Source organism: Muntiacus reevesi, chromosome 4, assembly GCF_963930625.1.
Source record: "Muntiacus reevesi chromosome 4, mMunRee1.1, whole genome shotgun sequence".
In the NCBI taxonomy this organism is placed as follows: domain Eukaryota; kingdom Metazoa; phylum Chordata; class Mammalia; order Artiodactyla; family Cervidae; genus Muntiacus; species Muntiacus reevesi.
Window position 1 is genome coordinate 167,728,535 of NC_089252.1, and position 288,358 is coordinate 168,016,892.

Genomic DNA, 288,358 nt, shown 5'->3' on the forward strand with positions numbered 1-288,358 from the left:
TATTTTCTCACCCCTCCATCCCCTGGTAACCACCATTTTATTCTCTATAAAATGAAATTCTTAATTTGTTCTATATCAACCACTTTCAATCCTGTGCCTCATTTCATCTTTCCCATTGGGTAGCAAATGGCATCATTCTTCTGCTTAAGTCAGTCACCAAGGAGTCTTAATTAATTTCTTATCTTTTAATTTTTATCACTTATTTTTTTATCACTATGAGCAGGTCCTATTTGATTCTGTCTCTAAAACATACCTGGTTACTTCTCCTCCCTTCAACTTCTACCTCAGTTAAGCCACCATCATCTCAGCCTTATAACTGTGACAGTCATCTATCTGTATTCTCAACAGGCTGCTCTTTGCATGGTGATCAAAACAGTATTTTAAAATAAAAATCTAATTATGGCACACCTTTGCTTTCCACATGGCGCTAGTGGTAAAGAAACCCCCGGTCAATGCAGGAGACTAGGAATTGCAGGTTCAATCCCTAGGTTGGGAAAATCTCCTAAAGGAGGGCATGGCAACCCACTCCAGTATTCTTGCTTGGAGAATCCCATGGACAGAGGAGCCTGGGAGGCTACCATCCATTGGGTCACAAAGAGTTGGATATGACTGAGCGACATACTTTTTCCCTTCATGAATAATCCATTAAATGAGTAAGATATATTCATAATTTGTTTTAACTTGCTAACTCGCTACTGTTTTCAGGGCTTATATCCTAATATTATGTAACATAATTAAGACTTTTAAAAGTTTACACTGTACTGGGTTAATACTTGAAAACATGAACTAAGAATCAAAATCAGAAATTTGTAAGCTGTGCTTCCCCCCAACTCCTAATCATTTTATTTCTATTTCTTTTATCTTAAGCTCGTGTGTTGTAATATAAGTTAATTTATGTATAATGTTTTGGGTTTTGTGTGTATCTTGTTGTTTTTGTTTAGTCGCTAAATCATGTCCTACTCTTTTACGATCCCATGGACAGTAGCCTGCCAGGTTCCTCTGTCCATGGAATTTCCCAGGTAAGAATACTGGAGTCAGTTGCCGTTTCCTTCTCCAGGGTATCTTCCTGATCCAGGGACTGAACCTACATCTCCTGCTTTGGCAGTCGGTCAGATTCTTTACCACTGAGCCACCAGTTGATCTTACCCAGTTATAATATATACTTCATATGGTTATAAATTTTGTCTGTTTACAACTGAAATATTTTGCCTTTTGAAATACCACCTAGTACATATGGATGCCCAAGAAGCATTTGCTGATAAGTGAATATTTGATCACTCTAGTTTTCTAAGTTCTTGATAAGCAGAGAGTATATTTCAAAGTTCAAGAGAAGGTGGCTTTCTATATTTACATGGTGATATTTCAGCAATAGTACATGCTTAGAATGGAACATAATTTTTGATAAGGGTGCAAATGATATAGAAAAAAGAGGCAGAACTCTTTCTATTTAAATTTATTATTAGTATATAAATTAGGCCAGATTTCTCCTAAAATGTGTTGAAAGAGATACAGACCCTCTAAAAACCTCCTGAAAAAATTCTGAACCTCTCTGTAATAATTCACTTTAGTCTTGTCCAGCTCTTTGCAATGTTATGGACTGTGGCCCACCAGGCTCCTCTGTCCATGGGACTCTCCAGGCAAGAAGACTGGAGTGAGCTGCCATGCCCTCCTCCAGGGGATCTTCCCAACCCAGGGATCAAACCCAGGTCTCCTGTGTTTCCTGCATTGCAGGTGGATTCTTTACCACCAGTGCCACCTGGGAAGCCCATAATTTTCTTAAGAATGATCTTCGCTATACCAGTAACTGAGTTACAAAATGATGCTTTAATTTTGTAGCATTTTATTCATTTAAATGTCATATGTTGGTCTGAAATATTTTAAGTGTATACTTAAATTCTTACTTTAAAATTATCCACTTGCCTGAATTAGATCTGTTATTAGAAAACTCTAGTTTGTGCACCTTAGTTAGCAGTGCCATCAAGAAAGTATATTATTTAGTTCTTCTTGGAATCTTTCATGATAAGCAATTCAGTGTCCTGTTTTATTACGAGTCATTAAATATTTTTCGTCACTGCCTGGAAAATGCATTTGTGCTTCCAATAAATAAATATTGATCTGTCACCTACTTTTCACAAGTTCTCTGCAAGTACAATAAGGAATATAAACAATCCATAAACAAGTTTCCTGCACTATTGTAACTTATAATCTGAAGTGACCACATATAAATTCAATTAACTGCAATAAAAGACAAAACGTCAATTGTTAACCAGAGTAATGCAGAAAATAAGTCCTCTAAGAGGTCAGAAGAAGTGACATAACTCCTAGAAGAGGAAACAAAGGAGGCTTAATAAGAGAAGTGGCCTTTTAGCTGGGCCTCAGATGTAAGTAAAATAGAAAGAGAAAAACCAAGATTAGAAATATAAACAGAAGAGTTGAACCGACCAACATTAGCGTGACTTTACTGTGAGTGGACTCATCTTGGCAAAAGTGACAGGTTTGTGCAGAGAAGCACAAGAAAGGAAACTTGGGAATGGATGATTTGAATTACAAGCCAAGGACTTGGACCTTAAATAACTGTTGGTTGCATGATATTAGAGGCATTTGGGGGGACATTATTGTGATGGTCATTTGAAGAGTGGTTTAGAAAAGCAAGAAATTAAAATCCCCAGAAGACTAACTAAGAAACTTTGATAATAGACTGGCTGTGAGTTAATAAAGGACTTCACTTAAAAAATATTGGCAATCTTAATGGGAAAGAACATTATACATATTTTTTTCTCTTGAATCCATAACATTTTCTGAATGGTCTTTATCAAGGCATTCCTGGAACTTGAGATCCATATTCTTCCTCCCTGAATCCAATTCTGCAAGTCAGAGTAAGTGAAAAGAGTTTCATAAACTTGATATGAACTCATTAACTTCATCACTGGAGGTGTGAAAGGCTGCAGTCATACTTTCCCCTGCCAAGCGGGTTGTCTATAATAAAACACCTATCACTGGAGGGATTTTAAATTAGCAAACCATCTGGCAGAAAAGAAAATTAATGAAGACAGCATTACTCATGAGGGAGGACTTGAGCTTGACTCAGAGGGCTAAACAGCATTGAGGATGATCTGGTTTTCCTTTTTTTTTTTCTTTAAGTTTTTTAAAAAGTTTCAGTTATGAAAATGTCGTACCTCTGAGGGTCGTATTCTTTTAATAGATTTCTCTGTTGTAAAACCAAATACATGTATAAATTAGTAAATGATTATGAATTAGATGTAGACTTCATTAATTATTTCAGGTCAAGATGGTACCATATGAAGGTCTTATAAAGTGTCTAGACTCATTCTCACCAGGAACTGGGAAGGCCCAGTGAAAGTAAAGCGTGAGTTGCTCAGCTGTGTCCAATCTTTGTGACCCTATGGACTGTAGCTCACCTGGTTCCTCTGTCTATGGAATTCTCCAGGCAAGGATACTGGGATCGGTAGCCATTCCCTTCTCCGGGGGATAAGGCCCAGTAGCTCACTTATTAAAATCATTTGTGTGCAATATCCTCTTAATATGGCTCCCCTGATGATCCAGGCCTATCACTGTTTAATAAAAAGAAAACCAAACATGGAGTTGGTGACAGTGAGACAGTTTACTCATTGCTATCTGATAGAAAGGTGATTGAGTTAATCTTTCAGAAAAGCAATTTGGCAATGTTTTTAAAAACAACGTGTTTCTGACCTTTCACCCTATTAGTCTCATTGTAGATTTGGCCACACAATAATGATTAATTAATTAAATTTAAAAAACCCCTCAATTAATCTATGAGTCGGTCAACAAACCATGGCATATTTGTAGGCTAAAATATTATTTTCAGGTTTATGACAGGAGTTTTGATGTTGGACAAGAATAAAGGTTCAGGGAGCCAGGATCTGAGCTTCATATTCACAGTCTGAAACATAGACCTTTCACTTTATATTTACTTGGCATAATCCTGTCCTAGATTTGTATACAGAATGGAAATATAGATAGCATACAACTTTAAACTTGTTTCACACTACCTATGGAAAATCTTGGATGGTAGGCTTACAAGTAACGTTTCTATGTATTTTTGCAATATCCAAATTTTCCATGATAAATATATCTCACTTTATAAATAGGAGAACAAGCAATACATGCTATATTTTAAAAAAAAATGAGGAGATAAACAACTTAAGCAGTTGTTCTGCTCAATCTGTATTAGTTTGGTATACAAAGCACAGCAATAAAGGACACCTAAAAATAAACATCTTAACACAAATGACAGATGGACTTTTTCCCCAGCACTAAAATTCTTCCTGACTGTCCAACTCATTTCATGTAAAACTATTTATTGCTGCAAAATAGTGGTACTTTGCTATTCTTTTTCCTATTTGACTCCCCAGACATCTCAGTTCATTGTTATATGTAATCTACTATGTATGCATATCCTTGTTTTCCAAAGTTACATCAAAATTGTCTTAGTTTGAGTTCTCCCATAAACAGGACTTGAGACAGAAATTTTGGTACAGGTATATTTTAGGGAGGCTTCCCTAGTAAAGAAACTACCTGCTATTCAGGAGATGTGAGTTTGATCCCCAGATGGGGAAGATTCCCTTGAGAAGGAAATGGCAACCCATTCCAGTATTTTTGGCTGGGAAATCCCACGGACAGAGGAGTCTGGCAGGCTACAGTCCATGGGGTTGCAAAGAGTTGGACACGACTTAATGACTGAGTGCACACACATTTTATTTGGGAGTACATTCTAGAAAGCTACTACAGGGAAATGTAACATGAAGTACAAAAAGCCAATGAAAGACACATTCTCGAGGTCGCAGTTGTAGGTGACAGAGACTCAACTCAACCTGGCCCTCTGATAAATAAATAGAATTCCTCCAAAAACTGTCCATGGAGAGGATGGCTAGGGTACTTACTCATCAGATCCCAACCTGTCCAGAATGAACACTCCTGCACTGCCAGGGATTTCCTGCATGTGAACTGAGTTGGCTTCTGCACCTTCAGTGAAAATTACAGGACAGAAATGCAACAAGATGAGTGGTTTATGTTGGAGGTGGGGTGCTGTTAGCACACACAGAAGTGTCTGCACCCCTGGAAGTAGTAGTAGGGAAGAGGATATGTTGTAGACTAGCAAAAGCATCTGCTCCAACCCACCCTTATGCCATGAAGATCTACTTGTAACCCACATTCATTACACTGTCATCTACTCTTCAAGGTGGCATCCAATTACATTCTTTTAATAAGATTAAGCAATTAGAATTAATGGCATGCGCTACAGTACCCACTGCTGCAGCTTTCCCCAAGACCATAAATATTGATTATTATTTCCACCCTCTAGGTGGATTTTTCTAGATTATTCTTACCTTTGTCCAGGGCTGTAGCTGGTCTAGGTAATTGTCCAGCCAGATGATGGAGAGCCTCTTCCCTGAGGAGTCTGAGACTTTGGTTGCTATTTTCATATCAATGTTTGGTGGCTGACAAATGATCTGTTAAATCTCTGTATTCTAGGTGACCTGACTCAGATCTTTATGAGGGTTACAAGCATGGTTGTTTTGCTTTTGTCAGTCTGTGGAAGATGCACTCTTATCAGGCATAGAAGCTCCAAGGAATGCTTCAGTAGCTCTCCAAGATCTCCTCTCCATTCTGATTATGCAGCTCAGAGTCTAGCTCCTCTTGATTATCAGAGTTAGTTTTCACCAGTATGGTAGCATCATCTGACAAATGATGCCCCTAATGACCACGCAGCTATAATAACTTCAGTTTCAGTTATAACATTAATGTGCCCAGTGGTGGAAGTGTTCCTCTCCCTGGGCATAAGGACTTCTAATTCAGTAGAGACTCATGTTTGTGGGGATAGGAAAGAGGCATTTCAAAGTGGGGCTCTAGGAACAATGGCAAGAGGACTAATTCTGTGCAGACTCCTTGATCCTAGACCCATGTATTGTAACTGTTTGGGACCCAACAGTTTCATGTCAGTGTTTCAACACACACCCCAAAGAGCAGAATAACCATTCTACACCCCCAAGGTGGCACCTTTGATAAACTTTGTAAGAACCTCTTCAACATTCCACGGGATAGGCTACCATCAGGTGATTCACTGTATAGCAGAACTAGTGGATCCCACTGGCATGCATCCATGGTTGCACAACCTTTGCCACAAAATGGGTCATCTGTTGATAGCATTCCCAAAAGCAGGGCACCAAGTTCTTCCTTAAAGGGGAATGGAGTCACACATGTGCAAATCCAGCAATAAGTTACTCATACTCTCTGGATCCCGCATGAACGAATTCCATGATCTCTTCCAATGTACCTTTCCAAACTGAACTCCCAGTACTCTGATTTATCCACTGCTAATTTTTCCAGCTGAATCATAATACACTCTGTTGCAGGTGTACATTCCAATCTTTATAGATTGCTCACACTGTTTCCTCTATTTGGGGTGCATTTTCTTTTATTTTCATGTGGTGAGATGAAATACATCTTACAAGGACTGGGGAAATACTATGTCACTTACTAAACCTTTGTTTTTCCCTCTGTCCCAGTCAGTCTTCTGGATTCTCCCACAGATCTCCCCACATCTCAAAGTTGCAGTATTCTTCTCTGAAAATCCATTACTCCTTACCTATAACTCTGCAATACCACCACCTGTTGCTGTTATTTATGTAGTCCAATGAAAACTTTGGCCCCACACTTCATCTTTGAGCTTTGTTGCATTTAAAGAAGCATTCCTCTTATGCCTCTTCTTTTCTTCCTGATTTTTTGTTTTAAACACCCGGAGAAGAGCAGATGCCTCCCTCAGGTGAATGCACTTAGTGGAAAGACAAAGGCCAAATGTTTAAGTGCTGCCCTACCATGACATGTTCTGTGTCTCTCCACTAGAGTGTAAACTCCTTGAGGCGAAGAACAGCATCACACAGACATCAGAGTCACCCTCTGCACAGTGTCTGATACATATTAGGGACTCAGTAGATAACAAATTATGCAAACACTATCTCACAGTGGTGTTCAGAGGATAAAAAATTTAAAGCATGTGTTGGGGTGGTCCTAAAATGGCAGAGGAATAGGATGGGGAGACCACTTTCTCCCCCACAAATTCAGCAAAAGATCATTTGAATGCTGAAAAACTTCCACAGAACAACTTCTGAATGCTGGCGTAGGACACCTGGCACCCTGAAAGGCAGCCCATCCTCTTTGAAAGGAGGTAGGACAAAATATAAAAGACAGAAAGAGAGACAAAAGAGTCAGGGATGGAGATCCATCCTGGGGAGGGAGTCGTGAAGGAGGAGAAGTTTCCAAACCCCAGGAAACCCTCTCACTGGCAAGTCTGTAGGGAATTTTGGAATCTCAGAGGGCAACATACCTGGGAGGTAAAAAAAAATAAAAAAAACCCAAAACACAGAATATGTGCCTAACTGCAACTCCCAGTGGAGAAGTAGCACAGAGGCTCATGTCCACCGCCAGCGATGGGGGCCTGAACAAGGAGGCGCGGGTTGCATGCTTAGGGTAAGGACCGGGCCTGAATACCCTGAGGACAATCTGAGGGAGCTAATGTGAGGCAGCAACCCAAACTGTAGGATAGCCGGGGGGGGGGGGGTTGGGGAGGGGAGAGAGAGAACTCTCCCACGAAAAGCTCTAACCTAAGTCACAGCCTGTCCTGCTCACAAAGAATTGAGCGAATACCAGAGGAGAGCCAGCTGGCTGCGGACTGGCCCATCCCCCCGCCAGAGGCAGAGAGGCAGGCGGGCGACAGCCAGAGCTGGAAAGCAAGGGGCCATCTCAGCCCCAGAGACGGCATCCTCCACCAAATTGTGAGCAGGCTCCCAGTTGCTAATCAAGTCTTCCTGAGATCCTGGACGGTTGACATCTGCCGGGAGGGTCACAGCTGGAGATCAGCTCCCCAGAGGAGACACACGCCCACCTGAGATGGCGCTCTTGCAGTACACCCAGGGAACCCAGCCGCTGTGACCGGGGAGGTGATTGAGACGTATAGCCATCTGGGAGAGTGTGCTCACCATGCACCTGGTCGCCTGAGCTGCTTGGACCTGGGAAGGGCACAAACCGCAGGCCCAACCGAGTCTGTGTCTTGTGGAGTAGCCGAGAACCTGGACCTGAGCAGCTTAGACCTGGGAAGTTCACGAAACCCAGGACCCGCTTTGCACAGTTCCCCTGCAGAGCAACTGGAACCTGAGCAGTGTAGACTGGAAAGGCACACGTGCCGTGAGCAGGGGGGCAAACCCACTGTGGTCCATACACTGTGACCGCTCCCCACACACGCCAGTGATACTTGTTTGCAGTATCCCTCCCTCCCCACAGCACAGCTGAACGTGAGCCTAAAAAAGTGACCACCTTCCCCCGCTTGTGTCAGGGTGGAAATCAGACACTGAGAGACTTGCAAACAGAGGAAGCCAAAATAAACGAAGAAGAGGGAACCACTTTGGAAGTGACAGGTGCAGCAGATTAAAACCCTGTAGTTAGCATTGACTACCTTTGAAGGGACCTATAGACCTTGAGAAGAAGTATAAGCTGGAACAAGGAACTATCTGAAACTGAACTGACCCCACACTGCCCTCAAGAGCTCCAGAGAAATTCCTAGATACATTTTATTATTATCATTTTTTAGTTTTTTAAATTGTTTTATTTTTAAGTTGTTTATTACTCCTTTAACTTTCATTTTCATAACCTACTATTACCTGGCCAAAAAAAAGACCCCATTTTTAAAGCAAATTTCATATATATATATATATATATATGTGTGTGTGTGTGTGTGTGTGTGTGTGTGTGTGTGTGTGTGTGTGTGTGTGTGTATGTGTTATATATATATATATATATATATGTGTGTGTGTGTTTATAATTTTTGTGATTTTGTTTTGTATTTTTAATATTGTACTTTTGAGAGTCTAACCTCTACTCTAGACTTTTAATATTTACTTTTTGATATTTGTTATCAATTTTGTACCTTTAATAATCTAATCTTCAATACCTGCTTTTACTTAGGAGTGTGATTACTGGCTTGATTGCCCTCTTCCCCTTTTGGCTCGCCTTTTCTCCCCCAGGTCCCCTTTACCTCCTCCCTCTCCCTTCTATTCTCTACTTAACTCTGTGAATCTCTTTGGATCTTCTGGGCTGTGGAGAACACTTAGGGAACTGATTACTGGCTAGATTTTTCTCTCTCCTTTTGACTCCCCCTCTTCTCCTTCTGGTCACCTCTATCTCCTTCCTCCCTCTTCTCTTCTCTATGTAACCCTGTGAACCTCTCTGAGTGTTCCAGACTGTGGAGAATCTTTTAACCATTAACCCAGATATTTTATCAACTGTCTTGTATGGATGGAGAAATCATGAGGCTACTGTAAGAGTAAGACTGGAAGCCAGAGGCAGGAGGCTTAAATCCAAAACTTGAGAACACCAGAGAACTCCTGACTCCAGGGAACATTAATCAACAAGAGCTCATCCAAAAGCCTCCGTACCTACGCTGAAACCAAGCTCCACCCAAGAGCCAACAAGCTTCAGAGCAAGACAGACCAGGGTAATTTTTCAGCATTGCAGGAACATAACCCTGAGTACAAGAATACAGGCAGCCAAAAGTCACACTAAACACATAGACACCTCAAAAGTCACTAGTGGACACTTCACTGGACTCCAGAGAGTGAGATCCAGCTCCACCCACCAGAACACCGACCCCAGGTTCACTAACCAGGAAACCTTGACAAGTCACTGGTCCAACCCCACCCACAGGGAGGAACCTCCACAATAAAGAGGAACCACAAACTTCCAGCTTACAGAAATGCCACCCCAAACACAGCAATCTAAACAAAATGAAAAGGCAGAGAAATATTCAGTAGATAAAGGAACATGATAAATGCCCACCAAACCAAACAAAAGAAGAGAAGATAGGGAGTCTGCCTGAAAAAGAATTCAGAATAATGATAGTAAAGATGATCCAAAATCTTGAAAAAAAGATGGAATCACAGATAAATAGACTGGAGACAAAGATTGAGAAGATGAAAGGAATGTTTAACAAGGACCTAGAAGAAGTAAAAAGAGTCAATCAATAGTGAATAATGCAATAACTGAGATCAAAAGCACTACGGAGGGAAACAACAATAGAATAACTGAGGCAGAAGATAGGATAAGTGAGGTGGAATATAGAATGGTGGCAATAAATGAAGCAGAGAGGATAAAAGAAAAAAGAATTAAAAGAAATGAGGACAACCTCAGAGACCTCTGGGACAATGTTAAACGCCCCAACATTTGAATCATAGGAGTCCCAGAAGAAGAAGACAAAAAGAAAGGCCATGAGAAAATACTTGAGGAGATAATAGTTGAAAACTTCCCTAAAGTGGGGAAGGAAATAGCCACCCAAGTCCAAGAAACCCAGAGAGTTCCAAATAGGATAAACCCAAGGTAAAACACGTCAAGACACACAGTAATCAAATTAACAAAGATCAAACACAAAGAACAAATATTAAAGGCAGCAAGGGAAAAACAACAAATAACGCACAAGGGATTCCCATAAGGATAACAGCTGATCTTTCAATAGAAACTCTTCAAGCCAGAAAGGAATGGCAGGACATACTTAGTGATGAAAGAGAAAAACATACAACCCAGATTACTGTACCCAACAAGGATTTTCATTCAAATATGAAGGAAAATTCAAAAGCTTTACAGACAAGCAAAAGCTGAGAGAATTCAGCACCACCAAACCAGCTCTTCAACAAACGCTAAAGTATCTTCTTTAGACAGGAAACACAGGAAAGGTTTATAAACTCGAACCCAGAACAACAAAGTAAATGGCAATGGGATCACACTTATCAATAATTACCTTAAGGGTAAATAGGTTGAATGCCCCAACCAAAAGACGAAGACTGGCTGAATGGATACGAAAATAAGACCCTATATACACTGTCTACAAGGGACCCACCTCAAAACAAGGGACACATACAGACTGGAAGTGAAGGACTGGAAAAAGATATTTCACGCAAATGGAGACAAAAGGATGTGGGAGTAGCAATACTCCTATCAGATAAAATAGACTTTGAAATAAAGGCCGTAAAAAGAGACAAAGAAGGACACTACATAATGATCAAAGGACCAATCCAAGAAGAAGATATAACAATTATAAATATTATGCACCCAACATAGGAGCACCGCAAGATGTAAGGCAAATGCTAGCAAGTATGAAAGGGGAAATTAACAATAGCACAATAATAGTGGGAGACTTTAATATCCAACTCACAGCTATGGATAGATCAGCTAAACAGAAAATCAGCAAGGAAACACAAACTTTAAGTGATACAATGGACCAGTTAGACCTAATTGATATCTATAGGACATTTCACCCCAAAACAATGAATTACACCTTTTTCTCAAGGGCACATGGAACCTTCTCCAGGATAGGTCACATCCTGGGCCATTAATCTAGCCTTGGTAAATTAAAAAAAATTGAAATCATTTCAAGCATCTTTTCTGATCACAATGTGGTAAGATTAGATGTCAACTACAGGAAAAAAAAAACTGTTAAAAATACAAACATATGGAGGCTAAACAACATGCTTCTGAATAACCAACAAATCACAGAAGAAATCAAAAAAGAAATCAAAATATGCATAGAAGCAAATTAAAATGAAAAAACAATCCAAAGCCTATGGAATTCAGTAAAAGCTGTGATATGGGGAAGGTTCATAGCAATGCAAGCTTACCTCAAGAAACAAGAGAAAAAAATCAAATAAATAACCTAACTCTACACCTAAAGCAACTAGAAAATGAAGAAACGAAGAACCCCAGGGTTAGTTGAAGGAAAGAAATCATAAAAATTAGGGCAGAAATAAATGAAAAAGAAACGATAGGAAAAGGAAACTAAAGAAAAAGGAAACTATAGCAAAAAGCAACAAAACTAAAAGCTGGTTCTAGAGAAGATAAATAAAATAGACAAACCATTATCCAGACTCATCAAAAAAAAAGGGGGGAAGAATCAAATCAACAAAATTAGAAATGAAAATGGAGAGATCATGACAACACAGAAATACAAAGGGTCATAAGAGACTACTATCAGCAACTATACGCCAATAAAATGGACAACTTGGAAGAAATGGACAAATTCTTAGAAAAGTATACAATTCCAAAACTGAACCAGGAAGAAATAGAAAATCTTAACAGAGTCATCACAAGCATGGAAATTGAAACTCTAATCAGAAATCTACCAACAAACAAAAGCCCAGGACCAGATAGCTTCACAGGTGAATTCTATCAAAAGTTTAGAGAACAGCTAATGCCTATCCCACACAAACTCTTCCAGAAAATTGCAGAGGAAGGTAAACTTCCAAATTCATTCTATAAGTCCACCATCACCCTAATGCCAAAACCAAAGTTGACACAAAAAAAGAAAGCTACATGCCAATACCACTGATGAACATAGATGCAAAACTCCTTAACAAAATTCTAGCAAATAGAATCCAACAACATATTAAAAACATCATACATCATGACCAAGTGGGCTTTATCCCAGGGATGCAAAGACTCTTCAATATTCACAAATCAATCAATGTGATACACCACATTAAAAAATTGAAAGATAAAAACCATATAATTATCTCAATAGATGCAGAGAAAGCCTTTGACAAAATTCACCATTCACTTATGAAAAAACCCTCCAGATCAGCCATAGAGGGAACATACCTCAACATAATAAAAGCCATATATGATAAACCCACAGCAAACATTATCCTCAATGGTGAAAAATTGAAAGCATTTCCCTTAAAGTCAGGAACAAGACAAAGGTGCCCACTCTCACCACTACTATTCAGCATAGTTTTGGAAGTTTTAGCCACAGAAATCAGAAAAGAAAAAGAAATAAAAGGAATCCAGGTTGGAAAAGAAGTAAAACTCTCACTGTTTGCAGATGACGTAGAAAACCCTAAGAAAACCCTACATAGAAAACCCTAAAGACACCACCAGAAAATTACTAGAGCTAATTGATAAAAATAGTAAAGTTGCAGGATATAAAATTAACACACAGAAACTCCTTGCATTCCTATACACTAACAATAAGAAAACAGAAAGAGAAATTAAGGAAACAATTCTATTCACCACTGCAATGAAAAGAAACAAAAGACCTATATATAGAAAACTATAAAACACTGGTGAAAGAAATCAAAGAAGACACAAATAGATGGAGAAATATACCATGTTCATGCATCAGAAGAAACAATATAGTGAAAATGAGTATACTGCCCCAAGCAATCTATAGATTCAATGCACTCCCTATCAAGCTACCAACAGTGTTTTTCGGAGAACTAGAACAAATAATTTCACAATTTGTATAGAAATACAAAAAGTCTCAAATAGTCAAGCAATCTTGAGAAAGAAGAATGGAACTGAAGGAATCAACCTGCCTGACTTCAGTCTCTATTACAAAGCCACAGTCATCAAGACAGTATGGTACTGGCACAAAGACAGAAACATAGATCAATGGAACAAAATAGAAAGCCCAGAGATAAATCCACGTACCTATGGCCACCTTATCTTTGACGAAGGAGGCAAGAATATACAATGGAGAAAAGACAACCTCTTTAACAAGTGGTGCTGGGAAAACTGGTCAACCACTTGTAAAATAATGAAACTAGAACACTCTCTAACACCATACACAAAAATAAACTCAAAATGGATTAGAGATCTAAATGTAAGACCAGAAATTATAAAACTCCTAGAGGAGAACATAGGCAAAACACTCTCTGACATAAATCACAGTAAGACCCTCTATGACCCACCTTCCAGAATAATGGAAATAAAATCAAAATAAACAAATTGGACTAATGAAACTTAAAAGTTTTTGCAAAATGAAGGAAACTAGAAGCAAGGTGAAAAGACAGCCTTCAGAATGGGAGAAAATAATAGCTAAAGAAGCAACAGACAATGAATTAATATCCAAAATATACAAGCAGCTCCTGCAGCTCAATTCCAGAAAAATAAATGACCCAATCAAAAAATGGGCCAAAGAACTAAAGAAACAGTTCTCCAAAGAAGACATACAGATGGCTAGCAAACACATGAAAAGATGCTCAACATCACTCATTATCAGAGAAATGCAAATCAAAACCACAATGAGGTACCATTACACGCCAGTCAGGATGGCTGCTATCCAAAAGTCTACAAGCAATAAATGCTGGAGAGGATGCAGAGAAAAGGGAACCCTCTTACACTGCTGGTGGGAATGCAAACTAGTACAGCCACTATGGAGAACAGTGTGGAGATTCCTTAAAAAAACTGGAGATAGAACTGCCATATGACCCAGCAATCCCACTGCTGGGCATACACACCGAGGAAACAAGAATTGAAAAAGACATGTGTACTCCAATGTTTATCGCAGCACGGTTTACAATAGCTAGGACATGGAAGCAACCTAGATTTCCATCGGCAGGTGAATGGATGAGAAAGCTGTGGTACATATACACAATGGAATATTACTCAGCTATTAAAAAGAATGCATTTGAATAGTCCTAATGAGGTGGATGAAACTGGAGCCTATTATACAGAATGAAGTTTAAGTCAGAAAGAAAAGCACCAATATAGTATATTAATGCATATATATGGAATTTAGAAAGATGGTAACAACACCCTATATGCGAGGCAGCAAAAGAGACACAGATGTAAAGAACAGACTTTTGGACTCTGTGGGAAAAATTGAGCATGGGATGATTTGAGAGAATAGCATTGAAACATGTTTATTATCGTATGTGAAATAGATTGCCAGTCCAGCTTCAATGCATGAGACAGGGTGCTCAGGGCTGGTGCACTAGGATGACCTTGAGGGATGGGATGGGGAGGGATGTGGGAGGGGGGTTCAGGATGGGGGACACATGTGCACCCATGACTGACTCATGTCAATGTATGGCAAAAACCATTACGATATTGCAAAGTAACTAGCCTCCAATTAAAAAAATACATTAAAAAAAAAACACATGTTACAAAGTATTGTCATATTATTATTATTTTTACCATGACCAACTGGCTTAATTAAAGAAGGATCCAAGATACATAGCATCGAGCAAGTCTGATTACCAGTGCCATTGTTTTTTTCCCAACATTGTTTGCTGACTTGGGGTCTCTGTGTCATACTTTGATAATTGACACAATTATTCAAGCTTTTTCATTATCATTATTTCATGGTGATATGTGGTCAGTGGTCTTTGGTGTTAATACTACCATTTGCTGAAGTCTCAGATGATAGTTTGCATGTTTTAGCAGTCAAGTATTTTTTAATTAAGCTAGGTACTTTTTTTTAGACAAAGTGCTATTGTACACATAATAGACTACGGTACAGTTAAATGTAACTTTTATATGCATGAGGAAAGAAAAAACAAAAAAAAATCTATGTGAATAGCTCTATTGTGATATTGCGATATTCACTTTATTACAGTCGTCTACAAGCAAACCCTCAATATTTCCAAATTGTGCTTGTATATGTGGAAAATATGAAGGATAAAAAAAAATTCTTAATCACCAGTTTTACATTATAGAGTGGGGATTTAAAAAGTGAAAGAGAAAAACAGTTATAAGGATGTTTTATTATCTAATGAAATAGATGTTAATTCTAAAGACTATTACCTGGATAGCACCACAGGAAATTAATATTTAGTATTAACTTATTGATGCTTGGCTTCACTGTAAGAGGTTAAAAGGTAAGACTTGCAAATAAATTCCTTCTGACTTGCTATCCAAATAACTCTTGCTGGAGCTATGCACATAGACCTAAAAAGATAGTTAATTGATATGGAAATTTTCCTTTAATGTATTCTGCCCCATGATTTCCCAATGTTCTCTCTTCCTGATCATTCTGTCTTCTTTCTACTACTTTCTTTCATTGCTAAAGAACATAAACATTTTCATTTGGTCAGCAAAGCAAATATTGTATTTCTATCAAGTATAGGGTATTAATTAGGATTGGCAGTTAAACTGTGTCTTTATCATCCTTTTCCAGTCTGCAACTAAATGGAAAAATTGAGGAAATTTTGTGTACTTGGAGGAAGTACACAATTAAATCAAATTCTTTCTTTTTCATGATTTGCAAGTTTGGGTCTGCTATGTAACTTCTCTCTGCTCTATTTCATCTATGAGTGAATTATTTTTTTTTCTCAGCTGAAAATAAGATGAAGGGCATATAAGATCATATCTTTTTAGCATCTAACAAAGGCACAGGGCTAAAGGCAGTGATTTTATAAATAGACTGTTGACCATTTCTAAATGACCCAAATAGCTCATCAATGTGAACTTGCTACATATTTTTCTTATGTGCAATTCCATAATGTATTGAATTGTCCCTTTCTAAATTCAGTTAAGGTGAAAAGTTAATGAGTATTTAAAATATTAATCCAAAATCCAATATTATCACTCAGTTGTGTCTGACTCTTTGCAACCTCATGGATTGTATCCTGCCAGGCTCCTCTGTCCATGAGATTCTCCAGGTAAGAATATTGGAGTAGGTTGCCATTTCTTCCTCCAGGGGATCTTCCCAACCAAGGGATCAAACCTGCGTCTCCTGTGTCCTCTGCATCACAGGTATATTCTGTACCAACTGAAACATGGGGGAAGCCTCTAAAATATCAATATTAACTGGAAAAATCATATTAGGGGGACACCTCTATGGTTCATGTTCTTTCTGATTTAATTTTAGACCAGGAGATCTATTTTTATCTTTAAATTAAAATAAGGCTCAAGCATCTGCATCTTCGTTTCCCAGTTCCAAAGCACAGTGTTTCTGATAAGGATTGACAGGATATTAAGGAGATTAAGGGGATGTTTAGTAAAATGTGTCCTTAACTTTGTGGATTTTAAATCTCTCATTTTCATACAAACAGTACTTCACTCTGTGTCCCAAAGTTAAGTCTCTCCAAATTCTATCTTATCTTTGCAGAGTGCATTATATATATGTATTCCCTAGTCAAGCTCAAAAGCAGGCACTTAAAAGGTTGAGACAGCACCCGGCTTTTCCCTTTCACCCTTGAGAACTGGCTCTTCTTCCTTGAGAATTGACAACTATTTATTAGGTAAAATGCAATTTTCACTTCAGTTTCATGGATTTTTTTTTTTCCCCTACTTTTGTGTTTCTTGCATGTGGGACTGGAGCAGTCCCTGGGAAGAAGGCTGTATAGATCTCATCTCTATTCCCAGGATAGCCTGCAGGAGATTTTGGTGATTCAACTTGGGACAGGATATTTGTAGTCAGATTTTTATAAACTCGCACTTATAACAAGCCAGAGCAATGATTTTCATAAGACATGCTTTGGTGCCCAACCGTGTTATTGCAAGGCACAGAAAGAATTTCATAAAAATCTTCTTTAGGTTTCTAGTGATGTGACTATTTCTAGGACTTTCAGAAAATGATCTCTCATTTTGCTTCAGCTGTTTTCCAGCAATGACTAAGAGTTTAATTAATCTCTCACATAGCTTTAATATAAGCCAAAATCTAATCAGCCTCAACTGTCTGTGCCACCTCAAGGGTACAGCAGGGATTGATAGAAAAAAGTCATAGGTGATGTCATCATCTACAATCATATCTTTCACTTCAGCCACCTCAGGCATCTACCCTGCTGGTTTAGATGACTAAAGACTTTCTCCAACAGTGTAATCCCTCTCCCCTCTTCTCCTTCCCCTTTTCCTCCTCCTTTTCTTCCTCCTCCTCCTCTCCTGACTTTATATTCTCCTTCTCCTACTCTGTCTCCTTTTATGTACCTTTTTTTTTTTTTTGGCCTTCAGCAAGAAGAAATGAAACTTGTTGTTCTATGGCTAGCAAGGTGGATGGATTCCATCATTCTCTCTCCTTTAAGGACCAATGAGAACAAGGAGAAGGTATTATCTAAATTACTACTTACTAATTTCATCATTAGTAGTAATGAGTAGTACTAAATTTTAAAAGGGCCAGTAAGTAAAAGTTGAAGGGCTCTTAGAAATGTGAAAAACAAAAAAATTGTTTGTTAGTAGTAATTAAATGTAATTATTAATATTAATTAATATTAAGAAGATGGAAATGATAATAATCATCATTTCTTCTTTTCATAGTTGCAACTCTAATTTGAGTTGGATTAATCTATAAATCCAGTCATTTTGCTCTAATTTTGCTCAAATGGAATGCTAATATGGGTGTAGCAATCAGCATCTCAAAATTTTAATTAAGTTAGAATTGAGTTCAACTGAATCTAATTGTTGAATATTTCATAGAAATCAATGTAAAATACTATAGTTGTATCCAAAAACCTGCTACAAGTATATAGATAGAGAAGATGTCATTTTATAGAATCCTATATAAAAATGTAGTCTTCCTTGACTTTAATTAACAATATGACATATATGACTGAGACTTAATGTCACTTTTTTTCTATATTAAGAGAATCTGAGTGCTCAGAGAAAAGGCTGTAATAGTTTAACTATTAGTGCAATAGTGTAACCGATCTCTGCACTTTTAGAGAATTCTGCTTCTCTCGAGACTCACTTTTTTCTAAATGATCAAAAGGATGAGCTGACTTAAAATTTTTATCATATATTTTAAAGCAAAAATATTTATCTATGGATGGGGATAGAATAGAGGGAATAGAATAGTTTATTTACTTGAAGGACAGTTTAATGAGCAGTGAATATGATCATTCTTACCCTATTACACATTCCTCATGTCAAAGTTTTTGTTTAACTCAATTCATGTTTATTGAATGTTTGTTGTTAATTGCTAAGTCGTGTCTGACTCTATGTGACCCCATGGACTGTAGCCCACCAGGCTCTTCTGTCCGTGGGATTTCCCAGGCAAGAATACTGGAGTGGGTTGCCATTTCCAGCTCCAGCGGATCTTCCTGACCTAGCGATTGAACCATCTCTTTGCTTGGCAGATGGATTCTTTACCACTGAGCCAGCAGTGAAGCCCATTGAGTTTTTACTGTATTTATTCCTGTCAAGAGAAAGAGATCGAGAGTAGAGACCGATACCAATACCAATAGAGACAGATGCCAGAGTTGGTATCTCATTATCATATGACCTTGACAAGTGCATCACTTTTCTGAGTTGTGTCCTCAACTGCAACGTGAGTTGATCAGACCTGTTTTCCAGTTGGTGCCAAGTATTAAGTTAGACAATGTGCAGAATGTACCAAAGTCCAGTCCACAGCAAGCACATGACATATTCCTGTGAGTAGTACTAGAACTAATATTCAATGTTTTTAAAAAGGTCCCCAGGGGAGAGAACTAGGACCAAAATCCTAAAACTGTTGATATAAACAGTAACTCTCTTTCCCATGTTTTTACTGGTACTTAAGGGTTTTTTAGTCATAAATGCTTCCATAATTTTGATAAAATCTGAATCCTCTCTCCACATACACATATTCACAACCACAAACTTGTGCACAAAGTTGTGTTCAATATTTCAGGAGTTGGACTGATTCATGAAAATCCTTCTCTCAGGACATATTTTCAATAAATGAAACCTAAGTTAAATTGCTATAATTTAAAATTCCACAAAGAAGGGCAAGGAATGAAAAAGTACTTGAGAATCCTGTCGGGAATGCTGCTAACGTTGTGCTTCCTATCTTTCTTAGTCATGATGCAGTAAGGACAAAAGACAGAGATTGGAGTTGTTATCTCAAGTTCGATTAGAAATTAGAGTCACTGAGCAATATCCCAAGGATTTTCTAACTATTCCTTAGATATAGGATGGAAAATGAGTAGAAAGTCAACCCTCATTCATTTACTGATTCCTAGCAAATTTGTTTCCAAACATTACACTGGCATCAATTTGAGAGTTTATGTTTTGTGGACAGAATAAGTTCAATCAATTTTCTAAATTTTTATCAACTTATGGACTCTTTTGATAAACATAAAAATATGAATCTCTCATTTAATGTAATTTGAAATTACACAATGAAAAATATTTGAATAAACATTAAGGTACTGATGACTTTGAAAATAGGTTTTGACATTAAATTGGCTCTCAAAGACTCCAACATGCCTCCCTCATGTGTTGCCCTCATTAACTCCAAAGCTTGTTATATACTTAAATAATTTTAAATACTTCTGGCCCAGAAGGAAGCAAAAATGAAAAGGGAATTAGAGCAGTTTTCCAAATTATTCTAATCAATCTTTTTTTTTGGCTATTGTGGTGCCTATTGTCTTTGTCTGCAAGAGTCCTTTTCCCTCCTACTCTTAAGAAACTGGTCCCCAATCCCAGGAACAGCCATGTGACCCAAGTTGGAATATTTGTAATTTGTAAACTGGATTCAAGAGGTTGGTCTAGAAATGGGCATAATAATCCAGGAAAGGACAATTTGGAATCACTCCTCTGGATTTTTAACTGGAACTATCACACCTGTGTGTTGGATTTGGGGGCACTGTGCACACGTGCGTGTGTCGGGGATGGAGGATATTTCTTTTCCCTGTGGTCAGAGTTGTACACATATAGCACCTGAGCACACTTCTACATCACAGAGACAGAATGAAAACGCACACAGGGAAAAGCAGAGGTGAGAGACAGCAGGGACCGTCCTGAGAGCGTCAAGTTTGGATATGTCAGTGATACTGGCGTATCATGTCTACAGGTCTCCCTTCAATTCTGTATGCTGTCATGCGAATACATTCTAGTTTTAATTAAACGGGATCAAATTGGGTCTCAATCACTTGCAATTGAAATGGATAATACAATTACTAAATATTTCAGGTTACTATTATTATTTGGAGTCTTCAAGCTTTTATTTAAAGCAGTGGAATCTTTCTCAAATACAATGGTATTTGTATTTGGTCCTCCTCCAACAAGAAGTAGCTGCATGCATTGAAGCAGGTAGAGAGCATCCTGATCTTGTAGTATCTTCTAGAACTTCCCTCTGCCCCAGAGGTGACTCCTCTACTGTCTGCAAAAATGCCTTGGTCTCTATAAAGCACTGTCTAAAAGTGCCTGGGAAAGTTTTCCTGGGGATGAAAGCTGACATCATATTTTATGTTTTGGTTTTTTTTTTAATTTCAGCTTTATTGGGTATGGGTATAATTTTCATATGAAATTATAATACTTCACCATAGCCATTTGGTATATGTACACATCGTGAGAGGACTGCCCCCATCTAGCTAATATCTATCACCTCACGTATTTGACTTTTTTTGTGTGTGTGATGCAAGTTTTACTCTCTTACCAAATTTCAGTTGTACAATACAGTGTTCACAACTATAGTCACCATGTTTTACATTAGATCCTGAGACCTTATTCATCTTACAGCTGAGAATGTGTCTCCTTGTGGCAATCTCTCCTTATTTCCCCCAACCTTTGCACCTGGCAGCCACTTTTCTCCTCTCCATTTCCGTGTGACTTTATTTTTATTTTCCACAGGCTATTTTTTAATATATATAAACATGAGGATGTCTGCATCTTTCTACCCCATCTTTCTACTTACTAATCTGCTCCAGTTTGTGATATCACTAAACAACCTCTTTCTCCTCATACTACTTTTGTTAAAGTACCTGTCACCTAATGTGGTGTATGAAAACTTCAGTGACTGAGTAATTAGCACTTTAGAGAAATACATACGATTCCACTATTTTCCAAGTGTAAATATAAAATGTGGTTATATATATATGTTTGAAAAGAGTATACACATGATTTGTATCAGGCTTGCTTGGTGGCTCAGTGGTAAAGAATTCACCCACCAATGCAGGAGACATGGGTTTGACCCCCGATTTGGGAAGAGCCCACCTGCTGCCGAACAAGGGAGCCTGAGTGCACAGCTCTTGAGCCTGTCCTCTAGGGCCATCGGGCGCAGCTCCGGAGCCTGCAAGCCTCAACTCCTGACGCCCAGGGACCCCAGAGCCTGTGCTCCACAAGGGACGCCACTGCAGTGACGCCCATGCCCTGCAGCTAGAGAACAGCCCCCACTCGGCATAACTGGAGAAAAGCCCACACAGCAACAGGGGCCCAGCACAGCCGAAATAAGTAAGTTTAGTTAATTAATTAAACATTGATTTGTATTATGTCATTAGGTTTTCAATTTAATTTTCACTTACTAGGACGTCAGGTTTTAATATTATACAAAACTTAACAAATCCAAGCTTTAAATTGACTTCTTAATTTTGAAATGAAAGTTGTATAAACTATAAAGAAAATTCTATGAAGAAGAAAATGGGGAAACTTTCTCTAAGTAGCTATTCTTGATAATCAATCTTATAGAGCATAAATACAGTATGAAACTTTAACTTTGTAACAGGTAATATAGTTTTGCTTTACAGTCAATTATTCCTTAAAACAGAAAATGATTATGAGTTTCAACTTCAGGTAATGAGCATATTTCATCTTTGAGTGCCTTTCATATATGTCAAGAAAGTTGATACAATAATGATGATGATGATTTTAATTTGAACTTCATGAGCTATCATTTATTGCAATTAAAACAAATTAGAAATGAAAAAAATATAATCAATACAAACATAGTTACTAGAAGTCATCAACTTTCTTGAATACATAGTAGCCGTTATTGGTTTTGTCTACCCAGCATCTTCTTTTCAGTACAGTATCTCAAATTTCCTCTGGAAAACATACTCCACTCACACTCAGGCAAAAAAGTTGAGAAGACTGCATTTGAAATTTAACCTGGTCAAATAAAGTCTTAAATAGCCTTATACACAGAGAATGGTTGAAAGATGAGCATATGACCCAGATTTATGCAATCCAAGGGAAGCCCAGAGCTTAGAAAGGAGCCACTAGAAAGAGATGCTCCATATTTTAAAAACTGGCTGAAATTAATCTATGTATTTATGGTCAACTGATCTTTGACAAGATTGCCAAGAACATACAATGTGGAAAAAAATAGTCTCTACAATAAATGGTGTTGGGAAAACTGAATATCCACATGCAGAAGAAAGACACTGGACACACATCTTACACCGCACATAAAAATCAATGCAAAATAGGTTAGACTTATATGTGAGGCCTGAATCCATAAAATTCCTAGAAGAAAACATATGGAAAAATCCTCTTGACTTTGATGTGAACAATGGTTTTTTTGGATATGACACCAAAAGCAAAGGCAACAAAAGCAAAAATAGACAAGTGGATTTTGCACTAGACTAAAAACCTTCTGCATAGCAAAGGACGCTGAGTGGGAGGAAATATTTGCAAACCATACATCTGATACAGAGCTAATATCAGATTAGCTGAACAGCAACCCAAGAGGAAAAACAAAAAGTTAACCCAATTAAAAAACGGGCTAAGAATCTGAATAGATATTTCTTAAAAGAAGACAAACCAGTGATCAACAGGTATATAAAAAAGGGCTCGTTAATTGTCGTGGAAATGCAAATCAAAATCACAATGACCCTTCACCTCATATCTGTTAGGAGGGCTGTTGCCCAAAAGACAAAAGAAAATAAGTGCTGATAAGGTTGTGGGCAAAAAGATACTTTGAATTCTGTTGGTGGGCCTGTCAATTGATAGAACCATTATGAACAACAGCATGCAGATTCTTCAAAAAATTACAAAGAAAACTGCCATCTGATCCACCAATCCCACTTTTATGTATATATCCAGAGGAAGTGAAATCAGTGTCTCAGAGAGATACCTGTATCATCATGTTCATTTCAGCATATTCACAAAACCAAAACATGGAAACAACCCAAATACGCTTGGACAGATAAATGGATAGAGAAAAGTGGTATACATACTATGAAACATTATTCAGCAGTGAGAAAGAAGGAAATCCTGCCAATTGTGGCAGCATAAATGAAACTGGAAGACATTATCCTGAATGAAATAAGGAAGAAACAGAAAGACAAATACTGCTTGAACTAAGCTATATGTGAAATATAAAAAACTCGTAGAAATGGAGACTAGAATGCTATTTGACAGGGCCTGCGGAATGGGAAAAAATGGGGGATTTTAGTAAAAGAGTGCACAGTTTCAGTTTTGAGCGTTGAATAATTTCTGGATGTCTACTGTGTAGCAGGGTGAATATTGGTAAAAATACCATGTTGTATACTTTAACTTTTCTGAGTTGATCTGAAGTGTTCTCATCATAAAATATAACTACGTGAGCCAGTGCATATATTTATTAGCTTGACTGTAGCTCCTCTGTCCATGGAAATTCTCCAGGCAAGAACACTGGAGTGGGTTGCATTACCCTCCTCCAGGGGATCTTCCCAACCAGGGATAGAACCCAGGTCTCCCACGTGGCAGGTGGATTCCTTACCATCTCAGCCACCAGGGAAGCCCAAGAATACTGCAGTGGGTAGCCTATCCCTTCTCTAGGGGACCGTCCTGACCCAGAAATCAAACAAGGATCTTGTGCATTTCAGGCAGATTGTTTACCAGCTGAGCTACCAGGGAAGCCCAATCATTTCATAACATATACCAAAACATTATATGGTAGGCCTTAACTATATACTTTCTTTTTTTAATCAAGTATATATCAAGACTGAGAAAAAAAAAGTCAGAGTCTAGAAATAGTGATTTAACAAAGGACTAAAACCAGAGACGGTTTTACCCAAGAGACAAAGGTTTGTGAAAAATTTGACCTCAGTATCTGTGCTAAGGAGTGAGCGAGTAGGAGTTTGTTAAGAAGAGTAAGGGACAGTTGATGTGAGCAAACATCACAGATGTTCCTATGGCTTCTTATAGCCATTCTATACATTATCTAGAAGAAATTTAAGTTTCTGGCATGTTTATTTACTTTTTTCCTATTTCAAACGCAAGATTATTTTTCTTAGTGTATTGACAATTTTATTGAGAATAGAATGGATGGAATTAGATGAGTATATTCAAGCCTACATCTGAGTTGAAGTCTAATAAATAATTAAGTTTTATAGTAAATGTCAGTAACTGAAAAACATTTACTAGACCTTATAAGTAGTAATTCACCAGGTGAAGGAAGGAGAAAAAAATACAGACTTATGAAATAGCATAAGGCAGACAAATCGGCAGATTTATGAAAATAAAAGAGACCCATTTGACTGTATTTTAGTAATTGTAAAAGAATTTACCAAGAAATAAGTCTGGAAAGGTAAGTGGTGGTAGAATAATGAGGATTTTAATATCATGCTCAGGACTTTAATCTTTTTCCTTCACAAAATGGAGAGTTCATTGAATATTGGTGAGAATGACCATAATTTGATAGAAATCTAGCTAGAATGTGAACAAATATGAGGGGAAACGGATTGGAGGACTAGAGACATTGGCAAAAATGGATTAGGAAATTAGATACTAAAAATAAGACTGGTAAACACCTATGTGGGCTTCCCAGGTGGCCCAGTGGATAAAGAATTCACCTGAAATGCAGGAGACTCAGGAGATGCAGGTTCGATCCCTGGGTTGGGAAGATCCGCTGGAGGAGGGCATGGCAACCCACTCCAGTGTTCTTGCCTGGAGAATCCGGTGGACAGAGGAGCCTGGTGGGCTGCAGTCTATAGACTGAAGGGACTGAGCACCCAGCCATGCAAAGAGTACGTAAATGGAAGAGACCACAGGTCAGGGAGATGGAATTGATAGAACGCTACTTGCAGGTTTCTTCTACAGTTGCATTATTTTTTTTATTTCTGTCTTCTATCTTGATGAAAAATGACTATTTTTAAAAATGTTATTTTCCCACATTGTACAAGTCAAAATCATCTGACGAATAAGTCTCTAAAATCAACCCCTCGTCCCTTCTCTCATCTCATCTACTGCATCTCCCCTTCATTCTCTTGACTCCAGCGAGGCTGAACATTTTGCCCTTTCTTGAATTTGTCACACAGGGTCCTGGCTCAGACCTTTCGCGCTCACTGTTGCCTTCCCGTGGGATGTTCCTTATTCAGAAATCTGCATGTCTCCTTCCTTCACCTCCTCTGGTTTTTATGCAAATACCACCTTATCTACATTTTCCTGGAAGGGAAGCAGAGCAGAGAGTATTTTTACAGCAGTGAAACTACTCTATATGATTTTATGAAAGTGGATATATGTCATTATAAATGTGCCCAAACCTATAGAATGTACAACACCTAGTCTGAACCCTGATGCAAACTATGGGTTTTGGGTATTGATGACACATCAGTGTAGGCTCATTAGTTGTAACAAATGTCCCACTCTGAGAGGTGGGTATTGATCATGAGAAATTTTTACCCTGGTGGGACAGGGCATATATTGAGAAATCTCTGTGCCTTCTATTCCGTTTTGCTGTGAACTTAATACTGCTGTAAAAAAATAGCCTATTAAAGAAAAAGTTAAAGGAGGAAGAGTAGGCTGGGATGAAACCTCCACCACAGAGGTAATGTTCTCTTCTTGAACAAATGTGTCTCCTCTGAGTAAATCTAGTGAACTGTCTACACATAAAAACAACAGACATTCATTTCAGCCCTTACGAATGGCTCACATTTTGACTGTGCCTGTTTCCACTGACATTAATCAGTCATGTACATTCAGAGAAAAGAAGTGCCCTAATAATTGAGAAGATGATGTGGGAAATTATGTTTCGATTAGCATAGTTTAGCATAGCATTTAATAGTCCTTTAAAAAAGAGCAGTGCAGATTTCATTTCAAAGTTTAACATAAACATTTATTCATCATTTTAATTTAATAAGCAATGCAATGCAGGCTTTTTCTTACATATTATATAAATATATATGCATATACCTTCTAAGAAATAGCATAGACTGAAATAAAAATTAGTGAGCAGTAAGAAATAAATAATTAAAATACAATAATAATAGAGTACACAGGAACATATTCAGTGCAACATTGCATAATTCAGACAAAAAAGATGCAATTTTTTTTGCACTCCTCCTCCTGCAACTCCCCCCAAAAAGGAAGAAATAAAGCTCAAGCAGACAGGGGCATTTATAATCAAGGTAAATATTGGAAAATAAGTAGCACCTTTTATTAATGATTGTCAATGTCTATTTCCAGGAAGTCTGCCTTGAGCATTTCTGATTTTGTAAAGAAAATAAAACTAGCTACTATGTACCATGAAGTTTAGCTGTTGCATATTTCAACATTTGCATAGAATGTTTACTCATAAAATAAAGATAAATCTTCACAACGGAGTTTCAATTTTAAGATATGGAAAATGCTGCATGTTTGTTTTCCCAATCTTTAAAAACTAGCCAGAAAATTCCTTTGGTGTATATTGAGTTTTTTAAAATTAGCCAGAAATTTTCTAATACATATTCAGCTGGCATCATAGAATACTGTACTATTCATTCAATAATCTGGGTCCATCAACTCATTTCAATTAAAGAATTATTTTGTGCCTGGTACCTTGCTAGGCATTAAATTTGTTATTATAACTAAGATAATATCCTTGTCCACAACGAGCTCACAGTCTAGTAGGAAAGATATAAACTTGAAAATATATCCAAAACTGTAGGCAAAATATGTGCTCCCACAGAGTAATTCAATACCTAGTTCTAAGTTAGTTATACAGTGAAACTTAGAAACCACAATAGGGATTTCTCTAAAATATCTGTCCATATGATATCATAGCATAAATGAAAGGCAGTAGATGATTCAGTAGTCAAACAAGCTTGCTTAAAAATGAAGCTGGAACATATTGAACTAAGTATACTTTTAAAATGATCAATAATATAATATATTCCTGATTTAAATAAATCATTGCAAAGAATTAGACATGACTCAGCAACTAAACAACAGCAACTACAACACTGTGTAGATTAAAAACAAAATACATAGTTGTATGAAAATTCCAAGCTCTTCCATTTTTGGTTAATTTTTTCCCACGTTTTATTTGCACAGTTCAGTACTACATATACAAAAATTACAGACATAAAATATATATTCCAAGGTCAAATCAGTCACTTTAAGTACATTCATCTGTAAAAAGGCAGAAAGAAGAGGGTTCTACCTTTAAACATTGACAGGCATTTACATTAATTATATTTTATTGATTTTTTTAAAGAAAATCAAGTGTACAGTCATGATTCCAGTCATATAGAAACAACTGGCTGGATTGCCTTTGGTGTCAAGCAAAGCTATCTTTCTCCTTAATTCACTAAAACAGTAATTATAGTTGATAGACCATAGGACAGTATGATAGTGGTCTTGAGGATGCCTACAGAAGCAACTACATTTAAATTTTATCACTTAAAAATCATAAAAATACAGCCTAAAGTATAATTTATATTAAAAAAAATAATTCTATAGATTAACCCCTAAATCCAATCCCTGAAGAATTCTTGCAAAATTTAGCTAGATGAAGCTATTGCCAAGAAATGCCTTTGTCTGTCTTATTAGAAACGTCATTAGGTATAACTTTCATCCCAGTAATCTTACTTTTAATATTTGCCCAAAGGTAATAATGGGATAAGAAAAAACATGGGTTTAAGAAATATAAGTAGCAAATAGAATGTTTTCAAAAATTCTTTTAAAATGGGGAATTATTCATTCTCAGAAATATAAATCAACATGCTAGTTTAAAATATTTGGAGGAATGTGCTTTTACATAAAAAGCTTGAAATCAAATGTAAAGTTTAGCAAATATCTGAAAAGATCTTGCTCTTCCATCTTCAACAAAGGAATTTCTATGCCTAATACATTAGTAATGTGTGACATCATTTTTATCATTACAAAGAAAGGATCTTATATTACGCTGATATACTCACTGTAGCTGCAGACACCACAGCCCACTCCAACACAATGACAATGAACACTAGTATCTGGATATCAGGTTAGCTGTATCTAATCAAACAGATCCAAACATGTCACTGACTATGATGTCAGTTTAGTTGAATCCAACCACGCACATCCAAACATGTCACAGATACAGCAAATGTATTTAAGGCTTTGTTTATGAGAAATTTTATTGTGACACATCAGTTTATCAAAACTTTTATTGAAGTATGTTCTTAGAGTAAATATTCTTAATGAAATAAGCAAACAAATACTGAGAGTACTGTTTTTACACTTTGAGTGAATTTCGAATAGCAACCACTCTTTCCCTTCACCAGGGATTTTTTATTTACAAGTCCTTTTTTGTTTTTTTCTGGAGTGAAATCAAAAGGGAAAAGTCTAGAAATATCTAGATAAGAAGAGGCTGCAAGTAGATGGTACCTCTAAAAATAAAATAAACTCTAGTCTTATTGTTGCCAGACACCTGTTGTATACTTTAGTATTGTTTAAATAGGTGAAATGAGCATTTAAAAGGCAAGAATTTTTTAGATAGATGTTATTCTATTAATTTCATTAGCTCATCTTCAGATTCTTAGATCAACAAATACTGCTGGGATGCTCCTTCTCCTCAAAGTTATATACAGTAGCAAAAATGTCTCACAAATTAGTAATTTAACAATTTTATGTTGTACACTCTATGCTCTGGCACCATACTTTGAGAAAACAAGTAAGCGAATGATGCTTCTAAAACAAACCATGAATATAAGCAAAATAAAAAGAATTAATGGAACATTGACACATGGATTCTATAAACAAGTTATGGTGAGTATTATTTTAATGACTCACATATTTCTGTAACAATAGGTATTGTGCAAAATCATTCATCCTAGAATTCATTATGTCCAATTCACTTAGACTTATCTGCTATGGGAATCAGCAAATACTTTTCAAATTAAATTTATAAACATCATTTTGCAAAGTATGGTTCAATTAGGAGAAATGTATTCATTTTGGAAATAAAGAACTTATCAAGCAAGGTTAGAATATGTGTTTCCATGAAAATATATGTTCAGCCTACAAAATCCACCATTACAAATAGGGTGACTAATGGAGAAAAAAAGTGAATTAGAAGTTAAAAGACCTGGTTTTATTTCCAAATCTGCATTTACTCAGAGGACAAATATACATTTAGGCAAAGACCTTATCTGTTCTAGTCTTATTCTGTCAAAATGCAAATACCTAACAAACCTAACTTTAATATATCAAAATCAAAATACAGCAAAAATCAAAACATAATTGCATCTAATGCTTAGAAAATAAACACTATAATTTACATGCTCTTTCTCACCAAATCCAGAAATTTCATGCTCTAGTTAGAAATAGAAAGCATGTGGCAGAAAAATAAAGTCCATTAAATAATACATCAGAAACTTGTACTTAAATGAACAAATTATATAAACTGAGTCTAATTTTAAAACACTTTTTAGATCATATAAAATAACAACTAAAAACTCAAAATAAGACTCTTAGTCATGAGAACATGTTTCAAAATTTCACCCTGAAATTCATATGGGATAAGAATCCCACTCTTTTGTTCATCTGAACAGAATCTTTTACTGATATATATATACACACATATATGCATATGTATATGTATCACATATATATGATATATACATATATATATATGATAGATATACATATATAAGTATATGTCTTAGTATAATGTTGAATACCAATGTTTTCACACAGAGCTGACTAGCTTATTTTGCCATATTTGAATTTAAAACAATGAAACAAAACTTTTCTTTTTTTTTTACCATGTGAAGAAAAGTATTTGCTGAAATGGTAATGAATTTGGGATCACAGACTACACTGCCTACTGAAATACTCCTAAATTTTACTCATCTTATTAACAAGTACACATAAAGACTGAAAAACGGGAAGGTCATACAAGTAGGGTAAGTATAACTAAACCCACCAAAGAAACAAAAACGCTATATTAAAAATGCCCATAATCAGATAAAAATGCTAGAGAATGTGGCCTAGAAATCATGAAAATTAATGAAAGAACAATAATTTTTAAAAATTATTTTAAAAAATCATCATAGGAAAAAAAGGGGGGAAGGTACACAGCACGGGATTGGGAGAAATATTTGGTCTAAAATTTTTTTCATGTGCTCCACTAAAGAATTATTTTCGCAATACTCCTTTTCCTCTTAAGGTAGAGACCTAAAATTGTGATTCCAATGGCTATAAGAATTCTTTCATGAACTGCACATATGTGAGATAGAATGAAGGCAAAGAATAAGACGAAGACAGACAAGATCATAGGACCTCACGAAGCATTCAGACCCAAACTCTACAATTTGATAACAATGAAGAGAAAATCAGGACTAGGAAGAAGGATGTGAACTCAGAAAATTATTCATTTGAAAAAAATCATCAATAAAGATAGTTTATGATTTTGATTATATATGCATTATAATTAATTACTAATAATTGAGCTTTTCAGGTTTTAAGTGCATTTCTCAAACATGAGATTATGGACTTGAGAAATATGTGGAAATCAAAACCTAAAATCAAGTAAAATTGATATATTATCATCTCAATTTTTATCTCAATGATTTTGATGCTCTTTGGCATTGTGAATTGTCATGGCGAGAGTCTAGTTGTTTTGAGGTACCCACGAGCCTACAGGGTGACATATATCGATGCTGTGTTGTGATGGTAAGCTTTGTTTCTCAAAACTTCAGGCACTTTAAGAAAGTTAGAAGCATCCAGAATAGTAAATGTCAAGGACCGGATGATCTATTTTTCTAGATTCTTAAAAGTCATGTTTAATGATATATTTATCATGTATAAGGAAGTTTCATAGCAACAAAATACCTTCCGCATCCAGGAAACCTGAAGACTACGCTCACATGAGTTCCCTTATTGGTGAAGATGACGGGTTTTAGCCACAAGTATCACTGCTGACTTCAGGAATACAGTCATTCCTGCAAACCAAGTAAGACCAGATGTAGCATGAGTGACTGTGAAAGATGTAAGACATTAGAAATGCAACATGTGAACCAAGAGTCAGACACAATTTAGCGACTAAATGACGACCGTCTGTAACAGAGCTAAAGAGAATATTCTACGGATGCCAAAGGTTTAGAAGAAGAAGACAAAAGTAATGGCATTTGTTCTCTCTTTAGAAGGAAGGGACAGAAAGGAGAACAATACAGATGTTCAGGAAAACTTCACGAATCAGTTACGGTGTAGGGGCAGTTGCATTAAGTGGTGTAAATAAATGTAATTCTGTGTAGATGAACCAAATCTATGGATCTCATAAGCTTTTCACAAATTGTTGTTAGCTTAGGACAATCTTGGACTTTCCTGGTGTCTCAGATGGTAAAGAATCTGCCTGCAATGCTGGAGACCTGGGTTCCTGGGTTGGGAAGATCCCCTGGCGAAGGGAATGGTTACCCACTCCAGTATTCTGGCCTGGAGAATTCCATGGACGGAGGAGCCTGGTGGGCCGCAGTCCATGGGGTTGCAAAGAGTCAGACACAACTGAGAGACTTTCATTACTACGATAATCTTATAAGTGAGAATCACGTATAAGAATCACTTATAATTCTGAACGTAGTGTTTCATAGTAAGTAATTTTATTTTTGAGTCATAATAAATAGCAACTAATATGGGAATTACTTATCCATAAAGAAAATAGCATTTTTCTTCTAAACCTAACCTCAGGGAAAATGCATTATACCTGAGTACTATAAATGTTTCATTATTTTTTCCAAAAAAAGTCACATTGAAGCAATTATGGCTATTATATAATCATTACCAGTGTTTGAGATAATTTGCATTGGGTAGAAAAGTAGGCAACTTGAAACCATATATTCAGGTCATGGCAAATGCAGTCTTTAATAAACACTAATTAAATCATAGTCTCATTGGTTTACCATATAGTGTTTAATCTTTTTCTATCTACATTTTCTACATTTATCTACTTCTGTATCTATAGCTACTATGGGCAGGCAGTGTGGCAGGGAACACCCTAGGGACTCTTTCTGCTTTTATGTGAACCTGAGTTTTAGTTCTGGTTCAGTCACATACTCCTTTTTAACTTCAGGTAATTTGTTGAGCTTCTTGGTACGTCTCTTTTTGTTTTGTTTCACTCATCTATTATTTCAGGACAATACCTATGATTTGATTTGAATACTAAAAGGTTTTAATAGGAATAATGCAGGAAATATAAATAAATATCTGTTCCCTTTCCACTTTACATTCTTTTCCCCTATTAATTTGAACCTAAATTATTACAATTATTTATAGCAAGAGCTTGCAACACTGTATATGTAAGGGTGTTTTTAAAAAGATATTTTTGGATAGAAAATAAGTTTCAATTAACTTTTAAGTAACTCTCTACATTTTATAACATCAATGTAAAAACTTACGTTTACATCATAGATCTTACGATCTTTTTAGTACATATCCTAAACTATCATGTACAGCCAGAGATGGATGAGTAAAAATACCTAAATTTTTAAAGTGCACATTCAAATATACCAAACCAAATTACTTTATGTATTTTCTAGTGTCTAGGGGAGACTCCGGAGAAGGCAATGGCACCCCACTCCAGTCCTCTTGCCTGGAAAATCCCATGGACGGAGGAGCCTGGTGGGCTGCAGTCCATGGGGTCGCACATGACTGAGCGACTTCACTGTCACTTTCACTTTCAGGCATTGGAGAAGGAAATGGCAACCCACTCCAGGGTTCTTGCCTGGAGGATCCCAGGGACGGGGGAGCCTGGTGGGCTGCCGTCCATGGGGTCGCACAGGGTCGGACACGACTGAAGCGACTTAGCATCAGCAGCAGCAGGGGAGACTCCATGAAAGAAGGTGATTACAATTTGGTATTAACACTTCCCTGGTAGGCTCAGTGGTAAGGAATCTGCCTGCAGTGCAGGACACCTGGGTTCAATCCTGGGTGGGGAAGATCCCCTGGAGAAGGGAACTGGCTACCCACTCCACTATTCTTGCCTGGAGAATTCCATGGACAGGAGCCTAACAAATTACAGTCCATGGGGTGGCAGAGTCCGACTTGACTGTGCAACTAACATATTAATACTAACGAAGAGAAATTTATGAGCCAAGTCAATTCACACTGAGAAAATATCGTGTCTTCCAATGTGAGGCGCACTAGAGCCTGACCCACTGTTTCTTAAATATGTGTTTATTGGCTCCACAAAAAGTCAGAAAAGAGGATGGGCATGTGTCAAGAGATGTCTATACCCCGTATTCCATTCACAAATTAATGAAGACTTATTTAAGATTAAACAGTGAGTAATACTGGGCGTCTTAATCTAGCCAGCGGTCATGAATTATTTTGGTAACCAGGTTTGTGATAACCTTCTTTCTGCACAATTCCATAATAGGAAAATGGACTAAAAGGGATTGTAATGGTTTCTGACTTTGTTTTGTGATAGCTTGAACATCTAAAACCTGTCATTCCCTCAGGGAAGAAGTGTGTTCTGCACTAATCACGCATTGCTGAAGACACAGAAGTCAGCTATATTTCCCGCTCTATAATCATAAATGTTCTAGGTTGGTATTCTCTTCTCTATCTCTGAAAGATTCTGTTCAAGCAGCAAAAATTCTAACAAGTTTAACTGATTTGAGAGAGTAAACAACTGGAAACATTTATTTTACCTTGGAGCAATTCTGAATCCTGAGTGTGTTTATATCACTGTTCAAGTGTGTTCTAATTTTCAACATTTATGGATGAGAATTAAGCTGATGCATGCTTGTAACTTCGTGCAGTATGATGGCAGGCATGACTGTAAACCTCACATTATGTGCTTTGAATGTGCAATTTCAATTTCCTTTCTTTTGTTTTTTTTTTTTTAACAATTTAATGTAATCAATCGATGTTAGAAATGAAATTTAAAAAGATGATCAAAATGCAATAGAACAAATAAAAATTGGTTTTTTTCTTGACAAAAAACTCATCAGCCAGTAAATAAACCTCCTTCCATGGAGAAAACCACTGGAATGCACCCACTGGCAGGTGATAAATTAGGCCTTTAAGACCCCATGATCACTACTTGCACCAAGGATCTATCTGTATTAATTTAAATATGTATCTTCAGAGAATTCAAGGCATTTTCTGGAAACGTTTAAGACTGGAAAGCTACTGCACAATTTATGATGTCACATTTCTTATGACTAGTCAGAGTTGAATACAAACATACTAATAATATGAAACAGCTCATTCAGGATTCAAGATTGAATGAAGCTAAATTAAAAACAACTATATACTGTCACAATTTCCCTGATTTATTTACCTATGGTATTGGCACATATTGTTTCAGTTAATATTTTAAAAATACAAATACCCTTTCCATGAGGAAAAGCGCATGTGAAATGAAATATGGAATTGTATACAGCTTGATAAACACAAGCTACATGCTCAAACAGTGCCTAAAGTTTACAAATCAAATCCCTAGTGTTAATTATCACAGAAGCTTGGTATCTAAGCACAATCTTAAAGGAAATAAGAATACTTATTTGCTTATTCATCTGCCTCTACTGCAACGGTAAGAAGAAAGAATGACAAAATCCTTTTGACTTCTTAAGAATGACATTCAATAATCAAAGGTTCAATGTTTTTTTATTAATCATGATCTTAAACTTCAGATTTATAAAGGTGAATGTTTATACTTTTATACCTAATGCATGCATTGTTTCTTGTTTAAAAGTACTTTACCACTCAAAATGGTATTTATTAGATCTGAACTCACAGATCTATCATATTCAAGAGCAGTTCAGTCCCAGATGTTTTCACATAGTTATGAAAATGAGAAACTGCTAAATTAACTTGGGTTCCCATATTTCAAGCTTCTTTCTATCAAGTTATAAACTAAATCTCCACTTCAAAAGTGTATATAAAGTCATACACAACCTCCAGGTCTAGAAGCCTTTTTTAAGTGTCCTGGTTTAGTTATGTTTACAGGCAGCTGGAAGTCTAGTTAGTAGAGGGTGGCATTTCTAGTGCTTCCTTTCCTATAATATGAGACATTTTTGGTGTCTGAGAGAAAAGCCTGTTTGGATTTGTTTTTTGCTTTTTGCATGTAGGGGAATGGAGGGAAATGAGAGAGCATGGAGGGCTCATTGTGAGTACCTTCCACTCTTAGCTTTATTCAGATGGAATAATCATAATCGTAACCCTCTTATCACACTATGTGTTGGGAAAAATGAAATGTCTGCCTGTTTGTCAGCCTGTCAACCAGGATTTCAGTTGAGTTCCACTTTGGTGTCTTAGTAAGACAGCTAGTCTGGGCTAAGTTTGGTTAAAAGAAGTTTCTATTTATTACTTTCTGGATTTCCCAAATCAAAAGATATGGCTCATTGCTAGGAATCATTTAAGTTTTTAATTTGATTTACTTAGTAAATTCTGATTATTTGAGGGTTCTATTCACTAGCACCAGGTACTGATGGCCCCCCTCAAAGAAATCATGTGCATGCATGGATCAAATCGGACAGGGCTCAGAAATAATTATTTAAAAAATAGAGATTTTACTTTTTTTCAAATTTATTTCATATATGCAATTGCTTTTGTTTTACAGCAGTTAATTACATTTTCAAACTGAGACCCCCCCTCATTTTCACCCATGTTCTTATCTCTATCATCCACTTTATAAGGTACTATGCAGATATAATGCATTTTTTTTTCTCCATGGATTTAAAAAAATATATACAAAGATAATATTCTTTTTAAACTTGTCTTTTTTCTCCAGATACCTTGTCTGTTCATTCTTAAGTATATGAAAGTTGGTGTGTGTGAGGATATTTAGGAAAAAAAAATAATTTCCTTCAATTCCATTTCACACTTTAATATTGAATAAAAAATGAAATGTGGATAGGGTATTCTTATAGGATTAAACATACTCTTTCTAACTACTTAAACCAGCATTTTGGAATTCAGATCTCTATAACCAAGACTAGAAGTCACCAGGAGACTTTAAAATCATTCAACCACCACAACCAGACTCATGTATGGACACAAACCCAAGGCATGAATTCTTTATATGCATAATCTCAAATTTTAACTACCCAAATAAGTTTTTAAAGACAAACATTTAAAATTTGTTGTTAAGGAAAATCTCATCTCCATCCTTAACTATGACTCTTCATTTCAACTAAAAATCTTCCAATATGTTGAAAAAAAAATACTCCTAAGAAAGTCATGAATACTGAAATCAGAGATATGATTCTTGTTAAATATTCGTTTCTCTTTCTGAGGGATTAACCTCTGTTCCTTTCCACGTTTCAGTTTCGCCACTTTTGATATTAACATTGGGACTCTGAGATGTCTTCAAGGGTTCAGTTTCTTGAGATTCCTTGGTATGTATATTCTTCTTCTTTTCCCTTGCAAGCAATCTGTAGTTGATAGCATTACCAATGAGCAGCCACACGCTGGCTAGGACCACAATAGCTCCACAGGCCAAATACATGTATTTATATTGTCCAGTTTCATCCACCAATTTACCTAAGAGACAAAGAATGTTTTTTAAGACAGCATAATAAATCAGCCATAAAATGATAACAGTTGCAAATAAATTCATTCCACACTGTGTACCTATTTCTTATTTAATTAGTATTAAATACTAATTTAAATTAGTTAGTATTAAATACTAACTCTCATAAAGAAAAAAAAATCCTAGATTATGACTTTCACATATATATAGTAAAGGCATGTTAGAGGCACATACTACATTATTCTACCAGTATACGAAATTCATTGAAAGTTATTGCCTTCAATAAAAGTGTGCAACCAAGACAAATAGGTATATATGTATTTGTCTATATTTTTATAGATACATACATGTAAGATACATTTTAAACCCACATATGTAGAAACATATATACATATTTACAAATTAAACATATCTATGGATATATTTATGGCATATATATTGAGATTGCTTCATCCTTTCCACATTCTTTTCCATAAAGAGTACACATTACATTCTTTAGGGAAAATTCAAAGGCTTTGATGAGATTCCTAATGGGTCATAATATTTACTAAATGACTTCTCTATGCCTAGCACTAGGCTAAACACTTCTGTAATTTTGCATTTAATCCTTAAAAAAGTCACTATGACATATTTCGACCATAATTACATGGCAACTGTGGCAGAAACTAGGCTCTTACCAAAGTCTGTCTGCATCTTATATTCTTAACTACTCCGTAAAATGGCTTCACCAAACCTCCTGGCTAAGTGTCCTGTCACTTTTTGGACTAATCATAGTTTTTCACTTTATCTAAATCTAAATTATTAAGGCCAAACTAGTCAGGGAGAAAGTTTTTGCTTCATTTGATTACTGAGAACATTGAAAAACTAACCTGGTACCAAATAATTGGAAGGTTTATTGACTTTTAAACAAGCTTCAGTTTATATTGTTTATATTCAGTTTTGCCTCATGCTTATGCAAGCATCTAATTCTTAACAATAGTTATTATTGGCAAAATTTTGTAGGCACAAATCCAAATTATGCATATGAAAATATGCATATTCAAGGTGATTCTGAAACAGACCTATTTGTTTAGTCAGAGTTTCCAACATTCTGACTAGAATTTAGTTCAGTTCAGTTCAGTTCAGTCGTGTCCAACTCTTTGCGACTCCATGGACCGCAGCACGCTGGCCTTCCCAACTCCCAGAGCTTGCTCAAACTCATGTCCATCCAGTCAGTGATGCCATCCAACCATCTCATCCTCTGTCATCCCCTTCTCCTCCTGCCTTCAATCTGTCCCAGCATCAGTATCTTTTCCAATAAGTGAGTTCTTCTCATCAAGTGATCAAAGTATTGGAGCTTTAGCTTCAGCATCAGTCCTTCCAATGAATATTCAGGACTGATTTCCTTTATGATGCACTGGTTGCATCTCCTTGCAGTCCAAGGGACTCTCAAGAGTTTTCTCCAACACCATAGTTCAAAAGCATCAATTCTTTGGTGCTCAGCTTTCTTTATGGTCCAACTCTCACATCCCGTATAGGACTACTGTAAAAACCTTAGCTTTGACCATACAGACCTTTATTGGCAAAGTACTGTCTCTGCTATATAATATACTGTCTAGGTTTGTCATAGCTTTTCTTCCAAGGAGCAAGCATCTTTTCATTTCATGGCTGCATTCACCATCTGCAGTGATTTTGGAGCCCCCCCAAAAAATCTGTCACTGTTTCCATTGTTTCACCATCTATTTGCCATGAAGTGATAGAACTGGATGCCATGATTTTCGTTTTTTGAAATTTGAGTTTTAAGCCAGCTTTTTCATTCTCCTCTTTCACTTTCATTAAGAGGCTATTCAATTCCTCTTCACTTTCTGCCATAAGGGTGGTGTCATCTGCATATCTGAGGTTATTGATATTTCTCCCAGCAATCTTGATTCCAGCTTGTGCTAGAATCTAGTTAGTGGCTCAAACTAGCTAGAATCTAGTTAGTGGCTCAGCATTAAATTTAGTTATTTGTGAAACGTATATATTTCAACAAAGTTCCCTGTATTATTTAGATAAATGATAGGATGGTCTTATTTGAGTAAGTATGATATGTACATAAACAAAACCAAATTCTGTAGTTTAATTTTTCATTTGAACTTTAGTCAAATATTTCTATTCATGCAATGATTGGTACGCTCCTAAATACAGAAAATTAGGTCTTTTGTCCCATTAGAATTAGTATCACTTTGGACTGCCAAATAAACATACTTTCTAAATGTTCTGGTAATTTTTAGCATCATCAAGAAACTAGATATAATTTCGAGAATTAAAGTCTCTGCTCTTTCTGGATGTAGCAGTGGAAGCTCAAGTTGAAAGAAATAAAAATCACGCTCCCCCTGTTTTACTATTGTTCTACTATCACTGTTGTACTATCAAGGCTAGTAGCAGCAGCAGCAACTGATAGGAAGTAACTGTAGCAATAGCCATTCACTCAAAAGTATTTATTGGGCACCTACTATGCTGCAGACACTATGCTAGCAGTGATGGCACGCTCCAGAGAAGACAGTTTAAATATCAAGGAGTATCGGAGGCAAAAACAGGATGAAAATAATGGATATTATTTTATGGCTATATAATCTGATACCTTTAAAAATGAGCCCCAAATCAATTACTTCCACTGACACCACTGGGGCAGCAGTTTGGCAACATTAACACAATCAGCGCTCAGGGATACTGAAATTGATATAAATATTAAAACAGGTCTCAGTCACAGGTAGGAGTGGCAAATCAGATTCATCCATTTCCAGAGCACCCATCCACTGTGTCAACTGACCTCACTTGATACTTTTTCATCCCACTATGGCTGGTGAGATATAAGTTTCTCTGTCGATACTAAGATTTTATTGCTAATGAACAGACTTCTAAAACCCATTTGGTAAAATTAATTCTGTATGAAAAGATAGGCCAACTGTACTTGTTTTATAATAACATATACTGACCAAAATGAATAAGACCTACTGGCTTCATTCACTTTGAAAACTGTTTTGGTGTGACGTGGTATGTCTTTATCAAGAGATACACCACCCTAGGTATCTCCAGATGACAGCCCTGGTGGACAGGAAAAAGTCAACAACTATACCACTCATTCCTGACCAAGTGAAAAAGCAAAAGGCAAATGTCAGTGGTGCCTTAAGGGTAACAAATTAAACATGAATTTTCCCACTTTCAAAATGATTCCTTTATGTCATGTAGGAAGAGTTTAAACACTGACTTTATATACAAGAAAAAAATTCATGCTTGGCCTGGCAGTTCTTGTGACAATTAAGGGCAGGCCAAGAGGTCTAAGTAAATACCTACATTTAGCATTAATTAAAGCAATGCTATACAGCGATTATTAGAAAGGACAGGCCAACAAAAAGTATTTAATATTTATTACATGTAAGTCTAAGACTAAACGAAGTCTCCACTTCAAAAATAAATGTACACATGTGTCTTTACCCAGCCTCTTTACTAGATAATTTAGCAGAGATATTTTTTTTTTTAGCACAGATACTTTTATAGTCATCTCTGATAGTACTTTAGATCTTAAAATCTAAAATTAAGGTAACTTTATCTTTAGTTACAAATATGGGATATAAGTATCTGATCAAGAAAATGACTTTGAATGAACTTCTCTTCATTCTTGCATTCCTATTGATACATTCCAACCAGTGATATTATAAACGTATTCCTTCCTTAAGCATGTAACAAGTTCTATATTAATATAACCAGTATACTCCAATAGAAAAACAAATTTTAACCTTTCGAGAGCATTACTTTAAATTTTTGACTTATTTTAAAAAAACAAGAGAAATCTGTTTACCAACGATAAAGTGGTATTTTATTTTTATGATATATTTTTAACATTAAAAGTCGATATAGGTAAAAATCTGCAAATCATGCTAAGTATCAGTCTAATTTAAATTCTCAAGTTCATAATACCAGGCTATAAATGAAATTTTTGTCTAAAATAGACTATTTAGGAAATTAAAAATACACAATAAGGCTAAAATTAATACATCTACAGTCTTTTAGGGTATTAGTATCTATTATTACAAACCACATTTTACACTACAAAGAAAGTCTCAGCTAATGGATATTAATTTTATGCTATTTGCTTTCTTTGTTGATAAATATTCTTACCAGCAAGAGGAGGCCCAAGGAGGACAGGACAGCACTCCACAACTGTGACGAGTCCCACAGCACTGGAAAATCTTTGAGCACCAACAAGATCCATGAGAGTTTCAAAGAGGACACTGCTAACACTCCCAAATCCAAGGCCAAAAAATACAGCATACACCACCAGGCTTGTGTAGTCCTCAGCCAAGGGGCATAAGAGATGACAGATTCCAGTGAACATCACTGCAAAACTGAAGAAGTACTGGATTCGGGGTCGGATTAATTTGGAATTGGCAATAAGTCCTACAGAAGGTCTGGCAAACATATCAACAAAAGCCATAACAGAGAGCAAGAAAGCTGCAGAATACTCATCGATTCCTTTGTCTTTAGCATATGGAGCCAAGAATATAACGGGGGCGAAGAATCCCAGAAACATAATGACATTTCCAGATAAGTATATCAGAAATCCCCTATGCTTAAAAAGGGAGAAATCTAAATACTTATTAATTTTTTCCCAAATTGATAACTTTTTTGGTCTTTTTTCCATACTGGAATCAGTTTCTCTTACACCAACCTTATTTTTAGACTCAGTACTTGCTTTGGGTTCAACAGGTCTCATAAGGGCCCCAGCCACACAGCAGTTCAACAGCAAACCTCCCAAAATCATGAAGCTTCCCTTCCAGCCGTAAGTGTTAAAGAGGAACTGATTGAAAGGGGCCAAGGTGCTTAGGAAAACAGGACTTCCTGCCATTGCAAGCCCATTCGCTACGGGCCGCTTCTTGTAGAAGTATTTGCCCACGATGGTTAAGGCAGGTTGCAGGTTGAAGGCTAGACCTAAACCTAAAAAGAACAAAACAAAAGGAAGAAACAAACGCATTATGTCACTCACAAAAGAACTCACTTGTCAAAATGTACATTCAAGTGGAGGTGGCAGAATGAAAAGGCAACAGCCCACAGTAAATAAAAAATTTAAAAAATTACATATTGTCAATAAGATGGCACAAAAACAGAGGGTCTCATAACCAGACATCTGAGATGCATGACTGTTTCATAATCCTTTCCTTTTAAGACACAAAAATAAAACCAAGAGCTTCTAATGTTGCAACAATCAGAAAATAGGTTGAAATTGGAACACAGTTCATTGGTTCTTAGTTATAATCACTTAATTCCACAAATAAATTAATCTCTCTAATCTCTCTCATTATATACACATGCAGAGAATAGATATCTTCCTTGAGGGCAAGAGTGTGTTTAAAACATGAATACTTTATTTCCAGTACAGAATAGACTGAACAGATTAAAAAGGTTGTGGTTAATAAATAATCCTAGATCTCCTGTAGTTATTTCTTTCAAAGCTATGTAAATAATAAAAAAGAGTAATCAATTCATGCCATTAATTTCATGTTCTTCATTCCTCACATTCCACATTTCATGACTATAGAGGTGAATGTGTATTAACTAAAAAATAACTTTAAGCTGATTGTTTATATGGATCAAATGTTTCTGCCATCTAGGGACACCTTGACAGTGTTGAGTTTTGCTTTTGAGAAATGAATTACTTCTTATAGCTCATCAAGGTACTATTTGGCAACAGATATGAATGTTTGTTTAAAAAGTAAATACAAGTGATTTATACAAACTACCTCTCTTTCCCCTTTAGCCTATACATGATTCAACTGTTTTATAGATCTATAGAAGTAGGAATTCTTTGGCATTTACCAATTTATGCAAATTTGAGACAATATTGCAAATTGGTTAAGTATTTAGATTCCAGGGCACTGGGTTCTGAGTATAAATACTTAATGCAAACCTCTAATACAAATATTTGTATTTAATATTTGTAATAGTATTCAGATTGATTGTACTCTTTGCAGCCAAAGATGGAGAAGCTCTATATAGTCAGCATAAACAAGACCAGCAGCTGACTGTGGCTCAGAGCATGAACTGCTTATTGCCAAATTCAGACTTAAAATTGAAGAAAAGAAAACCACTAGACCATTCAGGTACAACCTAAATCAAATCCCTTATGATTATACAGTGGAAGCGACAAATAGACTTAAGGGACTAGATCTGATAGACAGAGAGCCTGATGAACTATGGATGAAGGTTCATGACATTGAATAGGAGGCAGGGATCAAGACCATCCCCAAGAAAAAGAAATGCAAAAAAGAAAAAAATGGCTGTCTGAGGAGGCCTTACAAATCGCTGTGCAAAGAAGAAAAGCAAAAAGCAAAGAAGAAAAGGAAAGATATACCCATGTCAATGCAGAGTTCCAAAGAATAGCAAGGAGACATAAGAAAGCCTTCCTCAGAGATCAATGCAAAGAAATAGAGGAAAACAATAGAATAGGAAAGACTAGAGATCTCTTCAAGACAGTTAGAGATACCAAGGAAACATTTCATTCAAAAATGGGCTCAATAAAGGACAGCTATGGCATGGACCTAACAGAAGCAGAAGATATTAAGAAGAGGTGGCAAGAATACACAGAACTGTACAAAAAAGATCTTCATGACCTAGATAATCACAATGGTGTGATCACTCACCTAGAGCCAGACACCATGGACTGTGAATTCAAGTGAGCCTTAGGAAGCATCACTACAAACAAAGCTAGTGGAGGTGATAGAATTCCAGTTGAGCTATTTCAAATCCTAAAAGATGATGCTGTGAAAGTGCTTCACTCAATATGTCAGCAAATTTGGAAAACTCAGCAGTGGCCACAGGACTGGAAAAGGTCAGTTTTCATTCCAATCCCAAAGAAAGGCAATCCCAAAGAATGTTCAAAATACCACACAAGTGCATTCATCTCATCTCACATGCTAGTAAAGTAATGCTCAAAATTCTCCAAGCCAGGCTTCAGCAATACGTGAACCGTGAACTTCCAGATGTTCAAGCTGGTTTTAGAAAAGACAGAGGAACCAAAGATCAAATTTCCAACATCCATTGGATCATAGAAAAAGCAAGAGAACTCCAGAAAAACATCTACTTCTGCTTTATTGACTATGCCAAAGCCTTTGACTGTGTGGATCACAATAAACTGTGGAAAATTCTGAAAGAGATGGGAATATCAGGCCACCAATCTGCTCCCTAGAAACCTGTATTCAGGTCAGGAAGCAACAGTTAGAACTGGACATGGACCAACAGACTGGTTCCAAATAGGAAAAGGAGTACGTCAAGGCTGTATATTGTCACCCTGCTTATTTAACTTATATGCAGAGTACATCATGAGAAACGCTGGGCTGGAAGAAGCACAAGCTGGAACCAAGATTGCCGGGAGAAATATCAATAACCTCAGATATGCAGATGACACCACCCTTATGGCAGAAAGTGAAGAAGAACTAAAGAGCTTCTTGATAAAAGTGAAAGAGGAGAGTGAAAAAGTTGGCTTAAAGTTCAACATTCAGAAAACTAAGATCATGGCATCCGGTCCCATCACTTCATGGCAAATAGATGGGAAACAGTGGAAACAGTGGCTGACTTTATTTTGGGGGGCTCCAAAATCACTGCAAATGGTGATTGCAGCCATGAAATTAAAGGACCCTTACTCCTTGGAAAGAAAGTGATGACCAACCTAGACAGCATATTAAAAGGCAGAGACATTACTTTGTCACCAAAGGTCTGTCTAGTCAAGGCTGTGGTTTTTCCAGTGGTCATGTATGGATGTGAGAGTTGGACTGTGAAGAAAGTTGAGCGCTGAAGAATTGATGCTTTTGAACTGTGGTGTTGGAGAAGACTCTTGAGAGTCCGTTGGACTGCAAGGAGATCCAACCAGTCCATCCTAAAGGAGATCAGTCCTGGGTGTTCATTGGAAGGACTGATGCTGAAGCTGAAACTCCAATACTTTGGCCACCTGATGGGAAGAGCTGACTCATTGGAAAAGACCCTGATGCTGGGAGGGATTGGGGGGCAGGAGGAGAAGGGGACGACAGAGGATGAAATGGTTGGATGGCATCACCGACTCAGTGCACATGAATTTCAGTAGACTCTGGGAGTTGGTGCTGGACAGGGAGGCGTGCAGCTCATGGGGTTGCAAAGAGTCGGACAGGACTGGGTGACTGAACTGCACTGAACTGAATTGAATTCCAAAAAAACTGATATGAAGGAACCAGTAATCAGCTTTGGAGAATGACAGGGTAGTATGCTCTCTGATTCTACTTCAGCCATACTTGTGTGATATGCAGAATGAGTGTAATTATCAATAGATCCAGTGTCTAAGTAATGAAACTATTGTCAGCAGCTTGTAAGAGGAAGAACTCAAATTCCCAGGAATTGTGTTTTGAGGTTCAAATTTCTTTACATTATTCCATCTTCCTCCCTTGCCCCCATTTTGTCACCTGGAATTTTGCTTTCCCGTGTTAATGCAAGTTCTCCTTGGGAGTTTGTGCTCATCTATTTCCTACCTGGCATGGTAAAAGGAGCATGGCATTTGAAATGAAAGATCTAAGTCTGCCTCAACTACTTACTTATGTGTAGTACTGGGCAAAATATTTAGACTTCTTAAATTCCAGTTCCCTCAACAAGAACAAAAAAGGGTTTTGCTAAAATCAAGTGAGGTCTACAGCTCCAAGATGATATATAATGATGCTGTGATGATGATTATTACATGCTAGTATTTATTTAAAAGTGACAAAATGCTGGATACTCTGTAAAGTATCATATATTCATTTTTTTTACAAATGAATGAATATATAGTTCATTGAATATATGGTTCAAATGAACATATGGTTCATTTTTACAAATGAATATATGGTTCATCCTACATATTTCCTTTTCCTCCAAAAGGAAAGAGCTATCATTTTTCCATTTTAAAGACAAAGAGATGGAGGCATAAGGAGGGTATTTATCCACAATTACACAGCTAATATGTGCTGAGTTAGGTTTAAAAGCTAGACCTGAATGATTTCAAATACGAAGAAGTATTGGCTGATAATGACTTAAGATAAATCTCTTATAGTTATTTTTAATGGTTGACAAGAAGCACCAGGGCCTTTAAGACTCAAATAAATGGAACTGAAGTTAGAATAACATAAAATACAATTGATATTTATGATACAGTAACATCAAAACCATCTTTTTCCTAATACATGACTTTGTGGGCCCAGCCTGAATTCTATGGCCAAATGAAATATGGCTGACCCTTGAACAATGTGGGGTTTAAGGCTCACCCTCTACACAGCTGAAAATCTATGTATCATTTATAGCCAGCTCACCTTAGGATTCAACCAACCACGGACTGGGTACTAGAGTAAACCCCCGCAGTACAAATCCATATTGTTCAAGGTCAGCTGTACCTAGGATTTCTTCACAAAGGAAACGGTATTCTCTCCACCATGACAATTCTTAGATATAAGAAGATTCTCATTTAAAACGTTAAAGATGTCTTACAAAGTCAAAAAAGAAGAGTTGTCCATATTTTAACATCACTATTATTGTAGGCTTTAATACATCTCATTTTTCAATCAGATGATGCATTAATGCAAGGTCTGACTGACCTAAAGTAAAAAAATATATATATTTGCCTTTTTATCTGTGAGCAAAAGGAAATAATTAAATTTCTTTATATACTGAAGTCTAATTTTTCTAAAACTTTGAGTGTAAATTTGTGTCATGAAATTTGCTGTTGAAGTTAATAAAGATCATATTTTCCAAATGTGCATATTCAGGTAAACTAGAATCTACAGAAATGCTTAAGAAACAACTATAACCTAATGACAGGAACTCATTTTAAAATATTTGTGTTTAGTGGCAAATGTGTCTTTCAAAGCTTTTAAATAGAATCCTTTAGTAAGAAAAGGTAGGGAGGCTCATGCAGAGCTCTACCACTAATCAGAAGACAGGCAACAATTCTATTGTTAAAGCTAATCAGTGAATCCAGGAAACATCTTTTTGACACCATTTTTACCCTATTATGAGTGATCAGTCAGACACTAATAGTAATAAGTAATAAAAGCAATTTTTTTTAATGAAGCTATTTATATGCCAGAGAGTCTATGTCCACAATATCACCTTCATGGCCTGAAGATTAAATGTTGAAACAGTAAAAACAAACCAAAGAAGTTTTCTTTTTGACATTTATATCATAGCACATAACATGTCTGATAACTTGCTTTTTCCAATTCTTGAAATTAGTTTGATTGGTCAGCCTATAGCCAGGAGTTTAATATACCAGATGAGAATCCTTTAAAGTATACAGCATCTGATATAAAAAAAGAAAATCAAAGGAAATAAGAATGTTCTGTTGCTCATGCTTCTGACAGAACTTTGCAAACAGCAGAATTGTTAAGAAGAAAATAAGCTGAAAACAAAGCTTCACTTACCGCAAATGAATCCCATTGTGAGGTAAAGCTCTACCACGTTGGTGCTATAAGAGGCCGAGACCATCCCCAAACAGCATAACAAACCTCCTACCATCACCACTGGCCGGCTACCATATTTATTCACCAAAACGCTACTTATGGGACCTGAGATAGAGAAGACGTTAAGAAATATTCAGTGGCTGGGTTCTTTATTTATTTATAACATTTGTTAATTTTGAAAGTTGAGAAAGCACATTTGAATGATCAAAGAAAAGTATTAGTTCATGTAGAACAACATGAAAACTTTTCAATACTTTCTAATCCATTTGACTGGTTATCTTACCCATATATCTACAAGCACATAAAATAATAAATTAGAACTGTTTAACATTAAGTTTGGTAGGACCATATTAATTCAACTTCTGACAGAAAAGCTTTTCAATTAGACATAGCTAAGCCCGTTGTTGTTCATCTCTAAGTCGTATCTGACTCTTTTGCATCCCCCATAGACTGCAGTACACCAGGTCCCACCGTCCATGGGATTTCCCAAGCAAGAATGTTGGTGCCATTTCCTTCTCCAGGGGATTTTCCTGACCCAGGGGTCAAACCCAGGTCTCCTGTATTGGCAGGCAGATTCTTTAATGCTGAGTCACTGGGGAAGCCCTAAATACCTTAATAAATGCAGATAAATGTATTTAATAAAAATTTAAGGATTATGTAAATGATCTATCTGTTAGAATTTTATTTTCTGGAATAATGTATATTTGGGCACACATATATATGGCCTTAATTGAAGCTGACTTTTTTTTCTTTTTATATACCCCACTGTGACTTTTTAATACCATGTTTTTTTATTTTAAGACCCTAACTGTTAACATATCTCATTATATTAGAAAAGAGGATTCTTATACTGACAGTCTCTTAACAATCCCTGTTCATCAGGGGGCCACCAAGGGTAGTAATGTTGCTGTCATGCCTTAGGTATGTTTGAACTCATTTCAGTTTGGTCACTCAATCATGTCTGACTCTTTGCGACTCCATGAACAGCAACATGCCAGGCTTCCCTGTCCATCACCAACTCCTGGAGCTTACTCAAACTCATGGCCATCAAGTCAGTGATGCCATCCAACCATCTCATCCTCTGTCATTCCCTTCTCTCACCTTCAATCTTTCCCAGCATCAGGGTCTTTTCAATTGAGTTCACATCAGGTAGCCAAAGTATTGGAGCTTTAGCTTCAGCATCAGTCCTTCCAATGAATATTCAGGACTGATCTCCTTTACGATCGACTGATTTGGTCTCCTTGCTGTCCAAGGGACTCTCAAGAGTCTCCTCCAACACCACAGTTCAAAAGCATCAATTCTTCAGCGCTCAGCTTTCTTTATGGTCCAACTCTTACATCCATACACGACTACTGGAAAAACATATCTTTGACTATATGGACCTTTGTTAACAAAGTAATGTCTCTGCTTTTAAATATACTATCTAGTTTTGTCATAGGTTTTCTTCTGAGGAGTAAGTGTCTTTTAATTTCATGGTTGCAGTCACCATCTGCAGTGATTTTGGAGCCCAAGAAAATAAAGTCTGTCACTGTTTCCATTGTTTCCCCATCTATTTGCCTTGAAATGATGGGACCAGATGCCATGATCTTAGTTTTTTGAATGCTGAGTTTTAAGACAACTTTTTCACTCTCTTCTTCCACTTTCATGGAGAGGCTCTTTAGTTCCTCTTTACTGTCTGCCATAAGGGTGGTGTCATCTGCATATCTGAGGTTATTGATATTTCTCCCGGCAATCTTGATTCCAGCTTGTGCTTCATCCAGTCCCGCATTTCGCATGATGTACTCTGCATATAAGTTAAATAAGGAGGATGACAACATACAGCCTTGACATACTCCTTTCCCAATATGGAACCAGTCTGTTGTTCCATGTCCAGTTCTAACTGTTGCTTCTTGACTTGCATACAGATTTCTCAGGAGGCAGGTAATGTGGTCTGGTATCCCCATCTCTTGAATTTTCCACAGTTTGTTGTGATCTACACAGTCAAAGGCTTTGGCATAGTCAATAAAGCAGAAGTAGATGTTTTTCTGGAATTCTCTTTCTGTTTTGATGATCCAGCAGGTGTTGGCAATCTGATCTCTGGTTCCTCTGCCTTTTCTAAATCCAGATTGAACATCTGGAAGTTCATGGTTCATGTACTGTTGAAGACTGGCTTGGAGAATTTTGAGCATTACTTTGCTAGCGTGTGAGATGAGTGCAATTGTATGGTAGTTTGTACATTCCTTGGCATTGCCTTTCTTTGGGATTGGAATGAAAACTGACCTTTTCCAGTCTTGTGGCCACTGCTACATTTTCCAAATTTGTTGGCATATAGATTGCAGCACTTTAATAGCATCTTTTTTTCAGGATTTGAAATATCTCAGTTGGAATTATTAGGTTATTATTTCTATGGCTTGGTTAGACAATGATGATTCCCACACATTTCAATAAGACCATTTGAAAAAGTAATATGAATCTATTGTTGTCTGAAAAAGCTTCTGCTGAAACTTTCTGGTAACGTCAAGGAAGTACCATCATCAAAACTTTTAGAATGGGTGTAGCAGCGTAGATGGAACAGTCAGAGAAAATGGAGGCTCTCTCTATTAAGACAGGCACCTCACCAAAAAGGAACAATCGTAGTGTGGGAAACAGGTACACTGAACACTCTGACTCAAAAATCAGTTTTGAAGAGCTAGATAGTGAATAGGATGATGTTTTAGGAATGCCTCATGCAATGTATTTTATGCACATTTTCTAATGTATGTGTATGTCTGTGTGCATATAAAATATTCAGTAGTGACCAAAATGATTAAAATAATTTATGTTTATGTTTAAAAAACTCTTTTGGAAATAAAAATTCTAAATATTAGAAGAGTTGGGTCTTATTTTAATGTGCAGAATTTCTTTCTTTAGTGGTGCTTTATAAAATAGTGTTGCAACTTAACAATCTTAGATTCAATGACAGTCTATACCTCTTTATAAGACCTGTCCAAATGTAAATCATTTGCTTTGACATTTCTTTTTAGCTTAAAGTTATATTTCATCTGAAACTAATTGTTCTATTACGAGGAAAACATATTAGATCAGAATTCTCAGCCCAATATTTAGCCTAGAAAAACTAAATGATTTTTAGTTAACACTAAAGCTTTGAAAAGTTACATGACATTTGAGAACTTCTACACGGATGGTATTTAAAACACACTGCGATTCAATTATCAATATAGCTTTAGCTGAAAATCCCATGGATGGAGGAGCCTGGGAAGCTACAGTCCACGGGGTCACAACGAGTCAGACACGACTGAGCGACTTCACTTTCTTTCTTTCTATAGTTCCTTTTGGAGAGGGAAATGGCAACCCACTCCAGTGTTTGTGCCTGGAGAATCTCATGGGCAGAGGGGCCTGGTGGGCTACAGTCTATGGGGTTGCAAGGAGTCGGATATGACTAAGCAATACACACACACACACCCCCTATCTTAGTCACTCTATCACATAGCTATACTTAGTATTTTTATTCTTATGCCTAAATATAAATACTCATGGCCAAATAGTATTAAATATTACTCCACAATATCTTTTGAAAGGATATTGGTAATAACACAAAATTTTATAAAAAGAACTCGAAAACAGAACACCACATTTTGCGTTTAATACCAAACAAACTAAAACTAAAAAAGGCCATATATAAGATAGCTCTATAAGATCAATTGGCTCCCCAGCTGACTCAGCAGTAAAGAATCTGCCTGCAGTGCAGACTCCTGCATTGGATTCAGTCCTTGGGTTGGGAAGATTTCCTGCAGAAGGAAATGGTTACCCACTCCAGAATTCTTGCCTAGGAAATCTCATGGACAGAGAAGCCTGGTGGGCTACAACACATGGGGTTGCAAAAGAGTTGGACATGACTTAGCCACTAAACAACAACAGTAAGATTAACAGGGTTGGAGGGGGAAATAATGAAAATTGTACAAGATAATGTGAAAAGAATAGAATTCTGTCCCTAATATGGAAAAACTCACCTGAAGAAATTTTATATATAATATATAAAATATAAGTATTTATTATAACATATATAGTGTTTAAGAAATGAATGCTTTAAATAAAAGCATACAGTTAAATTCAAATAGACTTTATGAGAAGGTGCGAGTCAGCATCAATTGATTAACTTGATTAATTACTGATTTTAGGTGTGGATTCCTTTTTTTAAATAATCAATTCAGTTCAATTCAACTCAGATCAGTTCAGTGCAGCATTTCTTGAGCTCCTAGTATAAAGTCACTCGACAGACACCAAAGATAACGTAGCAAAACACAACTATAATCTTCAATGCATTATGTTCCAGAGGAAGAAATAATCAAGTTATTTTAAAAACTGTGATGGATGCTTTGATAGATACTAGATTATCAGAGGTACTTATCAATACTTGGACTAATAACAATGATTTCTTCCCAGTTTCACTGATACTACATATTCTGTTTTATATGTGATGCCTGGATACCTAACAAATGGGTAATTGATTACTATGTTTTATAAATGTTTGCCTAAATAGTATAAATTTAAATTTGAAAACAATCTATGAATCAAAGCCTCATTTGCAACATATGGGAAATAATTATATCTATAGAGGGGGATAACCATATGAAGACTATTTCCTATTACTGTGACTGATTAAAGGTAACCACTAAAGAAAATACTTAGGAGTGTCAGCACTTTTTTCGGGGGCGGGCTTTGATAAATTCTATAGTGGCATTCATCAAGATGCAATGAGAGTTCTAATTTTAACAAATAACTTTAAATTATATAACTTAGTTAAATGACATCGTGTAAAGAATATGCTCACACAATTATAATTTTTTCTAGCAACCTTATAAAGTATAAAGCAACCTTATAAGCAACTTGGTTTATTACAATAACAAGAAAAAAGTTTCAAGAAAATAAATTCTGATTGTACATGATTTTTGTTAAACATGAACTAGCCTCACAGGTGTCCCTTGTTGAGGAATCTTAGGCCTAATTATATTGAGTACATTCATTCATTTATTTATTAATTCAATCATGCCGAAAGTTTTTACTCAGCATGTGTTTTTTAAGTAATCATAGTTCTTTTTTTTTCTTTTCTTTTTTTTTAAATTAGTTGGAGGCTAATTACTTCACAACATTTCAGTGGGTTTTGTCATACATTGACATGAATCAGCCATAGAGTTACACGTATTCCCCATCCCGATCCCCCTTCCCACCTCCCTCTCCACCCGACTCCTCTGGGTCCTCCCAGTGCAGTAATCATAGTTCTTAATCACTAGTTATGTCAAAAAAATAAAATCTACCTGCTGAGAGATTTATATCTGAGTCTATATCTTGGTAGAGCAAAGGTATTGTTCATCAGAATGCTTTATTCTATTTGTCAAGCAGTTAAAAGAAATAGCATGCAAGAATAATATTTTTCTAAAAACATACACAAAAATATCAGATTACACTAAATCAGACTCATCTAGTCACTTATCTTCTGATCCAGCTTTCCAATCTATCTCAGAACTTTTAGCGTCACATACAATGGCCACTTTCATGCTAGCTATGAAGCTGCAAAGGAGGACTTCATCAGGGAGTAAAGTAAGGATCAAAATATTATCCCCATTGTTCAGCTATTTCTTTCTCTTCTAAAAGCTACTTCTGTCTTTTACGGTTGAGGCTCCATAACGCTCAGCAAAAGAATATTAATTCTAGCGAGGAAGTTTTTGTGGGTTCTTATAAATTACAGCATTTGCCTATTCTTAGAATTCCTGCTGCACTTAGAGTTGGTAACACACACGTGAACAAAATACTTGCTGTCCATTCGATTGCTTTGATTCTTCATACAACCTGTCCTAAGGTAACCGCCATGTGGTAACAGCAGTTTACTCGCTCCTTCGTGTCTGACTCTGAGACCCCACGGACTGTAGCCCACCAGGCTCCTCTGTCCATGGAATTCTCCAGGCAAGAATACCGGAGTGGGTAGCCATTCCCTTCTCCAGGGGATCTTCCTGACCCAGGATACTATTATTATTCATCAACATTTATCAAATGATTACTCTTTGTAGGAAACATGCTGAGAATTCTACATGCATTATTGCATATGATAATCATGGCCTAAATAACTAATTGCCTAATTAAAGCTATTAACAGTTGATAAAACTGAGATGTGCAGTGTTCAGATTACTTTTTCAAGGTCAACATCAATATTCATGGTAGGATGTGGATATGAGCCCAGGATCATCTGATTATAAAACTTGTGCTTTTAACTATTGTGCAGAAAATAGTTAACATAGCAGAGCTAAGGCTGCCATCCTCACGAAAGCCTGCTTTCAAGATTGGCTCCTGGCTGGCATCTGGGAACATGGATTTCAGAAATGTTCCCAGCACTCCCTAACAGATATGAGCGGCTTACTATACCCGCATTGTGTTTACAAACAATGCCATTTATGCGGCACGCCTGCTTTCCTTCTGGGAGTCTGGAATTTTGGTACATGCCAGATGGGGAATGTCAGTTGAACAACCCAACAGAAATCTTAAGCACTGAGTCTCTAAGGAACTTTCTGTAGACCTCACTTCACACGTGTTGTCACAACTCATTGCTGAAGGAATTAAGCCCATCCTTTGTGATTTTATTGGGAGAGGACTCTTGGAAGTGTGGACCTCACTTCCTCCACACTTGGTACAACATACTTTTCTCTGGTGATATTCTCATTTTACTTTCTTTCATTTTAGTAAATAACAGTCATGAAAAAGACAATGTTGAATCACTAATTATTGTGGTTTAGTCGCTAAGTTGTGTCCAACTCTTTTGTGACCCCATGGACTGCAGGCCGCCAGGCTCCTCTGTTTATGGGACTTTCCAGGCAAGAATACTGAAGTGGGTGGCCATTTCCTTCTCCAGGGGATCTTCCCAATCCAGGGATCAAACCTGCAACTCCTGCATTACAGGTGGACCTTTTACCATGGAGCCCCAGGGAAGCCCAATTACAGAAATGCAAACCCAAACTACAATGAGATACCACCTCACACCAGTCAAAATGATTATCATCAAAAAAAAAAAAATCCACAAACAATAAATGCTGCAGAGGATATAGAGAAGGGACCACTCCTACACTGTTGATGGGAATGTTTACTGCTATAGCCACTATAAAGAACAGTATGGGAAAACTAAAAAGCTAAAAAAAAAGCTACCACCTGGCCCTGCAATGCCACTCCTGAGCATATATCCAGAGAAAAACATGGTTCAAGAGGATACACGCATCCTAATACTCATGGCACCACTATTTACAATAGTCGGAACATGGAAGCAACCAAAATGCCCATCAGCAGAGGCATGGATAAATAAGATGTGATACATATATACAACGGAATATTACTCAACCATTAAAAAGAATGAAATGCTGCCATTTGCAGCAACCTGGATGTACCTAGGGAAGATCATACTGAGTGAAGTAAGTCAGGCAGAGAAGGAGAAATATCATTATGACATCCCTTATATATGGAATCTAAAAAATGATACAAATGGACTTACAAAACAGCAACAGACTCATAGACTCAGAACAAATTTTTGGTTGCAGGGCATGGGGGAAGGATGCGGGAAACAGACAGAGAGTCTGGGGTGGACATGCACACACTGCTACATTTAAAGTGGATAACCAACAAGGACCTACTGTATAGCACGTGGAACTCTCCTCAGTGTTATGTGGAGGCCTGGATGAGAAGGGAGTGTACTGGGGAAGAATGGATACGTGTATATGCATGGCTGAGTCCCTTTGCTGTCCATCTGAAATTATCACAACATTGTTAACCAGCTATACCTCAATACAAAATAAAAAGTTTTTTTTTTAATTAAAATGGCATTTTTAAGTCTTTCAAATCTTTCTAGCTAATCATCAAAAGTGTTCTTACAAACTCAATAAAACTACTGCATCTCTCTTACTGTTAACTTCAAATTTTGTATATTGTTTTAAACACAGATTTCTGTTATTTTTTTTAAAGTATGTAACATACAAACATGAATATGTGAACTGGTCTATTCTCTGGTATATTGTTATTCTGTTCTGTAAACAGTGCTTATTTATATTTCCTTTGAATATTGCATGAGTACATGATAAATGTGAGACAATTCGGAGAGTATGTTATGTGTTGAACATTTCATAAAATATATTTGATCAATCTAAAACCATGAATTGGGATTGACTATCAATTTGAGTTCTATAAAATTTTTATGCATAGCATAAACACTAACAGAAGAAATGATAAACTGCTATAATTTATTTTTCATTTGCTTTATTTCAAATTTGTATATGTGGTATCCTGTCAAGTCAAATGACAAAAAGCACTAATGCAGGACTAGGAAAAAGTTGTTTGCAATTACAGAAATTTATCTGTGTTTGCTATGACAGTATTTTTCTTACTTATGGAGGCTTTCTAAATTTGAAAGATTTTTCAAAGGAATTTTTTGGAATATAAAATTGTTGCTATTTTCATTTGAGTAGAGGGTAAGATCTTCTTCATTCACTACTTATCAGTATACCTGAGGTTTATTCCTGCACGAATTTGGGACTGAAAGTCCACCTGATTTCTCTCTCCATGTGATCTCCTTTCATTTGGGGTCAGTGAAAAAACATGAGGAAAGAGTTCCTGATAATTAGGAAGCAGTTATTGCATTTGCCCTTATGAAGGATGAAGATAAAAATGTCACACAGGTAAATCATCTTCAAGGAGTACACTGCTCAATGATAACTGTCCCAGTTTGACTAGATAGAGCTCAGCTAGTTCTACACAAGATGAATCGTACATTAGCTGAAGAGATTCATTATGTATCCACACAACACTCAACTAGGATTTTTAGCCCACCAGGCTCTTCTGTCCATGGAATTCTCCAGACAAGAATACAGGAGTGGGAAGCCACTCCTTTCTCTAGGGGATCTCCCCAACATAGCGATCAAATCCCGTTCTCCTGCATTGCAGGCAGACTCTTTACTGCCCAACCATCAAGAAAACCCATAAGATGGTACACAAAAGTTTTAAAAGAATGGTTTGAGTAGTCATAGAAACCAAAAAAGGGGTTGGAGGCTTAGAGCTGAGATCCTCCATCATGAAGACTATACTTGGAGCAGCTCTAGGGTTGGTTTGGTTTTTAATCAGAAGGCCCAGTTTCAGGGATCTCTCTGCTAGTCCAGCGGCTAAGACGCCATGCTCCTAATGGAGGGGGCCGGGGTTCGATACCTCTTCAGGGAACTAGATCCCACAGGCTGCAACGAAAGAACCTATATGTTCCTGGGAAAATGGAAGATTCTGCATGCTACAACTAAGACCCAGTGCAGCTAAATAAATCATATCAATAAATAACAGAAGGCCCAGTTTCAACCCAAACCTACTGCCTCAGCACTAGGAAGAATGAACAAGGCCCATGTGTTATGATTTCTCCCAACATCTCGTTTCCTCTTATCCCTAAGAGCCCTGATGTGTTGGCCGGCTACTCTGCCCTTCATCTTTTCTTTTTTTCTTTCACATTCTATAAGGGCGCACAGTCGATTGTGCCCCCCATCATAGAAGACTATCGCTGCCTTTCTGGTAGCTATGGCCACGTGACTGAGTTCTTCAAGAGAAGAAGTGATACAGGGATTTATCTGGTCTCCGTAAAGGGAAGGGCACGCTCCTATTTTTTGCCCCTCTGTCCTGACTTTGTAGCCAAAGATGGAGAAGCTCTAAATAGGCAGTAAAAACAAAACCTGGAGCTGACTGTGGCTCAGATTATGAGCTTGTTATTGCAAAATTCAGGCTTAAATTGAAGAAAGTAGAGAAAACCATTAGGCCACTCAAGTATGACATAAATCAAATCCCTTATGATTATACAGTGGAGGTAACAAATTCAAGGGATTAGAACTGGTAGACAGAGTGCCTGAAGAATTATGGACGAAGTTCATAACATTGCACATATTTTCTGGTGTTGGAGAAGACTCTTGAGAGTCCCTTGGACTGCAAAGGGATCAAACCAGTCAATCCTAAAGGAAATCAATCTTGAATATTTATTGGAAGGATTGATGCTGAAGCTGAAGTTCCAATACTTTGGTAACCTGTTGTGAAGAGCTGACTCATTAGAGAATTTCAACTCTAAGCCACTTTCTACATAAACTGACATTGACCTTTTACATATTTGCAGTCTAAGATATCCCACCACCTGATGGGAAGAGCTGACTCATTTGAAAAGACTCTGATGCTGGAAAAGATTGAAGGCAGGAGGAGAAGGGGATGACTGAGGATGAGATGATTGGATGGCATCACCGACTCGATGGGCGTGAGTTTGAGTCAACTCCGGGAGTTGGTGATGGACAGGGAGGCCTGGTGTGCTGCACCTCATGAGGGTTACAAAGAGTTGGACATGACTGAGCGACAGAACTGAACTGAACTGAAGATGTACCAACTAATTCAATGATAGAAAAATTCAATTCCTATTAAAATTTTTATAAAATCCATGAACATCATCTCATAAAAAGTATTTAACATCTACTAAATACCTTCCTTTCCTCTAAATTGAAAGCTTACTTCATTTGAAGAATTACCTCAGTGTGATCTAACTATAAAACATTTAAAGTGATTCTGACATATTTCCAATTTTTTAAACTTAACTAAAGTTGGAATAGTCTAACTCAATAGGATTTTTAAATGTGAATATGCAATTCAGAATGTATCCTAAAAAGTATACATGTATATATTTCCACTAGCCTGTCAGGAATATTCAGTTTGTATAGTGAAGATTTCTATCTGTTTCAGGCAACTGAGAAACAGTATGGTCATTTCCAAAGGATACTAAAATACATTTCTGCTCTTGGATATTTTTCCCTCATAATTCTAATTGTGCGCAAGATAGTATGTGAAGTCCGTCTTTCCCTCCCTCTAGTCTTAAAAATTAGTTTTAAATAACACTGCCAGAATGCATTTCATGAATACATCTATATAATGTAAGCCCTAAAGTTTTAATTACTACACTACTTGGTTCCTATCCCTCTTAAAAGATAGTATTGATATTCTACTTTGTGACATATCTATTTGCATCTTTGTTTTAATCACTAGAATTTCAGCTCTTGGAGGCCAGTGGTATAATATATTTATAATTTATTTAGGTATAGGATAAATATATTTCATATAGGAGACAGTAATTTTTTAATTTAATTAGAAATTGTTTTCTAAGTTCATCTAGGATTTTCTTTCTTTCGTTCTTCCTTTTTGGCCTCACTGTGCAGCTTGTGGGATCTTCTCTGACCAGGGATTGAACCTGTGTCACCGCATTAGAAGCATAGAGTCTTAACCACTGGAGCAAGAGGGAAGTACCTAGGATCTTCATATAATGCCACCATCACTACATTTGCATGATTTCGGGATTTATCATAGCAGACAAGATTTTAAGAGGATATTTAACCTATTGGGTTTCTTTCTTACCTAAATCATATAGGAAACAAATACAACACATATGCCAGATTAAAGGTCATTTTAGAGATGTGTGTATCATCACCATTCATCTAACTCTTCTCTTTAAAAGTGATTTGTTTATGAATAACAATTAGTTTTAAGTGATCAAAAAAGTCCTAACTGAAGGTATGAGAACCACCTGCTCCAATGGCCCTATCACTGTCTACTACAGACACAGATGTGTTTGTATCATCAATCCAAGCTACATAGTACCAAGAGGATGTGCCCCTGGTATTCTTTGTGCATATTTTATGTAAGTTCTAGCGTACTATAAAGTAACACCAAGTAATAATAATTAGTATCATCTACAATATCTGCTTGATCATCGAAAAAGCCAGAGAGTTCCAGAAAAACATCTATTTCTGCTTTATTAACTATGCCAAAGCCTTCGACTGTGTGGATCGCAATAAACTGTGGAAAATTTTGAAGGATTTGGAATACCAGATCACCTGACCTGCCTCGTGGGGAAACTGCGTGCAGGTCAGGAAGCAACAGTGAGAACTGGACATGGAACAATAGACTGGTTCCAAATAGGAAAAGGAGTATGTCAAGGCTGTATATTGTCACCCTGCTTATTTAACTTATATGCAGAGTACATCATGCAAAATGCTGGGCTGGAAGAAGCACAAGCTGGAATCAAGATTGCTGGGAGAAATATCAATAACCTCAGATATGCAGATGACGCCACCCTTATGGCAGAAAGTGAAGAGGAACTAAAAAGCCTCTTGATGAAAGTGAAAGAGGAGAGTGAAAAAGTTGGCTTAAAGCTTAACATTCAGAAAACTAAGATCATGGCATCTGGTCCCATCACTTCATGGCAAATAGATGGGGAGACCATGGAAACAGTGTCAGACTATTTTTGGGGGCTCCAAAATCAATGCAGATGGTGACTGCAGTCATGAAATTAAAAGACGCTTACTCCTTGCAAGGAAAGTTACGACCAACCTAGATAGCATATTAAAAAGCAGAGACATTACTTTGCCAACAAAGGTCCGTCTGGTCAAGGCTATGGTTTATCCAGTGGTCATGCATAGATGTGAGAGTTGGACTGTGAAGAAAGCTGAGCACCGGAGAATTGATGCTTTTGAACTGTGGTGTTGGAGAAGACTCTTGAGAGTCCCTTGGACTGCAAGGAGATCCAACCAGTCCATCCTAAAGGAGATCAGTCCTGGGTGTTTACTGGAAGAACTGATGCTGAAGCTGAAACTCCAATACTTTGGCCACCTCATGAGAAGAGTTGACTCATTGGAAAAGACCCTGATGCTGGGAGGGATTGGGGGCAGGAGGAGAAGGGGACAACAGAGGATGAGATGGCTGGATGGCATCACCGACTCGATGGGCATGAGTCTGAGTAAACTCCGGGAGTTGGTGATGGACAGGGAGGCCTGGCGTGCTGCGATTCATGGGGTCGCAAAGAGTCGGACACAACTGAGCGACTGAACTGACTGACTGACTGACTTATTCCAGAGTATACAGGCATCATCAGAGAAATCATAACTAATATTTAACTGAGTCCTCCCTTGGTTAACACTATTGGTTACTGATTGTACTTTTATTTTCTCCTACTTCCTCTCTTGAGAGAACACGGATTCCTTGGAAGAATCTGTTTCTCGCTGTGCAGCCACATGCTCAGAGAAATAAACTCTACACTGTGGTGAGATTTACTAAAAGAGCCAGTCATGGTAATCTCATTCCCTTCTCCATTGAATGTGCTATGACACAATTCTGGCCAAAGAGTGGAAACCTATTAGGGATTTCTGGGCACTGTTTTCCTCTGCTTCTAAACAGTTACCAAGAAATCCCTAAATGGTATCGCATTTGCATCCGTGTGCTTCAACTACAGCAGTCTTCTCGTGAACAGAAGGAGAGCTGGCCTGAGGCCGAAGCCCAGAAGCTAGCGGTTTCAAGGGCGTCACAGTGAACTTGGAACCCTGATGATGCTATTCTCTATTCATTCTGTATTTCAAAATTCTTATGAATAAAGTGATATGTTTAGGCAGTGCGTGCGTGCGTGCCTGCTCAGTCACTTCAGACTCTGCAACCTTATGGACCGTAGCCTGCCAAGCTCCTCTGCCCATGGAATTCTTCGGGCAAGAATACTGGAGTGGGTTGCCATGCCGGCCTCCAGGGGATCTTCCTGACCCAGGCTTGGAACCCACAGGAGTGCATTGCAAGCAGGTTCTTTACCACTGTGCCACTGGGGAAACCCATTTAGGTAGTGTGGAAGCCTATTGAGTGTTTATGCTGAAAGCATTCCAGCAGATAAACCTGTAGGAAAATAGATTATTTTTTTTTCTTAAATATTATGGTATAATACAGGACAGTTTTGGAAATGCCAAAAGTAATTATAACAAAAATATTTGATTCAATCACTTGTCTGACTGAGAAGCTGTTATTCAATTTTATTTTGAGGAATTGGGTATTTTGTTTAGTAACTTGTTTTACAGGTTTCCTGAAATAAGTGGCATGCAAATTTATTGCATTACACGCATTCATAAATTAAATGAGAACTTTAAGTTGACAAAGGTTTATTGCTGTTCCAAGCTTCATGGAAATTTAGATAATATATGACATTGTCTAGACATGTCTTTGTATTTGGCTTATATTTAACCTCTTTATACAAACTATCATTTACACACACACACACACACACACAGACTCTCACACACACTTACTAATTCACAATACAATTTTTAAGTGTAAGAATAGTTTTAAATCTCATTATTTATAATTAATTATAGGGCATATACTTTCTAAATCTGTGTAACATTGCTGCTAATCTAAGAGACAATACTATCCAAAAAAACCTATGTTGAGACATTTTATGTTTTGGTGCTATCTAGAACCTCTATGCCTCGAAAATCCCATGGACGGAGGAGCCTGGTGGGCTGCAGTCCATGGGATGGTGAAGAGTCGGACACGACTGAGCGACTTCACTTTCACTTTTCACTCTCATGCATTGGAGAAGGAAATGGCAGCCCACTCCAGTGTTCTTGCCTGGAGAATCCCAGGGATGGGGGAGCCTGGTGGGCTGCCGTCTGTGGGGTCACACAGGGTCAGACACGACTGAAGCAACTTAGCAGCAGCAGCAGCAGAACCTCTATGGGACTTCCCTGATGGCTCAGACAGTAAAGAATCTGCCTGCGATGCAGGAGATTGGGTTCAATCCCTGTGTCGGGAAGATCCCCTGGAGAAGAGAATGGCAACCTACTCCAGTATTCTTGCCTGAAGAATCCCATGGACGGAGGAGCCTGCCAACCCACAGTCCATGGGATCGCAGAGAGTCAGACGCAACTGAGCGTCTAACACACACGTACACAGAACCCCTATGAATGGATCCAGCCATATTAGTGTTCACAAAGCAAATGTAAATGAATGAATGAATAAAATCCTTTCTTTAACAAATAAATGGTGTATGTTCTGAACGAGAAGTCAACAAGTTCCAGAAACTATTGTAGACAACTTGTAGCAACAACACCTGCAGTGAAGATCCCCAAAAAGAGAACTGAGTGGATATATGAGATGCAGACATTGGTTTCCAGAAGCAAACATCACAATGCTCCAAGGAAAGAGAAGGTGTTTGCAGTATATTTTAATTTTTAAAGATTTTTTTAAAAATCCTAGACATAAAGTAGAAAATAATATAAAAAAAAACAAAGGAGTAACTGTAAACATACAGAAATATGAGCTTAGATTCAGAATGGGAAGTATATTAATCATTTGACCAGAAGTCATCTTTCAAAAAGCTTATTATTGATCATGGGCTTTCTTCTTGAAACTGTTAACTGGCTGCCTATCAGCTTCAGAATAAAGGCTAAATACCTAAAAATGAGATATGGCTCATCCATCATGTTGCCTGTCTTCAACTTCACAATCTCCCACTTTGCTTTTTACATTCTTTCATGATTCATTATCTGCTTCTTATTCTTCTCTCACCTCTAATTTTTACTCATGTTTTGCTCTTCCTTTAAAGACTCAGCTTAAACCCCACCACGTCTATGATAGTCTGTCCTTGGGACCTTGCTCTCACGTTTCCAGCCACTGACACTATCTACTATCAAATGTAGGACTAAATCTCACCACCTTCTTTCATGAGTTCTTAATTAAAATCATGCCTTAAAATATATTTTCCTATTCAAATCTTGTTATTTCCTATAGATGATAATCTCTTTGAAGGTCAAATGCATGCATTTGCTTCTGTCTTCCTATAGTACCAAGCATAGGGTAGTATTTATACTTGATAAGTGTTACTTGAGAGTTTAATTTTACTCTAATGTTGGTATGTATTTAAATATATGGTAACCTCCATTACATGAAATTAACATTTTACTTACTTTGAAATATTCTGTGATAAATAAATATGAAGAAACGGCACTCAAAAAACCCACTGGAAATTTCATGTTAAATTTATGTTTGAATATAATGGAAAACCAGTAGGGCCACAGAGTATCTCCTTTAAAAATACCCTCATGGTTACCTATGATAATGCACAGTGATGTGCATGATATATGAGAACCATTATATGGAACTGGTATACTTCTCACTTAATCCCACTTTATTGCAAATGTGTTCCTTTTTTTTTTTTCCATTTTAAAATGGGCATATTTTCTGATGTGACATCAAGAAATAAAGCCCACCACAAAGAGAACTCTTAATCCCCATGAACTGATGTAAAGCAACTTACTTCTAATGGCCGCTATGCATCATAAATTCAAAATAAATTAGTGGCCATTAACACACAGGCTCCCCATCATTTGTATTACAAATGATGCTTAGACGTCAGGCATTACTGGAACCACCTTTCAGCTGAAGAATGATATTGATATTCTTCAGCCAGAACACATTAAAATAATCCAATGAAAGACACCAACTTCAAGAAGGATATAGCATGTTAGGCTTGTGATGAGAAGATTATTTAGGTTTCTCAGTAGCAAAAACATTTCTTCCATTATAAAAACTATGTTTCTGAGGTAGAAATTAAATATGTTTCAAGTCAAAATGACTTTTCAGGAACCTTGTAGTGGTATACTATTTATACCTTAGCTGTTTGCCACCTAAATCACAAACCACACAGAGACCATTCAAAATATATTCATGGGCTATAAAAGACAATTCTGCTTTCACTTTTATATCATGCTCTAAATTCTTTTCAAGATGATTTAATTATACAGGAAATGTACTGGGTTTTATTATTGGTATCCGAGAAAAGGAAACTTCTAGCTGAATTTTAAAAAACTAGAAAGGAATGTATGAATTTATAGCAATATGTGAGGATTTAAAAAATGTATGGCTATAAATCTCAGGAAACAATTTTTCTTAATCTGTTAATTTTTCTTCCAAATATAACTTTTGAATAATATCTAATCACAGAAATAAAATAGCTACAACAATCTGAACTGTCAAAGTCTCCACCTCCACATCATCAACTTAAGGAAATCTTAGGAATATCTGTGATTCTTCCCTGAATCTCTCAGGTTAGAGGTTATTGTGAATTCCCTCTCTAGCCAGAAAGTCAGGTTAGAATTGAGAGGACCCCCAGCATCTGCACATGAAGGGTGTAAGACTGTCACTTAAATACGCTTGCTCATCTCCCGGTTCCCTTCTTGTGCTTCGCAATCTCAGAGCTATCTTTCACATTCTAGTGAGAATAAACTGCGTACTTTGGGACTTCCCTCGTGGTCTAGTGGCTAAGAATCCGCCTGCCGGCGCAGGGGCACAGGTTGACCCCCGGTCCAGAGAGACCCTGTGAGCCGTGGAGCAGCGAAGCCGCAGTCCCGCAGCTACCGAGACCGCGGACTAGAGTCACGCCGCGTGCGGAGAAGTGCGGCAGCGACCGCGACGGGCGGTGGCCTCTGCGCGGCGCAACCAAAGCAAGCCCGCAGGCAGCGCCCGGGGCGGCCGGGGAAGGCACAAATACACTGCACGCTGCAACAAAGCTGTTAAAAAAACACCTCGATTCTTCCAGAAATCAACTCTTCATCTAACACCCTCTCTTTTGCAGAGTATATATTGGCAGGAGGGGTTAAGGCTGAGCAACTTCACTGTCACTTTTCACTTTCAGGCATTGGAGAAGGAAATGGCAGCCCACTCCAGTGTCCTTGCCTGGAGAATCCCAGGGACGGGGAGCCTGGTGGGCTGCCGTCTATGGGGCCGCACAGGTGACTTAGCAGCAGCAGCGCTGACCAGGCTAGGAGTCTCACTGGCTCTTGCTCAAGCATGCAGTCACTTCAACGGAGTGAATGGGCTGATGACAAAGGGAGGAACCAGTACGGAATGTCAGTTCAACTTTTAGTAAATTCCTTATAAAGTAGTGGAAAAATAAGAACATTGAGTATTTGAGAAAATTAATAAAGAAAGGAAGAGGTTGAAAGTCCCTGAGAAAGGCAAGGGTAAAAAGACAAGCCAGTTAAAAAACCAAACAACAGACTTTAGTAATAGATGGTCCTCCTCTTGTGCACTGCACCCTTTCATATACCTGCTTTGGCTTATTTCCTTAGGAATCCATAAAAATTTAAGAACCATTATATTGCTACATAGGAACACAAATAAGTAACATTTTAAAGTATACTACATGCTGCTACGGCCTTTCTCTAATATATGTATATTTACATAGCAGCACCTTTTCAGTGTATGAAGATCTTGAGTCTTTGTTCCATTTGACTTCTCACGACAATCTGTCATGCGTAAATATCACTGGATATTGGATGGAAAAAGGAAAATCCTATAGACAGAGGAGACTTGCAGGCTACAGTCCATAGGGGTGCAGAGTTGGACATCACTGACTATGCATATGGACAATGGACAGAATAAGAAGTCAGGTTTAGAGAGTTCAGGTGCCTAACATGAGGGTCACATGGCTAACCAACAGTGGACTAAAGACAAAAACGTAGTTTTTAAAAAATCTAAAGTGCTTAGCCGATGAACTCAAGGATTGGAAAAAGTTGAGATAAAAGGTAATGAGACATGTCTGGGATTCTTATCCTGATGCGAAAGACTTCAAAGCACGAAGCTTGGGGCTACGAGGCTTGCGTTCCTATGACTAGTCTTCTGATCTTTGGCCAGTCATTTAACCTTTTAAACTTCAGTTCAGTAACCTAGAAAATGATGATCATATCCTTCCCCAAACTCAAACATTGTTCAAAATTCAAACGAGGTAATACATATTAAAGAATGTTAGAAATTTTAAAATGTCACACAAATATAAAATATTATAGTTTTTGTCACTTAATTTGAAGTTTTCTGAAAAAGACTTAAGGGTAGATTCTTATTTGCCTCATAAGTCTTGGACATACATAAGAATAAAATATCTAAACATGCTAGAGCTTGAATAATTTTGCATTTAACTCACAACATGCATTATTAGGGCTTCCCAGGTGACACTAGTGATCAAGAACTTGCCGGCCAATGCAGGAGACTCAAGAGATGTGGGTTCGATCCCTGGGTCAGGAAGATTCCCTGGAGGAGGGCATGACAAACCACTCCAGTATTCTTGCCTGGAGAATTCCATTAGATGGAGGAGTCTGGCTGTCTACAGTCCACAGGGTTCCAAAGAGTCGGACATGACTGAGCAACTTAGCGTGCAGCAGGCATGCATGTGTTATTAACTATTATATTAAAGGAATTAGATCAGTTCCCCTTCCCCCTCAAAGACATAAGGCATAAAGATATAAAGGACCTGTCCAGCAGAAATTTAATCAACTTATTTCCTTTAGATTACACTTTCATGTTTTTTTATTTTGTGGTGGTGGTGTTCAGTTGCTTAGTCGAGTCCAACTCTTTGCAATGCCCTTGGACTGCAGCATGACAAGCTTTTCTGTGCTTTAGCATCTCCCAGAGCTTGCTCAACTCATGCTCACTGTGCCAATTTTACCATTCAACCATCTCGTCCCCTGTCATCCCCTTCTTCTCCTGCCCTCAATCTTTCCCAGCATTAGGGTCTTTTCAAGTGAGTTGGCTTTTCCCATCAAGTGGTCAAAGTATTGAAGCTTCAGTTTCCACATCAGTCATTCCAATAAATATTCTGAGTTGATTTCCTTTAGGATGGACTGCTTTGATCTCCTTGCAGTCCAAGTGACTTTCAAGAGTCTTCTCCAACACCACAGTTCAAAAGCATCAATTCTTCAGCCCTCAGCCTTTTTTATGGTTAAACTCTCACATCCATACATGACTACTGGAAAGACCATAGCTTTGATTATATGGGCCTTTGTCGTCAAAGAAAACAAAAAACAAAAAAAACTCTGCTTTTTATTTTGTGCAGTGATAGGTTTTCCTCCCGTTTTGTTTATAATCTATTAAAAAGCTCTCTATGGGTCTTGGACTCTGCGTAGGAAGGATGGGTGGATAAACACTGCTGTAGACAAGCATAAGTGGTAAAGAGATGTCAGAGCATGAAAACTCCTTGGCTCTATTAACAGAATCATATAACAGTGAAATAGAAGACTACTAAACCATTCCACTCTGAGAAGCATGTAACTCAAGAGCGAGTTGCTGAGCTCAAAAATGCCGCCTGGAATCTGAATACATCCCTTAATAAATAAAAGAAAGCATAAAATATATGGACTTGGTCCAGATACGCAGGAAAAATGTTGTCTAAAATATGGATATCAACCAAGTGCTCCTTAGTAAAGTCATTCTTTGTGCTTTCTTGTGATTTACTTGGTTTATTAAATAATAGTGCTTTTTGCTTTACCAATATTTTGTGGTTGTTTAGTTGCTAAGTTTGTCCGCCTCATTAGAGACCCCATGGATTGTAACCCGCCAGAGTCCTCTGTCCATGGGATTCTCCAGGCAAGAATCCTGGAGTGTGTTGTCATTTCCTTCTCCAGACTATCTTCCCAATGCAGGGACTGAACCCGCAACTCCTGCATTGGCAGGCAGATTCTTTACCACTGAGCCACCTAGGAAGCCCTACCAATATTTTATTCAGTTGCAACTACATAACAGTGAGTCTAATATATATATATATATATATATATATATATATATATATATATATTAGTAAAGTAAATAAATATATATATAAAGTAAATATATATATATATATATATATAAGCTAACACACTCAATTCTCACATTTAACTATATTTATATACTAGCACAGAAAATAGAGAAAAAAATTATAATTTTTGGATCTGTGTTTCTCAGCTATTTCTAATTTTAGAGAGCCCAGTGTTTTAGCCCAGTTGAGCTGAAAGCTCAACATTCAGAAAACTAAGATCATGGCATCCAGTCCCATCACTTCACGGCGAATAGATGGGGAAACAGTGGAAACAGTGGCTGACTTTATTTTTCTGGGCTCCAAAATCACTGCAGATGGTGATTGCAGCTATGAAATTAAAAGATGCTTACTCCTTGGTAGGAAAGTTATGACCAACCTAGATAGCATATTAAATAGCAGAGACATTACTTTGTCAACAAAGGTTCGTCTAGTCAAGGCTATGGTTTTTCCAGTGGTCATGTATGGATGTGAGAGTTGGACTGTGAAGAAAGCTGAGCACTGAAGAATTGGTGCTTTTGAACTGTGGTGTTGGAGAAGACTCTTGAGAGTCCCTTGGACTGCAAGGAGATCCAACCAGTCCATCCTAAAGGAGATCAGTCCTGAGTGTTCATTGGAAGGACTGATGCTGAAGCTGAAACTCCAATACTTTGGCCACCTGATGGGAAGAGCTGACTAATTGAAAAAGACCCTGATGCTGGGAAAGATTGAAGGCAGGAGGAGAAGGGGATGACAGAGGATGAGATGGCTGGATGGCATCACTGACTTAATGGACATGAGTTGGGTAAACTCCGGGAGTTGGTGATGGACAGGGGGCCTGGACTGCTGCAGTCCATGGGGTCGCAAAGAGTTGTACATGACTGAGCAACTGAACTGAACTGTGGTAGCAGTAAGCTATGTGGATCCTGCAGGGTAAGGCTTCGATCATTCCTGGTAAATGTGGAACTAATGGTTGAGATTCTCTGTTCTAAAAAATCAGTCTAGATTCTCACAAGTAGTTGGGTCACAACTGACCTCTGTGTAGACATTGCAGTTTACTTGCAAATGTGAAAGCTGGCAGTTCACCTACTACAACACTTCAATGATTATCAATAACTTTAAAGAAATAATCAATTCCCAGACCTACTTTTAACTGTACGCACAGAAGTAGGGCTTCCCTTGTGGCTCAGCTGGTGAAGAATCTGCCCACAATGCGGGAGACCTAGGTTCAATCCCTGGGTTGGGAAGATCCCCTGTAAAAGGGAAAGGCTACCCGCTCCAGTATTCTGGCCCAGAGAATTCCATGGACTTAGTCCATGGGGTTGCAAAGAGTCAGATACGACTGAGCGACTTTCACTTCACTTTACTTCACAGAAGTAGACAACTGGATAGCATTACCCAGATATCAAAGTCAGCTATCTTATCTGCTATTTGAAAGCTGTGTTTAGCTTCTCCTGAACTGTCTTTCTGTCTTCAGATGCCTACTTTGATCCAGCCAAGTTTAAATGAGAAATAACAACTTGGTTTACCTGAAAAATGAATGAGACAAATTGGTTAACAAAGTGAGGACTCATCACTTTTTTGCCTGATCATTTTAAAAACCATAAAGGCATGTGATTAGTAAAACCTTCAACTATAAAGCTCTTTCACATAAAGAGGAAGAAAAAAGAAAAAATCTGGGCTTTTTGTAGAGAAAGATGAGTCATAAAATTTTAGTTTTCACAGATAATTAAAGAATTAAGGCTGTAAAATTATAGTCAAAAGAGAGGAAGGAAAATGTTGAGTGAATAATGATATGGGAATCAGAAAATGACATTTAATAGAAAGACATGTGAGAGAGACAGAAAGAAAATGAAGACACCATTTTTCCAGACAATTATTTATTTATTGTCACAGAAGACTCACATGAAGTAAGAAGTCAGAAAGAGATGACGGAAAAAGGGAAGGAAGAACCACTTGACCTGTCTAGTAATCAACATATGAGTTATAATACCAATAGGTAACCTCATCTCCTAGGGGTATACTGAAATTGTATAGATTTTAACAGGAAGCTCAACACTAGGGGAAAAAAAATGACTTCAAGGGGAAAACTGGATAATTATGAACTTAATTATCCAAGCCACACACAGGCATGATTAATGAGAATGAGTTAAGTAGCGAGTGATGACATATATGGGGCATGACTTTCACCCAACTTAATGACACCACTAACAATCTGAAGTGGAAAAGTACTTCACAGTTTTTTAAGTTACAAAAATGAACTATAAAGCAAAAGTTTAGACAAACTGGAAAAATAATCTCAGACAAATATCTAAGCAGAACTCTTATTATTTAATATTTCCTTATTTCAGAAGTTGCTACATTTTCAGAATTTCCAGGTTTTTACTTTCCTGGATAAAGTACAACACAATATAAAGAAATGTGGGTCCCTTCAGGGGGAACATGGCTGAATATCATCCCATAGGTTTCACAGTGCGGCATTCATAATCTAGAACATTGTTTGAGGATATGTTCTGTGTCTTATAAATTCAAATACTATTTTCATCAGTAATTTAAGAGCACACTCATCGCCTGTGGACAAACTCATACTGACTGTTTGCCATGCTAGTTCAAGCTATTATCACTTATTTTGATAGACTGTTGAATGCTGCATAAATACAAGGTGATAGCCATCAGGGACATTTTGTGTGTATTGCTAAGAGGAGAATATACAGTGGATGCCTTCGTGTCACAGAAGGAAATATTTAGGAACAGAGAACTAAAATTGAGTAATGCCATCACTCTTCTAGCTGGCCCTAGTCCCATTTGCATCAAATACTTGTTCATTCTGATCACCCTAGAAGTGATCTTTCATAGCCCTGCTGCTCCATCAAATCTATCACACAATACTCTCTTTTCTTTACCTTTCTACTGTGCACTATAGAATTCACATTCTATGGTTTATTTGATTTTTCTTGTTTTTTCTTTTTTCAGTGCCATGGCTGCTCCATTAAGAAACTAACTTCCCTAGATGCCCTTTCAATCGGAAAGCATTTTATCTCCCACCCAAGTACTTAGGGCCAGGAGGTGGCATACATGTTCTCCCAGTTTTCTATCATCTTTTAAACTCCCTATCAACCTTTGCTCTTTCTTTGATAAATCTCTGTGCTTCTTTGAAGCTATTTCCATCAAGTAATAGCATGCTCTCCCAACTCTTTCTTGCTATTTTCTATTGGCACCTGGGTCTCTCCCACTCACATTCATGGCTGGCTCCTGGCAAAGAGTCAAACTTTACTTCACTGCCATCACCTTTCTTAGGGACATCAATACACATTTAGCTATGTAGTTTCTTGACCTTTTTATTTATTTCCCCTGACCTTTTGGCTTTGTTTCTCTTTTTGGGTTGAATTCTACCTGAGTGATGCAACCAATGAATGGTCATAAACTGGAATATATCATCAACCAAGACACTTCCTTCCCTCTAGTTCCAGTATAAACATCACTTTCACCAACTTGGACCTTTCATTTTACTTGCTCTTATCCTCACTATCAACAATTTCCAGTCTCATCAAGGTTCTAGTCCATAGATGCTATTGCTTCCCTCTCCAATCTCCAACATTTATCCAGTTCTCCTACACTTCTTTCCCTTGTGGAATTTAAACTGGATGGTTAATTCTTAGAAAAACTCCTTCAAGACATCCTTGGCTCATTTACTCCTTCCTCCATAACGTTTATCTGGAAAATACCTAACTCAGGATGAACTCAGGAAGATTCCCTTTCCCATACTTATTTTACTAAAGACCTGAAAACTGGTGTAGAAAAATCATAAAACTATGTTGACTGGTGCCTTTAAATTTTGTGATCTCAAACTGCAAATGTAATCTCAATAGTGTCCCAGTGCTGCTCTATGCTTTTCTAATAATTCAGCTTTGGGTTCACCAGGTGGCTCAGTGGTAAAGAATCCCCCTGCCAATGCCGGTCAAGATGGTGGAACCACAGGAGACAAGGGTTCAGTCCCTGGGTTGGGAAGATACTTTGGAGGAGGAAACGGCAACCCACTCCAGTATTCCTGCCAGGAATATCCCATGGACAGAGGAGCCTGGTGGGCTACAGTCCGTGGGGTCACAAAGAGTCAGACCCGACTGAGCAACTGAGCATGCAGGATTTCACATAGCACTTTCTCTGTCATTACCCACCTCTCCACACTCAGCCAATGGAGACCAGAGAAGTCATCACGGGGGTTAAGTCATCTTTCCATGTCTAAACACCCAGCTCTACTCAAATACGCACTCACATCCCTTCTCAACACAACATGTATATCCACCTCACATTTTCAATGATCTTGCTAACAAAAGTGTAAAACTCAGAATCACCTGGCTAAAGTTCCCTCACCATTGGACAGTGTTTGGATGGGTATTAGCAAGTTCTGCCTCATGACCACTCATTTGGAGTATCATTCTTATCTAGGTGAACAAAAGAATTTACTGTGATTACTATTGCAGCCTAGAGGGTCTTTCTTATTATTTGAGGTGACTCTTCACATCTCTATTTTGATCCATTTATGCATTGGCCATAAAATACGAATCTCTGGATAATCTTATTTCTAAATACTGTATCGCATGAAGTTCCCCATTTTTTTTTTTTAAGAGATGTAAGTAATGCTTATTGAGTGGTGAGTTTGAACTGAGGGTACTAGGTCTTAGGATAAATGAGACAGAGTCAGAGCAAGCCACTCTGAGAGTCTGAAGATGGAAGAGACTAGACTAGAAGTCAGGTTTCCCGATGCCCAATTCAGCATGCTTTTAATTTTCAATGTGGTTTACTAACCTGCTCACTATTAAGAGGGTTGTTAAAATCTAGTGGATCAGAAATTGGCTAATAAGACTTAGACCATGTAATTCAATATCAAACTGAAAAGCAGAGATTAGTGAGAACAAACATAATTTCTGAAATCATTATATTCTCCTCCTTCCTTTTTCCCCTACCTTTTCTCTCCTTTCTATCTTTTGAACAGGAACATACACTTATTAATAAAAACCATATATTTAATATGTCTCTCAATCTATACCTAAAAACTTTAAATATTCTCCTTTCAAGCCAGTTTAAAATACGGATTAAAACTCACACTTTGGCCGATTAAAAATAGCTATTCTTTATATTCTGAAGGCCTTCCCAGAAGTTTCAAGTTGCTTGTATTTGCTACATGAATGCTACTGGAATCAGATTCTGGTAATCTGCAGGTCCAAGGCAACCCAAATCAGCCACATGTACTCATTTCTCACTATAACTGAGATAACTTTAAACACAGTCGGGGGAAAGATTAGACTGAGATGAAAAATGCTTCTGAACTCTGCCCATTAACTAATGGCTTTGATCCTTTTCTCATAACTGGAACTTTATTGGGATGGTTCAGTCCATTCTTTCTGTGGTCTGCTGAGACCACACTAGACACAATTGGCAATTTGAGTCACCTCTCTGAAAAGAAAGATGTTTTGTTCTGAACAGTGCCAAATAAACTGTCAACACTCATGAAATAAATTACAATAATAAGAACACGTAGGAGGTAGTTCAGGGAGAAACAAGTGAAATGTCTAAAAGGCTAAGGCACTGATTTATGAGAGATGATTAAGAGAACAAAAAATGAGTAGCTTGATCAAATAATACTAAGGAAGGTGATGGAATAACAGCTCATATTCTTTTTGAAAGACTTAAACATATTGAAAAGTAAAAGCATTTATTATTCACCAAGTAGGATAATAATAATCGCTATATAGCTGACACTTCTTCAGGATAATTTTCAAAACACATCTGACATATCACTGAGTAATTAAGCAGCACAGAAATTATTTTAAATCTGTAAAACGTTTTTTGGTGATGAAAATAGTTTGACCAAGAGAAGTTATTTCTAATGGAAGAACGTTATTACCATTTTTCATAGGAAAGATAGAGTCTGACCTAACAAAGAGAAGTAATCCTTAAAAAATGAAAATGGTGCCACAAAAGCCTGGAAGTCTGTAGCAGATGTCCTCAGCCTACCACTGTTACTCTCCGGGTAGCGTTTAGAAAACGCATAAATTTCTTCATCTGCTTTTTATTTGTAAGGTAAATCAGCACTAGAGTGAAGAAAACCTTCTTTCACTTTGTAAAGGTCTACGAACTCATGTAATTATAATTAAAAGCATGAAATGTTTCTTGCAAAAACATTAAATTACATGGAGTTGGAAGTGGATTTTAGGTGTTCAATGTTTACCAGTTTAATGATAACCTGCGCTTATAATACGACATTAAGAACCCAACAGCACCATTCTACTAGTTTAGTTATAGAAGTAGTGGTAGTCTGACTCTGCGACCCCGTGGACTGTAGCCCACCAGGCCCCTCTGTGCATGGGATGCTCCAGGCAAGAATACTGGAGTGGATAGCCATGCCCTTCTCCAGGGCATCATCCCAACCGAGGGATCGAACCTGGGTCTCCTGCACTGCAGGCAGATGCTTTACCACTGAGCCACCAGGGAAGAGGCTTACTTAGTTATAAATATGAGCAAAGAATGATTCCTTATATCTCTGTGATTAGATACGGAGGTGTTCTTAAGGAAAAGCATCTATTCAACAATATTTTGGGGGATATATTATTATCCTTTGGCCATGGAATTTCAATAGACACCATTTTAAAGCAATTTGTGACATAGTAGGAAGTATACTACACTTTCCATAATTTATCTAATTTACTGATATTATCATAAACTAAAAACGTTCTATTATCATCTTTATTTTACAACCAAAAACCTTGTGTAGGACTTTCTGTCATTGTTTTGCTCACATGTAGAAAATTCCCCTAAAACTCAATTTTAAAGAAATTATACCTAAAAGACAAAACCACCCCCCACCATCTCTTTAAATCCACTTTTAATAAAAATATTCCAATGACATCATTAACTGCTTATAATGATCCATATAATTAAATTAGAGTCCATTTATGTCTTAAATTCCAGTCCCACTTATTTATTTTTATTTATTAATATGCCACTTAAAAATCTCTCAGATACAAGCACCCAACTAGTTCCAGCAAGTCTATGATAAATTCTGTCACATAAAACAACATATATTTCCCTGGGAAGTATGAAAGAATACATCAGATTAGCCAGTTAGATTATAATTCTCTTTAAATTCTTTTTCATTGTTATTAAAGCCTAGAGACTAACCTCAAGAAAGATTTGAAATGTGCTTTTTAAACATATTGCCAATATCAACATTATTTAATAACTGCATTTTCTTCTCTCCTTGTCTATGTACATGCCTGAAAGCTGATATTGAGCCATGACAATAAACAGCCTTCAGGGAGGCACCTGATATATCCTCTGGCTGGTGGGAACGGGAAACGGCATCCTGCTTTGCCATGTTAACTGTACTTTTTCTTCCACTGTCACCTAATCCTCACGCTAGCATAAGATGGACACAGAAGCAGTCCTGAGGATATAAGAGAAGCTGCTTTGCACTTCTATGGTCTTCCAGGTTTTTCTGCTTGAAAATTTTCTTGGAAAGTGTACACACCTGCTCACAAAACAGAAGAGGCATCTGTGCATTAAAATCATACAGATGGATATCCCATGACATAGACATTATTTATACATATACTCTTGATGCCCACAATTACAACTTTCATTGTTAGTTTTTATAACCTGTATGCCTGTTTAGGAATGAAAAACAGAAGAATTTGTAAAATGTTCTCTAACTATAAGTAGGAAAACACTTCCCATACACATAAAAAGAGAAGCAATGGATATTTTTTTTAAATCAATGCAAACAGGGAACAACAGTTGGAAAAAACTATTATTTTAGAATTTTGTAATAGAAAGTACCAGAGGGTTTGCAGAATTTATGAGTATTTTCTGCATATTTATACCATGAACTCATAATAGCACAGAAAGCCATAGTATGCAATGCCTTGCACTCAGATATCTCACATTTCCACATTTTATGTTATGGGAAGGGATCAGTTTTGCATACAGTGTCTGTTGCCATTATACTAAAATGCCAATTCTTTCTAAACATTTCAAATCCATTTTATCCTCCAGGAAGTCTTGCTTTTCCCTTTACACCAACTATTCTTTGACCGTTAAGACTGCCTTTTATGTCTTTTCTCTGAACTCACAGTAGTTCATATTTCTGTCATTAGGGGGTCTCACACAGATTTAATAACTTTTACTTCTTTTTTGTCTTAACTGGATGAAACTCCTTGTCTTAACTGGATGAACATTTTTACTTTATGACATCACAGTAAATTAGATTAATTATGGAAAGTGTATTACACTTTCTACTATATAACAAACTGCTTAAAAGACTGTCTTTTTTATTTGGGATAGCAATAATTTCTGGCACACAGAATAGTTCAATACATATTAATTAAATGAAAGAAAAAAAAAACATGAACAAAGAAATTTGGGTTTTGAGAATGTAAAATCACACCATTATTGAGTACCATAGCCAGGAAGAAAATTCACTTTCTCATGGCTAAGTTTATGATTTTAAATAATTTTGACAATGATCCATTTGTTCATTCTTTCAAAGTATTAAGCACCTACTATGTTCCAGGGCATAGCTACCCAGTGGGGCTATAATAGCGAACAAAATGCAGAAAAACCCCTGCTCTTATGAGGTTCACATTATAGTTGGCTGGGGGGAGTTCCAAAACAGTAGCCATTAGTCAACTAAGGCTTTTTAAAACTTTACTTAAAATAAAAAACAATAAAAATGCAGTTCATTTCTCAAACTAACTTCATATCTAGTGTTCAATGCCCACATGTGGTTAATAGGTAACATATATTGGATAATCAGATTTAAAGCACATTTGTATCATCACAGAAAGCTTTCTGATAAAAAAAAAAAACTAAGTGACTGTGACAAGTGTTACAGAAACAAAAAAATAATGCAAGAATGGAGGACAAAATTGTGTGGATGTGATGTTCAAATTTTAGCTAGGATAGCTCTAGATGATGGCCTCTCTGGGAAGGTGAATTTTGAGTAAAGACCTGAATGAAGCAGAGGAATAGGTGTAGCAATACTTAAATGATATTCATCAAGAAAATGCAATTCCAGGTAAAGGGCAGAATAGATGCAAATCCCTGAGGTGAATAGGTGTTTATTACAGAAGAGGTGTGAGTCACTTCTCAGCCTTGTGGCTAAGATCAAGTGTATATGCGGGCTTCCAGCAGGCACAATGGTAAAGAAACCGACATCTGCTAACGTAGGAAATGCAGGTTTGATCCTTGGGGGCGGGAAGACCCCCTGGAGGAGGAAATAGCAACCTACTCCAGTATTCTTGACTGGAAAGTTCCATGGACAGAGGAGCCTGGTGGGCTACAGTCCATGGGGTCGCAAAGAGTCAGACAAGGCTGAGTGAGTGAATACCTGTGGTGAAAGCAGGTTCCTATGAGGCTGACATATCCTAGGAACAGCGGGTGGACCAGCATACCAGAGCAGAGTGAGCAAAAGGGAGAATGAGGGATGTCCGGGGAGCATCAGAGGAGAGGGGATATTCAGAGGGAGATGGGAAGCTGTGGAAGCTTAGGGTAAGTCTGCAGAGAGGAGGGACAAGACTGGGCTTAGGTCACAACAGGATTTCAGCATCAGCTATGTTCACAAACAGGGACACCAAATCACAGGCTACAACAATAATCTGAACCGCAAACAGTCATGCCTTGGACCAGGTAATGGCAACAGCGGGGGTGAGAGGTGATCAAATGTAGGATTTGTTTAGCAGGTGGAACAAAAGATGTGCCCACTGGGATCAAGAAAAAAATAATGAGAGAAGTCAAGGATGGTTCTAAACATTTTGGCATCATCAATATGTTTGGGGGAGAATTTCAGATCAAATGTAGATAGGTTAAGTGAGAATGCCTATGAGGCTTTTGCGTGGAAATGTTGATTCTTTCTATACAGGTCTAAAGTTCAGGAGAGATTGGGACTAGAAATATAAAGTTAGGAGGCATTAACTTATAAATTAATAGCTCTAGTCATGAGAAAGTGTGAGTCACCTACATAGCAAGTATATGTAGAAACTAAGATTCAAGAGGTGACCTTTCCAATGTTGAGAGTTTAAGGGAATAAATACTGAGCTGCCATTTGTGGCAGCAACAGAAAAAACACAGGCGTGGTCTTTTACAAGTAAAATTAAGAAATTATAATAAAAGACCAATCACTACTATATCAAATACTGCTGAAAAGTCCAGTGTGATGAGAACTGAAATACAACCACTAAACTGATAACATCGGAGTCATGATTGATCTCCAAATTAGCAACTTCAGATGAGTGGTGGGAATGAGAACTGATGAGAGTGAGGGCAAAGAGTTTAGGAAGAGAGAAAGTAGAGACACCAAATACAGCAACATTTTTAAGAAGTTTTACTTAAAGGGAAGGAAATAAATAGAGTGTGGTTGACAGAAAATATGTGTCTAGAGAATGTTCCCCCAAGTTGGAAGATGAAAGATCATGTTTCTGTGCTATGGGAATGGTCCTGTTGTAAGAGACGCTACTGGCAATGAAGGAGGCAGAGGAAGTTCATCCGTAGTGACCTTCAACAAGTGAGAGATAAAAGAGGAAGGGCATGAGTGAAGGGGTTGGCATTAGCTGGGATGCAGACAGTACAGGTAAGAAGGTAAACTACATAGGTTTAGATGTACACAGCAGGGAAAATGTGGTAGTAAAACATGTGACAGTTCTTCTGATTACATAAATTTTCTTAATGAAGAATCAAAGTTATCACCTGGGATAAAGGATGAAGAAGGAGGGAGACAGGACTTCATTGGTTGTCCAGTGGCTAAGACTCCACACTCCCAATGCAGGGGGCCTGGGTTCAGTCCCGGGGAACTAGATCCCACAAGCGTCAACTAAATGTTCACAGGCCACAACTAAAGATCCTGCACACTGCAACAAAGATCAAAGATCCTGCATGCTACAACTACACCTGACACAGTCAAATAAATAAATATCTTTTTTAAAAAAGAATGAAGGAGGAGCAGGGAGGAGTAAATTAGGAATTTGGGGTTAACATATGCACTCAACTATATATAAAATAGATAACCAACAAGGACCTACTGTATAGCACAAGGAACTATACTCAATATTTTATAATAACCTATAAGGGAAAAGGATCTGAAAAAAATAGATATGTATGTATATGTATAACTGAATCACTTTGCTATACTTGGTAAATCAACTTGGTAAATCAACTATATGCCGATAAAAACTGCTTTAAAAAAAAAGAATGAAAATAAATGAAAAAAATGAAAAAAAATAAGAATGAAGAAGAAGATGACAGTGGACTTTAAGAATGAGAATTCAGTGAGAAATGATCATCTCATGGAATGGGAGAGAGATTGGATTAGAGTAACAGAATACAGACTATGGCTACCAGGCAGCTAAAGGCCTATCTGAGATTATGATCATAATTAAGAGACCAGTACATCCTGCAGTGGTCATGTAAGGATGTGAGAGTTGGACTGTAAAGAAAGCTGAGCGCCAAAGAACTGATGCTTTTGAACTGTGGTGTTGGAGAAGACTCTTGAGAGTCCCTTGGACTGCAAGGAGATCCAACCAGTCCATCCTAAAGGAGATCAGTCCTGGGTGTTCATTGGAAGGACTGATGCTGAAGCTGAAACTCCAATACTTTGGCCACCTGATGGGAAGAGCTGACTCATTGAAAAAGACCCTGATGCTGGGAAAGATTGAAGGCAGGAGGAGAAGGGGACGACAGAAGATGAGATGGTTGGATGGCATCACTGACTCAATGGACATGAGTTTGGGTAAACTCCAGGAGTGGGTGATGGACAGGGAGGCCTGGCGTGCTGCGGTTCATGGGGTCGCAAAGAGTCGGACACAACTGAGCGACTGAACTGAACTGAACTGACATTCTGCAGCCTATTTTTCTAGAGTTTCAGTGAGCTGTGCAAATGCAGGCACAGAGCTGGTGAAGAGCCAACTTGAGGCAATTCTGGTTTCATGGAGGGATGCAGGGAAGTGCATGGGGAGTGAGGCAGGCAAGTTGAGAATGTATGCAAAGAACTGATCATCATTGAATCTGATCTTTAGCTAGGTAAGGCGGGTAAAGCTAGTACACAGACATGTGGGTCAGTATCAGTACACATGTGGAGAGTACCAGCCAACTGAAGGGTTACTAGGGCTGGGTACTGGAGGAAGTGGGCTAAGACAGACTCCAGTAGTGGAGAGGAAAAGGCTAGGAAATCGAGACAGTGAAAGGTTTAACAGTCATTGGTCATGGCAAGTTTACGGATGTGAATATGGAGTTAGGTTCTCACTCGAAAGAGACCGAATGATGATGGTGATAATGTTGATGGTAACGACTACTTCCTGACCTACTTTTTCTCTTACAACAGACTGTGTTGGAATCCATAATCCTCTCTCATTTTGTAGAGGAAGCACTAAAGCTTTCTTTAGATAACATGCTTTTTAGGAGACATATTTTCTTTAGATAGCATACTTTAGGAGATATTAGAAACTTGGCATCCCTAGGCCTATCTGACTTCAAAGTTGTACTTTTTCACTGTGTTATTTTAGTGACACAGGAAGCTCATTCTACTATGACTGGTCCTTTTCAATAACAGAAAGATACATTTCTGTCGTCATGAGAACTAGTTATACCTTCAGAAAATTATATTTTATTCAAGGAAACAGATCAAATTCACAAGGAAAAAAAAGTGATATCAAGAAACTTTGTCAACTATAAGTATACAAATTTAACAGTAATATAAGAAAATTCCAAACTAGGACAAATATACTCTCCTTCCAATTTTATATTCTTTTGATAGTGATGCCATAATGGATGGACTATATGGCTGATGCATATTATCCCAACCTGGAAATTAAGAAAGAAAAGGATAAGGTTCTTTTTAAGATATTTTTAAATTTATTTTTTAATTAAAGGATAAGGTTCCTTTATCACTAAAACAGAAAGTAAACAGAAATATGAACTTTAAAGTCTGACAGACCGAAGTATGAGCTGCTTTTCCAATATTTCCTTGAAAGGTTATCATGCTATCTTATTCTTAGTAAATTCACAATTCAACAACCTCAATGAGGATGAACTGATGAGGAATATAATTAAACACCTTTGTTGCCATTTATATCTAGATCTATCATTCGTGAGTTTATCTAAACTTTGATTCTTTTAAATTTTTGGTCTAATTCATTTTTTATTGGGATCATACATTCTATTGGATTATGATTCTCTTATAAAATTTGTCTTTTACAGGCTTTCTTGGGTCCTACATTTCCTTCTCTCTCACTGAAATTCCAATATTGTGGAATTTAGTTACATCTATTCACATAATCCATACCCTTCAGAACTTTATATTCTTTCATTATCTCTCTTCTTAGACTTGATATTTCTACCCTATAAAGACAAAATCTGATTTGTCTGTCTTGATACAGGAGCTATCCTCTATTTCAAAAATAAACACAAACCAAGTATGTGTTTCTGATCCTTTTAGCTTCTTTGTTTTGAATTTTCTCCGGTTGCATTATGTTACTGAGTATGGTGCTCACTTTATATACATATTGTGTTAAAATCTGTTCAGACAATATGCAGCCATTCACAGCAAAAGATGATGACTCAATGGCTTCTCTGCAATTATGATGGATTTGGCACCTCATGTATCCCACATCAGATAGCTTTTCTCAGATTACTGCATAAGAAAAGACTAGAAATGAAAGGAAAGAAACCTAGAATACAGAACATTAAGCTGGGACTAAAATTTAAAACAGTTAATTTGACATTTGTATAGAAGAAAGATAGGCAAAACAAGATCACAGTAATAGAAAGATGAGCTTTTCCTCTTATTTATATACTTCTTTTAGTTTGAAATCAAAGGCAAATTTAGCATTACCATTTGATACTTTCTCTCCTTAATCCATTTTCTCCAGTTTCTACACTGTAGTTGCTGTGCAGGCCTTTGGATAATTTTGATTTTTTGAAACAAGTTAAATAAGCTCAATGTTAGTTGTTGCTATTGTTGTTCAGTTGCTCAGTCGTGTCTGACTCTTTGCAACCCCACAGACGGCAGCATGCCAGGCTCCCGTGTCCTTCACTATCTCCAGGAGTTTATTCAAATTCATGTCCACTGAGTCAATGATGCCATCCAAACACCTCGTCCTCTGCTGCCCCCTTCTCCTTCTGCAGTCAATCTTCCTCATCATCAGGGTCTTTTCCAATGAGCTGGCTCTTCACATCAGGTGAAGCACATTGGAGCTTCAGTTTCAGCATCAGTCCTTCAATGAACATTCAGAGTTGATTTCCTTTAGGATTAACTGGTTTGATCTCATTGCAGTCCAAGGAGCTCTCAAAAGTCTTCTCCAACACCACAATCTGAAAGCATCAGTTCTTCAGCACTCAACCTTTTATATGGTTGAACATTCACCTCCGTATATGACTACTGGAAAAACCATAGCTTTGACTATATGCACCTTCGTTGGCAAAGGGGTCTCTGCTCTTTAATACGCTGTTTAGGTTTGTCATAGTTTTTCTCCCAAAGAGCAAGCGTCTTTTAATTTCATGGTTGCGGTCACCATCTGCAGTGTTTTCGAGCCCAAGAAAGGAGATATGTCACTACTTTTACTTTCTCCCCAGGTATTTGCAATTAAGTGATTAGAGCATTACATTAACATCACATACACAGGTTTGCATGGCAAGTATGTTTGCCCCAATAACCACATCGTTCTTTTGTATCATGTTTAATTAGGGGGGTCAAACTAATTGAATGAGAGTTAAGAAATGCATATTCATGAAAAGAAGCAAAGACATTTTATTTATAAGAAACTGAAGTAGAGAGGTATCTAGTAACTTGTTAGAACTACTCCACTGGTTAGTGGCAGGCCTGGAGTCTGGGCAGGCAAATCCAAGTCTGTACCCTAAACCACCATCTGCACTATGTTATAGGTAGCACTAGTGGAAGAGAACCCAGCTGCCAACGCAGCAAACACAAGAGACGTGGGCTTGATCCCTGGTTCAGGAAGAGCCCCTGGAGGAGGGCATGGCAGCCCACTCCAGTGTTCTTGCCTCGAAAATCCCCGTGGACAGGGGAGTCAGGTGGGCTACAGTCATACGATCGATCGCAGAGTCAGACACGACTGAAGCGACGTAGCATGCATGCATACTGTCTCTTTAAAAAACAAGGCGGGGGAGGTGGCAAAAAAGACCTCTTTTGTTTGGGAATTTAGTTAAGAATCAGTTATTAATCTTTGAAAGTTTTTATATATTTGCATGTATGCATTAAAAATCAACAATTAAACACTACCAAGAAATTGAAACAGTCTGTCAGTGGAAAAAGGATCACACCTTAAAAAAATATATAACAAAAAAACAGTGACAGTTGAAAGGTCATGAATATTATATAAGTATCATGGAAGGTAAAACTAATATTCAAATGTTTAGCTAATTTGGGACTTATTAAATTCATTCTATGTTAAATATTTGTGACTTAGCTAAAGCAACAAAAATGTCTAAAACCAAACAGAAATTCAGGTTTTCTGGTGAGATATGTTTTTCTGCCACTACTACTGGCTCTCCAAGGGAGGTGGAATGCCTACAGAAAACACAGAAATAAACCATTTCTATTTTCAATTTTCTTTCTTTACCAGTAGATAGAAAAAAAATCTGTATCTGCTGATTATTCAATATTAACTGCTATAGCATTCATTAAATCTATGAGATTAATACTAGTTAAAAAGAATAAGCGGTCACAAATATGAACTTAAATACAAGGTGGATAAAAATGCTTTCCTTGTTTTCTTTCACGTGCATATTTTGGGATGTTTGTAGTACATGGGGGCCACGCTAAACTGCCTTAAACTTCCACTTCAGTTGCATATGACTTAACATGAGCACCAACTTTAAGGAGCAGAGGTTATCCTGCACTTGTAAAGTTTTATCCAGCTTCTAAAACATACCATGCTTGATTTAAGGAACACCTCTAAGTAATATCTTTGTCACAACATAAAGGTACTTAATATTTCTTAATAGCCTCAGTGCTCATGAGAAAGGTTTATAGTTCATTTCATCTTAGTCATCTCACTAAACTTGCTTTTCTTTATCTGAAAAGGCAAAATTAACTCTTAGATATTTTATATATATTTTAAACTAATCGTGAAATACTCTTCATAACCAAGAAGTATTTGGAAGGTTGATGACAACCTCTATAGTGTTCAAGGACATTCTAAATGAGGTTATTAAAATTCAATCCTTTGCATCTTTCTGATATGGGAGGGGGGAGTTTATCCCAGACAATAAGATAAAGAAAACAGGGCGACTTTGAGAAGTTTCTCCATCTCTAGATCCACGTCTGCTCTGTGGAAGATGACAGAAATCTGCAACATTGAGAAAGATCTGTTTCAAAAATAGTTTCTGTAGCCCAAAAGTCAAATAAGCAACTGCCTGCTATTTCTGCCACGTGGATTTCACAACCATCATTTCCACAGCACATAACATTTCATCTTTCCACTAACATCCCAACAGCTTACAACCATTGAGATAAAATCTCAAATACTTTGATCTTACTTTGATTTTTTTTTCTCCTAGTTAATAGGACTAAGAGGATATTGTAAATGCTTTTGGTCTCTAGATGATGTTTCTTCATCAATGTAAGTTGTGGACCTGAACACTGAGAGTTTGGAAAAATTAAAAGAAACTTCAAATCACTAATACACACACAGTGCTTATTCTTTTGTTCTTCTTTATTCATTATCTGGATTTCACACATGTTCTTATTCACAAATTTTTTTCACTCATCATCTGAAAAGAACACATGAATCCAAAGTAGATCAAAGTTCTATTGGGTTTATTTCTTTTCATCCTTCCAGGAATACACACTCATTACTGGGGTGCTGAGAAAATATATAGGTTGCTTCCATTTGGTCCCTTGGATTTATATTTAATCCAATCATTGATTGCATGGGAGGTGAGGCCAGAGAAGCTTGGCATGAACCAACAACACACTATAACCATAAAACATTCCGAGGGAGTGCAGAGCACATTCTAATGAGAACAATGTAAGCCTACTGAGTAAGGTAAGCTTCAAAAATTTATCATAGCTCCCATAGAAGCTTCCCAAAGCTTTCCACTTAATGCCCTTCTAGTGACTAGAAAGAGTCTAAGTATCATTATTATTTCTTTAATAGCTTGAGAAATTTGTATTCCACTACTATGAACTTCAGTAAAATCGAGGGTGATAATCAATTGCATTAGTGCACTCATAAATGCTAATGTAAATTAAATTTTTGACGGTGCAGACTTATCTCATTCTTAAAAACAATAGATAAAACAACTATAATAAAAACTGGGTTACTCCAAACCCTTTTTGTACAGCACAGGAAACAGTAATTCTCTCACATAAAGTCTATAGGTAAGGTTGATCTTCATTATCCTTGGATTCTGCATTTTTGAACCTGTCTGCTCCCTAAAATGCACTTGTAATCATCAAGTCAATATTTGCAGTAATTTCACTGTCATCATGGAGATGCAAAGTGGAACCAAACTGCAACCAGTCACCATGCATGTTCCCAACTGAGGTGTCAAACGAGGTGACACTCTGCCTTCTTGTTTCAGCTCTCAATCGATAAACAAGGGTCTCCCTATCTAGTTCCCACAATTCCCAAATCACTTTCTGTTGGTGATTTTGCTGCCCGAAATGGCTTTCAAACCTAGTGCTCTAGTTACTGCCTAGGGTTACTAGGCACAAGAAGGCTGTGATGTGCCTCAAAGGAAAAATATACATGTTATGCATTTTTCTTTCAGGCACGAGTGACAGTGCTGTTTGACATGAGTTTCATGTTAATGAACTGATGACATATATTAAACAAGGTGTCTTTAAATAGAAATACACATAAAACAATGTTATCTATTGATCAGTTGATGAAAACGTGACCAGAAGCTTGTAGGAACTTACTCTTGTATTTTGCTTAGAAGCAGGAGAGCTCAGTAGCCAATACGTCAATGTTTACATCATAGAACATAACTAACTAATTCACCTAATGAGAATCAATTGTATCTTAACACATTCCCGATTTTATGCCATCCATTTCAGTGGATTTTATGCCATCAACTATACCTATCTCCATCTTGCCCTCATGTATTAATCACATCCCTCTTCTTTGCTACTAGAACTCTCTATAGCTCTTCCCCTTTAGGGCTTTCATTTACACTATTTCTTCTGCTTCAGATACTTCCCTTCCTTTGATGGATATATCCTCAACCTTCAAGTTCAGCTCAAGAAACTTTCCTGATCACGCTTTTGAGATATGTTTCCTTCATATGCAATTTCATACCAACTATTATGTTTCTTTACTCATATATATCATAGCTTATATGAAATAAAGAAAAGTGAAAGTATCTATTCCATATTCTGTAAGCAACTCCTATGTCTGATAGCTTTGTGCCAAGCCACTAATTTGTACATTGTAGATGTTCAATGTACACATGTAGAATAAATGATTCAATGAAATTATATAAGGTTTAGTCCCTAGTTCTAGAGTAGGAAATGGCAATCCACTCCAGTATACTTGCCTAGAAAATTCCATGGACAGCAGGACCTGGCAGGTTACACTCCATGGGATCACAAAGAGTCAGACATGACTGAGCAAGGACGCCTAGCTCCTAATTACGACACTGGATTACCCACACATCCCCATCTCTGATGATCACAAATACTGTGCATAATTGGGCAGAACCAGCACTTCTGCCACAGTTGGGGACCTCATCGTTGAGTCAGATCCATGAAATACACATCCGTCTATGCAATTCTAACCAGTCTCTGTGTGTGTGTTAGTCACTCAGTTGTGTCCAACTCTCTGTGACTCCATGGACTGTAGCCCGCCAGGCTCCTCTGTCAGTGGGATTCTCCAGGCAAGAATACTGGTGTGGGTTCCCATTCCCTTCTCCAGGGGATCTACTCAAGTCAGGGATCACACCCAGGCCCTCCACACTGCAGGCAGATTCTTTACTGTCTGAGCCGCCAAGGAAGTCCAATACAGTCTACAGCACAGTCTAAACCATACTGCAAAGCTGACTGCTCCAGGAGGCATATTGTGGCTGCCACCAGTGGCCACATACCCTCAGCCTAGAACACAAATCCCACTGGCTCTGAACATGACACCACTTTTGTGTTGCTTTGGGTCATGGAGTCTCTGTAACCATCTCATCTTCTGATGAGATGTTCTTCAGGTTGCTCTAGTCAGATTTACCATCTTGCTTAAACCTGATCTTAAGTTTATTCTTAATTACGGCTAGTATCAAGACTTGCACCAGCAAAAGGAGCAACCACCACAAATCAAACACTAAAATTTCCTAAGCATGAAACTCAGTGCTCCATTTCTTCACATCAGTGGTTTCTGAAATAAATCTAGCCTTCCTACAGTACTGGGTTAATGGGGCCTGGAGGCCCTAGGGGCAGGGAATTTTATGAAAGTAAGTTCTGACTTTTTACCCTCATGGGGAGGCAGGAAATTATGAAGTTGGGATTCCTCTAAACTTAAGAAGGATTTTCAGATATATATGAATGGCCCAATTCCCTGAGTCGGGAAGATCCCCTGGAGAAGGAAATGGTAACCCACTCCAGTATTCTTGCCTGGAGATACCATGGACAAAAAAGCTTGGCGGGCTACAGTCCATGGGGTCACAAAGAGTCAGACGTGACTAAGGTCACATGAACACATATATGATGGCCCAAAAGAATGAGCTATGTCCACTTCACCACCAGAAAAGTAGGAGGCATAGGGGAAATGCCACAGCAAACATAAGTAAAGGCTATACTCCTTTCAAACTGATTACTGACCTATTAATTTCTTGCTCTATCCTCTGTTTCCACACTTTATTGGCACAGGTTGCTCTAGTCAGATTTACTATCATGCTTAAACCTAATCAGAAGTTTCATTCTTAATGGCTAATATCAAGACCAACACCAGCAACAGGAACAACCACCACAAATCAAACTCTAAAAATTCCTAAGCATGAGACACAGTGCTTTCTCTACATTATAATTATTTATTCCTGGGCAACAACCCTGACCAGTGGACACCATATGGTACATATACAAACATTATTTTCTTTCGTGATTTTACAGACAGGGAAAATGAGGATCCAAGGTCAAAAGTGTGGCACAAGCAACAAAGTGGCCAAGTCCACATTGCATATTTGTTATCTTGGATCTCATTTTAATGGCAATACACTTCTGCATCTCATAGGAATATTAAGCCATTAACAAACAATCCTGAGATGCTAGGACTTTGTAGATTGAAGCTCCACTCAAGGGGGCAACTCTTGTCAGATACAGTTGAGTCCTCTGGTTGGCTATTACGTATTATATTAGGCAATCCAGAGTCTACATACAGTACAGGCATTTTGACATACACCTAGATAGCTATTTAGCTACAGAAATACAAAGTTCTCATGAGTGATTAGTAAAAAGGCGGCATATAGTTTTATTCCTGGGAAATCATATATTAATCTAATTTTAAAAGAGTGCCATGTTCAGTACCTTGGTTGGGTCTAACTCTTTGGGACCCCATGGACCACAGCCTGCCAGGATCCTCTCTCCATGGGCTTCTCCAGGCAAGAATACTAGAGTAGGTTGCTATTTCCTTCTCTAGGGGATCTTCCTGACCAGGGATTGAACCCATGTCTCCTGCATCTCCTGCCTTAGCAGGCAGATTCTTTACCACTGAGCCACTGAGGAAGCTCCTTTAAAAAGAGTTGTGAACACATTGCTTTCTGTTCAAGAGCCTTCCTTCCTTAGGGACGCGTGTTGCCCTTCCCTTAGGGAACTGCCCATGTCCTACACCAAATACACAGTTCCACTTAGGCTGCCAATGTTAGCTTCTCATCCATCCACTGCCTGCAGGGGCAGATGCAAAGTAGACCAGATTCTAGCAGTCTTCCCCAGAACTTGCCTACATACAACTTAGGGAAGAGAAGCAGTCTCCCCTATGTCAAATTTGAGACTGAAATGTAAGACGTAGAAGCTATTAATCACCTTCCTTGTGTCAGAGGGAGGCTACTAAAGTAAACAGACAAAGATATTCCACTGGAGAGTGGAGGGGAGACAGCAGTATGATGGACAGACAGAAGCCGTCTGCCTTAGCTGACCTGGAAGACTCTTAGCTGAGCCCCTTCTCTGATCTTCATGCAGGATGTTTTCTCTTTAAGCCTTAGGGGATTGGAATAAGATTTCTGTCATTTGCGGCCAAAACACATCTGCATAAACTATGTAATGAGAAAACAGCATATTTTAGAGAAACTTTAAGCCCCAAATCAGGAAAGATATTCTTCTTGCCAAGCAGTAAATTAATAAGTAGGTTCTTCCCATAAGTCAGTAAGTAAAATGTTCATTGTCTAAAGCACACATATGAAAAGGGATTTGAGTAAAGTTTCTTAAATTCTCTCTTTTGAAAATAAATCTTAGTAATAATCCAATACTATGTGGACTGGATTAGCAGCTTTCTATAAGAAAGTATCTCCCTGAATAGTTTCAAAGGCCTAAGCATACTTGGGATCTGCCCTTGACTCCTGCCTCCTCCATCCTTGTCTTGAGAGGGACAGAGAAAGCTCCATGGGCGTTATTTGATCCCTATTTCTGTGTCTTGAAGTGCCCACCTCTCACTCTTATTCCCTTGAAAATTGACAACGCTGATTTCCACATAAGACTCCTTTTTCATTCGTGATGCTGAAGGCTTACTCTTCTCTAACAGAGAGCTGAAAAACTAGCAGACATACAAACCTTATGGCATACTATAAGCTCAGTGACTAAGGGCATCCTATAGTCTGTTCTAGGCTTAAAATTTACATAATTTATAGTTACATGACAATATAAGCCTTCATGTCTGCATTGATTAGTATAATCTAGGTTTTATTCCACATCACAAAACTGCAGAAGCTTAATAGAAAAGTCCTTTCTTACTCATCCAAAGCATTAATATAAAGCAGGCCAAGGATATTCCCCTTGTAGCAACATCATATGCAAGAAGGTTGTGGACAAAAGGGAGATATTGCATCAGCTAGAACCGCCTTGCCCAGGTGTCCAGGGACGAGAAACATCCTTCCATTCACAATTCATTGGTCTGAACTAGTCACTTGACCTCAACCTGAGTGTAGAGAAGCTGGGAAATATTCAAGGGCGCATGGAAGTTTGGTGAGCAAAATGACTTCTGCCACATTGTACTAAATTTCCTAGGACAATCTTAGTAATACAGACACTCATAGATGAAAAAAAATTACCCACTATGGCATAGGTATGGGGCTTCCCAGGTGGCCAATGCAGGAAATGTAAGAGAGGCAGTTTCAACCCCTGGGTTGGGAAGATTCCCTGGAGAAGGAAATGGCAACCTGCTCCAGTATTCTTGCTTGGAAAATCCCATGGATAGGGGAGCCTGGCCGGCTACAGACCCTGGGGCCACACAGAGTCAGACATGACTGAGCACAGCTGCTTACAGCATAGGTGGACGGAGGACACAGGCTTGTGCATGGCAGTCCACGTGTCCCTGGCATTTCCTGGGTTTTGTAAAGTTAAGCTGAAGCTGAAATTCCTAGGTATTGCAATCACAGGGTTAGAATGAACTTTCCTTTTTTAACTGCTGCTAAGATACAGCACTATATGACTTATTTTAATAGTCTCCAGTCTGCAAACATATCAAAACACAAAGTAAAATACTACAGTGAACTTGTTTTGACTTTAAAGATTAGATAAAAACACATTATATGCCGTGGTCACCGACCTCCTGTGCCTAAAACCATTTGCTTGTTTGCCTCCAGTAAGATAAGCTCAGTGGTCTGATGCCTGGTCCCTTGTGTAAAGTAATCCATCATAAGACCATCACCCTTACTTTAGCACAATCGGCAGCCACTGCTCACATAAAACAGAAGAGTGAGTTGCCATGGAGACAAAGCCAGCTCTCCTCTTTAGAATGGCTGATTATTCCAAGTCATAACAGATACACCAGGAAAGTAACATGAGGCTCTGGCAGAGACTGGCAGCCCCAAATCTGTGTTCTACCATTGCGTAGCTAACTGTGTCCACATTATCTTTTGATATAGTAACGAAGACCCACATTGCACTAAAAGACAATCCTACATAATTACTGTTTACAAAATAAATCCTTATATCTGTCTAAACAATGTGGAGAGTTTAAATCGTAATATGTTTTCTACTTCTAATTAGTGCTTTATTAATGGGGTGACCACTCTGCTTGACCTATTTGCTAAAATTCGTTAGAGCTCCAGGAGACCATATGGATGGCCAGATGGGTTGCTGTAATTTAATGCTATTATTCTAAGGATGAAGTAAGGGATAAACATAATTTGCATTCTTCTCCATCCTTCCCGTACTCCTTTTATTAGTTTCATTTTTAATTCAGACATCAGAAGGGAAGATAATACCTTGCTACCAAGGCCCAGATGCAACTAATTGCTACAAGAGACTCCAGCCCGGACATCACAGGCCAAACTTCTGAACACACTCCGTCTTACCCCGTGACCCCACCATGGTGATTAATAGGTTGAGTGCTAAGCTCTAATGAGTGTCAGACCTTAGATGTTCTCTAGGCTAGAGCAATTAGCATTATGTTGAACACAATATTTCAGTTACTTGGTATAGAGGCTCATTGGTCTTAAGAGTAAACTATATGCCTTTTGCCTTATGGTCTTCAAATTTAGCACCAGCACTACCTGGGAAGCCCCATTTATATTATTTACTTATTTATAATTTGATGCTGAGATATATTGGTTTGAGAAAAGTAACTGGACTGTTCTTCATTCTAAGTTTTCTTTCAGAGCCAGCCATATGACTCCTGGCTGTTATATGATCATGGTTAAATCTATAAATACATCCTGCTTTTATGGGATAGAGAATGATTATTGGGATATCAAGCTCTGTCTGAGACTTGCTCTGTGTTATTCTATTTTGTTTCTTCCACTAGAAACCCTGAATTTCCAGAAACCCTTCCCCTGCCTCTAGGTCTGCATGCATGCTAAGTCCCTTCAGTCATGTCCAACTCTTTGTGATCCCATGCACTGTAGCCCTTCAGGCTTCTCTGTCCATGGGATTCTCCAGGCAAGAATACTGAACTGGGTTGCCATGCCCTCCTCCAGGGGATCTTCCCAATGCAGGGGTCAAACCCACATCTCTTATGTCTCTTGCAATGACAAGCGGGTTCTTTACCACTAGTACCACCTTTACGTAGGGTAATATAAAAGTTCCGACCAAGGGAAGGTGTGCAGAAATGTCTTTTAACCCTTCTAGGCCTGGCCCTTAAAATATTCCATATGCTCTTACATGCTCTCTTTGTTAATTCTCTTTCTGGATGGAGTTTATTAAGGGAAGACTACAAAGGCTTTGAGCTTCCCTGGCAGCTCAGTTGGTAAAGAATCCACCTGCAATGCATGAGACCCTGGTTTGATTCCTGGGTTGGGAAGATCCCCTGGAGAAGGGAAAGGCTACCCACTCCAGTGTTCTGGCCTGGAGAACTCCATGGACTGTATAGTCCATGGGGTCGCAAAGTGTCAGACAGGACTGAGCGACTTTCACTTTCATTTTCAAAAAGGTTACATACATTTTTGTGTTGCTTATAAGTTAGTCAATGATCAACTGAAAATTATGAATGTATGGAACCCAAAGTCCAAATTGAAGTAGACTGACTTACACAAACTCACTAGAGGAATCCATTTCAGTTGTATTTAAGAAGGGGGAAACTACATATCTTAACATTAGCATGTTTTGGAACTCAGAACAAAACAGTTATCAGTGTTGCTTTAGCAAAACATCATTAAGGCACACCTGACCCATGGGATAGATGAACTAGACCGAGTGCACAGCATCTACTGTTTCCACAGTCATCAGAGACAAACAGGACAACCCTTAAAGCAACTAAGAGAGAATCTCAAAGTGTTTTAAAAGCAGAATTGTCCATTGACATACCCAAACAGCATTTTAAAGATGTCTTTCGGTACTGGAACAGAAATGCATCAATTTAACCTAACCACAAGGGTAACGGAGACATATGTTGGATTAATGCAAAATCACTGACTTATGGAAAGTAGAAAATACCCACCAATGCACGCACACATGCACACATACACACACACACATACACACAAAGGATTATTGGGGGATCAAATTTTTACCTTGATAGTACAAAAAAAAGAATAATTCAGTACTCCAATACTTGGGTCATCTGATGTGAAGAGCCAACTCATTGGAAAAGCCCCTGATGCTGGGAAAGATTGAAAGCAGGAGGAGAAGGGGATGACAGAGGATGAGATGGTTGGATGGCATCACTGACTCAATGGACATGGGTTTGAGCAAGCTCCAGGAGATGGTGAAGGATAGGGAACCAGGCATGCTGCAGTCCATGGGGTTGCAAAGAATTGGACACAACTGAGTGACTGAACAAAAACAGCAAAAAGAATAATCATTACGTCACTAAAGCAAAAACCTTGGTGAGGCAGCACCTGAATCAGGTTTGTGGAAGGCCTTGAACAGATGTAGCTCTGCCATTTTACGGAGGGAAGAGAAAGGCAGAAGAGCATAGTGATGACATATGTGTGGGGTTTCAATTTCTATGTCCCTAACGAGTGGCTCGAACTAGGAAAAGTATTTTATCTATTTCCTTGGCTATAGAATGGAGAGAAGTGATTCTTATTTTACAGAATGTTAAGAGGATTAAGTCATGTGACACACACCAAGCATTTAAGAGACTCCTGAGCTGAAAGTAAATGTGAACATGTTTGGATATTATTCCTAATGTTATATCACAATCACTATGAACCATATTATCCTCACCTATAAAGTAAGCCTGGTGGCTCAGATGGTAAAGAATCTACCTGCAATACTGGAGACCCGTGTTCAACCCCTGGGTCAGGAAGATTCCCTGGAGAAGGGAATGGCTACCCATTCCAGCATTCTAGACCAGAAAATTCCATGGGCAGAGGACTCTGGTGGGTTACAGTCCATGAGGTCTCAAAAAGTCATACATGGCTAAGCAACTAACACACACTTTTAAGTGCTTATATTCTGAGTCTATATCTGTACCTTAAAGTCAAATATCCAGTAGAAAAATGAAAATTCTAAAATCTAAATATTTTAAGTAATGACTAAAACAATCTGTAGACAATCTTGCCTGATGTTGGGATTGATTTAAAGCTGATAGGTGACATAAAAATGCACTAATAATCCAGTATTTTTTAATAGTCAGTAGTACTGGGTTGGCTAAAAAGTTCCTTCAGTTTTTAAATAAAAATAGAAGACACATTTTTCATTTTCACCAAGAATTTTACTGAACAATGCAGTGGCCATTTTTTTTCACTGCCTTCTGCCATTTTCCAGGCAACTTCATAATTTGACCTTCCCGATCTTTTTTGTCTTTTTTTGAGCAGAGAACTGCTCTAGGTGCCTTTTACAGTCTTCCAAGGAATTGGAATTTTTTCCATTAAGAGAGTTTTAAAAAGATCAAAATAAATGGATATCTGAAGGTGCAATGCCTGGTGAATATGATGGATGAGTCAGAGCTTTCAAGCCACACTGTTAACGGTCTTTACCTGGTCATCAAAGAAACGTGTGGTCTTGCATCATCTTGATGGGAAGTTACGTGCTTTATATTTACTCGTCTGGAGGCTTTTCCTCATGTGCTGCCTTCAGCTGCTCTAACTGGGAGCAGTGCTTGTTGCAATGAATTGTTTGGTTTTCAGGAAAGGAGCTCATAATAGAGGACTCCCATCTAATCCCACCATATACACATCACTTTCTTTGGATGAAGACTGGACTTTGGTGTGATTCAACACTTGATTTGGATACTCTGAGTATGTCAGCTTCCTCCCACATGGTATTACACTGATTGTTCTCAATAAATGTCCTGATTTTATCGCTATCAATACAAAAAACTTCAACTGATCTACCCAATGGTACAAGATTGTCCAGAAAGAAAACTCCAGAATGAAACGTTGTAAACCACTTTTGATCAGTCACACCACCTTCTCTGTACATTGTACAAATCTTTTTGTGTTTCAGTTGCATTTTTACCTTTCTTGAAATAATAAAGCATAACATGCCGAAAGTGTTTTCTTCCATCTTCAATATTAAAATGGCTACACAAAAATGCACCAACTTTGATAAGTTTTTTTTTTAATGCACACTATGACATCTGTCATGATACAATTCAACAAAATTGTTTCAAGTGACTTTAAAGACAATTAAGTGCTACTGGAGCCATCTTACAGAAAAAAAAATCAAATGAACTTTTTGGCCAACACACTAATATGGGACCAATTTATTCACTATCCCTCATGAATCACACCCTCATTTGAACATGGAACATAACAAGAAAACTGTCAAGCAACCATTTAAATGTTAGAATATTTAAGTAAGCTATAGAGATATTTAATATTTAATTTATATTAAATAAATACAAATTTAATAAGCTACAGAGTTAAGGAATGATTTTATTCACACAAACTTGAATGGATCCAGAATGTACATGATTTACACTCCATTTTTGCAACTTGAAGTGAATTACTTCCTAGGCTTAGAAAATAGGTTGTCAGCAACTTGAGTTTCTTTCCCATTCATAAAAAAAGCATGTCTACCAAATGCAGCAATATAATGAAATGATACTAACATTAGAGTATAGCCTCTATTTCAAATTAAATGGAAATTTGTCACCCTTAAAAATTCCATAATTTAGTAAACCTTAGTTTGTGCAAAGACATCCTTATTCAAATAAATACTCTAGTAACACTCAGAATGAAGTGAACAGTTCAAGATGCTGAATCACTAAAAATCACTAAAAATTTCATCCTAATTATCCTTCTGGTTGGTTTTAAGTGAGGGTAATATGAAAACAGAATTTTAATGTACCAAGATACTATATGCAAAATACTGTGGCATGAAGCAATTGTTTTCTTAAGCCAGAAATCAATTTAGTCCAAAGAACCTTACCTCCTGCATACATAACAGCCAGCATAGTGGATGATATCCATGCTATTTCACTGTAGGTAGTGTTGAATATGAGCTGGATTTCTTTGAAGAATACTGTGACAGCTTTGGGAAACGCATATGAAAATCCAATGGAGATAAAAGCTGCTCCAACCACTACCCAGCCCCATCCTCCATCAGGAGGTGGATGTAGTGGTGGGGTGCCTCCTGCTGGTGGCATTTCTGCTTCTCTATTTGAAATTCAAGTAACCTGTATTTTAAAAAAAGGAAATAATAGTTTAGGCCATACTTGCATTTTCATGTCATTCTTGAGTTACCAAAATAATATTATATTTTTATTACCTTAACTACAAGTGTATAATTTTCATAAATATTTTTTAATACTCTGCTATCCAGAAAGTTATCAGCAAATTTACCAAAAAATTGGAGTGAGGTGTGTAACTTTGTTGTGAGCTAAAAACTGAAAGCATTTTGTTCATGGAAACAAAAATCCCTCAAAGAGAAAGTTGAGTTCAGATCTGTACTAAAGTACCAACAAAGAAACAAACGCTATCTTACTCTGATTTCTAAGATAAATGGAATGATTTCTTAATCCAAACACTTAAGATTTTCTATACCAAGGTTAAAAGGATCTTATATTACATTTCATGAATTTTAGAGAATTAAATAGTAGGCATATTTTAGAATTTTTCCACTTTTAGTAATTGAGAATATTTTAAAATATTTCAGCAGAGACCTATCAATATTTCCTAAAATTATAAGATTAAAAATTATATGATTCTAATAAATTAATTTTAATGCACTTCCAAAACTGGTATTACCTATCATTTTATGAATTCTTCATAGCAGTGAAAGGTTCCCAATCAAACAGATTGCATGTTATTTTTATTCAAAGGAAGGGACTTTCTTTTTGGATATGCCTAGGAACACTAAAAGAGAAGGGAACGGCAACCCACTCCAGCATTCTTGCCTGGAGAATCCCATGGACAGAGGAGCCTGGCGTGCTGCAGTCCATGGGTTTTTGCAAAGAGTCGGACACGACTGAGTGACTGAACTGTACTAACTTCCTTTGCATGTATATCCAGAAGTAGAATGCCCAATCATATGGTAGTAGTTCTACATTTAATTTTTTGAAGAACCTCCATATGTTTTTCCTTAGAGGCTGAAAACAGTTTACACTCCAACCAAGAGCATAAAAGTCTTCCATTTTCTCCACATTCTTGCCAGTATTTGTTCCAAATACTTGCCAGTATTGCTTGTCTTTTTCTGATAACAGCCATTCTAAAAAGTATGAGGTAAAATCTCACTGTGGTTTCATTTTCATTTCCTTAATAATTAATGATGTTAAGCACTTTTTCATGTACCTGTTGGCCTGTCATGTCTCCCTTAGAAAAATACCTATTGAGGTCCTCTGCCCATTTTAAAATTGGATTATTTGTGTTCTTTGCCATTGAGTTGCATGAGTTCCTTGTATGTTTTGGATATTAACCTCTTATTGGATATGTGACTTACAAGTATTTTCACTCATTTCATAGGCTGCCATTTCATTTTGCTGACAATTTTCTTTTTTGTGAAGAAACTTTTTAGTTTAGTATTAGTTTAATAGTCTCAATTGTTTACTTTTGCTTTTGTTGCCTTTTTGATGCCAAATCAAAAAAAAGATCATCACAAAGACCAATGTCAAGGTGCTTGCCCCTATATTTCTTCTAGGAACTGTATGGTTTCAGGTCATGTTCAAGCCTTTCATCCATATTGAGTTGATTTTTATGTATGGTGTAAAATGGGGGGTCAGTTTCACTCCTTTGCATGTGGATATCCAGTTTTCCCAGCATCCATTTAAGACACTCTCTTTTCCCCACTGTATATTCTTGGCACTTTTATCAAAAACTAGTTGACAGAATACATGCATTTATTTATGGGCTCTCTATTCTGTTTTCCTGATCCATGTGTCTGTTTTTAGACAATACCACAGAGTGGTACTATCTAATTCTATTATTTCTAATTCTATTACTAAGAATTAGAAATAACAGAATTAGAAATCAGGTAATAGAATTAGAAGTAGAAATCTATTTCTATAGAATCAGAAATCAGGTAATAGAAATCAGGAAGCGTGATACCTCCAGCTTCGCTGTTCTTTCTCAAGATTGCTCAGGCTCCCTTGTGGTTCCATACAAAATTTAGGATTGATTGTTCTATTTCAACAAAAATGGCATTGGAATTTTGATAAGGACTGCATTGAATCTGTAGATTGCCTTGGGTTGTATGAACATTTTAACAATATTAATACTTCCAATCAATGAACACAGAATACCTTCCCATTTATTTGTGTCTTCTTTAATTTCTTTCATCAATGTTATAGTTTTCAATGTATACATCTTTTACCTCCTTGGTTACATGTGTTTTTAAGAATTTATTCTTTCTGGTGCTACTGTAAATTAATTTTTTTTCTTACAATAATTTATTATTTCTCTCTCCAATAATTCATTATTAGTGTGTAGAAACAATTGATTTTTGCGTACTGATTTTTGTATCCTGCAACCTTACGAATTTGTTGATAGTTCTAACAGCTTTTCTTTTTTTTTGATGGAGTCTAGGGTTTCTATAAGGTCAAGTCATCTGCAAACAGACAATTTTTTACTGTTTCCATTCAAATTTGATGTTTTTGATTTTTTTTTTCTTACCAAATTGCTCTGACTAGGATTTTAAGTACTTAATCACCATATGTTCATCCTGATCATTAACTGATACTTAATAGTTCTGGATTTCCCTTCCAGTTTGATGCTGAACCAAGGAATGGAATGATTCTTGTATGAGCTTTTGACATATCTACTGGCATTTTCTATTACCTTCTGATATTTCTCCTTTTGGATAACTGTGGTGAAGAGTCTATTCTATTTTTCAGTTAGATAAACAATTACATTTTATTTTATTTACTTTATAACATTGATAGTTATAAAGCGGGAGTCAGCAAACATTTCCTGTAATGGGCTAGATAATAAATATTTTAGGTTCTGCAGGCTGTATGGTCTCTCTCATAACTACTCATATCTTAATAGTTTTAGTGCAAAGTCAGCCACAGACAATACTAAAAAGAAATGAGTGTGGATATTCCAAAAAACTTTTGTTTACAAATTAGACTAAGCCTATAGTTTGCTGATCCCTGTAATAGAGTACTATTTAAAAACCAAGAAAATAAAGAAACTACATAATCACACTATCCTAACACAATAGTATTAATAATTTTGCATCTATTTTTATTCATATTTTTGATTAATTTACTGATTTAAACATATTATAACCTAGTAAATCTATAACTTAAGTCATAAGTATACAAAAATGAATAAAGGGATCTCTGACTCAAATACTGAGTATTTATGCTAAGTGCTTATCAAGTATTTATTTACTCAGCTAAATTTCCACAAAAGCCCTGTAAAATATTGTCCCTATCTTTTAAATAAGACTAAAGTTCAGGAAATATTAGAAACTAAATCCAAGTGAAACAATAATGTCAGGAACTGGATTTCACTAATCACTGCTAACTCTTAAAATTACATAAATAAAATTAGAAATAAGACTCTTGCTTAATGTATTTAGAAGAGGAAACAAGCATAAAAGAAACCAAAGTATTTTTTTATTATGTCATCTGTGCATATCTAAAATATTCTTATGGATCAAAATAGTCAAAGACATCTAATGTTCCAAGACTTTAAGAAAATAACTGGAAAGGTTCTCTCCATGGATACATTTGTATGTTAGATACTGACCTGAAATGTCAAGAAAACTAAGCATTAAGGTCAAATGAAAAACTTTCACCACAAATAATGCACAGAATGTAGATTCTGCCGAAAAATGGACACATCAGAGCAGGGGCACTTCTGTAAGCTTATTAATATTCCACAGATGCTAATTGTTCAAATGATAGAAAATATTATATCTTGTCAAATAATGGTTTTGAAAAGATTTGTATATTTTCAGGATGCTTATAGTCTGCTTTTGTAATCATCTTTGGTTTCTTGGAAACAATAAAAATTTGTCCATCTAGCTATTTAATTTCATTTCTCTTTGGTCATCAGTTAATCCCACATGATGAACTGATGGCATATGAGCACTGGAAATAGCATCTTATAAAAAGTATAATATTAAGTAAGACAGAAAAGGAAAGAGACAGATTGTAAGCGGTAGTTAAATCAGCTGAAAATAGCACTCAGTCTTTGAAAGTTGTCTAAATAATCTGAATTTATATATTATTGAATTTTGTCATTCTATTATTTAAGTAATCAAATTTCTTAATGCTTGGAAAGCAAATAATTCTAGAAGAATACTAAAGAACTATCAAAGGCCATTGTATGCGGTAAACTACTTTTTGTTATATTATCAGAGTGTATAAACTATCATGAGGTTTAAAGTGCTCACTCTGCAATTTTCCTACTTGCATAAAGAAAGCTAAAACATCTTGCATTACCAATTCATGATTTTAAACTATTGCAGCATTTATCATATCTATAAGCTAGAGTAAACACAGAAATGCAACAGGATGATTTATTTTTCAGTCATTTAACAAATCATAAATAGCACTTCTTAATTATCTTAAGTCCATTATTTTAAAATCATTATACCAATATAAATATTTAAATGTACTAATATTCAAGTAATGTTATTATTATTAATATTGGAAATTTACTAATGAGAAAGGTTGATGTTGGGATTTCCATTTTACAGACAGAAATCTATGCTCACAGAAAAGTGAAAAGGCCTTTTTAAGAAGCATTATATGGCGGAGTTATTTTTTTCCTCAGTACTTTGATTTTTGTATTGTTATTTTTTCATAGCTCACCAGTTTATCTCAGGACATTACCTTTTCTACTCTTTCTCCAGCATATTTTACTTGACTTTAATTATAATCGCATCTACCTGGTTGCAAGTCACTACTCAGATACCTCTTCACTTCCTTATCTCCAAGCTATTTTGTTTCTCCTACTTAAATTGACATCTTAGGGTCTCTGAGCTGAATCACTGCAAATTAGACCAAAAACAATGAAGGTTTAAAAAAATTCCACTTTCAAGATTATCATCTATTTATTATTAACAAGTCTTGAGTTGACCAATAGTTCAGACCAAATTCATACACACTCATTAGGCTCAGGTTATTTTTCTGTGCACAATTCCATATTTTATACAACTTATGGCAACTGTGTCTTGTTCCTCTTATTTGTGGGCATAATCAAGAAAAAACAGAGTAGAAAAAAACCCAGTTCACAGATTCTGACTTGAATAGACTTCTTTGGATTATGCCTGATATTGCTAAACCTCATTACTATTGCTTGAAGTGTGGTATCTGAAGGCAATACAAAGGAAGAGAGGATAGTGCAGACTCTGGGTTTTCTAAAGAAATGGAAAAACACAGGTTGTGTAATTGAGTTTCACAAGTCTCATTAGAGTCACTACCTTTAATTCATCCAGTAAATTGTGACCATATTTTAATAATTAACAAAACTGAATATATATGCGTAAATATATTTGTGCGTATATATTTGTCAGTTCAATGGCAGTTACTTAGATATGAACAAACTGATAAAATGGGTGCAAGAGAAAAAAATTAAAAGAACGATATGAAGATCAGTTGTTTTTTTAACTAATGGTAAATTACACATCTACCATTTGAGAAGGAAATCTATTGGTATTCATTAGCTGTCCAATAACTTCCTATACTCATTTAAATAATTTGCTCTAAAATTCAATTTAATAAAATATCCACTGACAATGAATATAAATAGAAAATTTAAAAGATAATTATTAGAAATACTATCAATAATATTGGAGAAAAATATGACAATCCACTCCAGTATTCTTGCCTGGGAAATCCCATGGACCGAGGAACCTGGTGGGCTACAGTCAAGGGGTCACAAAGAGTCAGAAACGATTTAGTGACTAAACAATAACAAATCAATAATACACGTCTTACAATGAGACACACTGAGACATGAAAAATGAAACCAAAAGTATTTAGAAATCTTGTGGTTTAAAAATCAAATGCCCTAATCACATCTGGGTGATTGATGAATATGTTAATAAATTGCCCTAACATATCAAATGTCTTTATTTCAACTTAAATCTGATACTGAGTATATAGAAACTAGTACTTAGGGTTTACTTTATTTGGGTCACACATTCCTTTGCCTAGATGAAAGTTAAGAAAAAGTCAACTTTGTCAATTAAATAATCAGTTGCCTGCCTTGCATCCAGGGCCAGCTACCCAAAAGTGTTGAATGAAAGTGAATCAATATCAGGCCAAATGAGGTTTGTCTGAGAGCATGAGGAAAGTCTGAGTTGCTGAGTCAGTGAGAAAAGGAGGGTGGGGATTAGAATTAAGATGAGCCACAAATAAAATCTGAGAAACGGATAAGGTTGGAATTAGTTTTAACTTAGGCTAGGAATGAGAGTTCCAGACAGTGGATCTTCTGTGTCTGGAATAACAGCAGGGAGAAGCAGGTGCGTCTGCTCTGGACCTACCAGGAGGCTCAGGAGCCTCTGCGATTTGTTTTAAGCTGAGTAATTCAAGGGTGGCAGCTCCACCCTACCACAAGTGACCAGTCCGTTAAATGCAGAAAACCCTTCTTATGTTTGGAGGAAATACACTTTTAGTCAGTTTCCTCCGGCAGAGAGAGTTGCCTGGAGTTCAGGGCAAAGCTGCAGAGGAAAGCCTCAGGCATTTCTGACAAATGGGCACCGACCCTCCATCTGTGCTTAATTATCATCATGATTCATGAAGGTCAACACAGGGGCCAGCAAAGCGCACACGACAAGGCCACATTTTAAATGTCTACCAATGTTTCTACAAAATTGTCACAGAGCTTTAACCTGGCTGCTCTTATTTTCCTCCAGAAAGACCAACCCATATCCAGGGTTTTTTCAACACATTAGTCAATAACCCAGGAAATTTCTGTGACAGCTATAACTATATACATCTATTTTATATCCCTTTCTCAACACCTGTTAAACTATCATATTTTACACACATTTATGCAAATAAAATCATGCAGTGCACATACAGATCTTTAGTTTTAAAAATGGAAGTTAGTGGTTTAAAATTTGTGTGTCTGATGAAAAAACCAATAGAAGAAAAAACAATCCTTAATATAGGAAGGAAAGAAACTATTCTGGAGGCTGCATTCAGGTAGGCACCAAGCTTAAAGCCGATTCTCCTCTATAAAAGCAGTGTTATTACTCAGCCATGAAAAGGAATGAAACTGTGTCATTTGTAGAGATGTAGATGGACCTAGCGGAGCAGGCAATGGCAGCCCACTCCAGTACTCTCGCCTGGAGAATCCCAGGGACGGAGGAGCCTGGTGGGCTGCCGTCTATGGGGTCGCACAGAGTCGGACACGACTGACGCGATGTGCAGCAGCAGCAGATGGACCTAGAGACTGTCAAAAGTAAAGTCAGAAAGAGAATAACACACACTGCATATTAATACATATATGCTGAATCTAGAAAAATGGTACAGATGAACCTATTTGCCAAGCAGAAATAGACACAGATATAGAAAAAAATGTATGGACACTACGGGGGGCAAAGGGGTGATGCATTAGGAGCTTGGGATTGACTCATAAACACTGTGTGCAGGCTAAGTTGCTTAAGTCGTGTACAGCTCTTTAAGCATTTAAAATGTAGCCCATCAGGCTCCTCGGTCCATGGGATTTTCCAGGCAAGAATACTGGAGTTGGTTGCCATGTCATCAGTAGAGAAGTAACCAAACCTACTGAATAGCACAGGGGACTGTATTCAGTGCTCCATGGCGACCTAACTGGGAAAGAACTTTTTAAAAAAGGGATACAGGTACACACAGAGCTAATTCAATTGCCTGTACAGTAGCAACTCACACAACGTTGTAAGGCAACTATAACGCCAATAGTTTTTTTTTTTTAAATAGTGTTGATTACTGTAACTAGGCTATATATACTATAGTATAATACTGAAGCCATGCTGTAGTATTGGCTGATTTGATTTCTTAGCAATTCACATATATGTCACGTGTTTATGATGGGCTTTACTTAAAACAAGGAGCTTAAGAAATGCATTAGAGCTTTCAATTTTTTCCTAAAAATTCAATTAGTTACCATCATCCCATGAACTAAGAGGAAGTGGTATTTTTAATCACATTTACAGATGTTCAAGCTGGTTTTAGAAAGGGCAGAGGAACCAGAGATCAAATTGCCAACATCTGCTGGGTCATCGAAAAAGCAAGAGTTCCAAAAACCATTCATTTCTGCTTTATTGACTATGCCAAAGCCTTCGACTGTGTGGATCAAAATAAACTGTGGAAAATTCTGAAAGAGATGGGAATACCAGACCACCTGACCTGCCTCTTGAGAAACCTGTATGCAGGTCAGGAAGCAACAGTTAGAACTGGACATGGAACAACAGATTGGTTCCAAATAGGAAAAGGAGTACGTCAAGGCTGTATATTGTCACCCTGCTTATTTAACGTATATGCAGAGTACATCATGAGAAACCGTGGGCTGGATGAAGCATAAGCTGGAATCGAGGTTGCTGGGAGAAATATCAGTAACCTCAGATATGCAGATGACACCACCCTTATGGCAGAAAGTGAAGAGGAACTAAAGAACCTCTTGATGAAAGTGAAAGAGGAGAGTGAAAAAGTTGGCTTAAAACTCAACACTCAGGAAACTAAGATCATGGCATCTGGTCCCATCACTTCATGGCAAATAGAAGAGGAAACAGTGGAAACAGTGGCTGGCTTTATTTTTCTGGGCTGAGAACTGAAGAATTGATGCTTTTGAACTGTGGTGTTGGAGAAGACTCTTGAGAGTCCCTTGGACTGCAAGGAGATCCAACCAGTCCATCCTAAAGGAGATCAGTCCTGGGTGTTCATTGGAAGGGCTGATGCTGAAGCTGAAACTCCAATACTTTGGCCACCTCATGTGAAGAGTTGACTCAATGGAAAAGACCCTGATGCTGGGAGGGACTGGGGACAGGAGGAGAGGGGACAACAGAGGATGAGATGGTTGGATGACATCGATGGACATGAGTTTGAGTAAACTCTGGGAGTTGGTGATGGACAGGGAGGCCTGGCGTGCTGCAGTTCATGGGGTCACAAAGAGTCAGACACGACTAAGCAACTGAACTGAACTGAACTGAACAGATAAGAGCATAAGGAATCAGAGGTACAAAGTGGTTTTTCCAAAGTGTAGTGTCCAGTCAGTGATCACATTGATACCATGACTAGCATCCTTCTGTTAGGCTCACTATTACCGATTCCATCTTAACATACGAACTTGGTGGCTGCTCTTTCTGCTTCCAAATACACTCTTTCAGTTTTATTTATATTTTTATTTATTTATATTTTTGTTTATTTATTTATTTGTAGTGAACTTACAGATTTCAGTCCTTGCACATATTCTTTTTTTTTTTTTTTAATATTATTTTATTAGTTGGAGGCCAATCACTTCACAACATTTCAGTGGGTTTTGTCATACATTGACATGAATCAGCCATATAGTTACACGTATTCCCCATCCCGATCCCCCCTCCCACCTCCCTCTCCACCCGACTCCTCAGGGTCCTCCCAGTGCACCAGGCCCGAGCACTTGACTCATGCATCCCACCTGGGCTGGTGGTCTGTTTCACCATAGATAATATACATGCTTGCACATATTCTTGTCTGTCTTCTCCATCAGAATTCAAATATTTGTTCTCTGGAATACTAACTGCCAACTAATATTCAAAGTCTTTAGAAAATTCACTATTATTCCAGCTAATTTACATGTCCTTTCTATAATGTTTTTTAGTATATAGGCTACAGTATGACATTGTCATTAACAAAAGGGGACTTTATGAAAACATTTGGCTACTTCAAGTGTTTTTCAAAAAATTTATGTGGTAGGATGTCTGAAGCCCAAAAATTGCACCTTCCCTTCTAGAAATCAATATGGGTTGATTAATCTATGGAGAAGAGCGTGTAGAACAAAGTGATGTGATAAAGTGATGCTCAATGCTTAGATGCTAGTATTATATTCAAGACCTTTTTCATTCAGTTGTATAGAATATCAGAATGTTCCTTTATATACTTTACAAATAATAATTCTTTAACTTCCTCAATCTAAACCATGCTGTGTCAATTTCATGAACCCTTATGAACAGTCTACACAATCCTGTAATGTTTCAAAATAGTCCAGAAATAATATATTTAGCAAACTGAGCCACAAATTAAAGCAGCAGATGCTCAGAGACTATTGCCTTCACTATAAATTCTTTCTGATAGCCTATAAATAAAGTATGAGTTGTTCTCCACATCCTACCTATATGGTGAGCTATGTTTTCACCTACAGGAATTAATATGTTCCTTAGAGAATAATGGACTGGTCTTTTTGCTCTTAGTTCCCTGGGTCTTATACAGAGGAGACAGCAATGTCAAATTAATGTACAATGTTTATGTTTTGGTGACAACTCACCCAATTATATAATAGGAATTTAATGGAATCAAATCTTTTCTTTTCCAACATGTAATAGAATTAAAATTGGAGTCTAATCCTGGGAGGTTATTTTATTCTTCAAAGTGGGCCACCTTTTACATCCTACTGACAGATTTACTTTAACAACTAGACAGCAGAGATATCAATAGAGCATGGGCCACAGAATGTCAGTAACACAAAACTTATTGTAGATGCAAACTAGTACTATAGTTAAAAGGACTCTGAGAATACTAACAGTTGATAACAAGGGTCAAACTAACTACAGATGTTTTTATAATGGGAAAATTAGAAAAAATAATATGAACCAGCACATAGTTACTTATGATGAATTGGAAATGAATATCCCATGTCAAATAATTCCTCTGATTTATAATACTATACTTTGAGAACTGTGTTAAAAGCAGTTATCATGAGATGCATAGTGGTCCCCCTCAAGATGTGTTCATGTCCTTATTTCCAGGATCTGCAATATACTTTATATGATCCTATAGACTGAATGTTTATATTTCCCCCAAATTCATATGTTGATACCTAATAATTGGAGGTGGGTCCTTTGAGAGACAATTAGGCCCTTACGAATGGGATTAGCGCCCTTATATTTAAGATCCCAAAAAGCCCCCTTGTCCCTTCCACCATCTGAGGACACACGGAGAGATGGTTGTCTAAGAGTCAGGAAGAGGACCCCAACCAGCCACTGAATCTGTTGGCATCTTGATCTTGGACTTCCGAGTCTTCAAAACTGTGAGAACTACATTTTGTTATTTGTAAGTCACCTAGTCTATAATTTTCTGTTACAGCAGCCCTAACAGACTAAGATAAAAATTGGTCCTTGGGAATGGGGTGCTGTTATAGCAAATACATAAGAATGGAAAATGGCTTTGGAACTGAGTGATGGCTGGAAGTTGGGTGAGTTTTGAGGTGCCTGCTACAAAAAGGGTACTGCCGTAAGTGGACTATTAATGGTTATTCTGATGAGAGCCCAGAAAGAAAAGGTGAGAACTGTAGAGAAAAGCTCAACTTTCCTAGAGAATACTTAAGTAATCCTCAACAGAATGTTGGTAGAAATAGAGGGTAAAGGCTATTCTGGCGAGGTCTCAGACAGAAATGAGGAACATGTTTTAGGACAATGTGAAAGAGAAAGTCGCTCAGTCGTGTCTGACTCTGCGACCCCATGGACCATACAGGCCATGGTATTCTCCAGGCCAGAATAGTGGAGTGGGTAGCCTTTCCCTTCTCCAGGGGATCTTCCCAACCCATGGATTGAACCCAGGTCTGCCACATTGCAGGCGGATTCTTTACCAGCTGAGCCACCAGGGAAGCCCCTTAGGACAATCAGTTCAGTCGCTCAGTTGTGTCTGACTCTTTGTGACCCCATGAACCACAGCACGCCAGGCCTCCCTGTCCAACACCAACTCCCGGAGTCCACCCAAACCCATGTCCACTGAGTTGGTGATGCCATCCAACTATCTCATCTATCTCATCCTCTGTCGTCCCCTTCTCCTCCTGCCCTCAATCTTTCCCAGCATCAGGGTCTTTTCAAATGAGTCAGTTCTTCGCATCAGGTGGCCAAAGTATTGGAGTTTCAACTTCAACATCAGTCCTTCCAATGAACATCCAGGACTGATATCCTTTAGCATGGACTGGATGGATTTCCTTGCAGTCCAAGGGGATTCTCAAGAGTCTTCTCCAATACCACAGTTCAAAATCATCAATTTTTTGGCACTCAGCTTTCTTTATAGTCCAACTCTCACATCCATACATGACCACTAGAAAAACCACAGCCTTGACTAGATGGACCTTTGTCGGCAAAGTAATGTCTCTGTTTTTTAATATGTTGTCTAGGTTGGTCATAACTTTCCTTCCAAGGAGTAAGCGTCTTTTAATTTCACGGCTGCAGTCACCATCTGCAGTGATTTTGGAGCCCAGAAAAATAGTCAGCCACTGTTTCCACTGTTTCCACTGTTTCCCTACCTATCTGCCATGAAGTGATGGGACCAGATGCCATGATCTTAGTTTCCTGAATGTTGAGTTTTAAGCCAACTTTTTCACTCTCCTCTTTCACTTTCATCAAGAAGCTCTTTAGTTCCTCTTCACTTTCTGCTATAAGGGTGGTGTCCTCTGCATATCTGAGGTTATTAATATTTCTCCCGGCAATCTTGATTCCAGCTTGTACTTCCTCCAGCCCAGCGTTTCTCATGATGTACTCTGCATATAAGTTAAATAAGCAGGGTGACAATATACAGCCTTGACGTACTCCTTTCCCTATTTGGAACCAGTCTGTTGTTCCATGTCCATTTCTAGCTGTTGCTTCCTGACCTGCATACAGGTTTCTCAAGAGGCAGGTCAGGTGGTCTGGTATTCCCATCTCTTTCAGAATTTTCCACAGTTTATTGTGATCCACACAGTCAAAGATTTTGGCATAGTCAATAAAGCAGAAATAGATGTTTTTCTGGAACTCTCTTGTTTTTTCGATGATCCAGCAGATGTTGGCAATTTGATCTCTGGTTCCTCTGACTTTTCTAAAACCAGCTTGAACATCCAGTACTTATTAAACAGAGTAATAACAACCAACTAATGCTACCAGCATTTTTTCTTCATATCTCTTGTCCCAGAACCTCAACTGCATTGTGTGTATTTTCTTTCAAGGTAGCATAGATAGAAATTTTACCAAATATTTTGCCACTGCTTAACTGAAGCTGTCATTTTTCCAGCCTCTTCTAAAAGGGTCCTCACCACCTGCTGCTGCTGCTAAGTCACTTCAGTCGTGTCCGACTCTGTGAGACCCCTTAGACAGCAGCCCACCAGGCTTCCCCATCTCTGGGATTCTCCAGGCAAGAACACTGGAGTGGGTTGCCATTGCCTTCTCCAATGCATGAACATGAAAAGTGAAAGGGAAGTCGCTCAGTCGTGTCTGACTCTTAGCGACCCCATGGACTGCAGCCTACCAGGCTCCTCCGTCCATGGGATTTTCCAGGCAAGAACACTGGAGTGGGTTGCCATTGCCTTCTCTGTCACCACCTGCTGCCTTTCCCTAAAGCCAATGTCACATATTTTAAGATTTTGTTTTATTAAACACTTGACCTCAGATTTTGTGGTTTTATCAGACAAGTCCAGTATCTTAGGGCTGAAAAAAACAGATATTTATTCATTTATTTCTTGTTTTTACTACTTGAAGGTATGGATTAACTATCACTCTGCTGGTCTCTGGTGGTTTTGATTGACCTTCAATCCATGTGCTCAGTCACTAAGTCATGACTGACCCCTTGCGACCCCATGGACTGTAGCCTGCTGGGCTCCTTTGTTCACGAAATTTTCCAGACAAGAATACTGGAGTGGGTTGTCATTTCCTACTCGAAGGGATCTTCCTGACCCATGGATTGAACCTGCATCTCTTGCATCTCCTGCATTGGCAGGCAGATCTTTTATACTGAGCCACCCAGGAGGCCCTAGCTGACTTTCAAACATACTTCCTATTTGTAGGGATCCAACCTACAGGGACAGGTTCTCAGACTGGAAATTAAAGACTGTGAAGTCAAAGCATGTAAAGACATTTTGGACATATGTTTGCTCACTCTTGGACATCACTGGTTTATATTTCATTGAGAAAACAAGTTTAGAGTTAGGGAGGACAAAGAATACTTGCCTTGCAGAGAAACATGACAAGGATGTGTAGGGAAATAATAATTATAATCAAAAAGTAAAATTACCCATTTGATTCACTCATAAGTGTATAGTTGAAGAAGCAACTCATGATGAGTTTCCTAAGAGTTTCATAGCCCTTCCTTTTGAAGTGTAAATCCTGGCTACCGTTGTCTTCCATCCATTGGATGGTAACTTTTCTGTGGGTTCCAGCTTCTGTTTCCTCTTCCTATTTTGGCAAAACTACCAAATTAACTTTCTCCTTAAGTCTTTGGGGAAGCACACAGCTGGAATGAATGGAAGGCAGAAAACTCAGGCAACTGACGCAAACAAAGCAAGTATTAGAACCGATAAAGCATAGGAGGGGGGAGAGGGTGTTGATATGAACACTTCAATGACTGAAAATGAACATGACCGCGGTGAGTGTCTAGCTCTGAACTCTGTAAGAGCCTCGTTCAAAACAAATGCTGCTGGTGGACTTCATTGATAGTGGACATGGTTGAATTACAGTTTCATTTTCTGCAAAATGGATATAATAGCTACTAAACTAAATTCTGAGAAATTTTAGCTTAAAGTTTCAATTATCTTAGTGATGCTTACTTGTGACAAAACCAGGTACAGTAAATGTTATAGGTAGTTGGTAATCAGCTAATGTAATTTATATCTAAACAAAATGTGTGGGGACTGTCTCTTTGTATCTCTTTGTAAGTTACATGAGAACCTCATAATCTCATTTATGCATAACTAAAAAAAGTCATAAAACAAGCAAAAAAGAAACTTTAGAAATGGAGTTAAGATCTTTCAATAAAATATAGCTTCCAATTTCACTTTATAATCTTACATATTTGATTCAGTTGTAGACTAGTTAAAATTAAAATATTTTTCAAAGTAGGTACAAAACCCCAACCAGGACAAATAATTAAATGTACAATAGTAACTTAAAGTATTTTATGTATCAAGATATTATAATAGCATTATCCAAAATTTGAATAATTAAATAAATATAATTTTTTCTACAATCCTCACCCTTTTACTGTGGCCTGTGTATTTTTTGTTTATGTATCATTTTTGTCACATATTTTGAATTTTGCAGAAACATGAGCTTTTCATTAAAGATTATATAATATTTCCCATTTTATTGTTACAATTTTCATAATTATTACTTAGCATATGCATAATAGTTTATCGAGTACATGGTGCTCCTTTTGTCATGAAGCCATGTGTGACTCTGGAGAAGGAAATGGCAGCCCACTCCAGTGTTGTTGCCTGGAGAATCCCAGGGACGGGGGAGCCTGGTGGGCTGCCGTCTGTGGGGTTGCACAGGGTCGGACACGACTGAAGTGACTTAGCAGCAGCAGCAGCAGCATGTGTGACTCTTTGTGGCCCCGCAGACTGTAGCCCTCCAGGCTTCTCTGTCTATCAAGGGCATGGCCGCAATATATCCACCCTCTTGCCAGATCTGGGGCTTAGGTTGTCTTCAGTGTTCCCATAAACGTGATGACTCAAGGCACATAAGGGGTAGGGGTCATAAAATCATGAGACTGCAATTGACAGAGTGATATGTCATAGGTGGAACTGAATGTGTTTACGATTCCGAAAAGGAGCAATGATTCCCCGTAGCTTCAGCCATTCAGTAGGCAGAGGAGTCAGTGGACCAGGCAAGCTTACCGCAGTGCGACGGAAGCCCATGTTCCTGGGTGCCTCTGCCGGGTTGAGTCGCCTTGCTGTGGTGCTATTTCCTAATCCTGCTCCAACCGTATTGTAGTTCACAGAAACTTCTAGGGGATTCCAGTGTACTTCTGCATCTTATCACTGGTATCAGGTGATCTTATGGACTCTTTTTTTTCTTACTTGATTTTCTTTTTCTTACTCAATTTTTTTAAATGAGCTTTTTAATAGAAAAATGGGAAAGGTATTCTCTGGCCCTGTAGTCATCTTAGAAATACTCAGGATCTTTTTTTTTTTTTCAATTTCCATTCCCTAATGTCAGTTAATAAGCTTCTTTTCAAATTGAGGGAAGAAAGAAAATACCAGAAAATCTTTGAAGACTAAATGCAATGTGTGATACTCAAGATCTCTTAGATGTAATTCCATTTATCTCAACTAGAGAATGTCACTAAATACAAGAGGTGAGAAAGATAATACGAATGGCTTTCCAACTATGCTCCAAGAAATTCTAAGCATTTTAAGAGGAATCCCAGGGGTCATTTCAGGGAAGAAGTCAGGGAATGGTACTAGGAAGAGGTCAGGATGTCTATGACTCTTGGGTACTAGAATTCTGAGTAAGATCTTGTTTCTAGAAAGTTTTTTGTGGCTTTAAAAACTGTGAGGAGATGGAGGGAACAGAATAAAACCACAAATTTATTTTCATCCTCCTTGATTGTGGTACCATACATTATTTTTCCTAAGTTATGGCTCAGGGAGAGAAGAAAAGACTACAAGCATACTAAAAGGTTAAAAAAAGATCAGATAAATTTTTCTCTAAACATAAAAACGTTGAAAAGCTTAGGCTGACTATTCTTATTCAGACAGAATGAATTACATACTGTTAATGCTATTGGATAGTGATTCTGCTAATAATTACCATAGATCCTTATGGAATGCTTAATGACCAAGTGTGAAAGATAGTCACTGTTAAAATTCTCATTTTACAGTGGAAGAATATAAGAAATTAAATGGTACATCTAGAAAACAGTGGAATAAAGACTAGAATTCAGGGAGTTTCGGTTGCAGAAACAAGAGTATTTAATTTTTTTTCTCTGTACTACACAGCTGTATGCTAATTCAAAAGTGGTAAAAATACTTATTTCCAAGACATTCATTTCTTTCACTTTTTTACATTCAAGAATATTTATTGAATACCTTACTGTATTCTGAGAATTAAGTCAAATAAGATATAGCTTCTGTCCTCAAGAACAGGAAGCATACCAAGTAAATTTAATATATATGGTGTTATGTGACATGCTTGTTATGGTGAAGTTATGCAGATGGATTTAGAATTGGAGCAATGTCAGACCTCAAGGATAGGGGAGCTGATCTTTCTATGTATCCTACATTCTGGGCTTTCCTGGTGGCTCAGACTATAAAGAGCCTGCCTGCAATGCAGGAGACCTGGGTTCGATCCCTGGGTCAGGAAGATCCCCTGGAGAAGGGAATAGCTCCCCACTCCAGAATTCTTGCCTGGAGAATCCCACGGATAGAAGAGCCTGGTGGGCTACAGTCCATGAGGTTGCAAAGAGTCAGACATGACTAAGTGACTAAGCAAACACACACACATACATCTTATATTCTAGACAAGAACTAGTCATATGGAGGAAGGTAGTGGTGAAGGACACTTCAGCTGAAGGAAACAGCATGTGGGATGTGGAATAGTAAAACATCATGATGCTCAAGAACTACAGATAATTACACTTATTGCAGCAACACTTGCAGGTGTGTTAGAGGAAGAGCCTAGACCAGTAATTTTCAGACATTAGTGGGCATCAGAATTACTTAGAGGACTTACTAAACTATAGTGTGCTGGGTCTCACTTCCAGAGCTTCACTCAGTAAATCTGAGGTGGTACCCAGAATCTGCATTTCCAACAAGATAAAGGTTATGATTAGGCTGCTCAACCGGGGGCCACGCTATGAGAACTGCTGGGCAAGATCTATAAGCAGGAGCCAACTTTTTCTATCTAAGTTGATTAAAATTTAACTAGCAGGAAAAAAAATGCCATTAAGAAAAAAAGATACGAAAAGCCTATATAAAATAGAAATAGAAGTACCTGTGACAACTCACAACCAAGTTAACAAATAGGGGGATATATTTACGTTTGTTTAATAAAGCTGTTTTAGCATTTCTGTAAAATTTTTAAAAGAAAAGATAGGATATCCTCACTAAATAATATTTAAGCATTTCAAAAATATACAGCCACTTTCCAAAGTCACCTGCTATTAATAGTTTTTCAGGTATGCTTCTTTATTTGTATTTGTATGAAAATACAAATATATAAACCTAAGTTGTTATGTGTATACACTTTAAAATAAATGTTTTGCAAATATGTTTTGCCTTATAGCTTATTGTTACTGCGTTTTTTACTTTTAACAGTATTTTATATCAGTGCATGTGGATCGACCTCATTGTTTTTACAGTTGTGTAGTACTTTATCATGAATGTGCAGCAAGTTACCCATTTTCCTAGTAACTTTCAGGTTGCCACAGTCATAAATGATTCTGCCTTGGACATGCTGTATACGTGTCCTTGCAAAGCTATGCAAGTGCTTATAAGAGAGGCATCTTTGGAACTGCTGGGTTCATGACTTTTCATAAACGATGTCATCTCCACTGCTCAGTTTCCTAGGGCGAGTGTAACCAATCACTACCAACTTTGTGACTTAAGGCAATGGCTATTTATTCTCACACTTCACAAGGGGTCAGCAGGACTGCACTCCTTAAAGAGGCTCTAGGAGAGAATTTGCTCCACGCTTTTTCTAGTTGCTGGGGACATTCAGCAGTCTCTGGCTTGTGGCTACATCACTTTCTGCTCTGCCTCATTTTCATATCACTGCCTTTTTCCGTGCTTTCCCTTCTGTGAGTCTGTCTCTAAACTCCCTTTGTCTCTCATAAGAATTTTGCAGTTGGGGACCACCTGGATAATTCAGGATAAACTTCTCTCTCAAGATTCTTACTTTATTCACCTCTTTTGCCATAGACTGGGTGGCTTTCTGGAGGCTTGAAGATCCAAGGTTAAGGTGCTAGCAAGGGCAGTGTCTGCTGAGAACCAGCTTCCTGGTTCATGGGTGGCCATCTTCACATGTCCTCACTTGGCAGAAGAGGAAAGGAAGCTCTCTTGGACCTCCTTCATAAGGGCAATAATCCCATTCATGAGAGTTTCACCCTCATGATCTAATTGCTTTCCAAAGGCCCCACCTCAAAACTGATCACATTGGGGATTATGTAACAGCTTATGAATCTGGGCATGGGGGAATACAGTTTTTGGTCTGTAGCATTACATTTCTGACCTAAAATTCACGCCCTTTGCTCACAGAAAATACATCCATTCCATCCCAAATAGTCTCAAATATCTTAACTCATTCTAGATTCAACTCAAATTCTGGAGTCCGAAGTCTCATATCATCCAAAACAGACATGGGTGAGACTTAAGGTACGATTCATTCTGAGACAAATTCCTCTCCATCTGTGAACCTGTGAAATCTTCCAAACTATAATAGTGAGACAGACGTGGGATAGACATTCCTATTCCGAAAGGGAGAGATGAGAAAGTAGAAAGGGGTTACAGGTCTCAACATTAGACCTTAAGGATCAAGAATGATCTTTGCCTGGATACTCGGCCTTCTGGACCCACTGGCTGTGGTCTCACTCAGGAGCTCTCATGGGCTGGAGCTCCTTGGCTAAGGCACTCCTGGATTTGAAACTGCATTCTGGGGGTTCTGAAGAGGGGCTCGGTCCCCTGGGTACCACAGAGCACCAGCCTGGTGGGGTTCCTCTGTGCCTGGGCGCAGCTGCTGCAGGATGGGGTCTCGGGCCCACAGGTCTCACTGAGGGAGAGCATCTTTGGGAATCGAGGGGCACACAGCCATGCCCCCACAGCTCTTACACCCTGTCCACTGACAGAGATGGTGGGGTGGAGGCGGGGAGTGTGGACACTGCCAAAGTTTGCCGCGGAAAGCAGGGCCCAAGGTGGGAGGCAGCGTCTGGCAGCACAGCCCGAGGTCTCAGAGACGAAGGCAGCCCCTCCTCTGAATTTCCTCTGCCGGGGGGCCCCGGACTCTGGGCCTGTAATGGGAGGGGCAGCCCTGTTGACTTCCGAATAACTTCAGGGTTGTTCTTCCATCGTCTTCCACAATGGCTCCTGCTTCCACTGAGATGGATGACTAAACTTATCAAATGGTTTTTCATCCTCAGGGCTCTCCTCCAACCCCATATGCTCATTCTTTTCGATATGAATGGGCTGCGGGCTCTTCACATCTTTAAGTTCTGATTAGCAATTCTGTCTTTTTGTCATTTCTCACATCTCTCATTTTAACCTAAAGCTTTATGAGGAACCAAGGACACTACTTCAACACGTTGATTAGAAACAGCTTCAGCTAAATATCCAGTTTCATTAGTCACAGTTTCACTCTAGAACTCCAAGATGAACATGATTCAAGTGAGTTCTTTGCATCTTTATAACGAAGACTTCCTTTCCCCCATTGTCCTATGTTAATCACAATGTTAATATCCTAAGTCAACCAGTTAATCACGATGGTGTGATCACTCACCTAGAGCCAGACATCCTGAAGTGTGAAGTCAAGTGGGCCTTAGGAACTACGAACAAAGTTAGTGGAGGTGATGGAATTCCAGTTGAGCTATTTCAAATCCTAAAAGATGGTACTGTAAAAGTGCTGCACTCAATATGCCAGCAAATTTGGAAAACTCAGCAGTGGCCACAGGACTGGAAAAGGTCAGTTTTCATTCCAATCCCAAAGAAAGGTAATGCCAAAGAATGCTCAAACTACCGCACAATTGCACTCATCTCACACGCTAGTAAAGTAATGCTCAAAATTCTCTAAGCCAGGCTTCAGCATTACGTGAACCGTGAACTTCCAGATGTTCAAGTTCGTTTTAGAAAAGGCAGAGGAACCAGAAATCAAATTGCCAATATCCACTGGGTCATCGAAAAAGCAAGAGAGTTCCAGAAAAACATTTATTTCTGCTTTATTGACTATGCCAAAGCCTTTGACTGTGTGGATCACAATAAACTGTGGAAAATTATGAAAGAGATGGGAATAACAGATCACCTGACCTGCCTGATCACCTGACCTGCCTCTAGAGAAACCTGTATGCAGGTCAGGAAGCAACAGTTAGAAATGGACATGGAACAACAGACTGGTTCCAAATAGGAAAAGGAGTACATCAAGGCTGTATATTGTCACCCTGCTTATTTAACTTATATGCAGAGTACATCATGAGAAACGCTGAGCTGGATGAAGCACAAGCTGGAATCAAGATTGCCGGGAGAAATATCAATAACCTCAGATATGCAGATGACACCACCCTTATGGCAGAAAGTGAAGAGGAACTAAAGAGCCTCTTGATGAAAGTGAAAGAGGAGAGGGAAAAAGTTGGCTTAAAGCTCAACATTCAGAAAACAAAGATCAAGGCATCTGGTCCCATCACTTCATGGGAAATAGATGGGAAGACAGTGGAAAGAGTGACAGACTTTATTTTTCTGGGCTCCAAAATCACTGCAGATGAGGACTGCAGCCATGAAATTAAAAGACGCTTACTCCTTGGAAGGAAAGTTATGACCAACCTAGATAGCATGTTAAAAAGCAGAGACAATACTTTATCAACAAAGGTCCGTCTAGTCAAGGCTATGGTTTTTCCAGTGGTCATGTATCAATGTGAGAGTTGGACTATAAAGAAAGCTGAGCTCCAAAGAATTGATGCTTTTGAACTGTGGTGTTAGAGAAGACTCTTGAGAGTCCCTTGGACTGCAAGGAGATCCAACCAGTCCATGCTAAAGGAGATCAGTCCTGGGTGTTCATTGGAAGGACTGATGTTGACGCTGAAATTCCAATACTTCAGCCACCTGATGCGAAGAGCTGACTCACTGGAAGAGACCCTGATGCTGGGAAAGATTTAGGGCGGGAGGAGAAGGTGACAACAGAGGATGAGATGGTTGGATGGCATCACCAACTCAATGGACATGGGTCTGGGTGGACTCTGGGAGTTGGTGATGGACAGGGAGGCCTGGCGTGCTGCGGTTCATGGGGTCACAAAGACTCGGACACAACTGAGATACTGAACTGAACTGAACTGAGGAGAGGCAATGAAGTCATGATAGACTTCATCTGTTCGCAACGGATAAAAAGAGAAAAGGGCCAAGCCATGTGTTATGGGACTTGCAGGATTGAAAGACACATTTCTCCCCAACTTTAGCTTGGTAAAATATTTTCAAGTGAAGATACTCACTCAGGACAAAGACTAAATCAAAAGGTTACTAAAGCAAGGAAAGGACTAAACCAACAGTCTGGTCTTAGTACCTTTTCTTAGAATCTCTTACAGGCTTAAGCTAAACAGCAGTAAATTCTTTCCGTTTGTAACATATTTGGGAATGGGGGTAGAGAAGAGATCAATGGTGTGATCCCCCAAGCTCTAATAATCTCAATTTTTTTTCTATAATGCAGTAAATTTAGAGCCTCATAAAGAACTAAAAATATTACTACTTGCACTAACTGAAATCAACTAATTTAAAAAATATTCCTCAAAGGATTATACTATAAAATGCGCTACCAGCTTGGATAGAAAATAACAGTGACTGTTGGAAATGTCAAATGACCAAGTGATTAAAATAACTCCAGTATATATAACTTACTTTTGTCACGTACGGGATATAATAACTATGGAAAATACGAATACATATAATAAATGTCACGAAAGTGTTGCAACCCTATGAGCAAGTGACATTCATGTTGGTTCTTAGTTTGCTTATTTGTAAAAAGCCAGAAAATTAAGTGTTCTCTGAGGTCCCTTTCAGCTCATTTTTTGATTCTATGATACTAGAACACATAGTTCTATTTTATAGACTTTCTTAACACATAAACTACACACATTTCTTTCTCAGGGGGAAAAAAATCTACTGCTGTTAAAACATAAGTAATGAACAGATAGACATTATTTGAGCAAGTTTTCCAAGATTCTAAAAACTACGGGTTGAATGAGAAAAGTCCCTTTGGAAGAGTCATTTAAAGAAATTCCATTACATACACAGACACAGTTGTATGTCTAATTAAACACAGGGGCTACTAGAGACCATGTACTAGTTCCTTAAGTTTGCTTAGAATTTTATTCAATTCCCAAATCACACTTGAGTTCCTATAAAAGTTATTGTACAAGATACTCAGAGGAACTGGTAGATGTTCAAATACTATTTCACGTATCATGATAAAATACTGAAGCATATTTGCACATTCTTTAATACATTCCCATAAAAGTGGGACAATTTGCTTCAAAATTGGAAGGACTGATGCTGAAGTTGAAACTCCAATACTTTGGTCACCTGATGCAAAGAGTTGACTCATTGGAAAAGACCCTGATGCTGGGAGGGATTGGGGGCAGGAGGAGAAGGGGACGACAGAGGATGAGATGGCTGGATGGCATCACCGACTTGATGGACATGAGTTTGAGTAAACTCTGGGAGTTGGTGATGGACAGGGAGGCCTGGCGTGCTGCGGTTCATGGGGTCACAAGAGTCAGACACAGCTGAGCAACGGAACTGAACTGAACTGAAGTGATGCCAGCAAATCACTTGATTTGCCAAAAACAGCAAATCATGAAAACAGCACCTTGCATGTTATATATTTAAAATGTTTTAAAGAATGATGTGATATTTCAATTCACACACTATATATTTTGGTTCCCATATTTGCCAAATTTTGGGCCCTTAAAATAAAAAAAAAGTTATATTGTACACCTACCAATTGGGAATCATGTCAATCATATATTGGTCGATAAAATATCACGTTCAATAGTATTTAAATTGTCACTAAAGATATCATTAATAATGTATGAGTTGACTATTTACACACATGCCAAAAGGTATTCCTCTTGTCAAACTTACATATAAATTTTATGACACTGACATCGTGGGGATGTTAAGTGCAGCCATTTCTTATAAAAGACCAATAAAATCTAGCTGAAATGGGAGGCAGAGCTGGAAGCGATCCCTCTCATAACGTTTTATGACACTGTCAAGATTCGCCATGAAGATCCTCTCTAAGGAAGCCTCTCTGTAAAGCTCTGCAGAATTCGTGATTTCAAGCCTTTGTATTTAGAATCAGATGTTATTGTTATCTGATATCTCCTGAACACTGATAATGAAGGTGGTGCTGACTGGAACAAAAATGAACCCAAAGTTAAATATAACTTAGATGAGAGCCTCTGAAGCCACAGAAAAGAAATCAATTGGTTCAATCCTGCTTGTCACTTCTAGAAGGTCACCAGAAAGAAGCATCATCCCAAATGCAGAGAAAAGAAAAACTCCTCTTTCTCTTCCATCTTTCCTTACTGTACTAGTCAAGACTGTGAATCCCATAAAAACACACAAACCAAAGCAGATCTCTGAGAAGTGATGACACACTCGTACTGTACCAAATTGGAAAGAGTGAGATTCTGGGAAACATTTCGCCTTTGCACACTGGATTCTTCTTCCTCCCCCTTAGCTTTCTCCGTAGCACCTGCAGGCTCCCTTCTTTCAGGTTTGGCCGCCAACTGGACAAGGAAGATATCAATAAGCACAAGCAGAATTTTTTTTTGTTTTTTTTTTGGCTGTACTGAGTCTTGATTGCTGCCTGGAGTTTTTGTTGTTGTTGTTGAGGTGAGTGAGGACTACTCTCTAGTTGCGGTGTTCAGGCTTTTCATTGCAGTGGCTTCTCCTGTTGCAGAACACAGACCCTAGTGTGCCGAGGCTTCAGTAGTTGTGGCTCTACAACACAGGGTCCATAGCTGTGGCGTGTCAGCCCAGTTGCTGTGCGGCATCGGGGAATCTTCCCAGATCAGGGATCAAACCCGTGTCTCTTGCACTGGCAGGCAAATTCTTCACTGAGTATCATGTTGATCCTAATTTTAATTTCTCTACCTTTAAATTATTTTATTAGTTTAATTTTATTTCCACCTGGCCCTTTCACCTTACATCCTATAGCATCAACCCATTCTCCCAAACCAGAGATTATCCTGCCTGATGAGGGACCATTCTGTTCCAGGTTCGTTCTTTGCTCCAGGTTGGCTGAAGAGCTCTCACTTCCTTGCCCTAAGGCCTCCTTTATCATCCTTCTTGCTCCGCAAGAACGCGATGCTTTTTCTGATTTTTTGTTGGCCAATCCCACACATCCCAGCCTGATGGAAAATAAGGAAAGCAGGCGAGATAGGAGCCAGAGGCTGCCATGCGTTCTGCCCTGTTCACAAGAATGCCGACATTCCAAACCTGGGAACTACAGGAAGAGGATGCCTATCTTTGGCTGCCACGGGAAACCGTCGAAAACAGACTTGCCTTCCGGTTGGGTGCAAAAGGCATCCTTCTTGTTTTCTCCTGTGATTCTTTTACTTATCATTGTTAATGAAGTCTCTCATTTTCTCAAAACATTTTTTTGATGTGGACCATTTTTAAACAGTCTTTGTTGAATTTCTTACAGTCTTGCTTCTGTTTCCTATGTTTTGGCTTTGGGGCCACAATGCATGTGGGGTGTTAGCTCTCTGACCAGGGATCGAAACTGTACCGTCGGTGCCCCCTGCACTGGACCCAACCACTGGACTGCCAGAAAGTCCCACTGACTCTCTCTGGTCTGCCTCTGGGGTTTGGCTCCAATCATTTTCACACCTTATTTTTAATTTCTGTCTTTTTTGTTTTTCATTTTCTTTAGCCTACAAAACATTTATCTCCTCAAGCCTAAAAATAGCAAGAACATATAACCTTCTCTAGAGCCTCTTTTTCTCTTGTGCTGTCCCTGTATTTCTTTCATCTTCACTTCAAAACTTCACACAAGGGCTGCCTTTCTTTGTGACCTCTCTTTCTTACCACCTAATCCTATTTCCTTGCTAAAATCTGAGCCCCTCTTGCAAGTGTTGCTGAATAAACTTTCTCCTCAAGATGAGCAATGACTTCCTAATCTCCAAAGCTACTGAGTATTATCTCATTAAAACTGTATAAAATATTTAGCAATTATTTCATTGGATCTTGTCCTTGAGACTCTGGCTTCTATCTCACTATATCCCTAGACCGTCTCCTCCATGACTACTTTTCCTGTTCAGGTCCAACATATGTTCTCATAAACAAGATCTTGTTGATTCTCTTCTCTCTTCATAGACACTTTGTAATATTTTCTACCTTTACAAATTCAGCTGTCTTATCCTTGATGTGCTCCAATTCTCCACGTTGTTCAGTCACTAAGTCCTGCCCAGCTCTTTGTGACACCATAGACTGTAGCATGCCGTAGACCGCAGCACACCGCGCCTCCCTGCCCTCCACTCTCTACCAGAGTTTGTTCAAGTTCATGCCCATAGTCTGTGATGCCACCCAACTGTCTCACCCTCTGCTGCCCTTCTCTCCTTGGGCCTGCAGTCTTTCCCAGAGTCCCCTGTGTCCATCCTTTTCCTAAGTTATAGTTCTTCATTTCTTACTGCGTGTCTGCTCGGCTGCTTCAGTCATGTCTGAATCTTTGCAACCCCATGGACTGGAGCCCGTCAGGATCCTCTGTCCACCGGATTCCCCAGGCAAGATTTCTGGAGTGGGCCGCCATGCCTGCCTGCAGGAGATCTTCCAGACCCAGGGATCGAACCCTCAGCGCTTAAGTCTCCTGAATTGGCAGGTGAGTGCTTCACCACTGGGCTTCCCTGATGGCTCAGAGCGTCTCTGATAGCTCAGTTGGTAAAGAATCCTCCTGCAATGCAGGAAACCCCAGTTCGATTCCAGGGTCGGGAAGATCTGCTGGTGAAGGGAAAGGCTACCCATTCCAGTATTCTGACCTGGAGAATTCCATGGACTGTTTGGGCCATGGGGTCGCAAAGAGTTGGACATGACTGAGCGACTTTCACTTTCTTAGAAAGCCCTACTGCTTCCTAGACATTTTCAAAAGACGCCCTACTGAAATGTTAACTGCCCCAAGTTTTTTAAGAGCCAGTCCCTAGGCTGAAAGATCCTGAGTCCTTTCTTCCCCTTTCTTTCATGCCTCTTTTTTCTTTAATAGCTCTTGAATATGTCTTTTTTCCCATTTCTCTTTTTGACCACCTTGGCTCACACCTTTTTTCCCTTCACACAGTCCCCTAAGGAAGCCTCTCAACTTAATTTCCCATCTTGGCCTCCCACAGCTCTCCACACATCCAGCTTCTCTTCAGAATTAATCTCCCCAAAGTACTCCATACACAATATCAAGTATACTTCAATAAAAATAATTTAAAGAAAATTAATAAAATAGTAGTTAATTTAAAAAAATACTTCTCAGACTGGGTTACTCCATCACTCAAAAATTTCAATGGAATCTTCCCACAGCATGAATCCAAGGCATTACAAAAGTTGACTACATTAAATTTGTCTTGCTCATTTTTACCACTCTACTTGTTTTCAATTGCAAAATACTATATCAGAAAAGTAGGAATTACATGTAAATGATCGGGTAGACTTGCGAAATTCTTTACTAAATGATGTATTTATTTTACAATTTCTGGAAGTCTGTTTATTAACATATTCACTATGCTAATAGGCATTTCAATTTGTTTAATTGTGGTATGAAGAACTCCCAGACTTTCATACAGGAAGCTTTTTTCCAAGAAATCCACTTTCTCTACCTTTACCCAACCCTCCTGCATTGTCACATGATAAAATCACACACATCCTTCCACACAAATAAGCAGTGCCTTTTAAAATAAAATCATAAAATTGCTTCTGAGAAAGAAAAATCAGTCTAAATTTTCAAATAAAGCTATTTGACTATAGCATACTATATTTTGATTTTGAAATTACTCGCCTTTCTACCACTGGGGACTATAAGTATCTTGAGGCCATGAACCATGAATAAGTTATATTCTCTGTAATGCCTATACCAGGAACTTCTGCTGAATATTGCAGGATATGCAAAATTTCACACTATTTTTAAAATACTATTTCACTTCTTCTAGCTTTCAAGATAGAGAAATTCATGTACATTCAGTTATATAAACTAGCCCTTAAAAATAACATAATAAAACTCTAACATGTAGTTTGTTACTCACGCAATCCTAAAATAGACACTGGTGCTAGAGTCATTATCCAGAGTTAATGATAAAGCTTAGATCTATTCAACGGATTTGGATTAAAAGGTTGAATTTATTTCAGTGAACAGAGTACAGGATTCACAAAGGACTAAATAAAATCAGATAAAAGAAATTTGGTCTCACAAAAAGCTAAAGGCCAGCTGAGTTCTTGTCAAACATTTTGGAATTTCTAGGATTAATTTTACCCAGTTCAGTTGGGTTTAAACAGACAAAATCTATCACCGCAGACCTTGAGGAATGAAGCTGTGTTTATGGACTCCTGGAGTTTCATGACTCTATTTGGTTCTAAGCAGGCCCTTCTAAGTGATGGAAGTAATTAGATCTTTCATTCTAACCCTATTCTGAGAGGAGTTGGGACTGACTAAGCCATGTTCTTCAAGGACCGAAGAAGAAAATAACCTGACTGTCATTGGTTCCAGTTATTCTCACGGCTGAGTAACAGAGTGATCCACATTCAAATCTAAAGAGATTATGAAGTGCTGTAGATTGAATCACTATTTGCAGTATTATTTCAGTCGGAGTCACACTTGACCTTAAAAAAGAGCTTGCAAAATGAGAACTACTCTGCACCCCTTTTCAATCTTCACCATGATTATACCTTGTTCTAATTTGTATGCTCCTCCTGGTGAACAGGGAGATTACTATAGTAGATAATCTGGTTAGGAAACAATGCTGTCAACAATTTTTCTACAATTTTTGAAGCAGTTCTATTTTTTTTTTTTTTAATTGCTTGCAATGAGCCATGAAGGCTTCTAGATTCAGAGGAGAATAGTATATTTATTTATGCAGAGAATTTGTTCTCATACAGGTAAAACTGAGGTTCCAAACTATTCTTACAGAGCTAGTTTACTGAATATGATTCTAGGAATCTATTTGCACAAACTGACAACTGTTTTCAGGCAGAGAGAAGAACATATAGATACCCAGGAGAGAGTAAAACAATAAGCAAGATGGATGGCATGGTGTCCACACTTTCCAGCCTGCAGGTTGCAGTGGACAGAGTTTCAAGACAGAAGCTAAAGTAACTTTTCCTGAGAGATTGAGGCTTTGTACACAGCAAAAGTTTGAGATTCTGATGAGAAAATTTGGTGGAGATATGGACAAGGGGCATTTTTGCTGTTATAGCCTGCACCTAAGCTTTGTATCCTGCAGAATAGTTACTTTGGAAGCATCAAGAGATAAGATCCTCTATTTAGGTAATGTTTCCAGTGAGGACATTAGCAATGGTGAGAAACAGTCATGGAAAAACTCATTTGATCTCTTTTTGATCTCATGTGATTCCCAGAAATACTCGGTTGGAGATTTGTTGGAGAATTTGAGGTCCTTGTGAAGTCAAGTGAAGGGTAAAGAGTCAGAAAAACTGAATTTACTAATAGCAATCTGACTCCATATTCAGTAAACATTCAATAAATATCAATTGAAAGCCTCCTATGTACCTAGAACAGTGGCTACGGTGCTGAACAAAACAAATTCCAACCTACGGATATATATTTTAGTAGAAGAGAGAGGCAAAAAGAAAGTTACAAATATAAACAAGATAATTACAGATTGATGCCATATATAAAAAAATAATAAACCAGGGTATTATGATAAAGAATCCTTATTCAGGGGTAGGGGTAAACAAAAATGTAGTCAATAAAAGTAAAATGAGAAGGAATTTTTGTTTTACTTGCTTCTAAAGAGTAGGGCTTCCTTGGTGACTCATAGTTAAGAATCTACCTTCTAATACAGGAGACAGGGGTTTGATCCCTGGGTCAGGAAGATCCCTTGGAGAAGGAAATGGTAACCCACTCCAATATAATGCCTATAAAACTGAAGGGTGTTTTTCAAATTTGGTTAACTGGAAAATGCTGTATTGGAAAATGCCCCCCATGCTCTACCATGCAGAGCCCCACAGCTCTTTTTTTTTTAATTATTTATTTTAATTGGAGGCTAATTACTTTACAATACTGTGTTGGTTTTTGCCATATATTGACATGAATCAGCCATGGATGTACATGTGTCCCACCATCCTGAACCCCCCTCCCACCTCCCTCCCCACCCCAGCCCTCTGGGTTGTCCCGGAGAACCAGCTTCAAGCATCGAATTTTCAGTGGTCATCTGTTTTACATATGGTAATACACAAGGCTCTTGAAAGCTCTCAGGACAAATTCACTTGGCCCCTGCTTCATGTTTTCTTGGCTATGGGTCCCAGGGACGCAGTCTGTTTTCTTATCTTCTTTTGTGTTGCCTCTCTGTCCTTTGAAAAGTTCTACTCTTGCAATTATGACAACAAAGTGGGATAGTCTCCCTAAACCTGCCTTTTCTCAATGCTTCTAAATACACAGAAAACTCCTTTCTTTTTCGAATCATCCGTGGGGGAGAGGAAAAATTATAAAAATGGATAAGATTCACTGCTTATAGAGTATTAACTGTGCTGGTCCTCAATTACAGATCCTGCCTCTCTCTCAGATGAAAATTAAAGTGGAAATGAGTTTATAGCCTGAACTTTTATTCCTAGAGTTAAGCCTTACCAAGCTTCTTCCTTTATTCTAATTCTGCCCTGATGATGAAATCAAAGTAGAACATTGTTTTTCATATCTTGCTTCCAGCATTCATTCATTCACTCACTCACTTTACATTTACTGGGTATCTCATTTCATGCCAAAGAATGGGCCAGACATTAGAAACATAAAGATGACTAAGATATAAGGTACTGTTCCAGACCTAAAAAATTACTCAATCCAGGAAGCAAGTTGTGAAATAGATGATAACATTATGGTAGGGCAAACATTATTAGACGGGTAAATTCAGATTTCTATGAAGCTAAGAGGAGGAACACCTAGAATATATGGTCACAGTCAAGAAATAGTCTCCAGAAGAGCTGGTATAACACTGATTTGGCGGAGCTGAGTCTTGAAAGATGAATGGGAGCTTCTGAGATGGATTGAGGTAGGTTGAGATTGGGAGTGGTAATAGGTGACAGAAAAAAAAAAAAAAAAAAAACCAGTTGGTATGTCCTAGAAATGATAGACATGCCACCGTGATATGATTGGAGAAGTAGAGGAGCAAATAGCCTTAAATACCCATCTTAAAATTTTAATCTTAAATACTCATCTTAAATACATTTTTGGAAAATAATCCTAGAGGTAAGCGAGAGAAGATGGTTGAAGGAAGACAGAGGATATATCAACAATAAGTAGTTAAATTCTACTGCAATAATCTAGAAAAGCCTTCACAAAGCAGTAGCTACAGGGACAGAGAGAAGAGCAGACTTACTGAAAATATGATAGTTATAAAAATTTGTTAATGGACACACAACATAAAAGAGGCAAATTTTGACATCACAAACATGAAATGTGGTGGAATGGGGTGGAAAATGGAGGGTATTTTGTTATGCAACAGAGGTGAAATTATCATAATAAAATACCTATAAGATGTTTAATGTTAGTCTCATGGTCAAAACAAAGCAAAAAACTACAGAAAATACACGAAAGATCAAGAGGTGGCGCCAGCGGTAAAGAATCTAGCTGCCAAGGCAGGAGACACATGAGATGCAGTTCATCCCTGGGTAGGGAAGATTGCTTGGCATGGAAACCCACTCCAGTATTTTCGCCTGGAGAATCCCATGGACAGAGGAGCCTGGAGGGCTACAGTCCACGGGGTCGCAGAGCGTCAAACAGGATTGAAACACCCACAGGGCATGTGTGCTCACTCAGTCCCGCCGGCCTCTGTGACCCCACGGACTTAGCCCACCAGGCCCCTCTGTCCGTGGAATTTTCCAGGTAAAAACACTTGCATGGCTGGCATCTCCTCCTCCAGGGGATCTTCCCGGTCCAGGGATCAAACCCGATGCTCCTACCGTCTCTTTCATTGGCAGGCCGGTTCTTCACCACTGCACCACCTGGAAGTCAAGCTAAGGCACACTGCTAAGGAAAATCATCAGTTCATAAAAGACAGCAAGAATAAAAAGGAATAGTGGAGCTACAAGCTAGCCAACAAGTAATTAGCAAGATGGTGTTAGTAAATCCTCACCCATCAATAATCACTTTAAATGTTAGCAGACCAAATTGGTATAGAATGGCTAAATAGATTTAAAAAAAAAAAGACGCAGCTATATACAGCTATAAGACTCACTTCACTTTTAAGAAATGTTCTAATTTATATAAATGTTACTTGAAGTCTGTATTTATTAAAAATACCTGTGGCATATAAGCTATATAATAAATACCAATGTTCTTTTATCTGCTTAGTAGATGAAAATACTGTAGGAAGGAACTATATATTGTCTCCTCTCCCTCTGTTTTTATTTATTGCATTGTTTCCTTTTTTATTTATTTTTTTAAAATTTTTATTTTATTTTTTTTTGTTTCCTTTTTTAATGTAACATACTTTAATCCTTTAAAACACTATAATTATTCAAAGTAATCCTGAGTAAGGAAAAAGTGATTTCTTAGCTTTCTGTTTTCTAGGAATTTCAAGCTCAGTTATTAGTAAAGGCTGAGCTAATTGTCAATGATTCTTTTTCAAGTACATTTGCTGTGCTTGAATAAATAAATGTTAATAAAAATCCAATAATTACTAAATAGATTTTACAAAAGTATTAGGCTTACTGTTAGGGAAAAAATCAGCAGCTACATGATATTAAAAAAGAAGAGCAGGGCTATACCAGCCTACTAAAAAAACATTAAAATTATACTTTTAAAGAATAAAAGTTTAATTTAAAATGATTAACTTATTAAAAATGCATATGTCTCTCAATATAAAAGAAATTGAATTTTTCATCCAATTAGTGAAAGAGCATAGTAAAAATACTAAAAAATGAGGTAGATTGTTTTTACCTAGCAGCATAATAAATCAGAAGCAAACTCTGTCAAATATTAGTCATTGGGAACATCAATCTGTACAATGACTCTGCTGTCAACTTCAGGTTTGAGGCTTAATCATTTCAGGAGCAAGAAAACCATGAGTCATATTTTACCCAGGAGACATTTGGGAACACATATTCATGCTGCTACCCTCATAAATTTCTTGACAATTTGCCTGAAGGTCAATTGGCAATGAAATAATAGAAATTTTAAGTTCGGAACAGATTATGTGAGGGCGGATTTAATGAGTATTTCACTTGCATTGTCATTTGGACTCATGTATATAACCACTCGGAAATATAAACTAGTCTGCAAAACTAGTAAAACACATAACAGACCTGGAGTGCCCTTGAAGAGCACATGCATGATGTGTAAGCGCTGAATAACATCAGAATACTTGGCTCCAGGTCATTGATTCTAAAGGAGTAGCATTTTAAAAAAATTATACCCGAAGAAGCATAATTTACTAATATACGATACCTGCATGCATCATATTTATTTAAAGACTATGATGCAATTATGGTAGACTGCAAAATTAGCCAAACTGGCCACAAATTATTCCCCCTCTCTATGGTAGCTCCTTCTTTAAATAGTTCTTCACATTTACTCAGGGCTTGGCCATGTGACTTGCTGTGTGTATTAGTCTATGAGGGCTGCCGTAACACAGTAATCATATATTGGGTGGCAGATTGGACGGCTTAAACAACAGAAATTTATTTTCTTACACTTCTAGAGGCTAGAAGTCTGCAATCAGGGTGCCAGTGTGGCTGGGTTCCATTGAAAGCCTTTTCCTTGATTTGCAGGAAACTGTCTCTCCACTGCGTGCTTACACTGCCTTTCTTGGCGCATCTGTTCTTGTTCAGTCGCTAAGTCAGGTCTAACTGTTCTGACCCCATAGACTGCAGCATGCCAGCTTCTCTTTTCTCACTGTTCCATTGAATCGGTGATGCTATCCCACCATGAGTCAGTGGTGCATGGATACAGGCAAAGACAGATCAAGCTCTCTGGTGCCTCTGCATAGAAGGGCAATAATCCGATCAGACTAGATCTCCCACCTCATAACCTAATTACATGCCAAAGGTCCCATCTCTTAAAACCATGACTTGGAGGGTTAAGACTTCCACATATGAATTGGAGAGGACACGAACATTCAGTCCATATTGCCGTGGCTAAAGGAACACTTGCAAATATAAAACAAGTAGTTACTTGAAAACCATTTGAGCTCCGATCTCCTCTTGCTGTTCTTGGAACCCTTGAAATCACTACTCCGAAAGGAACCTTCACTAGCCTGCTGGATAATGAGACATGCAGCCTTACCCATTTTCATTCTTGCTGACCCAGACTAGCTAACTTATGAATCAAATAAACTGAGAGCTCAGGACCATAACCATAAACTATAACCACTCTCCCCACCTGACTAGACCTTTCAAATGTTAACACTAATTCATACATGACCTGGGTTCATACTATTTCTCCTCGGATATTGTGATATAAATTACCTTATATCATCAAAGTTCTTCCAGAAGAAACTTCTTTCTATTATTCATTTCACAAACATTTATCAAGCAACTCCTACATGGAAGGAGTTCAAAATGTTAGCTCTAGGGTTACTATGATGGAACAAGATGTGGTCCATAATTTCACAGAATATACAATTATTTGGAGACAGCAAACAATAAGAAGGAAAATTATAATAATCTATGGCAACTTTTCTCAGCTGGAGTTATTTGAAACACAGACAGTGATTTGAGTGACCATTTTCTGAGTCCTAATAATATTACATAAATATTCTGCATCTCAATGCATGGGAGATAATTCAATCCATTCCAGGACTTATGGCATTAGATTTAATTTTCTCATCAAAGGTTTAATTTTTTTCATCAAACTTTAGTTGAGAAAAACTGGTCTGTGATAATTATTATACTTGGAAGTACAATTAAACTGGCTGAGGAGATCATAAATACATTTTGGTTGAGTCTGGAATAATGAGATGATTTAGTCAAGTGAAAAGAAATGAGAAAAATGATCCCGACAACAATATTTTGCAAAGGTTCCTAGTAAAAGAGATGCTGGTATATTTAGACAGCTAGTGGAAAAAGTTGACTCTGTCTGTCAGACAACCAATAATGCTGCAGAAAATGTCACAGCAGAGTCCAACAGAGACTGAAGTCATTTGAAGAACTGATACACTAAATGAAACATTGATCTTTACAAAGTGTTTCCAATATTAAGTTCAGTGTTATGGGGGAGAAATGGATATAGCGATATTTTCTTCATTGCTACCAATATCCTCCTAAGTTATATGAGACAATTATTCACTATTTCTATGATTTTAGCCTACATTGAAGGGAAAAAATGTATTTATTGAGCATTAATATGAAAATTTTTATTGCTGAAAAATTAAACTAATAAGGATTGCTGCTGCTGCTGCTGCTGCTGCTGCTAAGTTGCTTCAGTCGTGTCCGACTCTGGGCGACCCCACAGACGGCAGCCCACCAGGCTCCCCCGTCCCTGGGATTCTCCAGGCAAGAACACTGGAGTGGGTTGCCATTTCCTTCTCCAATGCAGGAAAGTGAAAAGTAAGAGTGAAGTCGCTCAGTCATGTCCGACTCTTCGAGACCCCATGGATGGCAGTCTACTAGGCTCCTCCGTCCATGGGATTTCCCAGGCAAGAGTAATGGAGTGGGGTGCCATTGCCTTCTCCAATAAGGATCACTAGCAGACCAAAAATACCCATATTCACTGGCAACTGGTCTAATTTAAAAGTAACACAAGCTTTATCCTTACTGAGTTAGGTTTAATTTTGTTCTACATCACAAGTCTCATTTTCAGCGTTTATTCTAAGTTAACGACATGGTCCTACTGGTATATTCCAGAATTAATCTCAAGAAATAAGTGAATCTATTTACCAATTGCTCTCAGAATGAACAGCTCAATATTAATTATGCCAAAACTAACTCATTATTTTTGGTTGTTGCTCTTCTACACTCAGATATAAAATGCTAAAATTTCTATCCAACAGGTTAAGTTTATTACATGTGGGAGGATTATGTCCGATATCATCCTGACATGATTATTGCTGCTGCTGCTAAGTCGCTTCAGTCATGTCCGACTCTGTGAGACCCCATAGACAGCAGCCCACCAGGCTCCCCCATCGCTGGGATTCTCCAGGCAAGAACACTGGAGTGGGTAGCCATTGCCTTCTCCGGACATGATTATTACACTGCTCAAAATTCCTAAATTTGACAAGATCCTTTTAAGTTATTTTATGAAAGCAATAATAGAAATGGAAACTTCTTGCTTACAAAATATCCCAAGTCCTTTATGCTTTATAGTGCAGAATCCCACAGCTTTATTAAAGCTTTGGTTCAAATAGCTGACCAGATCCAAAAGAAAGAAAGAAAGGGAAGTCACTCAGTCGTGTGTGCCTCTTTGCGAACTGTGGCCTGCCAGGCTCCTCCATCCATGGGATTTTCCAGGCAAGAGTACTGGAGTGAGTTGCCATTTCCTTCTCCAGACTAGATCCAAAACTGCTGTTGAATTAAAGCCCCAGGACTAATGTAAACTACTCTCACAAAACCATATTAGTACAGAGATGCTACAGACTTCCATCTAGGTAAGAATATAAGTAAAGGTCTTTGATTTTTATACAATAATGTCATTTTTGCAATCCACACAATTAGAACACAAAGCAGATCTATTTTGTTACAATATAGAAATGCCAGCCTCTTTAGTCTCAATTATGGACTATAAAGAAAGCTGAGCGTTGAAGAATTGATGCTTTTGGACTGTGGTGTTGCAGAAGCCTCTTGAGAGTCCCTTGGACTACAAGGAGATCCAACCAGTTAATCCTAAAGGAAATCAGTCCTGAATAATCACTGGAAAGACTGATGCTGAAGCTGAAACTCCAATACTTCGGCCACCTGATGCGAAGAACTCATTTGAAAAGACCCCGATGCTGGTAAAGATTGAAGGCAGGAGGAGAAGGGGACGGCAGAGGATGAGATGATTGGATGGCAACATCAATTCAATGGACATGAGTTTGAATAAGCTCCAGGAGTTGGTGATGGACAGGGAAGGCTGGTGTGCTGCAGTCCATGGGGTTGCAAAGAGTCAGGCATGACTGAGCAACTGAATTGAACTGAACTGAACAACTTTAGTAAAAAGTGAGCCCATAGATCAAGCTATTTCTGTAACTTTGCATTGGATATAATGGTGATGAAAAGTAAAGTCTGGAAAGAGAAAACCAAATTAAATAACTAACCAAAAGGGTAATAATAGTAACAACAGCGGCAATAAACATCTTCATTGTCAGAAGCGCAGTGTGGTGAAACAATGAGGCTGCTGGAATCTGGAGCCAGAATCAGTCAGTGAAGCAGAAGTTCATCTTCTTTATGACAGTTCAGTTCAGTCCAGTTCAGCTGCTCAGTTGTGTCCAACTCTTTGCGACCCCATGAACTGCAGCACGCCAGGCCTCCCTGTCCATCACCAACGCCACCATGTCCATTGAGTCGGTGATACCATCCAACCATCTCATCCTCTGTCGCCCCCTTCTCCTCCTGCCCTCAATCTTTCCCAGCATCAGGGTCTTTTCCAATGAGTCAGCTCTTCGCATGAGGTGGCCAGAGTATTGGAGTTTCAGCTTCAACATCACTCCTTCCAGTGAACACTTCTATCTGCGTGATAGAAGGGCCTCAAAGGCTCCATGCAAAGTGGGCGACATGAGAGCCTGGCTCGGGGACTTACCAATGGTTAAGAATCCACCTTCCAATGCAGGGGGTGTAGGTTCGAGGCCTCTCTGGGGAACTAAGACCCCACATGCTGCAGGGCAGGTCAGCTCATGAACGTAGCAACTACTGAGCCTGCATGCTCTAGAGCCCACACACCACAACGAGAGAAGCCCACACACTGCAAGGAAGACCCAGTGCAACTAAAATAAAACTCTGACTCACTGATGCAAGCCAGGTGCTTCTGTACCCTCTTTAATCCCTTCTGAGGGAGGAAGAAAAAATAAACCTGTTGCCTATCACCACTTGAGACTTTTTTTTAAACATTGGAGCCAATGGAACACAGGCAGAACTTTGCAACAAAAATCAAATGAAGCTAGTCCATGGTTTATATCCTAGGTACCTATAGCTCCCAAACAAGCACACATGTGGAACAGTGGTTACTCCTCCACACTTAAAAAACTGCTTGTTGAAGCTACACCTATCTTACAATTATCAATTTCTCTTTTAGATGTGCATGTTTGTGCATGAGAAGACATGTAAACCAATGTTTATGGCAGCATAGAAACAAAAGTTTAAAAATTAGAAAGAATTTAAATGTCTATCAATAGGAGAATGATAAAGTATGTATATTCACATAATGGAATATATAGATTTAAACTGGATGAGCTCAACTTATATGTTTGAACCATCTCAGATAAACAAAGCAAGTAGTGAAAGGACTAATTCAGTACACCAATAATACGAGGTCTGACAAGTAATAAAAACTTCATAAAATATTATATATGAAACATTTATATACAATAATAATATAAAACCATGAATGAAAATGATTAATCTCAAGTTTCAGATTTTTTTTTTAATGTGGACTATTTTTAAAGTCTTAATTGAGTTTGTTACATACTGCTTCTGCTTTATGTTTTGGTCTTTTGGCCACAAGGCATGCAGGATCTTAGCTCCCTGACCAGGGATGGAACCTATACCCGCTGCATTGGAAGGCGAAGTCTTCACCATTGGGCCACCAGGGAAGTCCCAGAAAGGCTTTCATTACAGGGCGCGGAAAGGAGAGAAGGGGAGCAATAAAAGAGAAAAGCATGGGTCTCCATCTGTGAAGTGCATCTATGAAGCACTGGTACTTGAGCTCAGATAAGATTTAATTATTCAATGAGGAACTATATTATGCACATGTGCTTGGTACTATTATAGGCACAGTGAATAAGTGATAAACAAAACAGACTGGAACTGCTGCTCTCATGGTTTTTTACTTTCTAGTAGAAAAACAGGTGAAGGAAAAGAAGCAATAAGTAAAATGAAAGGCATTTCTCATGATGATAACCTTTATGGAGTAAAATGAAACCCAAAAGGAAGTGATGAAAAATGAGGGGTAGGAGGATGCAACTTTAAATCTGTTGGTCAGAGAACACCCCACAGGGCCAATCTCATTTAGAAAGTGACTTTTAAACAAATAGTCAAAATTAAGTGTCAGTATACAAGATGAAATTGAATGAAGGAAGAGATCCTGGAAGAGAGAAGAACACACGCCAAAGGCCTTGAGTCTGCAGTGTGCGTCGCAATTTCAAACGAGAGACAGGTAGACGCACATAGAGACAACGAAAAGTTACATTACAGAGAGCAGTTGTGATCTTCAAGTTATTTTAACAGAACTACGTGGTTGGGTAGGAGATAGAAAAATGCATTATACATGGATTTTGGTCTCTACTATACAGATTCAAGGGGCTTCCCAGGTGGCACTCAGGTAAAGAACCCGCCTGCCAATGCAGGAGACACAAGAGATGAGGATTCAGCCCCTGGTTTGAGAAGATTCCCTGGAGGAGGGCATGGCCACCCACTCCAACATTCTTGCCAGGAGAATCCCATGGACAGAGGAACCTGGAGGGCCACGGTGCACAGGGTTGCAAAGAGCCAGACACGGCTGAAGTGACTTAGCACACACGGATACAGTCAGCCTCCAAGGCCTTCTAAGCAGCCTATATCACACTGAGAATAAGTCATAAAAGAAGGAAGACTGAGGAGGCAAAAGACAAAAAGTGGAAACTATAGTTTTCCTAGAAAATTTCCAGTCAACTCTCTTAACTGAAAAAAAGAAAAAAAAGTGACAAGAAGAAAGAGGCACTTTGCATTAAAAAAATCTAACGCTTCTCCATATCTTTTCTCCTATACGTTCCACCACTGACAGTTAATTTGATATATCAACTCGGCTAAGCTATGGGGCCCAGCTGTTTGGTCAAAAACTAGTAGAGATAATGTTGTGAGGGTATTTTGTAGGCGTAATTAACATTTACAATCAACTGACTTCCAGTGAAGAAAATTATCCCCCACAATATGGGTGGGCCTCATTTGACCCGTTGAGGGCCATACAAGCAAAAACTGAGGTTTCCTGAAGAAAGAAGTCTGCCTTAAGATTGCAACATGGAAACCCTGCCTGCTTCCAGCTTGCTGGTTGGCCATATGAACTTAGGACTCAAAGACTACAACATCAGCTCTTACATGGGTTGCCAGTCTGCCCTACAGGTTTCAGAATTGCCAGCCCCCATGATCATATGGGCCAAGTCTTTGAAATGAATCTCTTGGGATTGTCTCTCTGGAGAACGCTGAAAATTCTGGAGTACCATGAAATGGAATACTACTATAAAAATACCTAAACATTTGGAAGTGGCTTTGGAATGGGTGGGCTTCCCTGGTGGCTCAGATGGTAATGATTCAGTTGCAATGCAGGAGAGCTTGATTTGATACCTGGATTGGGAAGATCCCTTGGAGAAGAGAATGGCAACCCACTCCAGTACTCTTGCTTGGAGAATCCCATGGATAGAGGAGTCTGGCAGGATATAGCCCATGAGGTCACAAAGAGTCAGACATGACAGGGTGACTTTCACTTTTTTCACTTTTGGAATTGGGTAATGGATAGAGGCTAGAATAATTCTGAGGATCTTGACTGTAAAAGTTTAGATTGTCTTGACCAGAATATTACTGGAAATATAAATATTGAAAATGTCTTTGCTAAGACTTCAGATAGAAATAAAAAATATGTTATTGGTCACCAAAGGAAAGATGATCCTTGTGGCAGAGAACTTGTCTGAATTGTGTTCTTCTTTAGGGTGGAAGGTAAAAATTTTAAGTGATGAAACTGGACACAGAGCTGAAGTTGTCACTTCCAACCAACTGTGAGGCAAGGCCTGGTCATTCCCTGTCTTGGATAGTAAAATGGGATTAGGCAAAAGTTGAAGCAGAAATTGTTAAGCAAGAAGGAACTAGAACTTATGATTGGAAAAATCCTCAGCCTATCCAGATAGTGGGCTCTGGAAACTGTCCAGAACAACCATTTACTAAAGGGATTAGGTGCTTGACTCATGGATTCAATCAAGCAACTCATCAGACGCCAGGGGCCGAGATGCAGGAATCCAGAAAAGATCTGTGGAGAACCATCTAGTCTGATGGGTTGGACCCCATGAATTTCATGAGGCAGACCATGTTTTAAAAAATTTTTATAACAGCAGAAACATTGTTCAAAGAGATAGGATGAAATCAGGCAAGAATGACTCAGGGAAGAACCACAGATGGCAATGCCTCAGCTAAGGGCCAGTTCAGTTCCAGAGGGTGGGGCCACCCACCCTCTTCTAGGAGGCAGGGCTTAAGGGTAGGGGCCACTCGCTCCAGCAGGTCTAGAGGACAGAGCATCAGACCACAGAGAACTGTTCTCCAGTCTTAAAACCTCATGGAATTTGTCCAGCTAAGTTGAAAACCCGCTTTAGAGTTTGGACCAGCAGTCCTTTTTTCCTTCCAAATTTTCCCTTTATAAAGTGGAATGCCTATTCTATATCTGTCTAACCGTTGTATTTTGGAAACAAGAATACTTGTTTTCCAGGCTTCAGAGGTCCACAGATGGAGAGGAATTTTTCCCTGGCTGGACTATATGTCAAGCCTCACCCAAAACTGATTTAGATAAAACTGGTACTTAGAGTTGATACTGTAATGACTGACTTTAAGGATATTGGGATTGGGTGAACCTATTTTTAACATGGGAAGGACATGGGTTTTGGGAGTATCAAAAGACAAACTGTTATGGATTAAACTGTGTCCCTCAAAAAAGGTAACGTTTAAGTCCTAATCTTCACAACTTCAGAATATGACCTTATTTGGAAATAGGGCCAGTGTAGATGTTATTTTTAAGATAAGACCATACTAAAGTATGTGTGCATGCGGTGTGTGTGTCTGTGCTAAGTCAGTTTTGTTGGACTCTTTGTGACCCTATGGACCATAGACTGCCAGGCTTCTCTGTCCACGGGATTCTCTAAGCAAGAATACCAAAATGGGTTGCCATTTCCTACTCTAATGGATGTTCCTGACCCAGGGATTGAACCCGTGTCTCTTGCGTCTCCTGCACACTGAAGTATAATGGACTTCTAATTCAATATGACACATGTCCTTATAAGAAGATGGCCACATGAAGACAAACACAAGAACGCCATAGGAACATGGATGCGTGAACTGGATATGCTGTCACACCTGCGTCTATCAGACGGTGGGAGAGGAAATGAGGGATCCTTTTCCACAGGATTCCACAGGATTCCAAGAAAGACTTGCCAGTGCTTTATTCCAGACTTATTTCCAGAACTGAGGGAGAATACATTTCTGCATTTCAAGCCACCTCGTTTGAACTGAAGGCTTAGGAAGTGCTCAATAAGGATTTAGAATCTACGTTTATATAAGTTCACATGATTCTCAAACTAAACAAGCGATGGAAGCCCTATGCTTCCTTATGGAAGCCCTAAGCTATAACCTCCATTTATAGCTTACTTCACAGAGGCTCTTACAAGTTACGTGATTTGTCCATAATGGGGAAAGCAAGTTAGCTGTGTTGTAGGGATTTTAAGCAAAGTTTTCCAACATCTACATCCTTTATGGAATTGAAAGCATCAACGCTCTATTTTCCTTCCTAGATAGATCTTATGTGTCTGTATACATGTGTGCATGTGTGTTTGTATATACCTGTGTGTTAATATTTATGGGTAACTGTCAAAGGACCTTGGTGACCTTTTCAGCAATTCCTCGAGTAGATCTGGTAATGAACTAAAGGAACAGAGACAAACTTTTTGATGGTAATTTGATTTGCATACTCTCAGTAGAAAAGTAAGAAGTAGGTAAATATCCAATGGACACAGTAAATTAGACTAGTGTCTACATATTAATAAGTGTGAGCCAAGTTCTGAATATAAATATATTTTATTATTATAAAAGATGAACTGAAAAATGTGCTAAGAACTCAAACTTTGGTTTTTGATCAACATAATCAAAACATTGCTTTATCTTTAGACTGTGTGCAAATTGTTTCAAACTTTAAATGAAGGTGCCTCATATATATCTGCATATGCTGCTTTTACTCATATTGAGTATTTCCTTAATTAGTGAAACTTCAGCCATCTGAATATTTAACTTATAAATTATGAACCTGTCAGAATGGCTTTAGTGTGTATCAAAAGGAGAAGTTACAAAACTCTTTTCTCTAACCTTGAGAACATAAACATACCTAAGCAAATCCATATACAGACACAGATTATATAAGTTATAATAAATTGATAACAAAATTTTCAGCCATACTTGTGGTGAATCTGGAAAATATCACTGCACAACTACACCTTAAATGCCAGTATTTATTTAGCTCTTCCTCCAAATGGAAATGTATTGAAGACTAAAAATGATTTCCTTTTCAAAAACAACATGAACACTGACTAAGAAATCATTAACTCTACATGTCACCCAGTAAATAGAGTTTTTGTTACCAGTCCCAAAACTTTCAATAGCTGTTTTACTTTCCTTTTCTGGATCCAGTTTCTCATATATAAAATGTGATGGTTCGTCAAGGTTTCTATGAGTTCCCAATTTCATTAGCAAAATCATTTACCATTGTCTGACATTTAATTTCAGTTCAAGAGAAATATAAATAGAAAACTGCATAAGTAGTACCGCAATTACACTTAGCTTTTGATGTTTACTTGTCTTTATCATGTGAACCTAAATACAACCAAAACAAGTTTTTTTGGCCTTAGGTATTTGCTGAATAAAGGCAACAATGGCTAGACACTTTATAAAGAACAGAAAATATATTCATCTGAGTTACGGCTCCGGTGGCTTAAGTAATGTATCTCTTTATGTTGAGAACTCAGTACAGAATATGATTACACTATAAATGTATAGAGTAGATATTTTTATTTTTAGAAACCAGCCTTAAAACTGTAAAATTAATAGTCAATGTCTTCAATTACATATAAATATACAGAAGCATCACACACAAATAACTTTATATCTTTCCATAATATAGTTCCAAACATTTTGGGAAAAAATTACCTAAGTCCTATAATAAAACCCAATTCATTTTTACATTTTATAGCAAAGTACACATAGATATTTATAAACATTATGATTTAGAATAAGAAAAACAAGATTACTTCCAATATTGTTATCTAATGTCAAGTAAAAATGAAATTTTACTATTTAAAGATTCAGAGTTGCCTTCAAAATTCCAATGTTAAGTAAAGTCTAAAAATTTCTTAACTAATGACAACTTGGCTGACTACATAATATACTGTATTGAGTAAGTATGATTAATACATCTTTCAGCCAAGAGGTTTAAGAATGAAAACAGTTCATTTCATAAAAACATTTAAAAAATCTATTTACATAATACAAGCATAGAATAATACTTCATTACCCTTAACCCAGTAGCACTCAAAAGTAAAATCTTTTTGTATTAGCCAACAATTGCAGACTTTTTCACTCCTTTCATTAAACTTCGAACATGAAATCAGTTGATATTAAAGGAATAAAAAATGTCTGTTATCTAAAGTATAGCTTAACATGGGTACAAGCTATATACTTTAAAAGTTACCTGAATAGACAGAGAACACGAGTGTGCTACTTCGCAGGGCTCAGAGACGAGAACCGAGGCAACTGATCATTAACTTTTAGCTGGAAGCAAACTTGCATACGTATCTCAAGAGACTCTACTCTGCCCTCCCACTCTTGCTTCCCTCAAATCAGGGAAAAGGTAGCACTGTCTCTTCTTGAAGGACTTGCTTTGATATGCATCATTAGTTCATACTTTTTACAGTGTGAAGTTAACTTGGCTTAAATTATACCCTGAGTCAAAGAAGGTAACCAAGTTTGGCAATTTAAATTGCTAAATTTAACCTTCTGATTCTCTTTCTCTGCTGTTGCTACAACCACATTTTCAAGTATATGGACCAACGTGTGAGTTAACATCATGAATAGAACATACGGCAAAACTAATATAATATATAAATTAAAATGTCAGTGAATCTTCATCTGGTATACTACTACCCAATCAGTAATGAACAATAATAAAGAGGCCAGGGCCATGTGTTAGACCCCTTGAGAGGCAGACAGTTTCATTTTGTTGCCTAATCACACACTACACGGCTTACTTGGCCAGCCATTCTGTAAACGCCTGCCCTCTGTCACAAAGGGTCCTCCCCTAAGAGTGCAACGGGGTATCTGATGGTGAGTCTTTGTATTTAAGAACTTAACAGTAAGCTTTATAGTAATGAAGAGCTATCATTTTCCCATATTCTAGGTAGGTCATTTTACCAAACAATTGGCATCCATGACCTCATTCTCTGGACCCTATAAGACAGACTATTAAGATACATGTTTAAAGCATGAGGACACAGAGGTTCAGATTTGGTTACTTAGGTCAGATGGCTAGTAAATATTGGGTCCTAGATTCCAATTCTGGTTATTCTTGCTATTTGGATGCAAGGTCCACATTTTTCTCCACTGAATGGCAAGTCAGCCTTTCTATGGTTAGTAGATGAGAATTTGATTTCCCTTATGAAAGATGCCATTATTTAGACTTAGGCAATATCAACGACTTGTAAAATACGATCCCCAGGGATGTTAATAGGCTGCGTTTCTAAATGTACGTATTACGGTTTCAATAACCGGAAAGTAACATAAATAATCTCTGGACATTTCTTCTAATTTTTTTAACTAAATGATGCAAATGCCTTTACAAAATAAGACAGTTGGTATTTTTCTGTCTTCTATTAAAATCTTAAGTTTAAAAAAACGAAACACTAAATGAATTGCAATATGGATTTCACAATTATGTAGTACTTAACAGAAATCAAAAGCAGATGACATCTTTACTGAGAACTCTTCAAATACCTTTGTCCCAACACAGAAAAGTGCTTAGTAGGTAGTAAGTGTTCAATACATTTATTTAGGGTAAAATTACCTGCTGTAACATAGGTTATTAATCAATTAATAATAACTTCATTATGTACTCTGTAGACATACTTCAAGTAATATTTTTTCCAGATGCAGAAGAATAAAATTTCAATAGTCATTAACTTTATCAATTACTTTTATATAATACCAAATGACAAGACCCAATTCTATGCAAATGAATAATTAACTTTATTAAGCAAATATACCATTAATTATACCAAGAATGCTAAATTTAAAAAGGTCTCATGTGTGATTAATATTTTTGCTTAGTATTATTATAAAATGTTCTAAAGTTAAATAAAAAAATAAGTACAAAAATATATCTGTTTAATATACAAATATTATGTTATCAAGAGAATAACTCTATAACATAAGAGCTATAAAAATTTGAATTGGCAGAAATATGAACAATATATTTTGTGCTTATTTTGTATGACTCTGCTTATTGTCACAACAACATTAAATCCTTAAAAAATTATTATCTGAGTAATACAGACAGTCATGTTTATTACATAAACCTTTGAGAGAAGAAAAGCCAAATGCAAAACAGACTTGTTCACCAAGAGCCTGGTGGAGAAAATGGCTGAAGGTGACTAACCTTTGCCAAGGTTATAAATTCTCAAGAGTAATTCCAAAAATGTGGTAGAGTGAGGTTTTTTTTTTTTTTTTTTCCAGTTTCCAAAATTCTTCAATAATTCAGGGACAAGACAGTGAAAGAGAGAAAATAGCCTCAGGGGAAAACCTTGATAAATAGCATGTGTGCAATTGGAACAGGTTATTAATTCTGCATTTGAAACATGACAATGGGTTCTTGGCCATGAATTTGTTTATAACATTATTCCCAAGTTCCATGCAGGATTCGCATATTTCCCTTGTGAGATTTTGATGTTTTCTACATTATGACTAAGGAGTAAAAACTGAGCTAAAAGGGAAGACGCAAGTTTTTCATCTGCATAAAAAATGTAAGAAATTCTGCAAAGCGGAAAGCTCAGTTACAGATATTTGGGTGAGGAAAAGCAGTGACCTAGTCAAAAGGCTGATCAAATACCTCACAAACACAATGGAAATCTTCTAATGGGTTGCTTTTCCCATTTGGTTATTGTTGTTTTTTTCCTATTCTTTTCCTGGAAAGAGTACTATACTCTTAACATTCATTAAGCATAATTGTGATCTCATTATTTTCGGAATTCTAGAATTGTAATGGAGCTTGAAATCAGCATATACTAGAAGATAACAACCCAAATTTATTCCCTGAGTTAATTATCCCTCAGAGTTATAATGTAAAAGGAAATCTCTTTTTAACTTGGATAAGCATAGAAGGAAAAAAGTCCTCAGTTAAATTTTCTTGCATAAGCTAATTCTTCCAAACTTTCAAAATACCACAGGAAAATATAATGGGAGCGAAGGGGTCCTAAACTCAAAATACAGAGGTATTCTGCCATTTCAACAGATTTCCTCTTTTGCTGATGGCAGCCCAATAATATCAGAGCAGAACTATTGGAAACATGATTTGAGTATAGGGAACACTTAAGATACTTCCTTCTTTGACAGTTACCCAGTTAATAGATCTTACTGTATTCAGCCAATACAGGAAACACATTCCGAGAGAGAACTTCTGACTCAGAATTTCTAGCTCAGAACTTCTGACTCCTCTTAGCTCCCCACCATCACCCTCAGCATGCATGTGGTTTCACAGCTTTCCAGTAAATGCAGCAGCCTCTGCCAGAGACTCAGCTCAAAGTCAGAGTCAGCAATCCTGTCTCCCCTCCTCTACAATCATCGAATTACCAGTCCTGGTAGATTCTACTCCGACAAGGACTCAAACACATCTCCTTCCCTTCTTCCCCATAGGCACAATTTTATTTCGATAAAGTTGATAGCTTTCCAGTCATTATACCAGCATCCACTTTCTCTATTTGAGTAAAGCCTCAGTACCTCAGTATCTTTGCCTAAACTGGTCAGTTAATAGAAGCTCAGATCATGGCATAGTGATCAATAACTCCTCACCGCTGCTTTCCCAGCCTCATGCCCCACAGCCATCTGTGGACATACACACACATACACACACAAGTATACCTTGGCATATGTCACAAGATGGGCTTTCCCAAGTGGCATTCGTGGTAAAGAACCCACCTGCCAATGCAGGAAACTAAAGAGATGCATGTTTGATTCCTGCATCTGGAAGATCCCCTGGAGGAGGGCATGGCAACCCACTCCAGTGTTTTTGCCTGGAGAATTCCATGGATATAGGAGCCTAGCAGGCTACAGTCCACAGGGTCGCAAAGAGATGGACACGACTGAAGCGACTTAGCGCAAGTTATAAGATAATATGGTCATTTGCACTTTCCATCTACTACTATAATCAATAATACTAACATTGGAGCTTTAATGTCAATGTTAGTTTTAATGGACTTTTCACTGCTGTTAGTAACATAGAAGCCATCATTTCTCTTGTTTTTTAAAGAAATTCTACAAAGGCATTAGACATTAATATGCTGCCGCTGCTGCTGCCAAGTCACTTCAGTCGTGTCCGACTCTGTGCGACCCCATAGACGGCAGCCCCCCAGGCTCCCCCGTCCCTGGGATTCTCCAGGCAAGAACACTGGAGTGGGCTGCCATTTCCTTCTCCAGTGCAGCAAAGTGAAAAGTGAAAGTGAACTCGCTCAGTCGTGTCTGACTCTTCGCAACCCCATGGACTGCAGCCTACCAGGCTCCTCCGTCCATGGGATTTTCCAGGCAAGAGTACTGGAGTGGGCTGCCATTGCCTTCTCCAGACATTAATATGAGATGTGAGTAAATAGAGCTCAAGGCAACAATACATCTACTGGCCCAGCCACATCTTACCAGGTATGAGATTCTTTTACACCTCAAAATGAATTTCTATCTTTATTAAAAATTAACAAAAACCTTGAAATGTTTTAAGTTACTTTAAATTAAAGTATAAAATCTTCAAATGCTGATGTCATGAAATATAAATTTTAAAAGTATAGTGGCTATTATCAAAAAGACCCGAGATAACAAATGCTGGTGAGGATGTGGGAAAAGGGGGCCCTGGCGCACTGTTGGCGGCGCTGCAAATCGCTGCAGCCCCGTGGAAAACTGTACGGAGGTTCCTCAAAAAATGAAAAGTGGAACTGCCGTACGATCCGGCAGTTCTACTTCTGGGGATATAACCAAGGAAGATTTACTCATATCTGGAAGGGATGTTTGCACTGCTGAGGTCACTGCAGTGCCGGTCACACTAACTGAGACATAGAAACGACCTACGTGCCCGCCACAAACGAATGGATAAAGAAAGTGTGCCCCACACACGTGCAAATGTGCATGCACACACACACACACACACAAGGTGTATATATATACTGGAATATTATTTAGCCATAAAAAAGACAAAAAGTCTGCCTTTTGGGGCAACATGGATAGACCTTGAGGCCGTTATGCTAAGTTAAATAACTTAGAAATGCAAATATGGTGTGATCTCACTCATATGTGGAACTGAACTAATAGAAACAGAGAAGAGAGTGGCAGTTGCTAGGGCCTAAGGAGTGTGGGAAATGGGGAGATGATGGTCAGAGAGTACAAAGATTCAGTTCTAAGCTGAGTAAGTTCTGAGGATCTCCACTACAGCATGGTGACTGTAGTTAAGAATACCATATTGTATATTTGAAAGTTGCTAGGAAGCGTACAGTGTTACTGTTCCCACCATAACAACAACAAAATGATAATTATGGGAGGTGATGTTAACTAACCTTATTGTAACAATAGCTTCGTAATATATATGCGTATCAAATACCCAGGTGCTGCTAGTGGTAAAGAACCCGCCTGCCAATGCAAGAGACATAAGAGATGCAGGTGTGATCCCTGAGTTGGGAAGACCCCCTGGAGAAGGAAATGGCAACCCACTCCAGTACTCTTGCCTGGGAAATCCCATGGACAGAGGAGCCTGGTTAGGCTACAGTCCATGGGGTCACAAAGAGTCAGACACGACTGAAGGGACTGAGTATGCACGCGTGCACACCTTAAACTCAGATAACGCGATGTATCCTCTAGTACATCTCAGCAGAGGTAGAAAAAAAAGTAATGAGGCAGAGGGATGAGCAGACACCTCGATCTGGAAAGGGATAGGTTTAGCTCAGTCCCCTAATGCCCCACCCCAGGCTGCTGAGGGGTGCGGCAGGCAGGAACCCGCAGCCTGAGGTGGGACACAGCCCACGCCCTGCCAGAGTGCGGCTCCCTTCCCCACTTCAGGGGGAGCCCTCATGCTTGGGAGTGATTCTCTAGAGGGTGCTGGGTGCAAAGGAGTCGTAGTCAAGAGATTCCACTCTACTGGCCTGGTTACGGGGTCCTCAAGGAGGGAAGGAGAGCCATGCCCCACCTCCCTTCCCATCCCTCTGGATTTTTACTCTTAACACTGGCCAGTAAAGATTGGCTGCACTGAAAAAAGAATGTAAAGACATAACAGCAAAAGCAAGGTCTATAAGAGTTATAACCATGTCCTAGGACTTGATAAAAATTCCATGGCTTCAATTATTTTGTCTCTGGGTTCCCCGTGTGGACTCGACTCTTTTGACATCCTCAGCAGCAGACAGGGCCCACAGACCGTCTGCACCTTTGTCTGGCCCTGGGAGGAGCCCCAGTCTACCGGCTTCCTTCTGCTGGGGAACCAGCTATTTCCTACCATGGTACTATGGTATTTTCCACTATGGTGTAGAACAACTCCTTGCTGCTCTTCTTCACCCTATTCTAAAGGATTCTTTTTTTAAAAAGGCATTTCATTTCATGTTAGAAAGCCCCGGTTCAGACCCACATTCTACTTCTGACCTTGAACAAAGCACCTGACCTCCCTGAGTCTCAGGCTTCTCACCTGCCTCCTGGTTTCACGCTTCCTCACAGAGACAGCACTGGTAAAATCATACTCCAGTATACTACACATCTGATTGCTGAATCTGAAAAAAGAAAACTAAGCAAGCTTAGGTCAGACATTTCTGGAGCTCTCTTTTCGATATGTGCCTTCCTACAGAGGAGCTGGGTGGTGGCCTGGTTCATTTGTTGTTATTTTATCATTAAGTCATGTCTGACTCTTTGCAACCCCATGGACTGCAGCCTGCCAGGCTCCTTTATCTATGAGATTTCCCAGGCAAGAACACTGGAGTGGGCTTCCATTTCCTTCTCCAGGGGATCTCCCAGCCCAGGAATCAAACCCAAGTCTCCAGCATTGGCGGGTGAATTCTTTACTACTGAGTTACCAGTCCATACTATGTATATATTAGGGTAGGTTGTGATCCTACAAAGCAAGTCTAAATTTTGGAGAAAAATTCAGTTAGAAACTCCATTTGACCACATATCCAAGCCACATTCTTTAGTTAGCATAAATTTTAAGAATTAAAAAGATGAGTGAAAGGGACCAGCTAAATCTATTTTTTTCCCTTGTGTTAATTAATCAATTTAATGAACATTTAGCAAGTAGCTAGCATATAAAAGTCATTATGTTATGAACAGTAAGAAGGTCAAGATAAGTAAGACAGGTTCTCTTTTCTCAAATAGTCTCTCTTATGATGGAAAATAGATTCACATACAGTTAACAAAGCTTAGCTATTAAACCTAAAATATAAAGTATTATGAGTTGTCATATACTATAGAATCTTGTGTGACTTAACTCATTTCTACATACATTCACATATTTTATAGATAAGAACCATAATCATAAAATTATCTGCTCAGGGCATCTGCCATAGCATCATAAAGCTCTTAAGCGATGTTAAGAGCCAATGATTAGAATTTGATATCTAAGAGATAGTACCCTATACCTGAAACCAATGTACTCATTATTATTCAGATTTTTCATGGACGCATTAGCGAAGGTAACTGATTTACTCTTAACAGGAATTCACAATTCATTATTTCTGGAATATACCTTGAATGGAGAAGACAAAATAACTAATTTAAAAAATCTTCTTATGTTAAAGAGACTGTGTAAAATAGACAGCTAGTGGGAACCTGCTGTAAGCACAGGGAGCTCAGCTCAGCGCCCTGTGATGACCCAGAGGGTGAAGTGGGACGAGAGGATGGTCCAAGAGGGAGGGCATATATGTATACATATAAGGTATATATACAGCTGATCGGCCTTCCTGAAGACTTAGCAGGCAAAGTATCCACCTGCCAGTGCCGGAGATCTGAGTTCGATCCTTGGGTCAAAAGATCCCCTGGAAAAGGAAATGTAGTCTTGCCTGAAAAATCCCATGGACAGAGGAGCCTGTTGGGCTACAGTCCATGGGATCACAGAGTCGGACACGACTGAGCGACTGAGCACACGTCTTCGTAGCTGACTCGCTGTGTGTACGGCAGGAACTAACACGATATTGTAAAGCTACCATAGACCAGTTTTAAAAAAGAAAGACCTCCAAAAGCGTATGAATCCAGTCAATTCAGCCTGAAAGAAAAAGCCTAATCTTTGCTCTCAGTATTGACAACAACCCCCCAGGATTCACAGTCTATGTAAGAGAAAGGAGAACACAGTTTAAGTGTGGGATTAATTTTAATAGGGAAAATATTGTTGAGTGTGCTCAGCTTATCTCCCGCCTGATCTCTTGATGTGATTTCAAACTAAAAAGGCATACAGAGGTAAAGAAGATATGGCAAGGTATTTGGTATGTAATTTTTTTTGAAACCTTCCACTAACTCATCCCAGTAACTTTTTAAATTCAAACAGCTTCTCTTCTTTTTTCGGGTACCCTTCTGTCGTCTCAAAGCAAAGTTAGAAGAGAATGGTATCTTTTGTACATTCCTGTTCAAAAGTTTCTGAGCCTACACAGTGATCTCTATACTTCCCCGTGGTTAAGTGCCATGAGGAAAGCCCCTCCCAACTTTCTGTGACTTTTTAACTGCATCCAGGCAAATAAGATGCCAATTAGTGAAATGATCGAGAAGTGATGGTATAAAATAGAAGTTGGAAAAAATGACCAAAGGACACCACAAAGATGCCAAGTATATGTGAAGGAAAATAGACATAACATTGAATTAAAAGCATACAACACGATCATTGATGTGTTTCTAAGCCACATATTCAATGCGGCCATGATACAGTTTGTAAGTATCCAATTGCTAGAGAAAACCTAGGGAGTCAGAAAACAGGCACAAACTCCTCCAACAGTTCTAACAATGTGTGATTAAAACCTATAAAAGAGGGACTTTTCTGGTGGTCCTGTGGCTAAGATTCCTTTCTCCCAAAGCAGGGGGCCTGGGTTCGATCCCTGGTCAGGGGACTAGATCCAGCATGCTGCAATTAGAGATCTAGCATGTCACAGCTAAGACTTGGCACAGTCAAATAAACAAAACAAAACAAAATATTAAAAGAAACTATATAAGGAATCTCCTGGCCTCTGTATGCAGGACACTAGACAGAGTAAACAGATCCTGCCTCCCTGCCTGACTCTACTCCTGGAAGCTTCGCTATTCTGGGATCATTGTTTCTTCCCCACTGGCCCAGGAAAGCCTTGAAGAGACATACGTTATCCATTGATATTGGGAGGTGAGTAAAATATGTTGGCTGAATTAATTACTATATTGTGCCTTGAAATACAGTTATTGTGGCCAAAATCTAAAAAGTGAAGCAAATACACGATCCTACCAGGCCTTTGGAACACACGCCTCTTCACGGCCAGACACAGTGAATGCGGCACTGACAGAGGAGCAGTTTCTAACCATCCAGTTCAGAGGCTTCCCTCCTCACAGAATCTCTTTGAAATTTCATACCAGGTTTTCTCACTTGCAGTTTTTTTTTTAATCTAAGACATTTTTTTATAGGATGTTGCATACTTTTCATGGTACCAAGAAATATGCATGCTTAAACTGACATCAAAACAAGAGACTGAAATATCAGCTAAAACAGGACGATAAATGAGTTGAAGGAATTGAATTGCTATAGGATATGCAATGGGTGAATTTAACTCAGATGACCATTATATCTACTACTGTGGGCAAGAATCCCTTAAAAGAAATGGAGTAGCCATCATAATCAACAAAACAGTCTGAAATGCAGTACTTGGATGCAATCTCAAAAATGACAGAATGATCTCTGTTCATTTCCAAGGCAAACCACTCAATATCACAGTAATCCAAGTCTATGCCCCCACCAGTAATGCTGAAGAAGCTGAAGTTGAACTGTTCTATGATGATCTACAAGACCTTCTAGAACACTCAAAAAAGATGTCCTTTTCATTATAGGGGACTGGAATGTGAAAGTAGGAAGTCAAGAAATACCTGGAGTAACAGGAAAATTTGGCCTTGGAGCAAAGAATGAAGCAGGGCAAAGGCTAATAAAGTTTTGCCAAGAGAACGCACTGGTCACAGCAAACACCCCCTTCCAATAACACAAGAGAACACTCTACACATGGAGATTACCAGATGGTCAACAACAAAATCAGATTGATTACATTATTTGCAACCAAAGATGGAGAAGCTCTATACAGTCACCAAAAACAAGACTGGGAGCTGACTGTCTCGGATCATTAACTCCTATTGCCAAAGTCACACTTAAACTGAAGAAAGCAGGGAACACCACTAGACCAGTCAGGTATGACTTAAATGAAATTCCTTACGATTATACAGTGGAAGTGACAAATAGATTCAAGGGACTAGATCTGATAGACAAGAGTGCCAGAAGAACTACGGATGGAGGTTTGTGACATTGTACAGGAGACAGGGATCAAGACCACCCCCAAGAACAAGAAATGCAAAAAGGCAAAATGGTTGTCTGAGCAGGCCTTACAAATAACTGTGAAAAGAAGCGAAGCAAAGGCCAAGGAGAAAAGGAGAGATATACCCATCTGAATGCAGAGTTCGAAAGAATAGCAAGGCGAGATAAGAAAGCCTTCCTCAGTGATCAATGCAAAGAAATAGAGGAAAACAATAGAATGTGAAAGACTAGAGATCTCTTCAAGAAAATTAGAGATACCAAGGGAACACTTCATGCAAAGATGGGCTCAATAAAGGACAGAAACGGTATGGACCTAACAGAAGCAGAAGATATTAAGAAGAACTGGGAAAAATACACAGAAGAACCATACAAGAAAGATCTTCACGATGCACAGAATCAAGATGGAATGATCACACACCTAGAGCCAGACATCCTGGCGTGTGAAGTCAAGTGGGCCTTAGAAAGCATCACTACAAACAAAGCTAGTGGAGGTGATGGAATTCTTGTTCAGCTATTTCAAATCCTCAAAGATGATGCTGTGAAAGTGCTGTACTCAATATGACAGCAAATTTGGAAAACAGCAGTGGCCACAGGACTGAAAAAGGTCAGTTTTCATTCCAATCCCAAAGAATGCTCAAACTACCGCACAATTGCACTCATCTCACATGCTAGTAAAGTAATGCTTAAAATTCTCCAAGCCAGGCTTCAGCAATACGTGAACCATGAACTTCCAGATGTTCATCTGGATTTAGAAAAGGCAGAGGAACCAGAGATCAAATTGCCAACATCCATTAGATCATAGAAAAAGCAAGAGCATTCTGGGAAAACATCTACTTCTGCTTTATTGACTATGCTAAAGCCTTTGACTGTGTGGATCACCACAAACTGTGGAAAATTCTTAAAGAGAAGGGAATTACCAGATCACCTGACCTGCCTCTTGAGAAACATGTATGCAGGTCGGAAAGCAACAGTTAGAACTGGACATGGAACAACAGACTGGTTCCAAATCGGGAAAGGAGAACATCAAGGCTGTATATTGTCACCCTCCTTATTTATCTTATATGCAGAGTACATCATGAGAAATGCCAAGCTGCAATCAAGATTGCCGGGAGAAATATCAATAATCTCAGATATGCAGATGATGCCACCCTTATGGCAGACAGCGAAGAGGAACTAAAGAGCCTCTCGATGAAAGTGAAAGAAAAGAGTGAAAAGGTTGGCTTAAAACTCAACATTTCAGAAAACTAAGATCATGGCATCCGGTCCCATCACTTCATGGCAAATAGATGGGGGAACACTGGAAACAGTGACAGACTTTATCTCCTTGGGCTTCCTAATTACTGCAGATGGTGACTGCAGCCATGAAATTAAAAGACCCTTGCCCCTTGGAAGAAAAACTATGCTCAAACTAGACAGTGTATTAAAAAGCAGAGACAATACTTTGATGACAACGTCCATCTAGTCAAAGCTATAGTTTCTCCAGTAGCCATGTATGGATGTGAGAGTTGGACTACAAAGAAAGCTGAGCACCGAAGAATTGATGCTTTTGAACTGTGGTGTTGGAGAAGACTCTTGAGAGTCCCTTGGACAGCAAGGAGATCCAACCAGTCCATCCTGAAGGAGATCAGTCCTGGGTGTTCTTTGGAAGGACTAATGTTGAAGCTGAAACTCCAATACTTTGACCACCTGATGCGAAAAAGTGACTCATTTGAAAAGATCCTGATGCTGAGATACATTGAAGGTGGGAGGAGAAGGGGATGACAGAGGATGAGATGGCTGGATGGCAACACCGACTCAATGGCCATGAGATTGAGTAAACTCCGGGAGTTGGTGATGGACAGGGAAGCCTGGCGTGCTGCAGTCCATGGGGTAGCAAAGAGTTGGACACGACTGAGTGAATAAACTGAACTGAGCTGATGCACAATTTGCCACCATCGACATATTCACGATAATGAGAGCAGACAAGGAGAACAGTTACATAAAAGTACAAAATTTTAATCTATCTTATAAAAACTATAAATGGAGTATAACCTTTAAAAATTTTGAATCACTATTTTGTACACTTACACTTATGATGTAAATCAACTATACCACAATTTAAAAAGGAAAATATAGTTTTAAAATTAGGTTAAATAACAAATTATGAAATCAAGGGAATTTAGTTGCATTAAGATGTCTCTAGCAGTGTACGAGGCCTCCACTGTCTCCACAATCTCACCATCACTTGCTATTACTTTGATGACAGCTGTCCTAATGAGTATGAAGTGGTATCTCAGTGTGATTTTTTAAAATGAATTTTTATCAGTGTACAGTTGTTTTATGATGGTGTGTTAGTTTCCACTAGACTGCAGAATGAATCTGCCACACATATACATATATCTCCTCCCTCTGGGCTTCCTTCCCATCCAGGCCACGGTGCAACTGCCTTGGAGAAAAGTTGACAGTTCCTCAAAGGCTAAACATCGAATTATCATATGACCCAGCAATTCCACTCCAAGGCATGCACTCAAGAGACACAAAAACATGTCCACACAGAAAGTGTACTCAAATACTTACAGCAGCATGATTCATAAAAGGCAAAGAATGGAAATGATCCAAGTATCCATCAACTGATGAGCAGATAAGCAAATTGCAGTCTACCATACAGTGGAATATATTATTCATCCGGAGAAAGGAATGCAGTACTGTAACATGCTACAACATGAATGAACCGTGAAAACATAACACCAAGCAAAATAATCTAGTCACAGAAGACCACATGTTATATTATTTCATTTATATGAAATATCCAGACAACAAAATATACAGAGATGAAGTAGATGAGCGGTTGCTTAGAGCTGGGGGGTAGGGGAATCAGGACATGAGAGTTGTCGGGTTGGGAACCATTTTGGAGAATGAAAATGTCCTAAAATTGATTATGGTGCTGGCTGCAGAGCTGTGAATGTACTAAAAGCCGTGAGAGGTCGGGTACTTTTAAACGGGTGTATCGGATGCAGTGTGAATTCTGTCTCAGTTAAGTTGTTCAAAAACAGTCCTAGCACTCTAACAAACAAACAAAAGAATGCTTCTACCCCAAAGGCATTCCTCCAGAGGTTTTGGACACTCTTCTATCTATAAATGAGAAAAAGAGCATGAGTCTAGAGAATACAGTATTCAGGGAATAAAAGTAATAATAATAGCAATAGCTAATATATATATAGCCCCTGCCTTTGCGTATGTGCTCAGTCATGTCCAACCCTTTGCGACCCCACGGACTGAAGCCCACAAGATTCTTCTGTCCATGGGATTTCCCAGGCAAGAACACTGGAGTGGGTTGCCATGTCCTTCTCCAATGCATGAAAGTGAAAAGTGAAAGTGAAGTCTCTCAGTCATGTCCGACTCTTCACGACCCCATGGACTGCAGCCAACCAGGCTCCTCCATCCATGGGATTTTCCAGGCGAGAGTACTGGAGTGGGGCGCCATTGCCTTTTCCGAATATAGCCCCTACTATATGCCAAATAGCATTTTAAGTATTTAAAATGTAAATTAACAGTTAGTTCCCACAGCAGCCCTATGAAGAAGATGCCTTTACTGCCTTTGTTTCACAGATGAAAAACTGAATGCTCTGGAAGTTTATAATTACAGGCATTCCCTATAGATACTGCAGTTCAGTTCCAACCACCACGATAAAGCAAGGATCAAAATAAAGCAAGTTACATAAGCAGTGCACACAAAAGTGAAGCTTATACCACACGACAGTCTATTAAGCGTGCAATAGCAGCATTATGTATAAAAAGTGTACACACGTTAATTTAAAAATACTTTATTGCTAAAAAATGCTAAGTCATCATCTGAGCCTTTAGTGAGTTGTAATGCTTTCTCTGGTGGAGTGTTTGAAATATTGCAAGAATTACGAATATGTGACAGGGAATCACACAGTGAGCAAATGCTGCTGGAAAAAGGGTGCCTAGAATTGTTGCCCCCAAACCTTCAGTTGGTAAAATGCACAATATTTGGGAATCTCCATAAAGTAAAGCTCAATAAATTGAAGTATGCCTGACGTTAGAGCCAGAGGCGGGTCTGAACTCATGTACTCAGGATCCACAGCCCGTGCTCTCAACTAAAAAGGAGCAGGCAGGGACAAGTCAGTTCCCCTAGGAAATCATGCAGCCAGAAGGAATCACATGACATGTTAAACCTACCTCAACACCGTGACTGACCTCACGTCACCCTGGCGTAAACGACTCTGCTCCCAAGCTTCGTTGCCTAATCCCACAGGGTCAGGCTGTGTTGGTTTTCTACAGCTGCTATGATAAGCCATCAGAAACTCCGTGGCTTACAATAACCCAAATTTATTATCATGGTTCTGGTGCTCAGAAGTCTCCCTGAGCTAAAATCAAGGTGTCAGTGGGAGGCCAAGGGAAGGATCTGTTTCCATGCCTTTTCTAGTTCCTAAAAGTTGCCAGAATTCTTGACGTGTGGCCACATTCCTACATCCTCAAACCAACAACATTGGGCTAAATCCTTTTTGTGCTGCTATTTCATTTATCACACCCCTGGTGAGTACAATGGGCACCTGTAGATTATCAGGGACAATCACAAGGTCATCTGAAGAGCAGCCTTACTTCTCCCCTGCCTTGTAACAAAACATTCCTAGGGTGAAGGGATTATGATGTGGGGAGCCATCATTTTGCCCTTATTCTGCCTACCACCAGGACATACAAAGATGTGTTCATGAAATTCAGATTGAAAGCAGAATATAATCATCCAGTTGTTCTAGGAACTATTTCTAATAAGCAGGTGAAACAATTTTGTAAATTCATCACAATTCACTTCAGTTCAGTCACTCAGTCGTGTCTGACTCTTTGTAATCCCATGTCAGGCTTCACTGTCCATCACCAACTCCCAGAGCGTACTCAAACTCATGGCCATCAACTCAGTGATGCCATCCAACCATCTTATCCTCTGCCATCCCCTTCTCCTCCTGCCTTCAATCTTTCCCAGCATCAGGGTCTTTTCCAATGAGTCAACTCTTCACATCAGGTGGCCAATGTATTGGAGTTTCAGCTTCAGCATCAGTCCTTCCAATGAAGATTCAGGACTGATTTCCTTTAGGATGGACTGGTTGGATCTCCCTGTAGTCCAAGGGACTCTCAAGAGTCTTCTCCAACACCACAGTCCAAAAGCATCAAATCTTTGGCGCTCAGCTTTCTTTACGGTCCAATGCTCACATCCATGCATGACTACTGGAAAAATCATAGCTTTGACTAGACGGACATTTGTCAGCAAAGTAATGTCTCTTCTTTTTTAATATGCTGTCTAGGTTGATCATAGCTTTTCTCCCAAGGGGCAACTGTCTTTTAATTTCATGGCTGCAATCACCATGTGCAGTGATTTGGAAGCACAAGAAAATAAAGTCTGACACTGATTCCACTGTTTCCCCATCTATTTGCCATGAAGTGATGGGACCGGATGCCATGATCTTAGTTTTCTGAAATGTTGAGTTTTAAGCCAACCTTTTCACTCTTTTCTTTCACTTTCATCGAGAGGCTCTTTAGATCCTCTTTGCTATCTGCCATAAGGGTGGTGTCATCTGCATATCTGAGGTTATTGATATTTCACCCAGTAATCTTGATTCCAGCTTGTGCTTCATCCAGTCCGGCATTTCGCATAATGTACTCTGCATAAAAGTTAAATAAGGAGGGTGACAGCATACAGCCTTGATGTACTCCTTTCCTGATTTGGAACCAGTCTGTTGTTCCATGTCCAGTTATAACTGTTGTTTCTTGACCTGCATGCAGATTTCTCAAGAGGCAGTTCAGGTAGTTTGGTATTCCCCTCTCTGTAAGAATTTTCCATAGTTTGTTGTGATTCACACAGTCAAAGGCTTTAGCATAGTCAATAAAGCAGAAGTAGATGTCTTTCTGGAACTCTCTTGCTTTTTCTATGATCCAACAGATGTTGGCAATTTGATCTCTGGCTCCTCTGCCTTTTCTAAATCCAGTTTGAACATCTGGAAGTTCACAATTCATATATTGTTGAAGCCTTATTTGGAGAATTTTGAGCATTACTTTGCTAGCATGTGAGATGAGTGCAATTGTGTGGTAGTTTGAGCATTCTTTGGCATTGCCTTTCTTTGGGATTAGAATGAAAACTGACATTTTCCAGTTTTATGGCCACTGCTGAGTTTTCCAAATTTGCTGGCATATTGAATGCAGCACTTTCACAGCATCATCTTTTAGGATTTGAAATAGCACAACAGGAATTCCATCACCTTTACTAGCTTTGTTCGTCATGATGCTTCTTAAGGCCCACTTGACTTCATATTCCAGGATGTCTGGCTCTAGATGAGCGTCTAGGAGTCCCCAGTGGAGGCGTGGGTCAACAATGCCCTGTTGCAGGGTCAGGGGCACTGAATGGTCACCATTACTGCCATTACCCGTCCATAGTTTGGCCTGAGGGCAAACAACAGGGAGGGAACACAGCCCCGCCCATCCACAGAAAATTGGATTCAAGATTTACTGAGCATGGCCTCGCCCATCAGAACAAAACCCAGATTCCCCCACAGTCAGTCTTTCCTATCAGGAAGCTTCCACAAGCCTCTTACAGAATGAAAATCACAATCATAGAAAATTAAACAAACTGATCACCATGGATCACTGCGGCTGCTGCTGCTAAGTCATTTCAGTCGTGTCCGACTCTGTGCGACCCCATAAACAGCAGCCACACCAGGCTCCTCCGTCCCTGGGAGGAGGCAAGAACACTGGAGTGGGTTGCCATTTCCTTCTCTAATGCATGAAAGTGAAAAGTGAAAGTGAAGTCGCTCAGTCGTGTCCGACTCTTCGCGACTCCATGGACTGCAGCCTACCAGGCTCCTCTGTCCATGGGCTTTTCCAGGCAAGAGTACTGGAGTGGGGTGCCATTGCCTTCTCCACCATGGATCACAGCCTTGTCTAATCACTGAAACTATGAGCCATGCCATGTAGGGCCATCCAAGACGAAGGGGTCATGGTGGACAATTCTGACCAAACGTGGTCCACTGGAGAAGGGAATGGCAAACCACTTCAGTATTCTTGCCTTGAGAACCCATGCTGCTGCTGCTGCTAAGTCGCTTCAGTCGTGTCCGACTCTGTGCGTCCCCACAGACAGCAGCCCACCAGGCTCCCCCGTCCCTGGGATTCTCCAGGCAAGAACACTGGGGTGGGTTGCCATTTCCTTCTTCAATGCATGCATGAATGCTAAGTCACTTCAGTCGTGTCCGATTCTGTCCGACCCCATGGACAGCAGTTCACCAGGCTCTTCTGCCCACGGGATTCTCCAGGCAAGAATACTGGAGTGGGTTGCCATTTCCTTCTCCATGAGAACCTCATAAACAGTATGAAAAGGCAAAAAGATAGAACACTGAAAGAAGAACTCACCAGGTCGATAGGTGCCCAATATGCTACTGGAGAAGAGAGGAGAAATAAGTCCAGAAAGAATGAAGAGATGAAGCCAAAGCAAAAAGAACGCCCAGTTGTGGATGTGACTGGTGATGGAAGTGAAGTCCGATGCTGTAAAGAGCAATACTGCATAGGAACCTGGGATGTTAGGCCCATGAATCAAGGCCAGTACTCTTATAATTAAAGTAGGCAGCAAACCAAATGCAAAAAGGAAATTTCACCAATTAAATAGAGTTTCTGAAAAGCACATGGACTGGTTAGAAGAATATCCGATTCAAAGTCTCTCTCTAGTTACGCAGTTTTGAGCAAGACACTGACAGTGCTGAGCATTAGTTTTCTCATCTGAACAGCGAGGATAATAATCCCTGACCTGCTTTACACCAGGATTGCACTAAGGGTCAAATTAAATTAAATCTTTGCAAGTAGTAAAGCCTTACACAAATAAAATATGAATGAGAAATCCTGACATAATCATTTTTGTCCAGGATACAGTTATTTTTTAAAGGGTGCAAATGACAGAGACAGTAAGAAAAAATTAAATACTTAAAGCCTCTACATTTATTTAAACCATCATTTATATTAGTAATAGTAACCAAACATAATTCTAGTGTTATTATTGAAATTTATCATTTACTATCTTTATAGTATCCTTTTAGTGAAGGAAGGGTTTATGTTTAGCTCTATTTTATGTACAGAGAAACTGACGCTTAATCTCTTGACTAAAATCACACAGAATATAGAGTCACAGAAGGACTAAAGATTTAAAGTGTCACCTTTAAAATCTGTTCGATTTTTGAAAGGGATGTAAATACCAGCCAAACCAATATTCCCATTCACACTGAGTATGCATCCTAAGTAGCTTTAGTCATGTACAACTCTTTGCGACCCCAGAGACTGTAGCCTGCCAGGCTCCTCTGTCCTTGGGAATCTCCAGGCAAGAATACTGGAGTGGGTTGCCGTGCCCTCCTCCAGGGCATCTTCCCAACCCAGGGATTGAACCCATATCTCTTACATCTCCTGCACTGGCAGGCGGGGTCTTTAAGATCCACCAATTCCACAGGCAGAATGATTTAGAAGGACTGAGAAAAAATGTTACTATACACTGAGAGTACTCACAAGGCAGCTCTGTCGGCACAGAGTCCAAAAGTCCTTTGGTTTCCAAGATTCCAGTGTCCAAGGTAGCCCAGGTGACCATCACATCGTCAGACTAACTCCTAAAAAAAAAAAAATCAGAGAACGGCATAAGCACTTAAAAAAAATCAGAGCGCGGCATAAGCACTTAAACATTGAGATGCATGATAAAAACTGAAAAAAACATCCAACTCTCTCTCTGAAAGACTGGATAGGATATAGCTTTCTGCTGTCCAGGGTGAAATTACCGTTTGCCTTTTCTAAATCTCCAAGGCTTTATTTCAAGCCCTTTTTTAGACAGGGACAGGTTTTCTCATTAAATTACTTCAGATCACCACCAACTCATAACTATCATGCCTGCCTTTATATGTGCCTGCCTTTACATTTTCCTGCAAAAACATCAAAGAGATTCACCTCAGTTCCATTTATTTGGGACTTCAAAACTAACAATAGCTTGTCTTTAACTTTATGAGACTTTTCCTTCCACTTCTGGTAGGATAATGAAAAAGTATGTGTGTATATGTGTATGTTTATAAAGCAAACTTGAAATTTTTACAGAAATACATTAACACTCTATTTACATTAAATTTATTCATTTAAAAACTGAAGGAGAATTTTAGTAAGATTTCTGAGCTTAACAATAAATCAGAAAATTATGTAAAAGATCATCAAAATTTTACCATCAGTTCATGCATGTTCTTTGATTATATAGTCCTTAAGACAAGTTTTTGACTTCTCCATCCAATCCCCTTAATTGTAAAAAATAAAAGAGGATGTAGTAATGTTTACTACTACTGCATGACACTAAATTAAGTTAATTAATATTTGTAAAATGTTAGCAGTCATCTCACACACTAATAAAGTGATGCTTAAAATTCTCCAAGCCAGGCTTCAGCAATACGTGAACCATGAACTTCCAGATGTTCAAGCAGGTTTTAAAAAAGGCACAGGAACCAGAGATCAAATTACCAACATCCGCTGGGTCATCGAAAAGGCAAGAGAGTTCCAGAAAAACATCTATTTCTGCTTTATTGACTATGCTGAAACCTTTGACTGTGTGGATCACAATAAACTGTGGAAAATTCTTCAAGAGATGGAAATACCAGACCACCTGACCTGCCTCTTGAGAAACCTGTATGCAGGTCAGGAAGCAACAGTTAGAATGGGACATGGAACAACAGATTGGTTCCAAATAGGAAAAGGAATATGTCAAGGCTGTATATTGTCACCCTGCTTATTTAACTTATATGCAGAGTACATCATGAGAAATGCTGGGCTAGAAGAAGCACAAGCTGGATTCAAGATTACTGGGAGAAATATCAGTAACCTCAGATATGCAGATGACACCACTCTTATGGCAGAAAGTGAAGAAGAACTAATAGCCTCTTGATGAAAGTGAAAGAGGAGAGTGAAAAGGTTGACTTAAAGCTCAACATTCAGGAAACTAAGATCATGGCATCTGGTCCCATCACTTCATGGCAAATAGATGGGAAAACAGGGGAAACAGTGTCAGACTTTATTTTTCTGGGCTCCAAAATCACTGCAGATGGTGATCACCGCCATGAAATTAAAAGACGCTTACTCTTTGGAAGGAAAGTTATGACCAATCTAGGCAGCATATTAAAAAGCAGAGACATTACTTTGCCAACAAAGGTCTGTCTAGTCAAGGCTATGGTTTTTCCAGTGGTCATGTATGGATGTGAGAGTTGGACTATAAAGACAGCTGAGCACAGAAGAATTGATGCTTTTGAACTGTGGTGTTGGAGAAGACTCTTGAGAGTCCCTTGGACTGCAAGGAGATCCAATCAGTCCACCCTAAAGGAGATCAGTCCTGTGTGTTCATTGGAAGGACTGATGTTAAATCTGACACTCCAATACTTTGGCCACCTGATGCAAAGAACTGACTCATTAGAAAAGACCCTGATGCTGGGAGGGATTGAGGGCAGGAGGAGAAGGGGACAACAGAGGATGAGATGGTTGGATGGCATCACCAAATCAATGGACATGGGTTTGGGTAGACTCTGGGAGTTGATGATGGACAGGGAGGCCTGGCGTGCTGCGGTTCACGGGATCGCAAAGAGTCGGACAGGACTGAAGGACTGAACTGAACTGAGCATGGTATTCGCAACTAAATAAGAAAAGAAGAAGAATGTACTATGAACAATTATTATTATTATTATTATTATTATTATTATTATTATTGTTAATAGTTGTCAGTTAAGACAGTGAAAAATGTTAGTTTATATAGATGAATAAATATTAGTTCCTTGTTTATTCCTGACTTGAAAGATATGAGATTTATTCATATATATGTCTTGTTTGTCATATTATTAACAAACATAATTAAGGAACTTTCAGATATTATCCAGAAAAATCAGATTGTTTAACAATCAAACAATCAGATTGTTTAACAGAGCATGGTATAATGCAAAGATTATTGAATATTTCACAGAAGTAAAGACTAAGAGGAGAGAACATAGATAACACAATGTCATTGAGATAGCACTTGCAGTGTCACCTGGTTTGACCGGAGAACTTCGACATTGTAGTCTAAAATGGAAGGAATTTCAGGCTGGCAGTCAATCTGCTTACTGTGGAAGTTCCAAGACTATAATAAGCAGATCAGGCACATGCAACTGTCTCATTTAGTAACTATCTTATGAAAATTTGTCAATTCTACACATGAAGAACTTCCTTATAGTGACAATTAAGTTCATTTGAATTTAGAACCAATAATAAAATATATTTTACAAAACTACTGGTGCTGTTATACCACAATAAGCAAAATTTATATAATAAAGTTAACATGTTTAGAAACATAACATCTTATTACAATTAACTTAATTTTTTGCTTCAGTGACTACCACTGAAAATCCATCATTTTGGATTTAATTTCATGTGTAGACATGATGCATATTGGTATAATTTGATATAATTCATTTTTGTCCACAAATTACATTATTTATCCCCTGCCCCAATAATGTTACTAATATTTGAGAATAATGAAATAAGGAAGGTTTTTTCTTTCCTTTGTATCTTAACTATAAAATTCTTTTAATGGTTTGAGTTTAGAAATTCCCTGATTTTACTCAAGAATATCAGAATAATCTTAATTTATAGGATTTTGTTGTTAAAAATGGGGCAACAAAAGTTTTCTCATTTGCTTTAATATTCACTTTTACTATTTTTTTTTTAAACAGAAGCAGGCCACAGGCCTTAAAAGGTAAGTGCTTGTGAGCTGATATGTGTTTTAAAAAAGGAGTAATTTGATGGTCATATGATCATATCCATTAAATAAACAGTTTTTTAAAGAGAGCAGTTAAAGTGAAATAAAATGCTTCCTATTTGTTTTGGCATGCTTTTTGACCTTCTGAGTAACATTCACCTTGTATAAAAGTTAGTATATGTGACCTTCTGAAACATGCATGTCTAAATCACAGAGGAGTATGACAAAGGTTTTTACTTACTAACAAAAAACTATATTATAGGTCCCTTACTAGAAAACCCATGTGCCCCAACTAAGACCCAGTGCAGCCAGTTCAGTTCAGTTCAGTCACTCAGTAACTGAGCAGCTTAGTCGGGACATGTGAGATCCAGTTCCCCAGCCAGGGACTGAACCTGGGCACCCCTGTACTGGGAGCACAGTTCTCTGACTTATTATACCGAAAATCAACACAAATAAGAAATGATGGTCCAATGGCTAAGACTCCGCTCCCAGTGCAGGGGTGCCCAGGTTCAATCCCTGATCGGGGAACTAGATCTCATGTGCTCCAACAAAGACCCAGGGCAGCCAAATAAATATTAAAAAATAAATAAACAACAGGAATTCCTAAGTCCCTGGAAAGTTGTGTTAATGTCTAACCTCTTTTCCAGTTATCAGGTAGAAAAATACAATTTTTAATTTTGTAATTTCAGAGGCCATTATTTAGGTGATTAAGTGGCCATACTTTTTAGGAAAAACCAGCAGCTATTTCAGTATTTTAGCATTCCATGGTGTCATTAAGTTCTATGTCCAGAGCATGGTCATCTAATAATTAATTAACTTAAATTTGAAACGGTTTTTGCAACTAAAATGCATTACCCAGGGTTCATGATCTATTCTAATTCATGAGCAAAACTTAATTAAGACAAATAAAATATAGTTTTATATAAAAGTTCTTATTCAGGAGGCTAAGAACTTGTGATGTAGAGGAAGAAAATATATTATTCATATTTACACATGGTTGGTTATTCCCTCTTGAGTGATAAAAATTAAAAAATTACATTAACTAAAATAGGTAATTTTACTGATATATTTGACAGAATGATCAAGAGAATCTATTTTAGAAAACAGCAGATAAACCTACTTTCTCAGGAGAGTGTTTTCTCCTTTAACTTAACAGCATCACACAATTATATTTGTAAATATTCAGTGTTCATTAGGGCTTAGAAAAAATTCCTTGAATGAATTATTCATAAATACCTCAATCATAATTCCATACCTTATGCTAGTAGCTAGCATTAGTAATAAAGCAAAAAATAACTGAGAACCCACCTATTATTTTCTTTTAAATCTCTTTCTCCCTTCCTTTCCTCACAAGCGCAGAAAGCATGTTTGTTTTGGAAGCAAATAGCAAATACCACAAAAGGAGAACTTAAAGTGAGAGAGAATGATTGAGGCAAAAGTGTAAAATCACATCAGCTGATAAGGGGCTGACCGACCCAAGGTTGAAGAATGCGAGGGCACTAGGACAAAGCTAAAGAATAACAGTCCTTCTGCTGTTAAGTGACAGGCATGAGACTCCACGTCACACTCTTAGATACTCAAAAACAAATCCACTATTTTAAGTTTACACAACCACCAGAGGTGATCTCTGAAAGTCACAGGAGGCAGATTCTCCAAAGCCTTGTAACACACAACCGCAGAAACACTATTTATAGCTGCCGTCTGTGGTCATTTTCATGGCCAGCTTCAAGAAATTCTATTGTGCTCTTTAACAAGTAGTACAACCCCAAATCAATAAGCAAGCACAACAAAGTTACATAAGTGGAATTCAAGGAAATGACTTAAGCCATCTTAGAACAAACAAAAAGTGAGAAAATAGAAGAACCGAAATTTGTGATTATAGAACTTCAGTAAAAATACTGAAGGCACAATTCCTGTTCACACATCTTTGTTACGGAGACGTAAATTACCTGCCCTTCTCATTGAGAAGCCAAAGATGAGAGAAACGTCAGCATTAAAAACAAACATAATTTCTTCAAGTACTGTACTGAAAACTAGCCATGACTGAGGTTGAAGCCAAAACACATTGCAAAGCATATCTTAATCAGCTTGTCTTATGGGTGTCATCATACTTAGTTTACCACACTTTCATAAAGCAAGTTGAGGCGGCTATGAGGTGGACTGGCATGGGGAAATGTGAAGAAAGCAAAACATATAGCAGTTCCTATTAGCCTCTGTCTTCCCTAGAGCCAAACTTATATCTATATTTTATTCTCTGAAACAAAGTGTACACTAGAGCCTTTAGCAACATTATTTTTAAGTATGATTAGGATGGACAAATATGTATGGTGCCTTAAACGACGTGCTTCAAAGACCTCCAACTAGATGGAGTGTCATTGACCACAAGGGCACGAGCTGTTGAGATCTGAACACCCATTATTGGATTTGCACAGAATCCACACCTCCCACAGGCTTTTCCCAGCCTGCACCTGGGCACGCCTGACAACAACGCAGATGGTCCCTGGGATATACGGGATGCCTCTAATGGCTGGTTTTGGCTGGGGGCTGCGGGTGGTGGGCTCCCATATAGCATTGCCTCGTATATGCTGGGTGTTCAGTAGTTATTTGGAGGGAAAATAAACCATCGTTGTTATTGAGATGTCAAAGCCCAGATTGCTGCATAAACATAAAAACAAATTAAACTCAGCGTGAAACTTAGTTTTAAGATGATTTTTCGGCTTCCTAATGCAATTCCAGCAAATGTGTTAGAAAACTACAGAGAGAGAGAGTTTTGTCCCAGGTAAATATAACCTCTGATAGAGATGTCTAAAAGTTAAATGGGCTGCTACAATCCTCCTGATTACTCTAGCATTCCCATTTTATAGAACACGGAACACTAGGCTCAGAGAAGCCAAGTTTTCAGCATTACACAATGTTAGGGGCAGGAGCCAAGATTCCAACTTCAATTTCGCTCCCGCTTTCCAAACTACCATACAGATAGAAGATATATCTTTCATTAAAAGGCCTTGCATGCTTGCATCAAAGAGTGGATGGACCATGTGATGTGTAAAACCACTCCCAATGCTAAATTATGATGAATTTTTTGAGAAAATCCACTTGATGATGTTGTATCTCCTTTATTTTCTACACGCCACCTTTCTTTTTCATACAGTGTAGAACAAGTAAATCTACAGATCCCATTTAAAGTTCTTGATTTCTATTACAGTTATTGCAGAGCTTAGGTAAGACTATGTTGCTTTTAAATATAGCGATGGAAATTAACATCATTAAGCAAGCATCTGTCCTAATAATCAAAAGATGATGCTGCACAAATCTAAATACTAAATATTAGACAATATTATATTTTTAAGTAAAATATTGTTAAGCAAGTGACAGAATCAGAAGCATAAATCCAGTTATTTCTAATCCAAAACTTGTACTGAATTGACTGACCGACAAGGTATGTCTGTTACTCAACACCTACAGAACTTTGAACAGTGCCACACTCACTTATTCAAATATTAATGTGGTTGAAGTCAGATCACCGCACTCTTTGGAATCAAAATAGCGAAATACCTTTAAACCAAAGCTTTATTTACAAAGTTGAAGCCATCAAATTCTGCAATGCCTCTATCTCCCATGCTCTCTAGCCCTCAATAAACTGTTTCCTCTAGACTCTAATCCTCTTTCTGTCTCTTGCTCACATAACTACACTGCTATACATCTTTTTTCTTTTTGGTTCATACTCTACCCTACCACATTCCTCTTAATGTCCTTCCTAATATTTTTCACTGAATCCTCTAGAGCTCCCTTCTTTTTTTTTTTCAAATAAATTACCTAATTCCTAACCTAGACATTGCACTCTCTCTATGATCTTTTCTCCTTGAAGACATGACTTAGATTGAGTCCTCTTGAATACTTACTAATTCCATATCTTTAGGTCCAGAACAGAGGCTCAGCATGAACCTAGTTCTACTCTATCCCTTACCATTGCTTTTCAGTTCACACAAGGAAACTTCTCTTCACTTAGGTTCATTTCACCAACCTATACCATCCAGAAAACTAGGACCTAATATCCTTTGGACCGTTTCTTCAAAATCCATTTCTCTTCACTCCAAAGTCACACCATAATCAATATTCATAATCAATAACCATGCACTACAATCAGTAAGCTAGCCAGAGAAACTGGGACCTCCATGTCGACTCTCCTTTAAGTAACTTACAACTTGAAGATAATGGGCACTCTTAATGCTTCTACTACCGAAGTCTTAAACATCAGCATTCCAATTCCCCATCATTTTTCTGTCCTTCAGACAACACTAAAAACATTATTTCTGTCAATTCTGTCCTGGAATTTCCTTGAAAGTTTCCCCTGTTTTTAGGCTTACATCTTCTCCCAAACTACTGACCCTTTTCTTCTTCTTTTTTTTTAATATTTATTTTTATTTATTTATTTGGCTGTGCAGGGTCTCAGTTGGGGCACACAGAATCTTTGATCTTTACTTGCAGAATGTGAACTCTTAGTTGTGGCATGTGGAATCTAGTTCCCCAACCAGGGATCAAACCCCACCTCCCTGCATTAGGAGCTCAGAGTCTTATCTACTGGACCACCACAGAAGTCCCAAATTAGCCCTTTTCTAACCTTCATTTCTTTTGTACTCTGCTGCAATGAATGCTTCATTCAAATTCCAGTTCTGCTATTCATTGGTAAAATATCTTGGGAACATTACTTAACAGGATTTTGTCTTTTAAAAGTGAGCATAAAACTTGTACTTCATAGGAAAGGAGGAGACAAATGTGGCAATGTCTATAATGTACTAAGTACAATTCCTAGCACATCAAGTACTCAATAAATATTAACATCACCTTTAGTCATCAATGTTCTCAAGTCATTCACATCTTTGTCTTCTGGCAACAAGAAGCCTGGGACTTCTAAACTCAAAATGGACACTGCAATTACAGTACTAACTAGAGTTTTAAAAAACATGAATTAACCTCACAAGTTGATGCCAATATACATTCATAGATTTCACTTGTTAACAGGGCTCTCAATGGCTTTCCCGTAAGCTTTTTTCATATCTCTTGGTACATTCCTCTCCTTTCCAATGTGGTTCTAAACATCTTCCTTTCCCCTCAAGTTTCCCAACCACCCTGTCATCTGTCAATCTGTGGCTGACCAGGTTTCTTATTTGCAAAGAAAATGAAAACCATCAGACCAGGCATGAAATGCCATAAATGTGTTCTTATCCGTGCACACTTCTGGATCCCCTGTGGGTCCTTCATTCATTCCCTCCTGCCCTGGAAGCAGAGGCAAGTCCCTTCCTGGTCACCGATAGCCCCTCCCCTAATACACGGTAAGTTCTTCCTGTCTGTGGATGGTTCTGCCCTCTGATTGGACCCCTTCGTTCTCCTCTCCCGTGACTTCTTCCCTTGCACTATATATTCTAACCACACTGAATGCCGTTGTCAGCTCAACCCATGCTGTTTCGTATCTCCCTGTCTTTACTGCCTTAGCAGGTGCCAGTGCTTATCAAAGAATCCTTTTCTCACCTTTCTATTAGCAAAGTTCCTATTTATTCTTCAAGACCCAACTTAACAATTCCTCTTTTGTGAGAGGAGGGAAGAAAGACAAGAGCGAGGACACAGAAAGGCATTGACAGGAGGAGGAACTCCCAGGAAAGGTGGTAACAGGGAAGCCTCGCGGTACCTCACCATAGACTTGATAGATGATAATGAGTTTTAACTATGACATTGGATTTCTTGCTTTCTTCTGTCTTTAACACATATTTCCACTTATTTCATGAAAAACATTTCAATGGCTCTCTGACAGCTAATAAATAGAGTCCTCAGCCTTTCAAATTTACAGATAATTACAAAAATATCTTCAACTGTCAGGAAATCACCAGATTTCCAACGGTTTATGAACACTTTGAAAGGAAAGGGCAGAAGGAAAAATCAAACTAAACACACATTTGTTGGTAAGAAACTTTAAAAAAAAAAAAACAGAAATCAGTGACTTTGATTTTTCTGCAATTTTCTCAAATTCCTTAAGCACCAGGTTCTCATAACATTACTATAATACAATCCTAAGGTAACGTCTGAAACTGAAATTTAGGCTGTCATAAGCTTTGGATTACAATAAAGCCAGGACCTAAGTTGTTATTAACATCTGGTTAAGTTTCACATTTTTTTTTGCTTTGATTTGCTTGCCTTCTAAAAATGCTTTTGGTTGTTTATTTTGGCCATTCAGCTTTATTAGGTGCTAAAAGATATAAATTTTCCTATTTAACTGCTATTTAGATTTTATGCCAAATGTTAGCAATATATGAAGCCAAATATTCAAACTTAACAAATACCTTCTCAATATTTCTATTTCAAAATCTCCCACATGCTTGGAGTTGCAGCAGGATAGAAACTGCTTTCTAAAGGGCAGTGCAATAGTCAACTTCATGGATATTTATTATTTTTTGTGAACAGATGTAGGTCATTGCAGAGATAGCTCCAAAGTCACCTTCTAAAGTAGAAATACACATGTGAAATTTGGTAAAGTTTCAAAACCTGTTAGGTATACCATCACAGTTTTCTTCAATTCACCAAAATTCCCTTCGTGCTGTGGAAAGGCTGCTGGAACACCAGTGTTTTCAGACTGTTCAGCTTGATTACACTGCTGTGGTACCACTTATCTAGAGCTATTTTAAGCGTCTTCTTGGGTTACAGTAAGCTATATTGTAAATCTAATTACATTTGCCCACAGGAAAGTAAGTACATGTGAACCCTGCACTGTAATCTACTTAACAAAAGGCACTGTATTTTTCTTCATAGCATTTATCAAAATTGTTATTACATAACTATTTATATTTCCAAATGCCTTTCTCTTCCACTGTAAATTTCAAAAGGGCATTGAGCATGTTGTATACACAGTACCTTTGCTCAGTGTCTAGAGGGTCAATGAATGTTTGATGAATGAATGAATGAGTGATGACATAAGAGATAACTGAATTATATACATTTATGCTTGACACTTTAAACTCATGCTGAAAATGTGTACATACTTCAGAGACTCATTGGGATATATTACAGGGTAGTGCAACAAAGCACAAATTTTCAACTCAAATGGAATGGATTTGGGACTTCCCTGGTAGTCTAATAGTTAAGACTCCACACCCCTGCATGAGGAACAGGTTCAGTCCTCGGTCAGAGAACTAGACCTTGTGTGCCATAATGAAGACCCCACAACTAAGATCTGGCAGTCAAAAAAAAAAAAGAATAGAATAGAAAAATAAAACAAATAGAAAAATAAAACAAATAAAAAAACTTCTTAAATGGAATGAATTTAATGTCAGATCTGGCATTTAATAAATTGTATGATCAAAGAAAAGTGAAATAACCTCTCTAACCCTCTGCTTACTCATCTGTAAAATGTGAACAATTGCAGTGGATTAAATATTAAAGATAATGCATTCAAAAGCATGCAGCACAGGCATGGCATGGAGCAAAGTCTTAATGTGGTGGGTATTATCACTTATTAATATTTTATATAGCTTTTAAGTGAATTATATAAATCTAAATTATCCAAGGGCTTTTAAAAATTGACAACATAAATCTAGTTTGAGCATATGCTAGCAGTGATAACTCATCAATAATTTACAACAATAAAATGAATTTTCCAACACTTTCATGTCTATTTTTCCAATATTAAAGAAGTTCTTTTCAATTAAATTTCATCATTCTTTACTCTGTATACTCCTTACAAATTCTTCACAATCACTCAAGAATCCTTCTCTGATGGTCTTTATAACAACAATCTGAATTCATCAGTTCAATTCTCTCACCTAGATTGAATACTCTTCCCTAAGCAACTTTCATTACATTATTGTCCCTATATCGTCCCTGTATTTCATAACTTCATCCATTATCACAGTGGAAAAAGTAATCATTGCTGAAGTGTATTCTCCCTTCTGGACTATACTTTCTTCAAGGCTCTAATTTCTGCACAAAGAATTGGATCCAATCTAACTCTTCAATTTTTATTCATCCCTTTATGAGCATATACTGAGCATGATCTATTCTCGTCTATGATAGATCTATGATCTACTCTATGTTGAAGAGCTAACATATAAGGTGATAGTGTTAGCAGGCAGGGTCTTCGGGAGGTGATTAGCGATGGGATGCATATGTGCCTGCGTGCCCCAGTTGTGTCTGACTCTTTGTGACCCATGGACTGTAGCCCACCAGGCTCCTCTGTCCATGGAATTTTCCAGGCAAAAGCACTGGAGTGGGTTGCCATTTTCTACTCCAGGGGATCTTCCCGACCCAGGGTTCGAACCTGCATCCCCTCCATCTCCTGTGTTGGCAGGCATATTCTTTACCAGCGGTGCCACCTGGGAAGCCCCAGGAATGGGATTAAGGTCCTTATAAAAGGGACTTCGGAAAACTAACTCAATCCCTCAACATGTGAGGATACAAGGAGCCAGCAGTGTGAAGGAGGGCCCTCAGCTGTGCTGCACCCTGATCTCAGACTTCCGGCCTCCAGAACTGTAAAAGACAAATTTCTGTTGTTTACAAGTCGCCCAGCCTGTAGTATCTGGTTACAGCCACCCAAAAGATCTTCGGCCATCCACGTGGTAGACACGGCTCTACACGACAGACACTGGGCTGGGTTGGACGGCTACAAAAGAGAGCGCAAGGGAGTCTGGGGTATCAAAGAGCTCACAGACTGAACAGGGGATGCAAAGCTAGAAACAAATAATCATGCAAATTGTGATAAGGGAAATGCTGTGCTCCTGGCTTCATGAAAACACAGAAATAACCATGTGAGTGGCTTTATGGTAACTAAACAGTTTCAGGTAAGTAAGCACATAGAGAAAGCAATGTTTCTTAAAGGATAAGAAGGAATCAGTGAACTGAAAAGGCAAAAGGAAGGCACTCCACGTCCAAGAGTTGGTATGAAGCACAGAAGCCAGTAACAGTGTAGTCATACAGGAAACACTAAGACAGCACATTTATTTTGCAACTCTTGTAAGATCAATTCGTAAAGTATGATTCCAGCATTAAAATGCATAGTTAAGGCTGTCTATTAGATTGTGTCTGCTGCTGCTGCTGCTAAGTCGCCTCAGTCGTGTTCACCTCTGTGCGACCCCATAGACAGCCCACCAGGCTCCCCATCCCTGGGATTCCCCAGGCAAGAACACTGGAGTGGGCTGCCATTTCCTTCTCCAATGCATGAAAGTGAAAAGTGAAAGTGAAGTCGCTCAGTCATGTCTGACTCTTCGTGACCCCATGGACTGCAGCCCACCAGGCTCCTCCGTCCATGGGATTTTCCAGGCTAGAGGACTGGAGTGGGGTGCCTTCTCTGTAGATTGTGTCTAAGTTAAAATAAATTACAATTACAATTTAAAACATCTGTAAATTCAAACTTTTTTTCTTTATACCATTTAAAGTAATAATAGGAAATATCTGTTTGGTTAGATTTTATTCAGTACTTCAGGTCACCTGGAGAGACTATTGATATTCCAAACTGGTGAACTATTAACATTACAGAAGATCTTCCCACCAAACAAAACTCCAAACTGCCTTTATTAGTGCCATCTAGGAAAAGGCCAGAAAGGCTCTCTAGAAAGAGAAGCTGATACACTGGAAGGCACAATAATAATAGTTTATTAAGCCCTAAGTTGTAGGAAAGGACTGGAATTGGCTCCCTCTTCTCAAAAATGGACAAAGTAAGGACCAGTGATAATCGAAAATGTTCAGTAACTCTCCCCAAATCAAAAGCACCCAGGCTAAAATGACTCACTGGGATAAAAGTAGAAAAGTCATAAAAGGAACATTTTGGGGGGAATAAAAAAGACTAACTTTGTTCTCACATCTATCTAATATGAGCCCTGGAAACTATTGCCCAGCTATAGAATAAATCTATTCTATCAAAAATATTCCTTTTTAATATAAGTTTTGCACCCCATTACGACAGGGACTTCACTTTCGTTCGTCACATGTTCCCCATCTCAAGCCAAGCAAGTTCTAAGAAGTATTTTTGAATGAATGAATAAAGCATGAATGCATGTTGTATAGAAGACCAGACTCAGGAGAATTTGGCAGCAAATCAACACACAATGTTTCTGTCCTAGTAGGGGATACAAGCAGACAAATTTAAAAGATTGCTTTGTATGAAGCAATTTTTTTTTTAAGTATCATAGGAATAAGGGGTTGGGAGAAATGGTTCCTTTAGCTAATGTGATTAGAGGGAAGGCCTCTGCAATGGAAAAGGTAGGTACAGTATACAGATTTACTTAATATTTTGGATTTGCTATTTCAAGATATTAACATATCCTGGCAACTACCACAGTTCCAATTTAAAGGCCGAGAAAAAGCTTAATGAGTTTATACAAGATTGTTTCAGGTAATATGTATGTATATCGATCCACCTTTAAACAATGCACAGGGGTTAGGTACACTGAGGCTTCATGTGACTGAAAATCCCAGTATAACCTATCAGCCTCTGTATCCCAAGTTCCTCTGTATTGGAGATTTTCCATATCCACAGAGTCAACCAACCAGAGATTGTGTAGTGCTCTAGTATGTATTTATTGAAAAAAATCCCTCTACAAGTGGACTAGAGCAGTTCAAACACCTATTATTCAAGAATCAACTGCACACACACATATTTAGATATGTGTGAATAGATATTACTAAAAAAATGTCTGTACAAATGTTGTACTGAAAGTTTTATTCAACTAGAAATCATTTTAGACTTCTCAATTTGCCCATGTAAGTCATTTTTCACACACACAGCTCCTCACAAGAAAACCTGTACAGCATTAATTTAAAGATTTCTGAGGAGACTATGCTTAAGCACCAAAATATTCTTTAAAAAAATGTTTTTTGAGAAGACATTTAGAACATCAGGCTCTTTATTAGGTTGCCAAGATGAAAGGTGTGTATTTTCAGTTGTTAAATACAGGAAGCACTTGTGTTGATAGAGGCTGCCAATGACTTTCATTATATCTGTCAGTTAAATGGTAAAAAAGAAAAAACAATCAGTGAAATAAATCCTACACAATTGCAAACATTTGGCATGATAAGTGGTTTTAGTAGCCAATGGTGGCATGGATCCTCATGTTATTTGGGTAGATAGAACCCAAGAGTATTTCAGAGAAAGCACTATGTTATTTTCAGAATTTCAGTTATTTAATTTCTTGTAGCAAATGGAACAGTCTTGGTGTTTGGAAAAATGAAATTCTCAAGACCTCTTTTTTTTTTTTTTTTTTTTGGCTGCACTGGGTCTTAGTTGCAGCATGGGGATCTTTAATTGCAGCATGTCAACTCTTAGCTGAGGCATGTGGGATCTAGGTCCCTGACCAGATTTGAACCCAGATCCCCTACGCTGGGAGCATGGAGTCTTGGTGACTGTATTACCAGGGAAGTCCCCCAAAAATGAAATTCTAAGATTTCTTTTTCTGCAGAGTGCAAAGTTCAAGTTAATATATGATATTATTTCAAATGACAAAAAGGGGACATTCACCAAAATTTAAATAGAATGTTATCAATTGCAATCATGAAATCCACTCTCCCCCAAAAGTCAAATATTAAAAACAGATTAAATCACAAATTTCCTTGTGGTCTGCTTACACATTTTGTAAGTCCAATGCCTCTTTTCTTTCTAGTGGTATTTCTGAGTTTCCATACACGTGCTTGCACGCTCAGTCATATCTGACTCTTTGCAACCCCATGGACTGTAGCCCACCAGGCTCCTCTGTCCTTGGGATTCTCCAGGCAAGAATACAGAAGTGGGCTGCCCCTTCCTCCTCTAGAGGATCTTCCCGACCCAGGGATCGAACCGGCGTCTCTTGCGGGCTCCTGCAATGGCAGGCAGATTCTTACCACCTGAGCCACTTGAGTTTCCTTATAAGCATTTAAATTTGGCAAGAGGCTGAAAAATGGGTTAGCATCTGTTGATGATGCTCTAAGTGGGGATATGAATTGTGAGCCCCTGATGAGAATGAGCCAGTGACGCTGACAGCCATTCTTTGCTAGCAACCCCATCTTTTCCTATATCACTTTGGTTGTATGGCATGGTTTCAATATCCTCCCTCTCATAGAGAGTTTGTGTCGTAGTTTTAGGTTGTCTTTGTGCTTGTTTTATTACATATAGACAGTAATATCTTTAAGAACATTATAAGAAGAGGAATAGGACAGGAGCACAACAATACACTGCAGAAAACACAAACTAATAGAAGAAACTAAAAACCAATTTCCAGGACAGGGGATGATGAGATCAAAGAAAAATGGTAAGGACTGTAAGAGCGTTATGAAAAAGTAGCTCTCAACTCCTGGACTAAGTCTCAGAATTGCTAAAGAATCTTTGGAAAACAAAATCAGCATGTTTTTAAAGGCTTCAAAGTCAAAGCCCATGAGCCAAGAGGATTATAAAATTTGGTCAGGTGTGTCTTATTGAATTGATACTTCCCAATGATAGATATTAATAAAAACTGCATTGGATTGAGAAATACAATATCAGTATTTCAAGCTGAAAAAAGAACTATGTTCATTCAGATGATGTCAACAACTAAGGTATAATAATGCAACACACATGCTAATAGAAAAGCTATAGAAATATGGACACATGAAAATATCTTTGCTGTTGTTATAATCGGATATTCATACAAGTACTTAATACTATGTTTCCTATGTTAATTATAAACAAACACAGCTAAGAGAGATTCTAGTCTACATTTTAGAAACCTATAAACTCTTTTTATAAAAGACTATCATGGAAGAGGTTTTAATATTTATATTTGACGTAATGAGAAAATATTTAGGTAATGTTTAATTCTAAGACATCCAAGAATTACTTATAGGATATTTTAAGAATTAAGAGTCAGGATCTGTCTTTTCTTGGGCTAATCACTAACAAGCTATGTGAATTTGGAAAATTTAGTTAACTTTCTTAAAGTCAAAATTTCTTCTTTTCCAAAGTGGAAATATCTCATAGGTCATTGAAATAATAAAATAATATACTACTTGGCACTTGATAACACATAGTATTATGAATAATATATTTTTTAAAAAATTATTAATCCACTGGAATACAACAAAAAGGAGAGTATTATTTAAAACTTCATATATATTTTTAAACACTTTTCCTCCAGGGACTTCCCTGGTGGCCCAGTGGTTAAGAATCTGCCTGCCAATGCAGGGTGGACAGGTTTGATCTCTGGTTGGGGGAGATTATGCATGCCTCTGGGCAACAACTCCTGAACCCACACTCCTGTTTTCTACCACACAAGAGAAGCCTGTACTTCACCACCAGAGAAGCCACTGCAATGAAAAGCTTGCACACCACAACTAGGGTGTAACCCCTGGTCACCTCAACCAGAGAAAGCTCGCACGCAGGAACAAAGACCCACTGCAGCCAATAAATAAATAGATGATGATAGATAGATAGACAATAGATAAAGAAAAAATTTTTTACGTATTACTTATAAAAAAATTCTTTCTCTGTCCAGAATTGTAGTTCCTATAAAAAAGAATCACAAGATTGGAAAATAATGGCAACTTTAAAAAAAGACAGTGACTATTTCTGTTTATAGGGGAATGCTAAGACAGAAAGGAGGAGGAAATGGAGAGAGAGAATGATAAAAGATCAGGAAGGCAAAGAGGAAGAAATGACTAGTCACTATAAAATATCAGACTATTATTGTATCCAAAGTATTTGTGGAATAAAATCCTCTTGTTCCCAAATGCATTCTGTTAATGTCCTTTGAGCATGAGATATTTATGCAGGGTTCTACAGATTATGGATTAACATTTTATGGGATCCTAAATTTATGCATTTTAAACAATTTCTGTGACACATTTCTCCCTTTGTCTTCCAATGTGCACACAAAAACAGCAGAGTGGAAACTGCTTCTTTTACTAAGGGCGAACTGAGGTTGAAACAAAGATAACCTTTCTATTAAGACTAAGCCAGAAAAGACTATTAATAGATTTACAGTTGAGTGGTATGGCTGGGTCATAGTTTCTTAATACTCAGAAGGTGGAAGCTGACTATTTCTAATCATGGTCTCCATTTTCTATATAAAGTCATGAGCAAAGAGGTCAGGGGTACTTGACTTGTACAGACCCATTTTGGAAATAGGAACAAAATTTTCTAAGTTGTTTGAAATCAGGAATTATTTTCTCATAATCTACATATTCTCTGAAAAAATAATGTATCAAGTCTATGCACTCAAGGAGTAATATTTGGATTAACCTAGGGTGTCTGGTGCTACGCGAAGCTGAAATCTCTCTTAAATCCATGTAATCAAATTCATAATATAACACATATCCAAAGTGGGTACTATCCGTTAAGTTAATTAAGCAGAGACAGCATTAGACTGTAGAGGTCTATGTGCTATGGAGGTCTATGTAAACACACCAAAATCTAAGCCTGTGTCTCATAGTTGTAAAATCAAAACACCAAAGACAACCCATTAGAAACTGCCAACTAGGCTTTGAGCTGTAAGCAGGCGATAATTTCCTTACTTTGCTTCTGCTTTTTCTCTATAAAAGTTTCTACCTTTTGGTGGAGCTGTCTTAACCTTCCAGTTTGGTGCTAATTCCAATAGTTTGTTTGCTCAAATTCCTAAGAATTTTGATATGTCTCAGTTTATCTTTTAACTTTCCTATTGTAACTTCAGCTGAATCTCCTGAGTACCCCTATAATTCTGAAAGTAACAAAGAAAAAAAAAAAGAAAGTGTTAGTCACTTAATCATGTCCAACTCTTTGAAACCCCATGAACCTGGTCAGGATTCTCTGTCCATGGAATTCTCTAGGCAAGAATACAGGAGTGGGTAGCCATTCACTTCTCCAGGGGATCTTCCTGACCCAAGGATCGAACCCGGGCTTCATGCATTCTAAGCAGATTCTTTACCACCTGAGCCACCAAGGAAGCCCCAAAATAACAATATCCTGCAATAAATCCCTTTATTGTACACATATTTTGTCACCAAATATAAGAGATGCACATAGTCTAAATATCCTGTAGAGTAACTTAATTATAAGAGACCTGGAAAAATTTTGTTCCATATATTAGCAAAAAGAGAATGATTAACCTCATATTTCAATAATGAAGATTTTCTAAATTAAAGTTTTTCCTCTTTGTTTCTCAATATTAATGCTAGGGAAAATAAGTTCATTTGAGGAAAAAGGAAGTATTCATGTTTAATTTCTTGGAAATAACATAATTCTACATAGGTCTTAATTTAGAAATTATACAGTTTTGATCATTTTACCTCACGGCCTCATGAAGCTTGAGCCTCATTTATTTAAAAATTGTTTAAGCAATTTTTAATAGAAAAAATAAATTAAGGAAAACAAAACTCACATTCAGCACACCCTACACATTGTTAAAAAAGTAAGGGCTTTTTGATTGAAATTTGTGAAGTAATGGTTTAAAAATTTAAATATATACTGATGTTGAAGCTGAAACTCCAATACTTTGGCCACCTGATGCAAAGAGTTGACTCATTTGAAAAGACCCTGATGCTGGGAAAGATTGAGGGCAGGAGGAGAAGGGGATGACAGAGGATGAGATGGTTGGATGGCATCACCGACTCATTGGACATGAGTTTGGGTAGACTCTGGGAGTTGGTGATGGACAAGGAAGCCTGGCGTGCTGCAGTCCATGGGGTCGCAAAGAGTCGGACCCGAATGAGCAACTAAACTGAACTGAAACTGAAGATATAAAGTATGAACTTAGGGTAAATCTTTCTGAGTAACACTGATTTCAAGTATGTCATTATTATCGTATATAACTAGAACAGGAATGTTTGAGAGTTCAGGAGTTTCTCAGTTTGGTATATATACTTCCTATCTCAGAAGAAGGATATAGTGATACACCACTGAGAAATTCACCACCTTAAGTATCTGGAAATTCTAAAGGATTTGCCCAGGGAAATAATGGAAAGATGAATCAAGTCACAAACATTCCCTTTGCCATTTCTGGATTATACAGTCTTTAGTTGCCATATCCACAAAATTAGACACCATCTGAAGTGTGGGTATGTTTCAGGAAATTATAACACAACTCCTTGCAAACTCTTCATGGAATTTTCTATTGTATATCTGACACTTGGATTTTCAACTGTAAAATGAGTTTCAAACTGATGAAAAATGCATGAATTTATTTCTAGAGTATTAAGTGAAAAAGTGGTGTGCAAGAAATTAATTAGTAAAGTAAAGGACATTTTAATATTCTCTAATGGTAAAAGTATCAGACTGTGCTCTCGTTTATTGCACTGTATGATTTGTAATCTGTTCTACCACAAGCTCACTTTGTATATAAAACCGAGGAATTTGTTTCAGCTGGATTGCCAGTGGAAAGAGAATTGAGGAAATAAGTCACAAAGGCAATGTTAATAAGGGGCAGAATTTCGAGCTCTGATAGTACATTTTGTACCTGGATATAGCAGAGAACTTTCCAATTAGAGCCAACAAGTAGAAAGCTGATAACTCCAAGATGAGATTTATAGGAAGAGGTCAGCAGCCTATAATGAGAATTTGGAGCACATACATCCAGCTGTAACACCTTTAGTATAAGTATAGCTTCTAATGGCAAAAGCTAATGGCTCCATGACAATAATAAATAATAGTGAGAGAATATTCTAGCCTCAGGCCTCAGATAGGGAACTCGGGTGGCATTATACGATTTTCACTAACACTAGCTGAAGGAGAGTTCTAAGGAGGTAGTTTCATTCCCAAAGAGCATCAGCTACACTAGAATTTTTGGAAATCACAATAGGTAAGGAACAACCTTTCGGCTGAATCTCATCCTTCCCTCAAAGGAATTTACACTTAGGCTTGTCCCGACAAGGAAGAAGGAAGGAAGGAAAGGATGGAAGGAGGGAGGAAGGGAGGGAATCACTCCTCATATTCCCATCCCTCATTGCATAGCATTCAATAAAACTTAACAGGAAATAATACTGCAAAGCATCAGAGCTCACCGTGTGTGCGCATCTTCCAAGACACTCCTGAAGCACCGTGATGCGTGCAGGGTGCATGGGGTACCTGGATTGGGCCCTGCACGGCCTACAAGGTCGTTCATGCAGCCCTGAAGTAACAGTTTAGAACACGCACTCAAGAGTTGGCAGATCTGGAATCAAGTGATCCTAACCCTGTGACTGTGGGCAAGCTAAAGAAACCGGCGAGGTTTAGTTTCCACATCCACGAAGTGGAGATAAGAATATGAACCACCACCAAAGGTTGCTGGAACAATAAATGCAAATACCACACACAGAACACTGCCTGGCAGACGTGAGTGAGCTTTAACCCTCGTTTAACTTATTATCACCACAGAGCGACTTTTGTTCTAAGAGTCACAGAAGTATACGGAGCTGTGTGCTTGAATATGACTGAATACGAGGCCCCTGGAATGTTAGGCTTCAAGCCCCATTGCTAAACATTAATTAGCCATATCACTTGTATCTAACCTTTACCATGAAAACACACATCATGTGGCATGCCTTGGTGATCTCATGCTAACCGATAAGGTTAGTAGTCTGCTAGGGTCTAAGTATCTGTAACCTTAGTAACCACACTGCACAAACTACACATCCCCAAGCGCCAGAGCTTCCCCAGAGCCCAGGAAAATAGCATAGAGCAGGGTAGGGTGGAATTGACAATAGCAAATATAAGCACAGTGACGTACTAACCAAGAAGACAGCCTAGTTTTATAAATAGAAAATAAAGTGCAAGCACGCTGTAGATTTTTTTTTTGAGCATTTGTACAAGGACCAGGAAAACGTAGTTGGAAGTCTCATCATACCGACCCCAAGACTGACAGCGGAGTTATTATTCTTCAGTGCAGCCAGAGGCCTAGAAGTCAGGTAGATTATTAACAGCAGGATGGATCCTTCACCTTTAGGTAACTTTCATACAAACCCTTGTCTCTTCCTAACACCAATGCCTATCAGCCCATTAATCACAGCAGCCTCAGCCCGCATTCCATCTGTATTTAGTTGCTACCTTTCAGGTGAATCCCATCACACTGCTGGCTGCTCCTCTTGCCATGTGACAAATGAAAAAGAAATATGCTGCTATTCCAGGAAAACTGCAGCGGTTCTGAACCTGGGCGGTTTTGCTTCCCCGAGGATGTCTGGCAATATTTGGAGAGTTAGCTGGCTGTCACAGCTGGGAGGGTGCTGCTGGCTTCCAATGGACACAGGCAGTGCCAGGGCTGTGACAGGCATGGGAGGCGCCCGGCGCTCCAAATTTAAGGAGGCACTCACTCACTCTTAGGGTTATCCACACTCCAGATTAAAGTTCACATGACCCCCGAGAGCGACGGGCCTCCTTAAACACCATGGCCTACCTGCCTCCCTTGCCTCCCTCTAATCCTAGCCCTGGGTTGAGGCCAGGGCTGCCTCTAAACATCCCCCAAAAAGGAATCATCCAGTCCAAAATATCAATAATATTGAGACCAAGAAACCTAGATCAGTTTAAAGAATCTAAAGAAAATCAGGGTTGGAAACAGGATTCCCTCCCTTTTCCACTTTAAGTTACAAATTTAAATGCACACTCTGTTAAACCTAACATCTCTAATAGTGAAATAATACCAGATTCTACCATTTAGCTTCAACCTGTTTTATTCCCAGGGCTTCCCAGGTGGTGCTGGTGGTAAAGAATCTGCCTGCTGATGCCTGAGACGTGGGTTCCATCCGTGGGTTGGGAAGATTCCCCCGGAGGAGGGCACGGCATCCCACTCTAGTATTCCTGCCCAGAGAATCCTCTGAACAGAGGAGCCCGGTGGGCTACAGTCCACGGGGTCGCAAAGAGTCGGACATGACCGAGAAACGCACGCACGCTCGAATTTTACTCCAATCCACATAAACTGCAATGAAGGTAAATTAATTCAACCTTCTCCTTCCGGGCCTACGTACTTAGGCCTCAGTCTTGTCTCTGCTAGCATACCTTTCACTCGACCCATTTACCTCTAAGGCTCAGACGCAAAGCTACCTTCCCATCAACATGAGACTCCTCCCTTCTCAGATCTGTTTCTCTCTCTTGTGTATCTTTCTTTGTACTTAAATTACACTATAATCACTTGTTCTTTTTAATTCTCCCTATCCCTGGCCCAACCTCCCCCACCCACACCCACCCACCCACACACACACACACACAGTCATTTAACCTCCTTACGACCATGAATCAGATTTTTTTTATATATACATATATCCACAAAATCTCTATGTAGTAGAGTGCTTTGAGTAAAGTACTTAATGTATGTTTGAAATGAATTAGCGAGGGCTTTATATACAATGATATTAATAATGCAGCTTGAACCGTAATATTTCCTGTTGATTATCTGAATCTTAACATAGCTGCATTACTAGGCCTTGTTCAGTCCGATACCAATCTTCTTCTCCTGGCAGATGTCACCGTCTGTTTATTTTTTTTTTGGTTGTGCTGGGTCTTCATTGCCGCACAGGCTTTTCTTTAGTTGCAGCGAGCAGGGCCACTCTGATCCGGTGCATAGGCTTCTCATTGTGGTGGTTTCTGCTGTAGCGGAGCACAGACTCCAGGGCATGCCGGCATCAATAGTTGCAACCAATCAACAGTTGCAGCTCATGGGCTCGGCAGTTGCAGCTTGCGGGCTCCAGAGCAAGGCTCAGCAGTCGTGGGGCGCGGGCTTCGTTTCGCAGCACGAGGGATCCTCCCGGATCAGGGATCCGCGTCTCCGGCACTGGCAGGCAGAGTCTACCACTGAGCCACCAAGGAAGCCTCTGTCTCCATCTATTTCAGGTTTGATTTCCCAGAACTTTTGAGGTTTATGTTCAGTAGGTAACTGACTTGACATTTTGCTACAAACAAAAGCTCAGAATGGAATGTATTTTCTTCCCAAAGGCCTATTCTAGCAGCAGAAGAGCTTATGTCTTTGCCTGAGCTATGAGCCTAAACTCAGGAAGAAAATAAATCCAATTCCTAATAACTGTTTAAGAAATAGCCTCGTAGTATATCAAACTCTTCAGGAATCCAAACTGATGCAGCAGGAAAACACATTTCCATCAATCTCTACCTCACCCTCAACCTTAAAACTAGTCTAAATTTAAAATTTCTAAGTTTGAGTTTTAATCAAAAGTAACCTGACTACCTAAGTAATTAATACATAGCTATAAATATCTCCTGTTTAAAAAGAATACAGTAAACATACAGTCAAGTCTTCCAGCTACTTGTCCTCGAAACAAATGTATTATATTTTATGTTTTTAAGTATGTGACTTGACAAAAAGGGAACTGAAGACCTTCCCCTATGGATACCAGGAAACCACTGATTTTAATCATTCAATCCTTTTATGAGAGAATTACCTTAATATTCAGCACTTGGAAAGGTACAAGTCTAAATTTACAAGTTTATTATGAAGCAGTTATTGTGAAAAAATTATTGACGATTAAACACATGTATATTCCATCAACATAATAACTTTCAAAACATGAGGTCACAAAGTCACTCTGTTAGGTTTCCTCATGGTGCTAGCTGATTCTATGCTAGTAAGAATCATTTTCACTGTTTAGTCCATAGCCATCAACTGGGAGAAAGGAGCTGACTTATCTGGAGCACCCCAGTCTGAGTCGAGAAATCTCAATGTGTGTTTCACTCATTACGTAACAATCCTGCTAAGAGAGGTTTCACCACCAGGTTTTGCAGGTAAGGAAACAGTTTCAAAGAGGTTTGCAAGGTGCCAATAACACTAGTAAACAGTGTTTCTGAAGTATGATCTTCCAACTGTGTCAAAATACTGTTCAATATTACATTTTAATCTATGAAAGGCAGAAAATCTGCTCAGTTTGAGTGTTTCACTAGGTAACCAACATGCCACTTAATGTTGAGCGCCAAGCAAGGACTGTGAGCTTCCCTAAGAGGAAGGGTATCCCATCAAGGAAAGAGACCACCACAGGGAACCATCATTCTGCTGAGGGATCAGTGGTGACATAAAGCCATGGGAAATTCTTTCTGGCTAAAATCATCAACTGTGCACAAATTCTCTAGGGTTCCAGGTCAATGTATGCAGCACAGCAAAATGTAACTGATCTAAGATCCATGCGGAAGTTCAAGACTGGCTTCCTTTCTAATGAGGGGAAAGTTTTATTTACAAGGTAACTCAGCTGTGAAACTGAAGTAATAACATGAATTAACTTATACATTCTGCATGTAAAGGTCAAGAACTTTCAAGCACTCCTCTCCATGTTCTCCAGACTAGAAAAAAAATCAATATTAAATAATATTTGTAAGTGTTGTCTCTTGTTGGTACACATTGAACTCCCACATAGCATATATTCAGATGGAAAGTTTAAATATGTTTAACTCAGTTGCAAAGGAATTAAAATTCTCCTGGTTACAATTTATATTCCTTTTGCTTTTATCAGACTTGCTTTCCTGGTTTCTCAATCTAACCAAGTTGTCATCAGCTGTGAGTCTGAATCCAGAGGCAAATCTCTTGAATTCAGGAGAATTCTCTTAACACACTGAGAGGAATATATTCATTTCTGTAACCACACTGGTTACTGGCAAACAGTCGGAAGAATCTGGAACTTGTATTCAGGAATCCTATATTTGATTAACAGCTCTCTTTCCTGTGTATCTGTTATGTGATTGTGAGTCACTGAAAATCCCTCAGTTGTATTCATCTGTAAAATGAAGAGGATTATCGACTGACTCACCTCACCAAATTAATGAGATGAATCAGTGAAAAAATTGGGTGGATCAGTTGTAAAAGACTATACAAATGAAATCATGGTTGGTTTTTATTTACCCTTGTGGCACAGCTGGTAAAGAATCCGCCTGCAATGCGGGAGACATGGGTTTGATCCCTGGGTTGGGAAGATCCCCTGGAGAAGGGAAAGGCTACACACTCCAGTATTCTGGCCTGGAAAATTCCATGGAGTGTATAGTCCATGGGGTTGCAAAGAGTCAGACACGACTGAGCGACTTTCACACATCACATACTCATTTTTAAGTTACCAAGGGCCTAGAAATAGCCCAGAAGATAACTGCATGTACTAATTTGCAGGGAATTAGTCTGAGTCCAGACCTTTACTTTTATGCCACGTGTTTATCTCTTAAAAAACAAACAAAACCACCAGAAAGAAAAAAAGTCAAAAACTGAAAACACCCCAGTCATTTAAAAGGACAGAGAAAATGACTCCTTGAAATGTTTAAGAATTTCCTAGAATTATTTAGTCAAAGAATAAAACTTTCTTCTATAAAATGTTTATGATTCTGCTTCTATAATCTGTAATCACAGCTACTAACATATCCTGTTTTACCTTCTTTTTGCTCCTCCTATATAATACAGAGTTTCACATATAACAGATTGTCAACAAGTATATGACTGGACTTCTCTGGAGGTACAGTGGATAAGAATCTGTCTGCCAATGTAGGAGACACAGGTTCAATCTCCAGCCCGGGGGGATCCCACATGCTGTGGGGCAACTAAGCCCATGTGCCACAACTATGGAGCCCACTCACTCTAGGACACTCGAGTCACAGCTAATGATCTCCCGTGCTACAACTGCCGAGCCTGGATGCTGCAGCGGCTGAAGCCCCTGGGCCTAAAGCCTGTGCTCCACAAGAGAGGCCACAGCAGTGAGAAGCCTGTGCACCAAAACGAAGAGTAGGCAGCTAGAGAAAGCCCGCGCATAGGAACAAGGACCTAGTGCAGCCAAAAAATAAATAAATGAATGAAATAAGGATATGATTAACTGCTACAGGAAAATTTTCAGGTGTAAGATGCTACATAACATAGCTCAATGTATTTTTTTTAATCTACCTTTTTAGGTAACAATTCTACTATTCGAGTATGCTTGTATTCATGCAAAGTTGCTTCAGGCATGTCTGACTCTTCGCAATGCTATGGACTGCGGCCCACCAGGCTCCTCTGTCCACGGGATTCTCCAGGCAAGAATACTGGAGTGCGTTGCCATGCCCTCCTCCAGGGGATCTTCCCCACCCAGGGATAGAACCCTTGTCCTTTTTGTCTCCAGCACTGGTAGGCAGGTTCTTTACCACTATGCCACCTGAGAAGCCCCACTATTCAATTATATTTTTATATAAAAGAAACAATATTAAAAACGTTTTTCCCAAACTGACAAATTGTTTTGTTTCTATTTCACCAATCTGTATTAGGCAAATTTGCTATTGCCTTTCTTTCTTTCAACCTGCTTCTCAATGATGATGAAGGAACACACCTAGGCAGACCTAGGTACCACATGCTCCTAACCCCAGGCCACAGCCAACCAGACCAGGGCTTCTGTCAAGTGAGGACAGGAAAGAAGTAACTAATACTTATTGAGTAGCCACTGGATCCAAGGCACCACTCTTCCTTTTTACTCTTCATGTGCAGTCACGCATTTAACCCTCATCGTAACTATGAGTTGGGACTATTATCATCATTCTCATTTACTGATGAAGAAACTCTCACAAGTCATGAAGAAAGTTGCCTAGGATTACAAGGCTAGAAAGATTTGGAGCTGAGCTTCAAATCCAGCCAGCCTAGCTGCTTCTGCATGCGGAACCAGTGATCTAACCACTGCAGCATATTGTCCTTAAATAGTATACTACCATATTACCATCTATAGGTGAGATAAAGACAAGTTTATCTTCTGCCTCAAGAATCTGAAGCGATACATGGAGAGGCTGAGTCAGTTGGACGCTGCTGGACACTGAAAGTGTGAGGTCATTTCACACTGCAACAGAAAGGAAAATCAGAAGAATATGGGGAAGATCAGGCCTGCATTACCATTCCAGCCAGACCTAACAGACTTCCTGAAATTAGCCTCCAAGAAAAATCCCCTGGTTTTCCAATTACTGAGTTCATTACTTAATTTGTACAAGTCTCTGTCCTTGACAATATAAAAATCCCTCCATTGAAAGCAACTAAAAAATGTACATAAAAAAAGATACAAGTTTTATGTACATAAAAGTAGCTTTTTTTGTGTGCATAAAACTAGAAAGAAAGAAATATCCAGTAAATGAAACTAACTGAAAGGGGAAACCAAGTGGTTAAGACTACTTTATTCAGGTTTCCTCTTGGGACATTTGATGAAATAGGTAGACTTGGACTTGAGATTTCACAGCCTTTGGGTGTTTGCAATAGATCACACAACCCAAGGTCAGCCAGAGATGGAAAGTCTAAAAGGTGATATGCCCTCCTGTCACCCAATAAAACCATCGTCATTGTACCAGAAATAAGTCTGCAAGCTTGCAACGCTACACACACACACAACACAGCTGGCAACGGCAAAGGAACCAGTCTGCCTCTAAATTTGGCACTGGCGATAGGGAACAAAAAATATCACCTGAGGATTCGTGACCAACAGTAATCCCTCACATGACTTTGCCCTCCAATTTCATACTACCAAGGTGGTTCAAACATCTAAAAACAGCTTATAGTATTAGGTAATGCCCCTGAGCCAGGAAAAAGGAAATACAAATTCTCTCAACTAGAAATCCAACTTAAAGTTTCAAATAATTCTCAAATGATAAAGATCCAAGTGACACTCATTTGCAAGGCATTATTCTGCAAAAACCAGAAGAAACTACAGATGTATAAACTGGTCCATAAATACACTAGATAGCTAAATTAAACATATAAATTGAGTACACTTTAAATAGGAAAGGATTAAAATATATTTAAAGAGTAAGGGACCATGAAGAACTATATAAGAACTAAACATTAAAAAAATTTTTTTGCCAAAATATAACTTACTAAAACCGAACAAAAGCAAGGCAAATCAAATGGATAAAAAAATATAAAGCTTCCAATAGTGGTTAGCTCTGGGAAGGGGAGGAGTAACGAGTAGATAATAATCAAAGAATGAGACTAGGAAGATGCACATAGGTAAGTTTAGATTTTTGTTAATGTTCTAGTTCTTGAATTGGTTGGTGGGTTTGTTAGTTTTAATTAACCTAATTAAATATAGCTATGAATGATGAGAGCATGTCACAACCTAAAGATTATGATTAGTCTTTAATTCAATTCTGAATACTAGAGGCCAAAAGACAAACAATAAATCAGTAAATATTTTAAAACCAATTACAATAATTCACCACAATAAAGTAAAATTTTAAAATCACCTCAAAATATTACCAAATTAAAAACTGAAGAAAAATGCCTTAATCTGGTATCTATAACAACAAAAAACTAAACAAAAACCTGTAACATCATACTTAATGCTAGCAATTTGAGAGGTTAGATAGAATGTGTGAGTTTAAAAAAGCAACGTACATAGTATCCTCAAGGACTAGTTCTTCCTTTAAAATATAACAAATTATACCAAATCCTTCATAGAGTAAAAGCAAATAGAGGCCATGAAAGAAGGCATGAATGAATAGAGATAAGTCACTCTCATGAATTAAAAGTTTCAATATCAGAAGTAGATGTATGGATTCAATTGTAATGAAAAAATCCCATTTTTTTAAAACCTGAAAACCTGAGTCTAAAATGTCTTGAAAGACCAAAGGCCAAGAATAGCAAAGTTATCTGAAACAGAGCCAGAGGAGTGGTATGTGGGTGACTAAATACCAAGGCTCATTATAAAGCTGTGGTGAGTGCCAGCGAGAGTCACCGGTGCCAGCAGAGAAGAATTCATCAAGGGACACAACAGGAAGTCAGGAAACACACACACTCACAGATTGTGTCAATTTCAAAACTGGTGTTATCAATCAGTAGGGAAAAAAGAACTGTTGCTCTGGGCCAGCTCGTCATCCATGTGGGAAACTGAGACTGAGTTTCCGCCTTACATCCTGAAGAAAAATGAACATAAGGTGGACATAATCACCCTTTGGGATAAACCATCCACAGCTGAGCTACCCAATGCAAGAGTCAATGGCCACAAGAGGCGGTTTAAATTCAAACGTAAATTAACTGAAATGAACTTTTCAAATTTAGCTCCTCAGTCACACCATTCACATGTCTTGCTCAGTTGTGACATGTCGTTGGTGGCTACCATATCGGGCAGTGGCAGGTATAAAATATTTCCATCGTTGCATACAAGTCTATTGGACAGAACCAAGAGACATGTACAGTAGTATCTTTGACCTTGGGGCCCAGAAAGGATGTGATAAGCAAGGAATAACAAACTAAACAAAAAAGAGGGTGAAAATAACAGATGAATTTAGCTGTTAAAAGTCAGCAAAAGATGCTATATAGAAAATAAAATAGAAAGCCTTAACTTGAAGGAAGGCATATATAATATTTATAAACATATGTAATTTATTTCTATGTATACATAAAGAATACATGATGTATATAAAGACTCTTTCTAACCAACAAAAAGATAATCATATAGAAAAATGATTAAAAGATATATCGGGTACTCCATTCTGTTTGAAGACCAAAACAAATACAGTCTCATTTATCCTGTCAATATATGAAATAGATGAGACTGAAATGTTTGACAAATTTCTGTGTTCTTTTTTAAATCAGCAAGAGGAGCAGGGGGAAAACACATTTTTCAGCCCAGAAGGAAGATTACACTGGTTTGGCCAGCATCACAGCAACACATAAGTAGGCTGATAATAATGTTTGAACATGTAATTAAATGATATGTCTAATGTTAGCTTATCCTCTATTAAAAGACAGTTCTCTAGCTTACTTAACAATTTATCTTTACCTTACTTGAGCACACACACTTGGGAGGCACACAGGACATACATGCCAGTGTAGAATGTGGCAGTAACGAGGGAATTAATTTCACATTTGTTTCAATCCAAAGAGTCAGAGAACACAAGATGTGTGTGACTGGAGGGTGGAATGGAAAATGTAGATAAAGTCACAAACATGAGGAAATACTGAAAATAGAACTGATACAATTTCCTCAATGCAAAGACAAACTTCTATCCCTGAATTTACATGAGTAGGTATTTCTCTGGGGACCATCTACTTCCTGACCTTTGCCCAAATGCAGAAAATAAAAAAAATTAAAAAAAGAAAAGAAAAGCATACTTTCCTACTTTCTGTAGAGAAAAAAGAAGTTTTCATATTTTAAAAAAACAAGTTTACAAAACTTGCATTTATGTACCTTAAATGCTGAAAGAAAACTATACTCATCCCACATACCCAAGTTGTCTAATTTGAACTAAGTCTTAGTTTTAACCAAATTGTAAGAGAAGCAATTAAGGAATTTTGGCACCTGACTTGTCTCTTGAGAAACCTGTATGCAGGCCAGGAAGCAACAGTTAGAACTGGACATGGAACAACAGACTGCTTCCAAATAGGAAAAGGAGTACATCAAGGCTGTATATTGTCACCCTGCTTATTTAACTTATATGCAGAGTACATCATGAGAAACGTTGGGCTGGAGGAAGCACAAGCTGGAATCAAGATTGCCGGGAGAAATATCAATAACCTCAGATATGCAGATGACACCACCCTTATGGCAGAAAGTGAAGAGGAACTAAAAAGCCTCTTGATGAAAGTGAAAGTGGAGACTGAAAAGGTTGGCTTAAAGCTCAACATTCAGGAAACTAAGATCATGGCATCTGGTCCCATCACTTCATGGCAAATAGATGGGTAAACAGTGGAAACAGTGAGAGCCTTTATTTTCTTGGGCTCCAAAATCACTGCAAATGGTGACTGCAGCCATGAAATCAAAAGATGCTTACTCCTTGGAAGGAACGTTATGACCAACCTAGACAGCATATTAAAAAGCAGAGACATTACTTTGCCAATAAAGGTCTGTCTAGTCAAGGCTATGGTTTTTCCAGTGGTCATGTATGGATGTGAGAGTTGGACTATAAAGAAAGCTGAGCACCAAAGAATTGATGCTTTTGAACTGTGGTGTTGGAGAAGACTCTTGAAAGTCCCTTGAACTGCAAGGAGATCCAACCAGTCCATGCTAAAGGATATCAGTCCTGGGTGTTCTTTGGAAGGACTAACATTGAAGCTAAAACTCCAATACTTTGGCCACCTGATGCAAAGAGCTGACTCATTTGAAAATACCCTGATGCTGGGAAAGAGGAAGAGGAGAAGGGGACAACAGAGAATAAGATGGTTGGATGGCATCACCCACTCGATGGATATGGGTTTGGGTGGACTCCAAGAGTTGGTGATGGACAGGGAGGCCTGGTGTGCTGCGGTTCATGGGGTCACAAAGAGTCAGACATGACTGAGCAACTGAACTGAACTGAACTGAACATTAAAAAACAACAAAAATACTAAACAACTTCAAAAAAAGTTTAAACCAGCTATAATTAGCATCACAGTACGTCAAACAGTAACGTGATAGTTTGATCATACGCAGCCAAGGCAGTATGAGTACATGCCAATGATTCTAGAAGTTGACTCTGTTTGCCAGAAAGAAAGAAACAATGCAGAACAGTCTGTGTGTAAATTTCAAGAAACTATGATGTGATTTCACCTCTCAAGGTCCTTGTAATCTAAGAACGAGAGAAAAACAATTAGCAGCTTGGCATATCTGATACAACTAAATAGCATTAGACTCTGCAAAGAAAATGGGACATTCGAGTCAGAGTAAATATTAGAGGACATATGAGTATTACTAGTCATAATGAGGAAGGGTTCATGCCATGAATCAGGATTATGGCCCCATCGATGGAAATGCATGATGGGTGATAACGTTAAATCTAGGTAAGGTTGCAGCCACCACCATCGTGATCCAGTCTAGAGTAGCAGGGCTTCAGCTTCTGGCCCAAGGAAATTTATTTATTAGGAAATAAATGTGTTTATCAGAAAGTTGTTTATTAGAAAATAAATACAAATATAAGTTTTTTGGTAGTTGCTCTATAACCACAACAAACTAGTACAGAGAATGCCCTGTACAAAACAACACAATAAAGGTTCGAAGATCAAGGTGTTTCCTTAGGCAAGGCTGTAGACTTCAGTCCCTGGTATTTGAAATTTAGGCTGCAGTCCTTGTTTATTGACAGATCTCAACTGTGTGGCTCAGTCCATGCTTTTAACCAGATTTGAACAGGAGAACGGCCACGTGGCCTGGGGAGAAACAGATGAAGTGTTTGATTTCATGGATTGTTTCAAGGATTCCTCTCCCCAAAGAAGACTGTAGAGAACATGGCGGCGTTCCAGGACTCACAGAGGACCAGGGTTCCAGAGATCTCAGCAATCAGTATGTGAAGCCAGCACAGAGCAGCCCTGAGGACAGAACATGAGGCTGGGAGACCCACGTTCATGAATGCAGGCATGAGTCACAGTGAAAGAAAGCAGGTCTAGACTTGGGGGAGCTACAGTGGAAACCCGTGGGCCAGCCATGTGGACCGAGTCTTAAACGTTGTTGAAAAATACTGCTAAAAGCTAATCCCTCCTTTAGCTTAATGGGGTACCCCATTCCAGCTTAGCCTCACTGCTCCCAAGGATACTGGGCAGGGACTACTTAATTACATATTCTGCCTCTATGCAGATTGATCTGTAAAACCAAATTACACTTGGGTTGAGCTTGTAAATATAATCAGTGGGCCAGCTGCATAGCTAAGGAAAGCCAACAAAAGGCTGTAGACTCAGATGCTGGTGTGAAGCACAATTTTTTAAAGCAATATTATGAATAATAATAATATAAATATTTCTCCCAGTTTGGAGGGGGTGAACTTTTGTACATAATTTTATGTTCTGATCAATAATCCAATATGATTCCCTTCTGAGATGTATTCTTATCATATATTTTATTTTTCTTCCTCACAAAAGTTTGCATCCTACTTCCTCCACTGCTACACATGCCCTGATTCATTTTCTTGTGAATTTTTTTTCCCCTCCAAAGAAGACACACATGTCTAATTCAATACTGTTTTTATAGTAGTAGAATTACAGATATTGTTCTTTTTGCAAAACTGAGAACAGGAAATGATCAGAAGGACCTTCATCATCAACTTCCCTAGCTAATAAAAATGCCAAGAAAAATGTTATAACTTCTTGAACACCACATAGCAAATACTGTTCTAAATCCATAGGTAAGGCACTCAGTTGATGCCTGCATCCTTAATATCAATTCCAATGCAGATCACATTGTACTGTCTTTATATGCAATTTTTTATAAACACACCTCATTATAAATTCAGTGATTACTTGGACCTTTTCAGAAGAAAGGGTTTCCATATGAAGCAGTAAATAATTTCCAAGTTGATGTGTTGTGCTTTGCATCTAGGGTCCCAACTGTGAATCTATAACAATCAGAGTTGTTCATGAGGGCAAAACCTAAAATAAAGTAAATAATGAAATCGATCTCATGGGCAGGTTATCTATGGTTGCAAGAAATCAAAATTCACTCAATTTAGTTTAAGGAAAGGGCTTCCCAGGTGGTGCTAGTGGTAAAGAATTGCCTGCCAATGCGGGAAACAGAAGAGGTAGGAGTTCCATTTCTGCGTCAGGAAGATCCCCTGGAGGAGGGAATGGCAACCCACTCCTGTATTCTTGCCTGGAGAATCCCATGGACAGAGGAGCCTGGCGGGCTGCAGTCCATGGGTTCGCAAAGAGATGGACACGGCTGAAGCGACTAAGCATGAACACACGGACAGCTTTAGGAAAGGGGGGAGAAAAACAAAAACAGCATCAACACAGAACTCGACGGCAGAGCTGTCGGGCAGCTGCCTTCTCTGACTGTATAGAGCCCTGAACGGTTCCGAGGCTGAGCATAAGAGATAAAATGAGGACTCCCGGGTTGGTGTCTAGTCACAAACATTATCTCCACTACTTAGGACCTTTGTGAACTTTGCGTGGGTGCCTGGTTGCTAGGTCACGTCCGACTCTTCGCAACCTCCTGGAATGTAGCCTTCTGGACTCCACAGTCCACGGGAGTTCCAGGCAAGAACACTGGGGCGGGCTGCCAATCTCTTCTCCAGGGGATCTTCCTGACCCAGGGATGGAAGCCCTGTCTCCTGCATCTCCTGCGTTGGCAGGTAGATTCCTTACCACTGAGCCAGGTTAAGAATCTGCCTGCCAATGCAGAGGATACGGGTTCATCCCTGGTCCGGCAAGATCCCACATGTCTTGGGGCAGCTAAGCCTGGGTACCACAACTACTGCAGCCCCAGCGCCCTGGAAGCTGCGCTCTGCAATCAGAGGGGCCACTGTAACGAGAATCTGCACACCGCAAGGAGAGAAAGCCTGAGCATAGTCACAAAGACCCAGCACAGCCAAAGGAAAAAAAACACATAAAATTAAAGAAGAAAAAAGAAAAGCAGTAGCAGTATTACTCTTACAGTATTAGACAAGATGCCACCGACAGAGTGCTTAGGATAGGGTCTGAGACAGCATGCATTCAATACATGATCGTCCTCATGATAACATGACTGGAATCCTCGTCCTGAGCATATGCCCCACCTCTCTCTGCCTGGCAGCTTCCTCTGTTTGCCCAAGCCAAACAGCCACTAGGTCAGAGTTACCAATTTCTTACAACTTCAGTGCCCGTGATTTCCGCTTTCTTCAGCCCACATCACATGATGCACACATGGTTATCCTCACTGGGCCTGCAGATTTCCTTACGATCTGTCAGCAGAGGTTAAAGCCCTGCCTTTCTGATATGAATATTTCCAATTCATAGATTAATAAAATTCACAGGTGTTTTCCCTCTTAGGCAATATTGAAATAAACTTACTAACAGATGATACAGGCTAAGAAAAATATGAGATACTTGTAAGATGTTAAGTTCTCTGTATGCCTGCACAGCTATCAACGGAAGCTACATAATCACTTTTAACAGATTCAGTAGGATTAACACATGGGGTGAAATAATGGGTTTAAACAACCTCTAAGTTCCTTTGAGTGCATGATTCAATTTACACAGACAGACTATAAAATTGCAAGTCTTCAATAAAAATCTGCAAGATAATTTTGTGCGTGCTCAGCCACTTAGTCATGCCCGACTCTTTGCAATCTCATGGATGGTAGCCCGCCGGCTTCCCTGTCCAGGCAAGAATGCTGGAAGGGCTGCCATTTCCTCCTCCAGAAGATCTTCTCGGCCCAGGGATCGAACCAATGTCTCTTGTGTCTCCCGCATTGACAGGAGGATTCTTTACCACTGAGCCACCTGGGAAGCCCACAATTTAAATTTGCCTTCATTAAAATCCTACTAATCTGAAAAGGAAGAGGGTTTACCTCACACATCAGATTAGGTAAAGGCTAAATGTCCACTTCAATAGAAAGTATCTGGTAGAATCTTCAAGTTTAAGTAAGAAGTCACTCAAAGACTTTAAATGTTCATTTAGATACACCTAACATGTGAAATATTTTAGGGTAGCTGACAAGTTTAAAAAAATTATAAAATAAAATTTCCCAGAAAATTTTTTTATAATCAGGTGTTGTAAATGGGAATATATAGGAACAAGTAAAAAAAATATATAAATCACAAAATTTTTTGGAAAAATATTCTACATAGAAAACACAGCCAATATCTAAGTAAAACAGTATTTCTAAGTCAAAGACATCATTTTTTGCACCAAAATTTAATGGTAGATAGGTGATTCCCACAAAACCAAGGAAAAAGTGAATTGTAGGCAGGAAGACGGGGAATGATGGTGTCAATGGTCAAAATACATAACATTTTCTCTTTGGAAGTTCTTGACTTTAATATGTACATGTTATCAGAGATCACACACACAATAAGAGAGTCATTACTGAACAATTAGTGCTGTTAACTTCCATGCATTTTGGACTTGGAGGGGAACATTCTACTTTAAAAGAATTAGCTTTTGCATGATCTTTATTTTCATTGCCCTGAAGGGTACAGGAAACGTGGAAGGAAAGTCTAGCGTGCTGATTACAGACTTCCAAACATTAGTCAACATTTAGGAAATCTGTTCTGGGCCTTGAATGCAGGTGACTTTTACTCATCTTTTAGCCCCATTTTTTTTTTAATTTTATTTTTAAATGGAGGATAATTATTTTACAATACTGTGATGGTTTCTGCCATACACCAAGATGAATCAGCCATAGGTATACAATGTCCCTTCCCTCTAAAACCTCCCTCCCGTCTCCCTCCACCTCTCCAGGTGGTCACAGAGCACTGGCTTTGGGTTCCCTGTATCATAAAGCAAATTCCCACCGGCTATCTACTTTGCATATGGTAATGCCTATGCTTCAGTGCTATTCTCTGAAATCATCCCAGCTTCTCTCTCCCCAGCTGTGTTCAAAAGTCTGTTCTCTATATCTGCATCTCCACTGCAGACCTGTAGATAGGTTCATCAGTACCATCTTTCTAGATTCCATATATATATATATGTTAATACATGACATCTATCTTTCCCTTTCTGACTTACTTCACTTTGTATAATAGGCTCTAGGTTCGTCCACCTCATTAGAACCAACTCAAAAGCATTCTTTTTATAGCTGAGTAATATCCCATTGTGTATTAGCCCCATTATTGAATACAACTATATTTTTAATTTCATTTGTCTCAATCATGCTAGAAAGTATGGAATGAGCTTATATGGCAACACAACTAGCAAAAAAATACTAAGCATCTATATTTTTAAATCTATAATAACACAGAAATCTATACTGGTCAGCCATGTGGTTTAACAAATGTTTGAGTATGAGGTATAAACAATAAAGCTTTAGAATATGGTGAGAAAAATGATCTAGGGATGCTGAGTTGCCTGTTTACAGAAATCTATGAAGTATAGCAGGTAAGCATATAAATTGTATCGATAATTACACAACTTAGTGATATGGCCACAAGCTATAAATGCTATACAGCTGTAAAAGGAAAGATAATTTTGGGTTACATGTCAGGGAATGGTTCCAATATTGTTTTTTCTTAATATTTTTGCAATACACAGTAAATGTCTTTGCCTCCCACAAGGCAAAAAAAAAAAGAAAAACAAAGAAAAACACCTAAAACCCACACAATTACATAAAATGTGGTCAGTTAACAATAGTAAAATAAAGCTATATTTTAGTAATTAATAACTTTTATCAAAGGAGTTCAAAATTTTAGAATGCCTCTATGTATGATGTGGTAATTCATAGAAATAAGAGGGCAAAATGTCAGTAAAATAAATGTTTTCCTAATGATTAAAAACCTCAAGGTTTAGGAAATCAAAGTTAGTCTATGAATAATAAACAAAATAACCATAGAGACCTCACATGAGATGTGTTCATTTACTTCTCTAATAATGAAGTTATATTTACATTATTTTGAGTAGATTAGGCCAGACCATGGGTCTCAAAAATTAACTCCCCACATCATTTTGCTTTTATTATTATTATATCAACACAAAAATTTTAGTAATCCATATGACCCTGGTGTTTTGCATTTTATTATGGAAAGAGACAGTAGCCACCTACTTTGATATGCATTGCAAAATACCTTAGAATATATTACATGTTTGAACTATGGAAATGAAATCCAAATTCAGTTACTCTTCAGGCACATGTAGGACTTTATAAATAATATTTTCAAAATTCTATTTTGTTTAAACACAGAGGTCTTTCCTCCAGGCACCTTTTCCTTAGTGGTGCTCCATTAAGCGAAATTCTGCTCAAAAATGGCATCTGTAATCAAGTTTGGAAAATTCTGGACTTAGGCATTACCCAAGCAGAGTGTAATTTGGGCGGTAATTTGTCCAAAGCCAAGTGGTGTTTTATGAGTACATTAATAATGATGAATGACGACTTCCCTGGTAGAGTAGTGGGTAATAATCTACCTGCCAAGGCAGGGGACATGAGTTCAATCCCCGGTCTGGGAAGATTCCACGTGCTGAGGAGTAAATAAGGCCACGTGCCGCATCTACTGAGCCTGCACTCTAGAGCCTTCAAGCTGCAACTCCTGAGGCCCACACGCCCTAGAACATGTGCTCCACAACAGAAGGCCGCTGCAACTAAAGAGGAGCCCCTGCTCACCACAACCAGAGAAAGCCCATGTGTAGCAACGAAGACCCAGCACAGCCAGAAAGTAACTAAATAAATTAATTAAAAATAAATAAACAATTGATACCTATATATGTGGGGGCTTCCCTGGTAGCTCAGTAGGTAAAGATTCTGCTTGAGATGCAGGAGATCTGAGTTCAATCCCTGGGTCGGGAAGATCCTCTGGAGAAGGAAATGACAACCCACTCCAGTTCTCTTGCCTGGAAAATCCCCTGGACAGAGGAGCCTGGCGGGCTACAGTCCATGGGGTCGCAAGAGTCGGACACGATTTAGGGACTAAACCACCACCACCACCTATATATGTTAAAAAAATAATGATGGATGAGGATATAATTGCATAAGAATAAACCATTTTGCCTTTATCAATCTTATGAGTATGCATTAATCTAGGAAATATATTCACATGACTAAAGATTTGTCAAATAGAAAATAACATATGCAGATTAGATCTTTTATTTCATTCTTTAGGAAGAACACTAATCCTAAAATTTTAAAAAGTGATCTCATTCACACCACATATTAACTCAAAATACCATGCATTAGAAAAACATCTAGATTAATTATTTAATTAAGTTAGCCATCCACCTCACCAAACAACACATTTATGCCAAGTGCATGTTCAGTCTCTTCAGACATGTCTAACTTTTTGAGATCTCATGAACTGTAGCCCGACAGGCTCCTCTGTCCATGGGATTCTCCAGGCAAGAATACTAGAGAGGGTGGCCATTTATTTCCTTCTCCTGGGGATCTTCCAGACCCGGGGATGGGACGCCCATGTTTTACATACCTAGTATTGGCAGGCGGGTTCTTTACCCCTAGTGCCACCTGGGAAGTCCATTTATGCCACAACATATAACAAAATCTGCAAAGTCTTACTGATTTTAGGTAAATTCTCAAGCATAATATGACTTTTAACTGGGTAATGATGCTAGAAAATATGCTATTAAGTATAATAAAAGAAATGAGTTCCAGTTAACTTTTATCTAATGAATGTTACAGGAAATGTGGAAATGCATAACACATAACTTAGTTCTCCTGTAATGGGCTTACTGGGTAAATGCTGAAATTCCCTTAATTTCTATTGACTATAACTTTCTCCAGAATAAAAGTGACCCAATTTCCCTTCCTCATTCTATTGAACATTTTTTACCTTTATTAAGAGCTGACTTGAGACAACTTGAATAACTAAATATTAATAATAGAAACAAGTAGTCTTAAGATGATAAGAAGATAATTTTTACACAATAAAAGGCTAATAAGATAACTTAAAAATCAACTCACAATATTTCCTTTTTTGTATTCATGAAAAAATATGTTGGAATTTTTTTTGTTAAAAACTAAAATATCTATCAAAATTTAAAGTATATTTAGGAAAAATGAAGAGCTTATCTATAGAGGACAAACACAAATTGGACACTTTTAGAGGACCACCCAGAATATCTGGATTGCATGACAAATTATTCTTGCTGCTGTCTAATTTTTTCAGTTTTGTTTGAAGTAAATGATCAAACAGTTTGGTCAGAAGCAAACAGAGAATTCCCATAAAAAGATGTTATTTAGGTATTATCAGAGTGCTTCCTACCTCCACTAAATACTTTAATAAAGTGCTTCCAACTCTGTTCTATGGCAAGTAAAATGCTGTAGAATGAAATTCCTACTCTATGTATTGATAGCTAAAGGTTACAGCCCAGGGTGGTAAATCTATAGCCAGTTACTTTAGGCATCATGCTGTTGCATGTTCTTTATGGTTTTCTTTGTCAGTCTGGCTTCTGGCAACTTTTAGGTTCCCCTGACCATTATCTGTAGTTTCCCCTTCCAGTAAAGCCAAAGGGCATTTCAGAGGGCAGTCACTAGGTGCTGGCCAGAGTCAATGCCAAGATCCAACAGAGTCAAGTCATGGAGCAGGAACCAGGCCAGGGTCCAAGATGAGGCAACACGCAGGTTCCAACAGGCACATCTTTTTAGAGTCTCCGGCACTTTATAAAGCTCACAGGTAAATCCACGTTATGTGTTCAGAAAACATAAACGCCAGGAGCATAAATGTCTTCATGTTGCTTAGGACACTCGTTCAGCAACATGCCAAAGATGGATTTCTGGAGCAACATGCCAAAGATGGATTTCTGGAGCAACACGCCAAAGATGGATTTCTGGAGCAACATGCCAAAGATGGATTTCTGGAGTAATGGCAACAGCATTCATGACACTATAACTGGAACGGTCACCAAAGATACAAATGCCTGGTCACTCTACTGGGATTATTATTATTGGCACAACTGTGTGACTACATGGTGGACTAGTTTCACAGAGGCAACAAATCTAGCATCTGAATGTCTGCCAATCTTGGCACACACTTCTCTGCACACACCCATTTTCAATCCTATCAGGAAACTACTCCTACAAGAAAATGTGAGAAAAAAAAAGGCAAAAGTCAGTGTCAAGTGAAGGAAAATAAAGTTTTTAGTAGTGATCACTGATATATTGGAAACAAAAATCAAGCTGTAAAATTAAAAAATTCTGAGGTTGTATGTGTTTTTATTTTCAGATTTCTATGAATTTGAGAGAATTCCCAGGAATGTAGAAAGGGGACGTCTGCATAGGCAAATAATACACTTTTTTTTTAAAGCAAACTTCAATTCTCTATTAAAATAAATTTAAAAAGTGAACCTAGAGATTATCATACTAAGTAAAGTAAGAGAAAGACAAATACATGATATCACTTATATGTGGAATCTTAAAAAATTATACAAATGAACTTACAAACAAAAACAGACTTACATACATAGAAAATAAATTTATAATTACCAAAGGAGAAAGGGGGGGGATAAATTATGAGTTTGGGGTTATTAAATATACACTATTATATATAAAATAGATAAACAACATGGACCTACTGTATAGCACAGGGAACTATATTTAATATGCTGCAATAACCTATAATAGAAAGAATCTGAAAAAGAATATATATATAATATACATATATGTGTCCATATATATACATATAAAACTGAATCACTTTGCTATATAGCTGAAACTAACATAGTACTGTAAGTCAGCTATACTTCAATTCAAAAATATCATGGCACATCAACTACCTCGCCTTATCCTGATGCCTTTTAATAACATAAAAAGCATATCAGAAACACTTTCTCTGATATCATTAATTATTTGATGACAAAAGATGGATGGTTCATTTCAGGAGCCTAAACAGTCCTTGTAGAAAGTTTTCGCATCCCAATAAATTATTTGGGGATATCATATTTGCTTTCAGAATTAATTGATACTCCTTAGTTGGCTTAAAGCTCAACATTCAGAAAACTAAGATCATGGTATCTGGTCCCATCACTTCATGGAAAACAGATGGGGAAAGAGTGGAAATAGTGTCAGACTTTATTTTTTGGGGCTCCAAAAACACTGCAGATGGTGATTGCAGCCATGAAATTAAAAGACGTCTACTCCTTGGAAGGAAAGTTATGACCAACCTAGACAGCATATTAAGAAGCAAAGACATTACTTTGCCAACAAAGGTCCGTTTGGTCAAGGTTATGGTTTTTCCAGTAGTCATGTATGGATGTGAGAGTTGGACTGTGAAGAAAGCTGAGCACAGAAGAATTGATGCTTTTGAACTGTGGTGTTGGAGAAGACTCTTGAGAGTCCCTTGGACTGCAAGGAGATCCAACCAGTCCATTCTGAAGGAGATCAGTCCTGGGTGTTTATTGGAAGGACTGATGCTGAAGCTGAAACTCCAATACTTTGGCCACCTCATGAGAAGAGTTGATTCATTGGAAAAGACCCTGATGCTGGGAGGGATTGGGGGCAGGAGGAGAAGGGGACGACAGAGGATGAGACGGATGGATGGCATCGCCCACTCGATTGGCATGAATTTGACTGAAGTCTGAGAGTTGGTGATGGACAGGGAGGCCTGGCGTGCTGCAGTTCATGGGGTCGCAAAGAGTCGGACACGACTGAGCGACTGAACTGAACTGAACTGAACTGAATAGGATTATTGATCATAATCTTATATGTTTTCAACTTGAATCTGTGTGTGTTCTCAGTCTCTCAGTTGTGGCCAGCTCTTTTGACTCCAAGGACGATAGCCCACAGGCTCCCCTGCCCGTGGGATTTTCCAGGCAGGAATACTGGAGTGGGTAACCATTTCCGACTCCAGAGGATCTTCCTGACCCAGGGATGGAACCTGCATCTCCTGTGTCTCCTGCATCCCCTACACTGGCAGGCAGACTGTTTACCACTGTGCCACCCCGGAAGCCCCTAGACTATTCATACAAGTGTTCCGTTAACAAGGGAGCATTTCCTTTTTTCCCCATCCACTCTGTGCTAGAAAATAGTATTCAGTAGGTGGTATGTATATGTGCTTAGTTGCTCAATTCTGTCCGATTCTTTACGATCCCATGGACTGTAGCTCACCAGGCTCCTCTGTCCATAGGGATTCTCCAGTCTAGGATACTAGAGTGGGTTTCAGGGCCCTCCTCCAGGGGATCGTCCCAACCCAGGGACCGAATCCAAGGCTCCCACATTGCAGGTGGATTCTTTACTGTCTGAACCACCAGGAAAATCCTCAGTAGGTGGTAAGAATACCTTATAATTTTCCCAACCTTCCTTGATTGGATATCTTTTGCGGGTCAAGGAAGGGACATTTAAATTGCAATGTACAAATTACATTCTATTGTCAATGGCAAAGAAAAGTCCCATTCATATTGTGTGCTAGTGGATAAACAAGACATAGCATTCAATCCAACTGTCTCACATTTTAAAACATGTAGTACCTCAATTATATATCTTGAAGTTGTTCTTCTATGAAAGAAATACATTTTAAAACAATGATGTTGGAATTTCATTACAGCACCATCTTCAACATGCTACAGTTGAATGCTCCTGTTCCTATAACGAGGCTATGTAAAGAGCTAAATTGCTTATAGTGGGAAACTTCCTAAGTCCTTTTGAAATGGACTCTGTATAAGATGAATTCTTGCAATGAATTTCAAGTATAATGAAGTTATGGTACTTAAATGAACCAATTATTACTAAGATTTTTTTTAAATGTGACATGAATAGTTTTTCTTATTAAGGTATAATTGGAACTGAATGTACCTATTTTAAAAAGCATAATCAAGTACTCAAAAAAAAAGGTTAGAACAATATTCAGATCCCAATTTATTTAAACATAGCCTTCATTAAATACTGTTATCCATTTTTTCTCAATTTCTTGGTACTAGCATTCATCCCAAAAATGCACAGTTCACAGAGCTGACATTTTTGAAAGGATTATTCATGCATGCTATGGTCTGAATGCTTGTGGCCCCCCAAACTCATGATCAAATCTTATGCCCAAGGCAATCATTTCAGGAGGTAAGGCCTTTGTGAGGTGTTTAGGTCATGAGGATGGAGCCCTCATCAATGGAATCAGTACTCTACTATAGACCCCCAGAGGATTTCGCAGGTGGCACTAGAGGTAAAGAACCCACCTGCAGGAGACATAAGGAAGCAGGTTCAACCCCTGGAAGATCCCCTGGAGGAGGGCACAGCAACCCACTCCAGGATTCTTGCCTAGAGAATCCCATGGACAGAGGAGCCTGGGGGGCTACCGCCCACGGAGTCACAGAGCGCTGGCCATGACTTCAGCCTCTTAGCACACAGACACAGACCTCACAGCGCTCCAGAGCCCCTTCCGCAGTGCCAGGACACAGCTAAGAGTCTGCAGCCCAGAGCAGACCCTCGCCCAGCCACACGGGCACCCTGATCTCTGACTTCCAGCTTCTAGGACCCTGAGAAATGAATGTGTTGTTTATAAGCTACCCAGGCTGCGGTATTTTGTCACAACAACCCAAACGGACTGACAATACGAAAGAGAGACAAAATGCAATTTTGCCAACATTTCTCTTGTCCTCTTCATGTTTGGTTTGTTTTGTGTGAAAGACTTAGAGGTGTGAATTTCATATTTAAAAGCAGGACTCTTTTAAAAACAGCACATTCAAAAAGGACAGAATTCTAAGTGTTTCTCTATTATCTTCCCCACAAGTTCCCTTCTCTATAAAATGTGTGTGCAGAGAGGGAGGAGTCTACTCCCACCTGGGACGACTACACGGAACAGAGGGGAAAATGTGGATTTTGGAAATAGAGCTAACCCCCCTGACACATCAGATGCTCCCTTTCTTCCTAAATTAGTGAAAACGATACAGGATAATCATGTAACAGGGCTGTTGATGTTGTCAGATAATGACTTTCTGGATTCTGTGAGGTGATATCTGTAAGCCCCTGCAGCTATATCTCTGAATACGTGTCTTCTCTTCTTTCTTTTCAAATTCCAAAAATCTAAGTATGTAAATCCTTTGAATGCCAAGAGAAGACTAAAAAATCACATCTTTCCATTTAGATTTTATAGACCACAGCTCAGTATCTCACTGTATTGCTGAGGAGATGTTAGTAGTACTGCTTTAAGACAAAAACTACTAAAGTAAGATGTTTAATAAAATGTGAAATAATTTAAAATAGTTTTGTGACCCCATGGACTGTAGCCCGCCAGGCTCCTCTGTCCACGGGATTTCCCAGGCAAGAGTACTGGAGTGGGTTGCCATTCTCTTCTCCAGGGGATCTGCCCAGCCCTGGGATCAAACCTGTGTCTCCTTTGTCTCCGTCACTGGCAGGCAGATTCTTTATTGTAGAGCCACTGGGGAAGCCCAATTTAAAACTGATTATATCCTTAAAAAGTTGGAGGGAACATTTACTCTTAAATGAAAGTTACAGATCAAATATGCATAACAATTTTGATACTGAAGTATCCCAATGAACAGTAATAATTAGGTTTCTAAGCATTTAGAATGAGATTTTTAAATTGGTAATACAGCTATATAAGTGTATATGGCCTTTTTTGAAATAGTTGAAAACACATGTAGATAATGGGCCCACAAAGGTTAATAGAGTAATAAAACTGTTGTTGGTAAAAATAAATTTAAAACAATAAATTTTGCATGCTCCCTCATTGAAGTGTTTTTATCTTTAAATTACCACGTTACTAGGAAAATTAACAATAAAAAAGGAAACAATTTTTAGATGAACTTGAGATCTGACATTACTAAATCCTCCAGTAGAAGGCCATTGCTGTGTGTAATTCATGTGCTCCCCAGGGCACAGGGGCCAGGTGACTCTCCAGAGGGATGCTAACGTGGTCCACAGGGGATGGGCTTCCATTGTCTTATATCCCCTGCGGTTTCTTCTGAATTGTTCACCTTTTCCTACCTACTTATTACGCTGTCCTATCAATTAGGAATATGCAAATATTCCTGCAGTATCTGCCACTTTTTAAGTTCAGAAAAAGAAACTGGTACACTGACTGTTTTTCTTCTGAAAGAGGCCATAGCTTTAGGAAAACACATTCAAGCATTTTATTGCTACATTGAAGACACCAGACAATAAATACCTGGAATTCATATGGTACTAGGAAGCGGCACTACAGAAAAAGGAGGACATTACAAATAACTGAACCTCAAGAGGCAGAGTTAAGAGCTATGGACCTCATTTTACTTAGACTATTCATCTCTCAGCTCTAAAACGTTTCCACTTCTTTCACTGACGCTTTCTTTGATCACTCCATTACATAGCAAAGTCTCCTTCTGGAATCCTAGAGCAGGGGTCAACAAATACACTTCTCTAAACTGAAAGATTTTTCTCTAAACTGAAGGATATTTTTCTCTAAATTGAAAGTTTTCTCTAAACTGAAAAATATTTTAGGATTAGCAGATTTAATCACAACTATTGAACTCAATCTGCCTCAGAAAACAGAAACAAATGGGTGTGGTTATATTCCAGAAGAAAACTTTTTATTTATATGAACAGGAAGGAGACCAGATGCAGCTCAAGGATTATTTATACTTGGTTAACCATGTTGCAAACAATCAATGTTCTATGATTTTGACACTCAATCCTACTTGATTGTTCCTTTAACTCCCCACACAGAGAATGTCTCTGAAATTAGTCTCCTTAGGGAGATCAGGAAAGATGACTTAGACATAATCTTTTCGAGTTTCTGTGCAGATTATTTCATGGAGCAATGCTCAATTATTTACTGATTTAAATTGACTTAACATATGCAAGCAAGATCTAGTTGCCATTAGCAGCCTAGCTGCACTGGAACGTCTACTGAGACACTGACCTCCGGGGTTCTCTAACGGGCAGCCTCCTCTAGCTGAGTTTTTTTTCTACCTGCATATGTCTTACTTGGTAATAATGAGGAATAGAAATTCTATTCTTAAAAGATCAGACACATAGGAAGCACTTAAACGTTGCTTTAAAAAAAAGCACAATAGTTGACATAGGTTTGTATCTTAGTATGAACAAACACCTCTAAATCGTGATAGCATAATCGCTAGTGTTTTTCCCTTTGCCACAGTCTTTAAATGTGTTTATATGTGCTACTACTTTTAAATGGAAAGTCAGGAATTTCCATCTTAAAACTCCTTTGGGATATATTCCCAGTTGATGTTACTAATTTTGTGTCTATGCGAAAAATTCAGCACTTAAATATTTTTGCACCATCAATATCGATGTTGAATTATCTTCCTATATATGTGTCAAAACCCAGAGTTAAAAAAAAAAGAAACAGAGCTTTGTCTATATGGGAAACACCCATATTACTATAAGGTCAATGAGTTGTTGTTCTTTGAATTTCTTACTTGGATCAGGCTGTGAAAATAATATTATAATTCATAAATAACTGTGCGCAGAAGAGGATTTTTCAAGTATAAAGAGGCTCTGCCTCAAAAAGGACCAAAAATATTAGTAGAGATAAAAGAAAAATAATTATGATTACCACTTATGTTACCTGCATTATTTTTTTACTCTCCAGCAGCAATCCTGTGATATAGGCTTTATTGTTTCCATTTTTAAAAATGAGGCAACTGAGGCTCTGAAGGTTTACATAGCTTGATTTGGGTTAAACAGCTGAGATGTGGCTAAATCAAAATTCCACCAAGGTCTGTCTATCTATCCACAAAGACTCTGACCCAACATGTGACACGGTGATGGAGAAAAAAGGGAAAGAGAAAAGAGAGACCCACAGAATAAGACAGACCAGAGGGCACAGGACCCTGGAGCTCTACGCAAACCTGATGGAAAGACAGAAATTGCTTAAACTTGCTATGAAAATAGGTTCCATGATTTGTGTGACTCGAGACGAAGAGGAGCTTACTGTTTTATTCACAGCCATCTCTAACATCTAAAACGGTGTCTGGAGCACAGTGGATGAATAAATAGTTGTTATTAAAGGATTACATTCTCCGGCTTGAAATATGTCAGAGGCTTTATTCAAAATCCCACTTCACGGCAGATGTGACAGGTACATGTCCATGAGAATTCTCCAGATGCCCCACTGTTCATGTACCCACCGCTGCCCACAGCCTGGAGTATGCACAGGAGTCCTGCCACCCTCTGCACACCCCCACCCCATCATCTTGCTACCTGTGCTGAAGGGATCGAATCCTGGAATTACTGTTTATTCAGTCCCTAATGGGTCCCCAGCCTCCTTGAGTCCACAAGTGAGAAGAGGTCATTATTGTCTCGAAGCCTTTTAGTTTGGTTCCAGATATTTCCTTTAAAGAGTAAGGAAGTCCTATCATTCATTCTTCCAACTCTGTGTTTTAACAGATCAAGCCCTGTTATCCTTGACTAGTTTTTCTTTTTTTAACATCTCTCAAACTTCCTTCCTCTAGAATCTCTTAAAATCCTGTGCAGAATTGCATATTTTAAAATACTAATATTGAGAAGGTACATTGTGGTTAATAGATTCAGGACCAGATCCCTCCACTGACAAGATGTGACAACCTTGGGCAAGATACTTAACCTCTGGCCCTAATTCCCTCACCTGTAAAATAAGGGTCATAATAATGTTTTCTCATAAGGCTTGGAGGATTAAATTAGTTAAAAATGTGTAAGATGAATATGTAAAATGATGCCTGGCATGTAGAAGTCCTAGATAAAGGCAAGCTATTTTTACTCAAAGTAATCTCTATAGCTTTACCTAAGAGCCACATCTTTGGTCTCTAAATTCACTTATTACACACACACACACATACATACAGCGTGTTAGGTTCTTTACCTCGTATGGCATGAATCTGCAAAGACAAGTAATTTTATTGAGGGGCTAATTTCTAATTGTAAACAAAATTTAAAATGAGCTTCCTTCTTTCTCCCCTTCCAGTGTTTATTCATTTATTCATTCATTATGCTCAGCGTAATGGGCCACAGAAAGAAAATGTTCAGCTCTGAGGTAACGGTGGGCCCTTCCAAAGGCAGATCTCGCTGTATGCCTTTATTTCCCACCTTCTAATTTCATCTGAGAAAAGATGACACCAATGGCCAGTGAGATCATGAGCAGGTGATCAAACACTTATATTCATAAACAACCATTTTCAGCCTTCAACTATTTTGTACATAAACGGACTTTCCTAAACTTGAACGCTTCCAGAAACATAGCAGCCCTAAAAACAAGCTTAACCAGGTCACATAAAGAAGAGGTAGAAAAGTGAATATGTTACATTCATAGAGAAAACATAAGACACGTGAGCTGTCACCACAAATGTACAGGCTGTCAATCAACCCAGAAAAAGATTTATTTTGTGTGCCGCCAGAAAGCTAAGGACCCTCGGCAGCAGGAAGAAGAATGCAGTCACAGCTGGAACCGCCTTTGAAAGAACAGGCTGCCTGAGTACACATCTGTTGTTGTCAGTGGCTGAGTCGTGTCTGACGCTCTGTGACCCCATGGACTGCAGCATGCCAGGCTCCTCTGTCCTCTACTGTCCCCTGGAGTTTGCAATACACATACTGAAGTCTTAAAAAAGCTTCTTGTACCTATCCAGAGGCTTCAGAGAAAATTTGAATGTGGTGTTTACACCCCGCTTTGAAGGCTGAAGCTAGACATGGAAACAGCAGGAGGCTAGAGCATTTTAAGATGAAAGAACAGCATGGCCAAAAAGGTGGAGGCAGGAGACAGAATGAAAATAAATGAGGCACAGGGGGCAGTTCAGTTTGACCTGAGGATGGTGGCAGTGGGAGATGAGCTTGGAAAAGATTGTCGGAAACACAGAGATTGAAATGTTGGTCCTTAGACCTAGGAAATGGGAGTCACAATGTTATTAACATACAGGAAAGGGAGGTGTGTTTCAGTGAGAGTATCTGCAGGCACACACAGAATTAACTAGTACACTGACAAACTATTAGCAAGGACATCAGCTAAGGGACTAGGGCGTGAGTCTAAGTACTATGTCAAAAGTGCCTGGACTCCGGCATCATCAGAAATGAGGACACCGATGAAAGAAGTAATTTGAATGTCTTAGCAACTGACTGTAAAATACACGGCCGGGGCAGGGGGTGGGTGGCTTGAGGTTCTTGTTCTAGATTGGAATACTAATACCAATAAAAGAAAGGGAGCCGACAGAAGCAAAGAAGAGTGTTCAGAAGAGACCGCAGGATGCTGGCGGCGTCTGCAGCGCAGAAGACGGGAGCTGTCCAGCAGGCATCCGGAGAGTTCTGGCCACAGCTATGAGAAGGTCAGGGTTGAAGATAATGGCTTGAGTGTTACTCCTACTGAGGTCAAAGCACAGTCCAAGAGAGGACAAGCTCTGCCAATGGATCAAATTTAGACAAGAGAATTCGAAACAGAAATTGAGGAGCACATATTTGAGTGAGTAGGTGAAAGGGCACGTCGCTCAGTCGTGTCTGACCCTTTGAGCCTGCCAGGCTCCTCTGTCCATGGAATTCTCCAGGCAAGAAAATTGGAGTGGGTGTCCATTCCCTTCTCCAGGGGATTTTCCTGACCCAGAGATCGAATCCAACTCTCCTGCATTGCAGGAGCATTCTTTATCATCTGAGCCACAAGGGAAGCCCAAGAATAGTGGAGTGAGTAGCCTATCCCTTCTCCAGAGGGTCTTCCCAATCCAAGAATCGAACCAGGAGGGGTCTCCAGCATTGCAGGCAGAGTCCTTACCAGCTGAGCTATGACATGAAAGGAAAGTCGAAGAGGAAGCCACTAATGAGCAATCAGAGAAGCAGGAGAAGCGCAAAGAGCACCTAGAAATCAAGAGGAGTTTAAGAAGCAGCAGTGCCAACACTGCCAAAGGCTGTGAACAGTGTGGTCAGTGGAGATTTAGAGCCTCAGAGGTCAGTTATAACCTGATTATAAAATGTTAATACTTAATATATTTTACAAGGAAGAACTCACTCCTTCAAAGTACTTTCACATATTACTCTTTTTATCCTTTGAAGAAAACAGAAAAGAATTTCTTACTGGAAGATAGACCGATTTCAAAGATAATGTCCTTAAACATTTTCAATTTGATTTTACTGGCCAATAATTTTCAATCACATATAGTACCTTTCTTCCAAAAAGTGTCTTCAATGTCAGGGGACACTTTTGGTAATTATGACTAAGGGCAAACTATCAGCATATGGAGGGTAGGGGTCACAGACACCAAGTGTCCTGCAATAAAAGCGGCATTCCTACACCATGCAAAAGAGCCCTGCCCAAAATGCCAACGCTGTCTCCTGTCGAGAAACACTGTTTATCACTGAATGTTGCGGTGGTGGTGGTTTAGTCGCTCAGTCTTGTCTGACTGCTTCCGACACCATAGACTGTAGCCTGCCAGGCTTCTCCGTCCTTGGGATTCTCCAGGCAAGGATACTGGAGTGGGCTGCCATTTCCTTCTCCAGGGGATCTTCCCAACCCAGTGATCAAACTGGGTCTCCTGCCTTACAGGCAGATTCTTTACCGACTGAGCTACAAGGGAAGCCTGTCACTGAATGTACCTTTTGTATATTTCAGAAAAACTGACAGAACTTCAGTTTCTGACATTTTGGAGAATCAATTTCAAACACAGGCAAACATTATTAATACAATTCATCCCTTAGAAACTTTTCAAGTGAATGCATGCCTTTCAGTTTTACTGTTTATTCATGTCTAATCTAGTTCCAAAAGAAATAAGTCTTCAAATAAATTACTTAGTAGAGCAGCTTCTTACAACTTATAACTCTTCTATACATTAAGTCTAATTAGAAACTGTTTAGGAGTGTGGATGATTAATAATACTACATGTCATTGTGTTATTAGGTGTGAAACAGCCAATGTTTAATGTAAACACTTTTTGAAAATGCCAATATTTTGTACAGACCTTTACTTATCTAAAGAAATATTTCTGTGTTACAATGGTAGATACTTTCTAGTTACATACTAGATACTTTCAATTGAAATTTTTAATTTTTTAAATTAAATGCCATGGTTTAATTCCAAACATGACCAAACATTAATCAGCAGCTCAGATAACTAAACCAAATTATTGTTGTTTAGTTGCTAAGTCATGTCTGACTCTTTTGCAAATCCATGGTCTGCAGCCCACCAGGCTCCTCTGTCCATGGGATTTCCCAGGCAAGAATACCAGAGAGGGTTTCCATTTCTTTCTCCAGGGTATCCCGCTGACCTAGGGAATGAACCCGCAACTCCTGCATTGGCAGACAGATTCGTTACCACTGAGCCACCCGGGAAGCCCTACTAAACCAGAGAGTATGTCATTTTTTTGTGGAACTATCTTAACTGCACAAAACTTTTAACAAAAATATCTTTACACCAGCATCTTGTAATTGTCACCCAAATGCCTTGTAACATTTTCATGAACTTATCTGGGATTTCAATAAAGGTTAATAAAAACAAGTGACTCTTCCACGTAGGTAGATTAGGACCCTGTATTCACCATTTCAGAGGCCTATTGAGAAAATGAAGCTTTCTCTGTAAGCTTTTAAAAGGAAGTTCTATTACTCACGGAGATTTAGTGTGTGCAGTTGTTTCTCAACACATTCCTACATACTTTGATCCAAATAATTTTGAGAAAGTCAACAAGGATGACCTCTCAGTGAGAGTTCATTCAATGTCTTATTATGCAATTCAGCACTATCATGCCATCTACTGAGAAAGTTTGCTTTTCAAAGGGTTCCCAAAAAATCTGTTAAGAAGAATAAACCAGTGAACCTTATAAAAACCTATTCGTCTTAAGGCCAAATATTTAATGCCTGACACTAATTACCTTTTTAAAAAAAAAAAAACATTTATTCATTGCTTCTCAAACTTTATACCTATGAGTCACCTGGGGATCTTTTTGTTTAAAAAAAATTATTAAAAAAAAAAAAAAAAAACATTTATTTACTTGGCTGGCATGTGGGATCTGGTTCCCTGATCAGGGATGGAACCCGGACCCCGGCATTGGGAGCGCAGAGTCTTAGCCACTGGACCACCAGGAGAGGCCCCGCACCTTTTAAAACAAGAGTTAATGCAAGTATGAAAGATTTGGATTTTTTACGTTTATTTTTTATTGGAGGATAACTGCTTTACAATATTGTGGGGGCCTCTGCTATACATGAGTGTGAATCAGAGACCACACATTGACTTATTTCTATGCTTGTGCTCACCCAGTGTAAATAACAAAGGACAAGGCAAAGAAATCATAAAAAGACCCTCAACTCTCCCGCCCCCAGGGCAGAGTTCCAGGAGGAATTCCCCAACAGACTGAGAGTTGTGGGCAGGAAAGGATGCTCACGCTTCCTGTTTCTCCCCCCCTCCTTGCTTCACTTTTTCTATAATCAGTTGCTCAGGACTATCACCCGCCAGGCACCACACGAGGAAGGAAGAACACGACAGACGCAGTGCCTGCCTCCATCAGCTTCAAGCAGCAGAAGCCACACTACGCAGCGGCTGGTCACCGCCCACGTGGGCGCTCACCCCCGCTCAGCCACGTGCGAGCTGGGCACTTGGAGTCAGCTTCTTAACTCTGCGCCTCTTCCGTAAATGTGAATGTCGACAGATCCTCCTCTTAGGATTGTTACAGTGAGAAAAGGAGGTAACAGACAGCGCCCAGAACATGGTGAGCATTATAGAGAAAGCGTTACAGGGACTATACTCTTGGGCCTCTCGGGGTGAGGGGATAAGTCTGTCCAAAGTGCAGAAAAAACTTGCTGCTCAACCTCTTAAAATAAAAAAAAAAGAAAAGAAAGAAATCCATTAGCTAAGACATTCTTCAGGGAAGGGATGTCCTGCCTTCATAACAACAGAAAATCCTCCGCTACTTGTTTATACGGGGTCAACGGGCAAATGGATGGGGCTGAACACACAGCTTCCTGGAGCAAGGTGCTCTTCTCAAACGTGCCTCTGAGCACATCTTACATTTCTTAAAACTGCTACATCCTTTCAAATGCCTTGAGATACATGCTTCTTCCATTGAGAAGGAAACAAACGGCAAAGAGGACAGAAGATCAGCCCGGATGACTAGATGGTTTTGGTTTATTTTTGAGAGCAGAATTCCAACCTTGTTCATCTTTGTAACCACACTGCAGTGTCTGGAGTGATTTTAGGGTTTCAAAAATAGCTAGTTTATTTTTGTCAAAATAGAGTTTTCTTTATTTTACTTCTGGCAGCGCTGGGTCTTTGTTGCTCTCTGGTTGCCAGGAGCAGGCGCTCCTCCTCAGCGTGCTGTTGGGGCTCCTCATCGCAGCGGCTCCTCTGGTTGAGCAGCCGGGGCTCTGGGTCAAGTGGGCTTCAGCAGTTGCAGCACGTGGGCTCAACAGCTGGGGTGCGCAGGATCCGCTGCCCTGAGGGATGCGGGATCTTTCTGGACCAGGAAGAGCCCGGTCCCCTGTACCGGAAGGCGGATTCGGGATCACTGGACCACCTTAGCTAGTGGATTTTTCAGGTGTTTTCAGTACACTTTATTCCTCACAATAGCACTTCGGGGTAAATACCACTAATTTCATTGTATGAATAAGAAAAACTAAGGATAAGAGTGTTAAATAATTTCTTAGTCTTACAAAAGTGAAGAAGTGAGCTTGAAATCCAGGTCCAACTCTAAAGTTAATTACCTTTTTCCACGTGAATGTCTCAAAAAAAAAAAGTTTGATAAATGAATATATAATGAAAAGCAGTTGCAGGAGACTTCTTTTACTTCTGATCCATGATCCAAGAATATAACTCTCCATAAAGGATATTTCTTTCAGTTTCTTTGCTCTTTTTCCCTTCAGGAGGGCTCAAGGCCAAAAATATCAGCTAGATGTTATAAAAGAGTAAATGCACGTCTACAAATAAACTGAGCGTTTATAGGAAAGGGCACTAATTTGGACACAGAAACAAGTGTTAAAATTTCCGTTCACTTACTGAAACAGCCCAAAGGGGAGGGGAGTACGTAATTGCAAACTGCTGATGTGAATTTTGCACACACACACAAAAAATCTAATTTCTGACTTTATGAGTTGTTACACAACACCCTGAGTTGCCTAAGTAATCTTTCCCTTTTACTGAGATCATCCCGTTGCCGGCTGACTTAGATTGCTTTAAACGCAATGTGCCCAGAAGCAGAAACTGGGGCTAAGATTGCCTCACCAGGGCCATGAAAGGGTCACCTCATTCAACCCCCATCAGTCTCTGCTCCCAGAACCTAGCTCTAAGTTTTCAGCCAAGTTCCCCCAAAATGCACACTTCGTACTCGGGATTCCAATGACACAGCACGGACAAGCCAAGGGTCCGCTGAAAGTCTGCGCCCTCCTGAGTTCCCAGTTTGGATTTGAAGCACTGGGCGCCAGGAAAGGGCAGCTAGCGCTCACTGCTTCCTTCTGCCCACGCCTTCCGCACCACCCTCATCACAGCGCGTGGTTTTACCCGCCCGCTGTGCCCCTGAACACACCCGAGAAAGAAGATACGACAGCCTAGCTTCACTACTACCGCCAGAGGCACTTGTAGAGTACGTCTCCTCTCCCGCGCGTGTTGCGTGTGTAATCTTAACATCCCTGACGCAGATCACCAATTCCCCTCCTCAGCCCTACCGGGAAGGTGGCCTCGGTCACAACCCCCCGCACCCCCACCCCGCCCTGCCAAGACCCGTCTGCAATTTCGCGGAAGTTCGGGAGAAAATCGGGGTGGAGACAGACAGCAGCCGCCCCAGCAGCATCCGCCCGCGAAGGAGGCAGTTCACACGTGAGCCGCCTCAGCAGCCTGCTCGCTACCTGGCTGGGCCTGGCACCCCCAGCGTGGCGCCGCAGCTCTGCCAGGAAACACAGCCCGGAGGCGCAGGCCCTCCTCCGCCCGCGTTAACGCGCGATTCTTTTCTGTCCCCGGGTGTGTTTCTCCCTTACACCTTTCTCTCCTTCAGCCTCGCCCCCGCCAGGCTACCTGGGACCCCAAACAGAACAGATCTCACCCGCCCCCACCCCGGTATCTCGCCCCTCTTGCCAGCCTCCGAGTGCGACCATCTGCTAAAGAGGAGGCTCTCCATACACCCTCAGCCCCACGCCCGCCGCCGCCCAACACCCGGCTTCTCCGGCCTGGGTCACCCCGCTGTGCTGGCGGGCGCGGCCGAGATGCTGCGGAGAGGCGCCAGGTGGGGACGTGCCGGGGAGACTCGCAGGTCCAAGAAGGGGGTAGGGGGCGCCTCGGAGCCCGAGCTCCAGGTGCGGCCCCCGGCGGCCGGCGGCGCGGAGCGCCCACCGCGCGGGACCCTCGGGACGCCCTGCCCGACGCGCGCGCGCCCGGAGCCCGCGCCCGCCTGCGCCCCCGCGGGTCCCGCGTTGCCGCCCGCGCGCTCCGGTGACGCCAGCTCTCCGGCGGCCGCTGCGGGGAGTTTTGTCTATATAAGGGCTCGCCGGCAAACTCGGCTTTGGCGCGCGTGTCACAGACTGGCCACTATTTTCACACGCGCGTGCCGTTCGCCGGGCAGCTCGGGTGACAGGCGCGCGCTCGCCCGCCTCTGCGCCAGCGTCCCCTCCTCCTCCGGCTCCTCGTTTCCTCCCGGGGTGTGACTTACTTGACCCGGTCTCCGGCCCTGGGGTGGGCGCTGCAGCGGTCCGTCCGCCGCCAGTTCGCCTCGCTAGCAAAGGGTGACTGGAATTATTTATTTATTTCTGGCCCCGGACGAGTCCTCGCCCGCCGCCGGAGGTGGAGGAGGAGGCGGCGGCGGGGAGGGGAGGCGCGGCGGCCGAGCGCCCTAGTGGATGCCGAGGAGCGCGCGCCGCGCCACCGGGGGAGGGCCGGGGAGGGCCCGGGGGGAGGGGGCCGGGGAGGGCCCGGGGGGAGGGGGAGGGCTCCGGGGGGAGGGGGGGGCCCGGGGGGAGGGCGGAGGGGAGGGGGCCGGGGAGGGCCCGGGGGGGAGGGGGCCGGGGGGGAGGGGGAGGGGCCGGGGGGAGGGGGCCGGGGAGGGCCCGGGGGGGAGGGCTCCGGGGGGAGGGGGAGGGCCCGGGGGGAGGGGGCCGGGGAGGGCCCGGGGGGAGGGGGAGGGCTCCGGGGGGAGGGGGCCGGGGAGGGCCCGGGGGGAGGGGGCCGGGCAGGGCGGCGGCGATCCCCCGGGGCGTGGCGCGAACCCGGGGCCGCGGGGGGCGCCGGCCGCAGCCCTGACTGCGGGCCGACTGAGCATGCTCCAGGCGGCTGTCGGAGACGCTGCGCTGCTCGGGCGCCGCTCTGCAGATTTCCGTTTTGACCCAGAGCGCGCCTGCAGACCGGTCGAGCTGTGGCTCCGCGTCGGCGGGGCCGCGCTTTACTGAAGTGCTTGGCGCCCACCCTGGGAGCCGGCGCGCGGCACCTTTGTGTGGGTGCCCTGGGCAGCAGGGCGGGGAAGGCCGAACCGAAGGAGGGGAGCCTGGCCCAAGGCGCGGAGACGGAAGACCCTCCCCGCAGCTCGAGTGCGGGGCCCTTCTTCAGCTGAAGTCTTCTGGGGGGCGCAGGAAGAGGGACCACTGCGCTGCTGGAGATTCGGTTCAGCCTCCGCATCACTCACTCTAAGGGAAAAGTAAATTTTACCCCGAGGGCGGAGGAGTAGCACAGAAGGACTTGGAAATGGGAAACAAGTGAGAGAAAGCCTTTTGTAAATGATTTCGTTTTAGTTTCTCAAGTTACATATATTTATTTTTTGGCCACATGGCCTGTGGGGGTCCTAGTTCCCTCACGGGCGGAACCACGCGCCCCGTGCAGTGGAAGCAGAAGTCTTAATCACTGGACGGATGGGGAAGTCCTTCAAAGTATTTAATTCTTCAAAATAGGACAGTTATTTGCTAGGCACACGGTCACGCTCACGCTCTCACTGCTAGGGATAATGGTAAAATCAGGCTTGGTTTGATCTCTTCTACGTTTATTCTCTCCTCCTGTCTAGACATGTTTTGGGGGAAGTTGGAAAAAGGAAGTGCTGGAAATGAACATTTACATTGGCTTCCTGTAATATTTTTAAAGTTGAAGTATTACTTAGAGAAAAAGAAAGACTCTGGAAGAATAATCAGGATCTTGGATTTGAGAAATCCAAGATTTGAGAAATCCAATCCAAATTTTCCAGATTTTCGGTCAATTTAACTGACCCTCCCCTTTTCCTGCTCCAAAAAAGAAGTGAGATACAAATGTTGCATTCATCTTAGGTAAAATTGTAACTTATTAGAAGCTTTTGTTTGTTCTAGAAATTAAATCATTTCTAAAACACCAAGATAATTTAATTGAAATAATTGCAATTTTGAAGCCCAAGGGAAAAAGAATCAAAATGGTGTTATGGTAATAATTATAATAAATACTTATTTATTAAATGCTTATCGCTGTCAGACACTGTTGTAGGTACTTACATGAATTATCCCAATTAATACAATAACACTATTAGATTTCTTGGCTGGAAAAAATACACCACATAGGAGTTGTGAGTTGTTTAATTTGAGGAAAAATGAGGTCCCCAGCGTGGAAGCCAGCATTTTGGATAGCTCTGGGAAACAGCCCTGAAGAGCCAGGGTGAAGGTCAGGATTTATGTGACTTTGGTGGAGGTGGGGTTACATGCAAACAAGCACATGTTTTTGCAGAAAGTTGCTGCTAGTCACGGGGAGTAGAGGTCACCATGAAGGATTTTAATGCTTTTATAGATATGAGAAGATGTAAGAATCAGGCTTGTAAAACTTTCTCCTGAAAAATATCTATCTGAAGGCCTTTTCTGCCAGTTTTTTTCAGAGCACAGAGCGCCTCATTCCTAATCTCCACTCAGAACTCCTTTCAGGGGGTGTTGAAGGTCAGCAGCTGCAGCAGCTCATGATTTAGTCCTGTAGCAATAGATGGCAAGTGCCAATTTGTAGCTGGCAGATTATTCACTTTTTACAAGTGGAAGCTAAGTAGTTGGCTAAATTCACGTTGCCTTACTTCTACCACAGCTAGTCTGTAGGCTGGAATTTTCCTTTCTGCTAATAGTTTATTACTATTACAAAATAGTAACAAAATCAACTTTTTATTGCTCTTGAAAGATTTAGGTGAGGTGATATATGTGAAGTTGATGGAAGATAATATAAGATGAATTAATAATGTTAGCAGCATCAAAAATTTGGAAGATAGTATTGCACACAGAAGGGTAGTTTAGGAACTAAAGAACTATGGCAGAAATTCCAGAAAGAACTTTAATTTCAAACAAACAAAAATCTGCACACTGACGCTTAGATAAGATATGGTAGACATTTGATAATGATGGAAGGTACACTTCATTTTCACAAAAAAAGAATGTTAAATTTTAAAAGGAAACATTAAGAATCACATTTCAAGGTCATTTTCTTGAGTGTTCACTACTGACATTTTTCTAGTTCATTCATCGTTTTTATTTTACTTCAAGGAAGAGAAGGAAAAAGAAAGATTCTAGTCACCCTTTTCCTTCTCTCTGATTTTTCTTTTATTGTCCTATATTTCTTTTTCACCCTGTACTTTTCACGGTCTGATATTCTTGGCCTATTTAACCCATTTACAAACTCAACCATCATTACTCATAGCACTGTATCAAAACTGTAGCAAATTTTCTTTTTAAGTCTTGTTTTTCCAACAATTAAAACCCTGGATCCAATTTATCTAATGGCCCAGTGTTAGTATGTGGGTGTTCATTTCTAAACTGCCTTGTTGCTATGGCTAGGCCTGCTGTGTAAATATTTGGTTGGCTTAGAACGGAATCTGTGAAGAGTATTAGGTGGAAATCCAGTCAATTTCTCCTATGACTTGCAATCTTAATATTCTTCAGAAATTAAGAAAAAAATACAATTTAGGGGAAAATCAAATCATATGAACAGAACTTGAAATATTTTTGGTAAAATTTCTGCCTCCATTTCTATTTGTAGGTGAAATAACAATAGGAGAAACAAGGGATAGCGATAGACTAAATAATCTAGAGCAAGCAAACATATACACAACATGCAAACTCATAAAGCCCAAACTTCTATTACACACCCACAACCTCATATTCCAGGCTCTGTGCCCCTCCATTCCTCTGTCATGCTGTTGTCTTCTCCAGTTTTTCTGTCTTTTCTCACTCCCCACCCTCTTTTCTATATCAAACTTGTCTAAGTCCTTTTTTTTTTTTTCCCTTCAAGGCCCAACATGTAGGTCTTCACCTCTAGCATTTCAAGGATTCTTTTGATAAAAATGAACTCCCATCTTCCTCTGTGCTCTTTCCCATGGAACATGGTCTATGCCTCTATTTGGGACACTTTTTTTATGCTTCACAGTTCGGCCATGTTGTAATTTTTTTCTGTCTACCTGCCTTTTAGGCTGTTGGAGTGTAGCGATGATGTTTTATTCTTCTCTATAATCTTTTAACATCCAGCCCAAAATTCCTGCAGATAGAAGTTAATCAATAATGTTTGCCCAATGGAGGAAAAGGATGATAGTATGACTATTTCTGGAACAGACACATGCTGAAGTCTCTTGGCACTTATAGTATCCATGATCTGCATGTTACTACATTTCCTGGTTTCTTACAGTTATATTGGGGTCATGTGATTAGTTCTAACAGAGTATGAATGAAAGCAACTTACATCATTTCTGGCTAGAGTATTAAGAACCAGCAGCTCTCCTTCATCCCTGCCTTTCTCTGCTCAAATAAACTCATGTTTCAGACAGACATGTTTCACTCCAACATGGAGTCACTAATGATAAAGAAAGCTGCTTGACTTGCACTGGACTCTGTGTGAACAAGAAACCATTAGTGTGTTCAGACATTGAGATTTCAGGACTTACGTGTCATGAGAACAGTCTAGCCTATTCTAACCAGTGGAAGATGTTATTTAATAAGATTGTAAATTGTAAGGCATAATGACCCAATGATACATTGAGCTCACAAGAAGGCTCTAATGTGTTCTTAAGTCAAGATGTGCTCGCTCTCTCTCTATATATAATATTTATATATATAATCACAGTCTCATCTTGATTCCCAGCTAGATAGACAACAGCCTTTTCCTGACAAGACTCTGTGACGCCAAAGCAGGTGTGTGTGTGTGTGTGTTAACTACACCCGATAGAATGGTTTTAACTACAGACAGAAGACTAAACGCCGCAGTATTCCCCGCAGCCTAAGTGAAAGTGAGCGTGCACCCACCATCCACTGGCCTGCTGTGGCTGAGATTGTAGCTGGCTAGCAGCTGTGAATAGGATTGCTCTGACCTGGTTTCATACGACATGCAAAATATGAAAGGCCTCACTCCACTGCTTGTAGATTTATATCTTGAGTGCGTCTATATAGCCTGCTTTGGAAATCTCTTCTATGGAAGCTTTGTAGAATTGTGGAGAATGCAAACCTAGTCTCAGCTCACAAAGAATAAAAAGGAAAAGCAATAATATTGGACATGGTTGTATGGGGTGCCTTTCAATAACTGTGCAGGAGCCCAGAGAGGTCTTTTGTCAAAAGAAATGACTCTTGAGTTTCCAAAAATCTCTCAATGGATCCTGCATCTAAAGTCCTGTGCATTGGCCTTTTTTCTCTAATTTTACAATGCATTTAATGTTACGTATAAAGTAATTTTAGTGGATTCTAATTATAAGCCTAATTATAGATGTCTTCAGATGAATATGTTAATTATTCTGAAAGCATATAAAATGAAAAACTTGGATTAAAATTTTTTATAATATAAACTTTCCTGGCAAGAATTTTGTCAATAATGCTTTATAAGCACTTCATATTTAATAAACTTTATTAAATGAATGAATGGTGACTGACTGAATATGGAACCAAGGAAGCTGGGTTTCTCTGCCTTTTTCTGTACTTGGGGTCTTGGCGGGGGGTGGGGGGGAGCTTAACCTGAGCTGCACTTTTTAGAACTCTGTGGTACTTTCAAGCACTTTGAGGGTGCAAAGATCCACAGAGATTATACTTTCTCTTAGAAGACGAAGAACGTATTTGTGTATGGGGAGGAATTTTTTTTTCCCTAACTAAACATAACTAACTGTTTACTTTAAATATTTTGGAGAGTAGTTTTGGTCAAGATGCGTGAAAATGCAAGCTTAAAGTTGCCAGCTTAAACTTGTGTAACTTGCCTTGTACTGGACTGTCCTTGAAGGGTTAGTCATTGTTTGCATTTACATAATGCCTCATGGGTCACAAGACAACTTCAGGCTAAAATACTCTCAGCTACCTGCTTCTCAGAAAACTAGATTTTCAACTGGCCTTAGTTTGTTTTATTTGCCTAAAGTTAGAGCCATTTTGCCTTTTTTTGTGGGTTTTTTTTTTTTTTTTTTTTTTTTTGCCATTTTGCTGATGTTCAGTCACACAGTCCTGTCCAATTCTTTGCAACCCCATGAACTGCTTTCCTGTCCTCCACCGTCTCCCACAGCTTGCTCAGATTCATGTCCGTTGAGTCAGTGAGGCCATCCAACCATCTCATCCTCTGTCGTCCCATTCTCCTGCTGCCCTCAATCCCTCCCAGCATCAGGATCTTTTCAAATGAGTCAGTTCTTCACATCAGGTGGCCAAAGTATTGGAACTTCAGCTTCAGCTTCAGTCTCAGTCCTTCCAATGAATACGCAGGACTGATTTCCTTTAGGATTGATTGGTTTGATCTCCTTGCAGTCCAAGGGACTCTCAAGAGTCTTCTGCAACACCACAGTTCAAAAGTATAAATTCTTCAGCGCTCAGCCTTCTTTATGGTCCAACTCTCACATCCTTATATGACTACTGGAAAAGCTACAGCTTTGGTTCTATGGACCTTTGTAGGCAAGGTAATGTTTCTGCTTTTTTATACACTTTCTAGGTTTGTCATAGCTTTTCTTCCAAGGAGCAAGTGTCTTTTAATTTCATGGGTGCACTCACCATCTGCAGTGATTTTAGAGCTCAAGAAAATCAAATCTGTCACTGTTTCCATTGTTTCCCCATCTATATGCCATGAAGTGATGGGACACGATGTCATGATCTTTGTTTTTTTAATGTTGAGTTTTAAGCCAGCTTTTTCATTCTCCTGTTTCAACTTCATCAAGAGGCTCTTTAGTTCCTCTTTGCTTTCTGCCATAAAGATGGTGTCATCTGCATATCTGAGGTTATTGATATTTTTTCCAGCAATCTTGATCCAGCTCGGCATTTTGCATGATGTACTCTGCATATAAGTTAAATAAGCAGTGTGACATTATACAGCCTTGACTCACTCCTTTCCCAGTTTTGAACCAATCTGTTGTTCCATGTTCAGTCTAACTGTTGCTTATTGACCCACATACAGTTTTGTCACTCAGGGGCTCTTTTTCTGATTTCCATCTTCCAGGCATTGACTCAAACTACATTATTTGTTTTATGCTATTTTGTTACATAATTCTAATGATTTCTTAGTGTTGGCTTATTTTTTTCCTGGGAGTTATTGATGGTGATCTTGAATTATCATTTATAAATTCTTCTCAGGAAATAATCTGTGTGAGATTTGTTATATGAAATGTGGTGTAGGTTTAAATTCAGCCTGTGGTTTGTGCTGGAGTCTAACAGTATAGGTGGTCACCTGAAGTTTATTGATTTTGTCTTTTTTTCCTTGGTTTTTCAGAATTTCATTTCTGAACGCAGGTTTTCTGTCATGGAATTCAGTCTTCATGAGTTTTATTCATTGGACATATTTATTAAACAACTGTTACTTGATAGGCACTGTAATAAGTGTTTGGATGTAAGTAGTGGTTCTCTCAGGCAGACAGACTTCTTATGATCCTAATGCTATGATTACACCCACCCCATAATTGTGTATGCATGTATCAGAGCGTAAATACTGGGGTATTAGTTTTTTTGAATGGTAGTCTTTATAAGTTTTTCAGTCTGAACTGGAATAGACTATCCTAGTTATTGAGTTGAAGGGTTATCCAGAGCTTCCGAAACATGTTTCAAAAAAGACATGTAGAGTTTTTTCCTCAGAAGCCTTTATGAAGGAGAATGAGTTTTATTTCATGATGCCAAAGATGTCAAGCAACAATTGTGGATATCTTTGTCAATATACCAGCTTTATTTTATTTTAAATAAAATTTATTGACCTATAACTTACATTAAAATACATGCATTTCAAGTGGACAGTTTGGTGAATTTTGACAAATTTATATACCCATTTAATCATCACTCTAATCAAGAGATAAAGCATTTCCATCATCCCAAAAACTTTCCTCATGCTATTTTTATGTAATCCTTTCTGAAGCCCAGGCAATTTCTAATCTGGTTTTTATCATCATAGACCAGTTGCTTTTCCATACTCTAAAATGGCATACAAACAGAATGACATTATATATAGTCTTTCTTATTTGTCTTCTTTTATTCTGCGTATTTTTCTTTAATTCATCCATGTAGTTGTGTGTAAGCATCAGTAGTTTTTCCTTTCCTTATTGAATAGTATTCTATTGAGTGGAAATATCACAATTTTTTTTATCAGTTCATATGTTTAAAGATTTTTGGATTATTTTATTATTTACTTTTGTGAATATTTAAATACAAATATTTTTGTGGGCACGTGTTATATAAAGTTTGATTTTTAATACATAAAATTTAAAATGTGTTAAAAAAACAATTAGTGTTAGTTGCTCAATTGTGTCTGTCTCTTTGAAACCCCGTAGCCCACCAGGCTGCTCTGTCTGGAGTTCTCCAGGCAAGAATACTGGAGTGGGTAGCCATTGCCTTCTCCAGGGATTTTCCCAACCCAGGGATGGAACCCAGGTCTCCTGCATTGCAAGCAGATTCTTTACCATCTGAGTCACCAAATTAAAAATGTGCTAAAAAAGGAGTACAGTTCAGATACTAGTCATCTGAATAACTGGATATAGGTCAAGTCAGGCACTTTACTAATGCATTACTTTGGCAAAGACACTACATTTGCCAAAGACTTTAAATTTTACTTTCTTCATAAGTAATAAAAACTTGATTTGATTATTATTAAGAAGAGTCAAACAGGAGATGTAATAAATGAAAATGATTTCTCAATTTTAAAGCTTAACAGAAATGAAAGGTGGTATTGTATGTAAAATATGTATATATTTAGGAAATATTATTTCAGAAATAAAGTTGCATAATTAAGTAAAGCAAACTGTTTGACATAATTTTGAATAGGAAAGGAAAATGTAATATTACTTAAGAGTTGATATTTTCATTATGCTAAGTGAAATAAGTCAAAGAAAGGCAAATACTGTATGATATCACTTACATGTAGAATCTAAAAAGTACAAAAAACTAGTGAATAAAATAAAAAATAAAATGGTGTTTGTTTCATGCTCAGTAAAGTCACACTGAAGTCACGAAAAAATTAAAAAATAAAAATAAATAAAAAATAAGTAGATCACAGATATAGAGAACAAACTAGTGGTTACCAGTGGGGAGAGGGAAGAAGGAAGGGTCAATACATGGATAGAGAGGAAGAAATGTTATTATGAGATTGTATGAAATCACGGGTGTTAAACATTTGAACATTATAAAGCACTATAGAATTTAAAGAATAATTCAATAAAAATTAAATCAAATATTTGATATTTAAGTTTGTCTCCTTAATTTTTAAAGAACAAATTGGACATTTGCAAAACCAAGAAATAGTTTTATGCAGAAAATTAATCACTTCACTGACATCTTACTTTAAATAAATTTCTGTTTGGTTAAGATTGACCGCAAGAAGTACCATTTATCAGGTGGGAGCTATCAATATAGATCCCCTTGTAGAGTAGAGCATGAAAAGTTACTCTCTTCCTCTGTCATTCAACCAGATTATAACTTGAGAATAAAATTCTATCTCATAACTACTTTAGAGGGATTTATACATTTTTTTCACTCCAGGTATGGGATTTAAAAAAACTATCCTTCTTTTATTTGAGAGCATTTCCCCCCTTCCTTTCTGCTCCAGTTGCTATTTTTGTGCAAAATTTTTAGGTTGTGTTATAAACCAGCAACAGTTTTATTATGCTCATGTAGTCTGTTTTCAGAAGAGGGATGGCTTGCCTGTACTCCATGTTTGTAGCTTCAACTGGAAAGACTAGAGTACAGGCTCCTAATCTATTAACATGCATCTTCAATCACACGTGTAAGTTTCTGGGTTGGAGTGACTCAAAGACTGCATTCTCCAAGGTCTCCTTATTGAAACACTAGATATGGTTTCTCCTTATGGTTTGGAATTCTTACATTATGATGGTTGTGCTCTTAAAGGCAGTCTAGTGAGAACTAGCCTTCCAAGGCCCAGGTAGGGTTTCACCTGAACTCAAAAGTTCCTTAGTGTCTCTTCCATTCTGTCCTGCTGGTAACTAGCGAGTCATAAGTCAATATTAGCTTTCTATTGCTACTGTAACAAATCATCACAAATTTAGTGGCTTAAAACAACACAACTTTATGAACTCACAATTGTATAAGTTCAGAAGACTGAGTCACTTTGACTGGTTCCTCTGCTCAGGGTCTCACAATCTGGGGGAAAACTTTGTTTCCAAGCTCACTCAGGCTGATTGCAAAATTCAGATCCTTGCAGTTGCAGGACTGAGGTCCCCATTTCTATGGCGGCTGTCAGCTTCTGAAGGTCACCTCTATTCCTCATCACATTGCTCCTTCATCTTCAAAAGGCAACCGTGTCTGGAGTCTTTCTCGTGTTTTTTAATCTCTCTGACTTCCTCTTTACTGCATTTCTTCTCCTGCACCAGCTGGAAAAAGTTCTGCTTTTAAGGATGTGTGTGATTAGGTTGAGCCAACCTGGATAATCTCCATATTTTAGGGCCCATCATCTTATTTACTTCTGTAAACCCTTCTGTCCTGTGAACAACATATATTCACAGGCTCTAGGGTAGAGTGTATATATCTTTGGGAAGGCATTTTGCCTACCACAAAAGAGAAGAGGAATTAGATTCCACCTTCAGGGGTGGAATAACAAAGATACATTTTTAGAAAGCATGTAGGGTGGAAGATGTTGCAGCCATTTTTGGAAAATGCAAGTTCCTACACTTTCCTCCTTAGCTCTTTTTCTTTATCACTTTCTCCAAGTGGAGGAATCTAGTAGAAAATTACAAAGCAGAAAATTGATGGACTTACAGTTTTCCTTAGGAGAATCAAGTCTGATATAGAAAGAAAGGACTAGGTGGTCTGTTGTTTGTTTCTTGGTTTTCGTTGTTGTTGTTGTTGTTCTGCCTCCTGCCTTTGAAAACTAAATTCCATGTGTAGACACAGTTGTGTTTCTTAGATCCCAGCTTAGATGCAGCTCAGATGTGGAGAGTGTGGTTTGCAGGAAGCATCCAAATGTCAGCAGCTTCAAGTTCTGCCTTAGCTGCAGGAAACCACATGGTCCAACGTCTCCTCCTGTTTGGGGCAGCCTGCGTCTGGTGATGGAGTGTAGCAGCTGTATTAAAACCCAGTGATTTTGATTCCTCTTCTGCCCAGTCATGCTAATTGCCCTGTCCCTTCTTACGTGTTGGTTTCTAGTAAATATGTTACACCCTAAACTTCTCAGAATCTGCTTGTAGGTAATCCAGCCTTTGAAAGTGGGTACCGAGGAGCGTCTAACAAAACAGGTATAACTATAGACTTTTAGAGCTGCATTATTCATCACCTGGCTGGCAGTGAGGACCCCCAGCACTGACAGCTTCTGGAACAGTGTGGTGGTCTATTTATTAAAACTTTTCAGTGGTGTTGAGAGGAATACCAACAGAAGGTATGTACTAGTGAAAGCAAAGTATCCGCCTATTTGCTGCTGCTGCTAAGTCGCTTCAGTCACGTCCGACTCTGCGCGACCCCATAGACGGCAGCCCACCAGGCTCCCCCGTCCCTGGGATTCTCCAGGCAAGACACTGGAGTGGGTTGCCATTTCATTCTCAGCCTATTTAGATGTATGAAATAAATAGTATCTTAAGGATTATAGGACTACACCCCAAAGCAGCTACAAGGCTTGGCCATGGAACTGGGAGAGTACTGTGTGATTAGATCCTAAGGATTCTTAATCAAGGGAGTCAAAACTAAAAATTATATAGGAAAGAGTTGATTAACTTGGTGGTACTTTACTTCTAATATAGGATTTAACACAGTGGCAACTAAGCGCAGGAGATGGTGGGAGTTCTCTACCAGAAGAGCTCCTAGAAAAACATGGAAAAAGCAATCACCCACAAATGAATGCGTTAGGTTCTCCAGAGAAGCAGTATGTGTTTTATAGACATAGATAGATATGATTTTAAGAAATCTATTGATTTAAATGTTTGGCCTTTAGAAAACAGTTTCATAGCAACATCTAGACTGGTGTTTGATCAGCAATTGGCTATCATAGCCCAGCCGGGTTGACACATAGAATTAACCATCACAATGAGCAACCATGAAATGCAAGAATTTCCGTGGCAGATGGTGCAGGAAATCACTAAAAGCTCAGGGAAGTGACTATGCAGGAACAAAGGTATTATGCACAATAAGACTCACCAGTTATTAGATCCTATAGGGAGGCCCATACAGCACAGTATTTAACAAGGCTATAAGGAATGGCCTGGCGCAAGGGACGCCAGCATCACCAGCCAGTTCAGTGATGGCTCTGCTCTGAGAGTTCTCTTCTGTAGTTCAGGCAAGGCTGTTACACAACTTGGCTCACTGGTAACAGTGGAGCTGCTAAGACCTCAAAACAATGTAATTCAAGATAGCAGTGCTTAACTACCAAAAATCAGGATACAGAGACTACTGGAATGATTACTAAGCCGGGTCTGGCATCCTAGTGGGGGGCTCATCCACGGAAAGCTATTAAGATGACTCATAGAACAGGAAATACAAAAAGGCATAACAGATGGACTGCTGACAAAGGCACTACTCATCTGAACCAGCAGAAAAAATCAAAGCTGGATCACTTGGTGGGGAGGTACAGGGAAGACACCCCACTAAAAATATCACAAGTCTTTATCCTATTTCCAGACTGAGCCAGTTTTTGCAACTGCAACCGTCTGACTCAGAGGTGGCTGGTTCCTGGGAGAAATAACCCTGCAACAATATGACAATTATATCTGATTGATTCCCCAGGTCTCTCCCCAAAGGAATCTCCAGCTATTTCATGGGGAAGGGGGAAACCTAGATATTATGCCAGCTGAAGGACAGAGTGAATGAGTGGACATTGACTTAGAGACACAGAGTATCATCATGCCCCTTCCTCGAGTTTGGACACATGGTCTCCAGATAATAAATGGAGTTTTGCCAAGATCCAGCTTACAGTGAGTTCACTGCGGTCATGGACCCGTTCAGTCATCATTTCTGATCCAGGATTTTAACAGTGGACAGTTGGAGCATCTCCCACATGGGATCCTCGGTCTTTGAGGTAAGGAGAAGACTGTGGCTGAGTGTCAGCTGTGGCTCCGTGCACAACTGCCATGAAAGGGGCTGTCATCTGTCTCGCCGACCTCCCACTTCTAAGAGATGCCTCGGGGGAGAGACCCACCAGGATCCTGCTCTACTAGGAGCTGCTACTGGAACCTGCAGGAGAAATAGGTGCCGTAGCACAAAGGGTAAACTGTGAAGGTTTGCCGCCCACACGCCCTTCAAAGACGGACTTGCTATGGGATGCCATCAGCAGACGGCCTTCCAGTGTCAGCCCCTTCAAAGTCTGCATCAGTTGCACCAAACTGCCTCCCCTGCCCCTAGACACTGAGAAGGCAGGGGTGGAAAGATCTGGCCAACTGGGCCCACCAGTGGATGTATTTGGCAAGCAGGGATTGACGGACCTACCTATTTACTGTCACAATTGGTAAAGGAAGAATCAAAAGTGTCCCTGGGGATCATCAGAGTTCTTTCTGAAGCTCCATGCTAAATTGGCCAAGGTTTCATTGGGTCCATCACAGTTGGATTTCTTGCTACTTTATTTTGCTTATCCCCTCTCCCCTTCTCTAATAAACACCTTACTCACTAACAGCAGTGGTTGTATTTGCTTCTGGAGCACCTAACCAATGGTGCTCAGCAAACTGGGCACAATCTCCTTCTATCTCTGCCTTTAGGATCCACATTCAAGACACAAAACTGTGTGAAGTTCCTGCATACAAGCAATACACAGTCTCATATATACACTACTACATGCAAAATCGCTATCTGGTGTGAGCCTGCTTATAGCACAAGGAGCTCAGATGGGTGCTCTGTGGTGATCTAGACGATAGGATGGGAGGCAGGAGGCAGGTCCAGGAGGGAGGGACATATGTGTACCTAGAGCTGATTTACTTTATGGTATAGCAGAAGCTAACACGTTATAAAGGAACTGTATTGTGGTTATTGTTGTTTAGTCACTAAGTCGTGTCCAACTCTTTTGAGTCCCTGTGGACTGTAGACCTTCAGGCTCCTCTGTCCAGGGGATTCTCCAGGCAAGAATACTGTAGTGGCCTGCCATTTCCTTCTCTAGGGGATCTTCCCAACTCAGGGATCAAACTCACACCCCCTGCATGGGCAGGCAGATTCTTTACTTCTGAGCCACCAAGGAAGCCCAAAAGCAACTATACCCCAATTAAAAAAAATATATTTGGAAAAAAAAAGAAAAGAATACACAGTCTCAACAAGCCATCAATTGAAAAGTCAAGTTAATATGTAATTTCTCATCCCTTTCTTCTTTTTAAACTCTGCTCCTCTCTTAATCCACAGGCTATAATTTAAAATTGTTCTGAATTAAATTACTCACTTTTTTTAAAACTTCTTTAAGCATGCTCATCTTTCTAAGTGAATCCTGTTTGTTTAACATTTTTTCTTCAAGTTTAATGAAGTATAATTTACCTCCAGGAAAATGCACCCTTTTTACGTAAATAGTCTTACAAGTTTTGAAAAATGCATATAATCCTGTAACTCCCACCAGAATCAAGTCATCCATCCATTTCTTCCATTCCCGGTCCCTGGTAACTACTGATTTGGGTTTGTTTTATATTTTTTTAAATTGTTTTTTGTTGTATTTTTTACTCTGCAACTTTTCAAGTATGTTTGGTTATTCTTTATATTTTCTAATTCTTATAACCTCGCTTTGTGCACCCATTCTTCTCCCAAGTTGTTGGGTCATTTTATGATCGGCCATTACTCTGAACTCTTTCTTAGCAGATTTCTTATCTTCACATTCCTTAGCTGTTCTGGGGTTTTATCTTATTTCTTCATCTGAAACGTACTCCTTTAGTCTAGATTTCTGTTTGTATTTTTATGTATGGGGAGGGTTAGTTATATTTCTTGACCTTGGAGAAGTGGCCCTCTGTAGGGAGATATCCTGCGCGTCCCAGTAGTACCCTCCCCTCTCGTCAAGAAGCGGCAGGGACCAGCTGGACCCAGGGTGGTGGTGGTGGATTAGTCACTCAGAAGTGATTAATCACTAAGTTGTGTCTGACTCTTGCCACCCCATGTAGCCCTCCAGGCTCCTCTGTCCATGGGATTTTCCAGGCAAGAATAGTGGAGTTGGTTGCCATTTCCTTCTCCAGGGATCTTCCTGACCCAAGGATAGAACCTGGATCTCCTGCAGTGCAGGCAAATGCTTCACCATCTGAGCCACCGGGGAAGCCTGGCCCCAGGGTCGGTTCTCTCTGGTTTGCTGACTGGTTCCACAGGCTTCAGGAGGGAGGGTAGGGTTCACACTTCTGGTGTCTGCCCCCTGGTGGGTCAGGCTGGTCTAAGAGTCTTGGGCTGGCTTCCTAGTGGGAGAGGCTGGTGGCTAAAGCCGCGTCTCATTATGCTCTGACGGGCAGGGTCGTGTCTAGGGGCATGTCCAGAGGCAGCTGTGGGCTCTTTAGTCTTCAGGCAGCCAGTCTGCTGATGGGTCCCGGGTTCTCTCCTAACTGGTTGTTTGCCTTGAGGCATCCCAGAACCCTATCCTCTCCAGGGCGAGGTGAGGCCTTGTTGTCAAAATAGGGACCTCCGGGAGAGCTCAGGCTGATGAATGTTCCCCGAATATGTCCACCACCATGGCCTCATCCCCACAGCGAGCCACAGCCGCCCGCTGCTCCCCAGGAGGTCCTCCGCCACCAGCAGGCAGGTCTGGCCCAGGCTCCTGGGAAGTCACTGCCTTTGCCCTGAGACCTGTGTGCAGACTCCAAGAGTGGCATCTCTGCTTCCCTCAGCCCTGTGGAGCGTCTGCCCTTAGGACCCGCTGGCCTTCAGAGCAAATGCTCTGGGGGTGGGGGGCTCCTGCTCCCACTGTCAGGCCCCCATGCTGGGGAGCCTGACCTGGGGCTCAGAACTCTCACTCCTGTGGGAGAACTTCTGCGATAAAATTGTTCTCCAATGCGTGGGTCAGCCGCCTGGGTGGTGTGGGTTTGGAGTATATCACGAGTGCACCCCCTCCTGTCTCCTTGGGTTTGCTCTCTATACCTTTGGATATGGAATATCTTTTTGGTAGGTTCCAGTCTTCTGTTATTGATGGTTTTTCATAATTTGGTTGTGATTTTGGTGAGTTCAGGAGAGCAGGTGAGCTCAAGTTCCTTTTACCCCACTGCCTTGTTGATAAAATCTGCAACCTTCATTCTTTCCCTTGACACTTTATCTTCTTTCACCATCATGCCTGAAATTTTAGGCTGATTCCAATTCAACAGGGTAAACCCTCAGGAAATGGCTCCCTTGCATTTTCTGGAACATCTGATCCTCACCTGAGGGGCATTTCTGCTGCTGCATGACATGATGTGTTAATCCCACTTCCATATTACCTAGCTCTGGGGCTTTATCTTCTGCCTTTTCCAATCAGTCAAGCTAGCTCCTTCTTTCTCAGAGTTCATTGCTTTAAGGTTCTCAGAGATTCCCATTTGAACTGAGTAATCACCTAGAGGCTTCAGGACTCATGAAATCAAATGAGTTTATGTTTCGACTCTAGTGGCTCTGAGTATATCACCTACTTTCTTCCTATAAGTTTCAGATTTAAATGGCTTACTGCTTCATTAAACAGTGGGTCCATTTAACAGGAAAAACCTTTACTACTGGACTTGAACTAAAAATTTAAAGGGATAAAAAGTTTATTTTTATATAATAGAAACTGATCCTAATTCAAGACTTCATCAAGCTATACCTGCGTGATTATACCTGCATACTCTTTGACATGAATGCCCTATCTCTAGTGTTACTCCACCCCCAGCATTTTATCCTTTGCAAAGGCATCAGTATCATCTTTATTCCTCTTAAAATCTTCCAATGAAAGTGAAGGATTAGAAATAGTTAGGGAGAAACCACCTGTGTGACATTTTCAGTAATATTCAGGTTCACTTAAAGCAATGCCCTTCTTCCCCACCAAATGTAATACAAAGCTTTTCTTTTGGGAAGCCCTTTCGAGAAAAAAAATACAGACATTGAATGTCTGCAATTCCATAATAGCAACAATTTGTAGTGCATATAATATTTTCCCAGTCAGTCAGAAATAAATTTAATAGGAGAGTGTTATTTGGAGATTAGGGAAATCATATGTTCCTCTACCTTTCCATAGTCGAGAAAGGAAATTTAAGTACGTAGTACTATTTGCCTTATTGAGTCATAACATCCTTCATTAAGTGTTTCCACATAAGAATCCATAGAGGGCAATGTACAAAGTCTGTAATTCAGGGCTGGATGAAAATAATTATCAGCTACTATTTCATAGAAAACATCTGGTTTTCTTGGTGCCATTTAGAACAACAAACAGCTCATAAGCCCATTCATTCTCAGTCCCGGTTGATTTAATTTGAACAATTATGCTTAATATTTGTTTTCATTCTCTAAATTACAAAATAATTAGCCTTAATCTTGAGTTTTGATTTATTATTTCTTTTACAGATGGAAAGGCTGCAATATTCTGGGTAAATTTTCAAGCAAAACTTTCCCTGTGTCTTTCCTATCTGATAATCTCATGAACATAATTTTTATTCTCATAAGAATAAACTACTGGGTAATAGTTGACAGCTGTTCTTGACAAGTTAAAGTTTGAATGTTGACTAATCAACACACCTGAAAGTAGAAATATTTGATTGCAATTATATTTTAAGACACTTCTCCTGTGACTTTAAATAGGGGAGGCATCTTCTGTGCTTTTTTTTTTTTTTTAACCAGCCAGCTCCATATGTAATCTCAAAAACAGAATTCAATAAAAATCTGCTGAGGTTTTATGTGCAACAAAATTGGAAACAATAGATATTTCATGGGTGCTCACTGTGTATCAAGAACCATGTTAAAATGTTTCTACGCATTATCTATCTAGTCTTCATAAACAAAAGACTTTTTCTCACTTTTGCAAGTAAGGAAACTGAAAGGCGTGAGTCTTAGGACCGTGCTGAAGTCACGTAGTGACTCAGTAATATCCACGCTACTCAAGTCTGTCTGATTCTAGGGTTTGTAATATTACCCAATACACTGTATAATACTGCGCTCTTTTAGGCCATAGGCACAAAGATGAATGAAAAGTGGTCCTTATCTCAGAGAATTTAGTAGATAATCTACTTAGAACATTAGTATTAGTAGCTATAACTCAAGGTAGAAAGAAACTGCCAGCATAGGAGTCCAGATTAAGCAGGAAAGCAATTCAGCCTAGAGTGGGTGGAACAATTTTTTGTGGGTGAAAGAATAAAAAATGGCTTCTTATAGGAGAGAAAAGTAGCAGAATACGGTGTCCTAATTATAAACATAGACACACTGGATTCAAATCTAAACTCTTACTTATCAGCTGCATGATCTTGAGCATCTCAGGGGCTCGATTTCTTCATCTGCAATACATAGGTGATAACAATTGCTTTATAGGGTCATTGTGAAAATTGGAAGAGCCAATATTTGTAAAGCAAGGTAGAATCATGCCAGGCAAATACCATTTGTCTATTTGCTTTAAAAGAAAAAAAAAAACTTTTGAGTAGGACCTTTAAAAGCAGGAAGAAAATTGCCTGTTGACGTGGAGAAAAATGAAATGAGGTAGGAATTAGATATATCTGTGTGTGTGTGTGTGTGTGTGTGTGTGTGAACTTAGAGCCTTCAAATCGCTATGAAAGTGATTTAAATTTTAAAGATTCTGTGACTCAGAAAGGTAGCATTTGCAGCTAAATTCATAGCTCGCATATGACAAAACCAGTTTAAATTCATAACGTTTGGTTCTTTTTTTATGACTAAGGAATATTCCATTGTCTATATATACCACATCTTCTTTATCCATTCCTCTGCCCATAGACATTTCAGTTGCTTCCATGCACTTTCTGTTATAAATAATACTACAATAAACATTGGGGTACATGCATCCTTTCGAATTATGGTTTTCTCTTGATATACGCCCGGGAGTGGGGTTGCTGGATCATATGGTAGCCATAAAAATGAATGCAATGTACTAACGCACATATATGAAATCTAGAGAGATGGTACAAGTGGCCTGTTTGCAGGGCAGCAATAGCGATGCAGTCATAGCGAACAGCCTGTGTTCACAGTGGGGACGGGAGGGGGAGGGACGAACGGAAAGAGTGACACTGAGACATAGACATTATCACAGGTAAAACAAACAGCCAGTGGGAATTTGCTGCGTGATGTGGGGAGTTCAAACCTGGTACCCTGTTACAACCTGGAGGGTTGAGATGGGAGGTAGGAGGAAAGTTCAAGGAGAAGACGTATGTAGATTTGGGGCTGATTTATGTTGATGTATGGCATAAATGGGCTTCCCACGTAGCTCAGTTGGTAAAGCATCTGCCTGCAATGCAGGAGACCTGGGTTCAATTCCCGGGTCAGGAAGTTCCCCTGCAGAAGGAAATGGCAACCCACTCCAGTATTCTTGCCTGGAGAATCCCATGACAGAGAATCCTGCTGGGCTATGGTTCATGGAATCGCAATAGTCGAACACGACTTAGCACTCTCTTTGTGGCATAAACTAACACAATACTGTAAGCAATTATCCTCCAAATAAAAATAAAAGAAAAAATAACTTCACAAGAATGAAATAATGCCATTTGTGGTGACACGGGTGGACCTAGACGTTGTCATGCAGAGTGAGGTAAGTCAGAAAGATAAATATTCTATAATATTTGTTATAGGTGGAATCTAGAAAAATGGTATAGATGAAGTTACTTGCAAAGCAGCAACAGAGTCACAGATATAGAGAACAAATTTGTGGTTACCAAAGGGAGAAGGCAAGGTGGGATGAATTGGGAGATTAGAACTGACATATATACACTAGTATACATAAAATAGATAACTAATGAGAACCTAGTTATAGCATGGGAAACTGTTGTGCCATGTGATGACCTAGATGGAAAAGGGATCTTAAAAAGAGCAAATGCACGTCTACATATAACTTGATTCACTTTGCTATTCAGCAGAAACTCATACCACACTGTAAAGCTTACTCTATTCCAGTATCAATTAAATAATGTTTAACATTCGGGTGATTCACAGAACTCACTGTGAAGTTCCCTATTCCGACCACTGCCTTTAGCTAAGACTATTTCTTTACTCTTATTCCTCTGGTCATTAGGACCTGGCATTTGTAACTCCATGATCTCTCCGGAATCTACCTTCTCTTCTCTTTTCCAACTGTCTTTGCCTTATTAAGGATAACCATTCTCTGCTTCCTTTAAATTATTCCCTTAATTCACTCTCACTCTCCCCACATTACCTCCCTTCCCTGTTTTATTTTTGTTTTAAAGAACAGATTTGAATCTTTCAATTTACAGGTCTTATATTCAAAAGCCTTGTGATACCAGTAAAATGCAATCCACAATTTAAAAGAATCAAATGAATGTCTGTGTCTAATCCCTTGTGAATGATCCTGGCTTTCTGAGCTGAATCATTCCATGGACTTGGAACTTTCTTGTCAGTCTGATACATTTGTTGTGCTCTCTTTCTGCTATCTAGTCAACCTCTCCTCTTGACTGGCTTTATTAACATGATGTGATCCATTATTCTAGTAGTATCAGAATTATGGGAAAAAATGACTGGATACATCTATGAAGAACTCACTGCAAAATGACAAAATGGACACAGTGACATAGCTTAAAGGAAACACTACAAACTTAAATAGAGGTTTGCTAATAGAAAAATTTGTAAATGTAGAGGACACTTATTTTCCCTTTTCTGACCTTTTGATTGTACACTGTAAAGTTTGGGGGAGTATTTTTGGGAGGGCTGGGCCGCATGGATTATCAAGTATTTGGAATTGAATGTAAACATAGAAACAAAGAAACACATACTTACTTCCTGCCTGTAAATGTCTGGAACTGGAGCTGGTGAAGTACCCGAGACAACTTTCTCCCTGGAAGAGAAAGAAAGAGCGCTAATTTCTGAAGCTGTCCATCCACCATTGGGTAAACCAGAGATACATAAGATTCCTCACAAGTCATCACAAGTCAATCAGATGCCAGGGAATGCACTTGGGCTTGAGTTGTCTCAAAGGGATCACACTTAAGAAACTCTGACATGCCTCCAGGAGATAGAAGCTGAAGAAATGTAGCAAGAAGTCCACTTTGCATTTGCCCACATCAGAAAACAGTTCACACAGGGCCAGATTAAACAGCACTAATCAAGTAAAACTTTTGCCTACTTTCCTTGCATCACTGCTCCGATCCTGGCAGTGTAAACAGCAGAAAAGCAAGTGAAGGAAAACCGGATAAATTACATCTTTGTCAGACCAGGTCCCCGGGGGAAAAAAGACAGGCCTAACTTGAAGGAAGAGAACACATTATAACTTGACTCAGTTGGATGTTTAATGTAAGATAGAATCTGACTTCTTGCTTCTTGGGAGTGGTGGTTAAGTTGTGAGATCTTCCTGAGATGTCCTTAACAGGGAGAGTTAAATCTGACATGTTGTATTTTAAAAGAGAAATATGAAATAATGTGTATTTTGTCCCATCACATGTTGCTCATTCAATAAACCACTTGTTAATAGAAACTTTCCCAGCGGCATCTAAACTTGCCTTAAACTCTGCCATTTGAAAGAACCAAAGGAAAATACTCATCGGATCCTACTTTTCTCTACACAGTGCTTAAGCTTTTTTGCAATGCAAATCTTTGCAGAAGTTCTTTGTCCCACCCCGTTCACTCCCTCCAATTATTCCTTGATAGTGTGTGTACTGCTTATCACTTCCCCTTTCCTGAAGCAAATGTTGGTGACCTTTCTTTTCTAAGTCCAGTGGATATCCTTCAGTTGTTTTATTTGAGAACTCACTAGAATCTGACACCTGTCAACTCTCTCCTTGAAACTCTCTTCTACCGGCTTCCATTATATTGCCCTCTCCTGTTTTTCCTCCAGCTTTGTTGCCAGATATTTTCAGTCTTTGTGTAGGATCATCTTCTTCTACAGTTAGATGTTGGAGTTGCTCATAGCTTGGCCCTACACCATCTTTTCATGTTATGTAGTATATACTCTTCTTCACTAAACTTACTAACATCTGAAACTTTATTTATCATTTGTATGCCAGTGATTTCTCAATTTACTTTAAGCCTATATATTCAACAATTGACCTGATATGTCCACATAAATATCACAAATGCACTTCCAGCTTCACATGTCCAGAACTCATCCTCTACTTGTTAGCCTCTAATCTGTGTCTCTTCCAAGGTTCTGTAGTTCTTCAAATGGTCATACTATTTGTTCAGTTCTATAAACTACAAATAATTAAGTCTTCTCTGACATCTGCCCCTTGGTGAACCTCCATATTTACTCTTTAATCCACACACTTTCTCTGTCCTCAGTGGAATTTGCTCTGGTTCATATTTTTCCTACATCATGTCAACTCAAGCCAAATCAAGTGGCTCAGCTTTCTTCACAGTCCAACTCTCACATCCATACAGGAGTTGTTTCCATCTTAAAAAACCACTTTCCTTGTTCATCCATAATAAGCAATTCCTCATCTATTCATTTTGTCATGAAATTGCAACAATTCAGTCCATCTTCAGGTTCTACTTCTAATCCTAGTTCTTTAGCTGTTTCCATTACATATGCTGTTACTTCCTCTGCTGAAGCCTTGAACTGCTCAAAGTCATCCATGAGAGTTGAAATCAACTTCTTCCAAACTCCTGTTAATGTTTTTATTTTGAACTCTTCTCATGAATCATTAAGGTCTTTAACAGTGTCTAGAATGCTGCATCCTTTCCCAAAGGTTTTCAATTAGTTTTGCCCAGATATATCAAAAGAATTGCCATCTATGTTTGTTATAGCCTTACAAAATGTATTTCTTAAATAATATTACTTGAAAGTTGAAATTATCCCTTGACCCATGGACTGCAGAATGGATGTTGTGCTAACAGCCATGAAAACAATGCTTATCACATTGTATATCTCCATCAGCGTTCTTGGATGACCAAGTGTGTTGTCAGTGAGCAGAAATATTTAGAAACCTTTTTTTTTTTCTGAGCAGTATGTCTCAACAGTGGGCTTAAAATATTCAGCAAATCCTGTCATAAACAGATGGGCTCTTATTCAGGCTTTGTTGTTCCATTTATAGAGTACAGAGTAGGTTTATATAATTCTCAAGGACCCTAGGACGTCCAGAACGTTAAGTGAGCATTGATTTCAACTTCAAGTCACCAACTGCATTAAAATGAAGCCACTTAGTTGTGTCTGACTCTTTGCGACCCCATGGACTGTATAGCCAGCCCACCAGGCTCCACCGTCCATGGGATTCTCAGGCAAGAATACTGGAGTGGGTTGCCATTTCCTTCTCCAGGGGATCTTCCCAACCCAGGGATCAAACCCAGGTCTCCTGCATTGCAGGCAGACACTTTAACCTCTGAACCACCAGGGAAGCCAACCACTTTATCCCCTAACAAAAGTGTCAATCTCTCCTTTGAAGCTTCAGAGCCAGGCACTTACTTCTCCTCTCTTGCTATGAAAATCATACACGGCATCTGTCTTCCAGTGTAAGTCTGTTTTGTGTGCATTGAAACTATGTTGGTTAGTGTGGCTATTTTCATTAATTACCTGAGCTAGATATCCTGGATAACTTGCTTCAGCTTCTATATGGTTATCTGCTGTTTCACCTTGCACTTTTATGTTATGAAAGTGGTGTCTTTCCTCAAAACTCATGAACCAAGCTCTGCTAGCTTTACACTTTTGCAGCTTCTTTACTTTTCTCAACCTTCATAGATTTGAAGAGAGTTAAGGCCTTGCTCTGAGTAAGGTTTTGGTTTAAGAATATGGTTTGAAGTGTTTAATCTTCTATCCAGACCACTTAAACTTTCTCCATATAGCAATAAGGTTATTTTGCTTTCTTATCATTTGTATATTCAGTGGGGGCATTTTAAATTTCCTTTAAGAACTTTTCCTTTGTATTCACAACTTAGCTATTTGGCACAAGAGGTCCAACTTTTAGCCTGTCTCTGCTTTCAACATGCCTTCCTCAATAAGCTTAATAATTTCTAGTTTTAGATTTTATGTGAGAGGCATGAGGGTCTTCATTTTCATGAACATTTAGAGGCCTTTGTAAGACTATTAATTGGCCTAATTTCAGTGTTACTGTGTCTCAGGGAACAGGGAGGCCTGAAGAGAGCAGGAGAGATAAGGGAACAGCTGGTTTAAGGATCAGTGAGAGCACTCACATTTACTGATTTTTGCCATCTTATGTGGGCAGTTTGTGACCTCCCAAAACAATTGTAACAACAAAGATAATAGCAAATACTGTTAGAAAAATGGTGCTGATACACTTGGTTAATTCAAGGTTTCCATAAAGCTTAAAATAGTCAAAATCTCAATATTTGCAAAGCACAGTAAAACATGATATTCCTGTATATATAATTATAACTAGGTTTTTGGCAACCAGTGTCAATGATATCTACGTTTACTTGTTTTGTCTTATTTTGCTTTTCACTTTTTTTTTCTTGGTCTTCACCTGTTTCTTCATTAGTGATTCAAAACTGTTTGTATTTTCATCTTGGTAAGCCATTAACTGTGGTAATACTTCTGTCTTTTGCATTTTCCAGCAGACTTAGCTATTCTAAGCAAATAGCTCAATGACTAATTGTTTTCATTACACAGGAGTTTTAGGTCCTTACTTATGTTCTTATATTTTAAGTTCTATATTTTAGCATGCTTTTTATTCATGACTATTGTCTCCTTGTTCAGTCATTGATATTAACTCCGTTCCCTCCTGCTTGTGCTGTTAGCCTTCACATAGTTTTTCAGTTGTTTTTCTGTATTGTTTGTTTTTTCTCAACTGATTTGCTGGTTCATCTTTAGTGATTTCTAGTATATGAACTGCTTATCTAATAGAAGAATTAAAATAAATGCTCTAGTGGTGTGTTATATTCACTGCATTTTAAAACAAGGTTTCCTAACATTTTTGGTGTCGTTAACCATTTGGGTATCTGTTGAAGCCCATGGTGCCCTTCTGTTTCAGGTTTAAATAAATAAAATTAAATGCATGGGGTTATCAAGGAAACTGTTATAGAAAACATTTACCAAAATATTTAAAATCAGTACACATTAATATATGTACGTGTGTTAACATATTACAAAGGATGGTAAAACTTGGATCTAATAATTTCCAAATTCCAAAGTCAATATGGTCTTAAAGCTATTTTAATATATCTACAATAAATATCTGATATGAGTAAATCTCTGTTAAACTTGTAGATACTACTGTAGTTTGGTTTGAAGACAATGCTCACTTTCATCAGAGGTTAGTGAAAATTAAGTATATATTTTTTAAAAAATTAGTATATATTTTTTGATCCAAGTTTGATGACCCATAAATTATATTCCTGTATCCCATGGGGATCCAAGGACCTTTGGTTAATAATTCCTGCTTTTAAGCATGCTGAATTTATAATGAGTAGCATTTATTCCATAAATATTTTTTGCATTTGATATTGATTGCTCTAAGGATTGAAGCCTATGATTGGCTCTTGAAGAATTTGCAATTTGATGGAGATATATGTATAAACAAAGAATAAAATTAGATATAAAGCTAGATTTATATATGTTGTATTAAAATTTTTCTAAGTGTCAAGTGGAAGAATTATGGAGTAGCAGAGACTGTTAAGTGGGCAACTATACTATATATTCAGGCTCGCTTTTAATAAGCGAGAAATTTGGCAGCATTATAGAGACCAGAATAGTTTGGAGATGGATGATGATGGTGTCAATGATGGTGATAATGATGATGATCTTTGGGTATGCACATGAGGAGAAGGCTGAAAATGTTGCCAAAGGAAAATAAAGAGCTAAGGAAATTTTCAAAATTTCTAATTGGATTACTGCATGGATAATCTTGCTATTTGCCAAAAGAAGGCATTAATTCTGACTTTAAAAAAAAGTTAAGCGTTTCTTTTTGGAAATGGAAAATTGAGGCATTGGGTGGGAATGTCCAGCAGAAAAGTAGAACAACAGAAATAAGGACTGTGTTTGGGAAATCAATGATGTGTGAGTAATTTTAATCGCTAGAAAGGATGAGGTTACCACAGAAAATAGAGACAAAAGAGGCTTGAGGATGGAAGCGTGGGAAATATGTACATTTAAAGAGTAGCGGAGGGGCAGACACCCTTTAAATAAGGAATTCTTTCCTTAATTAGGAATAATGAAGGTAGGAAAAGATAGAGGTTGATTCCTTGGAAGATAAAATTTTCTTCTTTGGCCCTTCTAAAAAAAATTCAACCGAGTAAATTTTAGAGATGTTATTGGCTTTATTTGATGATTCATGAATTGGGGCTCATTTCAGTCTTGCAAATAGAAAGGAGCTCTGAGGAGCTATACAAAGTGAAAGACTTTTATAAGCAGAAGGGAGCAGGAACAAGGAAGTTACACTATGCAAAAAAAAGTGGGTTGCTTATTGCAGTTACTTCCTTTGAAGCAGGGCTAGGAGACTGCCAGGCAGATTAACTAATTTGTGCTGATTTGGTGGCTCCGGATAGTTTACCAGTCTATTTTGGGGAGTGTAGAAACTGTAATTAAGCCTCAGTTTGGTGAGGTGGAGCTTAGCATACTTGACTCAATTTTGAGTCCATTTTCTTAGTAAGAGCCCTTTACTACTCACTCTGGTCTTCCCTGGTGGCTCAGCTGGTAAAGAATCCACCCGCAATGCTGGAGACCCTGGTTTCATTCCTGGGTCGGGAAGACCCACTGGAGAAAGGATAGGCTACCCACTCCAGTATGCTTGGGATTCCCTTGTGGCTCAGCTGGTAAAGAATCCACCCACAATGCTAGACACCTGGGTTCAATCCCTCGGTTATCCCCTGGAGGCGGGAAAAGCGACTCACTCCAGTATTCTGGCCTGGAGAATTCCATGGACTGCATAGTCCATGGGTTGCAAAGAGTCAGACATGACTGAACAATGTTCACTTCACTGCTCACTTTATTATATTATTTCCTCTTTCAATTTCATTTAATGTTTACACTTTTTATTGTAAAAGGAAATTTGATATTATATGTATTTATAATTATTTTCTTCCTGAAGAAATGGATAGAAATTCCACATGTCCTTTGTGCTAATTCCATATAACTAGCTCTTAAAAATACAATATGCAAATTTTCTTCATCCTCTTACATCATTATCTCTGCCTATTTTATTAAATGTATTTTACCTTCTCTGGTCAGTTTTAGATAGCACATTAATGGTCTAAGATTTTTCCTCCAGACACTACTTCATCACAAAATCATGATTCTTTATTATCCTAATTTGCATTTACCATTAAAAATAATATTAATGTCATAAACCCTTTATCTCCAGTTGTAGCTTCTTATATTTCCCTCTCTCATTCTACTTCCCAGTAATCCTTTTTCATTGTGGAAGGCAATTAATTTTCTTGGATGCGCACAGAGGCTGCAGGGTCTTCTTTGTGTATATTTATTACTGGGAAGTTAAGAAGCATAAATTAGAAAGTTGAGATTTGAAAATATGTCTTATAATTTTCCTGTGACATCTTAAGGGTGTTTTAAATGTTTATTAAAACAAGTATTAATTTACCTTTTTAGATCTGTCCATCTCCTTTGAAATATATGTCATATAATTTCTTGATTTCCCTATTTTCTTATTCTTTACATAATTTCAGCTTTTTGTCTAAGCGTTTCATTTCCAGAGTGCAGCTGTTCCTATTGCAATGTTCATCTTTCTAAAATGCGGTAGTTACACACACAAAGAATTACATAAAACATAAATGTAGACAGTTTCAAGTTCTTAAAAAGTGACCAGCAATTAAACTACCCCGGTCAGGAAAACATTATGAGTTCCCAGAAGTGCCCCACTTGCTACTTTCAACTCTTCACCTCCCTTTCTTGACTTTTATGTAAACACTTCCTTGTTTTCCTGTATAATTTCTACACCCCCAAAATGCATTCCTAAGCACTATAACTTAGTTTTTGCTATTTTTAAACTTTACATAAATTAAATCATACAGTCTGTATTTCTTCTGTATTTGACATCTCTTGCTCACCATTGTTATAAATTTACCAATAATGTTATAGTTCCGTTCACCTTTTTCACTTTACTTGATTCCATTGAAAGAATAAATCAAAATATATTTATTTATTTTGCTGTTTATGGACTTTTAGCTTATGCCTATAATGCTGCCATTGACTTTTTTGTATGCTGATTCCCTAATGTACCATATGCCCACAGTTTCCATGGCTAAATATATAGGAACAGATTTGCTTGCCTTAGGCTTTGCATATTTTCAACTTTAGTAGATAATTTTCAGGAATTTCAGGTTTTTTCCCAAAGTAGTCGTTTACATTCCTAGAAACGTTGCATGAAATCCTGTTGCTCCACATTCTTTCCAGCTCTTTGTATCATCAGACATTTTACATTGTGTGTTTACATTATGGTGTTTGCGTGATGATATTTTATTATAGGAGCTTTCCTTGTGGCTCAGCTGGTAACGAATCCGCCCGCAGTGCAGGAGACCAGGGTTTGATCCCTGGGTTGGGAAGATCTCTTAGAGAAGCGAAGTGCTACCCACTCCAGTATTCTGGCCTGGAGAATTCCATGGACTGTATAGTCCATGGGGTCGCAAAGAGTCGGACACGACTGAGAGACTTTACTTTCAGTTTCACTTCATTATAGATTTGACTTACTCTGACTTGTAATGAAGTTGTACCATTTCATGTATATAATGGCCAATTACACATTCTCGTGATATTTCAGTCACTCAGTTTCCCCATTTTTCCATTGGGTAGTCCTTTTCTTACTAATTTGTAGATATTCTTTATGTTCTGGATACAAGCCTTTTGCCAATTACATGTGTTTTTAACTGTATTCTCTTTAGTGATTTGTATTTTTATATCCCTAAAGGTACTGTTGACAAATAGACATTCTTAACTTTAATGTAATCCAATTTGTAGATCTTTTCTTTACAATTATTTTTGTGTTCTGTTTCAGAAATATTTCCCTCACCTAATATCATGTTGATACTCTCCTTTATTATGTCTATTGTTGTCTTTTCTTCTGTTTATTATCTATTATTTCCTTTTCTGCATTTAATTCTATAAACATTAGCCATACGAAATAGGATCCAATATTATTTTTCCATGTGAATACTCAATTATTTGGGGACTATTTATTGATGCATTACTATGCAAAGCTATTTTGTCATACAAAAATTGTCTACAGATTGATGAATCTGTTACTAGATCCTGTCATATTGATCTGTTCTGTATCCCTTTTAGATGCTTTGAAGCATTATTTTTATTGTACCTGTAATTAGCTTATAAGCCAATGTTTTCTCACATGTTTACTAGTTTATGTGCTCTTTGTTTTTTTCTACATTACTAACATCATCTGATAGAATTTCTTTTAGCATTAATCTGCTGGAATGAATTGTTTTTTGGTTTTTGTGAGAATACCTGTATTTCAGATCACATTCTAAAAAAATTTTTTTAGATAGAAAATGTTTGATGTTGCTATTGTGGTAAATGATTCCAGTCTTTTCACTTCCTTTTTGCTATTGAAGAGAGAGCTGTCTGTTGCTACTGGTCAACAATAAGAGTTATTGTTGCTTGCTCTCTGACGTTCTAAGGAAATATGTCAGTATTTTATATAGCTTTGAAATTGTTTTATGTGGAAGTTGTGGTCTAAAATACATAGTCTGCATTACATAGAACTAAAACCTATCTACTTTTATGCCATTAAACATATACACACTCAAGAAGATACACATATGCCATTATTCTCATCTCTTTTAACAGAAGTAGGTAAAAATTGAATCAGTATCCAAAATAATGTTTTCTCCTCTTTATCATTGAAAGAGACAGCAAATTTTTCATGGGTTATGCCCATATCTCCTTTAATAGGTCATAGACACTGTGATTTGACCCTAAAAATAATCTTGCCAGTAAAGGAATTTATGCATTAAGGACAGCGTGGCTGTCCCCATGTTATATGTAAAAGGAGAAAAGTTAGAAAGCTAAAGTTATTTATTCTGAGTGATCTAGTAAAAGAGGCTTTGGGACTGGAATTCAGATTTTTTAATTCTAGTCCAGGAATGTCGTGATCCTTCAAAGAGAGTAGACAGTAGAAAAACATTTGTAAATCTTTTATTCTCTAGATAACTTTGACATCTTCCTCTAAATAACAGCAGAGAATAGGGAGATGATTATTTCTCAATACTTCCACAAACAATTTTGATCTAAGACATGGTTCATGTATAGTGATTGTTTTTTATCATTTGATAGAGAGTTTGAAAGGAATTTGAATTTTGTAAAAATAGCTCTAGTGCTTCCCTGATGCGTCAGCAGTAACGAATCTGCCTGACAATGCAGGCAACACAGGTTCAATCCCTGGGTCGGGGAGATCCCCTGGAGAAGGAAATGGCACCCCCCTCCAGTATTCTTGCCTGAGAAATCCCATGCACAGAGCAGCCTGGTGGGCTACAGTCCACGGGGTTGCAAAGAGTCAGGCACCATTTAGTGCCATAACAATAGCGAAATAACTGTAGTTGCTTTGATATACTAAATTTCATCAACATAATTTATACTTATTAAACATATATAGTTATAACTCTTATGAACCCATATCTCATCAGGATTAGATTTTAAGAAATGTAAATAGGAGAAATAGGATATTTAGACTATGGCTTTAAGAAAAGTTGTAATAAATGGTATGTTAAATTTGCCTTCTCTGGAAATTTTATCATCTTTCTCATGCAACTTACTGACACAAACTGACAACTTTATGAATATTTCTGCTGGAAGGTGTAGTTCAATTGGAATTTTTTAAATTATGAAAACTGAATTTTCAGCGTAATTTCTTATATTACATCAAATTTTCATGGAAAGTTGTATTTTTGTTATTCAAAATAAATAAATCTGAACTCCTGAGTGAGTGACATGTTTCACTTTATAAATGTCTAATCACATCTACCATGACATTTTAAAGTGCTCTAAATGGATTTTTCCATTACTTGGGCTCTGTTAATGTCTATTTATTTCCCAGTGAGAATTCTCCAATAGCTCAAGTGAAGACAATAAGAAAGCCCTGCATTGGAAATCAATTGAATTAGATTCCTTCTGGAATAATATTCCTATTTCTCTAATCCTGGGACAATTTTAAGTCAGTAATATTTTATGTAATTATATTACAGTCCATGCTGTCAGGGATCACCTGGATATATTCATTTTTGAAAATGCAATATAAAGTAATGATTACTCCTTCAGCAAGGATATCAAACTAGTTGATCCTAAAGGAGATCAACCCTGAATATTCATTGAAGCACAGATGCTGAAGCTGAAGCTCCAATACCTAATGCAAAGAGCCAACTCTTTGGAAAAGACCCTGATACTAAGAAAGATCTAGGGCAAGAGGAGAAGGGGACAATAGAGGAGGAGAGTGTTGGATGACATCACCAACTCAATGAACATGAGTTTGAGCAAACTCAGGGAGATAGCAAGGGACAGGGAAGCCTGGCATGCTGCAGTTCATGGGGTCAGAGACTCAGACATAACTTTGCAACTGAACAACAATGGTTCTTTGAGAAAGCTTAGTACATAAAACACACTTTTATGACAGCATTTGTGAAATATTCTAGCATAGTTCTCTTCACAGAGAAATTACTATTTCACTTAACAAAAATATTAAAGCAAAGTATGCTAAAATAGAAGTACCAATTGCATATTTAAAGTTTCATGAAATTTCCTGAAAAGGTGTGGAGATAAAACTTTATATCAGTAACTAAAAATTACTGTCAAAGGAATATTAATTATAAATTCAAAGTCAATTGAAGTATATAAGAATGAGAAAATAACTCAATATACAAACATTTAACTGCAACCATTTGCAGGAAATAATTCCCAGTTGTTCATTTGCTAAGTTGTGTCTGGCTCTTTGCGACCCCAGGAACTACAGCACGCCAGGCTTCACTGTCCTTCACTATCTCCCTGGATTTGTTCAAACTCATGTCCACTGAGTTGGTGATGCCTCTGCTGCCCCCTTCTCCGCTTGCCTGAAGTCTTTCCCAGCAGGGACCTTTACGATGAGTTGGCTCTTTACTTCAAGTGGCCAGAGTATTAGAGCTTCAAGTTCAACACCAGTCTTCCAATGAATATTTAGGGTTGATTTCCTTTAGGATTGACTGGTTGGATTCCTTGCTGTCCAAGGGACTCTTAGGAGTCTTCTCCAGCACCACAGTTCAGAAGCATCAATTCTTTGGTGCTCAGCCTTTTAAATGGTCCAACTCTTACATCCATACATGACTACTGGAAAAATCATGTGCAGTATAGTATTAGTTGCTTAGTCATGTCCAACTCTTTGTGACCCCATGGACTGTAGCCCTCTAGGCTACTCTCTCCATGGGATTTTCCAGGCAAGAATTTTGGAGTGGGTTGCCATTCCCTTCTCCAGGGGATCTTCCTGACCCTGGGATCGACACCAGGCCTCCTGCATTGCAGACAAACTCCTTACCATCTGAGCCTGTCAGGGAAGCACAGCTTTGACTATATGGACCTTTGTCAGCAAAGAAACATCTCCACTTTTTAATACACTGTCTAGGTTTGCCATAGCTATTCTTCCAAAGAGCAAGCATCTTATAATTTTGTGGCTCTCTGCATTCGACCCAGGGATGGAACCCAGGTCTCTTGCATTGCAGGCAGATTCTTTACCATCTGGGCTACCAGGGAGGCCCTATGTACTCTGTATATATCTGTGTACAGGACAAGAAGCGACAGTTAGAACTGGACACGGAACAATGGACTGGTTCAAAATTGGGAAAGGAGTACGTCAAGGCTGTATATTATCACTCTGCTTATTTAACAGGCTCATTTTCTGAGGAAGGGGTGACTATGAAATTGACTTAAATAACAAGGCAGAGTTACTTGAATAGTTCCACTATTCAAAAAGTGGAAGGAAAAGTAATCCAAAAAGTGAAAGGAAAAAAATAGCTTGTGGAAAGGTCCTGAATCAGAAAGGTGCTTAGAATATTAAAAAAGCTGAGTGACTTCCCTGATGATCCAGTGGTTATGACTTTGCCTTCCAATTCAAGGGATGCAGTTTCTATCCCTAGTTGGGGAGCTTAGATTCCACATGCCTTGAGGCCAAAATCCAAAACATAAAATAGAAGCAATGTTGTAACAAATTCAAGAAATTGTCCACATCAAAAAAAAAATAAAAGGTGAAAAATTCCAGGTTTAATGTGAGCAAGACATGTACTATGGCTAGAATGTAACTGGCAGAGTCAAAGCAGAGGGCAGGGATGAATGGTGGATCAAGATAACATCAGAGATGTAGTGCCCAGGGAAACTATAAGATGTAATACGTCATTCATATTAAGTTCAATGGGAATTCATTCAAGTATGCCAACTGGTATCTGCAGGTGGGGGCCAGCTCACCATCATACCCCAATCTCTCTTCATGCATATAGATAGGCACATTGAGTAAAAGATGTCTTGCAATATCTTGAAATGCCAATGTTTCTAAAACGTCTTTCTAAATTCCCTAGCCAACCTCCCCTTTTCAATTAGATTATTATTACAAGGGGAAGCCAGTATGGAAATTCTGCAACTGTGATTGATGGAAAGTCATACAACTCTGTGTAAGAAAAGTTGCTCCTATTTGAATTAATATATAGAACTACAGGGATGAAAATTGGGAGTTCTAGACATGCTGCATTTGAGATACATGTTAAATATCCTGGAACTAAAAAGACATGTAAGGCCTCCAGATAAATTTATAAACACAGTGATAGTTTTTAAATAGTGGAGCTAGATGAGATCATCAAGGGAGTGTATTAGTGATGATAAGAATTTTGGGCTCATTCCTGAATCCATTAGTGTTCCTGACTGGAGATCTTAGCTCATCAGCTCTCTTTGGCTTAAGCATATAAGAATTAAATGTGACTTGGGGGACTTCCCTGGTGGTCCAGTGGTAAGACTTTGCCTTCTAATGCAGGGTGCTGGTTCGATCCCTGGGCAGGGAGATAAGATCCCACACACCTTGCAATCCAAAAACCAAAACATCAAACAGAAGTGACATTTTAACAAATTTAACAAAAATTTTAAAGATGATCCACATTAAAAAAAAGAAAAAAATCTAAAAATACAAAAAACCTGGTTCTGAATCTCTCATCCTCCCACGAGTTTGGATTTTTCACAGTCCGGATAACAGAACCCAGGTCCTGGGTCACGGATCTCAACACTGATTTTTGGAACTCCTTTGTTCACAAGTGGATCCTGCCATTTTGTAGATCACCCAGTGCTGCTTCTGGCTCCCAGTGTTAGCAGCTGAATTGCAGCTCTCTCTGTATTTCAGATTTTCCACTTTTAGTTTTCTGTTTTGTGACTCACCCAGCCATGGCCTCTCAAGTGCCCTCTCCATTGACTGAAGCCCTGCCCATCACCTTTTATGCAATGACACTGCCTCCCCCGATGAAGCCTCATGTACCAACCATTTATTGATGCTCCAGAACTGTACTGAGCATGACTATAACAGAATCCCTTTACCTCTTCCTAAAAACTGATGGGTGGTCTATGTGAACAGAACTGTTCACTTTGTGATGACATGATTGATTATGGCCTCAGCACTGGTATGATGGAAAGGACTTATAAACTTACTCTTCATTTTCAATGTTGTGGCAAGAGCCTTTGAGTAAAAGGTATGAAATTTTATCTTCTGATGAAACAGACAATGTAAAGTAGACAAAGTAAATAGACAATTAGATTTGGGGTTTATTAAGTGAATTTCATTAAGTGGAAACATATGTCTTTTGAACATGCTGAGACGTTATCATTAGACCTCTATTATTGCTATTAAGTTCTTTAATTGAATGCTATTATCTCTTTCTTTCTGCAACTTTAACTGTCAGTTACTACTCTCAATGAGATAATACCCTGTGACTATACCTGCTATTGGTAACAGTTTAAATTTCTAATTTCTTTGGAAAATCTTTGAATTGTTGAAAGATGATGTTTTTATATTCATCATCAAATCTTGTCTTTAAAATGTTAAATATCTGTTTGCATGGACAGTTATGATATCATTTTCAAGACTTTCACTGGAAACACACATTTATAAAGGTTTCTCTAAGATGTAGGCTCAGAGCCTGACTCTGCACCAAATGTAACTTGCCCAGGCAGAGCTATAGCATCAGAGTACCACTTTTTCTCTTGTCCTGGTCTCTATCCTTTCAATGCCGCCTCCCTCCCCAAGTTTGTATGGGTATTTTGGTTGTCCCATTGTAGACTTGAATTAAGTTGAAATCAATTATATTTCATTTTCCTTTCCATGAAATTCTACTTTTCTTTTTTTTTGGCTGTACCACATGGCAAGCAGGATCTTAGTTCCCCAACCAGGAATTGAGTCCACGTCCCCTGTAGTGGAAGTGCAAGGACTTAACCACTGGACCACCAGGGAAGTCCTGCTTGAACTGCTGTTAAGTCTTATTTCTTCTATGTGATATTTCAGTTGCTTTTTCAGACCTAAGCTTACATGTATCAGTCAAGGTTCTTAGACATTAAAAAACAACAACAACAAAAAAACACAGAACCAATACATTTGTGATTTTGTAAGCAGAAAAAGAATCTATTAAAAGGACTTGGGGTAGCTTACAGTGTCTCTGTTACGGCCAGGGAACTAGACTTGTAGGCCATGGAGTCAATGCAGTTTCTTGTTTTTGTGAAGTTTGGTTTCAGTGCTAGGTACTGTTTTGAAAAGAACATTGAGCTTCTGTATTGAAAGGTAGTTTCTGCTTGTCAACAAAACTCACAAAGTGGAGAATTTCCCGAATGGCAATGAAGCTCAGAAGATGAATGAATACAAAGGTTAAAAATATCCACTACTGCACTTTTAAAAAGTTTGAAATGTAGTCTAAAAGTGATATGGAGGCTTTTGTAAAAATGATAAATATATTGATACAACATTCTTTATTATCTTCTAATGGTTTATTGTATGAAGTTACCAGTTAATATTAAATATAAAGAAAAATTTGGATCTGTAAATATTAGCTTTTTAAATTAACTAGTGAACACAATAAAATTATATCAAATTTAAAAAGGAAAATAACGCATGTTAGGAAGTTGCTATTTTCAGATATACTATTTTACTATATTTGAGAATTTGTTAATGTTGAAATAGCATAACATTTTAAGATATTAGATACCCTAACATTAAAACAAGATTACTCAGAGTAGGGTCAATCAATCTCTGCATGATGCTTACCTAGAGTTTGTTAAAATATACATTCTTAAACTCCAGTTGAAACTTAATAATAATCTGGGTTAAGCCTCAAGATTATGAACATTTTAGCAAAGCATATGGGGTATTTCACACACAGTAAAATTTAAGAACTGCAGTACTATATACTAGTTATGTTTTACCTAGCATTTTTGAGAATTTCTTTCCTAAATTACTGTTATAGTTAAACCCAGTCATCATAACTGTTGCACTCTTATTTTGAAAAGAATAAAATGGCAAATCAGTGCCTATTTTATATATTCTAACATGTAATTTAATTTTTTGAGTAGATAGTACATTTCATGGTTCAAAAAAATCAAAGTAATATAAAAAGATATACAGTTATTGTTCATCCTCTCATTCCTGCTTTCATCCTTTTTATCACTTTTACTAGTTTATTGTGTATGCTACTAGCATTTTTATAGATATAGCTTTATTTTCTCTTTTTTCTTTCACAAAATATAGCTAACTATACCCTGTTCTGTGCTTTAATTTTATCATTTAATATTTCCTGAAGATCTTTTTATGTTTGTGATGTATGTATTATGTGTGTGTGTTAGTTGCTCAGTCATTTCCAATTCTTTGAGGTCCCATGGACGGTAGCCAGCCAGGATCCTCTGTCCTTGGAATTCTCCAGGCAAGAATGCTGGAGCGGGTTGTTATTCCTTTCTCCAGGGGATCTTTCCAATTCAGGGATTGAACCTGGGTCTCCCGCGTTGCAGGAAGCTTTCTTTACCACCTGAGCCACTGGAGAAACCCAACATATGCATTCCCACTCTTTAGATATTCCTAACTCTGGTTTCAGTCTAAAGAGTTTTCTCTGTGTTATCAAATTAAATTGCTGATATTTGATAATATTTCATCATATATATTATAGCCATAATAAAAAAGACTATTAAGGAATAGATGATCCAGTTAAGAAAGTTGAAGTTAAGAAAGTTGAAGTTCCAAAGAAACTGAACGGGACTTCCCTGTGGTCCAGTGGTTAGGGATCTGCCTTGCAACACAGAGGACCTGGGCTTAATCCCTGGTCAGGGAGTTAATATCCTCCATCCACTGAGCAACTAAGTCCACATGCTCTAAAGCCCGCAGATCCCAAGTGCTACAACTAAGACCTGACGTAGCCAAATAAATAAATATTTTTTTAAAAAGCTGGTTAGTTTTGTTTTTTAGGAAACTGAAGTCTTTCTTTTGTGAAGGAAGGAGTATCAAACTATAAGATGAACAAATTAAAGCAGACTTAGACAAGAAATTGAGAACATGTTAGAATATTTTCTATTTCTAATAATAAAATTTGCAAATGGTAATGATTTACACTGTTATACAAAAATAAAAGAACTGATTTTATTTCAATATTCTGTTTGAAACAATGTATATGTTAATTTTGACTTTATGATTATTATTAAAATCAATATTCTTTGAATTGTACTTCCTGGTACTATAAGCTTGAATATTTGAAACTATCATTTTTGTAGATAAATGATTGGGTAATGGCAATTTCGAATGATTCAACCTAATAATATGCGCTGGGTATTCTTAGTCACTCAGTCGTGTCCAGCTCTTTGCGACCCCATGGACTGTAGCCCGCCAGGCTCCTCTGCCCATGGGATTCTCCAGGCAAGAGTACTGGAGTGGGCTGCCGTGCCCTCCTCCAGAGGATCTTCCCAACCCAAGGACCCCACCCAGGTGTCCCACATTGCAGGTGGATTCTTTGCTATCTGAGTCACCAGGTTTTTTAATTTGGATCTGAGACAGAGTTTCAGCGACAGGGACTGTTAGGCAGAGAGCTCCGTGAGAGGCATTTCAGTCACAACATAAGGGTAGCTACTTGTGCTTAAAGTAGAAAAACAAAACAGAGAACAGACATAAAACAACAACAACCACCCACCCTATTTTTCACTTCAATGTCTGTCACCTCCAATCAGATTTCACCATTTTGGGTTTAGGTCAAAGGTAAATTAAAGAAAGATAAATGATTGAGGATGGACTGTTTTCATAGACGTTTGTGCTCATGCTGAAGTGTATGTGTCTGTGCATTTGAGGCTTTGAAAGGCTCAGGTCTGTTTTGTTGTTGTTGTTATACCCCCATTTATCTTTTTTTAAGCACCCAGTTATGTCTCAGACCGGTAAAGCTTGCAAACCCTCCCAAGTACTTTGCATATCACTTTCTCATTATTGATGCCATTTTTCAGGAGTTCATCAAACATTGCAGGTCTCAACTCAGGTCTCCCACATTGCAGGTGGATTCTTTACCAACTGAGCCACCGATAGTTCATAACAAAGCTAGGATCAGCATGTGTGGTTCACAAAAACTATTTACAAACTAAATGCAATTGTGTTGATATCGATGTCTCATGTTTTCTAAATTTTCATACTCTCTTTTGATATTAGGCTGACCATTCTCTTATAAAATGTTCCTATAATCCCCTGTATGTGAGTATATGGCAGAGTGCCCACTTTTTGACATGCATGTTTGACTCAAACCACTGTTTCCACTAATTTCAGTTTGAGAGATTTGAGCATGCTTAAAGATGTCTTTCAATTTTTTTTCTCTCAGCTCTCAAATGAAGTGCTGCATGAGGAAAATAATGTTTCCTTTCTTTAGATATAAACTTTTACTTTCTCTAGACTTACACTATCTGATAGATAGCTATTTAAATTCAAATTAAATAAAAATTCACTTCCTTAGTTCCAATAGCCAAATCTCAAGCAGCACTCTGGAGCATCATGTATATGTCATTATTTAAAACAGAATACTGTATTTACTGAAGTGCCAGATGTATTTCAGATGCTTGCACTTAATTATCCCTTTTTAATGGCTCCATCTCAGAAGATCTTTACAAACTATCTTCTCATTCTCAATAATAAAAGTACAAGTTGGCAAAGACGGCTCTTTTGTTAGTTTGGCTCCTATGGCTTTCTTTCTTTTTGTCTTTTTGATAGTTTGGCTTTGCAATTTAAAGCTTGGCACATATTTACAAGGAAAAGGAGTTATGTTAAAATGGCGTTAGGTTGAGGAAGAATTTCGAAAGTGGTAACCTACCTGTACCATGTCAATACTGTATGTGCAGTGTGCGCTAAGTCGCTCAGTCGTGTCTGACTCTTTGCGACCCCTTGGACTGTGGCCTGCCAGTCTCCTCTGTCCATGGGATTTTCCAGGCGATAATATGGGAGTAGGTTGCCCTGCCCTCCGCCAGGGATCTTCCCAACCCAGGAATAGAACCCAAGTCTCTTACATCTCCTGCATTGGCAGGTGGATTATTTATCATCAGAGCTACCTGGGAAGCCGAGTTCAATTTTACTCCATGGTAAAAAAGACAATGTAAACGGATACAAACTGTTCTTCAAGCCTGGGTACATCTCTTATTTTTTTTTTTCCATACTGATGTAGATAATTATAGACATTCTCATGTTCAATCTTGTGGCAAATATATTTCCTAAATATGATTGTGCTACTTAGAAATTGCACAAGTATATATATCTGAGATCATGAACTCCTTATTGCCAAATTCAGACTTAAATTGAAGAAAGTATGGAAAACCACTAGACCATTCAGGTACGACCTAAATCAAATCGCTTATGATTACGCGGTGGAAGTGAGAAATAAATTTAAGGGACTAGATCTGATAGACAGAGTGGCTGATGAACTATGGACAGAGGTTCATGACATTGTACAGGAGACAGGGATTAAGACCATTCCCAAGAAAAAGAAATGCAAAAAAGCAAAGTGACTGTCTGAGAAGGCCTTACAAATAGCTGTGAAAAGAAGAGAAGCAAAAAGCAAAGGAGAAAAGGAAAGACATTCCCATTTGAATGCAGAGTTCCAAAGAATAGCAAGGAGAGATAAGAAAGCCTTCCTCAGCAATCAGTGCATAGAAATAGAGGAAAACAATAGAATGGGAAAGACTAGAGATCTCTTCAAGAAAATTAGAGATAACAAGGGAACATTTCATACAAAAATAGGCTCAATAAAGGACAATAAATGGTTTGGACCTAACAGAAGAAGAAGATATCAAGAAGAGGTGGCAATAATACACAGAAGAACTGTACAAAAAAAACACCTTCACAACCCAGATAATCACGATGCTGTGATCACTCACCTAGAGCCAGACATCCTGACTGGAAGGCGAATTCAAGTGGGCCTTAGAAAGCATCGCTACAAACAAAGCTAGTGAAGGTGATGGAATTCCAGTTGAGCTATTTCAAATCCTAAAAGATGATGCTGTGAAAGTGCTGTACTCAATATGCCAGCAAATTTGGAAAAATCAGCAGTGGCCACAGGATTGAAAAAGGTCAGTTTTCATTCCATTCCCAAAGAAAGGCAATGCCAAAGTATGTTCAAACTACCACACAATTGCACTCATCTCACACGCTGGTAACGTAATGCTCAAAATTCTCCAGGCCAGGCTTCAGTAATACGTGAGCCATGAACTTCCAAATGTTCAAGCTGGTTTTAGAAAAGTCAGAGGAACCAGAGGTCAAATTGCCAACATCTGCTGGATCATCAAAAAAGCAAGACAGTTCCAGAAAAACATATATTTCTGCTTTATTGATTATGCCAAAGCCTTGACTGTGTGGATCACAATAAACTGTGGAAAATTCTGAAAGAGGTGGGAGTATCAGACCACCTGACCTGCCTCCTGAGAAATCTGTATGCAGATCAGGAAGCAACAGTTAAAACTGGACATGGAATATCAGACTTGTTCCAAAGTGGGAAAGGAGCACATGAAGGCTGTATATTGTCACCCTGCTTATTTAACTTATATGCAGAGTACATCACGAGAAATGCTGGGCTGGATGAAGCACAAACTGGAATCAAGATTGCCAGGAGAAACATCAATAACCTCAGATATGCAAATGACACCACCCTTATGGCAGAAAGTGAAGAGGAACTAAAAAGCCTCTTGATGAAAGTGAAAGAGGAGAGTGAAAAGTTTGGCTTAAAGCTCAACATTTTAAAAACTAAGATCATGGTATCTGGTCCCATCACTTCATGGGAAATAGATGGGGAATCAGTGGAAACAGTGGCAGACTTATGTTTTGGGGCTCCAAAATCACTGCAGATGGTGACTGCAGCCATGAATTTAAAATACACTTGCTCCTTGGCAGGAAAGTTATGACCAACCTAGACAGCATATTAAAAAGCAGAGACTACTTTGTCAACAAAGGTCCATCTAGTCAAGGCTATGGTTTTTTCAGTGTTCATGTATGGATGTGAGAGTTGGACTACAAAGAAAGCTGAGCGCTGAAAATTTGATGCTTTTGAACTGTGGTGTTGGAGAAGACTCTTGAGAGTCCCTTGGACTGCAAGGAGATCCAGCCAGTCCATCCTAAAGGAAATCAGTCCTGGGTATTCATTGGAAGGATTGATGCTGAAGCTGAAACTCCAATACTTTGGCCACTTGATGCAAAGAGCTGACTCATTTGAAAAGACTTTGATGCTGGGAATGACAGAAGGTGGGAGAAGGGGACGACAGAGGATGAGATGGCTGGATGGCATCACCAACTCAATGGACATGAGTTTGGGTAAACCCGGGAGTTGGTGATGGACAGGGAGGCCTGGCATGTTGCAGTCCATGGGGTTGCAAAGAGTTGGACGTGACCGAGCGACCAAACTGACAGACTAATATATCTGAGACATTTATCTCACCTTTAAAAAATTCTTTCTATATTAAAAATGTGCGACTGTATAGTTTTGGAAATGAGTAAAGTTTATGTCTTAGAAGGAATTCCTTTTGTTTTGAAATAGCTACTTAATAGCAGGAATAATTTTTCATAGAGTCATTAAATAGAGTATAAGTGACTAGCTTTACCTATTCTTAATACTATTATACATAATATTTTAAAAATGTATCTTTAACTTTAGCATAATATAAAAAGTCTCAGTTTATTTGTACTTCCAGTAACTAGATCTCTGCCTCCTCTCCCATAATTAACTCTCTATTAATTTTCCACTTTCTTTGGCACATCTGTCTTCCCTACTCTCAGCTCTATTCACAGCTACTTTACAGTTCAAGGTACTCAATAAAGTCCTCTTTCTCCAGATTCCAACTTATATTTTCCTCGTCAAACCCCTACTCTTCTTCCTAAAGCCTTACTCTAATTTATCTGGTTCTACTGTAGAGTCTTCAGTTGAGATCTAGGTTTTGTTCTCATCCTACACAATATCAGTCCATCTCTGCTGTTGGCCCTCTGACTCAGGAAAGATGATGTCTTCATTGCATCTTTCCTTCAACCTATTTAAAAGCAAACACAAAAAGCCTGCCTCATCTGCTCTCTTGCTCAGATTTTGTTCCTGATAACAAAAACGGAATTGATTCCTGCTCACCTGGGAAGGGAGGTCAGTATTTTCTCCAAAGTATTTGAATTTTCTTGAAGGATCATGACTTCTGCCTCCTACACTGGCTTATGTGGGTGGATGCCCACTACCTACTAATATATATAACCCTCATGTCCACTCCCTGGATGACTTTCTACCCATTCTTCTACTTTCTACTGTTTGGACCTCCACTGATGTTTACATTTGTAGGGCTCTTAACCCTAGTTATAAAGAGTTTGGTCTATTCCATCAGTTACCCAGTGAAAGCTAGGAGAACATGACGAAATCATCTTTAACATTTTAGCCTTCAACTGAACACAACTAAGAAAGCATTTGTGGGAAACAGTGGGTTAAATAGGACAGATGTCCTACAATTTCTGTTTTGTCTTTTCTTTAAGTATTTTGATTTAGACATGAAGAAGTTGTTAGTATTGGCATTTTTTATTGTTTTTAATACTTATTAATTTTACATTGAATGTGCACATTCCAGATTCTAGATTAAAGATAGATTTCTTCTTAAATATCCTACAGGAAACGCTAAATGTTTTCATTCTTCTTTCCCTTAGCCCTTATGTCTAGAGCACCATGATAAGAATCAAGTCAGTTGTTTGCAAGTAGGTAGACACCCCATGATTTTTCTCTGCTCATACATTTTTCTCCAACATTGTCTCCTATTAACTTCCCTTCTGCTCATGTTGCTCCAGCTCCACTGACTTTCTCATTGTTAAAAAATTCACCAGCCTTATTCCAACCTCAGGTCTTTAGTATTAGCACTGACTGTAATACTTTCATTTCCAGAGTATGAGTTATATTTTGTGTTAATTTATTATCTGAGTATTTGAGGAAAGTGGTGGGCATTTGAAGAAAGTAAAGACCACTCCTCAGAAGGACACTTGCTTCCAAGGAATATTAGATTGTCCATATTTTAAGGTCTAGATCTTCCTTACTGTCTAGAAGGATTAACATCACCTATGAATAACTTACTGAGTGGGAGAAAGAGGGGCAAAATGGATTCTGTTTTAGAAATTGAAAAGAAAGCAGATCTTGGTGGGTATCCCAAAGTAAGAGGAAAAGTGGTTGAAGTTTTTATGAGAACCAGCTTCCCCTAGGTAGAGAATCACTTGAGCAGTGAAACTTCAGTGAAAAATGACTATTGAGAGTGAGCATTGATGTTTAGTTCATTTCACTCACTCAGTCATGTCCAACTTGTTCTAACCCTATGGACTGCAGCTTTCCAGGATTCCCTGTCCTTCCCCAACTCCCAGAACTTGCTCAAACTCACGTCTATCGAGTTGGTGATGCCATCCAACCATCTCATCCTCTGTTGTCCCTTTCTCCTCCTGCCTTCAATCTTTCCCAGCATCCGGGTCTTTTCTAAGGAGTCAATTCTTTACATCAGGTGGCCAAGTTTTGGAGTTTCAGCTTCAGCATGAGTCCTTCCAATGAATATTCAGGACTGATTTCCTTTATGATTAACTGGTTTGATCTCCTTGCAGTCCAAGGGACTCTGAAGAGTCTTCTCCAACACCACAGTTCAAAAGCATCAGTTCTTTGGTGCTCAGCTTTCTTTATGGTCCAACTCTTACACCCATACATTGCTACTAGAAAAACCATAGCTTTGACGATATGGACCTTTGTTGGCAAAGCAATGTCTCTGTTTTTTAATGTGACGTCTAAGTTTGTCATAGGTTTTCTTCCATTTCTTTTAATTTCATGGCTGCAGTTACCATCTACAGTGATTTTGGAGCCCAAGAAAATGAAGTCTTTCACTGTTTCCATTGTTTCCCCATTTATTTTCCATGAAGTGATGGGATCAAATGCCATGATCTTAGTTTTTTTAATGTTGAGTTTTAAGCTAGCTTTTGCACTCTCCTCTTTCACTTTCATCAAGAGGCTCTTTCATTCCTCTTCATATTCTGCCATAAGGGTACTGTCATCTGCATATCTGGGATAATTGATATTTCTCCCAGAAATCTTGATTCCATCTTGTGCTTCATCCAGGCCAGAATTTTGCATGATGTACTCTGCATATAAGTTAAATAAGCAGGGTGATAATATTCAGCCTTGATGTACTCCTTTCCCTATTTGGAACCAGTCTTTCGTTCCATTTCTAGTTTTAACTGTTGCTTCTTGACCTGCATACAGATTTCCCAGGAGGCAGGTAAGATGGTCTTGTATTCCCATCTCTTGAAGATGTTTCCACAGTTTGTTGTGATCCACACAGTTAAAGGGTTTAGTTTAGTCAATGAAGCAGAAGTAGATGGTCTCTTGGAATTCTCTTGCTTTTTCTACGATTCAACAGATGTTGGCAATTTGACCTCTGGTTCCTCTGACTTTTCTAAATCCAGCTTGAACATCTGGAATTTCTCAGTTCACATACTGTTGAACCCTAGCTTGGAGAATTTTGAGCATTATTTTGCTAGTGTGTGAGATGAGTGCAATTGTGCAGTAGTTTGAATATTCTTTGCATTGCCTTTCTTTGGGATTGGAATGAAAACTGACCTTTTTCAATCCTGTGGCCACTGCTGAATTTTCCAGATTTGCGGCATATTGAGTGCAGCACTTTCACAGCATCATCTTTTAGGATTTGAAATAGCTCAAATGGAATTCCATCACCTCCACTACTTTTGTTTATACTGATACTTCTGAAAAGCATCTGGAAAGGATAAAGTATTAAGGGCCAGTGTAGCAGTCAGTCTGGGTTGAACAGAGTGGAAAATGAGAGGGTTCATTTTTTGAAGTATCCTCTAGAGAAGAACCCCTTACAGTGAAACTGAGGAAAGTATGACTTTACCGCAATGGAAACAGTACCATTGGAAAGACGGCACAGGACCAACATGTTACAGCAGAGTTGTGAGGCAGAAATGAGCTAAGGCAGGCTTAGCAGATGTGGGCTCACTTTTCTCTGCCTGAGAATGGAAACCCTTTGAGCATCCAGTTTGTATTATCTAGGTCTTTGTGTTACTTGGATGGTCAAAGACTGGCTGCTAACCCAGCATCTGGTTACTGGCCTTTACCTCTGAAAGGAGTGTGTTATTCAAGCTGGTTCTAATCAAATGTGGCAAATAAAAGTTATGAGAGTCCTTCCACCCCACGTGAGGAGCAAATGTAAATAACCCATTGACTGAGACACCTGGTTGGAGGAGGTCACTGGGAAGTGGTGAGGACTGCTTGTTGACCTCCAGCTGGACCCTGCACTCAGAGGCTCCTTGTCCCTCTCCTTCCTTGGAGTGTATTCTGCCTTGTGTTCCACGGTGGGGATCATTTTCAAGGCCAACTCCATGCACATGAGTTTGAGCAAACTCTGGGAGATGATGCAGGACAGGGAAGCCTGGTGTGCTGCAGTCCCCAGGGGCGCGAAGAGTGGGATGTAACCGAGTGACTGAACAACAGCCTTGAGACACATGTGCTGCTGAGACCATCTGGACAGTGTACGTGAATGAATCCGCCTCAGGGCTCCGTACAACCTTTAAGATTCTGACAACAGGTGCAGAGAACCACCCTCCTGTGGTTGCCCAAGACGAGCCCTGTATGTAAAGTCCCTCGCTTACCAAGTCTGCCGCCTACCAATCTGGAGCAGTCTGCCCCGTTTTGGCGTCTCCTTACCTTCCATGTGGCTCTTCCCTGGTGGCTCAGATGGTAAAGAATCACTTCTAATGAAAGAGACCCAGGTTCAATTCCTGTGTTGGGAAGGTCCCCTGGAGAAGAGAATGGCTACCTACTCCAGTATTCCGGCCTGGGAAATCCCATGGACAGAGAAGCCTGATGGGCTACAGTCCATGGGGTTGCAGAGTTGGACATACTGAGTGATTAACACTTTCACTTTCACATTTAACCTTCTGTGTGTGGGGCCAGTTTCACATTTCACACAGGAAGATCCCAAGATTTAGAGCCAAAACAACTACACCCCAGGGAGGCAGGAAAATCTCCTTCTTTCTAGTATATACTGTAAGCAATTTTTGTCTTTGCCTTTGTTGTTGTTTACATTTCTTTGGGTGAAGAGTGCTTTTCCAAAATATGGGAAATGGTCTTTACTCATGGCTCTGAAATTGTGCTGTAATTAGCTTGGCCATCACCCAGAACCTTGATTTTCTGTAATGAGAACCTAGTATGCTCGTAGTATCAGTTGTCAGCAAATAAGATTAACTTCTGCTGATGACAGCAATGTCTCACAGGACTATCACTGTGTTCCTAGTTGGACATGATTGGGTGCCTGAACATCAATACAACAAAGAAGCAAAGAAGGCGTCACTGAGGCTGCATCTCCCAACAAGAGTAGACATGCTCTCTCCCTCTCTCTCTCTTTCCCACTCTTAGAAAGAGGATTTCTGGTTGTCCTTCATTTTTTTTTTTCAACTGTGGGGGTTACCCCCACCCTTAACTGTATAGAAAATTCCAACTTCTTGATTCTGCCACCACTCCTTCAAAGGAGGCTGATGTATTAATAAGAGGTTATGGGCTGACAGAGAAAGAAGTATTGTTTTAGTTAAGAGTCCAGAGTGCCTACTGGTACTTACTGAACACCTGAGCAGTAAATTGCCTCCCTCAATAATGAGCACTGTGTTAGACCTGGAGATATTACAACTGGGCTAAGAAAGGTCTACACGTATATCTGTTGGTGCCTGGAAATCTGAAACTGATCCTTGGCCATGATAAGGATGAGATGTATTAATTAGTGATTCATAATGAGATGTTTAAAGTTCAAACTTCCCTGGAGATGCCTGGTGCAAGCTTGTCTATATTGTATAGAAACATCTCTATTGACGCTTTGTACCTGCATTAATTAGTTATGCAGACTGGCTCTAATTTTACCTGAGTGGGCAAATTATGAAAGACCCTGCTTCCTAGCCTGAGTAAATTTTACCTTAAATCAGGGTACTTGGTACCTAACTTGGCGGTTTATAATCTGAAAACAAAGTACATTCTGTGTCACTGAGAAAGACCCTGGGGGCTAGAAGCCCTGGATGATTGCCTGCACTTTCTTCTGCTGCCACATCCTTCACTTTAACAAAGGCTTATATAAGTATACCTGAAAGTGCTCTGCGTGTTTTGCAGTTATCTGATTCTATGTAATCAATGCAAGCACATTCTGTAGGATTCTTTTAAGAAAAGTCCACAGAACTTCTTTTCCAATCACTGACAGTTGAAATACAGTCCTACACTTGAAGTATTGCAGGTTTGGTTTCAGACCACTGTAACAAAGCGAGTCACACAAACTCTTTGGTTTCCCGGTATGTATAAAGTTATGTTTACATTATGTTGTAGTCTACTAAGTAGTATTATGTTTTTTAAAAAAAAAACTGCATACCTTAATTTAAAACTACTTTATTAGTAAAAAATGCTAAGCATCATCTCGGCCTTCGGCAACTCCTAATCTTTTTCCAATTGAAACATGGAAGATCATTGATCACAGATCATCATAGCAAACATAATAGTAATGAAAAAGTTTGAAATATTGCAAGAATTATCAAAATATGATAGATAAAAGGTTGTTGCTGAACCACAAAAGACGCTGGGGTTCTTGGCCTCTAGAGGAGAAGAATTCAATCTGGAGCCACAGATGAGACTTGATTGCTCAGAGCTTTTGTGTAATAAAGTTTTATTAAAGTATAAAAGAGATAGAGAAAGCTTCTGACATAGACATCAGAAGGGGGCAGAAAGAGTGCCCCTCGCTATTGTTAGCAATGGAGGTATGTACTTTCAAATTAATTATTACAATGAATCAAACGAGTGTCTGGAGGTTGTAAAGACCTTGCTAGACCCACTCCCATAATTCACATTTTAAGGTCACAGGATCAGCCAGGAGGTTTAATCCAGAGACTGTCCTCAGGCAGGGTACATTATTGTTAAATAATCCTGAGGAATGCAGAGGGAAAAACGTTTTGTCCTTTCCTCCTCCTTGAGAATTCCAGACCCCTCTCTCCTTGGGGATCCCCGGACTTCTTATCAACCTGCCTGGGAATTGACTCTCTCATTTCCCTCTTTTCTTTTAGGACAATTATGTTGCCACGGGAAAGGGGCATAGTTTTCTTTCCATAACTACTTCCTGCTGTTTAGGGGTGTGTTCCCTAAATTGTTGAGGCAACGTATTCTTACACTCATACTGAGGGTCTCTGATCCAGGGGCCCCAAGTAATAGCTGGAGGAGGCTGTGGCACTTGTAGGAGCCTGGACAACCATTTGCAATTTAAAAGCTTTCAGACGGTTAGAAACAAACCCTGTTCCACAGTTACAGATGTAAGGTAAAATAGCCATTAAAACCAGTTAAATGAAAAGTTACATTATGTTGATAGTTACATCAGTCCATCTTAGGGTTGTTAGTTGTCATCAGCTTAAGAAGAGACATCACATATGATTATTGTCGAAGGTATTCTCAGACTTGGCGAAAGTGTTTTCCTTGAAGTGGAGATGTCCACCACGGGAAGCCTTCCACTGATGAAGAGGGGAGTGCTCCACAGACCCAGCAGTTAGACCGATTGTGGAATGCGGCATAGGAGTGAGCCCAGGACAGGAAGGCGTTGTCTTGAGGTTCAAATGGCAGGACAGGAAGGCGTTGTCTTGAGGGTCAAATGGCAGACTCAGGACTTTTGGAGTCAGCAGAAGTAGGCTCACATAGATTATCAGGCCCATCTGGTAAGGGCCTTCCCAGAGGGGCCCGAGGGATTGGCCCCCAGATCCGAATGTTTTTATCAGGACCTCGGTTCCTGGCTCAAATAGAGGCATGCTTGACTCAGAAGCTAGGTCAGGAGTCACCTCCCAGAGTTCCATTAATGCCTGTTGCAAAGCTGAGAGCTGAGTTACATAATTATTTAATTCTAAGGCTTCAGGAAAACTTTTCCATTGAGCATTTTCAGGAATTAGTAATCACCCATCCTCGGACTGTAACCATCCTTTATTGGAAATCTTTGCTCATCTTTTCTCATATCTTTCTAATTCTTCCTCAGTATATTGTGGTTTTTCAAGTTCCACAGGCCCTGTCCAGATCAGGGGCATCTGCAGTGACGGGGCTTCGTAAAATGCCGCTTTTCTGGCTTTACTCCCATCCCTGCTATGCCCCTTGCAATACATAACAGCTACTTCTTCAGGACAATATATAGCAGTTAAAAGTCTCTAGATCTCTCTGAAATGCTTAATAGGTTTTCCTGTTACCATTTTAAACTGTCTTTCTTTCCATGTTGCAGCATGAGCTTGTAAAGTCAAATAAGCATACTTAGAATCAGTGTAGATATTTCCTCGCTGCCCTTCGCTTAACTCTAGAGCTGGGGCCAGAGCCACCAGCTCCGCTAACTGGGCACTGATTGGTTCCCTGGGGGAGAGATTTTGCTCCTAAAACCTGTTCAGCCATCACCATGGCGTAACCTGCTTTACACCTCCCACCTCGAACAAAAGAACTGCCATCTGTAAATATTTCCATGTCAGGATTGTCTAATGGGGCATCTACTAGATCTTCGCAAACTGTATAGTATAAAGTTAGAAATTGGGAACAATCATGACCAGGTGTTTCATTTTCTGGTTGGTCTACAGGTTATAGTTCTCGCCTCTGACATGAGAGGTCCCAGATTCAGATCCCAGATGAGCCTCCAAGGTAAAAGGTTGTTACTGAACCACAAAAGATGCCAGGATTCTTGGCCTCTGGAGGAGGAGAATTCAATCCAGAGCCAGAGACGAGGCTTGATTGCTCAGAGCTTTTGTGTAATAGAGTTTTATTAAAGTATAAAAGAGACAGAGAAAGCTTCTGACAAAGACACCAGAAGGGGGCAGAAAGAGTGCCCCTCGCTAGTGTTAGCAATGGAGTTATGTACGTTTTAATCAATTACAGTGAATCAGAAGAATGTCTGGAGGTTGTAAAGACCTTACTAGACCCACTTCCATATTCACATTTTAAGGTCACAGGATTAGCCAGTAGGTTTTTTTCCAGAAACTGTCCTCAGGCAGGATACATGATTGTTATATAATCCTGAGGAATTTAGAAGGAAAAAAAGTTTGTCCTTTCCTCCTCCTTGAGAATTCCAGACTCCTCTCTCCTTGGGGGTCCCCGGACTTCTTGTCAACCTGCCTAGGAATGGACTCTCTCACTGAGACACGAAGTCAGAAAAAATGCTATTGGAAAAAATGCTGCCTATAAACATACTCGGAGCAGGATTGCCACAAACTTTAAATTTGTGAAAACAAAGAGAACACAAAAAACAAAACAAAACCAAGGTCTGAGAGAGCAATAAAGCGAAGCCAAATAGGATGATGTGTTAGTCACTTGTGTATGAACATTGTCATCAAAAGATTTGTTCACTAAGGGTGATTTTTTTTTTCTTCTATATTTACCTCTCACTTTACTTTTTTTTACTATTTGCAATATGACAATTATATTAATAGCATGGTTTTTCAAATTAAACACAGATATGCATAACAGCATATATATTAAAATAGCATACATATATGTACCTATATATGCATATGGCCAATGTGATTTTGTAGTTCTGGGTCAGAATCCTAACATTTATAGGTTGTGAGATCTTAGTCACCTCATGTTGTCTATCTGCCTCAGTTCCCTCATCTTTTAAATGTGGACAGTTAACAGTCTGTTATTAAGTTAGTCATTAAGTTAGGCCATGCATGTCTTATAATAAGTGATCAGTTAGTGTTAGCCATTATTATGAGTGTTCTTAATACTATTGATTCTATTATGTGTACCTAAAGTATAAAATGGACAAAAATATATTGAAAAAGAATTGGAACTATTCTCCATAAATTAGAGATTTTGCACTCCACGAGTAAGTTTCAGAGCCATATAACTCTCATATGTTTTAACAATTTCAAGTCCATTATCATAATAACAGCACAAAAGTAAGCATGTAAATATATTCTTTCAATTGCGAATCTCCTGGTTCCTTGATCATGTAAAATTCTGTTTGATAGAGAATGCTGTGGACTACATATAGTCTCTTGTATAACGGTTGGTTAGTGTTAGTATTAAGTTGTTTTTTGGTTTCAGGATAAAATGATGCTTTATTAATAACTAGTTATCTTCTACAGCACATCGTTTGAGTAAAGATGAGTGAATGGTGCTAAAACTCCTGCAATGTGATAATCAGCAAGCCTGGACTAGCTCAACACCTTGAGGTTTCGATTTCTCGATAAATCAATCTCTGAGGTTCAGTTCATTCACAGCGTGACACTACTTACCTGTTCAAAGTACATCACTTTTGTCCTCCAGTTTTCATATTGGCTTCCTGTCAGGGTTTGAATTGATTTTAAAGTTTTATTGTTGACATTTAAAGCACTTAATGGCCTGATACCTCCTTATATTAACGATTTGCTTATCCCCATGGGGCAAGAAAAAATTTTGAGATCTTCTTCAGGTAGCTGGATGTCAGTCTTAAATGTCACCTTGAGATTCAGAGTGCAAAGGCTTTTTTGTCTTTTGCTCATGTTCTTTTTGAGATCAGATAAGAGGTTAGAAAGAAAATAACATATCTTTTCTAAAGATCAGTAGGGCATCATGGTAAAATATATTGAGAACTTGATTTTTCAAATTAGTGTATATTTTCAAGTTCTCAAATAAGATTTGTAACATCAAATTCTCCCAAAATGTTACAATAAAAATTAAATATATGAAATGTGGAAATTATCGAAATAATAGTCTTATATTATTTTTTAAGCTTGGGAAACCAATACTATGTTCCTGAGTGAAATAATATTTTACTTGTTCTAATCTATTACAGTAAAAATTGTAATTTTATTTTTAAAATTTATCTCTTAAGGTACAATTTTTTTAATATTCTAAGATATTCGTGATAAATTTCATGAATGGAAAACTTTAAAGTCTTTTGTAAACCATTATAAATAGCCTTTTTGTATTCAATGTTTAATTATGAAGACTAGGTTATGCTATGTGTTTGTGTTAGATAGCTTTAGTTAATTATTAAAGCCAAGAGCAATCTAGTTTGGGGGGCAGAAGATAAGTTTTATGTAAGTGTAAAGTGTGAGAAGGGAATGGCTCCCCACTCCAGTACTCTTGCCTGGAGAATCCCATGGACAGTGGAGCCTGACGGGCTACAGTCCATGGGGTCGCAAAGAGTTGGACACGACTGAGTGACTAAAGAACAACCGCAAAAGTGTTAAAACACGATATAGAAAGTTAACTGTGTGACTGCAAATAGTCATTAGTGCATAGAAACATGCAGAATTAATGCATGGAAGTAGGCGAGCCAAATTTTATGTCCCAGTACCCGCTCTCGAAGAAATCTCTTTTATCTATCACTTAACTAACTACTTATCTACCTATGAGTTTGTTTTTTATCTCAGTCCAATGCCTTGTCTGTCGCTTGCTGCATTGGTATTTGACACTTGATAAGTACTATCCATCTAACTCTCTGCACATAAAGAACATTTTGAAAAGTGACCTGACTTGAAACAATGAAAGTGACCCGACTTCAGGAGGTCTTCCTACTCTGCTCTCTCTCTCATATCCTGTCTTTCTTCTTGTAGCTACGAAATGAGATTCCTTCTTATAGACATGGTGAAAAAAAAAAAAAAACGAAACCCGTGGAAAACTTTAATACAGTGAAAATAAAACAGAGTATCTTTCCTAAGACATTTTAGATGAGGTCCTTTGCTGCTAGCTTAAATTAAAACATGTAAGATAAAGACAAACTGTGCATTTAAGGTTAAAAGATGTTCTTAAACTGTATATAATGCAAAGTCCCTAAATATCATATTTGTTATTTGTAATCCAATTTCTTTTTTCTCATATTATGAATGACTTGATCAATAAACAATGGGTTAGCCATATTTTTTATACAGTTCACAGAACAATTTTCTTACTTAGTCCTACAAATAAGTTCTATGATATATGAGGAAAAGCATATCTGACACATTTAATATATCTGACACTTTGGAATCCAATCCATTATCACTGAGAAATTTGCTATGAATCCCTTCAAGACATAATATGTAAAATACAAATGTTTCATGTTGATTCTAATTTAATGATGATATTGACAGTTTTGTGACTAAATCCCTAAGCAGAGGAAATACAGAAAATTTAATTTTTAACAGGTTCTTCCTTTGTAAAAATGCCACCCATAGGTTCAACTATACAATTCAGTTTTTACGAATAGTGTTAACTATAAGATTTCAATCATTAAAAGTATGTTATAAATTTAATGCCATGTGTAACATATTTTGGCCTTTGGCTTTCTGTGATTATTCAATTTAACTGCCTCAACACTTTCGTTTTGTCTGTCCTCCTTGGAGGGTAATTTCTTTTTATATATTCTTAAATTATGGCTATTGTGTTTGCAATCATATTCATTAGATTAATTTTTGGGGGCCAAAGCATATAAAATTATAGATATCTGATAGTTTTTGACCTATAGATATTAAAGAAATAACTGTGTACCCAAAACACAGATTTTTAATCCTTGATGGATGACCAAACTTTAAAAAGTATTTTCCTATATTAAAATGATGTATATCATTTTATATGATCCATAATAAAGATAAATGTACTTAAAACTATCATATCAAATTAATTTATACCACATTATTTATAATTTACAATATAAAATTTATTCTCCATATATGTGCAATACTCTTTTTCTAAGGTTCACATTTTGTCCACTTTCTCCCAGCAGCATACAACTTTGTATTTTTTAGAACACAAATAGGAAATTTAAATCTCAGACTTAAGATTTTCTATAGTTTGATTAGTACACTGTAGGATTCTGTAGTAGAAGCAGATTTCACTGTTTCCCATCTTAATTTCAGACCTACAAATAGAGCTTATATGCTTTCTCTTAATGTAATAAATACCATTAGTTTCCAAAACTCTTCATCGTAATTTTTTATGAAACTCCAGTTTCTTGGGAATTATCTAGATATGTGGCTTCTCCTGAGAAACTTCTCTGGGCTTCGATTACTGTGCCTAATCAATTTTCAGATTGTCCATAACCATCACCCAGATTAGGAGCAATTGGCTTTTTCTTGAGGTGTCACTGTAGTCATCACATCGGGTCTTAAACATTTAGGTGCTAAGAACCTTAAATCTACTTGGTTCTTAAATACACTCTCCAGACAAAAGTAAATAATAGCTTTTTATAAAAATAAATGTAAAATTTGTTTTACTAAGAATTTGGGTTAAACTGCAGACCTATTTATTGTATACTTTCTAAAGTATACAACTCTGAGACCAGTTTATCACTCAGAAACTGTAGGGTTAAGCCCTTAAGTGTAAGAGTTGGAGGGGCTACTTCTGTTAGCAAAAGATATGTTGAATACCAGTAGAATGACACCATTAAACCTGTTTGAAATCTTGATGCCATCAGAATTTTTTTCCCTTTTAATTATCTTTCCATTAGAGAATTCAGCATTTGGCATAGAAGAGCTAAACAAGGAAAAGTCACCAGTGGCTTATTAACAATGAAAGATCCAAAGTACATTAGTAATCTAAGAAAAGAAAACCTATGTTTTAATTAAAAGAAATGCAAAATTTATATCCAACTCCCAAACAAAAGTAATTTGATGTTGGAATTCATCGGAAAAAAAAAAAAAAAACACTGTTAATCTGCATGTAACCCACGCAAATCTGGAATTATTCTAGATTGATATGCCTTTGCAATTTTGTGCGGGTTAATGAAAATTTTAAAGGAAAAGCTTTCCTTTTTTGTCAGCCAGTTTCTTCCTCTGGCATAAGGCTTGGTTAGCAACCTTCACAGATGTGTTCATTCTTTTAGGTCACCGAGGAACCATTAAATGAATTACTTCTGCTGCTCACTTACTGGACTAGAGGTTTAAATCATAAAAGCATGTTCCTATAAGCCTGAAATATTCTCAGGCAAAATTTCTTAAGTATTATGATTAAAAATCCTGCCATTATTTTTGTCTCTTCTTTATAAGTTAATGAAGGAACAACTTTAGGAAATAAGTAATCCTGTATTTTTTTGGCCATTTCTTTTGACCATAGTATTCTTTAGAATTTTGTGTGTAAATTTCAAATATTTCAGTGATGTTTTTCAGGAATTCATTTAGATAACTATTTATTAAAAGCTTGCTGAGGTTATAACTGATATGCCAAACATACACATAATTATAGTATATAGTTTGGCATTTTGATGTATATTTATAATCATAAGACTAACTCCACAATCAAGACAATGAAATATTAATTACACCCAAGAGGTTTCTTGGGACTGTTTGTAACTTCTTCCTCCTGATTTTATTTCTTTTCTCTAAGCAATCACTGATCTGTTTTCTGTTACTATTAGCTTATATTTTCTAAAATTTTATATAATAGGAATCACACAATATGTACTTGTCTGTTTTATTTTCCCCCAGCATAATTATTTGGAGATTTACGTATGTTTTTGTGTGTGTGTCAATAATTCATTACTTTTTATTGCTGAAAATTTTTCACTATATAGATAGAGTGCCATTTATTTATCTATTTACCTGTTGTTGACATGTAGGTTACTTGCATTTTCGGCTAGTAACAACCAAATAGCTATGGGCATTTGTGTACAATTCTTTGTACAGAAATACATTTCCATTTCTCTTGGGTAAATACGTAGAGTGTAATGGCTGGGTCATATGGTAGATACATGTTTGAACTTTACATGAAGGCTTTTGTATTTACTTGGTCCTTTTATGGCACAGAATATGATCTTAGTTGGTACACTTTTTACAAGTGTTTATTCCACTTTTTCCTAGGTGGAACATTCAGTAAATATCAAATGAGTTAAAATGGTTGAAATGTTGTTCAAATATCCTATATCTTTACCAATTTCTGTGACTACTTTTGCTATTAATTATTGTGAGAGGAGTATGAAGCTTTATACTGAACTTACAGATATGTTTATTTTTCATTATAGTTTTATAAGTTTTTCATATATTTTATTAGGTACATTGTTATTTAGAATAATCATGTCCTCTGAATGAATTGACTCACACATAATTTTCAAATACATTTCATCTAATATTAATATATGTACTCCAGATTTCTATTGATTAGTGTTAACAGATTTCCCATTCCTCTACTTTCAACCTAGTTGTGTCTTTATATTTAAAGCAGATCTCTTGAAGGCTGTGTGGAGTAGTCTTCAATTTTTTTAATCCATTCTGGCAGTCTCTATGAATTGGTGTGTTTAGATTTACATTTACATTTAATGTGATTAGTGATAAGATTGAGTTTAATTATAATACATTGCTGTTTGTTTTCTATTTATTTTTAATTTTCTTAATTCCCATTTTCTTTCTTTTTTTTTTTTTTTCTTGTCTTATTTTGGATTGAGTATTGTTTGTACGTTACCTCCATCTCCTTGGTTGGATTGTTGGCTCTCTCAGTGGCTGCTTCCGTGGTACTGTCCACATCTTTGCCTTATTACAGCCTACACTCAAGCTGTACTTTTTCCTTTTAGGATGTGCTGCGTCACTCAGTCACGTCTGACTCTTTGTGGCCCCAGGGACTATAACCCGCCAGGCTTCTCTGTCCATGGAATTTTCCAGGCACGAATACTGGAGGGCGGTGCCGTTTCCTACTCTAGGGGATCTTCTCAACCTAGGGATCAAAACCACATTCTTATGTCTTCTGCATTGGCAGGCGGATTCTTTACACTAGCGTCACCTGGGAAGCCCCTCCCTTTTAGTATAACAACCTTAAAATTATACTCTCACTTTTTTGCATTCTATATTTTGTGTAGATATGTTATGTTTCAATTTATGTATACTATTTTGTCCTACATTACATGTTTAAAATAGAGGTAACTAATGATAAGAAAGTTTTTACATTTACCCATGTAGTCACCACTTCTGGTGCTCATCATCTGTATAGATAGAGGTTTGCAGCTGTTGCCATTTTCCTTCTGCTTGAGGGATTGTCTACTTCATATTTTTATACTATAGGTCTTCTGGTGATGCAGCTGGAATCTGTTCACTTAAGATGTTCATATGTGTATTCTGACTATCAGTTCAGTTCTGTCACTCAGTCATGTCCAACTCTGCAACCCCTGGACTGCAGCATGCTAGGCTTCCCTGTCCATCACCAACCCCAGAGCTTACTCAAACTCATGTCCATCGAGTCGGTGATGCCATCCAATCATCTCATCCTCTGTTGTCCCTTTCTCCTCCTGCCTTCAATCTTTCCCAGCTTCAGGGTCTTTTCTAAGGAGTCAGTTCTTCACATGAAGTGGCCAAAATATTGGAGTTTCAGCTTCAGCATCAGTCCTTCCAATGAATATTCAGGACTGATTTCCTTTAGGATGGACTGGTTGGATCCCCTTGCAGTCCAAGGGACTCTCAAGAGTCTTCTCCAACTCCACAGTTCAAAAGCATCAATTCTTTGGTGCCCAGCTTTCTTTATGGTCCTACTCTCACATCCATACATGACTACTGGAAAAACCATAGCTTTGACTAGATGGACCTTTGTTGGCAAAATAATGTCTCTGCTTTTTAACTTGCTGTCTAGGTTGGTCATAGCTTTTCCTCCAAGGAGCAAGTGTCTTTTAATTTCATGGCTGCAGTCACAATCTGAAGTGATTTTGGAGCCCAAGAAAATAGTATGTCACTGTTTCCAATGTTTCCCCATTTATTTGCCATGAAGTGATGGGACCAGATGCCATGATCTTTGTTTTCTGACTGTTGAGTTTTAAGCCAGCTTTTTTGCTCTCCTCTTTCACTTTCATCAGGAGGCTCTTTAGTTCCTTTTTGTTTTCTGCCAAAAAAGTAGTGTCATCTGCATATCTGAGGTTATTGGTATTTCTCCTGGCAATCTTGATTCCAGCTTTTGCTTCATCCAGTCTGGCATTTTGCATGTTATACTCTGCATATAAGTTAAATAAGCAGGGGACAATATCCAGCCTTGATGCACTCCTTTCCCAGTTTGGAACCAGTCTGTAGTTCCATGTCAGGTTCTAACTGTTGCTTCTTGACCTGCATACAGATTTCTCAGGAGGCAGCTCAGGTGGTCTGGTATTCTCATCTCTTTCAGAATTTTCCACAGTTTGTTGTGATCCACACAGTCAAACGATTTAGTGTATCCAATAAAGCAAAATTAGATATCAATAGCTGATTTATTGGTCCTTTCCATTAATTCTGCTATCTGCAACATTTCTGGGTTGATTTTGATGAGCTGATTTTTCTCCTCACATGCACCACATTTTCTTGCTTCTTTCCATGTCTGGTAATTTTTTACTACAGATCAGACATTGTGATCTTATCAATTTTATCTTACTGTAAAGGAATTTCCTACAAATAAGTTGCAAGCATTTTTCTGGGATTCAACTAGCAAGAAGTGTTTAATTATTAATTTCAGGTGTTGATTTTAAAATTTGATAGGCAGGGCGAGAATGATATTTCATACAAGCCTCAATGTTTCCCAGTACTGAAGCAAAACCCTACTGAGTATTCTCCCCAACACCCCCAAATCATGATATTTTCCACTATGGCTGGTGGGAACAGGAACTCTTCTTAGCCCTGTGAGATATCCAGAAATTGGTCTCTCACATCTTTTCAAGTCATTCTTTTACCAGCTTCAGAAGATCCTTCACACTCATGCAATGATGAATATTCAGCTAAAGGCTCAAAAGGGCCCTTTGAAGATGTCTGGGGTTCTCTCTGTCTCTGTTTCTCAAGAATCATTCCTGAGTATTTAAGAAATTTTAAGAGAATGGATTTTAAGACATAGAAGTATAATAAAATAGAAATGTTGTGCTATAATGATGATTTATTTCTATACCAAAGACATAAAACAAAATCATTTATTAGTTTCCTTCAGACAGTATGTACTACTAAATGCAAACTATTATTTGATGCTGTTCTAACTACTGTGCAGATGTATAAGAGGTGATATTTTAGCTCAGTTCAGTTCAGTCGCTCAGTCGTGTCTGACTCTTTGTGACCCCATGAACTGCAGCACGCCAGGCCTCCCTGTCCATCACCAACTCCCGGAGTCCACCCAAACCCACGTCCATTGAGTCGGTGATACCATTCAACCATCTCATCCTCTGTCGTCCCCTTCTCCTCCTGCCCTCAATTTTCCCCAGCATCAGGGTCTTTTCAAATGAGTCAGCTCTTCGCATCAGGTGGCCAGAGTATTGGAGTTTCAGCTTCAATATCAGTCCTGCTGATGAACAACCAGGACTTAATACAAACTATTACTTGATGCTGTTCTAACTACTGTGTAGATGTATAAGAGGTGATATTTTAGCTCAAATAGTCACAATATGATATAAATGCACAAAAGCACTGGAAATGTTTCACTCTAGGAAATTATGGGAAATGGTATTATCTCAAAACATATACACACAGACACATGCTTTTAAATCAATCTTGTATTTCAGTTCAGTTCAGTCGCTCAGCCGTGTCTGACTCTTTGCAACCCTATGGACAGCAGTACACCAGGCTTCCCTGTCCATCACCAACCCCGGAGCTTACTCAAACTCATGGCCATCGAGTCGGTGATGCCATCCAACCATCTCATCCTCTGTTGTCCCCTTCTCCTCCTGCCTTCAGTCATTCGCAGCAACAGGGTCTTTTCAAACGAGTCAGTTCTTTGCATCAGGTGGCCAAAACATTGGAGTTTTAGTTTCAGCATCAGTCCTTCCAATGAATATTCAGGACTGATTTCCTTTAGGATGGACTGGTTGGATCTCCTTGCAGTCCAAGGGACTCTCAAGAGTCTTCTCCAACACCACAGTTCAAAAGCATCAGTTCTTCAGTGCTCAGCTTTCTTTATAGTCCAACTCTCACATCCACGCATGACTACTGGGAAAACCATAGCCTTGACTAGACGAACCTTTGCTGGCAAAGTAATGTCTCTACTTTTTAACATGCTGTCTAGGTTGGTCATAACTTTTCTTCCAAGGAGCAAGTGTCTTTTAATTTCATGGCTGTAATCACTATCTGAAGTGATTTTGGAGCCCCCCAAAATAAAGTCTCTCACCATTTCCATTTTTTCCCTATCTATTGGCCATGAAGTGATGGGACCAGATGCCATGATCTTAGTTTTCTGACTGTTAAGTTTTAAGCCAACTTTTTCACTCTCCTCTTTCCCTTTCATCAAGAGGCTCTTTAGTTCTTCTCTTTCTGCCATAAGGGTGGTGTCATCTGCGTATCTGAGGTTAACAATATTTCTCCTGACTATCTTGATTCCAGCTTGTGCTTCCTCCAGCCCAACATTTCTCATGATGTCCCCTGCATGTAAGTTAAATAAGTAGGGTGACAATATACAGCCTTGATGTACTCGTTTCCCGATTAGGAACCAGTCTGTTTCTCCATGTCCAGTTCTAATTACTGCTTCTAAACCCTGGCTTTCCCATCTACTAATGATAATACACACAAATCAATTAACAAGTTTGTGGCCTGTGTATCATATTCCTGTGGGAAATAGTGAATAAATAAACTAGAAGTATAGATAATATAGCATGTATTTTTTAAAGCTCTAAAAAAACAAAAACTTGGGTAAAGAACAGGAATTAGGATATGTATATGGTAGGTGCATTTATTTTTAACAGTTTTCAAAGAAATCTTGGGATAATTATGTCCCTTGAACAGTGTCAAAAGGAAGTAAGGAAGTGAGTCAGTTAGATATCTGGGTGAAGAGAGTTCAAGAGAAGGAAACAGCAAATTAAAGACTTTGAGGTAGTGGTGAGTTCGATATATTTGAGAAAAAGGAAGAGTTTCACGTGGTCAGAGTAAAGGAGGGAGAGGATAGTTGATAAGGTGAAATATACTCATTTAAGACTCATAGGCCATTTTAACAACTCTGTGCTAAACTTTGGGCAAGTTTAAACTATAGTGATCAATAAGACTTACATTTTTCCTAATTCAGAGAATTTAAATCTAATCAAATAACTCAGTAAATCCTCCCTCCCCAGATGTTATTAAAAGGTTCAGAAATTGTGAGTAAATTTAAATTATTTAAGTAAATTTAATGCCATATGCCTAGTAAGAACAGAGCTTATACTTCAATGCATAATTTTAATCAAGAAATCCAATTATGTTGAATTATTTCACTCTAAACACTGGCCACACTTATGGATAATTACCTATTCTCCTCAATTCTTGTCAGTCACAGTTGCCTTCCTTTATTATATAAAATAGGATTGCAACCCCCAAAACCTGCCTGACCCAAACTGATGCACCTATTTGCAAATCTTGGGATATATGATATGATAAGTCTTAATAATTGTAGAATATAGAGCATAATTTAGAGATAATCTGAACAAGATTCAGGTATATTGAGTTTAATGTGTGGGGTAGCCTACAAACCACTGGATCATGTATCTTTTAGAGTCTTTTCTATTGCAAACCTAAATTGAGGATTTTGAACATGGTGGGTAATGATTTCTGTTCATATTGAGAAAACTTCAAAACAACCTGTAGGACTTGTTAAAAAACAGATGACAGAGCTTTACTTCCAAAGTAGAAAGTCAAGAATTTTTTGCATTATTTCTTGAACTTATTGAAAGAATGAAATATACTGGGAAGATGTATTTTAATCTTCTTTTCCTTAACATTGATGGCAGATAATGTTAGGCCCATGATAGGTAGTATTTCTGGGAGTGTTGGAAATAAATTATTTCTTCAAGTGCATTAATTAGAGTCATATTTCTTATCTACTGGAGATACCCCTTACCTATAGCAGCTTTCGCATAAGGACAGGAAAAAATACTTGTCCAATGAAAACACATCCTCTTGGACAACCCGATTGGGAGCATTATATTTGTCTGTACTCTTCACACAATATTTGCCATGGGATAATGAATAATTAAGATGATTTCTGTCACTGCCTTACAGTGACATACTGTGCTAATGGATCGAAGAGTCTCTTGGAGTCCCAGGATGCATTTCAACTCAGTTACCACGGAGACAAACAATCTTCCAGGTTTTGAGCCCTTCCTTCTGGGCTGTGTGCGGTGCTCTGACTCCTCTTCTGAATTTGGCCACTTTAGATCTCGCTCAGCTATTCCACAAATCACTTCTGTCATTTCCTCTAGTTGCATTTTTCTTAATAAATGAATATCTTCCTTTCCCATTTCTTTTTAGGGTCACAAATATCCACAGACTCATTTTCTTTAGGTATACAAACATTTATAGTTTCATTTTACAATTGATCTGTCCCCTATCCTGGACATCACTGGTCCTACCTAGAGCCCAGGTGGAAACACGGCCCTCAGAACACAAAGTGCGTGTGTCTGCTGCCCATCTCCACGCACGTGGCACGAGGTAGGGTTAGGGATGGACCGAGGAGCAGTGCCCTTTCCTTCATTTTTAGTTAATTTCTCGCAAAGCCTGTAACTAGAGTTACTATAATGACCAAACTGTCTCTTGGTCTTAAAATTTTGGCATCGACACAGATATTAGTTCTTTTCAAAAATTATGAGAAAATCACGTTTTTCTTCCAGAAAGAACAACTTTTTTTTTTTTTTTACATGCAAACTACTAATATGGAAAATCAACAACCCACAATAAAGTTCACGCTTCTAAAATGTTTTCATTTCAAGTAAATTTTTACCAACAAGAGAAAAGGACTTTTCTGGGATATTATCTGTTATGCTTTATATGAAAAATTATATAGTTTTCTGAGCAAGTTCTCCTACTGAACTGTATTAAAGCAGAATGACATTTGTGGCAGTTACAATGTGTTATTTGTTCTTTTCTCCATGCTCCAATTCTATGAAATCAGAAAAAGTTTCATGGTAAAACTGAAGTCTAATTTATGTGGAAATTTGGTATGTCAAATTCAATTCTATCTGCAGATATTTACCCTCAACCAACACAAAACAGAAAATTTTCTTTCCTTTATTTTAATGTGTCATAGAAAAACTAACTGCAAAAATCACCAAAGAAAATGAAAATGAAGAGTCAGTCATGATTCTCGATCTTGTCTATAGAACCAAGAATGTTAAATGTCCTCTAACTGGTAAGGGCAATAATTTCATTGAGTTTGTTTCATCTTGAACCATTCCTAAAAATTGATAAGATGTCCACTGACACAGATTTGGTGTAGTGGTAGTGTGAACAGAACTCTTACCACGTGCCAGGAAATGTGCTAAATTTGTTCATTTAATCTCCATCGAATTTTCATCTATTTTGTAGGTGATGACATTCAGGTTTTCAGAGGTTATAAGATTTTCCAAAATCACAAAGCGTGTAAGTGGTGGAGCCAGGAGTTGAATCATACTTGTCCAACTCCAAGTTAAACACTTTCTCCCAAGCACAGACTCTAATTCATTGTAGGCATTCACTATCATTGCACTGAATAACTGACTCCTGTCTGCATAGGTCTTTCTGCAGTGTGATATTAATGAAGAGCATAAATTATAATTATCTGTGGATCTCTCCCTTTTCCTCACTGACCACTCCCTATGTTTCTTACAATCTATTTTGCACACAGAATTTAAGTGATAGTTAAACATGTATCAGATAACATGACTCCCCCGCTAGAAACCCTCCAGCTCCTTGTTTCTTAGCATAACAGTAACATTCTACACATAATGAAAAATAAAATAATGATCTCCAAAGCTATATATCCTCAAATCTCAGTTACCCCTTCAAGTATTACTTCAGGTCCACAGTTCCTCCTTGTCTCATCTCATTCTCACTGTATTCCAGCCTCACAAGCCTCCTTTTGGTAACTCTGAAGATACCAAGTTCATTTTTTAAAAATTGGGGTATAGTTGTTTTATCATGCTATACAACAAAGTGAATCAGCTGTATGTATGCATATATCCCTTCCCTCTTGAGTAACTCTCCCACCCCCATCCCACCCATCTAGGTCGTCACAGAGAACTGAACTAAGCTCCCCGTGCTATATATAAAGTTCCCACTAGCTTTCTCTTTTACATATGGTAGGGCACAGATGTCAATCTCCCATTTTTTCCCCACCTAATGTCCACACATCTGTTCTTTATGTCTATATTTCTATTAATTTGCATAATAAAATTTGCAAATAGGCTTATCTGTATCATTTGTTTAGATTCCACATATATGTTAATACACAATGTTGTCTTTCTGGCTTACCTCACTCTGTATAGTAGACTCTAGGACCACCCACATTACTACAAATGACCCAATTTCATTCCTTTTTATGACTGAGTAATATTCTACTGCATATATGTACCACATCTTTTTTATCCATTTATCTGTTGATGGACATCTAGGTTGCTTCCACGTCCTGGGTATTATAAATGGTGCTGCAGTGAACACTGGGGCAAAGGTGTCCTTTTGAACTGTGATTTGCTCAGGATATATGCCTAGGAGTGGGATTGCTGGGTCACATGATATCTCTATTTCTATGTTTTTAAGGACCCCCCCCCCCCATACTGTTTTCCATAGTGGCCGCATCAATTTACTAAGTTCATTTTTTAAGAGTCTTTTTTCATGTTCTCCTGGAACTTCCCAAGGGAGTTGGGGGATAGATGATAAGTAGAGTAAATAAAAACATTTTGGGGAAAGAACATAAAATATGCAAAGTTATTCATTAAAAGATAAACAAAATATCTTGGGTGCGTGTCCTGGAAGGGCAAGAAGGTTTGTGAGATGGGAAGGTAGACTGGTATATGTGAGCACATTAGAAGGATGAAGCACGGGTTGGGCTATGAAGACTTTATTTTGTGGCTGTTTTTACATTTTAGTATAGTTTTAAAATGACTATGGAGTGTGGGAGGCAGAATACACAATATGAGAGCCTAGGGGTTGTATAAGAGACAGTGCTTTATTTCAGGACATCAGTAGAGAGGGTTGATACAAAAGTCACACAGTGAGAATGATAAATGGAGAGTAGATAGGTGAGATCTTTTTGAGATTTGTGGCTTAACGGGCAATTTGATTGAACTGTGATACAGTGAGGGTGATTTAGAATATTTATGGCTTTGCATTGGTATTTGTGTTAAAAAAAATTTGTGAAATGTGCTCGGAAACCTTTCACTTTTTGACTGAGTTGATCTCATAGGAGGGAGCCTTTATATTGGAACCTAAAGGATAGGCAGACTTCTAAAATCAGAAATGGAAAGAAATAGGCACCTCAAGGACCACGACTCTTTTCAGCTCTACCTTTCAGTTCCTCTAAATTATGTAACAGAAAATTTTCCTTAGTTGCAGCAGCAAGAATCTAAGATAGCCTATAGAAGTTAAAATGTTTCTTTTTTCTGACACTTTAAGAACCAAAGACAATGTGTCTTTGAGTCATTTTAGTTATAAATGTAAAACTCAGAACACTCTTTTCATCCATCTGGAGAAAAACATTCCTATACAGTGAGATGTGTGTGTGTTTATGTTAGTTGTTTATCTGTGCCCGACTCTTTGTGACCCCATGGCCTGTAGCAAGCCAGGCTCCTCTGTCCACGGAATTCTCCAGGCAAGAATACTGGAGTGGATTGCTATTTCCTTCTCCAAAATGGAAGGATATAAATTTCATCTTTCATGCTTTACAGACTAAATTTATACTTCTCAATATATTTTACATTTATGCATTTTAATCATCTTTTAAAAGTATTTTATGGAGTTAGCAAAAATCAATCATATATTCCTAAAAAAGTCAGAGAAGCTCTGGGATGTTTGTTGCATGGATAAGGTAACTGTTGTGTATTTCTTATAGTCTTAATTGGTTTTTATGCCAGTAGTAACTTGATATTCAATTTTCATTTTTGTTTTTAAAAAGAGACTAAACAACTTTTACATATGAGGTCTTTGAGATTTAAAATTTTTAATATCAATCACTTAAAAAAATGAGGTGATATGTTTGGCACTGATTTATAAGAGATGTTTGTGAATTTTTTTTAATTACAAAAAATGTTTATTTACATCACTCTTCCACTGCTTATTCTTAGTATTTTTATATCTCATAACTACTGTGTGGTAATCCTTATTCTAATGTGTGTCCTTTATAAAATATAAGCATGCATGTCAGGCTTATAAGAACTAATAGAATTTTTTTTCAAATATATATTATTCTGAAATATATAAAATATATATAAATATATAAAACCACTCCTCTCATTTGTAGGTAGACTTCCTAGAGAGTAAGTGCAGGTATAAGGGTTAAGATTCATTTACAGCTTAGGAGACCTATTTATAATCTGATGAATGGTGCCTTTGGGAAAGGAATTGCTCTCTTTCCCCTAAGTTTTTCATAAAGAGGAATGAATAAATTCTCAACTCTTAAAAAAATAAATATACCCATTGCGGAGCATCAGCTCGTTTGTCACTTGTAGCAAACTCAAACATTTAGGGAGTTGAAAATATTTCTAGGTCCCAGACTTAGGTGCATTATAAAACTGGTCTTCAGAATGAAGTTGATGGAACATGATTCACTCTGATCCACATGCAGATTCCTGGGTTCGCTCTAGGTCTTATGAATCAAATATCAGTAGGTAGGGTCACTGGAATCTGCATTTTAAGATCCAGGGGCTTCCTGTGGCCTCTGGAGACACGGGACTTGACACACTTCTCAGGTATATTTGCCTTCTAAAAATAACACTTAAGCTTAAATATGTGAAAAACAGATGGGGATTGGGATGAAAATGTTGGGAAATTACTTATATATGGTATCTTGGGAATGTAGAAGCTGGCGTTTACATCTATGGAGTGCCTGTGTACTCGATGCTTTATATATATAATTGAGTATAATCCTAACCACAGCCTTTTGGAGAGAGCTATCATTCTATCAGTTTTTTTGGATGAGAGAACAGGCTTAAACATGTTAAATAACTTTATCAGAATTACACAGGTAATACGAGGAAAATAAAAAAGTTAAACCTAAATATGTTAAACTTTGGGTTTCCCTGGTGGCTCATTGGTAAAGAATCTACCTGCAAGGCAGTGGATGCAGGAGACACGGGTTCACTCCTGGAGTGGGGAAGATCCCCTGGAGGAGGGCATGGCAACCCACTCCAAAATCTTTGCCTAGAGAATCCTATGAACAAAGGAGCCTGGGGGGCTATAGTTCACAGGGTTGCCAGGAGTTGGACCCAACTGAGGCAATGAACACACACGCACGCATGTTAAACTTTTCACTATGAGGAAAATTTCCACTCTGCCCAGCTGCTGGCTTGGATGGGGCAGATGGTAGGGTGGAGGTAGCAACACTTTTTTGAAACAAACTCATGCTATCTGGTAAGATTTGCTCTACAGGTGAATAGTCCACAGGGTCACAACGAGTTGGACACGACTGGAGTGACTTAGCACGTATGCATAGGTCAATAAAATAAGAAATTCTTACATTAGCTTCACAGATGAGACACAAAGAGGTTAGGAAACTTGCTTATAAACATACAGTTATTCATACATATATGTGTTTACATATTAAATGGCTACAAAAGATTAGATATGAGGTTGAACAAAACATGCCTTGGGTCTGGCCACATGGAGCTCACAGACTAGTTTAAGAGACAGGTAAATTGACCTATACCATAATTTGTGTCAAATGCTACAAGAGAAAAAAATAACAGGGGAAATGTAATTCAGACTTGGGACTCAAAGAAGGCTTATGCAGAGATGACATTTGAGTTAAGATGTAAAGTATGAGCAAAGTCAACGTGAGAGGAAAAGCATTCCAGGTGAAGGGAATACCATGCAAAGAGTCTATGAGGCAGATAATACTTGGCTTTTTAGGAATGGAAGAAAGGACAGTGTGGCTGGCCCAGAGGACAAGGCATGTGTGCGTGTTAGTCAATCAGTCGTGTCCAACTCTGTGACCCCATGGACTGGAGCCTGCCAGACTCCTCTCTCCATGGATTTCTCCAGGCAACAATATTGGAGTAGGTTGCCATTTCCTTATCCAGGGTATCGTCCAACCCCGGGATCAACCAACCTGGATCTCCTGCATTGCAGGCAGAGTCTACACCATCTGAGCTACCAGGAAAGCCTTTGATGGTAAAATTAAAGATTTGGGGCAATTTTTCAGTGTTAAAACAGAGGTGGGAAAAGTACAATTTGCATTTTAAAAGACAATTCTGGGTGTGATGTAGATATCCCAGCTTGGTGATAAGAGTAGTTCAAGTGAAAATGTTTGGATAAGGCTAACTGAGAATGGCAACAGAGATGTGGAGATGGGGAGTATTAATCATTTAAAAAGTAAATTCGGATTTAGAATCATCTGAACTTCATACTGGATGAAGGAGACCATCAGGACAAAGATATGCTGAAATGACTTCTAATTCTTTAGCAACGGGATGAGGAGAGGCTAAAGGGCTACATGATAAGAAAAGGACCACGGTAGGGGAGCAGATAGTGACACAGAAGGGAGGACTTGGATGAGAAAGTGTATACAGTAAGTATCCTACACTCGAATAAGTTCTGGTCCCAGACTGTGTTCCTAAGATCTTTGTGTGTGAGTCCAACAAAGTTAGCTTAGGTATTCAGCTAAAACAATCAACTACATAGTACTGTACTGTAATAGGTTTGTAATAGTTTTCGCATAAATAATACATAATAAAAATAAGGGGACACAAAGTTATTTTAATTTTAATCTTATAGTACAGTCCTTGAGAAGCACAGTAGTACAGTACAAAAACTGGCACATAGGGGCTGGCCTCAAGCAAACAGGCAAGAACGTTACTACCTGGAGGAGGAAGGGGGGGTGGAGATGGTAGAGCTGAAGTGTTGTCAGCATTAAGGGATGGAGGGCAAGCTGCAACTTCACTCGTGCCTGCCATGGACGGCACAGCTTCTGGTTCTTGGTTGGATTCAATTGTATGTACTTTTTTGAGGGAAAAAAAAAATGACCCAGTGATGTTTGGGAGCAGCTCTTCTTCTCTCATCATCGATGACATGGGAGCCCTGGATTGCACTCTGGACGGCTCCTACGACCTTTGTACGCTGTCCTCCCCCCAGGTCTGTGCCTCCAAAGCTATCTGCTGGGCTGTGCCTAGTCGTTCAGCTGTGTCTGACTCTCTGCAACCCCACGGACTGTGGCCCGCCAGGCTCCTCTGCCCACGGGATTCTCCAGGCAAGAACACTGGAGTGGGTTGCCACGCCCTCCTCCAGGGGATCTTCCCAACCCAGGGATCGAACCCAGGTCTCAGGCATTGCAGACAGATTCTGAGCCATCTCTGAGCCATCTCAGAGATCCCAGAGATGCAGACATCTCTGAGCCACCAGAGATGGTCAGTGTCTCCTCAAATAAAGAAAACCCTCTTGCCGTTTCCTGCACTGTGAATCTCTTCAGCTCTTCAATTGCTTCTTCTTTGTCTTGTCTCTCTTTGTCCTTTCTCTGGGACTCCAATTTCTGGTGCTTCTTAACAGTACCAGCTGCATCACACCTGCTTTTACACCTGCTTTTGGACATCTTGAACTTGAAATAAAAACACTGCACGACCGTATTCTATACAGCACCGAGTTGTAAATTACACAAAAGCACAACCGATGTAGAGGACGCATGCACATGATGATGTGCACCAGACATGTGAGCTAACTTACAGAACTGGACGTGTGAACACACGCTTGCCTCTTTGAAAGTTCACAGCGCGAAGGTTTGTACATAGGGGACTTCCTGTATATGTGTTCTTTTTGAGCACAAAGACGGTATTTTAATCCATGGCAATCAAGGAGGTCCCTTAAAGAGACACTGTAGAATGAGAAATAAAATTAAGCAGGAAAGGAGAGAGGGAGTAAGACTTAGCTGGAGAAGCCAGAAAAATAGAAGGGAAGTCAGAAGTGTGATGATGTCATGGAAATCAGGAGCAGAAAGAATTTCCATGATGGGAATGGGGTGTTTTATCCAGGGTTTCAGACAAGATGGGGAGTGAAGTATTCTCCATATGGTCAAATCCAATACAGAGTTTTCAGGTCTGTTCTATTGGAAGATTGTTGCTGAAGTATGAAAGACTTCTGGATTCTTAGCCTCCAGAGGAGAGAAATTCAATATGGGGCCAGAGATGAGGCTTGACTGCTCAGAGCTTTTGTGTAATAAAGTTTTATTAAAGTATAAAAGAAAGAGAGAAAGCTTCTGATATAGACATCAGAAAGGGGGGGCAGAAAGAGGGCCCCCTCGCTAGTGATAGCACTGGAGTTGTATACTTTTTAATCAGTTATTACAGTGAGTCAAAAGAATGTCTGGAGATTGTAAAGACCTTACTAGACCCACTCCCATAATTTACATTTTTTTCATTTATTTTTATTAGTTGGAGGCTAATTACTTCACAACATTTCAGTGGGTTTTGTCATACATTGACATGAATCAGCCATAGAGTTACACGTATTCCCCATCCCGATCCCCCTTCCCGCCTCTCCCTCTCTACCCTCTAGGTCTTCCCAGTGCCCCAGGCCGAGCACTTGTCTCATGCATCCAGCCTGGGCTGATTAGATGACAGGATTAGTCAGAAGGTTTTTTTCCAGAAACTCTCCTCAAGCAGGATACATTATTCTTACGTAATCCTAAGGAATGTAGAGGAAAAATAAGTTTGACCTTTCCTCCTCCTTGAGAATTCCAGACTACTCTCTCCTCCTTGAGAACCCTGCCTAGGAATTGACTCTCATTATTCTGAAAATCTTGGCAGTAATGTAAAATAGATAGCCAATGGGCATTTGCTGCATGACTCAGGGAATTCAAACTGGGGCTCTGAAACAATCTAGAAGAGTGGGATGGGGAGAGAGACGGGAAGAAGTTTGGGGAGGGAGGGGACATGGGTATACCTGTGGCTGATTCTTGTTGATGACTGACAGAAAACAACAAAAATTCTGTAAAGCAATTATCTTTTCATTAAAAAAAAAAACAAAAAAAAATGTACAGGAAACTGGGTAAAACTTGCAGGTTGGGAATTGGGAAAGGACACTTCTGTACAGAACACAGTATAGACTATTGGTATAATAATGGGAAGGGTACATAAAATGAGATTGACGATCTGGGGAAATAACAGGTAAAGGAAAAAGAAATGTTTCTGAGAAGATGGAAGCATGTGGAGGACAGTTAGCAGAGGCGTGTGTGCTAAGCTGCTTCAGCTGAGTCTGACTCTGTGCCGCCATACGGACTGTAACTCACTAGGCTCCTCTGTCCACGGGCACGTCCAGACAAGAATCCTGGGGTGAGTTGTCATGCCTTTCCCCAGGGGATCTTTCTGCCCCAGGGATAAAACCAGTGTCTCTTCTATCTCCTGCATTGGCAGGCAGGTTCTTTACCACTAGCGCCACCTGGGAAGCCCCTTTAGGAAAGGAAAGGACAACTTTTTCTTTTTGGCAATTTAAAAAAATAATTGTATTGAAGTATAATTTACAGTGTTGTGTTAATTTCTGATGTACAGCCAAGTGATGCTGTTATACATATATAATCTTTTTCATACTTTTTCATTATGCTTTATTACAGGATATTGAATATAGCCCCTTGGGCCATACATAGGACCTTGTTTGTTCATCCTATATGTAACAATTTACAGTTGCTAATCCCAAACTCCAGATCCTTCCCACCCGCCCTCCCACTTCGCAACCACACACCTGTCCTCTGTGAGTCTGCTCTTGTTTCATAGATATACTCATTTGTGTCATATTCAGGTTCCATATATAAGAGATAATATATGGTATTTGTCTCTCTATTTCCGGCTTACTTCACTTAGTATGGTAATCTCTAGTTTCATCCATGTTGCTACAAATGGCATTATTTCAATTTTATAGCTACTATTCCTTTCTGTATATATACCATATCTTCTTTATCCATCTGTTGATGGACATTTATGTTGCTTCTATGTCTCAGTTATTGTAAATAGCACTGCTATGAATATAGGGGTGTGTGTATCTTTTTATAGTTTGTGTGGGTATATGCCCAGGCATAGGACTGCCGTATCGTATGACAATTCTATTTTTAGTTTCTTTGAGAAACCTCCATAATGTTTTCTGTAGTGTCTGCCCCAATTTATATTTTCACCAACAGTGTAGGAAGGTTCTCTTTTTTCTACACCATCTCCAGCATTTATTGTTTGTAGCGTTTTTGATGATGGCCATTCTGACCAGTGTGAAGAGATACCTCATTTGCTTTTCTCTAATAATCAGTGATGCTGAGCATCTTTTCATGTCCCTTTGGAAGACAGCCCTTCCAGCTGGGAGGAAGATGACTCCCTTCTTGTCCAATAACATCTTCCTACGTGATGTACAAAGCAAAATCAACAACTGAAGGATGCAGGGATGGTGGTGGTGAGGTGAGGAATAAAGGGAAATCATTAAATGTATGAAGTAAACGCAATAGGAGCGTAAACTTATAGGACCATGGTGAGATTTTCAGGTGGTGGTAAGTACTCTTTTGAGTTTGAGGGAATACATTTACAGCAATACTAGTCTGCCTGATTTCGTGATTGAACCCCTTCTATAATATACTGAATGAATGCAGAAGAAAGAAAGTTGGATAGTTGGGTTCATTAGAGGTAAAGTGGTTTTGTTTTTATTTTGTTTTGGCAAGGAAGTTGTGAATATTCGAAGAGGAATGGCAAAATGAGAGTGTACACCTACATTTTATACCTACATTTTATTCACCTCTACTGCATTGCCACCAGGAGTTACTGGACTACTAGGATTTAAACAAGCAACTCAATTAACAGCAGTAACAATATCAAACTCTGATTCTGTAAGATTAAAAGTGGGAGAAAGAAAACATTTAAAGGGAGGAAACAAAAATATCCTACACCAGGGGTCCCCAACTTCCAGGATTTAATGCCTGACGATCTGAGGCAGAGTTAATATAATAATAATAGAAATAAAGTGCACAATAAATATAATGCACTTGAGTCATTCTGAAACCATTCCCCAAACCCCTGTCTGTGGAAAAATTGTCTTCCAGGAAACCAGTCCCTGGTGTCAATGAAGTTGGGGACTGCTTTCCTACATGGCTAGTTACTAATTATATCAATGTGCTCTGTCTGGGGAAGTGAAGTTCTTCTAATTTGCAGAAGTATGTTCTGAACATACCTACATTTGGAGAATATTCTAGGATTGCTAATAATATTATTCCTTAGGCACATTACTGAGATGTCCTGTACTTTTCTGAAACACTTAACTTTTGAAGCAAAAGTGAATTTTTTCTACATGTTTTGCTGTGTTTTTTCTTAAATTCTTTATTTTCTTAAAACTATTTCCCATATCCGCTTTATCCTTGTTAATGGACACTAGCAAAATTACAATTTCATGGAAATTAATGTTGATTAAAATAGATTTTCTATCGTTTGAATAGGAAAGACATGATACATAATTGCTCATAAGATTTAAGCAGCAATGGTGTGCAAATTGATTCCTTTAAGAGAAATGTGCTGTT

The 288,358-nt window shown here is 38.7% G+C and overlaps 1 protein-coding gene across 3 annotated transcripts; it reads right to left on the bottom strand.

Moving 5' to 3' along the window:
- Positions 1-36,171: 36,171 nt before the first annotated feature.
- SLC16A7 (solute carrier family 16 member 7) lies at positions 36,172-215,101 on the bottom strand. 3 transcript variants are annotated; one of them, XM_065934734.1, is made up of 6 exons: positions 214,909-215,101; positions 158,985-159,082; positions 95,997-96,243; positions 47,566-47,709; positions 41,276-42,091; positions 36,172-37,146 (listed from the first exon to the last, which is right to left on the bottom strand). In XM_065934734.1, the coding sequence occupies exons 3-6, from the start codon at positions 96,211-96,213 to the stop codon at positions 36,875-36,877; spliced, it is 1,449 nt and encodes a 482-aa protein (XP_065790806.1). In that variant the 5' UTR covers positions 96,214-96,243; positions 158,985-159,082; positions 214,909-215,101; the 3' UTR covers positions 36,172-36,874. The 3 variants fall into 3 exon arrangements, with proteins under 3 accessions (XP_065790806.1, XP_065790808.1, XP_065790809.1); XM_065934736.1 differs by lacking the exon at positions 214,909-215,101 and adding an exon at positions 180,206-180,320; XM_065934737.1 differs by lacking the exon at positions 214,909-215,101 and adding an exon at positions 179,185-179,203.
- Positions 215,102-288,358: the final 73,257 nt, after the last annotated feature.

Coding starts and splice junctions, on each gene's coding strand:
- SLC16A7 (XM_065934734.1), bottom strand. CDS start 96,213: ATGCCACCAGCAGGAGGCACCCCACCACTACATCCACCTCCTGATGGA. Junction 47,710..95,996: donor GGCTGTTATGTATGCAGGAG/GTAAGGTTCTTT, acceptor TCTCTATCTCAG/GTCCCATAAGTAGCGTTTTG. Junction 42,092..47,565: donor CACAATGGGATTCATTTGCG/GTAAGTGAAGCT, acceptor TGTTCTTTTTAG/GTTTAGGTCTAGCCTTCAAC.